Here is a 288,358-nt window from a genome sequence, read left to right on the forward strand (position 1 = left end):
TGACCCCAAAATCACAAGATATAATCAAATAGTGTTGTTGTAGCCACTAGTTTTAGGGTAATTTGTTATGTAACAATTTTCCAGTTGTCCCAACAAGATTTTTGTTTATCTTTTTTTCTATTCATTTGAATTGTTGCCTTTATCAAACATTAAATTTTCTTTTGTAGGCCTATTTATTTCTCAATTTTCTATTATGTTTCAATGATCTTCTCTTTATTATTCCTTTACCAGTTCCAAAGTGGTTCATTATATAGTTTTGTGACATATTTACTATCTGGTAAAGCCAATACTCTCTCATCTCTCTTATTTTTGAGAATGCCTCTGCTAGTTTGTGCATTTTCAGATGAGATTTTATATAATTTTGACAGATAACAAAAAGTTTACTATTAGTATTTTGTTTGGGACTAAATTACACTTCAATCTAAATTTAGAAAAAATTAACATGAAATTTAGAGAAATTTTTCATTTATTTATCTTCTTGTATGAACCTCATTGGTTTAAAATTTTTTATATATATAAGCCCTCTACATCTTCTTGGAAATTTTCACACAAATATCTTATCATTTTTGCTATCATAAATAGAAACTAATATTCTATAATTTTCCAGTTTTTTATTGCTTGAATATAGAAAATATTGATTTGTATATTAATTAGAAACTATTCAATGGCTGAGAGTTCCTGTTTCTCATAATCATGCATTTGAAATTTGCAGGTTTTCTATGTATACAATTATATCATCCACATAAAATCATAATTTTGCCTTTCTTTCCAAAATCAATCTTTTTTGGTTTTTTTTCTGTATTGTAAGCTGCATAAGGGCAGGGATTTTTGTCTCTTTTATGTACTGCTATACCTCTAAGTGCCCATAGGCCTGACACATGGTAGACACTCAATACACATTTTTTAATTAAAATTAATATACTACAATAATTAAGAGCTGGAGTCAAAGTTCCTGGGTTTGAATCCTAGCTCTGCTACTTGCTGGTGTTAATCAAAATTTCAGAAATGGAGACATGATTGAAATAGAAAGGTATTTATTTGGGGTTTATTAGAACTGCACCTTGGAAACACAGATTCAATAAACACTTGAGTTGTGTTCTGCTGGCCTACAAAATGGAGGAAGCATATAAAGGCAAAAAGCTGCAGGGCCACAGTTAGTTAGTTACGTAAGTTGTTTGTCAAGAATTATAATTGGAGCTGGCAAGAAGTGACAGTGCTTATTAAGCAAGGATTGGTTGAGGTTTGAAATGGTTGCATTGTTACAAGGGGAGACCTTGAGACCATAAAATTGCAGCTGGATGGTGTTCTTCTGAATATGCCTGATGGTGTCCTTGGGTCTGGTACAGTTCAAAGAAATTCAGGTTCTCAGTGGTACAGGGACATGTCTGAGACCAGATCCTCAATGGCTACCCAACTCCATTTTTGTATGCCTTAACTGTGATTACTCCATTATAATTTCAATTTGCCATCATTGGATATGTTACTACATCTCTGAGTTAAATTTCCTTAGCCTCAGTTTCCTTTTTTATCAGTAATTTGGTGTTGCAATAGTATCTACCTCATAAAGTTGTGAAGATTAAATGAATAATACATAAAAACATCTTAATGGAGTACTTGAAACATAGTAGGTTCTTGATATATTTTTATCTTTCCCATATTTCTCATGTCTGTTCTTATAGAGTACAATAAAATAATAGTAATTATAGTAAATCACATTTGCACAATTAGGAAAGCTTATAGAGTTTCACCATTAAGCATAATGTCATTTGTTGGTATGACATAGAGATTTTTAAAAATATGTTAAGGAAGATTAGGTATATAAAATCCTGTTATTAAGATTTTGATTTAGAATATAAGATTTGGTTAAATTATTTATTGAGATAATCATGTTATTTCTTCTTTAACCAGTTAATAGAGTTTATATCACTATAGTTTTTAATATTGAAAAATTATGTTCCTTAGGCACTAGGAACCCGAATGGCATTTTCAGGATTAAGGTTTTAAAAAATATGCTTATCACAAAAGCACAATTTTATATGCTTCCTTAAAAAGTAATGATCAGGGGCTTCCCTGGTGGCACAGTGGTTGAGAGTCTGCCTGCCCATGAAGAGGACACGGGTTTGTGCCCTGGTCCGGGAAGATCCTACCTGCCATGGAGTGGCTGGGCCCATGAGCCATGGCCGCTGAGCCTGCACGTGTGGAGCCTGTGCTCCGCAACGGGAGAGGCCACAACAGTGAGAGGCCCGCGTACAGCAAAAAAAAAAAAAAAAAAAAAGTAATAATCAGTTGTCACAGTAACATGATCTTTGAACTGGCCTAATCTGTGATGTATCAGATATTTCAGAGTTCTGGTGCAGTTAATATGAAGAATCTGAAGTTATCACAACACTTATCTGAAAGAGGAGCTTTTTAGAGGCAGAACCTTGGACTTTCTGCATTTCCACAGCAACAGAATTGGCTATAGAGTTTATTCTTTGTCTGATATTTCATATATCTTTCTCCCTTTTTCCCCCCACAAGAACAAACTGAATTTTTTTTTTTTAAATAGAAACTAATTCTTCTATTCAAATATGTAAGTTAGACTTGGAGTTCTGGAAGAAACTGTTTCCAGATCAGATTTTTTTTGCATTACCAAAAAATCAGTAATTTCTACTTTTTCTGTGGTCTTTCTGAGTCACATTTATGGGAACCAAATACCATACTAAACTGAATATAACACATAGTCTTAGTTTTGTTCCCCCTGTTTTCTAGTAACTCCTTTTTTTCATTACATTTATCCTGATATTTAATACAAATAACTTTAACATGATCAAAGTCTCATACAACACTTCACTAGTATATCTGTTCATATATTTGACCTTTGGTCAAAATCTAATTGATATGAATATTTAATTGTGAGATTGCTAAGCTCAGGAGCATCTAGCAATTTGTCTTTTTTTGAAACCATTTCAGGCTCCTCTGGCCAAAGAAAATCTACAGGGGTGCTGTAGAAGACATTCTCAAATCCTCGGTTTGCTTAGTTAGTGGTAGAAAAAAAGTGGCTGATGGTAACTTATAGTAAAACATAGCTTTCCACCTTTTGGCTGCTATGTAGTTCAAATTCTGGATTTTGTGCCTCCAAATACCAGCCTTCTTGGTATGTTTGTAAATACCAACCAGTAAAAAAGTAAAAAGGAAAAAAATGGCAGCAAACACACAATATTTAGAAGTGTGGAGGTAAGTATCAAATTAAGCAGCTGAAAGAGTTCATTGTGATTATTTTGAAAATAAAGCAGTTGGAAAAAAATACAGGGAAGAAGAACACTATGGAGGCCAAACAAAATACATTAACAGAACCATTTAACTTAAGGTCTACTATTTGTGACTTTTCCATCTTGAGACCTTCACGCTAGGACTTCTACCAAGACATTTCGGTGCTATTCTAGGTGAACGAGCAGGGGATGAGGAGCACTGAGCACACAGGGATCTAGGCCCTATCCTTGCATCAAGCAGAGCAACAACCTTTTTATCTAGTTTACCTTTTGGGCTACCACGTAAGATTATATTTGAAGAGAGTCTTATACTACCGTAACAAACTAATGTTTGAAAATTATTAGCCCAGAAATGGGGCACTGGAGAACACTTCCAAAGCAAATATACAAGCCCATAAACCATCCAGCTTTTATTGCTGCTTTCTGGAGTGTAGCTTCAGATTGACTGGGTATACCAGTGAGGAGAAAACACTGTCAGCTTCAGACAGTACCCCTAGCAGATAGGCAGTAATAATCACAGGATGTGGGGCTCTGGTGAAATAATATACAGGCTCTCAGAATTATCACCTAACAGGTTTGGAACTCCAGCTTCAGCAATACAAGACAGCAATTGCCTCAGGTCCTGGAATGCACATTTTAAAAATGAAGGAAGTATACACAAAAAGAGATCAAGCATCCACTATATCTAGGTAAAAAACTCAAAAATGTAACGGAAGCTATGGGAAAAAAGAGTGATCTTTGAAATACTAAATCCAAGGGCACTGGGAAATATTTATATTCAAGGTATAAATAAAAAAATGTTAATATAGTCAAAGGTATAAAAGGCCAATGTATACATGGAAATAAAACCAGGAATGAATTGAAAGAGCACATTTCAAACTTCAGCTAGAGGATTGGAAGTTTCCTTAGATAGTCCCAGTTTCATGTAGCTTACTCTTTTTAGCAAGGGTGATTTATGAAAAGTGCAATAATATGATTTTTGTGGAAACTTTTATATAAATAAATTCACAGATTTAGGGGAAAATTGTTTTATCAGGCTAAGGGTTGGGATTTGGGGGAAATGTGGTTCTTTGATTTGTTTCTTTTAGGGGCCATAGCAGCCAGAACCCAGATAAACAGGAAGACATTTTAATAGCCTCCCTATGCTGTAAATGTCGATCCTTTTACTACTAAGGCTTTCATGAGATGGGTAGGCTGACAGTAGCAGTTTGAGCTGGAAAGTAAAGTGAAATAGCAGGCAAAACTGCCAAGAAAGAAAGGTCTATACAAGAGAAGGATTTATATGAAGGTGGTCAAAATGTACAAACTTCCAGTTGGATAAGTAAGGTCTGGGGGTATAATATACAGCATAGTGACTACAGTTAATAATACTGTATTGTATATTTGAAAATAGTGATCAGTTAATTTAATTAATTTATTCATACAACCTTGTTATATACTATATATAAAATAATATGCTAGATTCATGCAATGGTAGAAAAATAAAATTCCTACAGAGATAAGTCTGGTAACATAAACGTCTGAATGAGGCTGGCTGTAATACAATAGAGAGTAGCTGAGCCCATGGTAAAATGCAGAGTGCATACCTTACCCAAAGAAATTAAAATTTAAACTTAAAAATTTGGGCAGGTCAAATAAAACACATTTGTTAGGTAGGAATTCAAATACTAATGTGAGTCCATCTCTATCCATGGAGCTCCCAGACTATTGGAGGAGATGGACCTGTCAATGACTCTAGTGACATAAGGTTTTGTACTTGAAAGTAGCTTAGCAGTGTTGTGGGAGCACGATTCACCGCCCTGTCAAGACGGGCAGAGATCCAAAGTGGGTATTATCCAGTCACTCAGTCAAGGATTCCACCTGTTATCATGTAAATTATCCCTTTTAAAAATATACTTCGGGGGGCTTCCCTGGTGGCGCAGTGGTTAAGAGTCTGCCTGCCGATGCAGGGGACACGGGTTCGTGCCCCGGTCTGGGAAGATCCCACATGCCGCGGAGCAGCTAGGCCCGTGAGCCATGGCCGCTGAGCCTGCGCGTCCGGAGCCTGTGCTCCACAACGGGAGAGGCCACAACAGTGAGAGGCCCGCGTACCGCAAAAAACAAACAAACAAAATATATATATATACTTCGGGACTTCCCTCGTGCACAATGGTTAAGAATCTGCCTGCCAATGCAGGGGACACAGGTTCAATCCCTGGTCCTGGAAGATCCCACGTGCTGCGGAGCAACTAAGCCCTTGCGCCACAACTACTGAGCCTGCGCTCTAGAGCCCACGTGCCACAACTACTGAAGCCCGTGCACCTAGGGCCCCTGATCCACAACAAGAGAAGCCACTGCACTGAGAAGTCCGCACACCACAGCAAAGAGTAATGCCTGCTCATTGCAACTAGAGAAAAGCCCACATGCAGCAACAGAGACCCAACACAGCCATAAATACATAAATAAATTTATTTATTATTATTTATTTGGTTTTGCGGTATGCGGGCCTCTCACTGTTGTGGCCTCTCCCATTACGGAGCACAGGCTCTGGACATGCAGGCTCAGCGGCCATGGCTCACGGGCCCAGCCGCTCCGCGGCATGTGGGATCTTCCCGGACCGGGGCACAAACCAGTGTCCCCTGCATCGGCAGGCGGACTCAACCACTGCGCCACCAGGGAAGCCCTAAATAAATTTATTTTTAAAAATAATAATAAAAGTATACTTCAAGTTTTCCCCCAATATATCTATTGTTATTGGCCACAGCTTACTTTCTTTTATTATATATTCTATTATCATTTTCATATACTGAAAATCTACTAAATTTTTTTCTGTAATAATTTCAATTGAATAAATTTGGGATTTTCAGCTATACGAATATATATCACACGTATGGACAACTTTGCTGACTTCCTTTTCTTTTCCAGTACAAACACTGGAAAATTTGTACCTTTTCTTTTTTGGTCCATATGCTTTGGCTGGGACTTTCAGAACAATAATGATATATAAGTTTAATTGTGGCCACCCTTTGGTTGCTCCAGCTTTAATAGGAATTCTTCAGGTATTTTGCATAAAGTTGGCTTTAAAATATATTAAAAACTAATTTGGAGGTTATGTACTCAAAAGAATTGAAAGCAGGGACTCAAATGGATATTCAATATTCATCAGTGTTCATAGCAACATTATTCACAGTACCCATAAGGTGGAAACAACCAAAATGTCCATTGATGGATGAATGGATAAACAAAGCGTGGAATATACATACAATGGAATATTATTCAGCCTTAAGAAGGAATGAAATTCTTACACATGCTACAAGGTGTATGACTCTCAAAGGCATTATGCTAAGTGAAATAAGTAAACATAAAAAGACAAATATTGTGTGATTCCACTTATATGAAGTATGTAGAATAGTCAAATTCATAGAAACAGACAGCAGAATAGGGATTACCAGGGGCTAGCAGGATGGGGAAGTGAGAAGTTATTGTTTAATGGGTACAGTGTCAGTTTGAGAAGATGAACAAGTTCTGGAAATGGATGGTGGTGATAATTGTGCAACAATGTGAATGTACTTAATGCCATTGAATTGTACACTTAAAAACGGTAAATTTCATTTTGCACATTTTGCCACAATAAAAAATGTTTGGAAGTATTTATAGCATTCCTTATATTTTGGAATAGTTAAAATGATGTGGGGATTAAAGTGGCATCTGTTCCTTAAAGGTTAAAAAAAACTCACCTGTGAAACATTTTTTCACAGGTTAGTTTTTTCTTGATATCTGAAATTATTTTGGATCTGAAACAATTGTCAACTTTTTCTGAGGTTATTGGTCTAATTTCTATCTCTTTTTCAAGAAAATATTGGTAACTTTTTATTTTCCTAGTAACTATTTTATCCAGTTTGGGGGCTAGCCAAAGCATTCCCTTATAATTCTTTGAATTGCCTTGATATATCTTGTTGTTTTCCCATTATCTCTTAGTAGTTTGTGTATTCATGAATTCTCCATGTCCCCAGTAAAAAAAAAAATAGGCTTGATAGTCACACACATACAGACATATACACACACACACACACACACACACACACACAAAACAGTTGTGCTTTTCAGTTCTAAAGTTTCCATTTTATTCTTTCTTGTATCTTCTGTTTCTATTCCTAGACTTTCTATTTTTAAAAAGATTTGTTTCACTTATGTTCACAATTGCTTGTTAAAGTATTTTCATGATGGCTGTTTTAAAATCCTGTCAGACAACTCCAAAGTCTGTGTCATTTCCTTGTTGACATTTGTTGATTGTCTTTTCTAAGTCAAGTTGAGATTTTCCTGGTTCTTTGTAGGACAAGTGATTTCATTTCTATCCTGGAGATTACTCTGTTTCCTCTTTAATCTTATTTTGTGCAGGTAGTCGTCCTGTTTATGTTTGCATTTGTTAAATATGGACAATTACCATACACTACACTTTTTGAAATGCTGTTTTGGCATTTCACTTTTTCATACAAAAAGCCTTTCTGAGAAGGCCTGCATACTTTGGCCACCTTCACTGTTCACTTTATAATTTTTTGTTTACTGCTCTTATTTAACTTTTAACATCTCTTCTTTTAAGATCTATAAATATTTTATTATTTATCTTCTCCCACTAAGGGTTGACCCAGGCCATTTTATTCTGTCCCACCTATCCAGCTATGTTCTAAGCAGCTAATTAGAATATAGGTATTTGGCTTTTTAATACTCCTCAAATCTTTCTGAGATATGAAATCTTGCAGGGGCCTTTAGGTTCCTTCACCCTAAGCTCTCAGAGACAGCCTGGGATTCTAACTTCCCCTCCCAGCCAGTTCTTTCCCGTAGCCCCACCAACCTTCCTCCTCTAGGGTCCCTCAACTGCCTTCCAAAGAGGATATTTGTACCCACACTCAGTTTAGCAACAGCTGTTACTAGTTAACTTATTCAGATGGCTTCTTCTAGAAGAGTGATGTAATAGCTTCTAAATATTGGACAGAACTTCTACTTTTGAGCATTGTGAAATTATTCAACTGGCAAAGCAAGCAATAAAATCAGAGTTAAATCACTTTCTCACCTTACACCTAGGCTCTAGACTCTGGAGAAGGAAGGCCAGTAGGGCTACTGGAAGAGAGGGTGGGGAGAGAGACTCAGAACTCCAGACTGTCCGTGGAGTGAGAGCCCAAAGACCCCTGGAAAGCTCCACACCTCAAAAAGATTGGGGGGGGAGAATATTAAAAAGTTAGTTAAATACATATATTCTTATCAACAACTGAACCCAGCTAGGACTAGGTGGGATGTGAAAATGGCCTGGGACAACTGTAGGTGGGAAAAGAAAAATAGTTAAACAATCATAGAACTTGAAAAAAAGATGTTAAAAATTCAGTGATAGGAATAATAAGCAAATGGACAGTCTCCTCGCTTTCCTAATTTTAAAGTGAACAGTGAAGTTAGCCAAATAATGGCTTCTCAGAAAGCCTCTTTGTATTAAAAAATGTCCAAATAAGATTTTTAATAGTATGGCATGTTATAATTGTTTGCATTTAACACATTAATGCTTTTAACATAAAAATGAATAATATGATTGTGTCCTTTAAGAAAAAATTCTAGATTTTATTGATATTTTTAAAAAATTCATACCCAGGATGTAGTCTTCTCATTTTAAAGTGTATGATGAGCATTCCATTCTTTCAGACCTGACAGTGGAGTCTTTGGATTTGAATGTGTAACCTTAATAGGAAACAGAGGCCTTTTACATGGGAAACTTGTGCCAGAGAGGGCCTCCTCCCATCCAGCTGGTCTGGTAAGCAGTGTGTTGAGCAAGGGGAGCCTGCTCTTCCCTGTTATTCAAGCAGGAACTTGTTTTAGCTGTGCTCCCTTCATTAGGCAGACCAGTGGCCTGTTGGGGGCTGAGTGCATGAGGAAATAAAACTACTATGTAGGACTTGGCCTACAACCTTAAACCTGTTTTCAGGCAGACTACATGACAGGTGATGGAAGGGCAGTAAGAATGGGTGGAGAGGAAAATATTTTCCTGGGAGGAGGAAATGAGGGCCTAAGTCCCTAATAAGTTGAGAGAATGAAGCCTCTGATATGTAGACTGATGGGTTGCTCTGCTGGGCCTGTGCCTCAGAGATAGATGTGCAGTTGTGTGCGTGCAGTATGTTTATAGGCTAGCATTGCAGCTGTCTGTGTGTCTCTGTCCTTATGCCTTCAGCTTCTTGCCTCTGTTCCACAGGGCATCTTAATGTCTGGCTGCTGCCCAGCTCAGTTTGCTTGCCAGCCCCCTTCCTGCTCTCCCATCTTGTTTCTGTTAGTGGGCTTGGATATTTGATTAAAAAGCTCTGAGAAAAATCCATTTTTTTATTCATCAACCCCCAAAATTCCTCTGATTATCTCTGTCCTTCTTATGAAACCTGGTCCCAGAAGACCTGATAACCTGGCTTGCACTGAGGAGGCACAGTCCCAAAGTGTTTGCATTTTAAGAGGCAACAAAGCTTCTTGTCAAATGAAGCAATCTCTAATTGTATAGTTTTAGGCATCAGTAGAAAGACGCTTTGGAGAAGTTTGCAGGGAGAGATCTTATTGGTGTTTAGAATTTTAATTTAATAAATAAATCACCATTTCCTATCTGTAAAACGCAGATTACAATAATAGTATCTATACAAAAGAATTTTTGAGGTATAAAGTGAGAAAGTGCATATGTCTAGCCCCGTGCCACATACAAAAGTAAGTGATTGATAAATGTCTGCTGCTACTGCTGCTGCTGCTGCTGCTGCTGTGGCTTCAGTTATTCAGCTCTGCCTCTGCACTGGGCAGTGGGCCAGGCAATGGGGAGATCACCAAATACAATAAGGACAGAATCATTCTCCAGACCCCCCAGGAGCTCAACCTAAGGAGAGATCATTTGCATTTGGACAGCTTAGTTCACTCCCCCCAAAAATGTTCTCTTACATATTACCTCACTTAACTCTTATTTTTTGCCAGGTATGTGTAATTTTCTTAGTTTCCAAGAGACCAAGAGATTCCAAATGACTTGCCCAAGGTCCACACCCAACGTGGAACAGATTTTTTTAAGTGATCATGACTCAAAGCTATGTATATCACAGCACAATACATTCATTACAAATAATCCTTACCACATTACTGAACTCGGGGGCCATGGGAGGGGAGGACCAATGAAACCAAGAGAAAACTCAGCAAAATTTTTTGCTCAAAGCAGGCAGCTGAGTTATGGTTCAGAAAGTATGACCAATGTAAATGTAACATGATAATAGGAAATCATCAAAAATGCTTCTTAAAACTGAGATTTTATTCATGCTGTTACATTGGAAGAGCCACGTGCCAGTCTCTCTCTCTCTCCTCCTCACTTTGTGTGTGTGTGGTGGAGGTTAGTAGAGGGATACTCAGCATGAGTAGACAGTCAAATAAGCTTCATGTTGCAGTATATCCTTCATAAAAGTGAGGACTTGATTAATTCAAGAGCACACCTGTCATTTTAATTATGATTCTGTCATAGAGGAGGAGACTGCTGAGGGGAAAGAAATTTTCCAGCAAGTGTGGGGTAGAGACATCTGGGTCCTTCAGCACGGCATTTGAGGAGCTCTGAGAGTGCAGCCCTGAGCCCCACTGGACTGGGAAGTGGTGGCAGTGGGGTATCCACTACAGAACCCCCCCCTCCAAACACACATATAGTGTGGGTGGGCATTCCTGATTGCATGGCTTCAGGCTCTGTCCTGCTGCCCTTCCACAAATTCTGTGAACTGGCTAATATCCTTTAATATGTTCCTTCCTTATTTAAACCAAGCCTAGTCCCTTACCTACAGTCTGTGGATTGCTCTGTAGCAGTTAAAAAGAACTTGATGGGTTATACACACTGACATGGAATCCCCAAACCATTATTATGTGATAAAAAGAACTTGATGGGTTATACACACTGACATGGAATCCCCAAACCATTATTATGTGATAAAAGCAAAATGCAGTATCACCAAACAAAATGGCACATTTCTTCATGTATGTATACATTTGTAAATGTGTAGAGAACTTCTGAGAGACTACAAACGCAAATAATAATAGTGGCCACCTCTGGGGAAAGAAGTGGGAGAAATAAGTGTAGACTTGTGTCTTCTACTCTGTACACTTTTTCTTGTATTTTTTACAAAAAGAGTGTTTTCAAGTATTGTTTATGTACTCAACACAGCAAAACAAAATGAAAAGCAAATTTGCATCACACACTCAAGTACTGCATCAAGATATTTCCCAATTACTTCCATTTCTTTCAAATGACAAGGTCACTTCATTTAGGCAGTCTCTGCCTATATGAAGTCTGTCAACATCTTTACTAGGGCCTTGTGCATATCAGCTTGAAATTGTGTATTGGGAAGAGTCCAATGGACCTATCTGGTAACAAATATAAGGAATTCTCAGGAAGGGATTATCTGGTGGTATCATGGCTAGTCTCCCACATTAAGAGAGTACATTGACAAAAATCTGTCATTTATGTTTCTTAACATAAATTTCAAAATTTAGAAATTATATATCCCAGAGCACAGTTGGGGTAGAGGCTATACCACTACCCCAAAACAGTACCGTTGCCCAAAAATAATTCTTCAAAACCACTCAATTTAGCCTATTTAATAGTCCTTTGATATTTAAAATAAAAATGGTGAAGCACTTTTTAGTGGTTAGGCATTGTTTTAACTTCTTTTAATTCATTAATTCTCTTAATCTTTACTGTAGCTCATAGAGATAGATAATATATCCTGAGGCTGTGGCTGCTGGGCTGAAGTAAGTAACCTGGCCAAGATGACACATCCAAGAAATGGCACAGGCAGGATTTCAAACCAAATCTCATGGGGCTCCAGAGCCCACGGTGTTACATGAAGAGAGATGACACAGATTTTCACCCTCAAAAAAATACACAAAATGCATTCCTGCCAAAAATGGTAACCTGAATCTAATCAAGAGAAAGCAAACCAAACTGAGGGACATCCTTCAAAACAAGTGAAATATACTCTAAAAATATCAATGTCATGAAAGACAAAAGCTAGGGAAATGTTCCAAATAAAAGGAGGCTAAAGAGACGTGACAACTAAACACAACGTGTTATACTGGCAGGGGAGAATGTTATAAAAATGCTACTGGGACACCTGTCAAAATTAAGCACAGAATGCATTTTAGATGATAGTATTAAATCAACATCAAATTTCCTGAATTTAATCTTAGTCATTATGATTATGAAGGAAAATATCCTTGCTTTTAGGAGAAACATTTTTTTCATTATTCATAAGACTGATCACTTCTAACATACCTACAGATTACTTGTAATTCTTTTATGAATATCTTTGGGCAATTTAAAAATGAGGGTATGGTATGACTAGATTGATTTCAATTTGTTTTTATTTATTGTTTTAATGGAATTTATTGCCTGCATATTGATTCGATCATGGAACTAAGGAAAGAATTGGAACAACCAGGCTGGAGGAAGAAAGAACTAGCATTTGATAATGTCATTTTTTAAAGATTTGGTGGGTTTCTTTAGTATGAACCCCCTGGCCCTTTAATCATTAACTGCTCTCTATAAGGGCTATGACTACATTTTACCTCATTAAGTACCAATTACACTCTTAGTTTTCAAACATGACATTTGTGCCTAAATTCAAACTGTTAAGTTTATACTAAAAATGCATTAGTTTGCTTTTTTTTTTTTTTTTTTTTGCGATACGTGGGCCTCTCACTGTTGTGGCCTCTCCCGTTGCGGAGCACAGGTTCTGGACGTGCAGGCTCAGCGGCCATGGCTCACGGGCCCAGCCGCTCCGCGGCATGTGGGATCTTCCCGGACCGAGGCACGAACCCGTGTCCCCTGCATCGGCAGGCGACCTCTCAACCACTGCGCCACCAGGGAAGCCCCCCATTAGTTTGCTTTTAATTTAAAGCCTACGGACTTCAACTATTTTAAGGGTAAAAGAAAGAAAATCCCATTACAAAATTGTAAATTAAATGGCTGTGGTAAGGCAGGGGAGGTAAGCCAAGTCCTGTAAATACAATCTTCTGTGGCTCACCCTGAGGAATATTTCTCCACGAGGCCAGACCTGGCTAAGACCCCTCCTTGGTAGTCCAGCAGTGCTTCTCTGGCACTTACTTAAAACATTTGATCATCTTGTCAGGGACCATTATGGGTGTCTGTCTACCCCATGAACTGTGTGTTTTCCAATGAAAGACACTGAGACATTTCCTTTGATCTCCATTGTCTAACCTAGTGCCTGGCATTCAGATGGAAGTCTATAAATATTTAGCGAATTAATCTAAATTTCTTTTTTAAAAAACATGTCCATGTGCACTTATGTGTGTCTCTGTGTCTATATCTAAAAGTCGAGGTTTAGGTAGAATTCTAATAAGTGCGTCTAGTTTCATGCCCTACAGTAGGACAAAAAATTGGAACAAAAAAAGAGCATATGTAGTCTGCTTCTAGAAGAGAACATTCACAGCAGCAATAAGTAAAACCCTAACAGAGATGAGAGAAAGAAAACTAGGAAAAGTATGATTCTGGAGATACTTACTGTAATTTGTCTATAAGGACAATGCTGATTCACCAAAAGGTGATTAGATTGTACTCCATATACTCTGGTTTAGCAGGCAGCAAAATATATAATGTTTCAAAAGTCAAAAGAAGAATGTTATAGAACATTTAAATTGTGGGAGTTTTTTTTTGGACATGTCATCCCTGTCCAAAGTTTAATAGATGGGCAACAGCTATATGTGCTTTTTATTACTTGTTTTTACTGAACACTCATATGGTTCCTGCTTTTTTTTTCTTTTTAAAAAATTTTTATTGAAATATAGTTAATTTACAATGTTGTGTTAGTTTCAGTTATACATATATAAAAATATTCTTTTTTTACCTTTTCCATTATAGGGTATTACAAGATATTGAGTATGGTTCTCTGTGCTACACCGTAGGTCCTTGTTGGTTCTCTATTTTACATATAGTAGTGTATATTTTAATGCCAAATTCCTAATTTATCCCTCCTCCCCTCCCCTTTGGTGACCATAAGTTTGTTTTCTATGTCTATGAGTCTATTTCTGTTTTGTAGATAAATTCATTGGTATCATTTGTTTAGATTCCACATATAAGTGATATATGATATTTGTCTTTGGCTTACTTCACTTAGTATGATAATCTCTAGGTCCATCCACGTTGGATGGCATTACTTCATTCTTTTTTATGGCTGAGTAATATTCCATTGTGTGTATATTTATATATATGTGTGTGTGTATACACACACACACCCCCCACATCTTCTTTATCCATTCATCTGTTGATGGACACTTAAGTTGCTTCCATGTCCTGGTTATTGTAAATAATGCTACAATGAACACTGGGGTGCATGTGTCTTTTCAAATTATGTTTTTCTCTGGATATATGCCCAGGATTGGGATTGCAGGATCATATGGTAGCTCTATTTTCAGTTTTTTAAGGAACCTCCATACTGTGATTCCTGCTTTTAATTTTAAAGCAGATGAATTAGAACATTTTGTATTTCTGCCTTCCAGAAAGATCCCACAAAACAATGAATTACTTTTGTGGCCCTCGACCAAGTTTTGTCAGAAATGAAACATGACTTCCCTCAGGCACCTTTGCAACCTCCCTGAGAAGGGATGAAAGAGATGGGCCACCTCCTCCCCCTCCTCCCCCCCACACACCCAGTCTGTAAACACTGCAGCCACCTGCATAGCAGAGGCAGGTCAGAAAAAAAGGCTTTCCAGCCTTCAGTCCTCTTCCTACACTGCTAGCTCCCGGCCTCCAGACTTCCCGAAGGATGACATTCTGGGTACAAGCAGCCTTTGTCAGTCTCCACCGGCACAGGAAGTAAACCCCTGGGAGTCACTGGGGTAACAGATACAGAAGCACCAACACTTGGCCGCAGAGCAGGTCATCCAAACAGCTTCACGGGGTCTCAGTGGGTCTCTGCCTGCATTTCCAGCGCAGCACAGCACGAAGTCCTTGGCCATGCCTAAATTTTCAGAGCTTGGAAACAACTGTCCTGGCCACCGAGTTCCTAATTCCTTTGGCCAGAGGTGTTATCCTGAACTCCCTGACTCTGGGGTCCAAGGCTTCCAGCTTTCAAGGATTCCACGCTGCTGCCCCCAGCCCAGCCATTCCTGCTAGCTGGTTCACCGGCTCCCGCTCAGCTCTCAGAGCCCCACCAGGGAAATTGGGGCGTTGACAGACTCTTTGGGTTCTGCCCAGTTTCTCAGTGCTTGGCTCCTCTCAGAGGAATCCAGCCTCATCCTCCCCAGCAAATCCACCCTCTCTCCTTTGCCAGAGGTCTGTGCACTGCACTGATTTATTTGTCTGTGTTTTAAGACAGAACCATAAACTGTTTCACTCATTCACTTAAAAAATTTTAAGGACAAAGTTTGTGAGACTTGTGGGAAGAAAACAAAAACAGAACCTACATTTGGGTCTACATTTTGGCCATTGTTATGAAGAAAAATAGGAAGGAAAAAGAAGGTAACAGAAGAAGAGAAAGGGGTCAGGACAGATTAAAAAGACATAAAGAGATTAAGACGGCAAGGCAGAGAAGAGCAGACATTAAATAATTGAAAAAGAAAGGACCATACACCTGCAGACTAGACATGCTGATGGAAAGAGAGTCAGAGAGAGAGAGAGAGAAAGCCACAGAAAAACAAAATACTGTCTACAGAAGTAGAGCAGTTCCCTCAGGACAGGTACTATGTCTGTTTGCTGCTCTTTTCTCCAGAGCCAAGCACAGTGCCTGACATAGAGTAGATAGACAATAAATAGTTGTTGACTGAATAAATGAAAAAGTGAGACAAAGAAACACATAGAAGGCAACAGATAGGAGTCTGTGTCATTAAGCACAGGTGGACCTGAGTTCAGATATTGGTTTTGTATCTTCAGATTTTTGTGATTTGGGGTAATGTACTCATTACTTTTAATAGTTTTGCACCTCGATATCTTAATGTGTCAAAACAAACTATGTTCCAGATATTTCGCTATTTTTTTCGTATATCCAAACCACGCTTCCATGCTCTGCTTTGTGTCTCTGGGTCTGTGACTCTTGCAGAACACATTCTGGCTTTGCCAACTGGCTGAGAAGGAAGAAGGGATTTGTTCCTCCTGCCTGCTTCCTGTTCCTTTTTAAATGACTAATACATTTTCTGTCTCCTACCTGGATCCTGACTGAAACAGGGTAACACCAGCTTCATGGAATTGTGAGGCTAGGTGTAGAAAGCGCTTAGAATGTGGCCTGGCTGTATTAACAATCCAATAACTGTGAACTATATAATACATAGAGACACAGCAGCACATTTGGACAGTAATACTGAAGGTGACACAGATGGGCTTTCATGGAGCAATACCTTACCTTTATGACCTTTGAAGACTTTGACAGGTGTGCTCTGCCTTTACAGCTCCAGGCACAGATAAAGTAACCAAGTCAGATATCATATGTCATTGAATCTAAGGCACCACTGATTGTCAAACACACCATTAATTCTGTGTATCACTAAGAAAATAAAAAATCACTACCAATTAAGCTATGGTATATTATAGTTTGTGAGGCTCATTCTGATATTAGAAATATTAAAATGTGAAAAAAAATGTGTGCCTTAGAATTGATGAAACATGGTATAGTCAGCCCTCTGTATCTGCGGGTACCGCAACCATGGATTCAGTCAACTGTGGATCAAAAGAAATTTTTTTTAATTCCAGAAAGATCCAAAAAGCAAAACTTTAATTTGCCGTGTGCAGGTAACTATTTACATAGCATTTACATTGTATTACTATAAGTAATTTAGAGATGACTTAAAGTATATGAGAGGATGTGCATAGGTTATATGCAAATACTACACCATTTTATACAAAGGACTTGAGAATCCATGGATTTTGGTCTCCATGGAAGGTTTTGGAACCAATCCCCTGTGGATAACAAGGGACAACTGTATTTACATTAAACTATGGTGAACTTCAGATCTATAGTCTATGGATCTATAGTCTATGTGAACTATGGATCTATAGTCATTCTTTATTTCTACCTCTATGCCAACATTAAAAATACATACCCACAAGCAATTAGGAAAGGTGAAGAAGAAGAAAAGCATGTCCTGGCCCTGTATGGATCCTTATTTGAGGGTCCCTGAGGAAGCCAACAATTGGAAATTGGCCCCAACAAAATAGATCTTTCCTTTGGTTTAGTCTGCCTCTTTCTGTTTTGGTTTGGTTTTTAATAGATCTTTATTGGGGTACAATTGCTTCACAATACTGTGTTAGTTTCTGTTGCATAACAAAGCAAATCAGCCATACGCATACACATGTCCCCATATACCCTCCCTCTTGAGCCTCACTCCCATCCTCCCTATCCCACCCCTCTAGGTCATCACAAAGCACCGAGCTGATCTCCCTGCACTATGCTGCTGCTTCCCACCAGCCAACTATTTTACATTTGGTAGTGTATATATGTTGATGCTACTCTCACTTCGCCCCAGCTTCGCCCTCCCACCCCATGTCCTCAAGTCCATTTTCTATGTCTACCTCTTTATTCCTGCCCTGCAACTAGGTTCATCAGTACCATTTATTTTTTTTTAGATTCCATATATATGCGTTAGCATGTGGTATTTGTTTTTCTCTTTCTGACTTACTTCACTCTGTATGACAGACTCTAGGTACATCCACCTCACTACAAATAACTCAGTTAAGTTTCTTTTTATTTCTGAGTAATATTCCATTGTATATACGTGCCACATCTAACATTTAGGTTGGTTCCATGTCCTAGCTATTTTAAATAGTGCTGCAGTGAACATTGTGGTACATGTCTCATTTTGAATTATGGTTTTCTCAGGGTATATGCCCAGTAGTGGGATTGCTGGGTCATATGCTAGTTCTATTTTCAGTTTTTTAAGGGACCACCATACTGTTTTCCATAGTGGTTGTATCAATTTACATTCCCACCAATAGTGCAGGAGGGTTCCCTTTTCACCACACCCTTTCCAGCACTTATTGTTTCTAGATTTTTTGGTAATGGCCATTGTGACTGGTGTGAGGTGATACCTCATTGTAGTTTTGATTTGCATTTCTCTAGTAATTAGTGATGTTGAGCATCTTTTCATGTGCCTCTTGACCATCTGTATGTCTTCCTTAGTGAAATGTCTGTTTAGGTCTTCTGCCCATTTAACTGGATTGTTTGTTCTTTTGATATTGAGCTCCATGAGCTGTTTGTATATTTTGGAGATTAATCCTTTATCTATTGTTTCATTTACAAATATTTTTTCCCATTCTGAGAGTTGTCTTTTTGTCTTGTTTATGGTTTCCTTTGCTGTGCAAAAGCTTTTAACTTTAATTAAGTCCCATTTGTTTATTTTTGTTTTTACTTCCGTTACTCTAGGAGGTGGGTCATAAAAGATCTTGCTGTGGTTTATGTCAAAGAGTGTTTTTCCTATGTTTTCCTCCAAGAGCTTTATAGTGTCTGGTCTTACATTTAAGTCTTTAATCCATTTTAAGCTTATTTTTGTGTATGGTGTTAGGTAGTGTTCTAATTTCATTCTTTTACATGTAGCTGTCCAGTTTTCCCAGCACCACTTATAGAAGAGACTGTCTTTTCTCCATTGTATGTTCTTGCCTCCTTTGTGGTAAATTAGGTGCTCATATGTGTGTGGGTTTATCTCTGGGCATTCTATCTTGCACCATTGATCTATATTTCTGTTTCTGTGCCAGTACCATACTGTCTTGATTACTGTAGCTTTGTGGTATAGTTTGAAGTCAGGGAGCCTGATTCCTCCAGCTCTGTTTTTCTTTCTCAAGATTGCTTTGCCTATTCTGGGTCTTTTGTGTTTCCATACAAGTTGTAAAATTTTTTGTTCTAATTCTGTTAATGCCATTGGTAGTTTGATAGGGATTGCATTTAATCTGTAGATTGCTATGGGTAGTATACTCATTTTCACAATATTGCTTCTTCCAATCCAAGAACATGGTATATATTTCTCCATCTGTTTATGTCATCTTTGATTTCTTTCATCAGTGTTTTATAGTTTTCTGAGTACAGGTCTTTCACTTCCTTAGTCAGGTTTATTCCTAGGTGTTTTATTGTTTTTGTTGCAATGGTAAATGGGAGTGTTTCCTTAATTTCTCTTTCTGATTTTTTGATTTTGGTGTATAGGAATGCCAGAGATTTCTGTGCATTAATTTTGTATCCTGCAACCTTACCAAATTCATTGATTAGTTCTAGTAGTTTTGTGGTGGCATCTTTAGGATTTTCTATGTATAGTATCATGTTATCTGTAAACAGTGACAGTTTTACTTCTTTTTTTCCAATTTGTATTCCTTTTATTTCTTTTTATTCTCTGATTGCTGTGGCTAGGACTTCCAAAATTATGTTGAATAAGAGTGGCAAGAGTGGACATATTTGTCTTGTTCCTGATCTTACTGGAAATGCTTTCAGTTTTTCACTATTGAGTATGATGCTTGCTGTGGTTTTGTCATATATGGCCTTCATTATGCTGAGGTAGGTTTCCTCTATGCCCATTTTCTGGAGAGTTTTTATCATAAATTGGTGTTGAATTTTGTCAGAAGCTTTTTCTGCATCTATTGAGATGATCATATGGTTTCTATTGCTTAATTTGTTAATGTGGTGTATCACATTGATTGATTTGCGTATGCTGAAGAATCCTTGCATCCCTGGGATAAATCCCACTTGATCATGGTCTATGATCCTTTTAATGTGCTGTTGGATTCTGTTTGCTAGTACTTTGTTCAGGATTTTTGCATCTATGTTCATCAGTGATGTTGGTCTGTAATTTTCTTTTTTTGTGATATATTTTTCTGGTTTTGGTATGAGGGTGATGGTGGCTCTGTAGAATGAATTTGGGAGTGTTTTTCCCTCTGCAATTTTTTGGAAGAGTTTGAGAAGGATCAGTGTTAGCTCTTCTCTAAACGTTTGATAGAATTTGCCTGTGAAGCCATCTGGTCCTGGGCTTTTGCTTGTTGGGAGATTTTTAATTGTGGTTTCAATTTCATTACTTGTGATAGGTCTATTTATATTTTCTAATTCTTCCTGGTTCAGTCTCGGAAAATTGTACCTTTCCAAGAATTTGTCCATTTCTTCATGGTTGTCCATTTTATTGGCATATAGTTGTTTGTAGTAGTCTCTTAATATCCTTTGTATTTCTGCAGTGTCAGTTGTGATTTCTTCTTTTTCATTTCCAATTTTATTGATTTGTGTCCTCTCCCTTTTTTTCTTGATGAGTTTGGCTAAGGGTTTATCCATTTTGTTTACTTTCTCAAAGAACCAGCTTTTAGTTTTCTTGTTCTTTGCTATTGTTTTCTTTGTTTCTATTTCATTTATTTCTGCTCTGCTCTTTATGATTTCTTTCCTTCTACTGACTTCGGGTTTTCTTTGTTCTTCTTTCTCTGGTTGTTTTAAGTGTAGGGTTAGATTGTTTATTTGAGATTTTTCTTGTTTCTTGAGGTGAGATTGTATTGCTATAAACATCCCCCTTAGAACTGCTTTTGCTGCATCCCATAGGTTTGGGGTCGTTGGGTTTTCATTGTCATTTGTTTCTATGTATTTTTTTATTTCTTCTTTGATTTCTGTAGTGATCCCTTGGTCATTTAGTAGTGCACTGTTTAACCTCCATGTATTTTTGGGGTTTTTTTTTACAGTTTTTTTCCTGTAATTGATTTCCAATCTCATAGTGTTGTGGTCAGAAAAGATGCTTGATACAATTTCGATTTTCTTAAATTTTCCAAGGCTTGATTTGTGACCCAAGATGTGATCTATCCTGGAGAATGTTCTGTGTGCAATTGAGAAGAAAGTGTATTCTGCCACTTTTGGGTGGAATGTTCTATAAATATCAATTAGATCTATCTGGTCTGTTGTATCATTTAAAGCTTGTGTTTCCTTATTTGTTTTCTGTTTGGATGATCTGTCCATTGGTGTAAGTGGGGTGTTAAAGTCCCCTACTATTATTGTGTTAATGTCAATTTTTCCCTTCGTGGTTGTTAGCATTTGCCTTATGTATTGAGGTGCTCCTGTGTTGGGTGCATAAACATTTATAATTGTTATATCTTCTTCTTGGATTGATCCTTTGATCATTATGTAGTGTCCCTCCTTATCTCTTGTAACAGTCTTTATTTTAAAGTCTATTTTATCTGATACAAGTATTGCTACCCCAGCTTTCTTTTGATTTCCATTTGCATGGAATATCTTTTTCCATCCCTTCACTTTCAGTCTGTATGTGTCCCTAGGTCTGAAGTGGGTCTCTTGTAGACAGCATATATATATGGGTCTTGTTTTTGTATCCATTCAGCCAGTCTGTGTCTTTTGGTTGGGGCATTTAATCCATTTACATTTCAGGTTATTATCGATATGTATGTTCCTATTACCATTTTATTAATTGTTTTGGTGGGTTTGGGGGGGTCTTTTTCTTCTCTTGTGTTTCCCACCTAGAGAAGTTTCTTTAGCATTTGTTGTAAAGCTAGTTTGGTGGTGCTGAATTCTCTTAGCTTTTGCTTATTTGAAAAGCTTTTGACTTCTCCATCGAATCTGAATGAGATCCTTGCTGGGTAGAGTAATCTTGGTTGTAGGTTTTTCTCTTTCATCACTTTAAGTATATCCTGCCACTCCCTTCAGGCCTGTAGAGTTTCCACTGAAAAATCAGCTGATAACCTTATGGGGATTCCTTTGTATGTTATTTTTTGTTTCTCCCTTGCTGCTTTTAATATTTTTTTCTTTGAATTTAATTTTTGTTAGAGTGATTAATATGTGCCTTTGTTTTTCCTAGGGTATGTCCTGTATGGGGCTCTGTGCTTCCTGGACTTGGGTGACTATTTCCTTTCCCATGTTAGGGAAGTTTTCCACTATAATCTCTTCAAATATTTTCTCAGACACTTTCTTTTTCTCTTCTTCTTCTGGGACCCCTATAATTCGAATGTTGGTGCATTTAGTGTTGTCCCAGAGGTCTCTGAGATTGTCTTCAATGCTTTTCATTCTTTTTTCTTTATTCTTTTCATTTTTTTTTCTTTATTCGGCAGTTATTTCCACCATTTTGTCTTCCAGCTCACTTATTCGTTCTTCTGCCTCAGTTATTCTGTTATTGATTCCTTCTAGTGTATTTTTCATTTTAGTTATTGTGTTGTTCATCTCTGGTTTCTTTGTTTAGTTCTTCTAGATCTTTGTTAAACATTTCTTGTATTTTCTCAATCCATGCCTCCATTCTATTTCCGAGATTCTGGATCATCTTTACTATCATTACTCTGAATTCTTCTTCAGGTAGATTGCCTGTTTCCTCTTCATTTATTTGGTCTTGAAGGTTTTTACCTTGCTCCTTCTTCTGTGATGTGTTTTTTTGCCATCTCATTTTTTTTTTTTAATGAGTGGAATTTTGTTTCTGTCTTATTGATTGTTTGGCCTGAGGCTTCCAACACTGGGCTTTGTAGGCTATTGGGTAGAGCTGGGTCTTGGTGCTGAGATGAGGAACTCCGTGAGACCTCACTCTGGTGAATATTCCCTGGGGTCTGAGGTTCTCTCTTAGTCCAGTGGTTCAGACTCAGAGCTCCCATTGCAGGAGCTTTGGCCTGATTCCAGGCTCATGAACCAAGATCCCACAAGCCCTGGGGTGGCAAAAAAACAAACAACAACAAAGTAAAAAATAAAATTAGACTAGGAAACTAACAGATATGTTAGGAAGAATATAGAAACAAAAATATAGATGAATCAACAACTGGAAGGTACATCAGTACCACAAGAGTATAAAAGAGGAGAGGGAAAAGGAAAAAGCGGAGGGGGAAAGGCCTTGGCTGTGGAGGGTGGGACCTAAGCAAGGGCGAGGTTTGGGTGGTGGGCAGGGCCAATGCTCAGGACCCCCAGGGCTGGAAAAGGCCCTGAGGGCTGTTGGGGGTGGGGCTTAGGCTCAAGGAACAGAAGGGGTCCAGGCATGCCCCCCCGCCTCCCCCCATCTCAGAGGGCAGAGGACCTCACCTGGGACCCCAACAGGCTTCCTGGGCTCCAGTGAGCGGGGCAAATGCCCTCCTCTCCTCTCCTGCTCCTCTGGTCTGGGAGGGCCCCTCCCGCCCACCTCTCCTGATCTCCCTGGCCTCCCTCCTATGCCCCCAGGACCCACGTGGCCTGGAGGGTGCTTTGGAAGGCAGGGGATCAGCCTGGGAGCTCGGCAGGCACCCCATGCCTGAGTGGGCCAGGTGATCAGCCTCCGCTTCTCTCTTGCTCCTCCCAGAGGGCCCCTCCTGCCTGCCTCTTCTGATCTCCCTGGCCTCAGGGGCCCTGATCCTGTCTGGCCTCCATTTCTTCTCCCCCCTCAGTCCCCCTATGTCCTAGCGGTTCACTTTGGGGTTCCTCCCATCTCCTTGGGCGTCAGAGCCCCCCTCCAGCGGCTGGCAGACGCCCTAGTGTGGGGAGATGCTAATTCCGTGTCTTCCCACACCGCCATCTTTAGTCTGCCTGTTTTATTTAACCAAGGGCTTACCTACGTCACCCAACAAAGCCTTGCAGTTTTAAGAGCAAAATAACCTAGCACACAAGCCACAGACAAATCAGAAGTTTGTTTTCTGTTCAAACTGAGAAGGAATGAGAACCTAAAATGGAAAGTGTCCTTGCTTATTAACATGACCAATGGTTTGAACTAAAATTATCCTCTGTTCAGAACACTCTGTGGGCTTTTATGCATCATGCTTAAGCTTCAGTCCAAGTATGTTTCTAGAGTATAGTTATAATCAGAAAAACAAGGAATGCAAAAATAACACTTTATGAGTCAATGGATTTCCTGCCACAAATAAGTTCTTACTCTAGCTGGCACTGCACAGCCCTGATTACATTGGGAAACAGCCTGGAATTGACTCCACATCACGCAGATTCAAGACCACCTGTCTCCATATAAAATCATGGACCGCAAAAAAGTGATGAATTGATGGAACATAGGGAAGGTGTGAGGAAGCAAAAGAGAGGGATGAGTGTGAAACTGATTGGCACTTGATTTGAAGAAGAAAGATGACTAAATGAAAGCTCTTCAGACAGTTTTCATTGACCGGGGTTCATTTTCTTTCATTTTCACACACTGGTCAAACGGGGAACTACAATTCATGTCTTTCCCTGCCTCCAGCCTCTGACTTGATCTGAAAGTAGAAAATCGGGGTGGAGCCTTAGCCTCTTCTACAGCTCTGTTCACTCTGTGGGCAACCCTTGTTTACAAATCCTTGCTATGCCTCTCTGTCTCAACTTTCAAATTTTTTCCTAGGATGTGTAAAGAAGAAAATTCATCCCCAACATGTATGAATATTGGAAAGAGGAAAGTGTGGGCTGCAAAAGGGGGAGGAAAGGGACCTAGTGGGCCAGTGTGGAAGTGCTTGTTTCATGGAGATAAGCTTCTCTCTCAGAAAGCCTAAACAAATTGCTGGAAGAACACCGAGAAGAGGCACAGAGAGGGAGGTAGATTAATCAGGTGTTGTATGATGTGTCCTGTGTATTGCATATTTACTATGTAACTAGCATTGTGGTGGACACTGGAGATGCAAAGGCCAGTAAGAGAATTCTAGCCTCTAGGAGCTCACAATCTAATCAATGTGTAAACAGTCAACCCAATACTTTCCAAAAATAAAAGCAGAATTGATGAGTCAGGACCCACAAGAATAACAGAGGAGGAAGTTAATTAAGAGGCAGTCAAGCCAGGACCTTTGCACTTGTAATTCTCTCTGGTTGGATGCTCTCTCCTGAGATATCTTCATGGCTTACCCTTTCAGCCATGCTCAGAAAAGGGCCAGCATCAGGAAAAAAGGATAAGATGGGTGAATCTATAGGGTCTGTGGCATCCCTAAGATTTTCTGATCAAAGACCAAATGTACCAAATCTCTTACCATATTAACCAACAACTTCTTTGCTCACAGCACTTATTTTCCCCACGTGTGTGTCAGCTTTCCTGTGTGCTAAATCTCTCATAGGTGATCAGTATTTCTGATCATGTATTCTCATGTAAGGCCCTAACAGAAACTAAGTGAGTCCTCCCCTTGGTGACTCAATAACAATCATGGTCCCTCTTTGCAGTGAGACTTGGCTCCCGGAGCTCCATACTGCAGTTCAGTAGTGAGGCTCTCAGTGGGAATGAAGGACAATGACATGCTGATGTTGGCTGGCATGGCTCACAAGAACCAATGGTTGAAGTTTTAAGAATTTTGTAAACCAGTTGATGACACATTTTGTAGCTTGAAATCAGCCATGGTGGGAGTATTGAAACCATAGAAATTAGCCAACAGTACACATCAGGTCTTCTTTTCCTTGGTTGTTATGTATTTACTAGCACACCATTGCTAAGGATGATCCTTCTAAATTGCAGGGAACAGCTTTGACCAAATGGTTCCTTTAGCAAAAACAAGACAAAACTTGTAAAAGGGGACAGAGATCAGTATCCTTCTTGATCCTGAGCAAGGACGAAAGCCCTCACGTGCTCCATGCTCAACAACTGCCTGAAGCAGAGGTTGGCAAACTTTGTAAAGGGCCAGATAGTCAATATTTTCAGCCTTACAGGTCACCTGGTCACTATTGCTACTATTCAACTCTGCCTCTGTAGCACAAAAACAACCAAAGACAATGTGTAAATGTTGGGTATGGCTGTGTTCCAACAGAATTTTATTTATGGACACTGAAATTTGAATTTCATATCATTTTCATGTGTCACAAAATATTATTCTTCTTTTGATCTCTTTTCTTTTTTTTTTTTTTTTTAACTTTTTTTTTTTTTTTTTGCGGTACTTGGGCCTCTCGCAGTTGTGGCCTCTCCCGTTGCGGAGAACAGGCTCCAGACGCGCAGGCTCAGCGGCCATGGCTCACGGGCCCAGTCACTCCGCGGCATGTGGGATCTTCCCGGACCGGGGCACGAACCCGTGTCCCCTGCATTGGCAGGCGGACTCTCAACCACTGCGCCACCAGGGAAGCCCTGATCTCTTTTCAATCATTTATAATTGTAAACTCCATTCTTAGCTCACCAGTTATACAAAATCAGGTAGTGGGCTGGATTTGGCCCATGGGCTGTAGTTTGCTTAATTATACAAAGTATAGTCCAGGGGCTATACTTTGCCTTGAAGTATAATATTGTATAATAAAATAGTGTTGAAGAAGGAAAAGATGATTGCCAGGTCTCAATGAATAGAAATAACAACTCTCATTATTGAGTAGTGTATGTACTAAGTGCTATCCTAAGAGATTTATATACATTCACTCATTTAATCGTTAACGTGATCCAAAAATAAACACTGTTATTGAGGTTTAGGGAAGAAAAATACCATGACCAAAGTCACACAGTGGGAACATGGCAGAGATGGCTGGGGTTTCAACCCATTTTTCCCTAATTTGAAACTTGTACTTTTAGCCTATGCCACCCCTGTTTGAAATCCAGGGTCTTGTGTGCAGGAAATAATGTGGAGTACTTACCACCAATTCATATATTTACCCTCCTTCAGCCAGTCGCTTGCAGCTACTCCCTCTTTCATTCTTTTCTCCCCATTCACAGGCCCTAGCAGCCATCCAGCAAAGTTACCCCAGAAGAACAATAAGATGAGCAAAGTCACTTGCAACTTTATCTTTTTTTAAGAACTCCGTAAAATATGGAAGTAGGTTGAGTAGCACTTGCAATATATTTTCAAAAAATCAGGCTAAAAAGAGGCATCTGGGGGGCTTCCCTGGTGGCGCAGTGGTTGAGAGTCCGCCTGCCGATGCAGGGGACACGGGTTCGTGCCCCGGTCCGGGAGGATCCCACATGCCACAGAGCGGCTGGGTCCATGAGCCATGGCCGCTGAGCCTGCACGTCCGGAGCCTGTGCTCCACAACGGGAGAGGCCACAGCAGTGAGAGGCCCACGTATCGCAAAAAAAAAAAAAAAAAAAAAAAAAAAAAAGAGGCATCTGGGTTGTGTGAGAATGGGAGCAGAGACCCTGGCTGGACTTCGCCCTTGACTGGGAGGACAAAGCTAGGAGTTTTGGTTCACACCATTTCAAAGAAGGGAAAGAAAACTAATTCTTGAGAGGACAGTGACTCCTGGCGGGAAAAAAATTATTGTATGTGTGTATGCGTGTGTATTTATGGAAGTAATATTCATAAATAGGAAGAAAACATAAATTATAAGGTTAAATTATTCCTAGGAGATTAAATGTCATAATTTCTGTAATTATCTTACCACTACTTTAGTGAAAAAGAATTCAGATGAAGCAAATTTAAAATGTTAATTTTTTATTTAATTTTTTTTGGCTGTGTTGGGTCTTTGTTGCTGCGCCTGGGCTTTCTTTAGTTGCGGTGAGTGGGGCCTACTCTTCATTGCGGTGCGCGGGCTTCTCATTGCGTTGGCTTCTCGTTGCGGAGCTCGGGCTCTAGGCGCTTCAGTAGTTGTGGCTCGTGGGCTCTAGAGCACAGGCTCAGTAGTTGTGACGCACGGGCTTAGTTGCTCCGCAGCATGTGGGATCTTCCCAGACCAGGGCTTGAACCCATGTCCCCTGCATTGGCAGGAGGATTCTTAACCACTGCGCCACCAGGGAAGTCCTAAAATGTTAATATTCTTAGATCTAAGTGAAATGTTTCACTATTAACAAAACATTTTTAAATGCCTAAAACAGATAGTATGACTGAATAACAGATAGATTTTTATGTAGAACATAAATAACTGTTTAGCTTGAGTTCTAAGATAAATCAGAGGGATGGTGACCTGGGTACAATTGAGTTGTGTCCTGACAATGATTTTCCAGTTTAGGTCAGCCCTGACCACAGATGATCCTTCACTTGGCCATTAATTTTACTCAGCTTTGAAACAAGCCCAATCTGTCCTTGCCAATAAAACTCAGAAATCCAGGCACACAGTTAAAGGAAACTTTGGTTCAACCGTGAAGACCAGGCTGAACATTCACTGGTTTATGGAGAAAGCGGATTTGTCTCCTTGAGAAGCGAGCTCTTTAGATAATAAAATGCCGTGCCTGCTTATCCTTGAAAAAGGTCAAGCTACCGCTGATGGAGTCCAGGCTTCAAACAAAGAACCAGATGTCAGAATGGTAATGATCAAGAAGACGGATGGTATCTAGTGCTGCTGAGAATTTGGGGAAACAGGTACAAGCATGCACTTTTGGTGGGAGTGTAAATTGGTGCAACCTTCCTAGGGGAAAATTTGGCGACATGTAGAAAAGCCTTTTTGAAGTCTTTGACTTAGAAGTTCCACCCCTAGAAATTTACCCTAAGCCAATAGTTGGATAAATGTGTTAGGATGAACAAACAGTATGTTAACTGCTGGCGACTTTACGGTACTGATAAATTTGAAATGACACAAACGTAGTCATTTAAGAATTTGGGGGCTTCCCTGGTGGCGCAGTGGTTGAGAGTTCGTGCCCCAGTCCAGGAAGATCCCACATGCCACAGAGCGGCTGGGCCCATGAGCCATGGCCACTGAGCCTGTGCGTCCGGAGCCTGTGCTGCGCAACGGGAGAGGCCACAACAGTGAGAGGCCCGCACACCGCAAAAAAAAAAAAAAAGAATTCAGTTAAATAATTTGACATATCTACGCAATGAAAACCATGAAGCCATTAACTAGAATGATATGGATATATATTTATAGACATGAAAATATAGATGTTTATATGTTGCTAAGTGGGGAAAAAACTATGTGTCCTCTGATTCTATGTGGGGGGGGGGGGGTGTGCACACAGAGAAAAAAATCTGAACAGCACAATTTTTACAGCAGTTATTTCTCAGCCTAATTTTAAGCTTTATATTTTTCTGTACTTTCTGAATTCTCAGGAATGAGCATGTATTATATATTTTAGAAAAAAATTTACATAAGAAAAAATTCCCTAAGAACTAATGATATCTGGTTGTCCTCTTCCTTTAGTTTTAACCCTCTAGTTAAAATTAATTCTGATCCTGCTTTTTTCATGACATCTGCTAGTTGGACCTCTACCTCAGGCTTCTCAGAGGTTGAGATGTTCAGGCCATTTCCATTTTTTTAGGCCCTTAGCATATATATATGCAACCTAGTAAGGGCCCAATACCACATCATGGTGCTGTGGTTTCTCTGTGGCCTGAAGAACCAAAGTTCTAGAAATAGTGATTTGGGAGCTGTGACAAGATGACAGTGTCAGTGAGGGGGAACCACAGGGCTAGAGGTGGACCAAGGAGCATTAGCACTTGCCTGTGTTCAGAGAAACATACAAAAACAGATATAGACCAAGACCACACTTGCACTAATGTGGCATCAAGCTCCAAACTGAAAGCAGGAGTTATGTCAACTTTTCTCCATAACTGAGAGACTAGGCCCTGCCCAGATGCTACATTTGAATGATTGGGCAGGCAAGGCTTCAGCGTTCTCAGCAAGACAGAGATGGATCACTCACAGTGATTTCCTGGGGCAGAAACAGCTGAGCCAACCGCAGCGACATTCCTTGTTTTGCCAAATTCCCCTGTAAGCTGGACAGGAGCAGACACTGGGAACTCAGAGTACTCAAGCAGTTACCGTGGGCAACTGAGCAAGGGTGACCATCACGGAAGAAGAAACAAATTTAAGATACTCCAAAGCACCTCTGCAAGACATGTGATCTATAGGTGGCATCAGGAATGGGCACAACACACAGACAAGTCTGGCAAGTAGTGCCACAGACAGGGCAAATGCTCTGGAAAACAATTTTGTTTGTTTACTTTTGAACATTCTGTTCAGTGACATCAGTGTCCACACAAGGCTTCTCCCTTATTTTACTTATAAATTAATTTATGCAATAAATTATGTTATTAAATAATTGTTACATAAATTAATTTCCATTTATTCCCACCACCACCCTCATGCTCCTTTCACCATAGGCAGTCATTTTAATGTGTTTAGTTTGGATATTTTTATTTGCAGGTGTTTTTGCAGAATGCATAATGTTTTGTGTTCAAGGATTTTTTTTTTTTTTTTTTTGGCTGCACCGTGTGGCTTGCAGGATCTTAATTCCCTGATCAGGGATTGAACCCATGCCCTTAGCAGTGAAAGTGCAGAGTCCTAACCACTGGACCACCAGGGAATTCCCCATGGATTTTTAAATTACATAAATGGTTATGTTAAACATCTCATTCTGTTTTCTACCTCTTCCTCTAAATCACTAAATATTAGTCTATTAATATTAGCTATATGTTGCTATATTCCCTATCGCTGTATGTATATCTATTGCTATATGAATATATAATCCATTTTTCCTAACTGCCATCTCATGCCCAGTCATGTGCCTCCACAACGTTTTACCCATCTGCTTTACCAGGGATAGACAGACACTCACAAATAATATTGCAATTAACACCATTGTATATGTCCTCTTATGGACCTATGTGAGAATATCCCTGGCACATATACCCAGGAGTTATATTGTCGGAACGCTGAATGTATGTATACTTAATTTGACTAAATTCTGCAAGATTGCTTATCAGAATGGCTGCACCAACCTCTACTTGCATTAGCACTGTGTAAAAATTCCTCTCTCCACATCTCCAGGGCAGGAACCATTTATAAGAGGTAGGTCTCCATATGGAGGAGCCCTTCCCTTTTAGATTATGGACTTTTTTGTGTCTTGCTCCCAGACTAAATGCCTGAGCACAGCACTTGAGGAACTCTTGGGAGTTGGTACTGAGAATACTCGTTGCTTGGGCGCCCTAGAAGAAAGGTGGATTAATGTGTCTCACTGCTGTTCAGTCATTTATTGAGTGCCTACTAAGTGCAAAGCTCCATGCTAATGAATAAAATCTCATGGGGTCTGTGCCTTTTTTTGGATTTGGGAATTCGTGGGAAAGAATGACATTAATTCAAATTCCGACAAATAAATGACCACAAGCATGCAGTGTTAGGAATAAGAATGTCAGGATGCCGTGGGGAACCTTACCTAAACAAGAATGAAAGTGCCATGACAGAGGGAGTTTTCAATACTGTACCTTAGCTTCCAGAAGAGTACTTGACACTGGTTGGCCCTCATTAAATATTTGCTGAATAAATGACTAAAAGAATAGAAGGTCAAGGTTCGGGTAAGGCCTTCCTAAGAACATAATGTTTGAACCAAGCCTTGGAAGGTGAGCAAGGGTTAGTCAGAGCAAGGTGATGGTGGTGGTGGTAGTGGTGGTAGTACCAGGACCTCTCCCAGGTAGAGAGTTGGGGAAGGGTACATAATGACAGCAACAACTGAACCCATCTGTGGAAATACCCTCACATTCCAGAGGGAATGCCCATCCTTCTTCTCAGCAAAGCTGAGACAAAGTTCTGACCTGTGAGCAGGGTCGTAGGCAATAAGAAACCCTGCAGCCACAGGGCAGAAGCCAATGTTTCTATACAATAAATTGGTGAATTTTTTTGCAACATAGTGAAAAGAGAACAAGTTTGGAATCAAGAAAGACCTGAATTTAAATTTTCCTGCTCTATCTCTTATAAGCTAAGCAAACGTGTACGTTACCTAACCTCTTGTTGTTTCCTCTTGAGTAGAAAATAGATATGATGACACCAACTTTATAGGGGCTTTGAGAAAATTAAATAAGATATGTTATATCTATAAGATATATAATAATGATATATTATTATAATGATAACAGCTAACTACTGCTGAACATATTTGCTGAGCTCTTTACATTATCTTTTCTGTCTTTGTACAGTTTATTTTCCAAGGAAGATTTCACTCAGATGGAGTAGTCTGTTTCCTGAGAGAGTTGAGGAATTCTCTTGGGGTCTCTTGAGAATCTAGTTGAAGGTACAGTGATTAAGTAATTCAGTCCAGATGAAAAGCCAGAAGTTTTCTATCTACTTTTCCCAGGCTCCCTTCTCTTTCTCTCTGCCCCCTGCCCCCCAGTTCTTCAAGTTTTTAACCCTGTGATCCCTCCGAGCACACAGATTTTCAAGAAGCACACTAACCAGAGACGAAAAGGATTTATTTTGCAAGAGAGTCTAAATATCTTGGGCTTTCAGCCAGGCACAGAAAGGACTTCTGGCAGTATGGAAACGTGAAGACCCAGGGGTGGAAAAGAAATCCTCAGACAAAATAAGGAGCAATTCCTGACCAGATTTGTGGAGGCTTCACCCATGCTCTCAGGAAAAGGGCTATGGCTGAATTCTAACAAAGATTCATAGCATCATTATGCTAAAGGAAAATTGCTGAAAACACACACACACACACACACACACACACACACACACACGAAATGGGAGGAAAGAAGTTGGAGGGGAAAATGTAGATGACTTAGATTAGATTAGGTGCAGTTTATATTAATGAGATGCTAGGCAGGACTTGACAGAATTGTATGAAGTTATGAAAATAAAATCTAAAATAAATCTGAAAGAAAATCTATTTTTCAGGGAAGGTATAAAAACTAAAGAGGTTGTATTTCCTCATGAATAAAAGTATATTTCCAGCTGGGAATGATTCTTTAAAACAAATTGTAAACAAATCCTTTCCATCTCTGAGTAGGACACTCCTTTTTCTCCTGAACTGGAGCTCCACAGTGAAAGGTGTTTGTGAGTGAGTGAGTGTGTGTGTGTGTGTGTGTGTGTGTGTGTGTGTGTGAATTACTATCTAGAAAAATGTGTGCTACATGTCATACTGATTTTCTGGTTATTCAACACTAATTCCTGGCAAAGCATTCTGGGAAATTCCAGACTTATGAATGCTTTTCTGGAAGGTCACAATCAAGTGTGTAGAAATCCAACTGTATTTCAAACAATTCTTATATTCTTTTTAAAAATCAGGAAACAGTGCCCCTGCATTACTTTTTCTCCTCTTCAAGTTAAGTGCCTTTCATTAAACTGCTAGTATTTTAAGAATTTGACCTAATCCTCAAAATATCTCAGTAGGAAATGTGACAAGTGTTACCACTACAATTCTCCGGAGATTAAAAAGAATGCACTTAACAGGTCAGTGGTGGAAGTGAATATAAACACCAAATTTCATTACTCATAGTTTAGTGAGAAATCCATGACATACGATCGTTTTCTTGCCTCTAGAAATCAAAAATAAACTGTGCTTCATTTAACTTTAAAACTTCATTTTCCTTTACAAAAATAAAAGGAAGCTATACTATTAGATTCCTTTTTCATACAGCACCAAATCATTCAGTCAATTCAGTAAACTAAAAAAGATACAATCTCGTTCAGCTGGCATTACATAAGTAAAAATAACCTAAATTTGGGTTCGTTAGCTGCAATAAGATAAAAAAATGCTTCCTCCACCTGAATACTCTTGTTCACTTCTCCAATTCCATGCATTTTATTTCTGTTCATTTAAGCTAAAACTAATGGATATTAATACTATGAACTACTACTAAAAAATAGTAACAGCAAAAATAGTAAAAAAAAAAAAAAAAAAAAAAAAATGGGCAGAAGACCTGATAAGACATTTTTCAAAAGAAGGCATACAGATGACTAACAGGCACATGAAAAAATGTTCAGTATTGTTAATCATTAGGGAAATGCAAATTAAAACCACAATGAGATATCACCTCACACCTGTCAGAATGGCTGTCATCAAAAAGAACATGTTGGTGAGGATGTGGAGAAAAGTGAACCCTAGTACAGTGTTGATGGGAATGTAAACTGGTACAACCACTGGGGAAAACAGTATGGAGATTTCTCAAAAAACTAAAAATAGAGCTACCATATGACCCAGCAATTCCACTCCTGGGTATACATCCAAAAAAAATGAAAACACTAATTTGAAAAGATACATGCACCCAATATTCATAGCAGCATTATTTACAATTGTCAAGATATGGAAGCAACCTAAGTATCCATCAACAGATGAATGGATAAAGAAGTTATATGTGTGTGTGTGTGTGTGTGTGTGTGTATATATACATATACATATATATATAAATATATATAAGAATACTATTCGGCCATAAAAAAGAATGACATTTTGCCATTTGCAACAACATGGATGAACTTAGAGGGTATTATGCTGAGTGAAATAAGTCAGGCAGAGGCAGACAAATACTGCATGATAACACTTATATGTGGAATCAAAAAATAAAACAAGCTAGTAAATATAACAAAAAAGAAACAGACTCAGAGAACAAACTGGTGGTTACCAGTGGAGAGAGGGAAGGGGGGAGGAGCAAGATAGGGGTAGAGGACTAAGAGGTACAAACTACTATGTATAAAATACATAAGCTACAAGGGTATACTGTACAGCACAGGAAACGTAGCCAATATTTTATAATAACTTTAAATGGAGTATAACCTTTAAAATTGTGAATCATTATGTTGTACACCTGTAACATATAATAATTGTACATCAACTAACTATACCTCAATTAAAAAGAGAAAAAAGTAGTAACGGAACATGAGGATGTGCCCATCTAGGCTCTTTGCCTATAGAAATTGGTATTACTACCATTCCCACTTTACAGATAAGGAAATAGGCTTAGAGAGTGTTAAGTAAGTTGCACAATGTCACAGGCTAGTAAATGTGGAAGAGCAGTGTCCAACCCCAGGGCTGTGCAAAGTTCAGGTCTCTTTGGTAGGCTTAAAAACTGACCATTTGCTAACTGTTTCTTATAATTAAACTGTTCATCAAAGTATGACCCCTCCCACACTTATCTGCACTTCAGTAAGGACTTTATTAGAATGTAAACTCCATCAGGGTAGGGACTTGGTCTATTTTGATCATAACTGTATCCCTGGTGCTTAGCAGCTAGTAGGTGCTCCATAATCAGGGCCCCTCTCAGAAGAGCTCCACACTCGGGGTTAACGCTCTGTGGTCGCCATCTTGAAATTCTTAATAATTTTACCTTTGAATTTGTATTTTATGGGTGAAGTCTGATGGGACAGTGAAACTTGGGCAGGGCACTTGGAGTCTTGGCTCAGCTCACATGTAGTCCCACTTCCGGCCACCTCTGCACCTACTCGCCTCCCTGGGTTCTTGGCTGCCCACTCTTCACTCTCTGTGCCTTGGGTGGGAGCTCGGTTACATGGTGGGGGTGAGGGGGACTGTGACTCAGGCAGGGGTCTGGACGTGGTGTGAAGCCTGGATGCGAGTGGCCGTGGTTTCTCTGGGAGGGGCTTGGGCAGCAGCCATCCTGCCCTGGACCCGCGACACCACCATGCATTCAGAGGGTGACTGAGGTGGCAAAGCTCTTGTTCACACCTGATCCAGGTGCCAAGTGCACGCTGGTATGGAGGTGCACTTGCCTCAGAGGACGTACCTGTCCCACCCAGGGCCCGATGCATCAGGCACAGTGCTGCGCAGCAAGTCTTAGAGTGGGGCCGTACCTGCCTGTGAGGATCTGCTTTCCCCAAGAGCATCCCTGTACCTGAGGGAGCACACATTAAGTAGCAAAATTAAATTAAGTAAACATTAAGTAAAAAACACCATGACAGATCAAGAGAGAAACCACAAAAGAAGGAAAAGTTTGTTTTAATACCTTTAATGTCATTGTTTTCCTGCTTTTTGCATGGGGCCACACATTTTCATTTTGCAAAGCGCCCCCACAAATTATGTAGCTAGTCCTGTCAATAATTATGTATTAGGTTAATGATTTGGACTCTTAGAGATGAATGGAATAAAGCACTAAGATCCAGAAACAGTGGCATCTTGGACTAGGAAGTTCTCCTTTGTATGATATTTTCAAGGGAAATGGATAAGAAATATACACCCAAGAACTTCTTGACAATCTCAGCTAGAAGGGGCCACTCAGAGACATCTAGGTGACGTCTCCCACATGACAACTGTGGCTTCAATGGACGAATTTACCTACAAGTAAATTCAATTCAATGGACGAATTTACTTACATTTATTATTTACCCAGTAAAGTTTTAAAGTCAGTTTGCTTGCTGTTTGGAATGGGTGTGCCATTTTCTAGTTTGGATCCATTTCCCGTGACACCCACTGTCTCACATTTGACTGCTTTCACATATTCTCTCACACTCTTGCATGTGAAGCCTGGCCCCTGAAACGTTTGTGTGTTTTATTCGTATTTCCAATAGCACATGTAGAAAGAGCTGCCATGTTCCCTTTTAGGGCTGAAATTCTATGAATATGTTACCAAAGAGAGTTTATAAATACCATGAAGTCTCTGAGAGGAGTAATTATTATGGGATGTGATATTTTTATATTTCTATAAATATAAAAATACTGGACTATGCACTTTTTTTTTTCCTAGGACACAGTTTAGCCATGGTAGTCTAACTGCTAAAACAAATCAGCCTCAACAATCAATGACTTAACACAGTAGTGTGTTCGGTTTGGGTTTTTTTTGCACTCATGTCATAGTCCAGTGGGGCATGATTTACCCCACACAGTCATTCAGGATCCCAGGTTCTTCCATCTTGTGATTTCTTTATCCTCTAAGTCCTCAGAATCTTCCACTAGCTCATCAGCATTTGGCTGGCAGGTGGGGAAAATAACACCCCTGAAGGAATGTGAGAGAAGTGTTTAGGGGTCAGGCCTGGAAGGGCCAGGCGTTTACATCCAAGAGTGTGAGCGAGTATGTGACAGTAGTCAAATGTGAGACAGTGGGTGTCATGGGAAATGGGTCCAAACTAGAAAATGGCACATCCATACCAAAAAATTTAAAAACCTTACTGGCTAAATGATAACTGTCTACAAGTAAGTTTGTCCATTGAAGCCATAGTTCTCTTGTGGGAGATATCACCTAGATGTCCCTAAGTGGCCCTTTCTAGCTCTAATTGTCAAGAAATTTGGGGGTGTATAATATTTTCTTACCATTTCCACCTACATTCTACTGGTCTAGACTCAGTCACATGGTGCTACTTAACTGCAGGGCAAGTTGGCAGCTCACATGAACTTTACCTTCTAGTGAAGTCCTTTCTGAAATTCGGATAGGCATGAGATTTAAATACAGGCAATGGTCAGTGAATGGTCTATTTTTGAGCCTGTCACCTACATTTGAAATTTGCTCTACCCTAAGTTTAAATCCTGCTCTGCAACTTTACTAGCTGTATGACCCTAGGCAACTTATTTAGCCTTCTCTCAGCCTATTTCCATCTATCTGTGTGCCTAGAAAAAAAAAGAAACAGGGTTTGCTGCTGCACTGGGCTCATCTTTGTTATTACAGCAAAGATCATGTGGCATTTTCTTTGTATATGTGATGACTGGCACCTAGGAAGTATTCAGTAAATATTTCCCAAAAGAAGAAAATAAATGAGGAGGGGTTAATTGCATTCCTGCAGCAAAAGGAAAGTTCTGATCTCAGTAGATTTAAAATGAGAGGGTGTATTATGTATAAAATAAGCTACAAGGATATATTGTACAAATGGGGAATATAGCTGATGTTTTATAATAACTACAAATGCAGTATAACCTTTAAAAATTGTGAACCACTATATTGTACGCCTGTAACTTATATTGTACATCAGCTATACTGCAATAAGAAAAAATAAAATGAGAGGTGGTGTTATTTAGAGAAAATGAGAATTCAGGGAGTTGACTGGAACTGTTGATTTGTGTTTGTCCTCTGATCCAATGACTAAGTGGAAGATGTGTGTGCAAAGTCAATCTTCTCTACCCCATTTATTTTTCCTCTTTTAGTGAATTGCTTTTCTCCCTATTAGATTCCTTTCTGCTTATATTTGTCCATTTTCCAAAGGATATACCAAAGGTTTTCCAAATTCTGATCTTGCCCTTTCTGTGGTGTCATCAATTGCCTTAAAAACACTTCCATTCTGCAAGACATTAATGTCTCAGCAGAGCTTAATAAACTTCAGCTTGGCTTTAGGACAAATGTCAAACAGATACACACTTCAATGACACATCTTTCATAAAATAAGCAGTCCCCTAAACAGGGAGAATACAAATGCAGTACCCTTTATCGTAGTAGCAGATATTTATCTTGATCTACAAAGTGTGTGCCAGAATTATTCCCTTTGCATTTTCTCATTTCCTTTAAATCAATTTCATTTTTTCCTCTGAGTGCTCATCCTTCCTCTCTGGTGCAAAGTTTCATTAGACATTATTGAAGCCTGAAACTGCTTCCTAGATAAGACAAGAAAGCAGGAGAATTCTTAGGACCCAGAACTGAGAGACGGTCTTCTAATCTCTAGTATATCGCAGTTCCTCCTGAGTTCCTCGTTGCTCAAACCGAAGTCCAGATGCTGTCAGCTTCCCTGGCATGCATAGGGCATCTTTGCCTGTGCTCAATGCCTCAGTAGTCCAGCCTCCCAAAGACACTGCGTGGCCAACCTATGAGGAGACCTTGTCTGTGTAGAGGTGTTCAGGGAGTCAAGGTTGGGAGTTGCTGGTGTTAAGGAATACCATCAGTGACTATTAGTAAGGTTAGGTGTCACTGCTTTGATTAGTGCTAGGGCACCATCAGTTTTACCCAGATTGCTTTTGCAATGTCAACATGGTAACTCTACAGGCAGACATCAGCTAAATTAATCTTGCCAAGGAGTACTTTAGGGAGACAAATTTCATAGCTCCTAAGAATCTAAGTTCACACCATGGTGAGAAGAAGTCTGAGTGTAACCTGGATGATGCTAAAGCAGGAAAACCCATGCCAATTGGGATGGGGTAAGCTCAAGCAGCATGAACAAGGAGCCTCAAGAACCTTTTACCCAACACCCAAACTTGGATTCCTCCAGTTCAATACTCCCACTTGCTTTTCTGCTCCATTTCATTGATCTGTCATAAGAATTATAATTATGTAGTTATATTACATTATTGTTTCCTAATCTAATTACAGTTGTCAGCTCTAAACATGAAAGTAGCAGGAACAGACTTCAGAAACTCATACATTACTTTATTTACCCACAAAATAAATGGGACCAATTCATAAAGAGTCAAACTTGCTTTTCACAAGGATGTTGGATTTCAACCATTACCAAATGTTGTTGTGTAAAAGTCTCAATAAGAAATTAGATTTCACACCCTGGATCACTTGGTAATAGTAATAATAACAACAATAACTTATATGTGTAGCAAAGCCATTATACACCAGCCAATTTGGTCATCATCACAACTCAGTGATGATCTCAGTAATAGAGGTAAAATAGCTTATTATTAATCCCATTTTGCTGAAGGGAACACAGAAATTATGTGATTTGCCCACTGTCATCTATTTATTAAGTGACAGAAATGGGACCATAACAGAGGTCATTGTCTAAAAGCCTTCAATCTTTTCTGTTCTGTGTTTATATGCATTTGACACTATTAAATTACGTTGTTTTTATTTTCCCATTAGCTCAAGGGCAACATCTTAGTAGAACATCTGGATTTAATATTCTTTCCACAAACTCTTTGGAGTCTGTTCATTTGAATAAAGGGTTTATGTCAACGGTTAACCCTTCAGACTGCCTTTCAGGAAAGCAAAGGCAAGACAGTACGGATCTGGAACTGACATTTATTAGTAGCCAGGGAATAGAAATTACTTTGTATTTCTGGGAATGAGTCAACTACAGTCAAGATAGACCACTGAAGCAACATTTATCTGTCTTTAAGTACCAGCCATTTCCAGAATCCAGAAAGGAAGAGTCAGTCACTGAGATTGTACGTTTATGTCATAACCTTGATCAGGCATCAACAGAATGGAGAAGGTTTAGGAAGTCCCGGATTCTAACATGTTTTCAGGGCCTGGCAAAGACCTGGAGACTGAGCATAGTAGGAAGACCAAGGGAACATCAGTCTTCTAATTGAGAGAGCAGGTGGAGGGCAATGCAAGGATTCATAGGTAGGTCTATAAACAGGCCTTGTTCAAGGGAATAGGACAACAAGATGGGTGGCACAACAGGAAAATGGCTTAAGCCAAGATCTCTGTCTTGAGCCCCTTATATTCTATTAGGGAAGATATGACACAGCTAGCAGGTGTTATAGCCAGGACTGCAACATAAGCAATCTAGCTTTAGAGTTCTCAGGCACTTAACGGCCCATGGCATAATTGGTAAGGGCATTAAGAGGAGTGTTAATTGAGTATTACACAGGAACAGAAAAGAGGGAGAGAGGCAGGCAGACGCCATTCTGCCTGGAGGGAACAAGGAAGGCTTCATAGAGCGTGCGTTTGAACTGGGCTTGGATACCGGGGAAAATTTTGATAGATGGAGAAGAGAATATGAATGATGGAAAAACCCGACCTAAAATAGTTTAGGCAAAGCAAAAATGTTTTTGGCTTACATGTTTGAAAATCTAGGGATAGTTCTGGCTTTGAGCTCAGCTTGATCAGGGCTCTTTAATAGCATTGTAGGGGAGGAAAAGAAAACTTTTTCTTCTACCCTCCCATGTTCTCCAGCTGGAGCGCTGAAGATTTCACTGACGAAAGATTAACAAGAGAAAAACAGAGTTTATTAATATGTGCAGTGTGCATATACTTCGTGAAAAAGACTCAGTGATGAGTAACTCAAAGGGGTGATTAGAACTTGGGGCTTACATAGCATCTTAACAAAGAACAATACATTTGTAGAGAAGTGACAAGACAATGGAAAGGTTTTAGGCTTCCAAGGGCAGCAAACTCTGGGAAGGTAAATATAGGAAAACTAATGGAGGAAGATTTGTTTGGGTAGGTCCATCTCGGAGCCAACTTTCCATCTCTTCATGGCCATAAAACTTCCCCAGAAGAGGAGATTTATGGCAGTCTTCATTTCTCAGAAGTTTCTGCTTTTAGTCAGATAAGAGAAGCTCCAGGAAGGCTTCTTTTGGCATCTGTTGATTCTCATTTTCCTCCAGCTCAAAATAATCCTTATGCCCAAATGGCGTACTTGGGGGTGGCATAGTTTTTCCCCTACAGCATTTCCAGGACCTGGTTTCTCGCTCTGTCTTAGCTTTGCTTTTGGCCATGTTGGCCTCACCCTCAGGCAGACCCCCTTCTCCTAGTAGCAAGATGGCTGTAGCAGACCAATGGCTGGGCAGACCGTCTCCAGGACTGCATTCTTAACCACTACACCAGACTTCCTCTTGTGTAAAGGAGCCTAGACTTTATCCACAGGAGAGAGAGTTTGGTGTGGAAATAATAGATAAATAAGTAAATAATAACTTATATATATTATAATAAATTATATATAAAATAAATAAATAAATAATCGATATGTTTCTGTACCCCAGTATTAGAGTATATGTATTCAATAGTCTGAATTTACCTTCATACTTGCTCTAGCCTCAAGCTACTTTGGCCTTACATGGGTATGGGGTTGGGTGGGGACTGAACCTATTTGACCAGGCATCAACTGACAAGTGGTTTCCCAACTCAAAATGGTTCCAGAATTCCACCCCCCCCCCCACAAGAAGAAACACATTAAGAGCCATTCAGTGGGAAAACCAAAGGACCTGTCAATGAATTCTGGAGGTTCTCTAGTAGCAAGGCAGACCAAGTAATCAAGACTCATGATAAATTTGCAGGCAAAACAATAGAACCAATTGCTTGAGAATTGAATTTGATGAGTTGAAGTTAGGCTTTGAGAATTTACATTTGTTGAGTTAAAACAAAAACAACAACCAAAGAAACCCTGTGCATGGCAGGATTCTGTAACTAGTTTCTCTTTGCTCATTTCATACACACTGATTATCTAATAAAGCCAGATTAACCCACCCTAAAGATTTTTTAATGGCCCGAATTGTTTTTATCCAGTTGTGTGGTATTTTTTGTTTCATCTACAGAGAGGAGCACCAATCTACCAAAATTTTCTCATTCCACAAACAGGGAGCCACTTAAATGCACAAGGACTCTGCCAAGTGCCAAACACAGTTTCTGATCTCCAGTGGGCAAACCAAGAAGGAAGGAATGATTGGTCACTATGGAATCACAGCTGAGAGTAAGTACAGTGGCTTGTCCCCTTATAATATAAAGGGGATAAGACTACACCACCCCAAATATGCCACTTTGGCATAAGGATTATTTTGAGCTGAAAGCAACTGAGAGACACAGAACAAAGCTCTCTAGCTTCCATCCTATTTGTGTAAAAGCAGGACATAAATTTCCCTTCATGAAGATGTCCTCCCTGCCCAACACTCTAGTATCAGGAAGGGTAGAGTGATTCTTAGTCACTGGAGACAACTCTAGACCCTTAGCCCAGAGATGGCACTAAGAGGAATCTGCCTTACAAACCTTACAAAAATGAACAACCCTTATCTTCCATTAGCTTTCTCATATATTTACCTTCCCATAATTTACTACTCCTGGAAGCTCAGATCCTTTTTCTTTTGTCATGTCTCCACATTTATCACTCTTTGTTAAAATGGTACATAAGCCTCCAGGTCTATCTGCCTCTTTGGAGTTTTCGCTTCATTTCTGTGAGACTTCCCCTATTGATATCAAATAAACCTTCTTCTTCTGATAATCTGTCTTTTGTCAGTTTCTTTTTCAGGGCCTCAGCCACCAAACCTAAGAGGGTAGAGGAAAAGTTTTTGGTTTTCTCCCCAACCAATATCACATATTCAAAAAGTTTTGTTTATATCCTGAAAAGTATATGCTCAGTTAATGTTGGTGGTTTCTTTATGCTCAAGAAATATAAAACATTGGAAGTCACAAATATCATCCTTGATTCATTTCTGGCTAATGCTGCTCTTTCCTAAAAGTGGCCTCTAAGTTAGCTTCAGCAACCTGTAAAGCAAATTATCATGATCTCTTTCCTAACCTTTTTTCATATTTAACTTTTATTGGGAGCTTAGAGTGTGCTGAGCCACCAATGTAAGCTAAGCACTTTCACTATCCCTATTTATTTATCCCAGATGAGGAAGACAAGATTCAGAGATGTGAAATAACTTCCTGTAGGTTACATGGCCTGCATGACTAATTATTTTGTTATACTACCTCCCTAGTGATGGAATAAAGATGGAAAGTAGAAGAAAACATAAGAAAGGAAACAAAGGGAAAGAATCTATAGAAATACTTTCATGTTGAACAATGCCTTGCATTTGGCCAGTACTTAAATATTTGCTGGATGAATGATTGACATGAAATAAAAAAATAAAATAAAAATAAAATTATATGAACAGCCAATGAGGCCAGTCTTCTCCTGGCCACAGCTCTTTAGCTATATCAATATTATCAGAAACGACCAACTGGTCATCCCACCCTGAACTTTGTAAATATTGATTTCCCATCCATTTACCTTTAAGGCATCTTCTATCAGGTAATCACATGAAATTGCTCTGTGTGTCACATTATGTTTACATCTTTCTCTTCCTCCTCACCCCGTATAATCTAGGTGATAGACCAGCTGGCTGAGTAGGTTAAAATCCTTTTCTGCTCCACTCTTTTTTTTTTTTTTTGCTCCACTCTTAATGCAGCTCTGTGGTTTTGTTCTATAAGCAAGATTGGATAGAGTATTTGTGAAAAAGCAGTGAAATCTCTTGGAACAAAATGTGATCGCTTTTGCAATCATTCTGCCCCAAAGCACATTTATAAGCCAGTAAGTTCCAGGTTGTTCCTTTCAAATTTTTGTTTTCATCAGCCAAGCACAGAGCTCTGGAAGATTAGATTATTTTAAAACAATTTGAATGTCATTTGCTAACACTATGTGCTAATTTCCCTGGGCCAAGCGTTTCGGGTTCATTCAGTTTAAGGATTTCCATTAGCAGTTAAGTCAAGTCTCCTGTCCTTGACCCTGTAATTAAGAGAGATGAGGCTGTGACCCTGGCCTTCATTTCTACATAGGTCAGAATTCAGTCTAATTGCCTGAGGAACCTCTATAAATGTTAATAGAGAACCCCAAAGTTACTTCTAGTTCTCTGAAGAGCAATTTCAAACAGTATACGGCTTTGTTATGGCCCACAGACTTGCGTCAGATACCCCTTGGATCACGAGTTGGCAAATAACATTCTATTCGGAAGTCTTGCAGTTTTAGAGAGCTGAGATAGAGAGGTCCTCCCAAGAGGTAATACGGTCACTCCTGAATGTCCTAAAAGTAGAGAAAGGTTGGTCATGCGGGCAGTGTCACCCTTAGAACTGGGCAACTCTGTCAAATGGCCTGGGCCCCACTCTGGTCTTCCTCTGGGCAAACCCCTCTCCACATAATGAGGGTGTCCATGAAGCCAAGGAGATGTGTCTGCCCTGAGGTCAGCCCTCAGCCCCAGAACATCCTCGCCAAATGGCCTATAGCAAATGCCAGACTCTTCCTCGAGTCTGTTCTCCCAAAGATAGCCATTGCCATATCCACACCCCTGGGCTCCAGAAATGGCCAAGCAGTGGCTACTGGGTAGGCAGGGACAGGGACAGATCTTGGACTTGATGACTGGGGTGTCCCTATGGATGCTCACATAGGCCCCCCTAACTACCCCCCACCCTCCTGTTGTGATGGTTAGAGCTGTTGGTGGGAAGAAAAGTGGGGTAAGACAGGCTTGAGTCCTCTATTTGTACTTTTGCCCTGGGCTCTGCAAATGGCAGGAACAGGACTGTAGGGGGAGAGAGGAGTGAATTAGTTGGATCACCTCAAATTTGCAGGTTAATGAATCTGATTTTATACCATAACATGCTAGCTCTCTAGAAGTCAGGCTTATGCAAAACCCACCACTCGTGACGACCTAGAGGGTTGAGATAGGGAGGATGGGAGGGAGGCTCAAGAGGGAGGTGATGTGGGGATATATGTGTACTTACAGCTGATTCACTTTGTTGTACAACAGAAACTAACACACCATTGTAAAGCAATTATACTCCAATGAAGCTATATTTAAAAAAAAAAAAAAACCCACCTCTCAAGCAAGTGGTGCACAAACCGATGGCCAGTTTTTTTGCAACGAGAACCAAAGTTGACAGGCCAGCTGGGATGTTCATGCCATATGATCAAGTATTCATTCCCTATAGGAAACTCTATACGGAAAGCCAGATTATAATCAAATGTGTTCTTATCAAATGTGGAGTCAGAGGAACGGGAGTCAAGAGCAAGGCCCAGGCTTCAGGTTAATATCCTCTGAGATCCATCTCCGGGTTTGGGGATACACCTGCTACGTGGCCCCAATTCTTATAGTGCCAGCTTCTTAGCAGCTTCTCCTAAGAACAATGCTAAAGACTCACTGACAATTTTTCTGTCTTTAGATCATATGCAGACCACCCCATTTGGTTTATGGACCACAAATCCTACCTTCACATATATTCCAACAATTAATCAAACATTTCTTTTCCTTTTAGACAAGGTTTGAATGCACTTTTAGGCTTTGTTTTTCCCACTTGGAATTTATGCCTTTTAACGTGAAATTTTCAGAAAGAAAATCTCAGTTGATACTGTAGTGGACTAAATACCAGTAACAAGCCTGGAAGAAAGTGTAGGAGTCTCCCTTTGCCATGAGAAGACTGAAAACTATATAAATCTTTTGAGAGTTATTTCCATCCCTAGCAAGGACATGGGAAATTTTCAGTTTTTATTAAAACTACTTACCAGAATTTTTCTTGTCATGTCCTTGGCTTATAATCTGGAAAAACTTGCATTGGTTATTTAAATGATGTTTTCCTGTATCCTGGGTTTGAAAGCAAAAATGCAACAGAATTGGTCTTCAAGCTTTCCATCATCCCTTCCCTGCCAATGCCTCTATCCATTATTACCTTTTCTATTTCTCTAGCCAGAAAGAAACAGACATTCCGGAGTGGTTCTCATCCTCATAGACAGGAATACACATAAAGTCTGGCAAATATGTCACATGTTGTCTCCATCTCAGAGTTTAAAAGGTGTTCTGATGTCTGTGTTCAAGGTCTTGCAAGAATCACAGAGAATTAAAAACCCAGAGCAGATCAATATGTGTGTGTATACGTGTGTGTGCACGTGTGTGCATGCATACGTGCACACGTTTTGATCCCTTTGTTATATCTGGGGATGTGTGTACGTATGTGCATGCCTGTGTGTGGTTGCACAGGCACTGATTCCCTTTGTGCTTGGTACTTCTAGGGATCTGTGATAGAGGCTGGAATGTAAGTGCTGGCAGATGCTTGACTTTCCTCAACTAGTGATGAGAAAAGGAGGAGTAGGAAGACACAGTCAAAGGGGACCTGATGGTTAAACATGGGGTGAGTGAGTCCAAGTTTTGTGAGCCAGATGATGTGTTTCTGAATGGAATCGATTTTCAGGCTGTCCAAACGTACGCGGCATATTTATGAAGAGAACAGACAACCCCCACTTGATTCTAAAGCTGTCCCCTGACTCAGTGTCCACATTTACACTATGGTAAGATTTTATAGCTCGCAGCATCTAAAGAGCTCAGAAAACTCTTTCTAGACAGTTGCATGCTCAAGATTGCCTCCTCCCTTTATTTACATTGTCCTCTCTTCTTGCCTACTTACGAATCTTAGGCCATTGTGGGGCCTCACATCTTGCTGTTCAGGGAGGTTGGGCGGAAGCCAGAGGGAATCAATCTAGATGAATGTGCTGACAGAAGAGATGCTGGCAGTGGAGCGGTCTATCGACCACAAAACCCAGCAAATTCTGGTCATTGAAGGGGGAGAGAGTGTTTGATGAAAAATGTCCCAACAGCTGCAGAAAACTGAGCCCAGAAAACAACAACAGTAACAACATTTACGGAAAATATAATCATACTTCTAGGCTTGGCAATGAATGATATTTCCATGCAAAATAATGAAAACCCAGAATCTGAATTGCTATAAAACTTTGATATATTGCAGGATGGGGTAGAAGGTAAGAGAGCTAGAATCCTCATACACTTCAATGTCTAAATTGATGAACGATAGCAGCGTGTGTGTATTATTTAGAAAAATGGACCCAGTTCAAGAATAAAGAGCTTAAAGAACAGAAAATAGTTGCCTTTGGAGTGTGAAATGTGTATGCGTGAGAGAAATGTATCTCCAGCAGTAAGCTTACTAGTCCCATTCAACTTCTGAAATCACATTCATGTATTACTGTGATAAAACAACATTTAAAATAATTGAACTTTGTCCAATTCCATAAATCACAAATGCATTGGGAAGTCAGCATTACTAACTTCTCAATCCCTGTGTAAAGGCAAAGGACCACAGCATCTCCCAGCTTGCACACTCCACAATTTGGAGCCCTCTATGCCTTGCAATCCAAAAACACTGTAACTGGGACAGTGAATTCCCCTGGGCTAGAGTCTCTATGAAGATCTGTTTTCAACATTCTTGGGTTTTCTGCCCACACAGCCTTCATATACAGGAGATATTATTGGTTTGGTAGTTTTGTTGAAGGAATTATTTGCTAACGTTGAAATAATTTGCAATGAGACAAATATTGGCAGTAAGAGGCTGTTTTTAAAGGAACGTACCCTTCCAATTGCCACTGGTGACCATAAATTTACATTCTAAAGGAAGAGGAAAACAAAGTAGTGAAATAGCAACTCTTGGTTTGAAGAGAAGGGTAATAGCCCCTTGGGAGTTCACACAATTCTCTTGAATTCAGTTGCACTTCTTTGTTGTTTATTTGCACATACCTGGTTTCACAGAAGTAATAAAAGATTTTTATTTCTCTTTGTTCTTATCTTTTAGTTACACACCAGAGGCCTTACCTGAAACTTGAACACTGGGGAGAGGCTGTTCCAAACAAAACTACCAAAGCTCAGAGCCAGAGATGCCCTGGTGACAACGGCTTTTAAATCCAGTCGAAACGGAGAGCTGCATAAAGCAGCAGAAGGGTCAGCTGCAAGAGGTGCCCTGCCTCTCAGCACAGGGTAACCAGATTCCCTGCTGTACTTGGGGAGAGACACCAGGAGCACTACCTTCAGCCAGGTAAACGATGCCGATTCTAAACCCAACAATCTCTGGGTGGGGTTGAAAAGTTATTCCTGGAGCGAACAATACCAGGCACTGGGCTTGAGCACTCCCAACCTGCATGCCAGGCACCCCATCCGCCAGCTCTGCAGCGCCTATGGCTCAGCTCCAGGCCCCCTGCCTTTCAGTCCATGCTCCCAGGCTCCTCTGTCTCAAGAAGATAAATGGGGACAGAAGATACAGTTTGGTGGCTACTGCTGTCACTGCTGCCTGTGGAACTATTTGAAATATCAAGGAACTATTACAAACCCAGAGTGGCAGCAAGTGTGTTGAACATACACTCATCATAATGGACTAGAAATCAAAGGGTCTGTGTTCAGTTATCCGCTCCACTACTTCCCAACTTATAACATTAGTCTAGTTACCAACTAGTAAATGTCCGCTACAAAGCAAAAGCTCCATAATTGTTTGTTAATAAATGTTGAAGTCACTTAAGCTTTTTGGGCCTCTTCTGCTCTGTAGTAAAAATAAGGAGGTTGGTATATTGGTAATAATGATGCCTACTGTTATTTACGGAGCAATTACTGTGTGCTGGGCACTGTTGTGAATTAATTAAATCCTTTAGTTGTCAAAAAAAACCATATCTCCTTTTAACATACAAGGAAATCAAAGCACAGAGAGGCTAAGTAACTGGTCCAAATTTATTCACTTGGTAAGAGGCAGAAGCAAGATTCAAAACTTCAAAGCCCATGTGCTTTAAAAAAAAAAAAAAAGCCCATGTGCTTACCCACTTTGCTTTTGTCAACTTCTAGCTTATATTATTATTATTCTCATTTTGTCAATTGTTATCATCAATGGGAAGATGTTTAATCTCTTCTTGCAATTCTATGTATATGCCTGTTATTACTTCTCCTCCATGTACCCATCAATACTTGATCCTCCAAACATCGCTGAAAAGCCTATTTATAACCCAAATATGAGAAATCAGGAATTTTGTACCTACCTGTGGATACAGTATAAAGTGAACAGGGATAGCAAGTATGTTGGATGACAGAATCGCCAACCAAAACATGCTGACAGGCAACATAAAGGAGCAGATCTAACAGGATACAAGGACTGGGATTATACATAGCTGTGTGTGTACTGCTCAACCAGCTCTCTGAAATGGGAAGACTTGATCTATAATTTCCCTAAGCAACCTTATGGGCCAAGAGCTGAGGTATGCAGAGCCCCAGTCATGTGGGAAGAAAAGCACAGGACTTGGCTTTCGATGATTGAATGGCTGTACAACCCTGGGCAAGTCTGTTTACCTCATTGAACCTGCCTCCACTTCTGTAAAATGGGGATGTGTCAAGTACCTCACAGGCTTGTCATGAGGATTGAATGGGATGACAAGGAGAATACGTGGCAGATTTTAAAGACTTGCTACTCAAAGTGGTGCCACAGACCGGCAGCTTCAGCATCACTCAGGAGTTTGTTAGAAAGGCAGATCTCAGGCCCCAACCCCAGATCTACTGAGTCAGAATCTGTACTTCAACAGGCTCCCCAGGTTAGTCATAAGCACATTAAATTTGAGAAGCTCTGCTCTAAGGCACCAAATAAATGTAGCCTGTTGCAATTTGGGGCTCTGTTTTCCTTACATATACCACCAATGAAATATAATACGGCCAAATTTCAAGGACTGGGTCTTCTCAAAGGCTTCTACATCCTCCTTTCCTGGGCCCTGATGAGTGTGCCCAGTGTGGGGCTACAGTTGCCACCCATATGACCAAGCAGGTTATTCCTAGAGAGCAGTTCCATCTGCTCAGGAAAGGACCACCTGAGAGAGGCATTGCCTTGTAAAATCCTTGGCCATTTTTGAGTTAGGAGAACCAATAAAATGCAAACCCACATATTCATAACTGTCTCAGCCCTTGGAAAGGTTGTTAAATATGAGACTGAAGGGGAATAGTAGAAGTGGGTGCTAATCTTTCCTGCTCAGAGCCCCTGAGAGCAGCAGCTAAAGGAAGCAGCTCAGAGTGGGAGGGCTTCTTGTCATAAATTTGTCTTTTATTAGATCCCTATTGTGTATGGGAGACATGTAACAGGGTTGAACATGTTAAACTGGATTGAAAACTCTATCAGCTCCCTTACCTGTTAAGAGATCTTTAATTGTGAAACTGCTAGGACACCGGGGGTTGGATAGATAGAATGTAAGGACTCCCTGATGTTTGACTAGTTAGGGGGTTCAGGATATGCTCCCCCAAAACATAGCACTTTGGGATATTGAATATTTTAAGCTGAAGGAGTTTGAGAAAACAGGACTTCTCCCCACTCCGCCACTGTCCTTCTTTCTCCTCTGAAACACTGGCACAAGAACCCCATGTGAGAGGCGCTCTCCCTACACCCTAAGGAAAGGAGTGTCCTTATCTCAGAAAACAAAGTGACACCACCAGAAGAATCTGAACAAACAGGTCTCACTAAGTTTCCCCCAGTTTACTACAATTACCTCATGTTCTTTGACCTAAAATATTTCACTTCAACTGTTCACTCTTCATCAAACCCAGCATAAAAATATTCAGGTTTAACTATTTCTTCAGGTCATTTCCTTATGAAGGCTCCCATATCATGTAAAATGTATACTAAATACATTGTATGCTTTTCTCCTCTTTATCTGTCTTTGTTGGTTTAATTTTCAGACTCGGCCAGGGACCCTAAAAGCGTCAAGAAAAACTTTTTTTCCTCCCTTGCACTAGCTTAACTCCATTTTATATGTATAGATGCACACAGGCATCACTGTTACTTCTTTAATCATCACTGTTATCATTCTTCTCCATCTTCCATTTCCCTGGTCAAAGATCAACCAAGTGAGCACACAAATTTTAATATATATAATCTGTCAAAAATGTCATAATGGAAGTGGAATGATTCCACTTGTAAATCACTATTGACAAATTTTTTTTTTGCATTTCAAAAGTGCAAAATTTAGATGTCCTAAATTTGGTTTAAGAAACAGTCTTTTCCAGAAAGTCTATGACTAAGACATGAATGACAAACTAAAATGCATTAATGAAGTATTAGTGCACAGACTTAAATAATTGTGCATTGTTCTAAAACTTCAAAGGCTGGAGATCTCTGCTGAATAGAAGTGGATCAGGAGAGGGAAAAAATCTCCCAATTGGAGAAAGTCTCAACTGGAGAATATCCCAGTTGGGATTATGTGCTCCTCACGAGTTATACAATTCCAAATTGTTTGTTTTAGCTCTTACCACAAAAGAAAATGGAAGCTAGCACATTGGCAGGGCCAGTGGCACCCTCTCCTTGAGCAGCGATTATCTGGTGTAAGGCATGGAGAGTTGCTTGGGAGGACTTGGCTATCGAGATCCTCCCGGGCCCAGAACATGGGAGAGCTGTGTGTCTTCCGGGACACATTTGCACTTCCAAAAAGCTTCTACATGAGTTGATTTTACTCTACCTCAGAGGTAGGATTATATATATATAGCACTATTCAATAACAGACTTCTGAAAGTCTGTCAGAAGGTGCCCATACATTCGCATATATTTATTTACATTCTGTTCTGAAATCTACATTCACCTATGATTCAAGCATCTCTGGCCATGGAGTGAGTGCCCAGGGTCTTTTAAATGAGACACAAAGGGGCTCATCCCAGGGAAAGCAAGTAGAGATCCACAAGTTTGGTTCTAGGATGAAAAGTAGCCTCCTAGGAAGTGTTTTTAATAAAGTCCATCTTTCAGATCATCCCCTGAGCCATGTGATTCAGTCAAGGCTGAGTTCTCAGAAGAGGAGACTGCCCAAAAAAAGCTACCTCAGCACAGGTTCTATGGAAGACAAGCAGTCCGGTGGCAGTGGTGGCAGACAGAGCTCTCAACACAGGCTTGGCAGAGGCTGTTGAGGTGCAGACACTGATGGCCAGTAACAGCAGAACCTTCAGTGGCCGTCTGTGGTATCAGTGGGCGAGCCATTAAATTTGGCAGTGGTAGCGACCAAGATAACTCGCCAAGGTACCACAAAAGAGAAAAGGAGAATGGCAGCTGTCACATCACAACTAAGGACGACCACTTTGCATGAATGGCATACCCGCAGGGACTCTGAGAACTATTTAAGATTGAATTTAAGAGGGGTGAGATTGGGGGTGGGGGGTGAGTCCTGCACAACAGGTCACATCAGAGACAAAGAAATACAATGAACTTTTTGCTTCCCTCTCCCCAGCCCAAGACTGGTGGGATATGGGAAACAAAGGACAGAATAGTCCAAGTTTGTGGAAGAATGAGCTATAAATCCGAGATTCAGCCATCCGTGCTCACAGAAGGCCCAAATGGGGAACTTTTAACAAAATACTATTATTTTGTTAAAATAATACAAAATACAACTATTCAGTTGGCAGCATTTACTACTCAAACTTATAAAGTTTTTTGTCAGATTCAATTTTATTTTTGATTCTCTCTTCTCCTCCGGACAGATTGGCATTGCTTATCTGCAGTAAAATATTATATGCCAATTTTAGACAATTAAAAAATGATAATAAAATAATAAATAAAATGCATCGTATGAAAAATGATAGTACTATAATACTGTCACTTGAAGAAAAAAATCAGATTTTCAGCCACCGCAACTACTGCCAAAACCACCGCAGCGGCTGATAAGCCACATGGATGCCAGGAGCACAGGGGCCACCATTCTCCAACTGTGTTTTCTGTTGAACTTTTCCTAATAGAATTCTCATTCGTGCTCACTTCTTCATTAATGGATAACAGTGCATTCTTCAAGATCCATAGTTACGTTAAATGGGGGATGAGAATCATTTCTATCTGTCAGAAATATGGGGATCAAATGAGACAAAGAGGTTTAACTGAAGATATAATTTCCTTCCCTTCCATATTCCCTACTTAGAGAATCTGTCCACCACTACCTCCAGCCTAAAAGGGGCAGCCCTACATGCCACACGACCCTCTTACCTGGCCTCAGCTGATTAGATGTCAGTGGACAGCTGAGCCAGGCTGGACCAGTCAGAGTCTCTTTCACAGGAATTTGAAATTTGAGAGACTGAGTCATTTAGCCCTGGAGAGCCAAGTTGGAAGTTGATGGAGACTTGGGGCCTGAGATTACATTTAGGAGTAGCTCTAATGGGTGCAAGCAAATGAGTGGACAGAGAAGCTGGCCTGTAGAAAAAGAATGAAGCGGCCTTTCAGAGAGAAACAGGCAAGATGCTGTGTGTTTCCCAAAAGAGAGATGGTGGGAGAAACTTCTAGTAACTCTCTAGTTCCCATAAAGGTCAGCTCAAATTTACTCCCTACATTTGGTGTGTAATTCTTCTATATTCTAATATAATAAACCCACTGTTATAGTTTTAGTTTAGCTCCTTTAAGTTTTTGTTGCTTGCAAAAAAAAGAAGATAAATAATTGTAAGATCGTAACATGGAAAGCACCATACAAATATGAGATTAATTTTGTCTTTGATTGTCACCTAGGACATAGCAGCCATTAGGGAAAGGAGGAATGGATAAGCAGCCTGGCCTTCCAGGCAAGAGCAGCTCCAGGTACCACCTTCCAAACCCTGAAAGTGACCAACACACTCATAAATAAGGTATCAGGATCTGGAGTCATCTTGATTAGGGCTGAGATTCATCACAATTCTTTTGGCTATGTGGCAGAATCCAAATTTAATCTACTAAAGCAAACTGGAAGTGTGTTAGACCACCTAAGTGCTACATCCATGGAATGGGGCAGAGGGAAGGGGAGCAGATGTCAGGCTTGGAAATCTGTCCTATCTCAGCTCCACTTTCCTTTGTGTTAGCTTCATTCTCAGGCGAGCAATCCACCATGATGCTGGGAGGACCCAGCGGCTCTGGGCTTACTCCTACCAGCTTAACAACTCCCATGGAGAATACCTCTTTGCTTAGAGTTCCAGTCAGACTCCCAGGGATGGTTCCGATGGGCCTGATTTGGGTCACATGCTTACCGCTAAACCAATCACGGTTGCCAAGGGAATGCAGTATTTTCTTTGCTCAGGCTTGGGTTCTTCTCTCGAGTGAGGGAATGGTGTCAACCTCACCTGATTCACAGGGACTGAAAGCTGGGCAAGGTAATTGCAAAAAGAAAATCGGTGGGTGCTACAACCAAAATAAGGAGGAAGGCATTCCAGGAGATACGGTGAGCACCTGAGACTTAACAATGAGAAGTAAGCTTTCTTTAGAAAGGAAAGCCTCTGCATTTTAAAATGGGCAGCGTGACCAAAAGACTTGTGGGCATTTGTTACATACGGCTGGCCCTTGCCCACTGCACAAACGTTTATCATGCCTCTACCACAGAGAGAGCTCAAGCGGTACCTGTGGATGAGTCAGTCCCTGTCCTGAGGCTCAGCCTCCTTCCTCCTCATCCAAAGTCTCATCGTCAGTTCCCTGAGTCATCCCATGCTCCACCCAACTTGTTTTGCCTTTCCCACAGTTTCCTTGAATCTTCTGGGACAGATGACCAGCTCTTGGAGCCGAAGAAGAGAAGGGGTGTCTTTCAGAAAGAGGAGTGCCTCTCCCGTAAGCAAAGCTAGCAGAAGAGCTGGCTCAGGTGGGTGGAGGCGTTAATTATTCACTTCGCAGTTCCTGGTGCATTTAAAAGCAGCTTCTTTCTTAGAAAAAATTGATTCCTATGTAACTGCTACCTTTTTCCATTGCTCTGTTTAAACACACACACACACACACACACACACACACACACACACACAGAATACTTATCATCCTTTTAAATCCAAATAGGTCAGATATCTCTTCCTGCTTGAAGCCTCTCCTTTTCCTCCCTTAAATCCACTTTCTCATTTACCTGAGAGGCAGGATGTATCACCCCTTCCCTGTACTCTCACAGCACAATGTCAATGTCACAGTTACAGCGCTTTTCATATTGTGTGATGGCTGTCTGGCTAGTCCACCAGACAGTGGATGCCTCAGAAAGGTCAGGAAGGATGCCAGGCTTCTCTTGTGCCTCAGCACTGTACTCAGGGTCTGGCAATAGAAAGTCCTCCGCAGATGTTACAGTGAGTGAGAGAGAGTGAAAATGAGCAAACTGTTACAGAGCTCGGGGGTTGGATATGTAGAAGATCATCTATACTACAGTGTTTTCTTAGAGGTAAATGGCCCTCCATGAAGTGACTAAGAACCTTTTTCTTCTTAACATAATCTTGAGTAGCTTCTCTACGGTAGATAATTCCAGAGATTGCTCCTAAGAGCCAAGAATACCTACACTAAAAGGAAATGTTTTTCCATAATTGTATAGGATGAGACGCTTGAGATCTTACAACTCACTTCAGGGGAAGACTACAGCAGTTTAATTACTGTCATAATTCATTCAATGTTTGGATACAGTATGAAACACTCATTAAAGACTTTACAATTAATCTGCAATTAATTTAGAAACTTACATAGTTGTGCTGTACAGAATAAAATGCAGAAGTATAAATATAAATGATGAATAATAAGCCATAATGGACTATTAGGGTCTGGAATCCTCTAACAAGACAATAGACCATTTGACTTTCTAGTTTCTATTGCAAGTCATTTACGGATATTTTAGATGTGCTGGAAGAAAAAAATAATAACACTCTATTATTCCAAATAATAGCAAAAAATATCATGATGGAAGAGTGAGAGGAATTCAAATCTGTTTCAGTATGTCATCTTGCCATACTCCCTGGTGAATGAGAGGCAATGTTTCTGTTTACTCACCTTTCATTTAACAAATGTTGATTGAGCATCCATTGTGCGCTACATGTTTTCCAGTTGAAGAAGATGGTGGATGGAAATGTAAGTAACTTACTCTATGATAGACTGAAGCTCATTAAAGGAAGTGAGAATTTCTAACTTCTTACTCTTTCAAAATAATGTCTTCCCAGGGACCATCGTTAATGATTCTTGTACTTGTACACTTTCCACTTTACAAAGAGGTTTTACATAAATATCTCACGTAGGGTCCACAGTAATCCTTAGTGTAGGCAGGACTATTATGGATCCAATTTTGCAACTGGGGAAGTGAAGTAAAGTATCCAAGATGACACCAATGGCGAGTTATTGAGCCAGGACCAGGACCAAGTTTCCTGGCTCTGAGTCTAGTTCTTTTCTCAGTTATTCTGCATTTCAACAGGAGGTCAGACTGATGCAGCTAAAAATGGCTTGAGAATTCAACTCTGGAAAAGACATGTTATCAAGAGTCTTTCTAAAATGTGATCTTGTTTATATTTGTGTGGGGCCATGAAGAAATTGAAGGATTGAGATTGTGATCCTTGGCATCCATCCCTTCCTCCAATAATACATCCTAAGAATTGACAAAGACTTTCTCCATTCACAGAATCCAGCCAAGAAAAGAGGGAGCTGTATATGGAACACTGTTGGTAAACTGGAGGTTTCTGAAGCTGTGCTTCTGCAAGCTTTAAAAAACCACTCATCAAAAATGCACTAGATTTTAAATCCTTGGATGCTTCTTAAGAGCTCAACTGGCTCTTTAGTATAAGACACAAAAATCAATCACATATGTCCTTGAAGAAATGAAAACCAAAACACTTTTAGCTTTGCCAAGTGAAGTTTTTCCTAAAGTGTTCCTCAGAGTGAGGTTGATATTTAGCATTCTTAAGTGAGCTGTTAAGCCCTGGTGCAATATAAATAGATGTAACTTAGTGGCTGGTGACAGGAGATTCCCCTCATGTCTGTCCCTCTGCCCTCTATTCTGTATTATGACTAAATGGACTCTAATAAATCCTATCAGCTCACAGGGCCTGGTAAGTGTATCACTTACCAGAGCCATTAACATGTTAGTGCCTTTTTGGTGGGTCATTATCTGTGTTGGTGGTCTTTTGCAAACTTCAAAGAGTTGTGAAGAAAGGAAAAAATTTCCAAAGGGTAAAGTGATGTAATGCTATTGACTGAATTGTCTCACTGTTGAATTCATATGCTTGTTACTGAACCAAACTTGGGTCCATTCACCTGACGTTGAAGCAAAGCCAATCTACTGACAACAGTTGTGGTGAAGGAAAGTACAGCATTTATTGCAGGGTTTATCTCCAGTCAAGGAGAATTGGGCAACTTATGCTCAAAGATCCAAACTCCCCAATGCATTTTTAGAGAAGGGTGTTTAAAGACAGTGTGAGGGAGAGGGTTGCAGGGTGCTTGATCGGCTTGTGCGCAGTTCTCTGATTGGTTGATGATGAGGTAACAGGGTGATATTTCGGGAATCTCAACCATCAACCTTCTGGTTCCAACCAGTCTGGGGTTTACGTGCTGGTGGTCAGCGTACAATTAACTTCTTCCACCTGATGGGGGTTTTAGTATCTGCAAAGCAATTCAAGAATATGGCTCAGGATATTATCAATAGCCCTTGAGGAGAAACTAAAGGTCCTTGACTTTGTTTTATGGCTAAACTATTATTTTTGTCTGCTTGACTGTTTTCCTTTGTTTCTTCATTTTCTCACTTCTATGATTAAATTTGCTCTTTGGAATTCGGAGAAGGCCTAGGAGGCTAAAGCTTTTCTATGAACAAGAGGTAAGGGATAAGGTGGTGGTCTGTTCCTGGAAAGGCCCCTTCAGCGTTCCGCTTGGTTTGTTTTTTGTTTTTTGTGGTACGGGATCTCCCCGGACCCGGGCACAAACCCATGTCCCCTGCGCCCCCAGGGAAGCCCTTCTGCTCAGTTTTATGTTGAAGTCTAGTCCCCAGTGTGATGGTATCTGGAGATCTGATTTGGGGAAGGTAATTAGGATTAGACAAGGTCATGAAGATAGGGCCCTCATGATGGGATTAATGCCCTTGTAAAAAGAGAGACCAAAGAACTTGATTTCTCTCTCTCTCTCTCTCTCTCTCTCCCTCCCTCCCTCCATATGCATGCATTAAGGACAGATCATGTGAGGACACAGTGAGAAGGCGGCTGTCTCAGCTCAAGAATACAGCCCTTTCCAGACACTGAGCCTGCTGGCAGCTTGATCTTAGACTTTCCAGTCTCCAGAACAGTGAGAAATAAATTCCTGTTGTTTAAGCCACCCAAACTTCAATTTTGTATGACAGCCCATGCTGAATAAGATATGTATATAGTGGAAGTGGATTAATTTAACACCAGAAAATCTGGCTCACCTCTTATCCTTGCTTAACCTATTTCTGCCTCAGTCTCCTTATCTGTAGAGTGGGGAACTGTGAGTAACTCCCCTCATTCCCAACATCACAAGGTTCTTGTGAGAATCCAGTAAGAGGAGGTTTGTAAACTGCCAACAGAATTCCTTTGTTGCTCTCCTCTTGAGGATCTTTAGTTTCACGACTCAAATAACGTGTTGTTGGGAATCTGCCACTAAAGTTGAAATTGAAAAATTGTGTAGGAAAAATAAATAAAAATAAAAATGGAAGAAGAGGTAGGTTAAGAGCTCTACAAAATGTTTTTAGTTTTAAATGCTGGAGGTCTGAACCCATACATGCTAATTGTTTTAAGTGAATTTTTATGGTGTGGTAGTTTAAAAAAAAAATCTGACAGAGCTTGAGTTCCTATATTAGAACTCAAGAAAAATCGTTGTAATCTTACTTGTTATGTGTTATTGTATATTTTACAGTATTTATATTTTATATCATATAGTATTCTTTATGGTATTTGGAAGCTAATTAAATTAATGCACGGAATTGAACTCATGTTACCACAAATGACATCTTGTGGCAGCATGTGATATTTCAGCCCAGCTGTTAATGGACTTCATTTCTTACTTTTTTTAAATAATTTTTTTTATTTTAGAACAAATTTAGATTTTGAAAAATTATGAAGCTGGTACACAGAGTTCCCATAAACCCCACAGCTAGCTTCCCCCATTATTAACATCTTAACGTTAGTATGGTATATCTGTCACGGAAAATGAACCAATATTGATACTGTACATTATTCTTAAGTCCACACTTTATTCAAATTGCTTAGTTTGTATCTAATCTCCTTTTTTGGTTCCAGGGTGCCCTCTAGAACACTACATTTAGTTACCATGTCTTTTTAAGCTCCTCTTGGGAATTCCTTGGCGGTCCAGTGGTTAGGACTCTGCACTTTCACTGCTGTGGGCCCAGGTTCGATCCCTGGTCCAGGAACTAAGATCCCGCAAGCCACGCGGCATGGCCAAAATGTTTAAAAAACATAAAAAAGCTCCTCTTGGCTGTGACCATTTCCCAGACTTCCTTTGTTTTTGGTAACCTCCAGAATTTTGAGTAGTGCTGGTCAGGTATTTTGTAGAATGCCTCTTGTCTGGGATTGGTCTGATGTTCTGCTTATGATTAGACTGGGGTTATGGGCTTTTGAGAGGAATACTCTTATAGACATTTTAATCCTGTGAATTTGGGAATACTCCAGTAGAAATTCAGAAAATTCTCTGGCACAAGGAAAAGTTTTTTGGCCTGAAGCAGCCCGGTCCACAGTGGACGTCTAACAACTGGAGAAGTGCTGTAAATACAAAAAGAAACTTGCAGCAAAGTCTATTCTAGTCCTAACTGATTCCAAGAAGCCACAGGTTGCCACAGGTCTGTTCACTATCTTAAATCCTTTCATTCTGAAGTCTTTCAACACATCTCCTGTAATAAGGTTTCTGTGGGGAAAAGACTTTCAGGTTTTTATGGATTAGTGGGGAAACTATTCATTTTACAGAAATCTCCTTATAGGCAACATTACTCAACTAGATATCTGAAACCCCCATATTATCCTGAACATATGTGAGTGAATAAGAACATGGGATTTATGTGCCGAAAGGAACTCCTGTAACTTGGCTACTGACCAGTATTTAACAGTAGAAGAGTCAAATTAATGTAATTAATTACGTAATACACAGGCATATGCTCTGTCTGCAGTTTGGTTTTTACAGTTGATGGAATGCCTCTGTGTGTGAGTGTTCAGTTACTCAGTCCCTTTATTATCCCACTGTAATTTTTATAACTATTCTGTTCTGTATAACAATAACAGCTTATATTTATTTAGAGCCTATCTGTGCTTTACGTATTTTATCTCATTTAATCCTATCTATTGCAGATACTCACTATCCTCTTCTATAAATGAGGAAATTGAGGCTTAGAGAAGTTAAGTAACTCGCTCAAGGATACACAAAGTCAGGATTCAGGACCAAGGTAAGGACTGTTTGGCTTCAAAGTCTCAGCTCCTACTGGGTTAAACTACCTTTGTGTCCCTAAGTTATTCCGAAATGCCTTTTGTGTCAGTAAGGAACGTGTCTTTTCTTAACAGCTCTTGTAATTTCCATCCATGTGGCACGTGTTTAATCACATTTGAAAATAAGCAAATGGGGACTTATTCCTACTGATTACCACTGTCATGGGCGAAAAAATATCCATCCGCCTCATCCTACTTGACTCATAGGCTAAACACGGTTCTGGGACCCAATTCCACTGTATGGAGGAGTCTCACCGCACAGCACCAGACCATTCTCAGACACTAGTGAGGTGTCCAGCAACTCAGCTCGGTTCTCGTACTGTCTCTCGGGGCACAGCTGCAGATTCCACCGGCCGAGGGCTCAGTCCTACAGGACGCCCCACCCCCACCCCCCTCCTGCCCACTTCAGATGCCAGTTGCAAGCCCAGGTTATCATGTTTGCTTCTGACCTACCAGCTATAGATTAGAGTTGACCCCATCTCCTGCTTTGGGTTTGATTAATTTGCTAAAGTGGCTCACAGAACTCAGAGAAACATTTTACTTAATAGATTCTGTGTTTATTATAAAAGAATATAACTCAGGAACAGCCAGATGAAAGAGGTACACAGGGTTAGGGGCAGAGAAAGGGTGAAGAACATCCATGCCCTCTCCAAGGCTGCCAGTCTTCCCAAATCTCCACGTGTTCACCAATCCATAAGCTCTCCGAACTCTGGATTCATTATATAGGCATGATTAATTAAATTATGATTAATTGATTAATTATGATTGATTAATTGATTGAAATCAACCTCCAGCTCCTTGTCCCTCCCCAGAAATCACGGGTGGGACTGGAAGTTCAAACCGTCTAATCACATGATTGGTTGTCCTGGCAACCAGCCCCCATCCTTTTGTGCCATCCAAATGTCACCTCACTGACAAAACAAAAGACACCTTTATCTCTCTCAGCACTTAGGGAATTCCAAAGGTTTTGGGAGCTCTGTGCCAGGAACTGGGGACAAAATCAAATATACATTTCTTATTGTAAATTACAGTATCACACATGCCAGCAGTAAGATAAGCCATTCAGCAGCCCTGCTACCTGAAGCTAGAGCTAGAGTGGCTTGAATCGCCATGTCCTAAAATATAGTGTATTAATGAAAATTTTAAGGTATAGTAAGGTCAACAGATCAGAAGATGATCACCATTGAAAAGGTAGTTTGTTACAGTTCCCAAGAGGAGGAGACATGCCACGCCTTGGGGGACCACACTGGGAAGCAGCAGGGTCAGTCAGGAGGCAGGGGGAGAGGGAGCAACCTTGGGCAAAAGCCTTTTTTGTGGTTCCCACGGAAGGAACAGGTGAGGCAGGGGAAACAGGCTTGGGACTGGCTAGTTGAGTAATCGTAGCAGGCGCTGGGCTATAGGGGCTGTCCCTAGTTGTCTGGTACATGGCCCTGGAGTGATTAGGGCAGGTGGATAATGGCCCGCAGTATGAGAACTTGATAAAGGAGGTGGTTGGAGTGTGAGCTCCAGATTTGCTGGTTTGTATTTGAAAAATCGCAGGTGGGCAAGTTGTTTACTATCTCTAGGAACTGGCTAACCCTGGGAGGTGGTGTTCCGTGAGGGTCAGCAAGACCCCAAGACGTCAAAACATCAGAATACAGAAAATAAAAGATACAGTTGATAACACTCCAGCTAGAGGATTTCCGGCTCTTCTAAGTTGGGAAGGGCATACAGATCTACCCATAAACCAGGTAGAAATATCCAAAGCTAATTCAGCTATAAACAATGGAAATGGGTCTTAATGATCTGTAAGAGAACCCCTTATAAGTAGAGGAAGAACAACAAAACAAATCAATGACAACTGGAAGATCAAATGCAACTATCTGAGCCTAGACTGTCTGGGTTACCTTAAAGGACTTGTCACAAGCTAGTGCTTCCCAAGAGGATACAGAAAGTTAGCATCCATCAAACCTTACAAAGTAGAACTGCAATTATTTTTCTTAAGCCCAATTTATTAGCAAGCTACATTCTCTACGCTAGTGTACGTAGTGTGCACGCGTGTGCACACACACATACCTACACATAGCAATAGTTTGCCTGAATGTGAGCTCAGCATCAGACACCACCCACCCCTCCCCCCAACACACATTTGGTTATCACAAATTCTCAAGAGTCTGTGTTTAGTGGGTCCAAGTTGACATGGCTGAAATAGGCCTTTTTGTTTTTCTCAAAAGCATTGAGATACATTAAGACAAAGTAAAGTTAAACCTACCCATTTTGACTTCACAGCTTCCTTAGTAACAGAAGCAGTATTTTCAAATCCAACAGTGCTGTTTACTCCAGGAAACGTTTTCCTCATAGTCATGGCAAAATCAAACCACATTATCTCAAGTTCCAGCAAACACTTTATTCTCCTCATTAATGTCTCAAAACTGTTGGAAGCCAAAGCCTGGAAAAAGCCCTTTGGCAATAAATGTGAATGTTTTACAAAGAGAAGAAAGAAGTTGCAAGAGGTTGTAAGTTTCCGTTAACTGTATTTGAGTATTTTTCTTTGGTAAAGTCCCCAAACAAACTTGAATAAATTAGACACAGTGTCGATAGAAGTAAAAGAAGTAGTCTGTAAAGAATATCCCAGCAAAATAAGGATCCGTTGAACAGTCAGCTAAATCCTGTCAGAACAAGGGGGAAAAGAAAAGAGAGAATGATTAATGTAAGAATTAATTGTAGCTAAAGTTTATTTATCTAATGGCTCATTTCTTTCTCACTGAAAAGGAAAAGGAAAAAAAGCTTACCGGCGCAGCTACCCGGAAATGGTATGCGCTGTCAAAGAATGGGGCTGCAGGGAGGCTCCAAATGTGCTGATATCCCTAAATAATGAATGAAAGAGAGATCCATTTCATAACTGTATTTTACACTCAGTTGGAAAGAACATAGGCTGAAAAAGCATTCCCTTGACTGCTGTAGGAGAGGTATTTGTGACAACAGCTTTTGATGGTGTTGCTGGAAAAGTCTGCAGCTTCTGAAGGATGCACAGAAGATGCTGAACAAAGCTCTGTGATCAGAGTCAGCAAAGGGAAACATTGGCCTGTGGCTCATGTCATCTCTCTCAGTGAAGAACAGAGGCTGTGCCACAACTGTAGACACACTTCTAGAATGGCGACAGAATGCCGAGGAGCTGGAAAACGTTACCTGTGTTATCTCCTGGGAGACTTCTTGGTGGCTTTGCATGCCTTTGGCTTCCCTTTTACTATGGAAACACATATTTCCAAGGGTGAACTTGCACTGGAAGACTATCAATGGCTCTGTTGTGCTTCAAGAGACAAAGAAAAGAAAGGGCAAATGGAAAAGAAGTTACCAGCTCCCACTAGGCTACATCTTGATAAGAAGAGGGACTAATGGGAACATACCTTGGAAATCCATTCAAAGTTCCAAATAGGCATGTTATTACACAAAGCTCACGGATGCCAATATACTAGTTCACATCTCATTATAACAGAAACTCAATCTCAGATGACTACTGTTATGGACTGAATGTTTGTGTCCTCTCCAACATTCGTATGTTTAAATCTTAACCTCTAATGTGATGGTGTTAGGAGGTAGAACCTTTAGAAAGTGACCAGGTCATGACGGTGGAGCCCTCATGAGTGGGAATAGTGACCTCATAAAAAGGAGCCCAGGTCTCTCATCCATTCTGCCGTGTGAAGACATAGAGAGAAGACGGCTACCTATCAACCAGGAAGTGGATTCTCACCAGACACCGAATCTGCTAGTGCCTTGATCTTGGACTTCCCAATCTCCAGAACTGTGAGGAATGAATGTTTGTGGTTTAAGCCACCCAGTCTATGGGGTTCTTGTTACAGTAGCCTGGAACTGACTAAAACTAAAACTGAGATAACATATGACAGTCTCTAAAACCTAATCTCATGACTTAAATCACCTCAACATCAGAACTTCTTATCTTCCTAGATTTTTAAATAATTTTTGGATGTATTCCTTCTCTTTTCACTGGCAGCTGAATTTGCTTCCATCTGAAGTTTCCAGGATTTCAGATTCTGCAGACTCCTGCTCTGGGTAGGTATTGTTTGAATCAGAGAGGCAAACAACACAGGTAGGGATGTGCAGGTGAGCCCCGTTAGGAATTATAAACCCTTCAAGTATCAGGGTGGAAGACCTGTCAGAAAGAATGGTTCTTCTCTGGAGGCTGGCCCAAGAATCATCATCAAGAGGATGAGATCCATCTTGTCTTTGGAAACAATATTTTTGCACAAGTGGGACAACCTACAATCTTGGTTGAGTATATGTGTTATTTTAAGATCACCCATGTTAGAAAAAAATGGTTCTTAATCTAAAAAGCCTGATTTAGGGGCTTCCCTGGTGGCGCAGTGGTTAAGAATCCGCCTGCCAATGCAGGGGACACGGGTTCGAGCCCTGGTCCGGGAAGATCCCACATGCCGCAGAGCAACTAAGCCTGTGCGCCACAACTGCTGAAGCCCACATGCCTAGAGCTCGTGCTCTGCAACAAGAGAAGCCACTGCAATGAGAAGCCCACACACCAAAACGAAGAGTAGCCCCCTCTCACCGCAACTAGAGAAAGCCCACAAGCAGCAACAAAGACCCAACACAGCCAAAAAATAAATAAGTAAATTTATATTTTTTAAAAAAATAGCCTGATTTAGTGGTTCAAGATGACCTTCTGCCACTTCAGGGGATATACCACTTCACTTATTTCCCTCCATCGAAGCTAGGAACGAATGAGGAAACGATGTTCCAGGTTGCTTAGAGAGTGCTAGAGAATAGTACATTTAGCTTTTGCTCTGCCTGTAAATATGGTGGGTTCTAAGTCATGGAATTTTAGCTGCTTGAAACAAACCTTTCCAAGGCAAGCAGTTGGCGTGTGTCATTAGCTCATTGTAGAAGCAAAGTGGATGAGAGAAGGAGTATGAAGTCTGAGTGAAACAGGAAGAGATGGGGTGGGGAGGGGGGAGGGACTGATGGAGGAAGAGTAACAGAGCTGTGGAAACGGAGGGAAAGTGGGGAGGACAGAGGAAAGGGAGAAAGGAAAGGGAGAAGAGAGGAAATGTGGAAGGGACAAAGAAGAAACTGACATCGAGACACAAAATAAACACCATCTATCTGCATGGTATCTCACTGCATAATTTCTGCAAAAGTCTTAAAGTACCATAATTATTTTAAATAGCTGATAAAATAGATTAGAGTTTTGTGATTTTTGGAGGAAAGGCAGTCATAATATGAAGTGCCTGCTATGTGCCAGGAAGGGGCAATGTTCTTAAATATCTCATGTCACTGGGGAGGCAGGAAAGTGATGGTTAAAAGGAAGGGCCGATTTGAAGCCCAGCTCCACCACTTACTCACTATGAGTTTTGGGACAGGCTTTTTGACCTCTCTAAACTAAGTGTTCCCATCTGAAAAATATAAACTAGAAAAAAAAATGCCAACCTCAGCGGGTTGTTGAGAGGATTATATGACCCAGTAGTAAAGTGTAGAATGTCTGGCATATAGTCTGTGCTCAGCAAATGGTAGTTATTAATTTCACTGTTATTATCTGTGATTCTCACAGCAGCTCTCCTTGTTATGGTATAATGTCAAACACATCTTATAAATGAATAAACAGTAGCTCAGAGAGGATAAGTGGTTTCCCCAAGATTACAGAATTAGTAAGTGACAGAGACAAAATCCGAACACTGGTCTGCCCACCTCCAAACTCTGACTTCTTTTTTTCAACTCCCTTGGGGGAAGGGGGTGGTGTCTGCATTAGCATTGCTCCCAGAAGCTCACAAAAATGTGCAGCCCCCCACATCCAGGGGGCCAGGGCCACACTATTACTCTAGTTCCCACCCCAATTCCAAGGGACACAGCCAGGGGCAGTCTGAGAGCATCAAACCCAGGGTCACTGTCACTTTGTAGGTATGAGTATACAGCACAGAGCCTTTCCATCCCACTGGAGGGAGCCTGGAAGGCCCAAACCTTCATTTTGAGAACCCCTCCCTCAAGCTGGCCTAACTCTCAACCCAACCATTATTCTTTAACTGATAACTTTCCACCTCCTAACTTATTGATCAAACTGTGAAGGAAATTCAGTATTGTTATTCAAATAATGATAAAAACAGAATTGTCTTTTACAGCTATGCACTTACTTGATTTCCAGAGAGAATTTTACATTGGTGGGTGTGTACTTATTAACAGGAATATGGTAATTGTAATTTCCAGACCTAATTAAGGAAAAAAAAACACAAATCAAAATACTCAGGAAAGGGTTTTTTCTACTTTTTGTATACTATGTAAACTGTGAAATATTCTATAATACGTAACAGATACAGAAAATCAAGTTTAAATTTCAAAGTGATCTCTTTCGGATCTTACTATATATGAAATATACCACAAAGATTTATGGTTAGTTAAAATACACAGAAGAAATGACAGAAAGTCAAATCCCAGACCATATGCACAAAACTAAACAAATAGGAAATGACTTCAGTTCCCCTTAAGGAGATACAGATTTCAGAAGACAAATGAGGCAAAGTCCTCAAACTAACAATCCCTCTGGAAAGGAAAATTGGAAATAATAAATACCAGCTTTTTTACAGTAAACCACTCCCTTTTAGGCAACATTAGCAGGAAATATCATGTACTTTCAGAACTGGAATCAACTAAAATTATTATAGTCCTAATTACCATTTAGTAATGGAGAAAACTGCAAGACAGAAATGCTTATACAGACATTCTTCCCGCCCTTGACGAGGGATGCTTAGGGAAAGGGGGGAGTTCCATTGATCTCTATTGTAATGAAAACCCTAGCAAAAAGGCTTATTGTATCTAATACAAGTTCTTATGACTGGCCATCCCTTGAATTATATGGAGAAATAACTTAAAACCAGATAAATGGGGGAAAGGGCCAATCATTTAAAATTTCCGTTAATGAATATTAAACTGGGTTGTTAAAAATAAAGCAAAAATAAAAGCAATAGATCTGAACTGGGATCGGGAGGGCTTTGTCCTACTGGAGGAAGCTTGGGTAAATAGAATTCTTTTCCTACTACGTGCCTCCCAACATCTGTGTGCTTTCCAGGCACCCAACTCCTTAGCTAGTAAGTATCCTCATCTTACAGATGAGAAACGGGTAGGCAGGGAGAATAAACATCTTGTCAAAGTGCTGGAATTTGAACCCAAATCACCTCACTCTTCATTATGTCATTCTACCAAACCAAATATGTCTGTCTCTGACTTTTTCAAGCTCACTGGGCCTCAAGTTTTGTAACAGCAAAATGGGGATAATACCAGCCTCATGTGATTTTGTGAGAATTCAATGAGATAATGAATGTAAAGGTCATAAACAAATCATAAAGCACCATACAGGTTATTTTCAAAAGTCAGGACCATCAGCCTGAAGCCTAAGGTACATTAGGCTGAAAAAGAAATAAGGCTGAGAATCCGTAGGATTTGTGACACCAATTCAAAATACACAGCCTTGCCTTTAACCTAGCAGGCTTAAATATTAGCAGGCTTAACTAAACCAGTAAATACTGATCAAATAAAGAAAAATAACTCCTTATTCTTAATGCCTACAACTTGCATATTGTGTTTGCTGAAGCTTCTATGCTTGCCCTCTATGCGTCTAGATGCATTGTTACCTTGATGCAGGCAATACACTAGAGATGAACATTGCTGATAACTTTTGCAGTACCCAGATTTTTTTCTCTTAACTGAAAAGGTTAGGATAAGCTATATTTTTCAGCAATTAAAATAATGATATCCCTTGTTATTAAAATATACAAATATCAGCTCACTCATAACTTGGAGCCATCAGTAATAATGTCTTTCTTTTCTATAAAATTAACTAACAGCTCTGTGCCTATGGTATGTGGCCTCAGAGAGTCAGCCACAGAGCTGCCCCCTAAGCTTTTAGCTTTGGACTTAGCCATTAAACCAGGAGACTGTAATCTTTGGAGCCGTGGTTTATTGACATTTGCTAATACCAACCATTTTATGATTCCCTCTTCCACCATGCAACAAATGTGTTTTCACTTAAGGAGCAATGTAAGCACACATCGGTTTTACCGGGTAGCATTAGCTTTCATTCCAGTCTCAAAAACCCAGAGCCCGGAGTAAATTCCAGAAACAATCAGGGGATAATGGGGAGGCTTACCCACCCGCACTGGAGGCTTCTACTGCAATACCGACGATCTATTATTTGCTGGATTTCCATAATCTGAATAGAACTGATGGTTGTATCAACCCCTGAATTGAGAAGAAATAAAGTAAACTTTTCTGCAGAGAAAAAGAGCATTGTGCTCCAGCGCAGGCTCCAAATTGCAGAATGTGAAATAAGAGTTTCCTAGATAAATGGATCTATTTGCATTCAAATGGGGGAAAAAAGGAGAAGAAAGGGGAGAAGGCTTTTGTTGTTGTTACAGTAAATTTTAAGAAAAAAAAAAAAAAAGCTCCAATAGACAGCCTCATAATATCCAAAAGAATGCCTGGATCGTGGAAGTCCTACTAAATTGAGATTTATTGAAAATGGAGAGCGCAATGTGATATGCAATCTGGCCAATAAAGAAAGATTCAACAAAAATCAGAAAACCAACTAAAAATTTAGCAGAAAAATAGAAGAAGAGAGCAGGAAGTTCAAATAAATTATTAAAATCCATGAAGATCAACGAAAAGGCCTAGCGGTATGCAACCATTTCTAATGCCTCCTTAATGGTTAGGGAGGCGTCGATTATCAAAACATACTCCCACGGGTGTTTGTGGCAGAGTGCAGCCTCCGTCCCTGTGCCTTACTCCAGTAATGCTTTCACAGCTTGTTAGTATTCTGCCTGGCTCCACAAAAACAAAGAAGAGAGTCACTTAAATACAAACTTACAGTCGCTCCCCCAGTCAAGGTTGGTTAGCGCCTGTCCTGCCAAGAATGATGTGCTCCTGTCTCCTGAAGAGGAAGAAAGTCTGTCAGTCTTGAAGCTTGTTCAGGATGAGAAGAAACCCGGTGTGTGCCCTAGTTTGTCTCTGTCAGTTGAATGTTTCCCCCACCCTTCAACCCATCACATCCCTATGCCATTTCATACAGAGCTAGTTTACTGTCACCCTTCTCCAAAAAGCCACCTGTTTCGGACTGAATTATGTCCTCCAAGTTCTTATGCATGAAGCCCTAACCCCTGGTAACTCACTCAGAATGTGACTGTGTTTGGAGATGGGCCTTTAAAGTGATAATTAAATTAAAATGAGGCTGTTAGTGTGGGCCCTAATCCAATCCGAGTGGCATTCTTATAAGAAGAGGAGATTAGGACATGAAGAGGCCTGCTTGCATGGAGAGACCTTGTAAGGACACAGAGAGAAAGCGGCCATCTTTGAGCCAAGGAGTGAGGCCTCAAGAAACCAGACCTGGTAGCACCTTAATTTGGACTTCTAGCCTCCAGAACTGTGAGAAAATAAATTTCTGTTGCTTAAGTCACCTAGTCTGTGGCATTTCGTTATGGCAACCCCCACCGACTAAGACACCATCCCGGATTAGATTCACTGCAGCTCACAGCTCCCCCACTTCCACTGCCACGGCATGTATTATTACCGAATCCTCTAAGTGGTGATCAATCAGTGATACCTTCTCTATCACTGTACCAAAGGGCACATTACCTCTGGATTGTTACTTTTCTTGTATCTTTGCCCTTTTTCAAAAACTCCAGAATAGGGAACCTCTACTAACATTCTTTGAATCATCTATAACTCCAAGCATAATGTGATCCACTCAGGAAAAAAGCGAGCTTAAGTTAAAAACTGAGCTGCAGCCAGCAGAGGAGAGGACTCAAATCACTGGTATGGGGCCAGAGCTCGCTTGTGGGGAAGGAAGCCACGGGAGTGGTTATGACCCGTCAGAGCCGAAAAGGCATTTTAAAAGCAATATTGAAAAGGTAACCACTCAGATGACTATTGTTAAGGCTATGGGGAAAAAATGTATCTTTTTAAAGTGGATGGTAAAAGCAACCATTTAGTGAATTGTTAAGCAAACCTAACAAAAGAATTTTAAAGTTTTTGCAGTCAGTTTTTAAATTTGCAGATGTTTTCTCAAGTATATGTACTCTACTGCAGTCCTTCATTTTCATTAAACAATATCTATGTTTTTCAATATAATTTGGGGCAAAACACAAAGACGTTAACCTTATTTAACAAGAGACGTAAGTTAAAACAATATGTGCTGCTTTCATGGGAAAGAAAAAGAGACAAGAGCTAAAACAAGTTTCTGTATGGAATTTCAGGGTAGAAAGCAAAGCAACGGTGCAGACTTCTGGGGGTTAGTCGCTCCTAAGTATCTGTCCAGGTTAGTACTTCTCACACTAAGTGGAAGGGCTGGTTTTCTTGTCTAGAAACCTAACTGTGAGCTTTTGGAAGACTGCATCTTGTTCACTATTGTATCCCCACATAAGGCAATGCCAGGCTCAACTGTGGGGCTCACTACATATCTGTGGAAGGATGGAAGGAGGAGAGTCAGGAAAAGAGGAAGGGAGGAGGGAAAGCCAATCATGTATCTTCTAGAAAAATGTTTCCTCTTCCACACTCAAAGGAGACACCCCTAGGGGATGGGTGCGCAGGGGTGCTAGGAGTGGACTCGGGGGAGCTGGGCTTCTTCATCCTGTTAGCAAATGGAAGTGAGAAAACTTGAAGATGAGGCAAGTTTCCTGAAATTCCTCCCCAGCGTGATGCTTCCCTTTAAGAAGAAACGGACCTTGATATATGGTGATTTTCTAGAAAACTGAATATTTCCCTTTACCTAAAAATGTGCGTACTGTCTAAAAGGCCTCCAGATTTCTTGGATTCCAGCTATTCAAATAGTAATTTTCGAGCACACGTCTCCTGCTATGAATTTTGCTTATGACTGCTTCCATAGAAGGCTTATTTACAAGGCAAATGAGACATAAAGAGAAGGGGAAACCCGACTTCCCTATCCTGTCTGTTTTCTTTCCCTACCTTTTGTTCTATTTTCCTGCTGAATTTTCAGGAAAAACGTAATTGTAAAGTCTGGCAATAGAACTACAGAGTTGTCTTACTTCCACAGAAGTGTATTTCTGGGTTCCTGGAGACGTAGAACCCTGTGATTAAGATCTAGCATCTAATGGGATAAAGTGTTTTTTAACAGTAATAAAAAGGTGAAGTTGAGGAGAGATAATCTTACAGCTTAGAATTATGAAAATGGCTTTTCAAAAGCAGAATTGGAAATAAATTTTGAGTCTCCTGTAAAACACCTCGACTTTGTCACTTCTCTGAGGCAAGACTATTCAATTCCGAAAGGCTGGTTATTGGAAAACCATCAATTCTCCTGTAGTCATACAGGGGTGGCTCTCGTTTTACAAGTGCCTTCCAGCAGTATTCCCTATAAACTTAATATACATTCCCAATGGTTTCCATTGTAAAGTTGGAGATATATTTCACAATCAGCAGATGAGATCTCCCCATAAACTAAATTAGAAGCTTCTGGAGAGGAGAGACTTAAGATGGTGTCCAACCAAAGTATATCCTGTTGTGGTAGAATGTGTGTATTGCACTACTTGTAAAACTGCACTGATGGCTGATTCCCAATACATCTTGGATACCTTTTTCTTTCATGATTAAAACAGGCTCAGGCCAAGAAAAAGTCAATGAGCCCAACCAATCGACGACTGAGTCCTTTAACACAGGGAAACATTTTCTTTCAGTCATTGACTCTTCTCAGAGGTCTGGTCTCCAAATCAAAATAAGCATGAATTACAGATGCCTTTGCTTTGTGAGATTTTAAAAGTCTTTACCAAATCTCTTAAAATCTGTAGAACTCCACTGATGCTTTTTCCCACAGGCTCTTAAGTTTTTAATATCTAACTCTGCTGCCTATTTAAATCTTTATTAGTTCCATAGATTAAAATCTGATGCATCACACTCAGTTCCTCAGAGTAGAAGCTGAATATTTTGAAATACCCACTTTCCACTTCCTATTAGTCTTACGCAAACCTTTTATTAAAGTGTGAGAAGAGGGGATAACCTTTCTGAAAGACATTTTAAGCAACCAACTTAGGCCCAAAGGAAGAATAATGGCTTGAGCTCAGCATGTCATAAAAATGCTGATTTCCCTGTACTTATTTTACTAGTAGTCTTACTCCTCAGGAAGGAGGCTCATAAGTGTGTTCTGGGGCTTGGTAAACTATTAAATATTACTCCACATCTCACTGAGAGTTAGTCTTGTTTTTTTTAATTAAAAAATTTTTATTCTTAAATTTGTAATTGGTCTTAAATGCCTCAGAAACATCTTGTTGAAAAGAATATTTGCCTGGTTTTCTCTTCTTTTGGATTTAGGAACCCTGATGTCATATGTTGCCCTGGACAGAGGCAAAAGATGGAGCAGCAGCAGAGGGGAAATGCTTTTCTTCGGGCCCCCAGAAATATCCCACACTGGGGTCAACATCTCAGTGGCTATAGGCACACAACGGAATATTACTCAGCCATAAAAAGAGTGAAATAATGCCATTTGCAGCAACATGGATGGACCTAGAGATTATCACACTAAGTGAAGTAAGTCAAAGACAAATATCATATGATATCACTTATATGTGGAATCTAAAAAGATGATACAAATGAACTTATTTACAAAACAGAGACTCACAGACATAGAAAGCAAACTTATAGCACCAAAGGGGAAAGGGGAGGAGGGATAAATTAGGAGGTTGGGATTAAAATATACACATTACTATATATAAAATAGATAACCAACAAGGACCTACTGTACAGCACAGGGAACTATACTCAATATCTTGTAATAACAAATAATGGAAAAGAATCTTATATATATTTTTATCTCACTTTGCTGTACACCTGAAACTAACACAACATTGTAAATCAACTATATTTCCGTAACATTTTTTTTTAATGGCTGTAGGCAAAGGGGAGGGGGCAGAGGGTGCTGAAAGGGCTTTCTAGAGCCATAGAGTAGATACTTTCTGCATCTTCTAGAGTTGTTCCCAGGTACATGCACACACCAAGCCCAAATAAGTGGAGGCAGAATGGTGGGGACAGGGGACCCAGATTTCGATTTCTACTTTGCTCATAATTCACTGCAGAATCTTAAGCAAAGTCCTCAGCCTCTATTTCATCAGTCATAAAATGGGTAAATTGGTATAAATCAGAGATTCTTCTGACCTGGGGACTCTGGAATCCCAGATGATTACATAAAGGGGTCTGTGGTGTTGGCTGTGGACTTGAAAAGTAACAATCTCTCCCATAGATTTGTACCATTTTTCAAATGTTGCTGTTGAATTAACAAAAATAATTTGATTAAAAGCTTAAGAGAATTTATAGTTACATTCTCCCTCTACGTACTTTCTCAGTCAAATAATTGTAAAAGCATAATGGATTCATAATCTCGGGGTCAAAAAGTCACGGAGCCACTGGTGTAGCTGCTCTCTGACCTTCTATGACTCTAAATCCCCCAGAGTTTTCAAGTTTCCTGAAGGTTATAGTAAATAGAACATTTAAATCCTTTCCGTTTTTTTTCTCAAGTTGAAAGAGGGAAGAGGGAAACCACTTTCCCAGTGTGTCAGAGAGCCTGATAAAGCAGAATTTAAACTCCGTTTTTAGCCAGAGAAGCTGCTGATAGTTGTGTCTAGGAGGACACAGCCAGACACCTTGGAGCAGATCTTCTTTCTTAGGAGTCTCTTCAGTGTCTCTCATCGTTATGGAAACATAAGATGAGCAGACACTCATTGTCCAAGAGAAGATGGCAATAAACCTTCATGTGGTTTGATAAGGGCTACTCTTCCCAATATCCCCTTGATGTGAAGAGCTGGTTGCTATGGGAGTGAATTTGCTCAAGGGTCAAAAAACTTTCTGAAAATGAAGATTGGGCCAGTTCCCAACCTCTTCCTGTTCAGGATTCATTGTTATCCACCTCACATGGGTCAGATGGTCTCATTTGAGCACTGCTCTCAGAAAATGACACCCAGTATCCTCAAGGTGGACTCCCAAGGTGAGGAAAAGGGTTACCAGCCACAAGGTTCCACATGCTTTAAAAAGGGAAGGGAGGTTTTGGGGCATTTCTGAGACAGTAATGGATTTTTCCATATTTAAAACTATTGAGGATATGATCTCCGACACTGAATATTTCTTCCTTCACATTGAACTTTTATCCTCACTCTATAGTGATGCATCTGTTCCCAAGTTCAATGAAAAATTGCTTTCATGAGAAAAGCACTACAAGCATTGCCTCCTATAGGTGCGGAGGAAAACTCTCTGTGCCTTAGCTTCTCACTGGAAAAAAAGGGGGGATAATAACAGTGCCTATCTTTCAAGCTTGTGAGGACTAAAGGACTTACTCGTGTAGCCTACTTATGACAGTGCCTTGCATACAATAGTAATACCTCATTATGTGGTGTTACTGATGATGGTGATGATGATGATTTGTAGAAGTTATTTATTCAAGCCTCGAATATGAAATAATATCAAAGGAAATTACACTTCTGCCCCCAAACTTCAACCACTGACCATAGTCTACATGTCATTAGTCATTAGGTCTACTCAAAAATATTCTGGCTCATCTTCTTCCAGGCACGTGTTAGGTCTGCACTTCACCAACTGTTTTTAAATTAGACATGACCAATGTCACTTGCTTTGGCCAGTAACATGTAAGCAGAAGTGACTTGTGTTACACCCACATGGAAGCTGTAAGAGCCAGTGCACAATCTGCCCCATTCTCTTACCACCTCTATAGAGGCTGTGGAAATATGTACTGAGAAGGAGTCTCTGTCAGCTGAGTCCTGAATGGCGTGATGAACAAGATCCCTCTTTTGATCGACATTTGACATATAGAGAGAGTCAAATAAATTTTTGTCACATTAAGCCACAGTGATTTGGGAGTTGTTACCACAGCATCTTAATTGATAAGTCACACTGATACGTATGTATTGTTATTATTAGCATCATCGTCATCATTATTTTAGACACTTGTTAAAATGTGTGTATACAGATTTCTAGAAACAATAATAACTTAGTATACATTGGGATGTATAGTATTTGATCTTACAGAGATAATTACACTTTTAGTCCTTGATCAAGTTTCCATAATTTATTATATTTATCTATTTATTTTTTGGCCGCGCGGCATGTGGGATCTTAGTTCCCAGACCAGGGATCAAACCCCTGCCCCCTTCAGTGGAAGCACAGAGTCCTAACCACTGGACCGCCAGGGAAGTCCCAATTTTTTTAACATGAAAATTCTGTTACTTAAAGAGCATCAGTGTGTGTGTGTGTGTGTGTGTGTGTGTGTGTGTGTGTGTGTGTCCCAAGGAGGAGGATAATCTGAAAGTGGAAGCCTTTTTCAAGGACTTAAAGCTTACCCTGAACTCATTAGAATCTTGATAGCCTTTTAGTTTGGGCAGAGAGCCCAGATGCCATATCATTTTATAAGTTCTAAGTGAGCCAAAAGATCTACCCATCTTCACATAATTACTTCTCTTGTGCTACTATTACTATCTTGGTTGGCAGTGAACAAATGAGACCCTTTCACTTGAATCAACCAAAATTTCATCCCTGGGTAGGGAACTCAATATTACAAGTGATTACAAGTTTGTGTATTTGTGTTTTCAAAGATCTTGCCACCCCAAATAGAAGAGTGGAACCATTAACAGACTATCCAAGTAAATAGTGAGGAGGGAAAAACCTCAGGTTCAAAGCACTAGTTGTTACTCTTTGAACATTCTTTACCTGCCCATGGCCTCTGATGGGGCTCCTTCTCCTTGGGCTGTCTTTGCACAGGGCTTGAGAGGCCTCTTCTTGTTCCCCAGTTGGGACAGCAGTAAGTCTCCTGACATGGCAGGATCTCACAGAAAGTGATCTCTGGTACTTGCAAGGGGGGTTGTGTGGTTGCCAGAGATGTATTAGGTGCTGCAAGGCATTGGACAGAGGGGAGGAGAGTGACAAGGTTAACCTGAAAGGCTGGTTCTTCTCTTGACAATTCACATGAAACCCAGGCTGGGTTTGAGGGTGAGGAATGTGACGATCTTACCCAAGGGGGAAGCTGTGGGTGGCAGAGCCGGATCCTGGGAGCTGGTGAGGTTGCTGGAGGAGGAGAACAAAATAATTAATGAAAGAGGCCTTCAAGAATCCTTCTCCCCAAAGGAAAACAAGACTGGAACTCTCACCTCAAAGGGAGACTTGGGGTACATCGGTCTTGATCTTTTAAGCTAAGTATGTAAAGGGAGACTATTGTCAAGCCACTGTTAAAAAAAAAAAAAAGAGTTATGTGGCAGATTTGATTCCAGATATATCTCACACAACCAGCTGGCCAGAGATGTCCTCTCCCAGGCCACACAGATGGGAGAGGAGGGGGCAGGCGGCCAGGGCTGACAGAAGCGCCATGGAAGCCAGCACAGTTCTGCCTCTCAGCCCTGGTGAGAAAAAGCCCCCAACCTTCCCGGAGCTCAGAGGCTCCCTGGCTACTCCGGGCTGACGGATTTTTCCACAAAGCAGCCCCCTGGCCCTGGCAAGCTGTCTCAGAAACGTCTGTCACTAGTGGAAGATTACAAGAGGAAGCATGTAAATCACTGGAGGCAGCCCTCTGCTCCTTGCAGGAAAAACTCAGAGCAAAGTTCATATCCCCCTGGTGGAGGGCATCCACACTGTGGTGTTGGGAAATGAAAGGCTACACAGGTTTAGTCAGCAGTAGGTGCCGAACCCTTTGGCCGCTTCTTACATCTTCCTGCTGCCTGTCTTTTCAGAGCACAATACACCAAATTGGACAAAGGAAGGAAAAAAGTACAGTAAAGCATCCATTTCCACACTACATGACTTCAAAATAATGAGTGTATCTTTCCCCCCAATTATCAGCACTTATATAGCCAAAAGGAAGCTTACCTTAAAGGTCCTGAGCTTTGGGAAGCTCTTCCCAATATTGCTCACACATCCAAACACTCAGCATTCTCCTCTTTCGAGGGTGTCTCTAGAACTCTCTCTACAATCCCACTGTGAGCTGGGCCTGACACAGGGGACCTTACTTGACCTCTTGCCGGCTTGATGTCACATCTGGTTCTCTAGACTCAACTCCTCATTAGTACTGATATCTTTTTCCCCACCAAAGGTCGTGGATTTACCATCATTAAATATACACAAAGGAACGTGCCACACATTTGAATTCTGCTCATGAAGAAAGGATCCCCAGAGTGTTCTCAGCAGCAGCTGGTTACTGCCCAGTGGGCACAGCCCTGCCTGGGAAAAGTGGTGCTGAGCTCCAAAGATGCCGTTAGACAGAATTTGTGGCGTCGCCCTGGCAACTACTTGCTGTGGTCCAGTCTCCCTGACTTTGTTCTCCCACATTCCCCATTTTCTATCTCCCTATTACTAATCCTTAAATACTCTTTCTGATTTGTTTGCCATCTGCATCATTGCATGGCCTGGGCAACTTCTAGGACCACAGAATGAAATAGACATCTGCTTCTTTCTTTAGGGTTTTGATCCTTCTCAGGTACACCACAGGCTGGAAACAAGACATTAAGCCCAATACCTCCCATTTCTGGTCTTAGAGGTCAACAACATTGGAATTTGTATGATCTGATAAGCACATTTAAAAAGCAGTCTCTTCATATCAAAATTAGACTTCCTATAAGCTTTGCATTGGATTTTCATGGGAATCTGTGTCTCTAGAGAATGTTAAGCATGTCTGTGCAAAGTAGATGCTCACACTCTCCTGAGTTGGGAATCCCAGAAGAAGACAAGTTCACTTAGGAGAGTGAGAAAAGTACACCAGCTTCTACTGGGAATTCTATGTAGTGGTGTCAAATACTTGGGGATGCTTCCTGCAGTGGGCAGTAGCAAGTGAAAAGTTAAAATGCTGAGGGGAGAGGAGGGTACAGAGAGACCCACAATGTCTCCTATAACTGAGAAGCTGCTTTGGATCAAGAAACTGGAAGCATCCTTGGGACCATCCCTTACTTAGCCTCTGAGGATAATTGTCTCCTCTGAGACAAGGCCCAGAAGCTAGTCCTTTTCCACACTACAAAGCATTTTTGGAGGGATAGATAAATACCCCTTCCATCATGTAAATAGACTGAAAACAAGAAGGGAAGGAGGACACAGGAAAGATGACCCGGGCTCAAAGGCTGAGGAGCCATCATAGCAGCAGCACGAGCCTGAAGACCAGAGACCTGGTAAAGACCCCTCATCCCAGTAAAGGATGACCCCTCCTCCCTGCGGAGGAGGGATGGCAGTCAAAAGGCACGTGATGCTTGCATAGCAAATGTATTTGTTTGCTTTAACTGCTTAGTACATTTGGCTACAATTTCATCATATTGCATATCTTGGGGTAATCTCAGTCTCCTTTGGTATAAAATCCAGAAGAATTCTAATAATATGAATATCCATGGGAGAGTGGATTGTACCTGATTACCTACTCACTCTTTTCGCCTAAGTAGATAGGAAGGAGAGCAAAGATTTTGAGAAAGTTATTTGCAAGGCTAAAAAAGATACGCGCGCACACACACACACACACACACACACACACACGAAAGGCACAGGGAGCTGGTAAGAAATATCAGTTGATTAAAAACAAAGATCATCCTTTATCTCATATTTAAGAGCAGAAAGCCTGTGCTTCTTTTCTTCAAAGTATGAGTTTATAAAGGGCTCTTGTATCTCTAAGCTAAATCAAAGGCCAATATCTGGTTTAAAGGGCTCCTTGTCTTCAAAGTAAATAGAAAGTCAGTCCCCAGTTCATGTGTGAGAAAAGGGAGATGGGAAGAGAAAAAGAGCTTGACATAGCACAACACTGATGTTTTTCTTACCAAAATGCCATCACAGCAATGAGAGTTATAACCAAGGTCTGGAAAACCCAATTGGGACACGACTGTTTTTTTCCTGAAAAAGAAACCTATAAAAAATTCAGCAATGAGAAATGAAAAATCAGTGATGCCAACTTTGAGAAGGATGCCTGAAGACTCACTCCCCAGGGGATCTTCGCTGCTCCCTTCAGCCTACATCTCCCTCCTCCTCTCTGCCTCTGAAAACAAAGTCCTTTCAAAGCCAAGTTCTTCCCTTTTCTTGGCACTCCAGGCTACACTCTCTCTTCCCTGCAGGACAACTGTCTGTGCCATTCATTAGTGCTTTTTCTTGAAGTTTTATGAGAGAAGACCTACCAGACAATATACTGTCAGAACCCAGAGGTCCATTTCTTTTAATAGGCTACTTTTGAAAATCAAAAAGTCTTCAAGACATAATAGAATAAATCCCAATGGAAGAACTTCAGGCAGCATGACAAATTGTAGAAAAGATTTTTGTGGCATGAAATACTATTAATTACTCCTTAAATCATATACAATTTTTTCCAATGCTGCCACCTATTTTTGAGGACTGTTCTGGGCCTATGCCTTATTTATTCTTATATCCATTCAACAAATATTCATTAAGCACTACTATGAGCAACGTTATAGGGGGATATGAAAATAAGTAAATTACACTCTCTAGGAAGTGAGTGAGACAAACCTTTAGGACTGGTACATATTGGCATTAAAAGCTTGCACATAAGGAATGAGCCAAGAACCATAGGAGAGAGACAGCTGTGCAACTGGTGAGGAATATTGCTGGAGATACGAGAGGCTTTCTGCCCAGTTAAATATGGTGCTCCTTAAATATGAGTTTCCTACTAATGTAATAGGGAGTATTATGTTTGCTTCCTTCTGCGGGTACAGGATTGGAAGGGAATTGGAGGATGGTGGTAGTTCAGAAATAGTTTAAAATTGGTCTTTGAATTTCTTGGGCAGGTTATCTGCATAAAGAAAATGTTCTTCAATGTAATATCGGGGGTCAGGGGGGCGGAATTAACTACACGCTTTTTAACAAGTACCCAAATTTTAGGGTTATCATAACTGAGTCATCCATAAGTGCAGTAGGAAGCCACTTTGAATACCAAGAAGTGGCTGGTTTATACCTTTCCTACATCCCACTGGAACGGTTTTGAGGACATCCTAATAGTGTGCTGTGCAAAGAAAGAACTCAATGCAATGAAATTTGCTGAATTGATTAGAATTAAATAGTATTAATCTCAGAATAAGGGCTTCCCCTTCCAACCTACTCCCCAAAGCTGCCAGATTATTTTAAGTCTCCATGCTTTTGCTCAAAAGCCTTTGACCTTGTATAGGAAAATGGCCTAAGACCTGGGGTCAGACCTGGAGTCAAGCCCTGAACAAGTCATCTAAGTGTCATTGATCCTCATTTTCCTCATCAATAAAATAGGAAAGATAAAATCATACCTGCCTACCTTTCAGAGTTATTGGGTGACCTGATTAACAGAGAAATGTTTCTCAAGTTCAAGTCTGCATGAGAATTACTATGGAGTTTGTTAAAAAATCTAAATGCCCTGAAAAATTCTGATTCAATAGGTTTCCATGTAGCGTGAGGTGGGGGACTGTCAATCTGTAAGAAGTGAGATAATGAAAAGTATCTGTGTTTGCTAATATGTTTAGAATAGATAACTAATAAGAACCTGCTGTACAGCACAGGGAACTGCACTTCACTGTACAGTAGAAACTAACACAACACTGTAAGACAACTATACCCCGATTAAAACAATAAATAAATAAATAAATAAATTTAAAAATAAACGTACTCATTGAGATGATGCATCATTTATTCAGTATGATCCATTTGACCTCTATGTTACTAATTTTCATAATACCCTGAATTGTGGGGGGAGGCGGGCTCTCAGAAGAAGCCTGTGTTTGTTCCTTCCCTCTCTCCCTTCTCCACGTACTCTGAATTTTTACTCGAACCCTGAGGTCTTTCTCACCTCGCCCCAATCATCAACACACAGCAGGAATCACCCACCTACCTCTTGGAAGTAAAGAAAGAGAAGGAAAGGAGAGGAACCCTTTGGAGTGGATGAGACCTTAATCTTCCTCCAGAATGAGCATCATCTTGACCAGCATTGGCCCAGCCAGGCTTCTCACCATCAGGTAAAGCCCACCAACTGCTCATAGCCAGCACTTTGCTCATTAATGTCCCCACTCAACCCAGGAGGACCACTCTCCACCCGTACGCTTGTGTTTCAATGCTCCAAGGATCTTGGAGGCTTTGAGGAATAAAGGTTACCTAGGGGGTTGGTGTATGGAAGGGCAAGTTAACCTCGGAGAAACAGCCAAAACCTCCTAGAAAGACAGTACAGGGAGAGCAAAACACCACCATTACCTGTATTTTATCAAGCTCCCTGGAAGACTCTGATACATGCCAAAGTATGAGAACCACTGAAATAGAGGGTTTGAAAATACTAAATAGCAGTGGACACTTACATAGCACTTATGTGCCACACACTCTTTTGAGTGCTTTATGTATGCTAATTTATTTAACCTCACAGTAATCCTCAACTACTCTATAAGGCAAGTACTATTATCATCCCTATTTTAGAGATGTGGAAACATGAGTCCCAGGAAGGCTAAGTTCCTTACTCAAGATCACACTGCTAGTAAGTCACAGAGCCAGGATTTGAACCAAAAAACACTTGGTTCCGGAATCTGTGATCTTAACCCCAATGCCATGCTGCCTCCCTTTTCTGTCTGTAAAGAAAGGATACACTATACAACTTAGATATTATTGTTATTATTCAAAAAGTCTTCATGGCTGCCAAATGAACTCCTTAACTGGTGATCCAGAAACTGAGCCTGACATATTTTCAGCCTTAACTTCTACTCTCCTCCCTAACAAACTCCCACCTAGTCCTTCAAGGAAGCTGGTGCCAGCTCCCGGACCTTGGCTTGTGCCATTCCATCTGAAACCTCTCCAGCAGCACCTGTTACTTTCTAGCCAAAGCTTACGCCCCCTTGAAGGCCCGGGTCCCATGATACTCCCACGGTGCTCTGAGCCTCTGCAATATTTATCACATCCGGGTACAACTGTTCTTTGTATTCTCTTCTGATCTTCCCTGGCTACCTTACAATTCTTTAGAAGGGGCCACATCTTACTAACTTTTGCATGCACAGGGGCGTAGGACAGTGACTGCATGAAGTCTCTGAATTAAATGGGTGCTCTTTAATGTCTGGATGTCCATATAAGTCCCTGAGCCTGTGTCCACACCCCAACTCCCCCACCACCCATACACCCAAGACACTGAATCTCTTAATGCTTTAAATTTAGATTGTGAGCCTTCAGGGAATATTTTCAGACTGGGCTCTCCATTCATTCATTCATTTGACAAATATTTCTTGAGTACCTGCTCTGTGTCTGTCCCTGGGGACACAGAGTGAGGAAGGCTGACACAGAGCCTGTTCTCATGGACCGTATGTTCTAGTTAATATTCTGAGAAAACTGCAAAATAAAGATTCTTTGTGTGCAAGATGGGCGCTACAGAGGTTGCACAGGCACCAAATTGTACCAATCAGGGCCTCCATGGATGTAGATACAATTCCCTCTATCCCCTTTCAAACTGGTTAGTACAAAGAGCACCTTCCCTACACAATATTTTTAGTATTTTGTGTTTATTGAGCAACCTGCTATGTGCTGGGCATTGTGCTAAGGGCTTTCACTCATTTAATCCTATCAATACTCTTTGTAAGGTAGACATTATTATTATCTGTTTCCCAATGCAATTAAGTAAACTTGCCCCAAAACACTTCTACATATACATTTATCCATGTATTTATGCCTATTGGTATAGCAAGAAGCTTGTCCACAGCATAACATTTTAGTAGTTTTTAGTAGAATATTAAACTTTCTAAACCCTCTTAGAATAGTTCAGTGACGTACAACATGAGGAGTAGCGAGTAAATTGGGACAATGGCCCAAACATCAGGTCAGCCCATAACAGGATATAGGTTAAGGTCATAAATATCTTCCTTCGGGAAAGGCCACCTTTGGAAAACTAGTGGATCTGAGGGAGCGAGCTGAGGTTCACAGCTATCTATGAATGGCAGCTAGAAAGAGAGTATTGCCGCTTCTCCCTCACTGACACTTCTCTGCAATGGAGAGGGTGTCCTTTAAGTTAAATGATTAACCTTCACCTTTAATGTAAATGTTATCCTATTTGATTAAATGTTCTGTTCATTAATAAAGCTGTCACATTTTATCCTTTGCAAGCAAGTGAATACCTAGTCTCCACTTGCATATATAGTACTAAATATCAAAGGGAAAAGAGGGATTTGTGGATTAACTGACATCCCTTTGAGATCTTCTGGAGACAAAGATATGGGCCTGAGTCGAGTCAAGGCATCCACACAGATCTTGCAGCCCAGAGTCATCTGCTGATGAATTTCACCTGATGGGGACTATATACACAAAAAGCGGCAGAACAATATTTCTGAAATGAACAGGTTCTATACTCATATCTCTACAAACTCCTCTTTGAAAAACCAGTTAATATCTATTAAAAGGATAATATTTAAATGCCTTAAGTGCATAAGGATGCCTAGGGAACCCGTCAACAAATAAATGAAGAAAAAAACTCCTGATCAATTTCTAAAGACTATTTGAATAGAAAATATCACATCTGTTCATTATAAATTTAAGTCTATTTACCTTGCTGGATTTTTGGGGAATGGTCCTTTTTGGAGAAGATGCACTAAGAGCTCTGCTAAATTTGCTTTAAAAAGAGAAAGAGAAAATTAGTTTTGATTCAGCTGCCTCTCCAAGAGTTATATGACAAAGGCCCAGGCTGTCACTAACACAGCAGTATGCTTTTTTATTATTATTATTATTATTCAGTGGTAATTTAAAAAAGGAAGAGTCGAGGCAATTGAGAGTTCTTTTAGTGTACAAGAAACTTAGTAAGTATAAATAAATGCATTAAAAGTTAACATTTCCCTTTTTCTCAAAATATATCCCAGAAAATGTGCACGTGCCTCCTTAAGTAATAAAAAAAATAGAATAAAAGTTTTTTCCCTGAGGACCAAACATGGTTCTCTAAATTTAGAAATGGCCACCTTTCCTCCTTAAAGGAAAGGCCACCCTTTTGTTAAAATGTAGCACTTCCTATAATCACTGCTCTTAAACAGATGCATTATATTTTGTTTTATTTTAAAAGCAGCAACAGAAAAAATAAGAAAATTATCACATAAAACAACTGTGTTCCAAAACATTCTGAAAGAAGAATAGGGACTTAATTAAAAGAAAGTAATGGTTGCTGCTTGGTAGAACAAACCATTCAGAGTGATCTAGTTATGGAAAGACTCCATTCTCTCCTTTCTCCAGATTTCTATGGCAATCCTGGAAGTACCTGATCGAGCTCACTTCACTGGCGGAGGACTTCCAACTACTGAGCTGCTTTAGCCTGGCCAGTCTTCTGTTCCATATTTCTAACTCTTCTATTCTTTCTTCAAGGTTGTTGGTTAGTTTGCAAAGCTGCTTCACTGCACCCACATTTTCCATAAAGATCTGGTCCTAAAAATGAAAATAATTCAGAGCACATACAGTTTGAGACCACTAGACAACTGTCCATGGCCCAACCAAAGACAGTTGGAAAACTCCATTGAAAATGGCTACATACATACGCACACACACACACACACACACACACACACACACACACAGCCTCAAGTTCATTCAAGATAAATCTGGAGGCTTGAAATTTAAAGTGGTCTTGCCAAACTTCTGGCTATGTAGTAAAACTAATTATGTTCAATTTGCAATAAAATGGAAATATGTCCTTGTATTCCAAGAGAGAGAACAGAGCTGAAGGACACTGTCAAGTTTCCAATCCAAAGATTTATTTTCAGTGGCCATTATGCTCTATTTAAAACTCATGTAAAGAAAGTCAGAACAGGCTTCTGAATGTTGATTTGTGTTTGCATCACTAAATCAAGAAGGAATGACTCCAGTTCTCCCTGGTAAAATGTGCATCAAATTGCTCAGGTGAAGGAGGGAGGAAAGAAGACCTGGGCTTTTCTCAGAGTTCTGCCACCTGCTAGATGTGAGATCCTGGGTAAAATGTAACAACTTCTCTGAGCTTCAGTTTCTTCATTTGTAAATGAGAGGATGATTCTTGAGATGTTGATTTCTGTCTTAATATCCCATAAGCTATTACATGCAATTTACATTTTAGCTTAAACAAAATTTAAAACAACAGCACTTAATTCTTCCTATTCAAAGAAAGTTACTGACATGTCAGAAAGAGCAAGAAAGGAGAGATCAACCAAAACCACAGGGATCCAGACACCCCTTCCCCCACCCACACACGTCAGTTGTTTTGGGAACATGTGTGTCTGTCTCTTAGCCATACAAAAATCCTGGAAAGCTCTCATCAACTCACACCCCAATCCCATGACCACTCCTCTTCCCCCACCCTCCTCTGTTTACAAGTTTAGAATGTCATGGCGCTCTTTGGGGCTCATAGAGGCTGGTCCACTGTTGTAAAGTGATGAGCTCAAGGCCAAAATAGAAAGACTGTTTTGTGGCTGGGGATCAAACTCAGGGCTGTGTGTCTTTGAGATTCTCATCATGCAAACCGAAGTTTTCTGGGTTTCAAACACTGTAAAGCAACCACTTGGAAAGGATTCAAAAGCTGAATGTTATAGATTTAAGGCTTAGTTCATAGAGTTTAAAGGCATACACACTGGTATAAAACACACTGGTAAAGGTAAGTATATAGTCAGTTTAAGAATACTCTAATACCATTATATAATGGTGTATAAATCACTTAACTCTAGCATAAAGGTTAAAGGACAAAAGTATTAAAAATAACTATAGCTTCAATAATCTGTTATTGGTACACACATAAAAAGAGGTAAATTATGACACCAAAAGCATAAAACATGGGGTGGGGGGGGGAGTAAAAGGGAAGTTTTGTATGTGATCAAAGTTAAATTGTTATTGGCCTAAAATAGACTGTTAAATCTATAAAATATTTTATGTAAGCCTCATGGTAATCACAAAGCAAAACCTACAGTAGATACACAAAAGGTAAAGAGAAGAGAATCAAAGCATAACACTACAAAAATCACTGATTCACAAACGAAGACAGCAAAGAAGGAAGAAAAGAACAAATGAACTACAAAACAGCTAGAAAACAATAAGATGAGCATTTAAAGAATTAATACAAATCTTTCTCAAACTCCTCCAAAAAATGGAAACTCCATCCACTACAAACTCATTTTAAAAGGCCATCATTACCCTGATACCAAGGCAAGATAAGAATACTACAAGAAGAGACAATTACAGGTCAATATCCCTGATGAACATACATGCAAAAGTCTTCAACAAAATATTAGCAAACTGAATTCAACAATACATTAAAAGAATCATATGTCATGATCAAGAAGGATTTATTCCTGGGATACAAGAATGGCTCAATATATGCAAATCAATCAATGTGATACACTCCACTAACAAAATGAAGGATAAAAATTATATGGTCATTTCAATAGATGGAGAAAAAGATTTTGACAAAATTTGACATCCTTTCATGATGAAAACTCTCAACAAATTAAGTATAGATAAAATATACCTGAACATAATAGAAGCCATATATGACAAGACCACAACTAACATGTACACTTAATGATGAAAAGCTGAAAGCTTTTCCTCTAAGGTCAAGAACAAGACAAGACATGCCCACTCTCCCTGTTTCTATTCAGCACAGTACTGGAAGTCCTAGACAGAGCAACTAGACAATAAAAAGAAATAAAAGGCATCCAATTTGGGAAGGAAAAAGTAAGACTGTTTCTGTTGAAGATGATATCTTGGATACAGAAAATCCTAAAGACGCCATCAAAAAATAGAACTAATAAGTGAATTCAGTAAAGTTGTAGGATGAAAAATCAACTTACAGAAATAAGCTAGTTTCCATACACTAATAATGAACAATTTGAAAAAGAAATAAAGAATCCCATTTACAATAGCATTCAAAACAATGAAAAATACTTAGGGATAAATTTAACCAATGAGGTGAAACATCTGTACACTGAAAATTATTAGACATTGGTGAAAGAAATGATGAAGACACAAATAAATGGAAAAATATCCTGTGCTCTTGGATTGGAAGAATTAACATTGTTAGCATGTCCATCCTACTCAAAGCCATCTATAGATCCAACGCAATCTCTGTTAAAATTCCAATGGCATTTTTCACAGAACTAGAAAAACTAATCATAAAATTGGTACAGAACAACAAAAGATCCCAAATATTCAAAGCAATTCTGAGAAAGAACAAGGCTGGAGGCATCACACTTCCTGATTTCAAACTATAATACAAAGCAGCTATCATAATCAAAACAGTATGGTACTGGCATAAGAACAGATACATAGACCAATGGAACAAAACTGAGAGCCCAGAAATAAACACACACATACAGTCAATTAATATTTGACAAGGAAGTCAAGAATACTCAATGGGGAAAAGATATTTTCCTCACTAAATGGTGTTGGGAAAATCTGATATTTACATGCAAAAGAAATTGGACCTCTATCTTACACCACTTACAAAAATTGACTCAAAATGTGTTAAAGACTTAAATGTAAAACGTAAAATTGTAAAACTCCTTGAAGAAAACATAGGGAAATATCTCCTTGTCTTGGCAACCATATTTTGGACAAGACCAAAAGTACAATCCACGAAAGCAAACAAACAAACAGAAGTGGGACTACATCAAACCAAAACTTCTGTGTAGCAAAAGAAATAACCAACAAAAGTAAAAGGCAATCTACTGAATGGGAGAAAATACTTGCAAGCCATATACCTGATAAGGGTTTAATATTCAAAATATATAAGGAATGCGTACAACTCAATAGCAATAAACAAATATTCCAGTTTAAAAACGGGCAGAAAACCTGAATAAATATTTTTCCAAAGAAGACATACAAATGGGCAACATGTACAAGAAAAGACACTCAACATTACTAATCATCAGGGAAATGCAAATAAAAACCACAATGAGATATCACCTCACACCTGTTAGGATGGCTATTATCAAAAAGACAAGAGATAACAAGGATCTGGAAAAAAGGGAATCCTTCTGTTGGTGGGAATGTAAATTGGCATAGGCACCACGGCGAACAGCTTGGAAGTTATACAAAAGTTAAAAATAGAACTACCATATGAATATGATCCAGCAACCCCATATCTGGGTATATGTCCAAAGGAAATGATATCACTATCTCAAAGAAATATCTGCACCCCCATGTTCGTTACAGCATTATTCACAATAACCAAGATATGGAAATAACCTAAGTGTCCATCAGTGGACGGATGAAGAAAGAGTGTGTGTGTGTATATATATATATACATATGTATTATTCAGCTATGATAATGAAGGACATTCTGCCATTTGTGACAACATGGATGGACCTCGAAGGTGTCATACTAAGTGAAATACGTGAGACACAGAAATATAAGTACTGTATAATATCACTTATATGTGGAAACAGAATAGATTGGTGGTTGCCAAAGGTTGAGATAGTGGGGGAAATGAGGAAATGTTGGTCAAAATGTACAAACTCAGTTTAGGATGAATAAATTCTGGGGATCTAATGTGCAGCATTGTGACTATAATTAACAATACTATATTATATACTTGAAAGTTGGTAAGAAAGTAAATCTTAAATGTTCTCACCACACACACACACAAAATGTAATTATATGAGGCGATGTGTATGTCAACTAACCTTATTGTGGTACTCATTTTGCAATATATAAGTTTATCAAATCATCACATTGTACACCTTAAACTTACCCTGTGCTGTATGTCAATTTTATCTCAACAAAGCTAAAAAAATGTAGCTGTATGGGAGGAGAGTTTAAATAAAACAAGATTGGACGTGAATTAATAACTGGAATCTGAGTGAAATGTATAAATGTGTTTCATTACTATTCTCTCTTATTTTGTATATGTTTGAAATTTTTCATTAAAAATGTTAAAAAAATAAGGGCTTCCCTGGTGGCGCAGTGGTTGAGAGTCCACCTGCCGATGCAGAGGACGTGGGTTTGTGCCCCGGTCGGGGAAGATCCCACATGCCGCGGAGTGGCTGGGCCCGTGAGCCGTGGCCGCTGAGCCTGCGCGTACAGCAAAAAAAAAAAAAAAAAAAAAAAAAAAGTTAAAAAATAAATCACAAAACAAAAACAAAGCAAAAAAAAAAATCTCTTGACACAAGCTGTTCTAAATTTTCTAATTCTGGTATAGATTTTCCTTATAAATTTGTTTTATAAAAATAAGGCAGAAATCATGAAGATAAGAATGACTTTCTATGGTTGTAAATCATAGTAAATGTCATATGACTATTTACTGTGTTTAGTAGAAAGCCTTATAGTAGAATTATAACTGTAATATTTAGAGTCGGTCACATGGTCAGTCGATGTCCACCCAGCAGTCCAGCACAGGTTCCCAGCCATCATCTCTGACTCCTTTCCCCACAGGAAATCCATCACACAGTGCTGTCAGTTCAACATCCTAAATCTCCTGAATCTACCTACTTCTCTCCATCCTCACTGGCACTACCGTACCTAATAATATTTTTAATTTTTCTTGGCAACTGGCTCCCTTTTTTCCTCCCTCTTTTAAAAAAATGTTTGCTTGATACAGTAATTTGTGATTTAGCTCAAACCAAAGCAGACAGTGGAGAATGATATTAATGTCCCCTCTAAACCACAGTCAGTTCTTTCTGCCATGTCTCCCCATAGGACTTTTAATGCTGCTAATGGCATAGAAGCAACCGCTGCAATTGTCCAGTTATGTGTCAATAATGATGAAAAGCCAGCTCTGATTTCTGCAACTCAAATATGCCAACACCATACATCTTCCCAGTAGATTCAACGGGCAAGAAGATAATTCATGTGTTTTCCTATCTAAGAGGAAACAGAGGTGGAGAGGGAATTTACTACTACCTTCCTGATAGTAATGATGGCCCTGACTTTATGGATCCAATCGGAGGTTACCAAAAAAATTAATTTCTAGGACATGTTATTGGGATTGCTTCTTATTAAAAGACTTCTGATTTCTTGTCCTCTATCATCACAGTAAAGTCAGTACAAATATGTTCAAAAACATAATCTAGAGTTTTCTGAAAATAACCTTTTCAATGCAAGTGGTGAGGTCTCCATGGGTTCATTTTAACCACAAATGTGCACCTAGATGCCTCAGGAACTTTTTCTAAGTGTCCAACTTGCAGATAGAGGTTCGTATTCGTTAGGACAGAGAAGGGCATAAGGCTGGGGCATTTTGAAAAGCTTCCCCATCTGACACCCACTGTTGGTTAAGAACTATTTTATAATTGAATCTAATTTAATTAATCAACTCTGTCCAGTTATTATTAACCATTTCAAATGGAATCCACTACCTCAACTAAAATGCAGCTTTATAATTGTGATGTAAAAATGGTTAAACCAGCTTGCCACCAAAAATTGCTCATGAGATTGGGTTTGGGGGCAGTGGCAACTGCTTCAAATCACATGCGAATTTTCACCCACTGTTTAAAAGACTTGCTTTGGGGTGAGGGGACTTATGGACAGCGTGAGCATATTTTTTGAAAGGACACGTAGGGCAGTTTGGCAAGTATAAGTGCACAGGAAAACAGGGAGGTGTTTGTGAAATCAGAGACATTATTTAGCTTAAAGTGTGTCTCTGTTGAAGACTCTCCTTTCACATAGCCCCCTTCACACGCTGTGCTCTAATCATATTGAACCTTGTGCCAGTCACAGAACACGGATCATGTATCCCCTCGTCTCTGCCTGCTCCCTCTGCCTAAACCAGCTGTCCTCCCTCTCCGCCCACCTTCCTTTTACTTGGTGTCATGTTTACCAGTGTTATAAACCCCTGGAGACAGGGCCGGCCTCTTGTCCACAGTAGATTCTCCAGCACAGGGCAGTAACACAGGACAGACTTGAAGATTAAATGAGTGAATATTCTCACAGTGGTGATGCATGCCCTGAGGCACTCATAACCTTGCTCTCTGGTGAAACTGAAGAAAGTGGCCAAACGTCCAGTTTATTTTTTTTACCTGAGGTTTTTCTCAGAAAAGCAAAGTCTATATTCCAAATTCCCTTTCCACGTTAGGAAATGCAGCTGAATTAAGGAAAGAAACACTAGTGTTCAACATCCTCAGTGCGATGGGCTAGTGACTCTCTTGTAACCAGCCACGTGGCCTCCACTGATGGAAACAGATGACCGTCCCTTCAGTTCCCCTTCATCGCCTAGGAAACACTTAGACTCTGTAGAAGGCAGTTTGCAAGCTCCTGGGTCCCTTGCAGGACTGACGATAAATGAGCCCCAATGCTGGGGAGCAGCCAGGCAGTGGACTTGATTTCTCCTCTCTTTGGGAACTACAGCTTGTCCTCTGTCCAAAAACAGAGTAAGGGTAACAAAGCCTGAGAGCAAAGAATGCTTTGAGAAGTTGAAATAGGCTCTTCTTTCTTTTCCAGTGAGAGTCACAGACTTGAAAATCTCTCCTTGTGGCATCTGATGTTGCATGGACTGATGTTTTTATGATAAAATCATGGGACTAAAACAGCCTGTAATTGAGTATTATGAAAGTGATTGTCAAAGGGAGAAAAATGGTCTTTTAGCCAATGGGTGTGCCTGGCAATTGTTTAGGCTTTGGATAAACTCAGCTTTAGATCTTTGTCCAAGAGTGTACAAAGCTCACCAGGCCTTGACATGGATTTAAAAAAAAAACTAGAATCCTCAAACCAGAAAAGCAGGCTGCCGAGATGGTGTAGGAGCTCAGACTTCAGCTGAACTTCCCACAGATCCCTGGAGGTGAGCTTTCCCTCCCATGCAGAGTTCTCTTGCAAAGAAGACAACTCCTGGGCTCATTTCCCTGGATGTTGTATTTTGACCTCTGCCTTAAATGGGGAGAGCACAAGTTCATAAAACTGTTTCAAATTATGTGTTTTAATTGTTGCCCTTTGTTTGCTTTAGAACTCTTGCTTAATTTTTGTTATCTCAGTTTAAACATAATTTTCTGTGGAAGGGCTTGAGTCCTTTGACTGAGGCAAGTTTCCAGTTGAACACATGGCACTGTTTATTGTAATTCTTTGATTTCTTCTCTTTCTGGGTGACCAATGAGCTCCTTTTGAGGGCAGTGTCTTAGGGCCAACTCAGTACCTGGCACACGTAGCTCAATATTCAGCTAATGAACAGAATCAATAGTTCTTTATCAAGCACTTATGATGTGCTAACCACTGTCTTAAGTACAGGGAGAAAACAATTAGATAAGGTAGACAGGATCTCTGCCCTCATAGAGCATGTTTCCTAGTGGGGAGACTGGCCAAGAGCAAGTGAACCAGAAGTATATGATATAGTTTTAAGTTGTAATTGGCACCAGGAAGGAAACCATTGAAAGAGAAAATAATTGTTACTATCTTAAGCCATTGCTATAGATTTGGTCTATTTTATCTTTGAGAGCACTGGGAAAAAATAAAATAACAGCATCAAGTGGAAAAGTATATTCTCATCCTGAAAAAGGTAACCCAATGGAAAACTGGGCCAAACAATTCATATAAGGAGAAATCTAAAGAGCTAACATAAGAAAGAGATGCACAACTTAGTTACTCATCAGAGAAAGACAAATTAAAACAGTAAGATACCACTTTACCCCAATTAGAATTGAAAAATTTAGAAAGTCTGATAATGTCAGGTGTTGATGAGGATACAGAGAAGCAGTCAACCTCATGTGCTGCTGTTATGAGTTGGGGCTGACCAACAATCTGACAGCATTTCATAGAATTAAGGCTGTGTGTATCCTATACCCCACCTCCAGTATGCGTGCCAGAGAAAACCTCCCACAGGTTCACAAGGAGGCCTGTGTGAGAACGTTCATCACTGCACAGTTGTGGTCAGCAGAGTTGGAAGAGGCCATCACTCGAGGAAGAGAACGTAAGGACATATGCCAAGGAATTCCACGTATCAGACTCCGAGCAGATGTATATAATTCAAAGAAATTTAAAACAGATTCAAAAACAACACTAATAATGTTCCAGAAAGGCTGACTATCCAAGGATATATATGAAACACATTAGCGTGGCTGCCATCGTTGTGGGGAGTTGGATGGAAGAGGAAATGAGAATGCAGAGAAGAAAAAATATAATGAAGAAAAAGAGCAGTACAAAGAAGAGGGTAGTACCTCCACTCTAAAGTTCCAATAATAAAGAGGAAAGAGGAAAATCTACTGGAGGAAAAAAAAAAAAAATGAAAGGGATTTCACATCTTGAGAGCTACCACTCTAGTCCAAAGTTTATTTACTTACTCTCAGTGATCTTACTCAGTTTGAGTAGCTTGAAGGCAGTGACTCTGAATATCTGAGACCAAGCTCAGTAGACTGGGAACTTCATGGATGAAGCCCAAGGGAACTAAACTATACCTACAGGGAGGAAGCAGTTCTGACCTAGTGGCCAGATTTCACAGATGAAGAAAAGTCAGCATCATCAGAAAGGGACTGAAGTATCCTTAAAGACTTTATAAGAAATTACTAAAAAAAACAGTCTCTTTGAAAACTTTGGCATAAGTTCAGCCATTTTAACCTAATTCCACTTTGGTAAATAAAATGTGAAATTCCAGGTACTCAGTCAGTGAAGGCCTGAATAAACGGGGCTATCTGATTTTCAAAGCATTGCCATCATCTTCTGACACAATATTTAAATTGCAGTTTTAGATGTCTGGAACAATTATTCTTTTCCCAACATTTTATTACTAAAATTTCCAAGCATACAGAAAAGTTTTTAAAAAATTGTAGAGTAAATGACCATATACCCCCCCACGTAAATTCCACAATTAGCATAGTGCTCTATTTCCTTGATCACACGTCTCTCCATCTGTCCATCCATCAACCCATCTTGTTTAAATGCATGGAAAAAAATAAATAGCAATTACTTTTTAAGAAGACATAACTTTAAGAAAGAAATTTTCCAAGAAAACAATAAATGGCATATTTCTCTCTAAAATTTAGAAACAAGAGAATTTTCTCCCTGCTCCCAGTGTAAGAAGTTCCTGGGAAAGATGATGATCTACAAACAGGTGATCAGTTGTTAAAATATCCAGGGTTGGTTTTAATAGCATATTAACTCTAATCCTTCGGCTTGGAGTCAAATCAATCAGTGAGTGCAACGGGGAATACTAACCTCCTGTGGGGAACATCACTGCAACTAATGAACGAATTTTATTTCCTCTCTTGATGAGAAAAGAAGGGACTTTTAAACTAACTGCTGAGTAGGACCTTTAAAAAAAACCCATTTCGATTCTGGGCTGGCTATATGAACTTAAACTAATATAATTTTTTATAACTCAGTTTTTCTATATTTAAAAGTGAAAAATAGTATTTGTCACTCTATAAAAAAAAATAAGTCATTTCACAGACACCCAAAGTGGTGGTATCTTTGAGCGGTGACACCCAAAGTGGTGGTATCTTTGAGCGGCACCTGAAAAAAATTTATTAACGATGAACCATTTATCAGTTATACTGTGTTGTGGACCTAAGAGTTGTGGTCCTAAGAAGATCTGCATTAAAAAAAATTCATTAATGAAAGCAACCGCTTCATTGGGGGAAAAAGTGATTAGGGTAGAATTCCAACTCACCACACTAAAGTTAGTTTACCGTAGAACTGTAAAGAATAAAATAATTTGTTTTGAATAGCTTTAAAGATGACCTTATAATCCCCCAAACTGGCTGAGCCAAGTTCTGGACAAACTTTTATCTGATGCTGAAATTCATGCTCTTAAACTGGTGTGCCATGTACGATCAGGGAATTTTTAATCATCAAAGAGATTTTGGTGAGGTTCATTTTCCTCCCATCTCCTCCATCTCCTCCCCATTTCCTTATCGATCCTCTCTGCCCACTTGGCTTTTTGACACTGTGTTTGCCCCATGTTCTCCTCCTACCTTCACCCAATCCTTCAGCCTTCCCAGGGCCTCTCTTTCTCCTATAGACCCTCCTGGAAGTGTTCTGCTGTCTTTAGCTCTCTTTGTTTCTCATCCTATATGAACTCGAGCGCCTGCTGGGCCAGGCAGGTAACAGGAAGCAGAGGGCTTCCCTGGTGGTGCAGTGGTTAAGAATCCGCCTGCCAATGCAGGGGACATGGGTTCAAGCCCTGGTCCAGGAAGATCCTGATCCCACATGCCACGGAGCAGCTAAGCCCGAGCACCACAACTACTGAGCCTGTGCTCTAGAGCCCATGCGCCACAACTACTGACGCCCACGTGTGTAGAGCCCGTGCTCCACAACAAGAGAAGCCATGACAATGAGAAGCTCACGCACCGCAAGGAAGAGTAGCCCTCGCTCACTGCAACTAGAGAAAGCCCACGCGCAGCAATGAAGACCCAACGCGCCAAAAATAAATAAATTAAATAAATAAATGAAAAAAAACAAAACAGGAAGCAGAGATGTGAGGCTGCCGAAGCCCCTCTGGGGGCGTCGCTTCTCAGCACCACGTCACCAGATCTGATGTTTCAAGGGAACTGGAAATCCAAAATTTGTGTGAAGATCTCCTAATTTTTAAAGGTAAGCAACACATTTGAAAATTTTTAAAACACTGTGAGGGAAAAACGTCTGCAGGCCAGACTGGGCCACAGGCTTCCCATCTGTGACCTGCGTCCATGACCTTTTCCTTATGAATTAATATCTTCACCCCTGTCTGTAGCTCCCCCTTGACCCCCAACTTCTCTCTCATGTTCCACACTCCCAGTCACCTCTGGATGTTTTCATCTGAATGTTCAGCTGACATCTCAAACTCGAAACTGAGCCCATCTTTTCCCCTAGAAAACCACTTCTCCTTCAAACTCCCTTATGTTGATAGAACCACGTCTCTTCCTTTCACTGAGATTCAAACAGTCATGCATTAACGTAAAGTCTTATTGAGAACCCACGAGGTATCAGATACTGTTCTAAACAACACAGGATTGACAAGACACATTCTCTGACCTCAAGAAGCTCACAGTCCAGTGGAGGAGATACCAAATAGAGAATGACAACACAATGTGATGGATACTCTAGAAGCTGTCTATCCAGAGGCCTAAGGCAGTGTGAGGACAGGAGCAATCCAGGCATCACGGAATTCATTAACTCAATCAACCAAGATATGCTGAATTCCTCCAGTACTCTAAGCCCTGGGGTTAACACCTCATATAAAGTATTGGAGGTACAGTTTTGAAAAATATAGAAGATTTTTTGTTCTCATACAACTACCCAGGGAGACTGGCAAAAAACAAGTAGGCAAATAAACAAGATCATTTCACTTAGGGACAGAAGTCTCCAGGCTGCTGTGAGCAAGTTTGCAGTGTATCCCCTGCACAGAGACCCAGATGAGGGGGAGGACGAGGTCTGCGCCAGCCAGAGGGAGCTCCTTTTTCTAATTACTGCAAAGGCACTCTACACCCTCGTGGTGGCCCTGGATCTTACAAAGTGAAATCGAGTGCCATGGAGACTCTTTTAGACAAGGTGGTCAGGGAAGGTCTTGCTTTGCAATCCAAATGATGAGATCATCTGAAGGGAGAGTCTTCGTGGCAGAGAACAATCAACAGAACAGCTCGAGGCAGAAACAAACTTGGAGTGTGAGGAACAGAAAAAAGGCTGGCGGGGGAGGAGCTAGGAACAAGACTGTGCGCGCACAGACGCATCATATTCTGAAGGTGTCTGGGGGTTGGGGGTTGTGAGTGTTAGGAAATGAGTCAGAAAGAGAAGATTCCACCCAGATTGTGGAGGGTTATAATAATAAGCCAGTGAAGAGCCAAAACTGGGAAAGGGAGATTATAGGATCAGAGATTCGTTTTGTTTTGTTTTGTTTTTAAGGAAAATGATCCTACCGGCAGCTAGCAGGTCAGTTAGGAGGTTGTTATAATAGCTAGGGATAAAAATGGAGAAAATAAAGAGAATAAAGAAGGAATGTGATATACAAGAGATAGTACCTAAGTAAGAACAGCAGGACTTGTCTAACTGGACCCCGTGGATGAGAAAAAGGAAGGCTAGGGAGGCCTCTTGTGATGCTCTCCCCACTGCCGCCAGCTACACCCTCAGTCCCCACAGTCCACCAATGTCTCCCTTCCCTTGTCTCTCAATCTCCCCCCTTCCTTTCCATCTGACAACACTTGCCTAGTCTCCAGACGGCCTCTCTCCTTCCTCTGAACTGATGCGGCACTTGATGCATCCCACAGATTTATTACGTCTCACGTTGTAACTTAGAGCATTATTTCTTGTGTACCTGTCACATCATCCTGCTTAGACTGTCAGCTACTTGAAGATAGGAACCAAGTGTTATTTACCCTTTCATGACTCAAATAGACAATCCCTGCCGTATTATGGTTACAGGAAAAATAGAATCAATGAGTAAAAAGTAGCCACATACTAAGTTATGGCAGGGTGGCTTGTGACATGCAGTCTTAAAAACACGCACATACAGATTATTCAAGGCTAGTGAATGATAAGATGAACCTCATCTTTACGTAGACTCGGTTGTGAATTTGTTTAAGGCAGTTCTTACATTTACTGTGTGCATTTTTCTTACACCAAGTACACCTAATAATAATGCTCAGGAAATGTAACCACCTGTTCCCAAATAATCACAGAAACAAATTTTTAAAGTTGCCAAGTAAAGAGATAGATGAACACGCCAAAAAGCAGAGCCCCAGTGGTCGAATGCAGGAGGAGACGATGGTGTCCACTCTAAGGCCCCCTTGCTCTCAGTATCAGCCCCGAGTCCTTTCACTCTACCTCCCCTGGCTGAGCTTTCACTGGGCCACGCGAACCATGAGAAATTTATGAGAAGCAGTAAATCACCCTGTATAAGAGAAGTTTATCTTTCAAGGTCATTTCTCCTGTTAAGAAGAGAAAAAAGTGGCTTGTACCAACTTTGGCCGACATCTCTGATCTCCAGCATTCGCTGGTTGTATGGACAGCCTGTAAAGATCCAGCCATTCTCTTTCCTATTTCGGCACCACGTTGCAAAGTACGTGTGGAAATGATACAGCAGTCACGGAGCACAACATTTTAACATTTCCATGTTCTAGTTTGCATTTTAGCTTCAATGAGAATTTCTTTATAAAAAAAGAGACATTTGGGGGAAGAGAACTGGAGTGCAGAGGGAGAGACTATCTTAATTGGATCTTCACCTGTTACTATAGCACACAAAGCCTGGGAAATCCTAGCGAAGGTCTTGAAAACCAACAGCCCTGGGCGTGGCAATCAAGGTTGCCATGGCGCCCACGTGAATAAGGAAGAGTCCGGGAAAGCAAGAGGTTATCTGTACATCTTTCTTATCAGTTAACAAAGAGCACAGGACAACAGGAGCCACATACCCTGCGTTCTTAATGAGAGAATAAAGGGTATTCTGGGAAGTACTTATAATGTAGAAGAGGGATATTCCACAGTGTTGAGGATTAAACCAGCAACTGAAGTCTATCCACAGAAGTGAGCCAAAGAAGAAAGCCTGCCTTCGGAGTATGGAGGTGTGGCCTTAGTGACGTCACCATAGATTGTATCACTACAAGATCCTGTTACTAAGAGAATCGCCCCTTTTCCATTCTGGACTCCTGTCAGTTTTACTTATTTATAAACTCAGTGCCCCCTTGGCATGGATTGCTCCTCAGGTGATGAATGAACCTGGCTGCCTGGAACGGGAATGCCACGCCCCGCTTTCCCAGGTCTCTGCACTTGGCTTCCTAGGCATGAACTTCGGGTGTAACCTCCCCTGGGAAAGTGAGGGGTTGGCCCTCGGAACTCCTGTTGCTAATCATCTTGACTGTCTCCCTTCAACTCACCTGGGAACGGGAAAACACTGGGCCAGGGGAGAACTAATTATTTTGCTCAACAGTGACAGTCCTAAGGCCCCGGGCAGGCGTTACCTACACAGGAAACGTAGAAATCTCTTTCCTGAGTGTTCTAGGGAAGGGCCACACCCAGAAGTGATACAGCTGCTACCAGATGAAACCCCAAGAGCCCCACCTTGGCTGCCTGGTGACACACTCCCAAGGCCGTACCCTGAGGCTGACAGCTGTGCCTCTGCTCTTTTCTCTCAACCTAGGAGGCTTATGAAAATGCAAGAGAGTGAGGGTGACTTTATTTTACAGATACCTCTGAATATATCTTATATTTTAGTATATATAAAATAGTTTATATTTTAAACAAATTACATAAAAAAAACTTGTGTTTTATTATTAAAAATAAATTTCTGGGGAATTCCCTGGTGGTCCGGTGGTTAGGACTCGGCGTGCTCAGTGCTGGGGCCCAAGTTCGATCCCTGGTCAGGGAACTAAGATCCCACCCGCTGCATGTCATGGCCAAAACAATTATTTTAGTTAAAAAAAGATAAATTTCTGATGGTAACAACTCTCAAGTGAAGTGATAGCCTCGCTGTGAGAGACCAAAGAATTTCTTCTGTGGACGATGTGGTCCTGGGAGACAGGAGGAAGTAACTTGACTTCCGCCACTTGGCCCTTGCGGCCCAGTGAGCAGGCCATCCGGCGCTGTTATCGAAGTATTTGTTGTCCAAGAGCTTGTAGGCAGAAGACTGTGGAAGGGCCCAACATGAAGACATACCCGCTACCTGGCTACCCAAAGTGTGCCTTCCTGACCAGCAGGACTGGCAAAATTGGCTTCACCTGGAGACTGGTCAGAAATTCAGGATCTCAGGTCTCACTCCATTCTTGCTTAACCAGAATCTGCATTTTAATAACTCCCTTACTGATTCGTGTACACTTTGAAGTTTGGGAAGTACTTCCCCGAGGAACTGACAAATTATGAATTAGTCTCCACTCAAACATCTCTACCTACTGCCCTGAAATCCCCATGCCTGTCAGCCTTCCCTCCAGCATCAAATATAATAATGTGACATAAAGCAAATCAGCCGCAGAGTGAATTTGCAAACCTCGCAAAACATGCAGGGTTTCACAGAATTAATAGACGTGATCTCAGAGAGCCGCTCAAGTCACAACCAAAGCATCCTCAAGCGAGGAAACGGCAGGCTTAGACTCCTTAACAAGCGAAGAGGAAATATCTACGAGGATGGTGACATTCCTTCAAAAGAGAATGATCTGAACATCAAAGAATTCTGACAGGCCCCTGAGGAAAAACGATGAGGCTCATGAATATCTTTGTAAAAATGACCCACTTTATGATTGTGCTGCGAAAGCTAAACATATAGTTTTGTTGAAAAACTATGCTGCAAAAAAAAATAATAATTCAACACTTCACTCAGTCTTCAATCATTTCTAAGGAGGAGCACATTGTTTTAATTATAACTTAAATGATATTATGTGAGAGAAATGACACTTTCATAAGTTTCAGTTCCATTTTTCAAGACAAAGTCTAATCGGAACTGGCTGTCACTATTTCTCCTGTTGTCTGGTCCTTGTTTGAAGGGCACTTGTGCTCAGTGGACTGTCCCAGGGCCAGTGTTCCTCCCACAGGACTCACTGGACTCCAGTGCTTACTGCTGCATAGTCCTTTTTCCTTTTTCCCTTATGAGACTCCTTTTTGGTACCTAGGACCAGTGTGGGATAACTGATACCTACTTACTCCACAACTCAGTGAAGAATTCTTTTTTACTGTCCCGTTTCCCGGTTGGATGTTCCGTGCATTGTGATACCACAGAAGGGGAATTCGCCCATGCGGTTAGAGCTCTAGGGTAGGTATCTGTTCAGGGTTACCTTATCCACCATGAGGAAGTTCTCCAGCGTCTCTCCGTTTTCACAGGTGACATGGCCAACCTCCCTCACGGCTCTGGGCAGGATCTCTCGCACCTCCTGGGCGATCATCCCTAGACACAAACACTCCAACAGGTTTTGTCAGGAAAAGACCTTTCTGGAGAAAATCCTCCCAGGCCTACCTCAGAATGGGAACCCTGACAACTACACAGGATGCCTCTGCGAATAGATGCTTATCCCCCCTCAGCATTTGATCTACGAGGCATTTAAAAAGCAAAGGAGGAATTTGGAGCCAAGGACCACTAGAGGATTAAAAGAGGGAGTGTTGTTTTCTCCACTCTTTCTTGAGACTCCGAGCCGAATGTTGGAAGGGGTTAAGTACCTTCAGATCCCTGTACGTAGACATGAGGCTAGGGCACGGGCTTGATTCTCTTTCTTTTTCTGCAGGAGGACCCTGCCCTCTAAATGGTCCTTTTTTTCTTTAGAATTCCTGGACTGGAGTATGAACATCACTCTGCACTTCTCTGACCCGGACCTGCCTGTCCCTCCACCTTCCCTCTCTATCCCGATGCTGCCCAGTGCTGCCTGTCATACAGCTTGTGCTGCCATCCGCCCCTCGGCCCTCATCCCACGAGCAAGAGGCCTCCAGTGAAAGGAGACAATGTGTTCCAAATCCTCCACCAGTACCTTAGGGGGCAGGAGTGGGGATGGGGCTGTTGAGGAAAGATCACAGAAATTTCTTTAACTTTTCCTGCTCTGGTGATTATGGCTTTCACAGACGACAAGTTAGACCGACAGGATGTCGTCAAGTGCCCTAGCATACAGCCTCCAGATGAAGAGGGAATTAGAACGTTAACAGCTGACAATATAAAATTAAGAAGGGAGCTGTGTGTGTACCTGTTTGACGGGCAGCGTTTATTCCCATCGCAGATGCGAATTCAGGCTTGTAGTCGTATTCGACGATCCTCATTTGGGCTATTCTTCTCAGCTGTTCATTTGTGTCAACCTAATTTAAGAAGATCAGATTTCACCCGCTTAGATATTTGCTATTCGAATCAAGGCCCAGAGTGACCCAGAGAGATGAAGAATGTTGGGAATGGGATTGTCCTTTCCTCTTGCCCAAACTATTTTAAGAGAAATTTATGTTTTTCTCCTCCAAGAAGCAAGTTTCAAGGTTCATGTGGGCGACTTCCATCCACTGACTTATAAACTGAGCCAGAGTTTATATGGCTAAATTACAGGGCAAAACCTCCCTCATTCATTACTCTGGCCTCACTTCTGTCCACTGAGAGCTGAACCGTCCTTCTGGAATGGGGGTTGATCACCTTGGAGAGAAACAATTTCTGTCCAGGATGGCAAGGTATCATTTCCAATTGAGCATGCAATATAAGCAGCTAAGAAATACAGGCTGACCTTGTGTTTATAAATTAAAAATGCAGTGCTTAGTTTAAGTAACAACCTATTAAGAATGGGTACACCGTACATCATTGAATTGCTTATGGACATCTTGCTGGAGAAAATTGTTTCAAGTGGCAGTTTGCTAGCCTGGATTACCCATCTGCTGGTCCCTCAGAATCCAGGCTACATTCCTACAGATGGCTTCTCCCCCAGACCACCCTGGTCAGCGATGGTGTCCTCCTTGGAGCCAGCCACTCTTACAGGTAGTTAAAAGCACTCCCACTGTCACTGCAAGTTCCTCAAAAAAAATTTCACTGGGTCCCAGCAAAATGATAACACTAAAGACAATATAGTGGATTTTTCCTAAAGCTAAATGTGCTGATTCAAAGCCTTCCCTTTTGAGGTTTTTTTTTTTTTTTTAATGAATTCATGGTAATAGCATGATTGATTTTTTTTAACGACCTTATTCCACAAGTAAAAAGTTGGCAGTCCTATGTGGGTCCTTAAATTTTCTTTTAGAGAACATAACTGGATTATGAAACCAGTGGTCTCTTGGCAATTAAAAATATACTGCCTGGACATTCATCCATATGTTGGAGCAACCAGAAATGCATTTCTGTTGTTTTAAGAAACCCTTGCTTTGGCCCTGAAGCCCTCCCTGGATCCACTCTGTCAAGTGAGCAGGAAAGTTCCTCCAATATCATAAAGGTTCTCTTTCCTTCACCAGTTTGGTGGGTTATCAAATGTTGTGACTTTGTGCTTACCTGGATAAATGGACTAACTTTACTTCAGGTACTTGTTGGGGAGTCTAATTTTGAGCTCACTGCTGTTTTGATCATTGCTGTTATCAAAAGCTTGGTTCAGTTCTTTCATTCATTGCTTCATTTGACTAATATTTACCAATCACCTTCAACATACCAGGCACTACCCTGAGTGTTGGAACTTCAAAATGATTGCCTTTTTAAAGTTCATGGTCTAGACAGGAAAACAGACTCATCCCCTAAGATTATATTACAATGTGAGAAATGCAGGGTGATGATGGAGTTATGAACAGAGAATCATGGCAACGCCAAGGAAGCACCTAAAAGATTATCAGGGGACCGTAAAAGAAGGCTTCCCAGAGATGGTGAAGCCCAACCGAGATCTCGGCTTGTTTCAGTTCTCAAACACGCTCTGCCCCTTTCACTACAAGGCCCTTGCTCAGGGCATTTCCCTGCCTCAGAAGCTCTTCCCTTCCACTCCTCTACCTCCACCTCTCCCCATTTAAAACACCTCTTCACCAGAGAAGGATTGCTTGACCTCCAAGACTAGGAAGTTTCCCTCTGCCTTATGTGCTAATGGCACCCCTTCTTTTCCTTTATAGCATTAATCAAAGTTATCACCAGACAACTAGTGAGTCACTTTTATTATCTGTCTTCTCCTACAGAATAAACACCCCATGAGGGCAAGGACATATTTGAGGCCATGATTTTCTGTTCGTCACCACATCACCGGTTTCTAGCACCATTCCTTGCATGTAGTAGGTGCTTAACTAATATTTATAAAATAAATTAATAACTTTAAGATAGGAGTTAGTCAGGGAAAGATGAAGGGTGGGGAAGAGGGTGGAAAGGGTAAGACTAAGATAAGGATGCTGGGCAGAAAGAACACCATAAGCCAAGTCCTGAGGCAGCAAATCCCCTGAATTATGCCTGCACAACCAAGGCAGGGTTTGGCGTGACTAGACTGTAAAGATCAAGATCAGAGCAGGGAGGGCCTTGCAGGCCATGCTAGGAAGGAACAGTCACAATCTCATATTGCCCTGTGCATACACCTGTCACTCTGAGCTCCTACATTCATTCAACAAATATTTAATGAGTAGCTACTATGTGCCAAATACTATGCCAGGCCCTGGAGATTCAATGAGTTTTTCTTATTTGGAGCTTAAATTTTAATGAAAGTTCCTTTCCTGAGGGTGAGGCCTGTGTTTTGTTTGTCTTAGGACCTGCATAGTGCCTAGCACAGTGTCTGACAGGTAACAGGCACCCAAACTTTGAATGAAGGAAAGAAGGAATGAAAGAATGGAGGTAGTGAAATGGCAGAACAATCCCTGATGCTAACAGAATCGAAGGCAGGGGGTCAGTCAGGAGCTGGCTAGTCTGGCCTTGCACTAGCCAGGCCCTGCCCTATTCCCCACTCCCTGCACTCTGGGGGTCCCGTGCCCACTTGCCTGCTTCTCATTATCCCCTTGGTTCCTGCATGAGGCCCCATCAGAGACCAAAGCAGAGGCAGTGTCAGTTCCTTTGCTGCAAGGGGAAAGCAGAGGAGGATGTGCCCTTCACTCCAACTGTCCAGGCTACACAGAGGGAAAATGACCCCTGCTGTCTAAGTTGGATCCTTGACTGCATTTTCCCCAAAGACATATTCCTAGACATAGCAGTTAGGTTCGCTAGTACTACCACCACTATATTTCAGACAGATTTTTGGCCACACAAAATTCTGAGGGTTGGCTTGGGGACCTAAACACCTGTAACAATCTTTTTCTAAGGAAATGCTCTTGTGATTTCTAATGCTGTGTTGTAGACTTTCCAAAGCTAAATATAAACTGCTTGTATTGCATGCTCCCCATGGCCTGTACTCTTGGCCCAGGAAAAACACTTGAGGCAAGGACTGTGCCTCCTTGTAATCCTCTACTAAGAACTGTACGAAGGCCACGACTCAACACCATGCCTTGCTCATCAATGTGTGCTGAGTAAGAGGGGAGGAAGTGAATTTGGGTGTCTAATCTGATCTTGCCCACAGCAATTTTGGAAAGTTTTGACCATGAATGCAAAGGGCCATCGCTGTCATGCTGCCTCACACCCAAGGTTTCTGTATCTTAACTCAAGCCTTTCACCGCAGAGAAGACATTGTAGACCGTGAACTCCAGTCCGTTCAGGAAGGGATATCTCATTACCCATGGCCCGCAGCCCGGACTATCAGTCTCCCATCAGGAGCAGCTTGAATGGCACTGGCTCACCCTGAACTTCTGCATTTGGCTCGTGGCCCTGAGGGGAGACTGCATGTTTGACTTTCTTGAGCTCTTCACACATTTGTCTTTAACTAGTTTACTGCTGGTGCGCTTGGGAGAAATTACCTTTGAGCATTTCACCTTAACTGATCTTTTTTCCCCTGCCTTTTCTTTTTAGCCGTTTGCTGCCTTATTTTCAGCCTTCACCACAGAATTTGGTGCATTCAACGTTCAACTTCCTTTTTTTTGCATTGACGTTGCTGTTCTTCACGCCCCTTTGGTTTGCAGCATACCCTTTTCACCCTAATTTTTGCTTGTAAAAGCTGCATTTCCTCTCCAGTCTATCATCACCTCTGTAAACACCAAGTCTGGGTAAGTGAAACTGCTCTTCCCCGAAGCTGACCTCATTTCCCAGGGCCTCCGTTTCACAGGTTTCAGTCATATCTGCTTTATTGTCTCTGTGTCTTAGATGTGTGTCCAGATGAGCCCCAGAGATCTTCTCCAGGCCTCTCCACGCAGAGTGCTTGTGTGCTTAATATCTGCAAAGCCACGTTCGCTGCCTTGAGCGAGGAGACGCAGAGTCAGACACGGCCGCAACGGATGTTCATCCTCCCAACACGGTATCAGGCAACATGTTTGGCCACTACAGTTGTCTCACAGCAGCTAATTCAGAAGCCAGCTCTGGCTGCCGTGCGTCCTTGATGGAAAATGCCTCCAGTCCTACACTTGCAATCAGGTCAACCAAAGGTTCACTTCCCAGCACATTTGGAAGAATGGCCTTCTTTTAAAAGTTGGAAAAACTGAGTCAGAGAGAGGTGAAGATGAAGTTCACACATCTGTCAGCACCATCATCAACATTACCATCATGTCTCTTGTCTGTAATAAATGGTGAATAGGATAGACAAGATTTCTAGAAACATGTATTTCATAAATGTGGACAAATTATTCAGGGCAAATATATTAATGTGAAATAACTTAATAGATGAATTACATGTAATTTGCATTTTTTGCAAGTAAATAATAGTAATATCTATTTGCTTAGCCTTATACAGCTAAAAAATGTTTCCCGTATAGGAGCTTAGAAAAAGTTCTTAACGTGAGTAAATATGGGCATTCCCTGTTCAGAGAATAGTAGAGTCATAGAGCATGTCTGGGCCAAAGTTCCTGGGCGAGTGGGTGCCAGAATCAGGACTAAAACTCTGCCTTCTAACCAGAGACCACCTCCTCTTTATTCCCTCCTGCTTCTGTGAGCAGGAAGGTGATACAGGAACTTCATGTCGAGAGCCTGGATTAAGTGACATTTCACTTCATGGAGAAGTCTTCCTAGAGGGATTTGAGAAGTTCTAGGGAACCTTGTTATTTTGAGACAATATGTTTTCTTCAAACCAAGGAACACCATATGAGGAGGTTTAGTAAAAGAAGTTCTGGGGAAAGCCCAGTGGTGGCAGGAGTGGTGGTGGAGGACTTTCCCCACTTGTCATCTTCCATTTACATTCAGATGAGGCCTGGTGGAGAATTGTTTAGCCAGTTGCAAGTATAAGTTTAAGTTGGTGTGATCTGAAACACAGCCAGTTCATTTCTTTCTAAAAGGCAGAGGCACGGTATCTAAGACTTGTATCTTGAAATGTATGTGAGAACCTTCTAGCCCTGAGAGTTCCCATCAGGTTAGGAGGTCACAGCTCTTCGAACACAAACCGCAGCTTCGCGACCAGTATACAAGTCTACAATTACAACCATTCTTTGGAATCCTCTCAGCCAACGAGGACATTCCTTGGCTGGTTTAGAAAAACCAGTGCAGATTTGCACTGGGAAAGGAATGCAGTCTGGAAGAATGGCCAATGATTTACAGATTAAGTCTCCTATTAACTAAGAAAGAATAAGGAAAGGAGGTTTAAAAACTATTCTGCCACCCCGCCTCGAAAATGTTTACAGGAGAAGCAGTGTGAGTGACAAGGTGAGGAGGTGGCAGAAGCACTGAATGGGACACAGAATTGAATGGTGGAACCAGGAGTGACCTGGCATCGTCATCGCGATCCCTTAGGTCTTCACAGCAGTTGTGACTTTCGGAGATGATTCAGTACTTATTATCTCAATGGGTTAAAAATTATTAAAGACTCTGTGGGTCCAGGCAGAGAGGCACCATTTCCATCTTATAGATAAGGACACTGAGTTTCGGCGAGGTGAGGCGTTTTATCCAGGCAAGTCCGAAGTGGATGAGCCGCCTCCCGGTTTCGGGGCCTGACTTCTGATGGCCACTAGGCACCTGCCTCCCCGCAGGAGGAGAAAGTCTTGACCCGTAACCTGGGGAAATGGGATTGCCCGAGTGAGGCGTGGGGGGGTGGAGTTTCTCTAACTGCTCCTCAGAGAAGGATGCTGAGTGGGGAAGACAGTGGCTGGCAGGCCTGGTGCCAGGGACTCCGGGAGGAAGGGGCTGGAGAGGTCCAGGAGAAACATGGGCAGGAACTGGACTGAGACAGCGTTTGAAAGAGGAACAAGGAGATGGAAGTTTGGAGATGGAAAGGAAAAGGCAAGCTCCAGCAGTTGACAATGGAAAGGCAACGGCCTGTGGGAAATAACTCAGAGATTTCCTGCTTGCGAAGCCAGTGCTGTGCTGTCATGGCCCACTGCTCCCGGCAGGGAAGTGCATTCTCTTGGGTAGGAACTGCTTTACAATTTCAGCAGAGATGCCTAACGACTCCGACACTTGTAACTGTTACGCAGCATGTTCGTCTCCCACCAGCAGGTGACATGGAGAGATGCCTTGTGCCAGGCGTGTCGGGGGCCAGGAGGGCCCAGAACTCCTGACTCGGGTGTCAGAGGAGGTGTCCGAGGCCCGCCCCGTGCTCACCTCCTGGATGTTCTGCTTTGCCCGGCTGTCAGAGGGATGCATAATCGTCCCCATCACTTTCACGTTGCCACAGACAACCAGGGCTTCGTCCGGTGCATCTGTGTTTATGCCCACTCGACCATGACAAACAACAGATTCTGGAACTTGTCCTCGCTGCCATAATGCATCAATGTCATTTTCAAATTGCCCAGGGTTGGAGGCCTGGAGAAAATACATAAATATGTTACAATTAAAGTTATAGATGCAGGAATAGATGATCGCTTTATTCCTCAAAGGAAAAAAGAATGTTAGCCAAGTCTTTCACTTGAGAATCACATGTTGGCTGGGACACTCTGATATATCCGAATAACTGTGACCCCAGGAGAGCCAGGGAGGCTCTCCTAACTGTTCTGCCCCCACCAGCAGAAGCTCAGCGTGTGTGTCATGGTTTGCAATGTCCAGTCTCTATATGGAATTGAGAATGTGTTAGTTATAGTAGGTGGATGATAAGGAAGAAGAACACTCAAAATGAGTATTTTTTCAGGGAGAATAATAATAATGATTTAAAACCAGAATATTACATCAGAAAATATTACAAGTTTATTAAAGCTCAGATCATTTCAAAAAAACCCTTGCATTTAGCTAGCCCTTCCACAGTTTCAAAACACCTTCACGTTTATGATTTCATACACAATTGACAAGCAAATGACAATACAAATATATTTAGTACACCTCAGCTATTCCCTAAACACAGATGATTCTGACAGAAGAACTATAACAGCTGCATTTGTTGTGTGCTAATCCACACCCCAATTCTATGAGATAGGACCATTATCTTCCTTTTACTGACGCTGAGACTCTGAAAGAATAAACAAATTGCCCAAGGCCACAAAGTTAATGAGTTCTAGAGCTGCGATTATGCTTCCTTTGATTATTAAATAATGATTCTAACTTTGAGTTTTTGTGGTATTGCCTAAAAAAGCCCTGGCCAAATGCAGTCTTCAAAGAAAATCCAAGTGAATCTATTAGACTAGAGAAAGTTCTGGAGATTTTACTGTTAAATAAATTTTTTTGCCCAAGAATTTTCCACTGTACTGCCTTCCCTCCTTCCCATTTCCCTGTTGCCACTGAATATATTTCCACCATATCTTTAAGTAGGGATCTATGAATCCACCAAAATCCTCACAACGAAATTGTTTTTTAAATTATGACCTATCCTTCTCTTACTCTCTTGGTATTATCTGAATGTTTTTACCATAGGCATGCGTTACCAATTTACAAATAATAATTAGAAGAAATCTCAAAGTTCAGATCTAAGTTTGGGTTCAGTTAAAAAACTTAGGTGCGTGCAATTTCCTGTTTCATTCCTACCTGTCTGAACCCTGAGCTGCTTGGAAGACTCAACTATTGACACTGGATAGACAAAAGTAGGGAAAGAATATAAAGTTAACAACTTAGAACATTATTTTGTGTGAATTCACTTGAACAAAGAGCTTTTCCGCAAGATCCCTAGAGCCTCCTTGGTTGTGATTGGCAAATTGGCTTTGACTCAAATCCTTTTATAGCGAGCAATCAACTAAATCCAAAGGTATGCCACATAAAATGCTGATGCATTTTCCTCTGCTCTGAACATAATGGGCCACTTCAAGGAAGCAGAATAGGACAGTGATGGATTTTCTTTTCCTTAATGAGCTTTGGGATAACTATTATCCTGTTTGTAACCTGACAGTACTGGAACGGCGGATATAAGTAGATTCGATTTTGGGGAACAATTACAACCATCTCACTTGGATTTCATCAAATGAAAACTCAAATCTCTAAAACATGTTCAAATCATTTTGGAAAGGGTCACATATCTACAATGGTTTAAATATAGAGCCCTAAGGAGGAGTCCTCATCAGTAATGCGAAATGTTATTATAAAATGTGTGAACTTATTTCCCTTCTCTGGTATCCAGAATGTTAATGGATCAAAGCAAACTGAAATGGAATCACAGAAAAACATTCTGGAGTCATGAAGTTGTGTTCAGATGTGGCCCAATAGCGGTTGATTGCTATCAAACATCAGAATGAATTACAGTTTCTAAAATACTTTTATTATTTATCACACAGCCTCATATATTTAGAGAAGACCCGAACGTGCTAGTCTATATTGTGACACAAACTAGCTGTGTGACTTCGGGACAGTTACTTAACCTTTCTGTACCAGTTTTCTCCCCTGAGGAATAAAGATAATAGTGTCTTCTTTACCTATCTCACAGGGCTGTGGGAATTAAATGAAATCACGTATGCATGAACACTTCGTAAAAATGAGGATGCATAGTCTCAAGTTCATCCTCCACACACTGCTGTACAGAGTAACAACCATTCAACCTACACTCAATGAATCTGCTCTCAGTAACGCATCTGCAGAGCTGCACAGTTCCAAGGGAACTCTGTTCACAAAGAATACAATGTAAATGGTGCCCCCTGCAGATGCTTGGAATAGGAAACACTAGTAGTAATTTGAGGCCATTCAAGTTTGGAATGGAAAGCTGGAATTTCTTTGCTTTACCCTTGTTTGGGCTTCTAAAGAGCAGTCAAAGAGCATAATAGGAAAGCTTGAGCTGAAGGAAGGCAGTTCATAAGAAATTCATTCTTGTACCTTGTGCAGAGACTATCGAAAATGGGCCTAGAAATGCTATCTACCGATGCTACTCTAAGTGTGGTCCACAGGCCAGCAGTATCGGCGTCTCCAGGAAGCTTGTTAGAAATACATATTCTCAGACATCTCCAACCTACTGAATCAAAAATTGTGGAGGTGGGACCCAGGTATCTGTGTTTTCACAGGCTCTCCAGGGTATTCTTATTCTCCATAAAGTTTAAGAAGGACTTCTTTATGTCATACACTACTTCCATGCTACTACTATGAAAGGGGTCGTGAGTTAGCCCTTTCATAGTCAGTAGACGGTTCTGCTGAATCCCAACTGCAGAGTGAAACAGACACTGCTCCACACACTTGATTCCTTTGGGTAAATAAAAATCCAACTGAACTCCAGAGGAGGTGTGCGTGCGTGTGCGTGCGTGTGTGTGTGTAGCTCTAGTGTGTTGGGAAAGGGAAGGGAGATTTGTGGTCAGAAATGGGCAAGAGCCAGTGAAAACTCAGATGGCACCTGAAATGGCTCTGCTCTCCCCCGATACCTTGCCATCCTTGCAACTGCATCGCTTCCCTTGTCTCTCCTGGCCCTTGGGGCTGGTTTCCCACCTTCAGGACCCTGCGGTTGCAGAGCAATAAAGGAGGACTTTTGGGGGACGTTCCCATTTCTATTATTCTGGAAGATAACTGGAATAATTTATTAGTGTTCAAAACTAGGAAACCCTGGCGTGTCTTTGAAAGGCAGACAAAAATAATCATCCCTCCTGCTTGCAACACTTCAAACCAGGTTTAATTATGTGTTTTAGAAGAAAAGTAGAGCTGAAGGGAAGCCTAGTCATTAACAAGGAGAATCTGAAGGAATCCTGCTGGGGAATGCTCCCCAAAACAAAGACCTGGGAAATAAATCTGTTCTTTGGAGTAAATTTTAATTTCCATTAAATTGGTCAGTTTATAGTACGGGACCAAAATATATTTCCAAAGCTGTTTTGATTGACAACCCGGATGAATAATTGCTGGGTCCTGCCCACCATTTCTCTCTCCAAGGAGAATTCTGACCAGCCTGGTCTCCTGAACCCCTCCTGCAGCCCTAAAATTCATCTACTCCAGCCTTCATACAATTGCCCTTATGTTAATTTCTGCTATGGGGAGAAATGACTCTTAGGTCTCAAAATGAATCTGGATCTGCTGAATGCAATTTGCAGGTCTCCATGTAATGTGGTCAGGCCTTGTAATGTCTTAATTGTCACATTTTTCTTCCTTCGTTCTAGAACTCAAACTAACAGACCCAGACCATGACCCAAGAGGGCACATCTAGCATTTTTATAGAATGTGGACTGGTCTGCCCTCTGCTCGACCCATGTTACATATACCTGTTTAGTGCCCTCTAGAATCTCAGGGGCAAGACATGTGCTCTGGGGACATTTCTAAAACTCACTGATTCAACCAATAATGCCATTTCTTAAATTCAGTTTTTCTCTTGGTTGGTTTAAACGTTATATGATTAAACAAATTCAAAAGTCTGCATTCATTTTCACTCAGCGTTTTGGGGTTAGAATGAAATAATATCAATAAGATACTTCCAGTTTGAGGGGAAGATATTATTACCATCATTTTTTCCTCGTTGTTGTTAAGGTAACCCTTGTGTTACCCAGCACACATATAGAATAGGGTATTCCCTTTAACCAAACATTATGGCTGGAAGAAAGCCACTGAATCTGGAATACAATCATTTTAAAAAAATAAAAACGTAGTGAATAATATGACACCAAACCTATACTAATTATTTATCTTTTTAGTATTCATACTTAACATAAATTGCAGACACTTTCAACTTCTCAAAGTCATCATTATGAGTGAAATTATTGTGCTTTGGATACGAGAAGGTGCCCGTTAACAGAGTGCTGGTAACAGAATGTCCAGGGGTGTGGCCCCTCTCACGATGCTGCTGTGTAGACTCGCACGGCAGCCAAAGTATAGCTTTGCAGGGGCTGTCAGCAGGAAATGGAGAAACCTCAACACCAGGTAAATTATTTAAGTACGCAGGTGACTAGCAGACTGCCTGACTCAAGCATGAATTCCACAGCTCAGAGAGGCACTTTCATGATATCCAATCTACCCTAACTCTGAAAAGAAAGGCGTTGTCTGTCTTTATTCCTTCCTGTGAGGAATCAGAAAAAGTAAGCAACCTAGGTTTCCAGACTTGACTTAAATCGGATTTGTTAGCGCAGCAAAGCGATCCCAGATAACATCAGGTAAGGCGTCGAAGACCCCTCTGACCCCTTCTGAGGGAAGGGCAGGAACTTCTGCCCTCGGCTCATGACCAAAGGAGGGGACCCCACCTGCCTTTGCCGCGAGGGAGGCTGTTCTGCCACAGCTTAGATCAGGCCCCATAAAAACACAGCCCAGGGCGTGCATGCTGGCAGGCACAGAACCGGCCCTCAGCATCAGTGCTTTACCTCGTTTCCATCATTACTTTACTTCCATTGAAACTCTGAGATGCAGTGTCAAGAGTTCCAGTAATAGATGCCTTACTTTTTATTGACTAGAAGAATTACACAGAGGGGCCTTTGTTTCAGAATAGCTCAAGGCAAAAGCAAGGGAAGACTCACTTCCCCAGATGGGCAGATCTTGTCCCCAGGCCAAAGTTTAACAGCCATGTAAGTGGACGTGCCCATCGTAAACCATTTTCCCTACTGGAGCGTGCATGCCCCCCTGTGCCACTTCCAAGATCCGTAACACAGCAGTCCCTCCCAGGGCTGCCAGGCCTGTGGTCACCTGTTACCTCATGGCCCTGGCACTCTCTGTGCTGGCTGGCCTGGCCCCTCACAGATGCTGCTACAGCTGCCAACAGCTCCGGTCCACAGCTGTGACCACTCATTCATTCAGCAAAACGTGCTGAGCCATTACTATGTGCTACACAGCGGCCCAGATGTCCCTGCGGCCACCAGTCACTCCGGGGCATGGAATGCCTTCCTACCTCTTTCCCTACCCTGTGGGCTTTGGGGTCAGAGGAACTGGGTTATAACCTGGGCTCCATCATTTATCAGCTTTGTGCTCACGGATGACTTTCTCTTCCTCCTAAGCCTTAGCTTCTCTGGGTATAAAGAATGTAATGTAAAAATGAAACAACGTAAAATGATGTCATATAGAAATTACTTAGCCCAGTGCCTAGAACATACTGTAAAAACGTTCTCAACTGCAGCACTACTGACGTTTAGGGAGGGATAACTCTTTGTTGTGGAGGCTGTCCTGTGCATCATAAGGTGTTGAGCAGCATCCCTAGCCTTTATCCACTAGATGCCAGTAGCAGCCCCAGTTGTGACAACCAAAAATGTTTGCAGACATTGCCAAATGACCCTTGGGAGACAAAAGTTCTGGTTGAGAACCACTGCGTAAAAACTAAAAATAACAGCATCTGCTATTGCTATCATTATCTTTGTCATCATTGGCAATTGAGAAACTGCATACTTCGTGCATTCCACTGAATATGCAAAGTCTACTTACAGGTGAAAAAGCAGGTGGGATCCAGAAAAGTCAAAGAACTGAGCTTACCCTTACAATGATCCGTTCAGAGACGTGAGCAGACAACAGGTGGAACTGGTCTTGGTTAGCAGCATACAGTCCGACCACCAACATGAAGTACCTAGTTCAGAAATAGCAGACCAATGCCAACACATCAGGAAACAGAGACATAATGTATGCAATCGAATGCCACCCAACAGTTAATCAAGAGTGAATTCACCCAGATGGGTTCGCGTATTTAAAGAGTTTCTCTGCTGCTCTAAGTTGCCCCTCCTGCGAAACCAGAGAGGAGTTGATTCACTCGCTGCTGTTCTGGGTCTGCCCTTTGCCCGGCTTGAGGGATGTGTGAGCTGTTTTGCAGGCCCAAAGCAGCCCTCACTGAGCAGACATCCTGCTGGGGGCCTGGGTTCAGCCCATCTGCGCTGGCCTGGTGCAGACCTTACTCTACTGCATTCCTGGGCCCTCAACACGGCACTGCTGCCGCACACTTGCACAACGAGAAGCCACCTTCCAGGTCCCCTTGTGCAGAGCCATCCAAGCCACACATCCTCGGCCATAATGCATGGTGACCCAGCCACACAGTCTCCTTCCGCCCTGATCTGCTCTTGGCCATGGAAACTGCACCTTTCACATCCTCTGGCCATGACTTTAGTCAAAGACCAGAACCCTCCCTTCCGATTGTTGTCAAGGCAACCTTCCTCACTGTGATTTTTTTTTTTTTGCAGTACGCGGGCCTCTCACTGCTGTGGCCTCTCCCGTTGCAGAGCACAGGCTCCGGACGCGCAGGCTCAGCGGCCATGGCTCACGGGCCCAGCCGCTCCGCGGCATGTGGGATCTTCCCAGACCAGGGCACGAACCTGTGTGCCCTGCATCGGCAGGCGGACTCTCAACCACTGCGCCACCAGGGAAGCCCCTCACTGTGATTTTAATTGCTTCTTCATGTGTACCATTGATGAGACATTTTTAAGATAAGACTATTTCTTTTTGTTTTTTTATAAAGCATGATGCATTTTAAAAAAAAACTTTATCAGAGTATAGTTAATTTACAATGTTGTGTTAGTTTCAGGTGTACAGCAAAGTGAATCAGTTCTACATACACATATGTCCACTCTTTTTTAGATTCTTTTCCCATATAGGTCATTACAGCGTACTGAGTAGAGTTACCCGTGCTATATACAGTTAGGTCCTTATTAGACCATTTCTTGAAAGTCAAAATAAAAACTATCCCTATCAGAAAAGCTTTTGCTTTAAGAACTGCATAAAAAAAAAAAAAAACACTTCACCAACTTCTGTAACACTCTAAAGTCTCTAATCCCTGGAGGGCAAGAGTTCTCCCCTTTGTCTAAAGTCAGTCAGTAATAGTAGCAATTGTCTTGATGGTGATGAGCAGCCATCCTCTACTGGGCTAAGCAGCAGTTTATCTACATTATTTCACTTAGAACCCGGAACAACCTTACTGGAGTAAAATATGGATCTCGGCCCCATTTTACAGAATAGGAAACCTCAGAGAGGTCACCCAGCTAGTAAATGGCAGTATGAAATATTCAAACTCAATTCCCTCCAACTCCAAAACCTATGTTCTAAAACCAGTGGTTCTTAAACGTGCATGCATCAAATCACCTGGGAGCTTGTTAAAATATAGATTGCTGGACCCCACCCCTAGTTGTTGAGCCCGTAGGTTCTCGGTGAGGCCTGACAACTTGCATTTCTAGTAAGTGTCCAGGTGATGCCATCTCTCCTAGTCCTGGGACCACATTATGAGAACCACAGGTATAACTCATTAATGCAAATTTATTTTCTTTTCAAAAAAATGCTACAGCAGAGCTGCAGGGCTCGGGTCATTAAACTAGTGGCCCAGCACACAGAATTCTCAAGAAATGCAGTCAATCCTCAACCCTCGGCCAGCCTTGAGACATGAACATATGGTCCCTCTAGAGGATCATGGAGAGAATCAAGACAAGATGACCGGGCGCTGGGCAGGAGAGGAGGCATTGTGGGGAGTGAGGATGGAAGAAGAAAGATGTCTAAGGGTAAATGAGATGGGTCAACAAACGGAAATAGTCAGAGAAGGGAGGGAAGCAACTGAGGGAGGCCCGGCCTGCCGGCTGGTAGGACCAACAGGATCAGAAGGGCTGCTGGAGGGCCCTGGGCCATCAGGTAACATAACCAGCCAGCCTGAGGCATACACACCACGCCAGTACCTCTGGTCAGGGTTTGGCTTTCCCTTCTTTCTCATGTTATTTGCCGTGGTTTCGCTGAAGTGTAACCGGCCCAGCGTTACTTTGGTTACCTGGTCGGCCAACAGGTCGATTCTAAAACAAACAACAAAAATATCGAGAGACTGTAAGAGAACACAAAGTCTTTGATCATATAGGACTCATTCTTAGCTTCTCAGGTATGTTCAGTCCCCTGCTCTCTCATCACACTGTGCAGGACACTGATTTTTAGTAAAGTACCCACAGCCTGGTCAGGAGTGGCTGCCAGGGAGTAATTCTTGAATAGTTAGAAACGTTCGTCCAGCAGCAGCTCAAGCCCGGAGTTTCGGACTCGTAAGGGTCGCACACTCCCACAGACGGATTCTTTGACCGCGACAACAGGAGAAAAGCTGTTTCACCTGTGCCACGGTTGCTAGAACACTCGCCTCCCGACTGAAGCGGTTCTTCTAGGCTCCTCATGAACTCCTTTGCATCTCCTTCACGTATCTGCCCTCTCCTGACCTGGCTGTGGAAGGCAGCGTGCTCCTGAGGAAGAGCACACACAGCCTCGTGGCGAGGGAGACCCAGATGTACCGGGCAAGAGCAGAGCTGTCTGTACTGCGGCTCCTGCTTGAGCTTCAGGCTGAGCTCCCGCTGGCCCGTCCAGGCTATAAGACCATCTTCTTCCCCCAAATAGGACTAACTCAGGGTCAAATCATCCCAGCCAAATCAGTCGAAAAGCAAATCCCATTCATTCTGTAGGGCAACCTCTTGCTTTACTGCCATATTGCTTTGGACCACCACATTGTTTTGAATAATCCCAGTCCTGTATGCTTTCTATTTTGGAACCCATTAGGCAATCTATCAACACTGCTTTAAAAAAAAAAAACATGAAAAAATGAATTGTAAGCACAGCATGGATCCAGAGCCTTGAAATCAATTCAATCAGCCTCACGCTGATTTAAATGAAAAATTAAAAGAAAGATCTAATCATAATCTATCTCCAGGAACCAAAGTTGTTAGCAAGGTTGTCAGTAATAAATGATCATATAAATAATGATGACCTTAAAGTGGAGCTTTTTATAAGACTTTTTTTGTGATTATTTCAATGGTTTTACCTGCTTTTGTTGATAAGCCTGTGTTCATAATATTAACACATTATTACTAATTTAGTTCCTACAGCAGAATTCATTTTAAATAAACAAAATAAATTTGGCAATAGGCCTTCTTCCCAAAACATTCACAAGGGAATTCAGAAAAGAAATTCTTACTTAACAGGATTGAAAATCTTTTTGCTTCTATCTGCTTGGGACTGTTCAATAGCAATTATCTGATTGGTGGCCTCTACCTGTGTAGAACAACAAAAAGTAATTAATAATTAATTTCTTTATTAATTAAAAAGTTCATTAGTAAATAATTTTCAAATACTTAAAGTTTCCCAAGGCATCATGTTAGGCACTTTGCAGGAGGGGCGAGTCGCTGAAGGGATGTCGGGCACCTTAAAGGAGTGCGTTATTGGTGAGGAAAGAAACAAATACCTGTAGAACTAAACAAAGAGAACACAAGACAACAGAGGATTTCAGGTAAACAGGGAATATAGAGTGGACTAGTAAAACACAGGAGCAAGGCAGCTCAAAGGATACATGTACTCATTCATTCATTCATTCATTCATTCATTTTAAAAATACTTGTTGAGCACCTGCTGTGCAGCAGGCATTGCTCTAGGCATTACAGATGAGAAGACGAGACTAACAGAAGCCCCAGCCCTTGCAGAGCTTGCATTCTAATAAAAAGAAACAACAAAAAACAATAAAATAAATAAAATATAGGAATGACATTTATTCAGTAGTTGCTACAAACTCTTGTTATTAGTGAAGACAGTGGCAAGGGCCTGGTGAGATCTGCCCTATCATATATGGTTTGTAGGTATTTGCATAGTAACAGTCTTTCTGGAAAGCAACTGGGCCACCAACATCAAGTGTTTTTAAATACCGATGTGCAACCCCTCTTTTGGAATTTATCCTCATACAAGGATGGATGTACCTGGATGTTCACTGCAGTTTTATCAATGACAATAAAAAATTGGAAATAAACAAAATTTACAATAATACAGGAATATGGTAGTATCTCGATATAATGGAAAACCGTATCATCTTTGTAAATAATATTTTATAGACCTCAATGAGATTATATAATGCCATTTTCACAGTATAATATTATTAATATGAGAGTAATTTTAATAATAGAAAACAATGAGGAAAAATTAGGCTACCAAGTGGTGGATCCCAAATATGAATGAATTTTACTCTTCTTCGTACTTTTCTATTATGTTCCATAATGTTCACAATGGACTCATATTAATTCCATACTCAGAAAAACACACTCCATTATTGTTTGCTTGTTGTTTTCTGTTGGTTTGTGTTCAGCAGTAAAGCCCCACTTTGGGAGACTCAGTGCCTGAGCCCAGGTCAGAAAAAAATATGCAGGTAATGGATGTTCCTCACCCTAAGGAGCTGGATCTCAGGTAATAATGTAATAAATACGCGTTGATCACTCAGAAGTCATCCTACCTGCATTCTAACCCCAGCTCTATCAGTTAATATTCTGGATGAACTGTGTGACTTTACTGGGCCTGGTTTTCCCCTCTGTTAAACTGGAAAAGGGGGGGGCATTGACTAGATTAGCTTGGCTTTTTTAAGTTAGAGGCCTCTTTGAGATTTCGGTGAAAACTACGAACTTGCTGCATGTGAAAATGCACCAGCATCAAAAATAATAAAATAATTACACTCAGCAAAAGAAGTGCAAGATCTATACACTAAAAGACTTTAAAACTGTAGTTTGAAGTGAGGTTCTGCCAGATTCTGAGCCCAGGCTTAAGAAATTGGCAGCTTTCATTTCCTGTGCCTTGAAGCCTTTATTCTTAGAAGCCGTTCACCATGCTGTGAGGAAGCACAAGCTGTCCCACAGAGAAATCTACATGGAGAAGAGCCAAGGCCTCCCAGCTACAGCCCCCTGTGAGCTCCTGGCTGATGGCCAGCACAGACTTGACAGACATGTGAGTGAGCCATCTTGGAAGCTGGATCCAGGCCCAGATGAGCTGCCCCAGCTGATGACTCCTGAGCAGAGATGAGCTGTCAGAGCCAAGCCCTGACCAAGTTACAGATATGTGACCCAAATCAATGACTGATTATTTTCAGTTGCCAAGTTTGGGGATAGACTGTTATGCAGCAACAGACAACTGGAACACTTAGTAAATGCTGGCTGAATTAAACTGAACTAAATAAAAGACTTACCTTAATCCCAAAAGCTTTCAAGTAGAACATTTCTATTGGCTTTGGACCCATTTGGGTTTTGACAAATTTTGGGCTTCCCCAAACTTGGATGTGGATGGTGATCTGAAAGTGGTTCTTCTTTTGGCAAACAAAAGCTTCATCTGCTGGTGAAAAATTAAATCCTTTGTCTGTAACAACTCGATAGCCTATGTCAGGTCTATGAAAAGTGGAAGCAAGAAACCGGTTTTACAAATATTTTCTACACATTTTCTTTCATGAACAATATGAATGATACAACCATTTCTGGAAAATATATTGTGGAAAGTACCTGTTGCTATATTTAATCAATTTCGTTAATTTTCACCAAGGAAATGAAAATAGTATTTCGGAGTACAGCTGGCTCTCTCCCAGCTTTTTATGTTCAGGAGGAAGAAGCACAATTCCTGCCAAATGGAAGCATTGTTTCCTCAGCCTGCCTTTTCCCCTCGTGCTCCCTAGACTTCTAATTTGACTCCACTGTACAACAGAAAGACGTAGGCTAGAAGTTGAGAAGTTAGTACATTAATCAGACATATGAAATATCTGGGATAGAATTCATCTCTTTCCTCCTTAAAAAAAAAAATCTCCAATTTCATCAGCAACGCCACACTCAAACGAATGAATGAATGCATATCACTCAGATGAATGAATGTTCAGCCTCCTGGCAGTCATATGAAAAAAGCAGACTGGTCAGAACTGCCAGCAATAGCTTTAAACCAAAGTAACCAGAGCCAGTCAGACTACTGATTGTAAACATGTTTTCACTAAAGTATGGTCATTTCCTTTTTATCTTCCTGATCTGATAATAGCACTGAATACCTACTATGCTGTTTACTCCTGTAAGAAAAAAAAAAATGGGATGATGGTGGGATGGCTGATCAGACTCTTGCTTTATTTGTTTTATCAAATCATTTTCAATAGCAATGCTCTGTGTATTATATGTTTATTTAAATACTTTTAAATGTTAGTAAAAATAAAACCTATTAAACATGTAACATTATCAAGTAGAGAAGAAAATATAAAAGTTGAAAACTCCTTTGGTAATTTTTTCCATATGCGTTATAGATATGGAACATATCTTGATGATTTTTAATGCATCAAGTTTCCTAAATGTTCCTCAGGAAGGGAGCTCCTTCCTCAGATAACACACAGAGGAGGGCAGTACTTAACTGCTTTGCTAGCTCTCGGTCACTCTGTGGATCTTTGCTTCCTGGGATCTCAATTTGGATGGCTGCCATTTAATGAACAACATAGAGTTTCTAAATTTTCCTCTAATTTCAGAGACAGAAAATATGAATGGGTCTCCTGGGAAAAGAGTGTTTGTGTTCTTTGCAAGTTAAGCACCTCACCAATGGATCAACTCACTAGGTCACTGATTACCCTCAAGAAGCTGATCAAAGGCCCGACAACCACAGTGCCCACCAGCAGCAAAGGCAAAGGCCACTGAATGAAGGATTTGATAAAGACCACATGTCTTATGCCATCTGGGAACTTCATACTGACTCAGGTTTCTAGAACTAATCTGTAATTTGCTTGTGGAAAGGCTGGATGGATTGAATTGTATACATTTTACTACAGAGGGTAGTAAGAACTCTCTTGGTTGAGAAAAATAAAAGGAAATATCTTTCTGTGATCTTCCATGTTTCACTGTCAAAAACTCTAAGGAAAGAAGGTAAGATTTGTAGCTCATATATGAGCATTAGCCCGAAACTGAGGGACAGCTGTAAGCAGAAACTGAATCAACACACACAGTTGAAGAGTATTCTGAATCTTAAACACAAATCTCTGGTTATAGAAACTATTCTACCTACCTAAGAGTAGCAATTCTGTTTCTGACATCAAAAGTTAATTATAAAGTCAACTAAACTGGCCTTTTTAAAGCTCTTTTTAACACATGTTGTAAATATCACTCCCCCCAAAAAAAGATGTAAGAAAATTTTAATCCCCTAACTTTATTGCTTTTAGGTTATTTAGGAAAATGACATTTTTGTAACAAGTTAGACATAATAATCTAAGAAGAGACAAGTGATTTTCTGTCTCAATGATGTGAGTAGTGAATTCAAGATGGCCTGAGTTCTAATCCAGAAGAATACTGCCTTCCTTTTTTGCTTAAGAAAAGTGAATTACGGCTAAGCCTTCAAAATAAATCTGCCTCTACACCTCTGAGTTGATACTACTTGTGTTCTCCTTTTTTTCCAGATCAGTGGAGCATAGATTGGCTGTCCAAATAAACTTAAAAAACCTACTCGAGTAAGAAGAGAGATAAATGTTGCCTTGAAAACTTGATCAACTCAAATACATACAGACTAGGAAGCATTATAGGCTTCAATTAAAATACTGTGCATATGTGTGACAGTTTCATACCTTGGTACTCGTACTTAGGATAGAATATGGAAGAACTGCCAAAAACTCATCAAATGAAGGCTGACTCAAAACCAAGCTCTATGGATCCTTCCTTTCTCTTTCTATTGCACACAGTGACAAAGATACAAGTTGTGACATTTCAATGAAACAAGTAGCAACTTGCTTCTTTTTGTCTCCTATTAAACATACCAACACCCAAAGTCTGTTTAACTCCTTAGATTTTAGGGAAAAGATTTCTTCTGTCTAGTTCATCCAACATAAAAGTCCTAGTGATAAGTTTTGCTCTTAATGAAGCTATATTTGAGTTTGGAAAATACCCTGAAGACCCTCAAGTTTGTAGCCCAGCGTTCCTCATTTCATATTATGTTTATTAATTGAAAATCCTATTCTTTAACCATTAACACGCTTCAGTGTTTCAAGAAGGCATTTGTAATCTATGAAAATTCTAGAAGAGTTGGGTAGGTAAATTATATCCTAAGGAATAAAGAGAAGGCTTGAAGGATGTTTAAGAGCAATAATGCATAAGTCCACATTTATGTCTCGAAACTATAATGGCATAAGAATAGGATGAAAATTTTCCAGTTTAAGGATATTTTGTATGGTTTGATTTCAGTCTCTAAATATAAAGCCACCATCAACTGTGATTGCTGCAGGCTGTATTGACAATAAATTGACAATACTGATTTGCAGCGTAGATGTTGGGGCAGCTAACAATTTAATGTGGCCCCCCAAAACTATTCTATGGAATTTTTAACTAACTGCAGGATTAAATGTTAATGATTTGGGAAATCTCCATTTTCCAGCTTTTAGTTTAAACTGGGCATGTGATCTCAGAAAGATTCCCTCTTCCTCCATCATTTAGTGGGTAAATTATGAGTTAGAATTACAGGTCTCGATTCCTGAAGGCCAGAAACCCAACTATTTATTGTTAAAATGCAAAATATAAGGAGTAAGACACACTTTCTGACTGATGCATCCCATTTGATCAGGGGTGGCATCCAAGCTCAAATACTTGGCTTTAGTTTTGAGAGTCAGCACTGCCTTTCTCCCCTCATTCTCCAGCCAAGCACAGGGTTCCTAAGGCCACTTACAGTTTTCCATATTGACTGTTTAATAAACTATGCCAAGGAACGCTTCGGTATGGCTGCCACTTCAAAGCAGGAGAGCACTGGTCCACAGGCAGCATGTTCTGTCTCTCACTGTCGTGGTCTTGCACTTCGCTGCTGTGACTCCTACTTGTCACTGCAAAGAAATCAGTGCATTAAATCTTTCCTCCAAGGCTGTTTTTCCTAGACTCACAGACAGCTGCGTGGAGCTAATGCATAGGCCATGTATGAGGCAGAGGGACCGTGTGGGGAGTGACAAGTGTTGGGAGGCAGGGGGCATGTGGCTGGCCTTGTTTCCTCATCTGTAAGATGAGCAGCTTGGGGTCAGTGATTCTAAGGTGCCATGGCAAGCACTTGTCAGAAACTTTTCCCTCAGTATCTATCTACCCTATTTCTGTCATGGCGTCTCCTCACTCCCAGTTTGTGTGACTCAGGTGAAGTCCACTCCCAGCCTGAGGAGGGTAGGGGACGCAGGATTGATCAAACTACAGCATTCACTATTTGCATCAGTAATTGCACCAGGTAGACACATGGCCTAATTCAATCCAAGCAAAGTGGATCTCAGCACGTTAGGGAAGACGGGTTCAAAGATGCTGATTCTTTTCCATGAGGTTTGAACCTATAAGTCACATCCCCAAGAGCTGCTGGCACCATTTTGGGACATGAGGGAAAAGCCTGTCTGGGAATGAAGCCAGGACAGCGGAAGGCAGAGTTGAGAGTGAAGGGCACCCAGTCCTGATGGCATGATTTGCGTTCTGGGATCCACTCCTAAATCTTGGGTTACAGGAGCCAGTAAAGCCCCTCATTTTGATTTTTTGTTTGTTTTGTTTTTGCTTAAGGCAGTTTGAGGGTTTTTGTTTTTTGTTTTGTCCTTTTTTTCTTTGTTTTTGTTAATTGCAACCAATACGCTCTAATCTATTATAGGTCCCTTGTGGCACCAAGATTCTGTGGTCTCTACTTTTTGAACTTAGATGAGTTATTTATTCACTTAGCGTCTGAATTCCCTCAGCGGCAAAATGGAAATTGAAACAGGTGTCCTGCCCATCTTGCCACATCACACAGCAGAGAGAATATCGTAATACAAGCGAAAGGACTTTCAAAGCTAATACCAAGATAAAGTAACAGAATTTCTTGTTAGAAGGTAGTATTAACTATATGAAATTGCTACTTTTGTATTCAAAAATGGTCCAATAACAGCAATTTCACAAGTGCAAGCCACTATTTTTGCATAATCCTTGCAAGTTGTTTGTCTAATTTGAGTTTGTCTAATTGTACCCAATGGTACAATTCAACCGCAGAAGTTTATGTAAATTCCATTAGGATGTTTGCTGTTACCCTTTTCTGTGAGCTCCCCTACCTTTACTCATGCCTGGTATCAGGAGTGAAAGGGAAATAGTGTGTGTACATAAGATCAGGTGTCGGCTGTAAGCAACAACACGGGATATGACACCGGCTTCTATACAGCATGTGCACTTAGCCCACAGCTTGGAAAATGCAGGGGCATGTGTCTGGTTTTTCCTTCACTCACCTAGCTTTCTTTCTTTATACTTTTATTGAGGACTTCTTAAGTAAACAGCAGAGCTGCCTCAGGTTACTTTGGGTCCCAAATGTCACAGAAATTGTGTTTTTCTCGGGGTATCACTATTTCCTGTCACCTAAGCAGAACATCTGTTTTGGGGGTTTTGTAAACAACCGTTTTGGAAAAGGATTTTCTGAAAATCCTGAAAAACTTTTTCCCAGCTAAGAATACAGGAGGTCAGGGACTTCCCTGGTGGTCCAGTGGGTAAGATTCTGTGCTCCCAATGCAGGGGGCCCGGGTTCAATCCCTGGTCAGGGAACTAGATCCCACACGCATGCCACAACTAAGAAGCCCGCGTGCCGCAACTAAAAAAAGATCCTGTGTGCGGTTACTAAGACCCGGCGCAGCCAAAATAAAATAAAAAGGATACAGGAGGTCAGCAATGCAAGTAGCTCTTCATGCCCTCACTCCTCCAAAAGTTACCTGGCTCAAAAGCTTTTTAAAACAAACAAAAAACCTTCCATGGTTTGCCTACTTATACCAAGTTCAGAGAAAGGGAGAAACTAGTTCTTCCATCTTTCCTTCCTCCCTCCTCCAGCGGAGAGAGGATAAAGGAAGTTCAGGAGCTTGGAGTTTGCAATCAGACAGAACTGGGTTTGAATCACAACTCTACATGTACTGGCTACACAATTAGGAAAATGGTCTCATGTCTCTAGGCTTCAGTTTCTTCACCTGCAAAATGTGAGTAACAATATGATGCCTCCCAGGACTGTGGAAGGAATTCAGTGAGTCAGGTCGGTAAGTGCTTAGCCAGTGTCTGCCACCAGTAAGAGTTTAAACAATGGTGCCTTTGGTTAGTATTAGCGGCAGTGTCACTATCACACGTATCTGTTTCAACTCAGGTGACTCAGTTACTCCTAACAAGCCTTGGCAAGTACTTCTGTTCTTGGCCTCCACAGTAACTCTATCTAATGTGAAATAATTAATGTCATGGGCCTGAGTGAATACCAGCTAACTGGGACCCCTTCCTACTCAAGTATGGCAGTAAGGCGCCAGGGGAATCAACCAAAGGTCAGCGCCACTCCTCCAAGTGCTGGTAGGGAGGGTGGGCAGTGGGTAGGGGACATTGTCCTCAAGGATAAAGGTATTTCCAGACCTTTCCCATCACAGCAGCAAGATTTTCGGGGCAGCCATTCCATAGGACTGACATAGTCCTGGCTTCCCTGGGAGCTAGCTATCAGCGGGTGAGCCCCAGGGATGGCAATCTGGGACCTCAAGATTAATGATAATAATAATGATATCTACTGGTCCTGTGTGCTTTCTGTGCTGCAGGCACTGTCCCAGACACTTGGCATAGTTTCTCATGAACTCGTTAACTCATCTTCAAGGTAAGGATCCCTTTTTTTTCAATAAACATTCATTATTAAACTATAATATATACGAAGGAGAGTACACAGATCATTAGTACACAATTTGATACTTTCTTATAAAATGAATTATACTAGGTAACTACCACTAGATCAAGAAATAGGACACTTCCAGCACTCTAGAAGAAGCGCTCATGCCCTTTTCTGGTCACTACTTTCTCCTGCCCAGGAATAATCACTATTCTGAAATCCAAACCATAGAGGAGTTTATAGAAATGGTATAATATGATATGTACTCTTATGTGTTGGCTTCTTTTGCCCAACATCATGTTTATGAGATTCACTCATTGTTGTTGCAAATGGTAGTAGTTTGTTCGTTTTCATTGCTGTATAGTACTCCACTACATGAATATACTACAGTTTATCCTTGATGGCCATTTAGGTTATTTTAAGTTTATGGTTATTACAACTAGTGCTGCTATGAATATTTGGGGGGATGTCTTTTAGTGGGCATGTGTATACACTTCTGTTAGGTATATTCCTAGGTGGGGAATCACTGGGTCATTGGATATGTTTTAGTAGATGCAGCCAAACAGATTTATAAAGTGGTTACAAGGTAAGGATTCTTAATCCCATTTAACAAATGTGGAAACTGGGGTTCAAAGACCTGAAATAACTAGTCCAGTGTCACAGCTGTTATGTGGAAGAGATGGGATTCAAACCTTCTCTTCTCTTCATGCTACAGTGAGGATTTCTTGAGAAAATGTAACAGAAGAGAGAAACAGAAGTATGAAGGTAGCAAACTGCCCAAGTCCCAACTTTCTGGAGAAAATTCACAGCTTGCATTTGAATGTCTTTCAAAATATTTTCTTATACGTTACTTTTTTTAAAAGTCTTGGAAATGGGTGAAGTAGAAATTGTGATTCTCATTTGATAATCAAGAAAAGTCAGGCTTGAAAAGTCCCCGATTACTGGAGACATGAGGCTTTTCCTGACTCTACAGTGTGACTTCAGCCCAGGCACCTCTCACTGTGGACCAAAAGCTACGACTCTGGGGCTGAAAAACCCTCATGCATTGGAAGTTCAAACCATATGAAGCTATGAGCCCTCTTTTATTTAGAGTTAGGATCAGGTAGACCAGGAACCCTCTTGTATTTGGGGTCCAGACCATGGGGGGACAGGAACCAGCTAGCTGGCAGGAGCCTGCCCAGCAGCTACATTCTCTCTAGGCAAGATTTTACATTTGCCCCCAGCAACCCAGTAATTCTACATTGTGATCCTTATAAAAGGGATTCTTGGCATCCTTGTCCAAAGTGAACTGCTGGGGAAAAGGTCACTGGAAAAGTCTTACTCATTGATTTAGAACATCTTCCCCCATCAAAATCCGGCCCATAAGACTAGCCCCTCCTTCCACTACCCATTTCCCCAGGACCTTTATAAAACCCTTGGCCTCTGCAACATCAAATACGAGTTCTCCACTGGAAAACTTCTGCTGAAAACATGGCATTTGGATTGTTTTTTTTTTTTTTTTTAATTCCCCTGGGAACCTGCTCATTTTTCATTCTGGAACTGTTGTCTGGAGCCAGTTATCTTTAGGTGGCTTTTCAGTGACCTTTGAATAGGATTTAAACAAGGGATGCAAGATTTCCTATCTGTTGGAACATTTCAGTTACTTTTCTATGGCTGTTCTCAATGCCCTCTCTAGGGACAAGCCACAGAACATCCTCACAGGATGGAGCTTAACTCTGAAATAGCCAGGAGAATTTGAGGAGCAATCTGGTTTGATGAGAAAACTCTTGGAAGGTTTGGGTGACTTGCCCAGTACTCTCAGGGAGCTGTTGCATCTGTGGGAGAGTGAACAGATGGGTCCCTCATCTGGCTAGAAATTTACCCAGCTTTCTGTATGTGAGAAGCATAAAGAAGCTGCAGGCAGGATGCAGGGATACCTGAAGAAATTAGAGTAACCATGCACAGGAAGGTGGATGGAGAGCTCCACATTATCCAGAAACAAGGCTTGAATTAGCATTTTGCGTTTCTAAGGTTGAATAAGAAAAGTCAAGCAGCTGCCGGCCATGGTGGATCCATGCAGAAGATAAGAAGGCAGTAGAGGTTTGGTTTATACAATGGCTGCATGCCCGGTGCAGTGCTACCACAGCATGCCCAGGGGGTGACGATCTGTGGGACAAGGCCACGTGAAGTCATTGTCCACTGAAGGACCCTCACAGCCCATGATGGAGCTGAGGCCAGACGTCCCTGAAAGGACCAGCAGGCTCCACAGGACACAGAGGGCCAGCTCTCATCGTGTGGCTGTGAAGGGCAAAGGCAGCAACCGGAGCAGGGGAGAAAGCCACGGGCACCTCCTGTCCAGGCAGCATAAACCCCTGGAGTGTAGGGACAACAGAGGGAGGGGAGCCTCGAGAGGGAAACCTTGGATCCTTGCCAAGCTGATGCCTGGGCGTAAAAGAGATATGACTTGGTACCCTGTATTTGGGGCACTATTCTCACTGCCTACATTAAGTATTTATAGTGGCTAATAGCACTGGCACGGAGGATTCTCCTTTCCCCTAACAAGTGTCACAGCGTTTACTCTGGAGATTCAGAAGTTCAAGCCTTCAGGCTCAGAAGCCTCAGTTTGCTCTCAACTTGATCAGGTCTCTAAGCTCAAAACATGATATGTCAATGAGGGGGGCTGACCACTTGGGCATTGTATAATGCTGCTGAAAGACTTAAAATGATTTTCCAGAATTTCAAAGATCTACTGGGAACTTGCTAATTGGAAGCAAGTGCTAGGGAAGCTCAACTTTCTACCTTCCTGCTGCCCTGGAGAAATCCTCTAAAGCAGGGTTCCCCAGCCCCTGGGCTGCGGACCGGTAAGGTCCACGGCCTGTTAGGGATCAGGCCGCACAGCAGGAGGTGAGCGGCGGGCGTGTGATCAAAGCTTCAACTGCGGCTCCCCATCGCTCACATGAGCACCTGAACCATCATCCCCACCCGCCATGCATGGAAAAACTGTCTTCCACGAAACCGGTCCCTGGTGCCAGAAGGGTTGGGGACCGCTGCTCTAAAGTCCTGCTTCTCCGAGTCCCTCCCATGAGCCAGCAGCATGGGCGTCGCCTGGGAGCTTGTTAGGAATGCAGGATCTCAGCCCCCACCTCAGGCGTACCGAACCAGAATCTGCACTTTACCAAGATCCCCACGTTACACGTGTGCACGTCTGAGTGGAGAAGGACTGAGCTGAACGAAGCAACGAGCACACCAGCGGGCTCCTGTAGGTGCTGCCACACGGCACGGCTTCCCCAGGCCTGGAGCCTTGGTCCTCTGAGACACAATTGCCCCTAAAACTGAAGGGACCAGCATCTCATCTCCACCAGAGGGACAATGGCATCTCTTCCCAGGAGCACCCGTAGGACCCTACCTAACACTGCATGAAACATTATGTCAAGAGGGAAGAAATAAATTCCCAGAGCCTATCATTGCCCTTCTATGAGAGAGAAACTAATTTTGTAGGGCTACTGCAAGGCTGGGAAAAATCCATGATTTAATGGCAGTGACAGGCCCCGGATTGGCTCACTTGGTCTGGAGTGGTGGGCCCACACGTGACAGTCCCCGGAGTCTTCCAGCGCCTGTGTGCACTTTCTCTTCTTGGTCGGTGGCAATGAGGGTCTAAAATTAAGAACCCAAAATAAGGTTAGGATTCTTCTTTTCTCTCCAAGTTAATCAAATTTAATTTCCCAGGACTCTGCTCTGGGCCTCTTCCTAAGACTAATTCTAGTTAGTTAAGGTTCCTTGAGTCCTACTAGTCTGCAACACCAGGTGGATACATGGAGTAGACGGGCAAGCTCCTATTCTATGAGCCCTACTAGTCTGAAACTTAGTTTTTCACTCTCCAGTGGATCTGGGATTCACCTATTTGAAAAATAAACTGACAACATTTCCAAAGGCAGAGGACTCATTGAGACAAAGACAGAAGATACTTAAAATTTAAGGGTATATTTTATACCTGAAAATGTTTTTCACATAGAATTTTATCACAGTTTTTGATGGCCTTTACTCTTTTTGCCATCCTCTAGATCCAGAAGGAGGAACGAAAGAGAGGGAAGGCGGAGAGGAAGGGAAAGAGAAGAAAAGAATATTAAGACAGTTGACAGATATTTTTCAGAGAGCTCATTCACAAATCACTTGAGTGGTCTAGTTGAGGCTGCAAATGCAAACAGTGCTTTCTCCAGCACCCAGAATCTCCCTATACATTTCTGACATTTTAGCTTTCCACTGAATGAGGGCCTTAGGTTCAGTGGATTGTTGATTAAAAGTTGGTTTGAAGCCAAGGGCACTGGGGGTCTGATATATGTCTCAACACTGCCATCTCCTGGAGAGGACTCCACAGTTCACTCTTTACCAGCACTGCAGGGTAGAGGGGCTGGCTGGTCTTTCATAACTAAATATCTTGCCCTTTACCCAGGACTGTGGCACAGAGGCTGCAGATGGTAAGAACAACCAGTTTCCAGATGGGAGGACACAGACTGGTCCAGAGGGGTCCTGAGATGACGGGCGTCTGGGTAGCAGTTGTGAAAGGCACTGTGGGAATGTGCAGAGTCGCTCATTTCAGACGAGCCCTGCGGCAGGTGTGCAGGCAGCATCCCAGGAGCAGCTGCCGAGAGGAGGAAAGCAGCTGGCATCCCCCCGGCGGCAGGTGTCAGAGTCGGGCAGCACGCACCTGGGGAAACACACAAGTGAGAAAGGCCCCTCTTTCTCACCATGCAGAGTCCAAAAAGAAGAGAAGCAAGTGACAGACGGGCGGGAGGGAGGTGGGTCCCACTCACCTTTGACCTGTGGAGGAGAGCAGGAGTCTGATGCAGAATAGGGTGGGGTATCTGGGAGCTGGCGTTGCCTGAGGATTAGAGACATGCATTCCTTTTGTTTGTAACTTTTTCCATCATTATATATTTTTTTCACAAACTGGTAGCAGCCCTCTGTGTACAGCACCCCTAGGGAGGGTTCCAGGTGCTCCTGGGGGCCAAAGCCCACCAGAACATGCCCAGTGTCATGTTGAGTGAGCTCTGAATCAAACAGACCCGGGTTTGAGTCCCAGCTCTTCCACTTCCTAGCTGTGTATCCATGAACAAGTACTTAACCTCTTCAGGCCTCCACTCCCTCACCTATAAAATGGGAATAATCATTATGCCTTCCTCATAGCATCATAGTGAAAATTACATGAGATACTGTGTGTAAAGCCCGTAACATACATCCCCAAACACAGTGAGTGCTCAACAAAGCTTAATTAACAGTACTGTGTCTTCTTAACATTCTCAAAGCACTTAGGCCAGAGAGATGGTTGGGCTAAAGCAGTATAAAATGTCACCACTAAAGCAACGGTTTTCCACCTGTGCTCTGGGGAATCTCCAAGCTCTTGGAAGGAGCTCAGGTGTTTTACAAAAGAAAAATTTTAAATGCCTGGGGGAAATATTTTATAACTTTTTTCTGTTTTATATATTGAGGTGCAAGTAAAATTTCATTTTAAAAAATGAGTACCATCACTAAGAAAAGTGTGAAAATGTCTGTTCAAAAAAACCCTACCTTTTCTGTTCGAAAAGTTTCTTATGGCTCAGAAACTCTGTGGTTCTAAGTTATATATAATCACCACCATCCTCCACTTGATCCTCTTGCTAGAGAGTAAGCTATCATATTTTTCTTGCTTCATCAAGATTTCAATATCATGCAATGAAGAGAGAAATCTGTTTTTATTATTTACTAGAAAACTTATGCTTTCTCCTCAAATTGGTCCTTTATAGTTTATTCACTTTTTATTAACAAGGGAATAGAAAACATACATTTCCCTTCCTCCAAAAACTCCACCGAAAAAACTCCGCTGAAATGAAACTCCAAAAACTCCACCGAAATAAAAGTAAAGGAATAAAGAGGCATAAACAGAAAAAGACATATGTGAATAGAGACTACAACAGACCATATTTCAGTAACAGACAGAAATAGGATGGATGGTAACTGAATTAGCAGAAGGGGAAAGCTGCCTGGGGATGGTAGAGGGGATGTAGGAACCAACAAGACATTGTCCAATTTGAAAACAACTCCAGAAAAGACCAAGATATTGGCATCACCAGCAGTTTCTGAATTCAGGGGTAAGGTAGAGCTAAAAGTGAAAGAATTGATTGACAGTTTAATTAAAGAACAGCTGGACCCTTAGATCAACTTCTCCCACCTGTATAGTCTGGCAACTTCCCAACAGAAATTGGAAAGCTTTATTCTCTGGAGAAACAGATCCAGGGAGATTGTAGAGCTACTGGGCGAAAAATGGAAGGACTCATTGAGCACATCCAGGTGAACAAAACTCCCAAGATTCGGTGAAGGATTTACAGAGCTCATGGTTGGATCCATACATGAGCTCTCCCTTCCACCTTGAGATGATCCTTACTGAAAAAGAACACATTGTTCCTAAACCAGAAGAAGAGGTTGCACAGAAGAAAAGACATCCTAGAAGAGACTGAAGAAACAAAAACTTAGGGCCCGGGAACAAATGCTGCAAACAAATAAACGCAAATAAAAGCAGAGAAAAAAAAAACTCAAGAAAGAAAATATAATCTTAGTAAATTATATGTGAACACACAGTGATAGTAATGTAATCCCTGAATATAAACCTAACCAAAAATTCTTATACAATTTTATGATATTGGGAGGCTGGGGATAGAAGTGGGTATCGGATATGATATAAGAAAGTTAAATCCTCCTGGAAGATGATAGTAAGTTCTTAAGATGTATAAAGCAAGAACAGCAATATAAAACATTATTCACATAAAAGGTGGTTGAAACATCCAAAAGAGTTGGAAAGTAACTGCCTCTGGGAGAGCCAAACTTGGGGACATGGGGAGGAGTGGGGCAAAGGATTACTGGTTTTCATTATAAGCCATATATATGGCACCATTTAACTTCGTATCACTCTACATGTATAAATCTACAAACGAGGACTTCCCTGGTGGCACAGTGGTTAAGAATCCGCCTGCCAATTCAGGGGACACGGGTTCGATCCCTGGTCCAGGAAGATCCCACATGCCGTGGAGCAATTAAGCCCGTGTGCCACAACTACTGAGCCTGCGCACCACAACTACTGAAGCCCGCACACCTAGAGCCTGTGCTCCAGAGCAAGAGAAGCCACCGCAATGAGAAGCCCGCGCACCGCAACGAAAAGTAGCCCCTGCTCGCCGCAACTAGAGAAAGCCTGCACGCAGCAACGAAGACCCAATGCAGCCAAAAATAAATTAATTGTTTTAAAATTTACAAATTAAATTTTGTGATTGACTCTGTGATCTCACAATTCCACATTCAAGGTTCAAGGCAGTTGTTTACTTTCCTTTACATTTGCGGCACCACTGAATTCAATAACGTTAATGAAAACTGAAAATCACAAGCAAATTATCAATACACTCGAGAAATATGGCATGGCACATCACAGACTGGAATGCATGCTCACCCAGCAGGTCCTTGTGGAGAACCAAAGGTCCCTGTGTTGAGTAGCAGGAACATGTGTTGGCGGTTTTAAAATGCGAATTTAAAAGTTTTAATACTTTCCTTACAGTTTACTCTCCCTTCCCAAACTCACTCTGGCTACTCCTTTAGTTCATTGCATTTCATGTTCAATGCATTTTACTGGATTGGGAGAAATTTTGCATTCCTTTTCAGAAAATTTCACGTAAGATTTAAGGATAGCTACCTTCAAAACTAAGCAAATTGTTTAAAACAAGGGCAATGATTAACTTTAAGAAAAACACTGTTGTCTGAGACTGTTTCTAAGCAGTTAACTCCTCCCTACTCACAATCATGATGTCAGCAATGCACATTAGACTGTTTTGGGCCTTCCGTGCTCTGAATTTTCCTATTATGCTGAAGGGATTTCCATGAAGGAACCTAGAAATTGACAGAACCATTGGTCACTCCTTGAGGGGCTGTCTCTATCTCTGCCTTCTACAGGAAATGGTTATAAAAATCAAGAAATCCTTATAAAATGAATAATTTGCTTTCTAAATCCCTTCCTCTCAGACACATAACTTGCTTTTGTTTTTTGGAGGGTGAATGGCAAAGTGTGGTCTCCTGGGGGTTGAATGCCATGCAAACCAAAAGGAGTGCAAAATAGACTTTTCTCTCCAGCTGGCTGAGGTTAGCACGTCCATGACATCTGCATGCTGCCACCAAAGCAGACAGGATTTCTTTCAGATTGCAGCCAGGCTTGATCAAGTATTTATTGAGTGCCTAGTACGTGCTCATAACTCTACTAAACACTAGGCAGGACTGCAGGACTCACAGTATTAAGACACAGGGCTTCCCGTGAACACCCATCTGGGACTATTCACAATTCAACAGTCCAATCCTTGGTTTTCTCCAATGACTCCCCCAGGGTCTTCACATACAAATTACACCTTCTCTAAAGCTCTACTGCACATTGATATCAACTCAGCACACTGCCTGGTACAGAGTTATTACTTAGTAAGTATGAATTACTGCTTTTTACCTGACATATGGCCATAAATGTTATTTATATAAATTCATATATCAAGAGAGGGCATTCCTGACCACCAATCTAACATGGTAGCCTTCTCCCACCCCTCACTTTCTACTCCCCTGCCTTTCATTTATTTTTCTTCATCTTTTTACTGAATGACTTTATACTATACAGCATTGTCTTTCTCTTCCCACTGGAGTCGCATCACAACAACGGAGCACCAAGAGTGAAGGGATGGGAATGGCTCTCCCCAGGAGCAGGTGATAAGGAAATGCATTGCCTGCTGAGAACCTAAAAACAATACTCAAATCCACAGAAAGTCAATCTGCTCTTTATCATTATTACCACACACCACCAACTCAAAGAAAAATGCCTGGGTGCCCTGCAGGGCAGACCGTTTTCCACCACATTGCCCTTGGTAAACTATTAGCAGGAACTTCATCTGTTTTGTTCACTGTTGTACTCCATCACCCAATTAAGCATAAAAATAGTTGTTACTGAAAGTATTTTCTCCAGTTTTTCATGTGTATGATTCATGTCCTCCCACGCAGACATTCACTTAAGAGCATGTCTTAATACTGTGTGTGTGTCTGTGTGTGTGTGTGTGTGTGTGTGTATCTCCTGCATACTGCCCACTGGTGAGCACGTAGTAGGCACTTGATAAATACTTGACCAAGCTTGCATAGGGTTTGTACCCACTACCTGGAAGTTGGGATGGGAAAGGGCCTTGGCAGAAATGTCATCAGTGAATAAAGTAGCCCAAGAAAATCATTTCATGACAGGGCAATGGAAGCAAGAAAAGCAAGTTGCCACCCCTCCCCTTCGGCTCTATCTTGGCAAACTGCAAGAACCCTGACCCTCCCTCTTACCACTCTCCCCTGCTGCTTTAGAAATAGACAACCTTTATGGAGGACCTACTCTGGTCCAGGCACTGAGCTAACCCTTGCAGGTGTTGCTTCATCTAATCTCTGCTACCACCATGTGAAAAGGTACTATTACTGCCCCTACACCACAGGCAATGAAACCGAGGCTTGATGAGGTTAAGTAACATACCCCAGATTATTCATCTGGCATCTAGTCAAACTGGAGTAAAGTGATCTATCACCAGAGTTCATGCTCTAAAGAACACAATGTTTTCAATACAGATATTTAAATATCCTAATCAAATGAATTACTATGTTATTTCATTTTCTACAAAATCTTTAGAATCTAGAAGTCACTGGTAATGTTTCTGCCCAGGATTCTGTTTACCTTTTCTCCTGCTGCATCCATTTGAACCCAGAAATCAAACCGGTCAATGAACTCAGCCTTTAACCAGCTCATCTCATAGAATTATGTGGATTACCTCACTCCCTTTTGCAACATCACGGTAAAGAGTTTATCAGCCCCACTCTACTGGTGGCAGAAGTAAAACATGCAGCTGGTCATTGACGCCTAACTCATTTTTCCTTCCAACCTCAATAAGATATGTCCTAAGTGAAACCCAGAATATTAGATGCTTAAGCTCAACCATTAGAATGAAATGAAATGAAACCCGGAGTTGATTCCTCACGGACCTAATATGTCTCTAGGTTCCCCTCCTATGAAGTCACCCATTCGAACTTGTGATGAACTGTCACCTCAATGTCTTCAGCTAGCTCCCTCTTACCCCATCTGCAGCACCTCAAGGCCAGCCTAAAGCTCGGTATACTGTCTACTTGCACTGAACGCACTCAAACCAAACTGTATGATTTGGTCCGGGTCTTGGGAGGTGGTCGGGAAGGAGGCATATGCACGTGACCTAAAGTAGGGCTTCTCAAACTGTAATATGCCTGTGAATCCCATGGGGATCCTGTTAAAAATGCAGATTCTGATTCAGCATTTTGGGGGTGGGGCCTGAGGTGCTACAGTCGTAGCTCCCAGGCGATGCTGCCGCTGCTGCTACAACCTGGCCTGCAGTTTGAGTAAAGGAAGGAAACAGGTGAATCTCTGGGCATTTTTGAATGAAACAAACCTGTCTTGAAGATTCACTGGTGACTTTTCCAGAGCCTTCCTTCTTCTACACACACACACGGACACACACACACACACAGACACACACACACACTTCTTGTCCTTTTTCACTGCAACCTCCAGGAATTTATGCTTTCCCCTAAATCTCTAGCCTCCCGCCCTCCAGGCGGCACTCCATACCTGGACATTTCCCGGTGTGTCCAGCCCCCACAGCTCACCTAGCTCACCTGTGTGCCTAGTAGGTAACAGGCTGGCTAACCTAGGGGATCAGAGAGGACTTCTGCCCGCTCCTACTCCCCCTGGGCAGACAGCTGCCCTGGACTCCACCACACACAGAAATACAGGGTTAAGAGCAACTGTCAGAAATCTTCCCGTCCTGACAGAACTGCCCCCGGTTCAACATACCAATTAGATTCACACGGAAGGATGAGAATGTCCTGTTCAGCACATCCCAATGCTCATACGTGGGTACATGCTCCCAAAAGGGGGCCATGGCCACATAAGTTTGAGAACACTGCCTAACGTTTCCCTTTCCCAGTTGCATATTAGCACATCAAAGGCCCTGAGAAGTCCTGTGGTAAAGAAATACATTTAATTTTGTTTAAGCCAGTGAGTCACATACTTATTTATTACTGATCATGGAACTTTTTTTCCCACAGCATCTCGGGGGACCAGTTTTCCATAGAGCATTTAGGGACATCTGTTTCACAGAGCCAATAATTCCATTTTTTAATATCTTTGAGGCTTGAAAATCTGCCTATGAGATTCAAATTTGCTCCTAGAAATTTTACAGCCTAGTGTTCTCTTAAATCGCTTAAAGGGTTGTCATTGATACTTTTAAAAGGCACAATTCATGGGCAATATAGTAGAGAGGAAGTAACTCAGGCTTTGTAGTAAATTCATGTTTGAATCCCAACTCTGCTATTTATTAGCTGGGAGCCCCGGCAAGAAAACCTGCCTCCCAGCACTGCAAAAAGAGAGCCTGGTATTTAGAAATACTCAACACTTGGGGTATTTGAATACATTGTACAGATGCAATGATCACTGGACGAGCCCAACAAATCCATGGTCACGGACTGGGACTGTTTCCACTTGTTCTCTCTTGGATTTGTATTGCAGCTCCACTTAACTGCATGCACCTGAGCCATTTTTATCAGGAAATAGCAGCTTATCTGATCATAGGACATTTCTTTAACGGGCCTGAACTCTGACAATCTTCGCAAACTATGGCTCAGAATCCATTCTGAGTCACACCTTTTGGCAGATAAATGTAGACCCACTTAATGTATTTCCCTGAGAGTCACGGAGTCTAAAACATCCCCTAAAACATCAATTAATCCAAAAGACAAATGTAGAAGAAAGGGCAGGTGTTCTAGAGCCAGGCACATTTTAATCCCAGCTTTGCCACTTATTGACATATGAAGAGTTACTTAACCTCTTTGCACTTCAGCCTCTTCATGTGTAAAATATGGATAATACTGTGCCTATTTGGAAGAGTTGATAAGAGAATGAAATGTGTAAAATCAAATATGCAATTAAATGAGTAAATATGTAAAGTGCAAAGAACAATGCCTAATACTTGGTAAATACTCAACACTATTAACTCCTTCCTCTACCTCACTTACAAATGCCAGACACCCACTCCCAAGGGTAGAGAGTGAATCTGACTGGGCAAACCATGTCGGAATCTCAGTAGCGATCGCCTATAGGGAGATATCTCTGGTCTTGCTGGAAAGACCATTATTATCATGGAGACTAAGATCATATGATAGATTTCTGAACTCCCAGGTAGAAGGACAGCTCTTCGAACAAGACTTAACACTTGTTCACTTTTCCCTGCAAACAGCTAAAGTACTCTATGCCAGTTATAAAAGTGATCCAGATGATTAAACAGAACCCTGATGGAATCAGGTCTACCTTCTTTTGAGGAAAAGTCTTGTAGGGGACAGAAACTGACAAATTCTGGCAGGTTTTTTGTAGGCAGAGATGGTAAGGATATACCCATTGCCCACCCTTCTCACAGGAATTCATGGCAGCTGCGTGGATGGATTGAGAGGAATATGAAGGCAGGCACAAGGGTGATTAGTGCCTGGGTTCAGCCCATGCAGTGCCTGGAGCAGAAGAGCCAGCTCAGAGTGTGGGCTCAGACATGTGGCAACCCACCAGTTGTGTGTGTGTGTGTGTGTGTGTGTGTGTGTGTGTGTGTGTGTGTGTGTGTAACTAGCTTGCAAAATGTTGAGCCTCCCTTCTTCCCCACAGTCATTTTGGCAAGGATGTTTTTGTTGGCAAAGAGCAGCAAGAGCCAGGTACCAAAGTACCTGCAAATAGGTTTCCTCATTACTATTGAGATTCACATCTTGTTCCACTCTCTGTCTTTCATGAGGGAGAGAAGGAAGGGTATTTACAGAAATGTCAAGGTAGGCTCAATGACAGAATGGAGATGACAGAAGAGGGTCAGTGAACTTAAAGACAAATCAATAGAAATTATCCAGTATAAACAACAGAGAGGAAAAAAAAAAGATTGAAAAAATTAACTGAGCCTCTGGGACCTGTCTACCATATCAAAGATCTAACATTTGTATCACTGGAGTCCTAGACAGAGGAAAGAAAGACGTTGGTACAGAAACATAAATGTGAAGAAATAATGGCTAAAAACTTCCTAGAGGTAGTAAAAAACCAAAAATTTACAGATTAAAAAACTGAGCAAATCCCAAACAGTATAATCTCAAAGAAAATCATGCCCATATCCAGCCATGTTATAATAAAATTGCTTAAAACCAAAGATAAAACAATATCTTGCAAGTGGAGAAAAATGATATATTACATACAAGGGAACAATGATTCAAATAACTGCCTATTTCTCATCAGAAACCATAGAGGTTGGAAGACAGAAGACAGTGCTGAGAAAAAAAGAACTTAACTGAGGACTCTGAATCCACAATCATTCCTGAGGACTTTGGCATTCCTTTCACAGTAATAGATAAAAGAAGTAGACAAAAATCAGCAAGGCTATAGAAGACTGGAAAAACAATGTCAACCAACTTGACCTAATTAGCATTTATAGAACACTTGACCCAACAACAGCAGAACACACATTCTTTTCAAGTGCACATGGAACATTCACCAAGATAGACCATTTCCTGGGTCATAAAGCAAACCTTAACAAATTTAAAAGAATTAGAATTATATAGAGTATGTTCTCTGTCCATAATGGAATTAAACTACAAGTCAGTGACAGAAAAATACATGGAAAGTTCCCGAATATTTGGAAATTAACCCAATTCCAGCCACCCAGAGTTAAAGAGGATGTCTCAAGGAAAATTAGGAAATATTTTGAGCTGAAAGAAAATCAAAATATAGCATATCAAAAATTGAGGAAGGCAGCTAAAGCCATATGGAGAGGGAAATGTATAGCATTGAGTGATTAAATTAGAAAGCAAAGGATGACTTTAAATCAAGAACTAAGCTTCCACCTTAAGAAACGAAACAAAGAGGAGCGAACTAAACCCAAAGCAATCAAGGAAATAATGAGTAGAAATCAGTGAAATTGAAAACAAACACATTAGAGATCAATGAAACCAATAGATACTTATTTGAAAACGTCAACAAAACTTATACATTTCTAAAGAGACTAATTAAAAGAGAGAGAGAGAGAGAGGAAAGTGATTACCAATATAAGAAACAGAAGAGAATATCAGTACAGACTCCTTAGAGCCTGTAAAAGCCTATAAAAGCATAATAAATACTATGAACAACTCTTTGCCTATAAGTTTGACAATGAAATGGATCAATTCCCTGGGGAAAAAAGAAAACAAGCTACCAAAACTTATTTAAGCAGAAAGAGATAACATAAATAGTCCTGAATTTATTGGATAAACTTAATTCATAGTAAGGTCTTCCAACAAAGAAAGCTACAGGCACAGAAGATTTCATGGTGAATTCTATCAAACATTTAAGGAAAAAATAAATCCAATTCCACACAATTCACCCAGAGAATTTAAAAGGAGAAAACACTTCCCAACTAATTTTAGAAGTCTATCAATATCCTGATATCAAAACCATAAAAATACAGTATAAGAAAACTGGAGACCAATAGATGCAAAATCCTCAAAGTAATTTTAGCAAATTGAATCCGGCTATACATAAAAAGATAATACTTTAAAACTAACTGAGGTTTATCCCAGGAATACAAGGTTGGTTCAATATTCAAAAATTAGCAAAGTAATCCACCATAATAACAGACAGGGGAAACAAACATATGATCATATTAATAAATACAGAAATAACATTTGACAAAATTCAGGAGCCATTCATGTTAAAATAATTCTCAGCAACCTAGGAGCAGAAGAGAAACTCCTTGACCTAATAAAGGGCATTACAAAAAAATCTTATAGCTGAATCATACATAATAATAAAAAATTGAGTGACTGCCCTCTAAGATCAGGGACAAGACAAGGATGTCTGATCTCTCTACTTCCCTATTCAGCATCATAGCCAAAGTTCTACCCAGTTCAATAAGGCAAGAAAAAATATTCAAAGGCATACAGTTCTGAAAGAAAGACATACAACTGTTCCAATGTGCAGAAGACATGATTGTCAAGATATAAAAAGCCAAGAAATCTACAAAAAGCTCTTAAACTAGTAAATGGCTTCATTAAGATTTCAGGGCCCGGGAATTCCCTGGCGGCCCAGTGGTTAGGACTCAGCCCTTTCACTGCCAGGGCCCAGGTTTGATCCCTGGTCGGGGAACTAAAATCCCTCAAGCCATGTGGCCAGACCAAATAAAAAAATTTTTTTTTAATTTAAAAAATTAAAAAAAAAAGATGATAGGACCTAAGCCCAAAATATAAAAACCAGTAATAGTTCTGTATACTGGCAATGAATGATTGGGAATTAAATTTGAAAAAAATTTAAAAACCACTATTACTTACAATAACTCAAAGAAAAACATGAAACATTTAGGTGTAGATCTAAAGAAAATATATACAAGATTTGTATGCTAAAATTGTAAAATGCTGATGAAAAAAAGCAAAGAAGGCCTAAATAAATGGAGAGGTATACTACGTTCAGGATTGGAAGACTCAATTTTGTAAAGATGTCGATTTTCCCCAAATGGATCTCTATACTTAATACAATCCTAATCTATATCTCAGCAGCACTGTACAGATATAAACAAGCTGATTTTAATATTTATGTGAGAAGTCAAAGGAATCAGAATAACCAAAACAACTTTACAAAAGAAGACAAATTTGGAGCTATATGGCTTTAAGACTTATGATAAAAGTACAGTAGTCAAGATAACATGGTACTGACAAAATAACAGATATATAGATCAGTGGAACAGAATAGAGTTTAGATATAGATCCACACGAATATGGTCGTCTGATTTTTTACAACAGTGTAAAGACAGTTCAATAGAGAAAGGTTATCTAGCAAGGGATTCTGAAAGTAACTGGACATCTATACACAAAGAAATTAATCTCAACTTATATCTCAAAACTTATATGGATATTAATGCAAAATGGATCATAGACCTAAATGTAAAACTATACTTTTAGAAGGAAACAGGAGAAAATCCTTGGGAACTTAAGTTAGGCAATATCTATATTTCTTAGATATAAAGAACAAACCACATAAGAAAAATTTGATCTATTAGATATCATCAAAATTTAAAACTTCTGCTCTGGGAAAGACATTGTTAAGAGAATGAAAACATTAAGTTATTGACTTGGAGAAAGTATTCATAAATCACATACCCAATAAAGTTCTTATATCCAGAATACTTAAAGAATTTTCTAAACTCAAAAATAAGAAAACTTTAATTTTTTAGAATGGGCAAAAAATTTGAAAAAAGATTTCACCAAAGAAAATATACGAATGGCAAACAAGCACATGAAATAAGGCTCAACATCATTCGTTGATAGGAAAATGCAAATTAAAACAAAATGAGATACCACTATACGCTTATTAGAATATATAGCTAGTGGTAATGTAAAATGGTATCGCCACTCTAGAAAATTTGGCAATTTTTATAAAGTTAAGCTTCCACTTAAAACATGACCCAGCAGACTATCCAAGGTATTACCCTAGAGAAATTAAAACTCTTGATCACACAAACACCCGTGCATGAATATTTATAGAAATTATTCATAATTGCCAAAAACTGGAAATAATCAAAACGTCCTTGAATGAGTGACTGGATAAACAAACTCTGTTACAACAATCCAACAGAATTTTTCTCAGCAATAAAAAATGAGCAAAGATATTATGCTTAGTGAGAGAAACTGGACTTATAATTATATATACCATATGAATTCATTTATGTGACATTCTGGAAAAAGCAAAACTATAAGGACAGAGAAAAGATCAGTGGTCACCAGAGGTTAGGGGTGTGTGTTGGGTTTGACCACAAAGTGGAAATGTAGGGGGGGACGTTTCAGGTGAGGGAACTGTTGTGTGTGGTAATCATGGCAGTAATTGTACAACTCTATAAATTTGTCAAAACTCACAAAACCATACACAAGACAAAAATGGAATTTTATTGCATGTAAGTTTTTTAAAAGAAAGCTGACATGGCTATATTAATATTAGAAAATAAGAGCAGAAATCAATGACATGGAAAACAGAAAAACAATTAAGAATATAAATTTAACCAAAAGCCAGTTCTTTAAAAGGTTAGGAAAACTGATAAACCTCTTGCTAGATTGATCAAGAAAAAAAAAAAGACATGAATTACTGACATCAAGAGCAACACTTGTTGTTCACTATAGATTTTACAGACATTAAAAGTATAAAAAGGAAATATGATGAACAACTTTATGCCAGTAAATTCAGAAATATACAAATTCATTGAAAGATATAAACTGCCTAAGTTGATAACTACTAATTGATAACCTGAATAGCCCCATATCTATTAATGATATTGAATTGGAAGGTGAGGGCTTTCAGATTAAAACTAAATAAAACAAAAACAAACAAAAAACTCCAGGCCTAGCTGGCTTCACTGGTGAAATCTGCCAAAGATTTATAAAAGAAATAAGACCAACTCTACTCAAGCTCTTCTGGAAAACAGAAAAGAAGGAAGCACTTCCCAGTTCATTTAATTATTTTATAATTTTAAAAACACCAGACGGAGGGACTTCCCTGGTGGTGCAGTGGTTAAGAATCCACCTGCCAATGCAGGGAACATGGGTTCAATCCCTGGTCTGGGAAGATCCCACATGCCATGGAGCAACTAAGCCCACGAGCCACAACTACTGAGCCTGCGCTCTAGAGCCCATGAACCACAACTACTGAAGCCTGTGTGCCTAGAGCCCGTGCTCCACAGCAAGAGAAGCCACCACACCGCAACGAAGCGTAGCCCCCGCTCGCTACAACTAGAGAAAGCCCGCGTGCAGCAGCGAAGACCCAACACAGCCAAACATAAATAATAAATAAATAAATTTATATTAAAAAAAGTCAAACATAAAAAAAATAAACGACCAAATGGAGAGCAGTGCCCTCATTACTTACAAGGCCGCCAAATCAAAATCATTGCCCAAGAATTCCTCCAGCAGACTTGTATCCAGCGTCGGGTTCCCCAGAGTGCCACTGGCCCCTTGAGCTGCAAAGGCAAATTGAAAATCTTGAGATTCATGAATTTTTCAGAATGGCTAATCGCTAAAATTTCAAAGCAACTAAATGGCATAATGCATTTATTGACAGTGTGGCCTTTCTTCCATTCAAATATTTCCTTCAGAAATCTTTTTAGATGTTACCCTCCTCGAGCAGCCTTCCCTGACTGTCCAAGGCAGGTTTAGGTGCTTTTTTATGTGCATTCATTAACACCATGTACTTTGCCTTATACACTATTATAATTGCTTGCTTTTGTGTTTATTCCTCTATCTAATGTCTTTAAGGGCGAGGACTGTGTCTTTCTTATTGTATCTATGTTATGAAAAAGGCAGCAATTAACATTTATTGGCTAGCTGGCTGGCTGGCTGGCTGGCTGGATGAATGGACAGACTGATGATTGGCATGTTGGTCTGATAGATTACTTCCAGTTAAGTTCAACAAGAAGTTCAATATCTTGCTTCACATTTTTGTTAGACTTCCCAAAATGCAACACAATAGTTCTGTCCTTTTTCTTGATTTACAAAATGAAAATAAGCTTATTGGTTTCTTTCTGACCAGAACAAAGACACCAGAATTTTTAAAGAATATAAAATACAGGGACTTCCCTGGTGGTCCAGTGGCTAAGACTCTGCACTCCCAATGCAGGGGGCCCAGGTTCGATTCCTGGTCAGGGAACTAGATCCCACATGCCGCAACTAAGAGTTCACATGCTGCAACTAAAGATCCTGCATGCTGCAACTAAGACCTGGTGCAGCCAAATAAATAAGTAAATATATAAATAACAAAAAAAGAATATAAAATATAAAAATATGCTATAAAGAAGACAAAACAATTTTTCTTTGCAGATAACATGACTCTATACCTAGAAAATTCAAGAGAAACAACTGACGATTAGAAATGATCAGAAAAGTCAATAAAATAAATGGTTAAAGTTAAATATAAAAACTAATTACTTTTATATGTATAAAAAATAACCAGTCAAAAATTCAGATAAATATAATGAAAAAAAAAGAAGATTCCATTCAAAATAACAAAAAGCCTAAAATATCTAAACATATATTTAGGGACAACATATTTTTTTAAAAAGCTAATAAACTCTATGAAGGGTCATAAGAAGAGATTTCAATAAATGGAAAGAACTTCATTGTTCTTAGACTGAAAGATTCAATATTGCAAAGCTTTTACTAGACATTATTTATGATGTCTGCCAAATACACAGTCATTTTCTGAGAACTTTCCCCTTATAAAAACAGTCTCCTGCAACCTTTACAGGCACTTGAATCAGAAAGAAAAAATCCATTGGTTGGCCAGTGACCACTTCAGTTATTTCTCCCAAAATTTAAACTAATAAACTTTAAAGCTGGTGGTTGAGATTAAGTCACCTAATAGCTAAGGCAGAGGACAGGAGTGATAGTCTAAATATTTCTGCCAGGTCCTTTACCCAGGTCCTTCATGATTTTTTACCCTTAATAAGGCTGGTTGTTCCCCTTCTACTCTAATTACATGACAAAGTCCTGTATACATCCAATAAACCCTTTTGAATTGGTTTGTATGTTATCTGAAATCAAATAATCCTCAAGGAAAATGTTCTGAAGTTCATCTGGAAAAATAAATACATAAAAATGACCAGAAAAACTAGGGAGGAAGGGGGTAAATAAGTACTGAGAAACACACAAGTGAACACATCAAAGGAACACAAGTCCAGGATATATCAAGAAATATTACATATATATGGAACATATATTTTATACTTATATAAATATTATATATATATATACACACAGATAGATGCATGATAAGCATATCCTTTGACACTAGTGAGGAAAGATTCATTATTCAATAAATGTTGTGGAGAAAATTGATTATATATTTGGGAGAAAAAAAACCTGGATCATTTTCCTGCTTCCACACCAAATCTGCAGATAGATCAAAGATTTCAACATAAATAAATGAAACCATAGAAAGAAAACATCAGTGACTATTCTTATGATCTTGACATAAAGAAGGTTTTCCCAAGCATGGCATGAAAGCCAAAAACTATTTTTAAAAAAAGATTGATAAAATTTTACTTTATCCTTTTTTTGAGGGGAGAAGAATGTTTCACATTTTACTTTGAAATAATTTCTATCCTAAAGAGAAGCTACAGGGTTTCCCTGGTGGCGCAGTGGTTGAGAGTCCGCCTGCCGGTGCAGGGCACACGGGTTTGTGCCCCGGTCTGGGAAGATCCCACATGCCGCGGAGCGACTGGGCCCGTGAGCCATGGCCGCTGAGGCTGCGCGTCCGGATCCTGTGCTCCGCGACGGGAGAGGCCACAACAGTGAGAGGCCCGCGTACCGCAAAAAAAAAAAAAAAAAAAAAAATAGAGAAGCTACAAGAATACAAAGGAAGTCACATATACCCTTCACTCATATTCATCATTATTAACATTGTGCTACATTTGCATTATTCTGTCTCTGTCTTGTCTCTCTGTCTTTCTCTCTCTCTCTCACACACACACACACACACACACACACAAAACACAATGATACACACCTGCCTATACATACCATTCTGAACCATTTGAGAACAAGTACCTTTACCCATGAATACTTCAGTATATATTCTTAGGTACAAAAACATTATCTTCACAACCACAGTTAAATTATCAAAATCCGAAAACTTAACATTGACACAGTTTTATTGTACAATCTACATTCCATATTCAAATTTTGCCAATTGTCTCAATAACGTCATTTATAGCATTTTTTTCTGGTCCAGAATTTAATCCAGTATAACATAGTACATGTAGCTGTCATGCCTCTTTAGATTTTTTTTTTGAAGTGTGTAGGCTAACTGTTTTACAGAACGTCTCTCAATTCTTGTTTGCCTCATATTTTCTCAAGGTTAAATTCAAGTTTTGTATGTTTGGCAAGAATATTACACAAATGATATTATGTCTCTCTTAGTGCCTTATATCAGGAGGACCATAGTGTCTCATTATTGATGTTAATTTTCATCCCTTAGTTAAGGTACTATCTGCCAACTTTCTCCACTATAAAGTTACTACTATTCTTTTTGTAATTTGTGGCAAGATACTTTGAGATTTTGCAAATATTTTGTTCCGCATTAAATTTTTATCTAATAGTTTTAGTATCCATTGGTGATCATAAGCATTTTAATCCGTGAAAAATGTTAAAGACCAAGTGAGGAATATTTTCAATATACATGAAAAAGAGTAAATATCCATAATATCCAAAATGTTCTTTCAAAACAATAAGGTAACAGCTACACCCCAACAGAAAATAGTAAAGGGCTTTAAAAGGCAGTTCATAAAATAAAAAATCAAATTGGTTAATAGATGCACAAAACATGTTAAACATTAGTAAGAAACAGAATTTAAAATATGAGAAAATTTTCTTTTTGCCTACCAAATTGGCATATATTCAATGAATTAATAAAATCCACTGTTAATGCTGATGGAAATAAGATAACCCTCTTATGCACTGCTGATAGGAGTATATATTAAATAATCTGTCTGAAAAGTGTTTAGCACATGTTTCCAAAAAAAAAGAATGTGCATGTATACTTTGATCCAGAAATTCCACTTAATACACTTACGATAATACACTTAATAACAGAAAATTGAGAATAAATGACCCTTTTTTTAAACATCTTTATTGGAGTATAACTGCTTTACAATGGTGTGTTAGTTTCTGCTGTATAACAAAGTGAATCAGCTATATGTATACATATATCCCCATATCCCCTTCCTCTTGTGTCTCCCTCCCACCTTCCCTATCCCACCCTTCTAGTGGGACACAAAGCACCGAAATGACCTCCTTGTGCTATGCAGCTGCTTCCCACTAGCTATCTATTTTACATTTGGTAGCGTATATATGTCAATGCCACTCTCCCACTTCGTCCCAGCTTACCCTTCCCCCTCCCTGTGTCCTCAAGTCCATTCTCTACATCTGCATCTTTGAGAATAAATGACCATTAATTGACATTCATTCAATGAAATATCAATACTCTGCAGCCATTTAATAAATTCTACAGCATTTCAAGAGAAGGTGGCTTGCAAAATCTTATACCCACCCAATTTGTTTTTAAACGTAAAGGCAACAGACAATTCCAAAATTTAAAAGTTCAGGGTATAAAGTCCCCATGACTTCCTCTTGAAAATAATTCCTTGACAGTGAAATTCAGCCAAGCAAAACATGAATCAAAATAAAGAACTCAGAAATTTAGAAATCAAAGAGGAAAAACTATGATGAACAGTGAATTCATATAAATATAGGATTTAAACTGAATATCTGAGGGAATTATGGTTACAGATCAAAATGTAAAAGTAATAAACCCTTAAAAAGGAAAAAATATCAGCAACAAAGATTAGAAGGTAGGGCGAGGGAAAATGGGAAGAGATGTGGTATTAATCACCTTACTATTCATATCTCAGAGTTCATCTTCATTACCCTAAACCTGAACCATTTAGTAAAAAAATAACTATTCCAACTTTGTAGTAACTTTTAAATCCCCTTTCTTAATCTTGGAAGACTCCTTTAGAACTGATATCGCTAACAGTAAAGAAATAATTATTTAAATTCTGTAATTCCTTCAGTTTCCCTTCTTTTTATCCCATTAAATTCAACTAAAATATTTTATATTTTATTTAATATTTTATTTAAATAGTGCATGGGAGCTAAGATCCATTTCTTACTAAGTTATTTCTACTATCTAACTATCCATCCTTCTATCTGTAGCTATTCATAGAAAGATGATCAAATAATATTCCACCATAGTTGACACTAGTTAGATGGTAGAATGAGTTATCTCTTTTTTTTTAAATCCCTATTATACACTTTGGAAAATTATTTTGCACAATTTTGAATAAAATGATTTTCTAAAAAAGTAGGAAATCAAATTGCTAAAATAAACGAAAAAATATAGAAAAAGTCTAAACTGACAAACCCTGGAGTAAATAGAGAAAATTTCTACTCATGACCATCCCCCCACCCTTGCATAAAAGGTAAAAGTCCCAATGGCATCATGGGTCATGCTTCTAAAACTTTAACAAGATGATAATTCCTCTGCCATTTTCACAATTCTGGAACATAGAAAAAAAGCAAAGTACCCAAAATTTTTTATGAAGCATAAAACTTATGCCAAAAGCTGACAGAGATGAGATGCATAAACTACAGACTAATATCATTTGTGAATAATATACCAAAATCCTAAATAAAATGCCATCAAATAGAATTTAACATTTCCATTAAGAGAAAAATTCATCAAGAAACAAAAAGATAATATTGGAATTCATATATCAAAGGTAAAACAGTATTTGACCTTCTCAACTGATGCCAAGAAGGCATTAAACATTCAATATTGATTCCAATGAATACATGCTTAAGATTATATATATTTATACACATACATATACACATATCTATATCTCTCGTATACATATATGTGATAGAAAACCTACATTAAATAACAGCATCACGTTCAATGGTTAAAAAATTAGAACTATTTTCGTTAATATTAGAAATATGTATTTTCATTACCTTGCTATTACACAATGTGTCAACACCCCTAAATTAATCTATACATTTAAAACATCCACAATAAAAAATATCTTAAAATAACAAAATGATTCTAAAGTGTAATAATGTAAAAATGCCCAGGAAAATAAAATAGAATAGGATCTGAAACAACTGGTATTTTTTTTGCTTTTGCCAACAGTGGTAAGCCAAAAGTTTTTTCTTTCATTGTAATGAAATCTGAAGTAGATTATCGATAATTTAATGAGAACTTTGTTAAACTTTGTGGACTTTTTTTCCAGGTATAATTTAAATATGCAATACTTCAGCTGTCTATCCTGCACACCCATAACCCTCATGTAATCCAGAGCCTTGAATTCTTCCCATGTGTAAGGTACCTTTGCACTAGATCCCTGCACTGGTTATAGGAGGTATAGGAGGGCCATTTCATCTTTATCTTTGGGCTTGCTAATTCATCCAAGGGCACTAAAACAAAATTTTAAAAATCTTGAGCACCTCCCAAATGGTAAAAATTGATGGGTGCCAGAGACAGGTGGAAGGGAGGGAGAAAAAAAGAGAAGGAAAAGGGAAGAGAAGAGAGATTGCCAACTCCATTCAGTGACAAGAACTCAGAGGGAAATGGATGGAAGATATTTTTAAAAGTTGAGATGGTCAGAGATGACCTCATAGTGGAGTTTTGTCTTGAGCTAGACTTTGAAGGAAGAAAGAGCAAGACAAGGCTCATTCATTCTTTATTAAGCACCTACTATGTGCCAAGCACTGTACAAGGTTCTGAGGACACAGCCATGAAAAAAATTAACACGATCCCCTCAGGAGGCTTGGATTCTAATGGAGGGAAAGGTAGCAACAGTGGGGAAGGACTTACATGACATATGAGAAACAATAAATAAACAGGATCTTTTCGGGTGGTGATGAAAACAGAACAGAGTGGCATGATAGATGGTGGGGGAAGGAGCTCCTTTCAGTGTGTAGGGCTTTCTCAGGAAGGAGCCAGCCATGCAAAGATCAAGGGCAGAGCATGCCAGGTAGAGGGAACAGCACCGCGAGAGCCCAGGGCTGGACTGTGCTTGTGTGTTTGAGAAACAAATCATTCCAGTGTGGCCAGAGCACAGGAGCACGGGGCGGGGTAGGATGGGGAGAGGAGGTGGCCAGAGCAACGAGAAGCCTTTGGAAAGTGAAATAATATGCTTTAATATGCTTTTATAAAAGGTGACTCTGGTTGCTTTGAGGGAAAGGACTATAAGGGAACAAGAACAGAAGAAGGGAGGTCAACTTGCACACTATCGCGGTTGTTCAGGGACTTTCAGAGGGAGTCTGGAGTTCTTACTCTGGACCAAGCAAAAGAAGAAGCACTTTGCCCGACCTCGTCAATCCTCATGACAGCCCTAGGGGGTGGACATTAATATTATTCCCAGTGTACAGAGAAGGCAAAGTGATTACACAGGTTAACTAGCTTGCCCAGGGTCACACAGCTAGTAAGTGATCTGCAGGGAAGCCAACGAGACCTACCCTGATTCTTGAGGGTGTTCTCACCCCCAGCCCCATTACTCCCCCACCTCGCCCCGTGTTCCTCTTCCTTTCCCAACAATGCCAGCCAACTGCAGACAAGCAACTTGACACTACTACTTCCCTGGGCTTTGGTCAAGCCAATTGCTAAGAGAAGCAGATGGAGGAAAAGATCTGTTTAGTTTCCCACTGGAGCCCCTGCTGGTGTCCCATCTGCTTTATACAGCACTGCCCCCCGCCCAACAAACACATACACACAATTCCCCACATAGAAGTAGGAAGTAGCCCATAGATTCTCAGACCTGACCTTTGTGCCACTTGCTTTACATCACTCACCCTCTCCAACCTCCATTCCCAGGTAGAAATAAGAGATGGTCCACAGCATACAGGACCTGCCCGTGTGGCTTGTGCAAACCTCTTAATGAACAAGGATAGATGAGCCCTGGAGTAGCTGGCTTTCTCTAGGACTCCAAAGTCACAGCTGTGCTTTCCAGACCCTAAGGAAATTCCTCAACAAGATAAATCCACAGTGTCAGATAAAACGGTGTTCAGGAGGCTCTGCACACACAGGGCAACTCTCAAAAGCCTCTTAAAATAAACTGCATGCTTTTAAAAATAATCACTTTGCTCTAAATGTCTTAAACCCTGGTTTATAACACCCAAACCTGCAAAGAGTGTGTCCTCGGGCATCCCGCCCCCTGTCACGGAGGCTCAGTTTCAGACCTTGATTCCACCCTTTTCTACGTTTCTCTCTGTGGCCGGGAAGGGCTGTCACAGTTTTGCTCACAAAAGCAGAAGCTACCCAGGCCTCCGGCGAGTGCCGGAGAACTGCTCTAGGAAACAAGGGCCCCCCTTCTTCACCCTAGTTTTCTGCCTTCCCTTCCAGGCACGCAACAGCTGCAGAATGGTCACCTGTGCTGTTGCCCTTGGCCTTACAAGGCAGACAAGAAAAAACTGCGTGGTTATGAGGATCAACCCACCAGGGACGCCCCAGACAAATCTAAGTTGCATCCGCAAGACCCGCTGATAGACATACACATGCCTTTGGGGAAACAGGGCTTCTCCAAAGGTATGGATAGGGTGTGCCCAGCAAGGACCTCCCTTTCTGCTTCCCACCCACCTGCCCAGCCGCCACCGCCCCCCAGTCCTGTGTAAGGACACTTCTCGTTTCCACCCTAGGGACTCCCTTCCCACATCACATCCCCAGACACCCCCCTCCCTTCTTGATCTACTCTTTTGCCCTTTGTCCCAAAACAGCGCTGCCCAGAGTATTCAAACGACAGGCAAGATGACAACATTTGTCTGTTACAGCAGCTCTAGGTATTTTAAAGATTCTAAAAAGCCACAATGAGTGTCTCTCCCTTCCCCCTTTGATTGCCCTTTAAGGTTAAACATATAGTTTCCCTCTGATGTGCCAGGGCTCATGAGGAACTGGAGCTGAAATGTTCATGCTTTTCCAAAGAAGGAGGAAGGGGGAAGCAGAGGAGAAGTCGGAGGAGAAACCAGACCCTCATTTGCTAAGGTTACTTTTGTCTTGAAAATCCACTGAAAATAAAACTGGATTTAAAATCTAATGTCAGTGGTGAGAGCCACAACCCGTTCAGTTAGCTAGTGGAGATAACATTTTCCCAGAGACGTTTCCGATCATTAAAAGACTAATTGTTTCACTCATTTATTCAACACTGACTTAGTGTTCACCATGTGTCCAGGAATAAAATTGGGGACGAGCTCACAGTCCAGCAAAAGGGACAGGAAGATCGGCCGCAGCAGCAGAGGGTGGTAAGTGCCGGGGTGGCGGTGGGCGTCCTACTGCAGGAGCCTTTTTTGTTAGGCTGGCCGGGCTGGGGCGAGGGCTTCCTGCAGGTGACACTTGAGAGGAATTTTTAAGGATAAGCAGAAGGTGATTTTAAAAAACATCCCAGGAACTGAAAAGAGTATGTACCAATGAATTCACGGAGCCTGCAGCAGGACTCCCGTGGAACTGAGTGTGCGGTCTGGCCAGAGCTGGGAGGCGGGTGAAGAGCGCGGCACAGACAGGACAGCACCCTTCCCGGACCCCGCTGCAAGCTCTGGGTACTTTTATTTCAGCCACTGTAGAAATTACACGTTGCGCATCTGTTTCTCCACTCAACTTTAAGCCCCTCCAGGGTAGAAACTGCCTCTTTCTATATAGATCCTACACACCCAGGACAAGGCCTGGAATGTGGTAGTTATTCAATAAATATTGAATTTCTCAGATGAGTAATAACATTTGAATGAATAAATGTGATGATGAATGGTGGAAGGTGTATCTGGAGAAACCGGCGTATCTCAGAAACCTGATCATGAAGGTTCATAGGTATCAAGGTAAGGAATTCGCCTTACAGGTTATGAAGACATTGCAATTTCTCATCAGACATGATCAGGTTTATATTTCTGAAAGGCCTTTCTGCCTGCTCTTGGGAGTGAAGCTGGGTGAGACTGGAGCAAAGAGACTAGTCAAGGACACTGCCAGCATTAGCCTTCCCTCACTAAATCACCCAACACACAATCAACGGGCACCTGCTATGGAGCAGGCACAGTGCCAAGTGCTAGAGACACAAAGACAAGGGTGCCTTAGTAGTTAAGGGTCCTGGTTCTACAATCAGGCCTTAGGTCAATTCTGGCCGAAACATTTCCCAGCTGTGCAACCTTGGGCAAATTACCTACCCTCTCTGTGCTTCAGTTTCCTTATCTATAGAATAGGGATAATAAGAGCATTTCCTTCATGGCGTTGTGAGGATTAAATGAGATAATGCATATAAGGTGCTTAGCACAGTTCCCAGCTCAATAAATACTGCCCTTTGTCATAACCATCACTTGCTGTGCTCCAGAGGTTCATAAACCAGTGAGAAAGACTGACATAAAGGCGTACCATAGTGCTCGATGTGACAACTGAGTGTACACAGAGCATTACAAGTCATCTAATGATTCAACAGGAGCAAAAGGGTTCCAGGTAAAGCTTCCAGGAACAGGGGTCCATGAGGCTTGAACTGTCCTCAGGGGCAGATCCTGGAGCCTTGAATGCCATGAAATTCTGATCTGGTGCAGTGGAAGTGGGGTCAGGAAGGTGGAAGAGTGTGCAGTGGTGTGCTGGAGCCAGCTCGTACAAGCTTGGGCACATCTCTTCCCAACTCCATATTTAGAGTCTTCACGTTAGTAACTTGAAATTGGCAATAGTGGGAAGATTTACACCATGGAAATATTACAAATTGAGAATTTCTTTCCAAAGATTTGGTTGTTAAACATTTACCAGCATACCCCTGGCTGTGAGTAGTATTTGAGAGGAGAATCCTACTGGACTTTGTTACTGACTGGATTCTCCCATCTCTGTTTTGGTGGACGGGTAGGAGGTGGTGTTGGTGCCTTGAGATAGGGAACAGGAGAGAGTTGGCTGAGGAGACTGGAAGGAGCTGGAGGGATTCATCTGCTCCAGGTCATGTCATGTCAATCCTGTTTTTGCACTCTTGGAGAGAGAAGTGAACTGCAGGGCACTGCCCCCAAGAAAACCTCCACCTAATGACCTGGAATCCCAGAAGTCTCCCCAGTCTTCCTTGTACAAGTAGTCCTGCACCGATCCAGGAAGAAGCTAATCAGTTCTTTCAAGCAGAGTTAACATGACCCATTGTTGGAAACAGTGACCAAATTAAAAGACTGTCTCTGGACTTTAACATGATATGACTCACCTGAAATTTATATGCCCGATACTCACAAGATAAAATGAAAATTGACCTTTATTCAACTTGAGTAAATAAATGGTTCAAGCACATTGTGTAACAGGATGGCAACACCCACATGGCTTTTCAATAACTGTCACAGATGCAAAATTCTAGAAAGGATTGCTGAACACTTGGCTGCTGGCCTCTGAGGACAGCAGAAGATATCCAGGAGCCTGCAAGTGCCCACCAAGAACTACTGCTGTGGATGGATTTCATCTGCTTTCCTGATCAGCAGATTAGGAGCCTGTGCATGAAAATGTATACCTTGATTTCAACTAGACACTTAACAAAATTGTTAACTCACTCATCCAATAATAAATATTTAATGAAGTGCATGTGCTAGGCACTGGGATACAACAGTGAGCAACACGCAATCCTACCCTCAAGCCAGGGGACGGGAGCACAGACAGTAAAAAGGCACGACTAACACAATGTGGTACGTCAGGCCCAAGAGACACGTAAGAGGGCCTTCCAATCCAACTGGGGGGAGGGCAGTCAAGGATGGCTATACTTGTAGCTAAGACAGAAAAAGGTAAAAGAAATTACATTAGAATTAGGTGAATTTGTATCTGGGAGAACTGAACCCTAACATGCTAACCCGGAGAAAATCCTAAAATGTACTATAAAATGACTCTGCTCTCATCCTTCTCAATAATGCTATTTGTGATTTGGACAAGTATAGAAAAGGCAAACCTGCCATGTATGCAAATGGCCTGAAGGAGATGAACAAGGTAAAAATACAGTATAAAAGACTCAGGTCACTAGAGATTGTCACACTGAATGAAGTAAGTCAGACAGAGAAAGACGAATATCATATGATATCGCTTATGTGTGGAATCTAAAAAAATGGTACAAATGAACCTATTTACAAAACAGAAATTGAGTCACAGGTGTAGAAAACAAACTTATTTGTTACCAAGGGGGAAGCAGGGGAGAGAGATAAATTGGAAGACTGGGATTGACATAGACATAGTACTATCCATAAAATAGTTAACTAGTAAGAACCTCTAGCACAGGGAACTCTATTCACTACTCTGTGATGACCCATATGGGAATAGAATTAAAAAAAAGAATGGATATATTTATATGTATAACTGACTCATTTTGCTGTACAGCAGAAACTAACACAATGTTGTAAATCAACTATACGCCAATAAAAAAAAAAAAGTCAGGTCAAATCTTGGCAACTGGATTGATGGCTGACTCTGACACGATGCAATTTAGTAGATTAAGCATTCAGCTTTCCATTGATTTTTTTCCATTATGTAAATATGAGATGGGGAGACTTGGCTTTTGCGTAAATAAGTGATAAAGACATCAGTTTAATTTTGTCATCATGAAGAAGTATCGGGGAGACAAAGAAACTAACGTAGGCTTATAATAATGAAAGCACTGAGGACAGAACTGGGAGGGTAAGGTCCCTGTTCCTCTAGGCACAGGTCCAATCTTGATGACCTGGGTCCCATACCTTAAGAGGAATGTGGACAAATAGGAGGGTGTCTGGCGGAGATCCAACAAAGCAGGAAAGAATCAGAAGTCAAGCCACATGAGAGACGGCCAATGGAGAATAATAATAAGAATGCTTGGTAAATTTGTTGAGCACATTTTATGTACCAATACCTTGCTAAGAATTTTACATTTACTTTCTCACTTAATCCGAACAATAATTTTATTGTCAGATAGGTCTAGTACTACTCCCATTTTTCAGAGGAGCAAACAGCCTCAGCAAGCTTAAGTAACTTCCTCAAGTCGCAATAACACAGTTGTTATTGCAGGCGTTCTTACTGCAGTGTTTTCTACTGTAACATAACATACATATTCCTGAACCACCCTGCCTTCTGCAAAATCATGCAAAATAATGAAAGAAAGTTGGGTTGGAGCAAACCAGTCAAAAACTAATAAAAACAATAACATTCCTAATAGAAATTTAAAGGACACATCAAACTATAATATTGTTAAGTACTTCAGAAAATATAGGAATTTACCCTTTATAAAAAGGTTGTTGGAAGAGTTATGGTTGCTGAATTATGAGGGCAAGGGAAGAGGGAGGAGGCCACTGAGATGAGGATAACTGGTTTAGATCAATTACATTAGAACCTATCCTTCCTGGGCTCAAGGACTCTCCTCTGTCTGAACAGATTAAGCTTCTGTTAGGAGGAAAGAAGGTGGAACGGCTGATGGTGCCTGCCATTTATAACTTAGAAATATAGATCTAAGATCTTTCAGCATTAACATTATTACAATTCCATGTGACTGTGTCCTGTATTGCTTTTTCACAAACCCAGGGTCGCTCAGTGTAAATAATAAATGATGGCTGGTTGGCTCGGTACCTTTTAAGATCTGCCCTTGTGGCACAGCTTCTGGGTGAATAATCTAACAATTGGTAGGATTTAAGGTAGGAGAGGGAAACGGTCTGTCTACTGCATTAGGTATCTCAATTTTCATGAAAGTATTTCAGTGTCTTCACTAGCTGATTATCAAGTTCATACTTATTCTCCTTTTAAATTAATTATTTGAAATATAAACTAAGCAAGATCCTCTGGCCTTTCTGGGAGCCTGGGGATTCACTTTTCCAGGAGTTTTGGAACCTTACAACTAAGCCTCCTCCCAGCCCTTCAACATGAAGGTTAAGCTTTGTCCATTTTCTCTTCAAAAGCGCATACTAATGTTAATACATATAGGAATAATAAAACAAAAGAAGAGAAATAAAACATAATCAACTGCATGTTAACCAATATTAATTTTTAACCATGGAAGACAAATTTGGGAAACTGAAACCGAGCACATTTCTTTTAAATGGTATAGGAATTCATTAAGGACTCTCATTTATTTTATGCCCAGGGTTTGAAGAATTATTGTTGTGATTTGTTCTATTAGAAAGTCTAATTTTGCCAAAGACCAAAATGGAGGAGGAAGAAGGAAGAAGGAAGAAGGAGAAAGAGAAGGATGAAGAGGAAGACATCCCAAAGGAAGGGAAGCCAAAGAGGAGACACCACACACAGGCTTCACAGGGGAGTTGGCTTATCTGCAACAGGCAGTGCTGAATATTAAATCATTTAAAATATTAAATTAAATATTAAATGCCTCATGGGCAGACCCTGCACAAATTCAGGAAAATATGACAAGGAAGCTGCTCACCGTGTGGCTTTCAGGGTTCCTGCCTGCCTCGGCAATGCCTTCCTTCCTACCAACCCTCATAGGGAGGGGACAGCCCAGCAGAGCACTGACTGAGGGCTGAGTCTTCAGCCAGATGTAGGACAGGCTCATGTCCTCTCCGATGCAAGAAATAAAGGAGGGAAATCCAGAAGACTTGGGATCCTGAAAAGAGACCAGGCTTGGAGTTTATTTATTGACTCGGCAAATATGGTTGAGTGCCCACTACGTGCCAGTCCCTAGCTGCTGAGGCTACAGGAATGAATCAGACATAGTTCCTTCCTTCTAGCTGTCCACAGGAGACGGACACAGAAAAAGGCAATACATGCTTCGAAGGGTGAAATGCAAAGTTCTATGGAATATGTGCTAGCCCTGAAGGGAGGGTGCCAAAGCAGAGACCCTGAGAGTGAAAGGCAGTTAGCCAGGTGGACAAGGCAGGGGGCGAGGGTGTTCTGGAAGGAGGGAGCCCCGTGTAACCTGGAGGCAAGGAAAGCAGGAGCTTTGGGAAATCGCAAGTCAGGCAGACTTGGGTTAAATTCCAGGTCTTGAAACTCTCTGGGACTGTTTCCTTATCAAAAAAAGGAGGTGGGTTTTATCACCTTAAAGCATTGCTTGCAGACTAAAAGTGATAACATCTATCTATAATCCCACTACTAACAGATTCTCTCCCTGACCGGACTGTATTCAGGCTCCCCTGAACTTTTCAGTGAGGTCTATTTCCATGTTTCTCTCTTCATTTTCCAGTTTTAGCAAGAATCATGATAAATCAGTTTAACCAGAATCCCTCGTCCTTCATATCTGATCACGCTCCATATCAATCGAGTTCCTCATCCTCCACCAGCCCCCGGGTGGTGTCAGATCACTGAGCCTACTTACAGGAAGAATCTTGTTAGGCCAGTTTATGAAGAATCTCCCCCTTACCCTGCTCCTTGGCTATAATTTCCCACTTGCTGTATTTGGAGTTGAGCCCAATCTCTCTGCCCCACTGCAAAATTCCATCCCAGTGGTTACTGCCTACTATGACAGTCCCTCCCTTGAATAAAGTCCTCCTTATCATGCTTTAACAAGAGTCATTGAATTTTTTCCTTTAATACTACTAGTGCTTGGTACTAATAAGTGTTCATTCCTTCCTATTCCTTCTCTGTTCCTCACCCCTACCCCAAACACAGGAGTCAGAAGAGTAAACCAACTGCTAAACTCAGGGAAGATCAGTTTCATCAAAGTAGGAGGTTAGGGGAAAGCCTAAAATATAGGCACTTGCTGGCTCTGTTCTGGAGAGGGGTTGGATAGCCAGTGGCCAGTAGAGTATGTAGTAACTAGAGTTAAGTGAGGGAGAGGATAAAAAAGAGGAGTTTTCTCCAAAGATCTACCATGTTGACTTAAGTGTTTTTCTGACATCGAGCCCTAGAATATGGAAGCCAATAAGCCAATACATGTCCTTACCCACTTTTTCCTTTGGGAAGGCAAAGTGGTATGTAGATGGAAAGAGCTTTGGGCTTGGAAGGAAAAGACAAAGCTTTGGCCACCAGCCCTGTGATTTTAGACACATCTGTCAATTTCTTTAAGGATCCGTTTCTTTCACCATAAAAAGTCTTCCTCTCAGGGTTGCACGAGGGACCAATGAGTTGAAGGAAGTGAAAGAGTTTGTAAAATATCAAACTCTATAAACAAGCATAATACAAATGGAAGAGTGAGAAGGAAACTTCGAAGACGGGTTAGGAAAGAACTGGCAAAATAAGGAACTGTAAAAGTTGGTGGCTGGGTATGGATTTTTGGGGTTTTTTCCCAACATTTCCATAAACAGCCAGTAAAAGGAGAACCAGGTCCTGAGCATGGTTTACAGCCCTGTCATCCTCACCACCATGAAAGGTCCATTCAGATCTTCACACAGAAGCCTGCTTCTCCCAGGGGAAGGGAGAGATATATGTGTGTGTCTGTCTTATGCTCATGTAAATAAAAAGAAGAAATAGTAGTACTCCAAATGCTTCTTAAGGCACAGCACTTCTTGAGATGTGTGGATAATAAAGTGTCCCTCTTCTGGTCCAATAGCTAGCTCTTACACTTTTATACTCGGGCACAAAAATCTTCCCAAAGGACATTACTCTCAGCAGAAGAACCTTGACTAGTTGTTACCTTGTAGAATTTATAAGAAATAGTTTGTAGGTGTCATTTCTGCCTCTTCCTGCATATAAACATCTTATGTGACTTAACAGATTTGTTTCAAAGCAGCAAGCTTCTCTAACCCACACGGGAAGAAAAAAACGAGGATCCTTGTCTCCACACTTTCCATCCACAGAATCCCACTGCACACACAGAATGCATATGGGCCAAGAGAGTAAAATTCCCATCAAGATACTCCGATCTGCTTTTGTATTGTTTTAGTATGCACGAATAGAGAAATAGCTACGCAAATTTAAAAAACTGTTTCCATACGTGCTTTTATAAGCTTTTAAAAATATTAGTTCAACTAGGATATTTTATAGGATGTTAAACAGTAATATATTCTTTTGATTCTTTTGGGGTTCCCAACCTTTACTTACTGATTATCCACAGACAAAAATAATAGAAGTAATTAAAAGCTTTGATACCTTTCAAAGAATTAGGGAATTTAGTTATGTGCTTCAAAGCCAACTTCTCAAACCCTGCCAATGCATGGTTGAATAACCTGTTTGAGGTCAGCGGTTACCAAGGTTAGCAGATAACATTTTTCATATGTATTTTACACCACCCTAGCCTTTTCCGAAAGACAACTGACAGATCAAAGAACTAGTTTTCTTACAGGTAGAGCATCACAGAATAGAGGTAAAATGAAACAAGTTCTCTCTTTAAACTGAGTTTGCAGTGTCCCAACTTCAGAACCTCTTACAGGTTTACTATAAAATTAGGACAAATGCTGTAGACTATTCAAGAACAGACAATGATAACAACTTATTCCTTTCAGCTTTGATTCAACCTCCAAACAAGGAATGCCCACTAACCCTTAAAGATATGGTATTAAGTTTCACTGTTCTGTTTTTTTCTGAAAAATGTTGATTCCAAGACCAACACGGAAAAGCTGAACCTTTTGCAATAAAAAGAAATACTCAGTACTTTGTCCTTTGTTGCTTGGCAACTAAAGGCTATAAATGGGTTTTATGATTATAAAGGCTCTGGAATTAATGTGAACACGTAAAAGTTGTAATAACTCCCTGGGGACAGGAGTGTTTCTTTGAAAAAAAAGTATGAATATATATATGTAGCTTTTACTCATTCTTGTTTCAAAATAAATAGAGCAAGCAATTTTGTTTCTCCACACTTGCAAATGTTATAATCAAAATCAATAACTAAAAAAAAAAATCAATAACTATCATTCATTTCATCATTTTAATATTTTATCATTAATGCTCACAACGCCAAGAGGTAGGTGTTATTATCTCCATTTTACAGGTGGAGAAAACTGAAACTTACAATGTTATGTTATTGGCCCAAGGTCACAAAATTAAGAAGCAGAGGAATCAGGATTTGAACCCAGGTCTGCCTGAACTAAGGCTTCTGCCATCAAGTGCATATCATAGAGATTTCTAGGAAGCATTTTTCTTGGCTTCTAATACTTGAGGATATTGATCACTTTAATCCCATGAGAGCGATACTATTTCCAATTATCAAGTCATATGATGTTAGCCTTAGAACACATTACTCCCCGTTGCTTTACATGACAATGGTTTCTTATATTGCTAATACCAAGGTGTCAAATATTGGGGTACCATCTTACTGGACTTTATGTCTTGAGTCTGGGTACCAAAAAGGACAATATTGAGAGTTAATATTTTCTACTACACTTCTGAGCAAACCCAACTTCCTAAATTCCCTCTATGGATTCTTGTTTTGCATCAAGCAGTACTACAGGTCAGTGTTGCTGTTCTTATATCTTTGCATTCTTATTAGTAGCCTTATCTTTTGAGTTTCTGTAGCTGCCTGCTCCATGAACATAAACCACTGCCTTTTTACTGCTAGCACTTCATCTTATGGTGCCAGAGCTGGGCTTTGCCAAAAAATGCCAGATGGCACTTAAGTTCCAACAGCTCACATTCCAGAATAATTTCATCTATACAATGGAATTACATGCACATTGTGACACACACACACAAAAGCTCTGGTTATTTTAAGAGGAGCCATTAACTTCCAGCTAACTTTGCAGATGTCCCCTTGCAACCTGTTTGGAGGACACTGCAGAGTGGCAAGGAGCACAGGCCTTTGGAGAAAGACAGACATCTGTCCAACTCTAAGCTCTGATACATAATAGCTGTGTTACCTTGGGCAAGGTACAAACCTTTTCTGAATCTCTGTTTCCTCATCACTAAAATGATGATAACATTATTTGCCTGTTCATTTTGTTGTACAAATTAAGAATACATACAGCTAAAGGCCTTTGTATAAGGTCTAGCATAAAGTCAAGCATTCATTAAATGGTAGAGGTTTCCTTACTGATCACAGACGGCTTCCGGGAGCTCCATTAAAAGAATAAACATTTTTCTTAATTACAAAAGACTGATAATACTGTTTCATTGGGCAATAACTGTAGGTCAGGCACTATTCAAAGTACTTCACGTATATCATTTTACTTAATTCTCATTTTTCTCCTATGAAGTAATACCTGCTTCATTTAATAGATGAGGAAACAGTCTCAGAGAGACCCAGTCATTTGCTAAAGCAGCATCTCGAGTGCATGGTAGAGGAGGGATTTGAGCCCAGGGAAATCTGGATACAAAGCCTATGCTCTGACTACTATGTCGCTCATCACCACACATGCAGGCTGGTGTCGGGAGCTCAGAGACAGTGTGCGTGATGTGCATTGGTGCCCAGTTTCTAGAGCTGATATGGGTGGCCTGTGAAATGCAACCTCAGAAATGGGAAAGATGCTGTGATCAGATAAACTCCAAGATCATTCCTGCAACCCAGGGTCCATTACCTTGACTGGTTTCCTGATGCCTAGATCTCTACTTTTGTCAAAACTAGAGCGTCTACTCTTCTGTTTGTCTCCTAGTGTCTCCCAGTGACTCCCAGGTAATGATTCTGAATCTCAGCTATAACCCATTTTGAGTTATAGCCTGAACCTCTCACAGAGGGACTTGGTTTTTGAATTCTCTCGATCCCCAGATAGCATCTCTGCCATGTTTCCTACTGAACACTACACCACCTCCACTCCCTTCCTGCTAATAAAGAGTTCTTTTTAGGGGAAACAGAGTTATCACACCTAGGGGAAGATATCTGCCATGGGTCACAGATCTAAGTGTAATCTACATAAAAAAATGTTTATGAGGAGCTGCGATTTCCCCCCCACCAGAGTTGATTCTGATATTAAAATATACATAAGAAAAGGAGCACAACCGTTGCATGATGCAATAAAGGTGCCTGCCTTTCTATCAGAAGTTTTGGTCAAGAATCTCATTGACTTAACACATATTTAACAAATATTTCTTTTTTTTTTGTAACAGCTACATTCAAGACAATAAGCCTGCATAGATAATGAGACAAAGTCAGGTCCTCACCTGGAGGTACTCACTATCTTCTGGGGAGATAGACAAGTAGACCTATAAACTAAACCTCAGCGCGAAAGGTGCACATCCAAAGGTACGGAAAAAGTGCTGGAGAAGCACGGAGAATTTGGCTTCACAGGATCAAGGAGTAGGAAAGTGCATTTGGGGCAAACGGCACAAACACCCAGTGTTATAAAAAGGTGTTTTTAAGAAACCATGAAAAGCTCAGCACAGCTGGGGTATAGAAACATTAATAACAATACTGATGATGATGATGGTGATAAACATAGTAACTGAGGTACTGTTCTGAACCTCATGCATATTGAATCACTGAACCTTCACAATAACCTTATTAGATAGGTATTAGTAGTATCTAATTTGATAGATACAGAACTGAGGCACACAGAGATTAAGTAACTTGCCCAAGATCACATAGCTAGCAAGGGGCAGAGTCAGGATTAGAACTCTGGTCTTGGAACAAGCTCCTATCCACTACATCAAACTGCCTCTCACAACTGTGAGGATGGCGGAGTCTCAGAGATAAGGACACTGAAATGCTACCTTGGGACCATATGCTAAGCTCAGGCAATAGAGAGTCAACAGAAATGTTTAATTAATGGCGTTCACGTGAGCCAATAGTGAAGTGGAAGGTGGTCAGCTCAGGGAAACAAATTAGGAGGCTCTTGCAAGAGGTGAAGATCCAAAGGGGAGGCTGCAGTTGAAAACATTTAGCAACAGTTTGGTAAACAATTAGCTGTAGAGCATGGGAGGAGCCCGTAAGGGTGACACCCTGGTTTCTAGTTTGGAAGGTTTGGTGAACACCGAAGGGGGTATAGGAAGCAGCGAAGACTGGAATCAGGGAGGGGAAGGATAATGGGTTCCACTTTGAACGTACTGCTTTGGTGAAACACACTCAGCACATACAAGTGTACATTAAACATCTGTAACTATAGGTCTGGAATGTGGCAATAGGGTTTGGGAAATGCTGATCCATGGGAGTAAATGAAACCATTCAGGGTGAGTTTTTGGTGCTCAAATAAAAGAGTTTCCAAAACAGGACCCTGGGGCAGAGAAGGAGGAGGGTGTACTAGCGAGCACTCCTGAGAGGTAACAAGAGACACTGGATGAGAATCAGAGGCGAAGATGCCATGGGATCAAACAGGAAAGTTTCTGTGAGCAAACATCGATGAAGAGAGGACACCAGGAGGATGAGGGCCGATGATCTTTAATACGATCTAGCAACTAGGAGAAATTTCAGAAGGGTAAGTTGGAGCAGAAGCCAGAGAAGATTGGGTTGAAAAGTGAATGGGATGTGAAGAATGAAGAGAGTGGATATTTTTCAGAGTTTGGTGACGAAAGGGAGGAGAAAGATGGATGAATATTTGGAAGGAGAGGTAGAGTCAAGGAAAGAGATTTGAATCTTTTGCTGACCCACAGATAACTTAATTTCACTATTGTTCCCCTGAGGAAGTTCTGTTACTCTCTCCCTTCCCTTATACACATCAATTTTTTTAATGTATCTTTTAATGTAACCTAATTCCAGAGTCTTTTTAGAAGCAGATAACCAAGAGATGTGGATCCACTGCCAGGGACTTCCTCCTATCAAACTGGGCACCACCTGGACCCCTGGAAGCATCTCTTCAAATGCCACTGATGTGGCCTCAGGGATAGAAGGAAGCCCAAAGCAGAGGAAATAATCACTTTTCCTGGCTAGGTCAACTGCTCAGGGAGAAGGCATCTGATTTTCTATATCCACCATTAAAACTGAGAACAGACTTTTAAGAATTTGCTCCCTTTCTGGTTGCAGTATAGTTTTGGTGTAAATGATTACTGCTACTGTTACAGCTCAGAAGATGAAGATGAAATAGGGATTTTTTTCATCATTGCTTTTTTAAAAAAAAAAAATTATTTATTTGGTTGTGCCAGGTCTTAGTTGCAGCAGGCGGGCTCCTTAGTTGCAGGTCGTGGGCTCCTTAGCTGTGACAAATGAACTCTTAGTTGAGACACGTATGTGGGACCTAGTTACCAACCAGGGATCAAACCCAGGCCCCCTGCATTGGGAGTGCAGAGTCCCAACCACTGCGCCACCAGGGAAGTCCCTCATCATTGCTTTTAATCATGCTATCAAATCTCCCTTTCCCATCCCTTAACAACCTGAGAGCACACCTCTCAGGAGCGCTCGCTAGTACACCCTCCTCCTTCTCTGCCCCAGGGTCCTGTTTTGGAAACTCTTTTATTTGAGCACCAAAAACTCACCCTGAATGGTTTCATTTACTCCCATGGATCAGCATTTCCCAAAGCCTATTGCCACATTCCAGACCTATAGTTACAGATGTTTAATGTACACTTGTATGTGCCGAGTGTGCCTTAGTTTCACCAAATCAGTACATTCAAAGTGGAACCCATTATCCTTCCCCTCCCTGATTCCAGTCTTCGCTGCTTCCTATTAAGGAACAGTAGAATCTGTTCCTAGATTCTTTGATTGTTAAAGCATGCTCCAGTTCAGAATCTCTCGCCTGGTTCAGAGCACACCCTCCTCAACTGTGGGCTGCTCCAGGCGGGGCAGGTGAGAGAAGCAGCCAACAGCCTGGGGCTAGAGCAGAGTTTCTAAAGCTCTTGTGGGCCATAGACCTCACTGATCATCTGACGAAAACTACAGAGACTTTCCCTATAAGTATGTGCCTACACATTTCCACCCAATTTCAGAGGGTTCAAGTCCCCTCCAGAATCTCATCCCAAGTTAAGGACTCTGAATAGAGAGTAACTTTTTTTATGCCAAAAAATGTAAATTAATATCAGGTAGTGGTGATAGGGACAGTCTGCAGATGGATTTTTTTTTTAAACTTCCTAGCAGGTAATTTGGCAATACCAAAGACCAAAATTAAAAAAAAAAATACTATGTTCCAACAATTATATTTTGGGAAGATTCATACAAAGTTAACAACTAAGGGTTTGGGGGAAAATTATTATAATGGTATGTATTTAACAGGGAAAAACCTAGCACAAGCCTACATGTCCAATGATAAGAAATGGTTAAATTATGGAACATCTCAAATAAAGGTTTTCCCACATATACCTGGGGCCTGAAAACGGGAGAGGTGTTCTCCTTGCTCTTCATTGCTGCTTCCGGATCAATTTTCTTCCTCCCTCCTTCACGAGCTTTGGTATATGCCAATGACCAGGCCACCTCCTGCTAATAATAGCATCTACCAACCTCTTGGTCACTATTCCTTTCTCATTGAACATTCAGTATCTGGTACCTCCCTCCCTCTCTCTAACACTACTCCTGCCATCGCTGCTGGTTGCTTCAACATCCACCCAATAATATCACAGCCTCTCAGGTTCTTAAACTCCTCACCTCTATCCTACCTCAGCCACCACTTCCCATGTCCCTCTCCTAAACCTCGGCATCACCAATAATTGCACCATTCTCTGAAATCTGTTTCAAGTGTCGTGTTCTTTGACCAGCTTGACCTTCCCGACATTTATACCCCTACTCTAATACCTTCACCTGTTGAGATCCTCTGCTCATGAACCTTATCCCCACTTTTCCAAACCTCTTCATCCCCCTTCCACTCCTTTGTTACCCAGCTTAAATTCCAGGGTCCATCACTCTAATTACTCCCTTGCAAAGACTTGTAAGTCCCTTTTCTTCTTTCCACCTGTGGAACTCACATGAGAAAATCCTGACTTTGGTTAAACCCAATTCTTCACCCACTCCAAGACTGCACCGAGTAGCTGAATGTTGCTGAGAAAATCATACAAATGTAGTGACTAACCTCACTTAAAGTAATTAACCACAAATCTCAAGTGAACATGGCACTGACTAGCATTCTTACTATTTCCTGGCCGATTTGCTTTTTACTCTGTGTAGTGAGTTGAAAAATGGACCCCAAAATGTATGACCACTCAGAACCTGTGAGTGCAAACTTAACTGGAAAAGGGGTGTTGGCAGGTATAATAAAGTTAAGTGTTTCGAGATGAGATCATCCTGGATTAGGGTGGGCCCTAAGGGCAATGATGAGTGTCCTTGTAAGAGAAGTGACAGATACAAGAGACTCATGGAGAAGGTGATGTAAAGATGGAGGCAGAGATGAGAGTGATTAGTCTACAAGTCAAGGAATACCAAGGATATCATCAGCACCACCTGAAGCTAGAGAGAGTCATGGAGTGAATTCCTCCCTCGAGCCTTCAGCGTTTGTGGCCTTGCCAACTCCTTGATTTCAGACTTCTTATCTCCAGAATTGTGAGAATAAATTTCTGTTGCTTTAAGCCACCTGTTTGTGGTAATTTTTTATGTCCGCCCTAGGAAATTAATACACCAACTAAGAAGATCATTTCATAATTTATCCTCCCTCCTAAAGCCCCCAACAGTCCCCCACCACCTGGATTCACAGGTAAAGCAGAAGTAACCTGTCTCAGCTTCCCACCCTGAAACCTACCACACTACCTGCATGTGTTCCAGATACTCCTCTTTTCCTCCCTTGCAAGACAGTAAGTGTTCCTGGTACCTAAGGGCAAGCTCTCTCCACCCCATCCTCATCCACTTTCTCAAGGTTCCCCTCCCACAATTATCCCCCTCCCTCTTCCGCATCAAACGTTTATTCCTCCACAATGAATCATTCCATCTGCACATCAAGCTTTCGTATCTCCCGTCTTAAAAACAAAATTATCAAGTAAAGACCCTCTTGCCTCCGCACTTCCTCTGGCTATTGCCGCATTTCTCTGCTCCTGGCACAACACGACTTCTCAAAAGCATTATCCATATTAGCCACTCACCTTCCATTCTCTCTTCTTCCCCTACTGCATGGAAACCACTTGTCACGGTCACCCACAACCTTCCTTCCCAAATTCTATGCTCAATTAACTGGCATTTCAGAAACATTTAAAACATCTGACCACACCCTCTTTGAAACACTATTCTTTCCTAGCTTAACACCACACTCTCCTGGCTTTCCTCCCACCTCATTTAACATCCTTAGCTGGTTGCTCTCACTTGGGTCCCTAAATGTTATCGTGGGGTCCTCTTGTCCGACTCTCTTCTTGGTGACCTCATCTAGTCTCAGGGCTTTAAACACCAACCATACGCGGATAACTCCCAAATTGCTATCTATGGCCCAGACCCCTCCCTTGGGTTCCAGATTCAAACATCCAACTGCCTCGTCATCACTTCTGCCTGGTTCTCTAAAAGGTAGCTAAAACGTAAAGTGTCCCAAATGAATTCTTGATTTCACACATATGCACATGAACGCACACACACACAAAAGTGCACTTGCACACTTATTCCACAGCTGAATACATTGTACTAAATCCACCAGTTATTGACACCAACACCTAGTTTAGGCATCACCCTTGATTCCTCTGCCTTCCTCACCCCCACATCCCATCCATCTGCAAGTTCTGCCTGTTCTCCTGCTTAAAACCCTCCACTGGTTTCCTATCACACTGAGAATAAAAATCCAAACTCTGACGTCATCTTCGACCGCCCACCCCACTGTCATTCAACACTGTCCCCTGCCTCTTCCCACTCCAGCCCTGCCCCTAACCACTCCAAGCTTAGGGACTTCACACTGGTATTCCCTTTTCCTGGAATGTTCTTCTTATGGAGGATTATGATTCTATGCCCAGTACATAGTAGGTGCTCAATAAATAATAGTTATTATTAATTAGGTTTAGGTCAAGGGTTAGCAAACATTTGCTAAAAAGAGCCAGATACTATTTTAGATTTTGAGGGCCATAAGGTCTCTGTTGCCACCATTCAACTCTGCCATCACAGCAACCAAGCAGCCACAGATAATATTTATTTTTTTTTAAATTTACTTATTTATTATTTATTTTTGGCTGTGTTGGGTCTTCGTTGCTGCACACGGGCTTTCTCTAGTTGCGGCGAGCAGGGGCTACTCTTCGTTGCAGTGCGCGGGTTTCTCATTGCGGTGGCTTCTCTTGTTGCGGAGCATGGGCTCTAGGACGTGCGGGCTTCAGTAGTTGTGGCGCGTGGGCTTCAGTAGTTGTGGCTCGCGGGCTCTAGAGTGCAGATTCAGTAGTTGCGGCGCACGGGCTTAGTTGCTCCGTGGCATGTGGGATCTTCCCAGACCAAGGGTCAAACCCATGTCCCCTGCATTGGCAGGCCGATTCTTAACCACTGTGCCACCAGGGAAGTCCCACAGATAATATTTAAATGAATGAGTGAATAAAACTTAATTTACAAAATCAGGCTGCAGGCCAGATTTAGCCTGTGGGCCATTACTTTCAGACTCCTGTTATAAATGAATAAGTAATGACAAGAAGAGATGTTTCCCTCTATACTCCATGAAAAACTCCATTATTAAAGAATATAAAGAGTATGATCCCATTAAAAAAAAATACACACAAGATCAACACCGAAATGTGAACAGCTGTTATCACTAAGTGGTGAGATTACAGGTGATAACTATTTCTTGTTTTATGTTATCTATTTTTTCCACAATTGTCCATGTATTCAATGTTTAGCTTCCAAGATACTGTGGAGTCTTCCAGAAGCTGACTTCTAACTCCCAAGCTGAAAAGATGACAACATCAATAACACCAAAGAAGGTGGTGTAGTCTCCTCTTAGAAGCGTTTGTCTGAGTGATTTTGTTCCCGGATTCCCTACAGTTGCTGATGACGTTGGCAGTTCTCAAATGTAGGTTGTGTGCAGGTGACAGAAGTTAGCTCTGACCTAGTTACAGCACATTTTAAATTCTAATGAAATCGGCTTCACCTTGGGGATCCCAGCGTGAAAGAAGAAAAGGGATTTTTTTTCTTAATGGCACCAAGCCCATGCCTCTCTGTTCTGGATGCTTCATGACAATCAACACAATTTCTAATCACCTGCCAACATCAGATAGAAGTGTTCAAATAATTATAAGCAGCTTGCATGATTTGGGTTGTTCTTCTTGTCCCTGACATATTCTCATTCCCAGTCCCCTAGAAAGTCCATAGTGTCTCCAAAAACAGAAACAGAGGTGGCCTCATCAATAAACAAGCAGAACCTGCCTCTGTGGGATAATTTCAGCGTTTCTAGGATGCAACATGATGTCTAAAATTCCACCATTACCTACTCTTCGAGAAGGTAATCTTTTTGACTTGTATGATCAAAACGACTTTGTATTCTGTGAAAGCACATTGAATACAAAACTCTATAGAGATGTAAGGTGTCATCAGATCCTTTGCCATTTGTACCTTCTGTGCAAACTCAGGTTTTATTGGGACAGAAGGAAGAGGGCATAAAGATGCTGGTTATGTGAGAGGGTGAAAAATTGGTGGTCTTAAAGTGAAAGAAAGACAAAGACTGAGAGACTGGCCGGAGGCCAAAGATACCCTTTACCTGCAATACAGTCTTGCCCAGGGCCAGCCCTCTACACTGCATTCAGCTGCTCAGAGCTTCTGATTCCAATCACAGGAATTCAGAAACGTCAACCAATCAGAGTTGGTTTCACTTCTGGAGAAGTAATACACAGGAACCACATAAGACATTTACGACTTTACCTCTGGTGATAATGGAATCTGAGGCTTCCCACAAACTGGCAGCACTTGTCTCAGTGGCCTCTGTTTTATTCACTGAACCTTTCTGCTGCTTTCTGCTCTGCTTACTGGGCAAGTTTTTCTTCTTCCCATATTTGAACTTGCTGGGTGCTCCGAACCTAGAGTTCAAACTGTTGAACAGAATAGTCTGTGCACTGTTCTTCATTCATTTTTATTCTATAAAGATTACTGTCTACTATGTGCCGGCACCATTTGGGCACTTTTCCAAGCTACATCTCTCTTGTGCTCAACAATTCTACCAACCCTCCCTTGAAGCCTCTCTAGATCCATTCCATCTGGGTCAGTCCCTTGAGTCTCTGCTTTTCTGCTCCAGAATCTTCAGCATTTTCTTCATTTTCCCAAAAACTTGACACCTCCATAATATTCCTGTACAGCTCATGGGTAGCAGATGTTTTTGCCTACCCTGCATCCCTACCACCCTACTTTAATAATAGCTAACTAGAAATTTAAATCTCAGGCAGAGAGAGGAGGGCAGAAAATACCTTGAAGCTTGTTTGACAGTAGCTTCCTGAAGGGACTGTTCTTCCTCTTAGATCTCAGGAGCTGTCCAGTGGTTCCTGCCCATCCATAGCTTCTGGTTTTAGGAGCTACCCCTCACCTCCCAAACTTCAATGGGTGAGTGGGAGTTTCTTCAGCTAGTTTCTCTCTTCTGCTTTCATGTGATCTCTTCAGGAGAGTCAGCCCTCTGTGTCTGCAGGTCCCACATTTGCAGATTTCAACCAACCGAGGATGGAAAATATTTGGGGAAAAAAGATCCCAGAAAGTTCCAAAAGGCAAGACTTGATTTTGTCACATGCTAGCAACTACTCACCTAGCATTTACATTGTATTGGGTACTATAAATAATCTAGAGATTACTTAACATGTACTAGAGGATGCACACAGGTTAATATGCAGATACTACTGCCATTTTATGTAAGGGACTTGAGCATTTGGGAGTTTTGGTATCAGAGGGGATCCCAGAACCAATCTCCTCCCGGATTCCGAGGGACAACTGTATGTAGTTTTTCCCACTCTGCTCAGTCAGGACAGGCATCTCCTCTTTTGCTTTCGTGATAAGCCAAAAAGCACTTGAGAACCTGCTTCATGACTTTATGAAGAGGATGAGCTAAACAGCTTCTCACCAATTTAGAAAGCTTCTTTTTAAAGACTAAATATAATGAACAATAAAATAGTCTCAAATTAGTTTTTATAAACTGTTCTAAAAAGCTGGGAAATAAAAGATGAATCTTGCTATCACAGTAGCCCAAAAGAAATACCCATCAGGAACCAAATTAAGAATGTAAGGTCACAGCTATGGAAAACAAGTGAGGTAAACTGAGGAATGGGATTTTCCATACTTCATTTTCTATTCCTTTTTTACCTGAGGGGTTGCTGTAAAAAGTAAATGAGGTAATGAATGTAAAGTGAATGGAACAGTACTTCATGCATGGTAAATGCTCAGCAAACGTTATTAATCCGGCGCAAACTTAAGATAAAACAAAGTCGAAGTTAACTAACTTAAAACTTGGCTAGTGTTAAAGGATATATATTTTTAAAGATAAAATCATGACTCATGGGCTTCCCTGGTGGCACAGTGGTTGAGAATCTGCCTGCCAATGCAGGGGACACGGGTTTGAGCCCTGGTCTGGGAAGATCCCACATGCCGCGGAGCAACTAGGCCCGTGAGCCACAACTACTGAGCCTGCGCATCTGGAGCCTGTGCTCTGCAACAAGAGAGGCCGCGATAGTGAGAGGCCCGCGCACCGCAATGAAGAGTGGCCCCCGCTCGCCACAACTAGAGAAAAACCCTCGCACAGAAACGAAGACCCAACACAGCCAAAAAAATAAACAGTGTTCCCTTAAAAAAAAATAAAATAAAATAAATGTTAGCTCAAGAAATGTAAATCCTAGCACATTAAAAAAATAATCATGGGGGCTTCCCTGGTGGCGCAGTGGTTGACAGTCCACCTGCCAATGCAGGGGACACGAGTTTGTGCCCCAGTCTGGGAAGATCCCACATGCCGTGCACAGCAGCTGTCCCGAGCCTGTGCTCCGCAACGGGAGGGGCCACAACAGTGCGAGGCCCGCGTACTGCAAAAAAAAAAAAAAAAAAATCATGACTCATATAAATCTAAGATGAACACATGTCAAAGATTTTTATTTACTTCATGAATGAAGCAGGAAGATGTTACAAGTGGTTCAAGGATAATTCAAACAGCAGACCTAGATCTAGGTACCTAGATAGATAAATAGAGATAGATCGACAGATGTATATAGACAGAGATAGGTAAGCAGATAGACAATCTAAATCTGGCTATGCCATGGAATGAATTTACAAATAAATGGAAAACTGGGTTTTACTGAAACTATTGATCCCCAAAAGGAGATAATTCATTTACATATCTATAGACAAGATTCACTGCATTGATATCAATTATCTACAATTTACAGTTTCAAAACAGCTCTAAGACAATAAAGGATGAAAATCCCATAGAATCTGACAGCCCAAAGGACATGATCCAGGTACAGTTTTCTATGGAAGACACCTAATAATCTTTTTTTTCATCCATTTCATACAATTTTTCTTTACACAGAAAAGAAACTCTTAAACAGAGGAGTTTTGTGTAATTAAACCCAGTCTCCTTTAAGAAAAACTGACTATGACATCATGCATTCCAACTTTGAAGCACTGAGATCATAAAGTATAAAGAAGAAAATAAAAATCCCCATATTCCTACCACTAAGAAATAACTACTGTTAATACTGGTAGTGTATTCATCTAATTGTTTCTACATATATAGGTGTGCATGTATGTATATATAGCAACTGTTTTCAGATCAGTTTTAATAAACTTTGTTCTAGAAAAATACATATATATTCAATTCTATTATATATACCAATTTGTAATCTGCTTTTCCCCTTTATATCATAAACACTTTTCCTTATCATCGTCATTTTTTTTTTTTTTTTTTTTTTTTTTGCTGTACTCAGGCCTCTCACTGTTGTGGCCTCTCCCATTGCGGAGCACAGGCTCCGGACGCGCAGGCTCAGCGGCCATGGCTCATGGGCCCAGCCGCTCCGCGGCATGTGGGATCTTCCCCGACCGGGGCACGAACCCGTGTCCCCTGCATCGGCAGGCGGACTCTCAACCACTGCACCACCAGGGAAGCCCATCATCGTCATTTTTAATAGCTACAAAATATTCCATTATATGAAAGAACCATAATCTATTTAACTAATCTACCACTATTAGAATTTTAAGTTGTAACCAATTTTTAGTTATTAGAAATAAAATAATGTGCCTCTCCTCTGACAACCTTTCTCTTGCAGTGGTATCAGCTTTGCTGAAAAAGCCAAACATTTCACATGGTATCTGAGTTTCCAGTGGATGTTGGGATCCCTAGAGAACCTGATCCACCTCTTCTGCTTTAGCTAATGGGCCTACCTATTGCATCAGTGGCAGACAATACAATGAGGTTTGCCAGCTACCTGGAACCACGCTTTGTTCTTATCATCTTCCTGAGACACACCATAAAGATTCAGCATGATCAGCATGAGATCTGATGTTCAAGGCCATTTAATTCGTGATGATACTGTCAGTACAAATAGTTTTTAATACGAAAGTGTTCATATGAAAAACATATATTATTTAGGATCCAGATTCTTAGAATGAAGAGTCTGAGAAAGCAAAGAAAAAACAGCTTTCAGGTGGGTAATAAATTACAAAAACTTTTCTTGCTTTTTAGACCCTGATTTTTTATATGAATTTGCATTTAATTAGAAGCTGACGTATCGACAGGAGCACAACATAGAACTGGCCCTCCTCATGAGAATATCAGATCCAGTCTTGCTGTCCTCATTCTAAGGAATATTTGAGAAAGGAAATCATAATCTAAAGGAAACATCTCAAAGCCCTCCAGGCTATCATTTAAAAGATGTGGTTGTTGGACTTGGCACACCGTCAGTGATCGATATTTGCTAAACAGATAATAAAAAATTGACAACCAGCTGTGTGACTTTTGGGGGAAGGGGAATAACTTAAGTTAGTGCTTCCATTTTTTATTTCCAAAACTTACCCCCTTTTCCATTTATTCATTCAAAGATAATGTACACTGACTATTTTATTCTCTTTCCATGGAGAAATTACTCCTCCCTAGTTAAAAAGGCTTCAAAAAGAGCCAGAGTTTAGTTTGGGCTAAGAAAGATACTATAATAATAATAATAATAGTCATAAAATAAATCAGATTTTGTAATCAGCTATACAGAGAACTTGTGGAAACTATATCCCCAAAGACTTCTGAAAATAGCATAAACAAGGACAGTATAGTGACCCTATAGGTATAACAGCACTTCCAAAAAAGAGAAGGTAGACCAGATGAACTTTTCAGGTCTTCTCTAGCTCTGGAAAGAAATCAGCTAGACTTTGTGTTATTTATAAAATCAATTGGTGGTTTCCCTAAAATAAAGCAGATAGAACTGTAGCTTGGAGCTTGCTACCTACTGCTCAAATGAAAGTTACATAGGATATAAAATCAGGCAACAACAATTAAGCAACATTAGTGTGCCTACTGTGTGACCCAAGTGGACACACTGACTTGAGCACTGTCAGAGACAGAACATGATGGGATGGATCATAGGGCTGAAACAACATAATAATTCTCTAGGTCTCATATTCCTTCTTATCCCATGTGGCAAAATCCAAGCCACAGAACCTACTGTATTGTACTAATTCCTTCTGATAGTGACCTCACTGTTTCTTTGACATAAACACTCTTTAGTGTTCGATACAATGTGGTGTTGGGTCAATTCCATTCAATCTTTAAACATCTAGTATTTGTCAGGCACTTTACTAATCACAAGAAATGCCAAAAGCACTTTCTCCTTATGCTGCTAACTGCCCTCTGGATTCTGTGAGTGAGCTGGTCTGCGCTCAATTATTCTCATACTCCCTCCTGGGAAATACCTGGAAATGTGCAAAAAGCTCTGGCAACATGTCCCTTCCCATGGAAGTCTGAGCATGACTTACTGATAAGGAACTGCAGCTGCACTAACACGCAGTTTCCCAATGGCTCCCTAAAAGGTGTCACAAGAAGGCAAGCCTTTCCTGACATTTTCAGCAGACCCACCATGAGAATCTCAACCCAACTGAATATGAGAAGTGGTACCACTATTTCAGGTTTTTAGGAAAAAATCTTTGTAACCATGTCCTATAGTAAGCCTTCGCTTGGGTAAAAATATATTTAACCTCAAAAAAAAAATCATCATTCAATAGTTACACATTTTTAAAGTGTTGTGAAAAACAAAGAACGGAATGGGGGAAGAGGTGTTCCTTTACTGTTAGGCTGTTTTGTATTTAATTATATTAACAGAAAAACCATCTTAAGTAAACTCTTACATTTCTCCTGTGTTGTATTCAATAATTTTAGAGATAAGAAAAATCTAGTCTTATGAAACATAGGGATTAGAAAAAAAATCTAGCACAGGACAGGGACAAATTCTAATAACATAGGTATGCTGACCTCTTGATTCTTTTAACAACTAAGCTGTAAGATGGAAATCCTGAATTTTTAAAAATCACTGCCTATACCATTGATTTTTTTTTTTTTTTTTTTTGCGGTACGCGGGCCTCTCACTGTTGTGGCCTCTCCCGTTGCGGAGCACAGGCTCCGGACGCGCAGGCTCAGTGGCCATGGCTCACAGGCCTAGCCACTCTGCAGCATGCGGGATACCTCCCGGACCGGGGCACGAACCCGCGTCCCCTGCATCGGCAGGTGGACTCTCAACCACTGCGCCACCAGGGAAGCCCTATACCATTGATTTTTTGCTACAAATACAGCAAATAAACCTGCACTTCTGACTTCACGACAGTTAGTACAATAGTATTTCTTTCAAAGCCCAAGTGAATTCCAAAAAGGTGAGACAGTGATAGTAAGGAGTACCGTTTCTCAGATGTTGGAAACGGGCTTCTTACCTTCGAAGAACTGCTGTAGGGCCTCGTTTTCGCCTACCACATCCATGGTGCCGTGGTCCTGGTAGTTACTTCCGCAAAGAATGATTATCAGACCTCAGGAACTAAGTGCTGTCCTCTCAGCTCGAAGCCTACGAATGCTCTTGAAAAATGTTCATTTTCTTTTTATTGGAGTGAAGCATATCTTCAGCCATCAAACTGTGCCCAAAAAGATGGTTAAGTTTTCAAATGTGATCATAAAACTAGAAGGATATGTAACCACGCAAAAGAAAAATTCATGAAGAGGGAAGTGGTAGAAAATCCATCTCTCTTTCTATAGGGAACTGTTTCTACTCTGCCTTTCGTCTTTGTTTTAAGGACCTTTGTCCTTAGTGACACATGTAATTACATAAATGGGCAATAAATATACAGCCTTATCTCCTATTTGTCCTTTTACACCAATATATTTATTTCTCTGCCTCCATCAACCAGATCGATTTAGCTACAGCCTGGCAAAGATATAGGGGCTTTTTTTTTCACCTAGAGAAAGAGGGCAAATCAATATAATCACTTTCATAGATACCGAGGCTTGTGATAATGAAAAGTTAGGATTTGTTAAATATTTCCAAATCTCGCAGTGAAAAATTCCTTGATACGCACCTCGTTCATTTCCTCCAGTTTATTTTCTTTGAAAGTAGAAACCATAAAGTATGCGAAGTCCCTCTAATGAGCAATAAAACTGCATTTCTGATTTAGTAATTCTTACAACCAACTATGTGGTTCACTCCTAGCTGGTTTAATCCTAAATATAAAGGTATACCCAAATAAATGTTTTGTTTTCACTATTTAGCTATTAACTTATCTAATAATAGACTAAAAGGAATACAGTTAGGAAATTAAACTAGTCCTTTCAGCTCCTTCCTGTTTCCTTTTTCCCCAACTTTTTATTTTGAAAGTTTTTAACCTATAGAAGAACTCCAAGAATAGTACCATGAAATACCCTGTACACTTCATCTAGATTTACTAATTGCTAATATTTTCTCACTTTTGCTTTTTGTCTCTCTCTCTCTCTCTCTCTCTCTCTCTCTCTATATATATATATATATATATATATATCCTTGTCATTTTTGGTTGGTTGGTTTTTATAACATTGACACTTGCTTAACAGTCCTGGAGCACTGTCTTACATAATGTCCCACATTCTGCATTTGTCAGATTATTTCATTTTTGTTAGAATTGGTATGGGTGATGTGGTATACTTCCCAATAAGTATTTTAAAACTTCACACATATAAACTGTTTAAACAAAAAAATTAATTTTATCCTGGGGAAAAAAAGAGGCTTAGAATCCTATTTTGAAAGTTATATTGGACCCCAGATCTTTAAGGACAAGTCATTAAGTTGCTTCAAGAAATAGATTTTCTATTTGTTTCAGTGCAACTTGTGCTAAACTCTCTGCTGGGTGCAGGAAATAAAAAGATGTGTAAATTATGGTCCCTGCCCTCCATAGGCTCAAATGCAGGGCATGAGAAAAATACAAGGAACTGTAACTCTGATAAGAGCTGGGGAAAAAGGCAGACTCTGATAAGAGCTGGGGAAAACATCCCAAGAAAACAGAGGAAGGAAAGGTTAATTTCATCTGGGAGGATCTGGAAAGGTGTCATAAAGAGCTGGGATTTGAAGAGACTTAAACAATGGACATGTTTTTAAAAACATGAGCAATGGCTTGGAGGGGAGAAAGCCCAGGTACAGCGACTGGAGTTACGGTGTATGGATGGTGGAGTGAGAAAAAAGATGAGAAGTAGGCTGAAGAAGGGTTTGGGTAGCTTTTGAATGTTAGGCTAAATCTGAATTTGATTCCATGCATATTCATTCTAAGCATATCTATTGATATTTTCTATTTGGGTAGTTGTGATGCATGATATAATTAAGTCTAATTTAGAAAGAAGCTGTGTTAGAGTGTGTTGATTGGGGCAGTAACTAAATTTACACCAGCTGAGAAGCTACTGCAAATCCAGATAGGCAGTAACAAAGCCTGAAGATGCTATAGAACCAAGAAGAGTTGGCTACCAACTGGATATGGGGAGCAAGGGAGAAATCAAATGTGATTTTTTAAAAGGACTTCTATGCCTTTAGGTGCAGTATGAATTAAGATGTCTAAAACATGTAGCCTATGTTTTAGCTGGAAGCTCCCAGCCAAGTTTTCTGGAGGCTGTTGGACGTTAAGTCACTATACTATATCCTCTGCCAGATGATGATTCTGGATTCTATCCAGCAGTTCACCCAGAGACTTCACATAGTCAGCAGCAGAGTAATGAGTGATAGGAAAGAAATTAGATTCCATTTAATAAGCTGAGAGACAAAGGTGAGAATTGGAGTCCCAATCTCAAATAATTATAGGACCAGGCGGGTAAGTGAGTAAAATGGGTCAAAATAAGCAAAAAAACAACCATGAGAGCGTATTTATAACCGACAACTGACCCTTAGCTGTGTCTCATCAGGGAGACACTTAGGGGTGGTGGAGCAGAGAGCAAACCAGAGAGTACCTGCCCTAAGGGTAGAGCCGCCCAACAGGTGGAGTGTCACTCGGCTTCCTCCACATGCTGCCACTCAAGGATATGGACTCAAGGTTCTTGAAAGGGCCAACTTTAAAAGAGAAGCTGGAAATGCAGATTTTAATTTTAAATCTCATTTTTAAATGTTGCAACGAATACGTTTAAAAACAAAACAAACCGAACAATACACCAAAACATTGTCAAGGACAAATAGCACACATATGAAAGGGTAATTCAGCCTTCAGTTTGCAACATCTGGGTTGGAGACTAAATTGTAACAACCAACAGGGTTTGAGGAAAGCAAAGAGAATTTGGAAGAAAGATGTTGGAAGGGCTAGAAAATACCTCTCTATTAATTAATGAGTCCAGAGCACACAGCTGAGCACAATGCAGCTGGAGGCAACTGGGATTTAAGTGGAAGTTTATCCCTCACAGTAAATAACAAATATTACCCATATTTCCTTGATTCTGGTCTTTACATCTCCAATGGTCTAAGATTTTCCGATTCTGTTGGGCATCCCATTCTGCACAAATTCAATGGAGACTCATTCTCTTGAACAGCAATCTAACGTAGTTGTCATTTGGATTTGTTTTGGTATTGACATTTCCTAAGAACATCAATAGATATATAGATGAAAGCTGAGCAGCTGTGGTTAAATCTGGGGATGTAATGATGGGAACCTTGTCTCTCTTAAGACTGTCCCTGAGACTGATAGCTCCAGAATTCTCGTATTCATATCACAGTCCTTCCTCTTGAACTCAGTGTTTGTGGGCTTGTACTTCCTTGATAGCTGCCTTTGGCAAGGGTTTCTATTCTTTAGCAAGCTTGCTCCTCTTCTCTGATATTTTTTTCATTTTAAATAGGTTCATGCATTGTTTTCCAAGCTGATTTTTATTATTTCTCTGTTAACAATAACCACTGTGGAAACTTAATGAGTTTGGGTTGAGTTTGGGTTTATGGATTTATTTTTCCTTTTTTTTTTGGCCACACCATGCAGCATGCAGGATCTTAGTTCCCTGACCAGGGATCAAACATGCACCCCCTGCAGTGGAAGCGTGGAGTCTTAATCACTGGACCACCAGGGAAGTCCCTGGATTTTTTTTTCTAAGAAGCCATGAGAGGACATTAAGTAGGAAGTGACATTCTGATTTTTGTTTTTAAAAGGATCACGTTGGGTGCTGTCAGTGATTGTAGAAGGGCAGGAGTGGAAGCAAGGACACCAAGTAAGAGATTATTGCAGGAGTCCAGGTGAAAGATGATGATGGCTTGGACTGAGTGGACGTAGTGGACACGGAGAGGAGTGGATGGATCCAAGATATGTTTTGGAGAGAGGTGACGGGACTTGCTGATGGATTGGACTGGGGTGGTGGTGACAGAAATGGAGAAATCAAGAATAAGCCCTAGATAGTTGCTTAAGCAACTGGGCAGGTATTCAGCCATGTTAGATCTGAGATGCCCATTTGCAATCCAAGTGGAGTGACTTTATAGGCAAATGGATGCAAGAGTCTGAAGCTAGGGAAGGATTAATGCCAGGGTTGGAGATGCACAGTTATGAGCAATGGTTACATAAAGTTTTTAAGACCGTGAGCCTAAATGAGACGATCTAAAGAATATTGAAAGAGAAAGGGGCCCAGGGCAAAAATCTGGGGATTCCAGTATTTAAAAGCTGTGCTGAGAAAGAGCCAGCTAGAGCTTGACCACAGCTGTCACAGAAAGCTCCCAATTTCCAACCATGACTGAGAAAGACCTACACAGTCGGGCCCTGCTTAACCTTCCAATTTTCTCTTCCTACCACCAACTGCACACCAGCTCTTCTTGCCGCTTTTTGTTTCTTCCTCAGGGGTTTACACCAGCTTTAAAATGCTCTCCCTACTCTCCTCCCTTCTCAAGAACGGATCTCCTCAGAGCCCTGCCTAAAAATGTCAAGTCCAAATGTGGCCTTTCCTCACCACCTAACCTGAAGTAGTCATTCATTCTCTAGCCATTATCCCATTTTAATTATGTAGAGAGAACGTGTCCCATCTTTTAACATTTGTCTATTTGTCCATTTCTCACTACACTGAGAGCTCCAGGAGAACTCGGACCTTGCCTGTCTTGCTCACTGCTGCTCCTGTAACACCTACAACAGCTCCTGACACATATAAGACTCTCAAATATGTGTGAATGAATGAATGGATTTAGTGTGGAGGAATTCTCTTTCTAGAAGTTCTACAAATTGTAGATATTACTGGGTCTTTATTTGCCCACATATCAAAGACAAGAAACTCAGCATCTCTTAAGATGGTACTGCATCCCATGAGGAAAACAAAAAAGTATTTTCTAGCACAAACGTTAAATACAAATACATATTCATACTGCTTTGGACTGTTTTAAACATTGTGCCTTATAGGAAAGAAAAAAATCTATGTAGGGAAAAACAGTGAAGAAATCTTTGAAAATAAAAGCTTCTGAATAAAAGCAGACCCGTTTTAGACTGAGTGCACAAAACAAAAAAACACAGGATTTACATGGTGGTGTGGAAGTGGGTAGGTTGGTGGTTGCAACTTCTTTCCAGGACTGAACAAACCTTTGTTCTTTCAGTGTAGATGCTTAGACAAAGGCTGTGGGTTTTCAGAGCTGGGAGAGATGCTTGGAGAATGCTTGATCCAGCTTTATGGAGGAGGTCAGAGAGGAGTGGCCACCTGCCTAACCTCTCAGGTTTGGGGGAACCAAGCCTGGACCAGAATGTATGTCTTCTGAGCAACTCCCAATCCAGAGTTCTCTCCACTGGGCCAGGTTCTCTCCCCAGCTCTGAACTTACTTATAGAAATGTATCAAAGTCTTTCCCTCTTTTTTCAGAATTGGTAATCAGGGCAATTAAATTCTTTATAGAAATACTCTCAAGAATCTAAATTGTTAGTCAGCACCCTAACTCTACCCTCTCCTCCGCCTTGTCATTCCAACTAGCTCCTCTGTAGTCAAGTCTTTTTCGTAGGCTTTTCCTCTCTCTGTCATAGCTCAGGGCCCGGTGCCGTACTTCTCTGACTCCAAAGTATCCCTAAAGCTCTCGTCTGATCTCATGGCTAACTACTCTCAAACTTATCTGCTGGCCTGACCATATCATTGAATTTAGACTTGTATATCCAATACCCACTTAACATTTCCACTTTGATGCTTAACGGGCATCTCAAACAATGTGTCAGACACTAAATTCTTGTCTCTATTCCACCATGTGTAATATGCCCCATCCCAGGTCTGCTCATCTCAGTAAATTGCAGCAATAGCTAAAGCCAAAAGCCTAGGATTCAGAACCGACTTCTCTTTCCTTTCCTTCTTCCAATTCATCAACAGGTCCTGTTATCCCTTTTAGGTTTTGGAATTCAGGTTTATATAATTGGACTAGTCATAATCCTTGGTTTGTAACACCCCACCATCATGGTCTGTGCATGATTCTATTAATTCATTTGTTCATGCATTTACTTTAAATGACAAATGAACCCATCATCCAATCCAGGGACTAGAACATTAACAGTGATTTACTCACATATTTGCTGCTCTCAGTTCTCTCTCCTTATCTCCCCCTCATCCAAAGGTAACCCTATCCTGAACTTTATTACTATCTTGTGTTTTTTTATTAATAGTTTTGTCTCATAGACACAGATGCCTAAACAACTGTTTTAGTTTTTGAACTTCATGAGAAAAGTATTATGCCATGTGTAGCCTTCTGAGTGTTTTACTTTTTCATTCAATTTATGTTGCCATGTTCCATGTGAGCACACAATACTTTACCCTCCTGTAGATGGACTTTGGGTTTTTCCCAGGACATTATTATATATGTATTCTGGGACACTTTGTGCAAGTATTTCTCGAGTATGTTCCTAAAAGTGGAATTGCTAGGCTATGGGCAACTGTTCAACTTCTCAAATGAATGGTTTTTCAGTAGTAGATACACATTAACATTCCCATTAGCAATATATGAGTAATCCTGTTGACTGAAATTCTCTTCAAAACTTGACTGTGTTGCATTTTTTAACTTTTGCTGGTTGGATAAAGTTAAACATATCACAGAGGTCTTGACTTAGTTTATCTGATTATTAACAGAAATGAAAACCTCTTAATATGTGTTTGGCCCATATGCACTTCCAATTCTGCGAAGGACCTGTTTCAGTCTTTCGGCCATTTTTCTGTTGTTTTTTTTCTTATGGATTTGTAGAATTTCTGTATATATTCTTAATATTAACCGATTATCGGTTATGAGTTTTGCAGATTTCTTCTTACAGTTTACAGTTTGGCTTTAATACGTCTAAATTAATAATTTATAATAAAGCACTATTTTCTTTTACATTTATTTATCTTTCATGGTCTCTTTTGCTTCCAGTTTAAGAAGTCCTTCTTAAAGCAGCATCACGAAGATATTCACCTACGTTTTTGAAATGTTTCACCTATAGTTTTAACTATATTTTCTACATCAAAATTTCTAAAGTTTCAGGACAATTAAAACAGTTGTTTTTATGTATGGTGTGAAGAAGAGATCCAATTCTGTATATTCCTCTTTTTTTGTCAGCTCTACTTAATAGTCCTATCATTCATCTACCATGCCTCTGTCATGTGAAATTTACACCTATGCATGGGTCTGCATTGGGGCTCTCTATTCTATTCCACTGGCCATTTTTCCTGTTTCTGCACTCACATCACACTCTTAAGTACTTCAGCCTTATAAGAAGTCCTTCTCCCAGGACAAATTATCCCTCCTTTCTTTTTATTCAAAAGTGCCTTGGTCATTCTTCATCCTTCACCACGTCACATAAATTTCATTTTGTCAATTCAAGGGGAAATGTTGGGATTTAGTTTGGAGATGCACTAAATCTATATATCAACTTGGAGAGAATTAACGTCTTTCATATTGTCTTTCTATCCATGAACATAGGATCAATCCAGTCCTCCTTACTGTCTTTTAGTGAAGTTGTATAACTTTCTGTACACAGGTCTGTGTACAGATTACACAGTAATCTAAACAAATCTAATCTTTGGTTAGATTACTTAGCACTTTAGAATTGTCTGCAATTGTTTGGTCTTAAAAAGTCTATTTTCTAATTGTTTGAGGTTGGTGTATGTAAGAATAATTCACAATTATATACTGATCCCATATTTAGCCACCTAATAATTTGATGGAAGATTTTTTAAATTTCCTATGTAGATAATCACATCATAAGCAAATAATGACAGTTTACTTTCTCCTTTCCAATATCTTTATCTTCCTCATGGTGCTGCACTGGCTAACATTTATAGTACAATTCTGAATAAAAGTGAAGACAGCGGTCATCTTTATTCTATTGTTCTATTGTTCATTTCAGAGAGAATGTCTCTAATGTTTCCTCTCTTAGGGTGATGTTTATTATAGGATGCTTGAAGATACCCTTTACCAAGCTGAGAAGTACCCTTTCATCTACAGATTACTAAAAGTTATTAATGAGTATTTTTATCAAATGTTTTTCTCCATCTATTGATTAGCTGGCTTTTCACTTTTATTCTGTAAATGCAGCAAATATTTATAAATTTTCTAATATACCATCTTTGTATTCCTGGAATAAACACCACTTGCTCAGTATATTACGTTCAGTTTGCCTTTGCATATATATTCACGACAAAACGGGCCTATAATTTTCCTTTTTTGTATTGCCTCCATCTAGTTTTACTATCAGTTATATTGGTTTTTGATGTAGGAGACATTCTGTTCTCCAGAATATATCTAAGATTAGAATACCCATAAAGTTTGGTAAAACCACCTATGCCTAGAGTTTTCTTCACAGAAGGATTTCTAACTACTTGCTTTCCTTTAATAGTAGTAGTACTGCTCAGGCTTCTGACTTCTTCTTAACCAAAATATAACACATTTTTTCTAGGAATTTTCCCTTTTGCCTAAATTTTGAAACTTATTGCCATGTTGTTCATAACATCCGTTAGTATGTGCAGTGACACAGACCTTTTCATTCCCTGTATGGGTTATTTGTGCATTTTCTCTTTCTCCAGGATAAACTTGCCAGAAAGTTTTGTCTATTTTGTTCATCTTTTCAAAGACTCAATAGCTTTGATGATCTTCTACTGCAGTCTTGTTTTCTATTTCTGCTCTTATCTCCTTCATCTTGTTCTCCTATAACTTCTTTAATTGGACACTCAGCTCATTTTAAAAATATAAATAAGGATTTAAAGCTATAAACTTTTCCTTGAAGCACTTTCTCTGTATCCTTGTAAGTTCTGCTATTATTAGTCAGCTCTTAGTATTTTAAAATTTCTCCATTTTTATTATTTCTGTTTTCTCATTAAGTCTTCTTGGTGCACTCAATTTTTAGTATTATGTAAAACCCAACTCTATGTCTAATAATATTTTTGTCCTATCATGTTCTTTTCTGATAACAGTATAACCACTCTAGCTTTCTTTTGGTATTTTCCTGGCATCTTTTTTCCATTCTTTTATTCCAACATTTCCATGTCCTTATGCTTTGTTATCATATACTTTAATCCAACTTGACTATATTTTTACTTACTTTTTATTTCCATATCATAGTCTTTCTCTACTTGGTCTCTTCACTTTTAACTGATTATCTCCATTTTTCATCTAACAAGAACTTTAATATATCCCCATGCTCTCTGGTCTTCTCCCATTCCCATTGTGTTGATGCTGCAAATAATTTTAGTTCTAGATTGTTATGGATCTACCTGATGTTTTAAATTTTTCTTTAGCCTTACTTTTTTATTCTTTTAAAGTTATCAACAAACTTTCTCTACGTATCTGATCACTTTTCTTCCCAAATCTCAAAGCATCTCCTGGATTTGTTTCTCTTTTAGTTTTAGTATTTTCTCCAAAAGTTTTTTTTTTGTTTTTTTTTTTTAAATTTATTTCTTTATTGGCCATGCCATGTGGCATGCAGGATCCTAGTTCCCTGACCAGGGATCGAACGTGTGCCCCCTGCATTGGGAGCGTGGAGTCTTAACCACTGGACCGCCAGGGAAGCTCCCCCAATTTTTTTTTTTCCAGCTGCGTTGGGTCTTTGTTGCTGCGCACAGGCTTTCTCTAGTTGCGGTGAGCGGGGACTACTCTTCGTTGTGGTGCACTGGCCTCTCATTGCAGTGGCTTCTCTTGTGGAGCACAGGCTCTAGGTGCATGAGCTTCAGTAGTTGCATCACACAGGCTCAGTAGTTGCGGCATGCGGGCTCTAGGGCATGCAGGCTTCAGTAGCTGTGGCGCGTGGGCTCAGGAGTTGTGGCTCGCAGATTCTAGAGCACAGGCTCGGTAGTCGTGGTACACGGTCTTAGCATGTGGGATCTTCCCAGACCAGGGCTCAAACCCGAGTCCCCTGTATTGGCAGGCAGATTCTTCACCAGTGTGCCACCACGGAAGTCCCCCCAAAGTGTTTTTAATTTGCATCTTTGTGTGGAAAATCTTCTGAAGCTTTGAAAGTCTGAGCACATGTTTATTATGCCCTCACATGAACTATCAAGACTTAAAATTCTAGTTTCAAATTTCTTTTCATGTTCAATTTCATATTCTTGAGCTGGGCATGGTAATGATGGTTTCTACCATACCATTCTCAAATATCCTTTTGTCTGTGCGCTTCCATCCATCCTGGTGACTGAGTCATCTATACGTAAGGTTGACCAAACCTTTGAGACAGGACTGAAAGTAATACCACCTTCAGAACACCAGTTCTCTCATACACATCTACTGTGAATATAAATTGGTTCAACTTTTCTAGATGGCAATTTGGCAATGCAGATCAAATATTTTAAAATACACATGTACCTTGCTTGACCCAACAATTTTACTTCTAGGCATCTATATGAAGGAAATAAGCCAACAATGTTCAAAGAAGTATACATAAGGATCCTCATCACAGCATTATGACATGAAAAAGAAATTTAAAACAAACTAATCTCCAAACACAATTAATTAACGTCCTATCATCAAAACCTTACATTGATCCAGATTTGTAGAATTTTTAAGTAAAAAAAAAAGAAAGTCTACTTTTTGTTTCAGAAATGTACACACATAGGTAGAAAATATCTGAAAGTCTATTCTTCAAAAATATTGAGTAGCTTTCTCTAGATGGAGGGACTAAAGTGGTTTCTCATTTCTTCTTTTTGCTTTTCCACACCATTTGTTTTACAATTTGAAACTGACAGATCGAGTGGCTCTGTGATCAGTGTATCCTTTGCAAGTATCACTCTTTCAACCCACACCCTTTCCAACTCCCCTGAGCACACATCAAACTCCTAATTTATCTTTATACCCTCTCAATGATTACTACAGTGCTCAATGTATGTAAAGTATAAATATACTACATCAAGATGTTCAAGAATGCATCTCTAGAATAAACTGTGATTGTCCTCTATTAATCACCATAATAAAGGGATTCTTTAAGTTACAGAGAACAGAATGAATAAAAGTAACTTTCTTTTCAGAAGAAATCTTTCTTTAAATAAAATGTTTTTTCAATCCTAACATATAAAACAGACAAAAATAGAGTCATTGTAGTGGGGGGGGGAAGGAAGCTGATCCTGTTCACTTACCCTTCTTGTCTTTTGCAGGCTGCTATGAAGTTTGAAAACTACAATTCAATATATTCAGCTGACCCTATATATCATGTCAGAGCTAGAAGAGAAAGCAAAAATACACTCAATCTAATATTTATTTATTTAGCTTTTTTTTGCAACTATAAATTACAATCACTAGTACACCTGTAATTCTTTATAGTGTGTTCAACTAAATAAGCAAACACAGCATAGGTCAGTTTAAAAGAAATCATAGCACTTTTCAGTGTAATTTGCAAAAGAGGGAAAAAGTCTTGGACCCACTCCTTGAAAGGAAATAAATATCAAGTAACCATAAAAATATTCAGTCATTTTCCAGGTCTTCAGGGAGGTTCATGCATGGTCCCAGGCAGAGCATCACAGTTCCTCTTTGAAATATCCCAGCTTTGCCAATGACATCTCTTTTCTCAACTGCATAACTTCCCAAAACATTTGATCAACTATACAAACAGAAAAGAGAAACACATAAATCATAAACTATTATCTTAATTATTTTTAATCTGTTTCACTGAAAATTTAAGATTAGCTGAAATGCCAGTTGGGCATCTCCTAATGATGTACCTAATGCTTAGACATGCTATCACTGCTTCACACTAACTTCTCCATGTACTTGTGAGCATCCCAGTTTTATGAATAAATAAGCAGTATTTACCAATTTTGTTACAACGATTTGTTAGATACATCAATGACTGACTACCATTTTAGCCCAAAAGAAGGCAGGCATCTCAATGTCCTGAGTAACTGGCAATGCTGCTGCCTTCTTGAGTAACTACACTCAATGCGCAATTACACAAGAGTTATTATCTAACTTATGCATCTTCTTGCTATAGTTTGCTGTATCTTGGCCATTTTTCACTTTTCATTAAAACCAACAGAGTAAACAGGAAAAAAAGGAAAACAAGAGACAGTCCAGAGAACTTAGTAACATTCTTTGTGAGTAATAATAGGGAAAGATTCTGTGTATGGCTCAATTAGAAATAAAAATAAATGCAGAGGATAAACTGTAAATTTTAATTATCTGTGCTTCTGAAAGTCCCCTCTATAAGTGGGAAGAAATTTGCTCTATGTTTTAGATAATAAAAGGTCTCTCTCTGACATATGATCAGATTAGATTGATTTAGATCAGTGGTTCTCAACCTGGGAGAATGTGTCCCCAGGTGTGCATTTGGCAATGTCTGGATATATTTTTCATTACTAGCATCTAGTGAGTAAAGCCCAGGGATGCTATTAAACATCCTACAATGCACAAGACAGTCTCCCACAACAAAGAATTATCCAGTTTAAAATAATAATAGTACCAAGGCTGAGAAACCCTGCTTTATATTTAACTGCCTTAAATCCTTTTTAGCACAAGGCACAGATAATAAACAGACTGTAAAATTAACAATAATTTACGACAAACCCACTCAGTATACAATGTGTAACAAATGCTGTGAAGTGAAAGGGTAAGAGGAACCAGACAAGATATCACTTTTATCACCATCACCACAACCACTCATGATCCTTTCTTCCTGTTTTCACAAAGTAGAGTACCTTTCATTCTTCCCTACAAAAACTTTTTTCTTTTCTTTTTTTATTCAAACAGAAAGTCACAAAAATTATAATCATCCTCATCAGTTCACTCAGTCCCATGTAATTTTTTTTTCCATCTTGACCTTTTGTTAGCACTTTTATGAATTCATCAGTTTTCCATTAGAGTTCTGAAAATGCTCATTCATTCAGTTCAGCAGTATAGTCAGTTACCAGAAACCTGTACTTGTCAGAGTCTTTTCCATGAATTCACTGAAGATGAAACCCTTTTATAGGAACATTTTTGCAAAAGCATCAGAGTACACCCAGAACTGTCTGTAAATGACAAAAGACTTAAAAATGACCACGGTTAAAGATTTGATGAAAGTTCATAATAATGCAATTGACAAGGAAATTTAGTTGTTTCTGAGACATACATTTTAAAGTAATAACTAGAATCATGACTTACAACATTATAGCAGCACATATAAGATTTTTAGAAATGTCATGTAATGTCTGAAACACTTATATTAACATATTTCCATACAAATAACCCAAAGAAAGTTTAGTATTAGTTGTTTTTTTTGTTTTTTTATACTGCAGGTTCTTACTAGTCATCAATATAATACACATCAGTGTATACATGTCAATCCTAATCACCCAATTCAGCACACCACCATCCCCACCCCACCATGGTTTTCCCCCCTTGGGGTCCATATATTTGTTCTCTACATCTGTGTCTCAACTGCCCTGCAAACCAGTGCATCTGTACCATTCTTCTAGGTTCCACATCCATGTGTTAATATACGATATTTGTTTTTCTCTTTCTGACTTACTTCACTCTGTATGACAGTCTCTAGATCCATCCATGTCTCAACAAATGACTCAATTTTGTTCCTTTTTATGGCTGAGTAATATTCCATTGTATATATGTACCACACCTTCTTTAACCATTCGTCTGTCGATGGGCATTTAGGTTGCTTCCATGACTTGGCTATTGTAAATAGTGCTGCAATGAACATTGGGGTGCATGTGTCTTTTTGAATTATGGCTTCCTCTAGGTATATGCCCAATAGTGGGATTGTTGGATCATATGGTAATTCTATTTTTAGTTTTTTAAGGAAACTCCATACTGTTCTCCATAGTGGCTGTACCAATTTACATTCCTACCAACAGTGCAAGAGGGTTCCCTTTTCTCCACACCCTCTCCAGCATTTGCTGTTTGTAGATTTTCTGATGATGCCCATTCTAACTGGTGTGAGGTGATACCTCATTGTAGTTTTGATTTGCATTTCTCTAATAATTAGTGGTGTTGAGCAGCTTTTCATGTGCTTCTTGGTTATCTGTATATCTTCTTTGGAGAAATGTCTATTTAGGTCTTCTGCCCATTTTTGGATTGGGTTGTTTGTTTCTTTAATATTGGGCTGCATGAGCTGTTTAAGTATTTTGGAGATTAATCCTTTGTCCGTTGATTCGTTTGCAAATATTTTCTCCCATTCTGAGGGGTGTCTTTTCGTCTTGTTTATGGTTTCCTTTGCTGTGCAAAAGCTTTGAAGTTTCATTAGGTTCCATTTCTTTATTTTTGTTTCCATTACTCTAGGAGGTGGATCATAAAAGATCCTGCTGTGATTTATGTCAAAGAGTATTCTTCCTATGTTTTCCTCTAAGAGTTTTACAGTGTCCGGTCTTACATTTAGGTCTCGAATCCATTTTGAGTTTATTTTTGTGTATGGTGTTAGGGAGTGCTCTAATTTCATTCTTTTACATAAAACTTCTTTTTTTAACAAGGAGAAAAAATATGCTTGACAACTTAACACAAATCATCTGTTCTTCAGCTTAAATCATATTATCTACCAATAGGTATTAAAAAAGATTTAAATTTTATTAAAGTCATAAAAAGTACTGTATAGTTTGAAGACTGCTTTTATGCTCTGTGGGCTTTTGAAATTCAATGTTAATTAGAGACAGGTTTCACCCCTTTTCTTTTATGCATTAAAACCTAATTATATGGGATTATAAATAAATGACTATTTTCAACGTACTAAAGCTTGAAAACGCTAAACTAAGTTTTTATCAACATGATTGATTTTTCCAAAGAATTAAGATTCACTGGTTTACATGACAGAAAGATAGTAGGCATCTACTAGTTTTTAAGTATAAGAAAATTTTCAATGTTTAGAAAAATAAAAACAGGAAAATTTCCCACAGCTTCAAATACAAAATTGGCATGGACTTGTCCCTAGCCTAGTATCTGCTATTTCTGTTTTAAAACAATGATACATATTTAAAGAAAACACAAAACAAAACACTGCTTTTGAGCTGTCAGGCCATATTAGTTTCTATGCCTGGTATTTAAGACATTCGGCTATAAAACCATAAGTAATCATGAAAGACTACATTAAAAAATATCCAGCAGAGTCCTGGGCTGACTATCCTGGATATATCATCCGCATGTCTCAGCTGATTTAGAACACAGTCATCTTTATTCCACTCAGAATTACGCTCAGGACTGCTTTATTAACTTACACGTGAAAGTAGAAAATACAGAAAAATATTTATTGTTAGTGCCTTGTGGGTTCCAGTAATTAAAATAAATCTGGGGAATTCCCTGGTGGTCCAGTGGTTAGGACTCTGCACTTCCACTGCAGGGGACATGGGTTTGATCCCTGGTCAGGGAACTAAGATCCCACATGCCACGTGGCATGGCCAAAAATAAAAAAATCTATTAAAAAATAAATAAAATAAAATAAAATAAATCTGACCATGTCTAGAGCTTGTTCATTTTTATTTCTTAAGGAGTAAATTCAATGGGCTTTATGCTCCTCTCACACTTACCATCTGGTTTATCATATACCCCTTAAAAGTTAAAACTGATTCTGCTTAAAATTAGAGTAAAATGAGGCAAATATAAGGATTAAATACAACATGTTTAAAAGATGCATTTGTTCCCAAACTCTTCACACATTTTATTAGACTTACAAAAGAGATTCAATATAAATGTACCAATGATAAAGCTGACTTGCGCTTACTATTACGTTCCATACTTTTTACTGAATTTCATGCAAATATTTTATAATGAATTAAGAACACTCACCATCCTGCTGTTTCACAAGTCCCTGTTGAATATATCGAATATACGTGAAAAAGTTACATACAGAAGTGATCTATGCCAAAAAGAAAAAAAAATGTTAAACAGTCAAATATCTCACATCAAAGCAAGCTTTATTAAAACCTGTGGTTAATGAGGAGCAACTAAGCCTGTGCGCCACAACTATTGAGCCTGTGCTCTAGAGCCCTTGAGCCACAACTACTGAGCCCACGAGCAACAACTACTGCAGCCTGCACGCCCAGAGCCCATGCTCTGCAACAAGAGAAGCCACCACAACTAGAAGCCCGCGCAGCACAACGAAGAGTAGCCCCCACTTGCCGCAACTAGAAAGCCCACACGCAGCAACAAAGACCCAATGCAGCCAAAAATAAATAAATTAATTAATTAAAAAAAGAAATTTGTGGTTAAATTACTTACCCTGTATCTGCAAAAAGGAGAAATATAATAATAATTGCTTGAGTCCCCTAATTTAATTCTGTGTTTACAGGACTTACTCTGACCTGTGAGAGCACATTTTCTGTAAAACAAGGATAAATTTTAGTTTTTTAAATTAAAAGCATTTTGCGCCTACCTTCTGGACAAGTTGTATATTCATTAAGACAACTAATATCTGAGAACCGAACATGTACCAGGCACTTTGTGATGCTGGGCTATAATGATGAAAAAGACAAAGGCCCTGCCCTTTGGGGCTTACATTCTAGTATAAGCTTACAGGCATAGCTTTAACCATGGTTCTAGAAATAGAAGCTAAATGTGTTCATATATGTCCTGGGGCAAATTTACAAATGAGTAATCAGCTGCAGGGCAGCTCTCAGCTTTCCATTGGCACTTCAACTTCTCTCTCAGTTGAAAAAAACTTAAAAGTGACTGCTTAGGTCTCAAAACATGTTATTGACAGCTTTGCAGGAGAACAGCTTCCAGATGGGATACTTTTTGGTGTGTTGGGTTGGTATATATGCATTTAACGTGGCACCTAGGCCTAAGAAGTACAAAGGAATAAGCTACCGTACAAATACACTGAATCTTAACAATTACACAAAGGGTACACTACATTTAGACATACCAACCTTTCTCTTTGCATACTACAACATGTAAAATTTGGTATGAGGGCTTTCTGGCTGGGATTAGGCTGAAAGCCTCTTTTTTTTTTTTTTTTTTTTTTGCCACACCACTTGGCATGTGGAATCTCAGTTCCCCGACCAGGGATTGAACCTGCACTCCCTGCACTGGAAGTGCAGGGTCTTAACCACTGGACTGCCAGGGAAGTCCCCCTGAAAGCCTCTTGAGAACAGTAAATGTATTTTATTCATCTTTAAATGCCTGGCACCAAGCATGGCCTGGCACACAGCAGACATTCAATGACTGTTGGTTAAGTGACAGGCCACCTGTCACTCCACTGCTCAACAGGATCAGGCTGGACTCACAGCAGCCCAGGTGTCAACCTCCTAAATTAGAAGCTTGACTGAAGATAGCTATCATTCCTTGTCAATGCAAAATTAGTGTAGCTCTAAGTAAAATAAAGTGGCCAATAGCATTTTATACAACATTATAAATTATATAATAAAGAAAAATATATTAAATGAACGTTAATTTTCAGCTATACTTACCAGAAATATGATACAAATGTGCCTCCATATTAAGCAAACACATGGAGAGTGTGCATTTAAAAGGGTAATTTTGGAAGTGGCCATTCAAATCACAAAAGAATTCTTACCTTTTCAAAGAGATTTAGCCTCATTGTTCCTTTATTAGAAAATTCCTTTAATGATCTATAACAATATTTAAAAGCACTAACTACTAGCTTGGGGAGGATAGACAATCAAGAAATTTAAGGCACAAGTGGTAAAAGTCCTTGGAACTATACTATTTTAAGCACAATTTACACAAGAGAAAAAAGTAACCATCAAACTGATAAAAATCACCTTTTGGAAGCAGACATACCTGTTTGTCTACTATTTTTCTAATTTTGAAAGGACTCAGGTAAAGTGGTTTTAAGTATCAACTTTTAAAATAATAAAAAAGTGTTTAAGTTATCTCATTTCTAAAGCCAATATATTTTTATTTGAGCCAGGATTCAACACTAAGTCTTCTGACCTCTAATTCCAATTTTTTTTTAACATGCCACACTACCTCAGTATCCCCTAACAGCTCTAGTCCCAAGATTTCAAATCCTTGCTTGCCATTTTCACTTAGGGATGTCAACGTGTCTACCTATCATCTTGTTTCCAAAACCAGAGCCCTTCCTATTGATTTCCAAAAGCTCACAGTATCCCTCTCATCAGTCACCTCTAATTCCTTTTTTTCACATCTTCCCTCTCCAAACACTCACCATCCTCTGAACACACTGTTTTCTTGTTCCTTTATTCAGTCGTATGTACTGTTCCGTATCTCCCCAATTCCACCCATGCTTCAAAAGCCCAGATCGAATCAAATCCCAAGAACAGTCCCTGATCACCACCAGTAGAATGATCTTGCCTTCCACAAAATTCCCCAAGCACTGTGCCATTCGTTTAGTGTTTATCTTGATAACCTCGTCCACAAGAGCCATTCTTCACGTTTCATAAAGGAGGACAACGTCTTCTTTAGTCTTCTCCACACAATATGCACCACAAACACCTTGGTTTCTGGCCCCATTCCCACAAGAACAATATTCTTAACGATGTAAATTATTCTCTAAACCTAATCTGTATAATTATTTTACTAAAATACTGTAAAAATCTACTTTAACTGAGACTCTGATTTGTTATCATTTGATATTTGCACATGTTTAATGTATGATATATAATGCAAGTATAAATTTAAAATCCTACAGTAAAAACTGCTATATTTAAAATAAGGTATAACATAGAAACTGAAAGTACAAAAAGTATTAATGACCAGGATAAAAATACCCAGGTGTTTGCTGAAGGATAGAATTTAGGAATGAAAATCTCCTCCCCAAAATTCAGAGGTCACCATACTACAGGTGTGGCATGGGGGAGTGTCAAACAGGACATAACTCTAGGTAGACGTGTGGCTCACAGAGCAAATACAGGATTAAGTTACCCAAATACCAACACTGTGTGATGCTGCTGAGAGTGTGACGTGCGTAACAGGAAACAAGAACTACACAACTCCTACGACTGGCTTTAACAGACCTAGTAGTTAATCTCAACCAGCTATTCCCTCCTCTGCCTTCAAAATGGCCTGATGGGATTCAATTATTGCTTGCTGTGAGCTCTCTCGGGCTCTTCGGTCCCCTATACCGATCTAGTTCTTCACCACCAACTAAGCAGCTTCCTCAAAATCTTCTGAAGTCACTTTTTAAACAGCTGTGGCAAACGTTTTATGTACTGTTGGTTTCAGTCTTTCCTCCTCCCAGGACCAGTTGGAAGACAACTTGCCCTGCTACGAAGTGTGGGAGTCACCCCTGAAGGTATAAAACTGCCAAATATCTCTCACATATGGGAGACAGAGCTGTTTATTTACCAAAGTGAGAAAGTTTTATAATGAGAGTAGTAAAGGAGAGGACTAACCAAGCCTTCTGGTACCCTGTTTTCATGCTTGGTAAGACTTGGTCTAATTCACTGTCTTCTCAAACTATTTTTGATGGCAAGCCTCAAAAAGAAGTAATTTACACAAAGCCCAGAACACATAGCTGTACATATAAGTATAACAAACAAAAATTCTGCTTATGACCCACTAAAGAGATTTCATAAGCAACTAATGGATTATAACATGCGGTTTTTAAAGAAGTTTCTAACACCTGATCTACCTGGATCCCACATATACGTTTGTAATTAAAAGGGCTCTCCACTGATGCTAAATTTGAAATCCCCACACTGCCCAGGGATTGGTCTTTGGGCTGCACAGACTTTAAATAGAAAACTGACAAGAGATTTAACATTTAAAACCAGAAAATATTAAATAACTACAACACATAAAATTTTAAAAGCTCAGTATCTTCCCTAAGACATGGTTTTGAAAACGTACTTTGGTCCTCCACATTCAACTGCAGACGCTTTCACAAATCGAATAGGTTGTAGTCCCACTGGTTCAATGCTTAGAGTATTGTTTTCCACTGCCTCCAGAACAGCCGAAGCCAACTTCAAAAAGAACAAAGAAGTATTAGATGCTATGCTGGCAGGAAAATATAAAAATTCTATTCTATAATAAACTGGTTTTTAAAAGTTATTTCTTCCAAGGTCCACTAGATTTGCCTTAGCTAATGAAAAAGAAGGAAACCACATAATCTCAGTTTGAATTCTTTTATAATTCAAACATTGTTATGAAAGGCAATTCAGTTATAGCTAAATAACTTTTCTTATTATCTAGAAGGAGATTAAAGACATTAATTCCACGCCACCCCTTACCCACAATTAACATCCATTGGTTACGTCACTTCAAAATGAATATCCTAAGGCTTTAATTTTGCTAAATTTATGCATTATTTTTTCCTATTGGTCATTCATAACACAGCAATATGTGTTAATTATAGCTATATATTCACTGATCATGTATTTATGTGCACAAGAGTCTACAAAAGAATTAACTGAGGGCATCCCTGGTGGCACAGCGGTTGAGAGTCCGCCTGCCGATGCAGGGGACACGGGTTCGTGCCCCGGTCCGGGAAGATCCCACATGCCGCGGAGTGGCTGGGCCCGTGAGCCATGGCCGCTGAGCCTGCGCATCCGGAGCCTGTGCTCCGCAACAGGAGAGGCCACAACAGTGAGAGGCTCACGTATCGCAAAAAAAAAAAAAAAAAAAAAAAAAAAAAAAAAAACCCCAAAAAAAAAAGAATTAACTGAGTTATCAAATATTAAATGCCCAGATGGAGACAGTAGTAACTGATAAACAATTGATGAAATAGACAAATTTCATTCTGGCAAGATTACTCATACTGAACAGCCTACCTAAAACCAGAGCCATGATGACTAACATATCTACATATCAAAAGCATTTTACTGTTCATCTTAACTTTTCCTTACAAGCAGTGTTATATAATTAAATCCTCTAAAGACTTAACAAAAGACTCTTAGGATTAACTTTCTTAAACACTGATTAACAGGATATTTGTAGACAAACTTTCCACATGTAAGAACAAATTAAACTTATGACCTTACATTTGTATACTGCTGTGTAGTATTTTTAAAAAAATTTTTCTATCTACTTAATTCACTTCATTTTATCTTAACAATCCTGTGATACAGGCAAGGAAGGCATTTTTCCCCCTGTTTTAAAGATGAAGAAACTAAATAGGACTTCTTTTTAATCACATACAGATAAACCCAACAAACACTTTAGAGTGTACATAACTTACTTCCCTTGCACTGAACCTCGGACTAAAAATTAAGTCCTACCCCGTTACATATTTAATACTTCACTCCAATGCAACACACTGCAGCATAAGTGATCCTCTGCTCAAATAAGGAAAGAGGTTCAGTAAGTGAATGCCAAGAAATTATTACGATCCTAATATGGAATGGAGAAATGGCAAAATATGACACTTTATAACTTATTTATGTAAGAGATATTAAAATATGTAACATGACTCAGTAAAAGGTATAGGAACAACTTTAATGCATTTCTGTTCAAATGTGTTTTTAATTACCTCACTTTTTGAGAAGGTTAAACATGGAAAAATATCTTCCTGATAGATTTTGTCTAAGAAAGGACATGTTCTGTCCATTATGGGCTCATCCTTCCAAGATCTGAATTCATTATACAGGGATAAGTCAGCCTGACAAAAGAAAACACAAAATAACTTTTTAAAAAGTACAAACATAAAATAACTTTATAAAACTGAAACCTAATTTAAATATTACTGAGAAAGAAATACTCTTTATTTAAAATAATAATTGAACCATTCTTGATTAGTTATAATACACAGTAGTAATTTTTCTTTTTTTTTTAACTGAAGTATAGTTGATTTACAGTATTGTGTTAATTTCAGGTATATATAGCAAAGTGATTCAGTTATACATATATTTTTCAGATTCTTTTCTATTATAGGTTATTACAAGATACTGAATATAGCTCCCTGTACTATACAGTAAATTCTTGTTGTTTATTTTATATATAGTAATGTATGTCTGTTAATCCCCGACTCCTAATTTATCCCTCCCTCTCCTTCCCCTTTGGTAACCATAAGTTTGTTTTCTACGTCTGTGAGTCTGTTTCTGTTTTGTAAATAAATTCATTTGCATCTTTTTTTAGATTCCACATATAAGTGATATCATATTTGTCTTTCTCTTTCTAACTTACTTCACATAGTATGATAACCTCTAGGTCCATCCATGTTGCTACAAATGGCAATATTTCACTCTTTTTTATGGCTGAGTAATATTCCATTGCAGCAATTTTTCTTTTCTTCTTCTTTTTTTGCGGTACACGGGCCTCTCACTGTTGTGCCCTCTCCCGTCGCAGAGCACAGGCTCCGGACACGCAGGCTCAGCAGCCATGGCTCACGGGCCCAGCTGCTCCGCGGCATGTGGGATCCTCCCGGACCGGGGCACGAACCCGTGTCCCCTGCATCGGCAGGCAGACTCTCAACCACTGCGCCACCAGGGAAGCCCCGCAATTTTTCTTTTAAAAAAACAATCCAAACTCCCAAATGATTAGCTGGCGCTTTTCAATGTATCCACTATGGTGTCCAAGGACACTACTATTAACCACCTCGCCAAAAAAAAAATAATAGTAATGTTGGAGCTCCCCTTAAGATACAAGTGCAGGGCTTCCCTGATGGCGCAGTGGTTGAGAATCCGCCTGCCGATGAAGGGGACACGGATTCATGCCCCGGGCCAGGAAGATCCCACATGCCGCGGAGCGACTGGGCCCGTGAGCCATGGCCGCTGAGCCTGCGCGTCCGGAATCTGTGCTCCTCAACGGGAGAGGCCACAACAGTGAGAGGCCCACGTACCGCAAAAAAAAGTTAAAATAAAAAAAGATACAAGTGCACACTGTTCTGAATATAAAAGATGATAAGTCTTTTGTGAAAATAATCAAAAAGTAATTTGGAGCCAAGTTAATTAAATAAAGTGTTTGAGGGGCTTCCCTGGAGGCGGAGTGGTTAAGAATCCACCTGCCAATGCAGGGGACATGGGTTCAAGCCCTGGTCCGGAGAGATCCCACGTGCCACGGAGCAACTAAGCCCGTGCACCACAACTACTGAGCCTGCACGCCTAGAGCCCATGCTTCGCAACAAGAGAAGCCACCGCAATGAGAAGCCTGCATGCCACAACGAAGAGCAGCCTCCTCTCGCTGCAACTCTAAAAGCCCGCGCAGCAACCAAGACCCAACACACACAAAAATAAATTAATTAAATAATTTTAAAAAAAAGAATTTAAAAATAACATGTTTGAATAAACAGAGACTGACTAAACCGTGAAACCTCGTTTGGGGTCAAAAGTGACACCAATTCTTCTGCTATTACCTTAAGGCATTTCCAAAAGAATTTCCAAAATATTTACTGTATAAGCTGCAAGACTAAAAGCAGCACACACATAGCCTCCTAAACAGACTATCTTAAAATATAACATTTATTTAGATTGTTTTGGCATTTCAACATCCAGTATCTACCATCTGAATTATCAGTAATAATCCAGGCTGGCACCCACCTTCCTATTCACTCTTCCAGTTGTCCTTTCTCTACCCATCCAATTTAATAAATTTTCCCAAGTATTCTTCTCTACAGATTCCCTCAGCCCAGCTCAACACTACCTGTCAACATACAAAGCTACATCCACCCACAGCCACCCAAACACAGAGTAGTGTCTCTCACTCGCCTGGCACTCTAAGCCAGAAGCACTGGATACACTATAAATGAAGCACTGACTGCAGCTATGACCTCTAGCACAGCTCAATCAGATGTGCAGGGAGTCTACACAAAAGTAACAAAAGGCTGACTGTACCCCAGGTTTCCTACAGACTTTCCTTTAAGGTGTATAATGGCAATCTCAAAGTGAATATTTTTCATCCCAATCCATAAATTCCTTGAATCAAAGCTAAAGGTGAAAGGATAAAAATATTAGCAGATAAGTAATACTTACATTTTCAAATTCACTTTCTTTGTAAAGGCTACCCTTTGATGGATATAAAGCTCAAAGTAGGTAGTGTTCTAAGGAAAGATTCTAGTTTAAAGGCAGTAATTAATAAGAGCTGACTCTGTCAGGAACTATGGTAAGCACCTCACAAACATTTAATCCTAAAAGCTGAGCAAGATAAATATTATAATCTCCATTTATTGATAAGGAAACTAGGGTTTAGAGAAATAAAATAACTTGACCAAGGTTACAGAGCAAGAAACCAGTAAAAGTTGACATCTGAGTGACTTGATCTCAAAGCCTTGCCTCATTACATGTGTGTGCACACATTCACGTGTGTTTTAAATGCTTTCAGAAGATACGTTATGACCAAATGCCCCCATCACATTTTCTGCAGAAACATGGACATGTTTCATTTTCCTTCCAATTGTTAGATCGTTTTTTAGGACTTACACAAGTCAAATTTATGTGTTTCTGCTGTCTAATGAAACTATTTGACAAGTTTTTCACATGTATTAGAAAACAGGGTATATGTGGAAAGCAAAAAGTTATATGCTGCCTATTCATATTTTAAGGAATTTTGTAAATTAAAAACAAAACTTTAAAATTGTCCATGAGAAAATATTTAAATTTTCTTAGTGTAGACAATAGGGAAAAAAGGTACATAATTACACACACTGAGAAACCATAGCAAAAATACAAGTTGTACCAAGCAATGAAAAATGCTATCTAGGGCTTCCCTGGTGATGCAGTGGTTAAGAATCCGCCTGCCAATGCAGGGGACACAGGTTCAATCCCTCGTCTGGGAAGATCCCACATGCCGTGGAGCAACTAAGCCCGTGCACCACAACTACTGGGCCTGCGCTCTAGAGCCCACGAGCCACAACTACTGAGCCCACGTGCTACAACTACTGAAGCCCACACGCCTAGAGCCTGTGCTCCACAACAAGAAAAGCCACCACAATGAGAAGCCTGAGCACCACAATGAAGAGCAGCCCCTGCTCGCTGCAACTAGAGAAAGCCTGCGCACAGCAACGAAGACCCAATGCAGCCAAAAAAAAAATACTATCTAAATTGAAAGAAATCAGAATTAAAGTTATGACTAAAAAAGCTTCTTAAATATTTAATAGAAACCAATGTGAATTTCAGATTTTGTCACATTCAGATTTGACCAAGTACTGAACTTCTCTCTCACTAGCATCTTTTTTATTAATAACTAAAAATGCAATTCAATTAAAATAAGTAACAACCTTGGTTATTCAATTTAATAAACTCCTGGCTTCCATGCAAAAATCTGAACAAGCACACACAGCTTCTTAATGAATAATGATGAACTTGAATTCACAATGTAAAATATAGCTTTTAAGAAAAAAATGGGAGAAGGCTGCTCATTAATTAGTGATCAATCCCCTTGGAAATGTTTTCTCATCATATGTAAGTAAAAACTATTTTACTCAAAACACCTCAAAAAGGGGCTTCCCTGGTGGCACAGTGGTTGAGAGTCCGCCTGCAGATGCAGGGGATGCGGGTTCGTGCCCTGGTCCGGGAAGATCCCGCATGCCACGGAGCGGCTGGGCCTGTGAGCCATGGCCACTGGGCCTGCGTGTCCGGAGCCTGTGCTCCGCAACGGGAGAGGCCACAACAGTGAGAGGCCCGCGTACCGCAAAAAAAAAAAAAAAAAAAAAAAACCTCAAAATATTTCCAGTTATTATCTCAGTTATCTTTATAACATATCTTTTAAAATGATATGGCTACCATTAGTTCCATTTTTCGTTGCTTAATTATCTGAACTCTAGGACTACCTTACTGGTATAAAATTCTGCTTCTCCCAGAATTTAAGTAAAAGCAATGTGCCATTCTTCAAGAAAATCACCTAAATGTTTTCACACATTCTTATATTCATATTTTGCTTGAGTACCCTAGCAATAAATTTTGACTAGTCATATCATTAAAGCCACCCACTCTCCTTTATACAACACATGACAGTTTGCTCCCTAAATGAAATATCGAGATTAAGAAACTTACCAAGTTTCCAGCGGGTACTCCAAAATCAGCCAGGTAGAGAAGGGAAATGAAGAATCCCTGAAAGCAGCCAGCTCTAGATAATGCCTCCCCCATCTTAATATTGAATATTTTGTACTAAAAATTTTGCTGGCAAAAATCATAACCAACACCTCAGTGATGAGAATTAATAAGTATCAACAGAGTCAGAGGGGACAGTCCTGGATGAGTTACCTCTTTGCAGTCTTTTACAATTGGCTGTATCACACTGAGGTCCTGATGACTGCCACTCATAGCACTGCTTGTACTTTTATTTCTTGTATGCCCCTTTTTAAAATGTGTCTTTCCACCTGGCAAAGGCTCTTGTGTAGGTGATGTTGGAGAACTGGACAATACAAGTGTCTTCAATGCAGCTACTTCAGCTTGAAGTACATCAATCTTGAAAAGAAATCAACACAGTCACATACACTGAATATGTTTTATGACAGATGCAGCTAAATGTTAGCAATTTGGTTACTTTCAAAGATGAAATATAAGTTTAATCTGTATTTCCTATGGATTAATAAAAGGAAAGTAAAACCAAATTTTTTTTTTTTAAACCAAGTTTTTTGATGTTTCCATACAGTCTGGATTCAGCTGCTATTCACATCAGATGAAATTTTTTAAATTATCAAAATGTCTAACATTTCACTTATGTGAATTTTCAAAATCTTCAAAATATATTAAAAAATAGCTTATGATTAGTTGCTGTTCGTTCCTAAAATAGTAAAATCTAATAACATTTCAGTTGGCTTTTTTTTAGTGAATTAAGAAAATAAATAATAACTTTAAAATGTGATTATGTAATCCTTTTGATAATACATGTGATTCACAAGGCTTTAAATCATTTGCTTCTAATATAAATGGACACCAAACATTCATTATTAATTATATATATGTAGTAGCTATTTTCTTCTTTATAGTTTCCTGTAGTTTTAAAAATCTTCTAAAGTAAGCACTGCTTTTATAATCAGAACAAATCCAATAAATGTTAAGGTATTTTTAAAATAGTAATACTAATTTCTTTACATCTTATAGTATTAAAAGCAGCAGCAACTTACTTTTCCTTGTGCTTCTTTTAGCTGTTTTTCTGCTGTTGCCTGCTTGACATTTGCTTCTCTCACCATCTTATGAGCTTCCTGAAAAAGTTAACATCTCAAATTTTGGAAACAAAGTATCTAGCATTTGTTTTCAAAAATCTTTCAACATGTGTCTATGATTGAGGCAAAGATACACTAACAAAATTTTGCCTAAAATTAAGTATCCAGCGTAAACTGCTGAAATAGCAGTTGTCATCAGCCAGACCAACTATTAGGAATAAGGAATAGGTACCTTATTTTAGTATCTATTACCACTGAGGCAGCCAAGTTGAGTTTGATCATTCTGATCAATCCCTGTGTAAGGACTGCAAATGTGATGAAGGAAAACACATAACCCACATGTCAAATCCAACTTCTTTGCAGTTAGGTTTTTATAATTTGGTATATACACACACACAGACACACACACACACAATTCATTCATATTACTACCCACAGCAAAGGCATACAGAAGGGACAAGTAAAAATATTAACACATCAATAATGTTGCAGTTTATAGGAATAACAGTTGAGAAACCTTAGAGCTTCCAATAAAAGTATCCACAAAATGATATTAAATGACAATTTTGTGCAGAGCAATCTAAAAAGGCAAATCAGAGTTAACCCTTTAATAAGATCTTAACTTTTTCGTACCACAAATATGAAACTCTAGGTATTTAATTCCCCTTTATTCATATATCACTTATTCATCAAACACTTAGTCATGACACCTCTTCATGAGGTACTGTTCCAGGTGCTGATAATACACTGGGAAAAGAGACAAGGTCCCTGCTCTTAAGGAGCTTACATTCTGATTACATTCTAATAATCAAATAAAATATCTGAGTACAAATTCTGGATTTTATTCTAAATCCACTATGAAGCCTTATGGTTTTTTAAGGAAGAGAGTGACATGATCTTACTTGTACTTTAAAAAGCTTACTCTCCTGTATGGAATAATCCCTATAAAGAATAAGAATAGACTGGAACAGTATACAGGTGCTCAAGATAATCCCCCAAGATTTAAGAACATGTATTTTAGAACTTCAGTTTACAGTTCATGAGAAGGAAGGACGTGAGGGAAGGAGGAAGGAAGGAAGGAAATCAGCTTCAAAGACATTTAATCGTTTGACAACAGAAACCCTCACTAGGTCTGTTGACTGTTCAGGGGAGAGTAAAAGTTCTCCACACCAGAATTCCACGGTGGCACTCCCATTTGTCCATTTGCTCTTAGAGTACTGTAATGAACTGCAGCTTGTATGTGGCCCATGAATGTGAGTTTACAGATTATATTATTTTAGATAAGAGAAGCTTTACTATCAATGCTTTATAATGAGATTAACTGTGAGAATATGCCATGCACAATTATGCTGGTTATCTTGTGTCAAAGTCTGTAAGAGCTATCAAATTTAATAATGAGGTAAGCATTTTTCTTTTAAAAATAACGAATGTTTCAGCTGTGCCAGATTTTTCTGTGATGTCGCTGTCAATAAAACACTACTTGACAGGTAGTTTCAAAATAATAAACATATCTATCTGACCCACCAAGGTAAGTGATATTTAAACTATGAATGCAGAAGTAACTCATGCTAAGGAGAGAATATTTGTTTAAATGTTTGGAAATGGACTCTGGTTTCATAAATAGCGGACTATGCAACTTGAAACAAACTTCCTACAGAGAACAATTTTTAAAAGTGGGACATTTTTTAAAAATGTGTTTGAAGACATTAGAGAGCTAACAAAAGAGTGAAGAATCAGGGGACCAAGATCCAGGAGAACAGGTAAATCCAGGAAAGTGAGCTGGGATTTGGGGTGACTTGTCCCCTAGAGATATAAGGGATACATTGAAAAGGTATAACATACATGTTATTGGAGTCCAAAAAGGAAAGAGAAAAGAGCTAGAATGAGGCAGGAGCAGTATCTAAAATGATAATTCATAGGTTTTAGCAAATTGACAAAAGACATCAAAGGATATATTCAAAAAAGTTTGAAAACTTTTCTATCACTCTCATTCTGAAACTGAAAAATGATATAAGTATCATCTATATGAGAAGTCAGCGAACTTTCTAGAAAGGCCAGATAGTAAGTAGTTTGAGCTTTGTAAGCCATATGGTCTCTATTGTAACTACTCAACTCTGCTGCTGCAGTGTGAAAGCAGCCATAGACAGTAAAACAATGAGTGTGGCCATTCCAATAAAAATTCATGGGCACTGAAATATGAGCTTCATATAGTTTTCATATGTCACAAAATATTCCTCTTTTGATTTTTTTTCCCCCCACCTCTTACCATTTGGAAATGTAAAAACCAATCTTGTCTCATTAGGCTGTACGAAAGTATATATAGGCCAGTTTTGCCCTGCAGGCTGCAGACCTCTGATCTATACAAATATTCATGTCTGTATACTTACAAACTTTAAAAACAGAATTTTTTTCCTATCTGGTTAGCAGTGATTCAAATGAAGGGGATTTTCTTCTCTTTTTTACAAAAAGTGTTTATTCAACATCTTCTGATTAATTTGCAAAAACAATTTGTTGGTATTAGAGAAGACAAAAATTCACTAGAGAATGTTCTGGAAAAGCCTTCACATAACTGGCAATGGGACTGAAAATTCAGTATAATGACTTATTACAGGAAAAGAAGTACTTGTTCCTTTTGGATCAGTATATCTGTGAGTCAGCAGCAGCATTACATCTAAATTTTAAAAATGGAATTTAGACCAGACCTTCATCTGGATCATAAATTTAGAATAAGATTTCAAAAACAAGGTAACATATTCAATCACACTGCTCTCACTAAATAAATATACACACACACAATATGTTTTAGTGAGAATAAAATACTTTTGTACTATTATTAAAAATTTAAGCATTTTTATTATCTCACTCTTTTTAAAACTTTTGTTTTATACTGTAACATATTATATGTGTGTTAGTGTATGTGCATAATTTGTAAGTAAGTACATATGCTCTTAGAACAGTGTCTAGTACATAGGAAACTTTCAATAAATAGTAGGTATCTTTATCATAATGAAGGTCCATGCTCAAATTTGTCTCTGTGGCTTGAGACAAATGAAGTTCCATTTATGACTTTCATAGCACTTAAAGCAAGATCAAGGTCATGAATCTGAGTCCCAACTTTGCTCCTTACTCTAATTATGCCTCATTTTCTTCACAGACAAAATAACAATTTATACTATATGTGCCATATGGCATTGTTGAGAGAAAACTAAGCATATCATAGACATTTATTAAAACTGGCTGAAAAAATATAAAAACATCTTAAGACTAATCTTTTTTTTCATGTTAAATGTAGACTACTTTGTAAAGCATTCTTTCAACCAACTTCATTTTATATTTTACATTATCTCAAAATCTAAAATACTAGAAGAAAAAAATATATATATACATATATACACACACATATATAAAATTTTAGAGTCCTGTATTTGATACATTTAAGACTCAAGTTTGCTAAATACAAAGTATAATTATATTCAAGATTATTCACCATTCATAATAAATTCCTAATCTGAGTTTACAAGTTTACCAAAATTGTACAAATTGAGTTTATTCAGAAAAATCTTTAATTCTTAAAAAAACTACAGACACATATACATAAAATGTAGGCAAAAAACATCTTTTCATAAGACAATGGTAAACTGAAATCATGAAGGCACAACTGAGACCACAGAAAAATGTTTTGCCCTTTTTTCCTAAATTCGTATTGGTTTGAATACAACTTTCTTCATTACTGAAATCATCTTTAATCAGTGTAGTTTTTTTCCCAGAAAGTATACACAGTTAAGGCTATTAGCCATTGTTAGGTTGGGGATAAGTTAGGGATCCCAAAACTATGTTTTTTAGATAACTTTTTCATTCACTGCATGAACCGCATTTCTGGTACTTCACATCCTACTATAGAGAGGGAAAAGTTTGTTTGTTCTCCCCCTACTTCATCTAACAAAATGCACATGTAAGTGCAGATGGATGGAAATAAGCAGGGTTAAAATTAAGGGCAGGCAGATAGGAAATCAAAATTAACATAAGTAGCATAATATATTTGTTTGCTTATCTACTATCCATATATTTATAAACATTTCTTCTAACCAGACATTGCTGGAAGAAAAGTCTTGTTTCCGAGTCCTTCTACATATAAAAATGTAACAAGTTACACAGCTCCTGTTTCAGATCTTTAACTTCCCACTACCTCTATGCTTAAATTTATCTTCCTCTCATCTCTGATAACTAGCGAACTAAACAAGAAAATAAGTTAGTTTTTAAACGTCCATGAAAGCAAATGACACCCAAAAAGACAGGGGAGAGGGCAAAGGGTTGTGGAGCAGAGGGGGCACGGAAAGCCCACATGTTTGAAAATATCTTCTGCAATATTACTTGTAATGATAGAAACTGTGGAATGTACACTTGATAGATTATGATTATCATTACATTCACTATGTAGTAACATGAAAAGATGTTATTTAAAGTACAAAATATATTAGGATTACGACTAGGTAAGCAAATACATACAGCTAAAACTAAAAAAGATTCTGCATATACAAAAATAACAAAAGGTAAAGAAATTTTTCCTCCAAAATTTTTTTTTTTTTTTTTTTTTTTTTTTGCGGTACGCGGGCCTCTCACTGTTGTGGCCTCTCCCCTTACGGAGCACAGGCTCCAGACGCGCAGGCCCAGCGGCCATGGCTCACGGGCCCAGCCGCTCCGCAGCATGTGGGATTTTCCCGGACCGGGGCACGAACCTGTGTCCCCTGCATCGGCAGGCAGCAAAATCTTTTTTTACATTAAAATTTTTAAGAACAAATTTTTAGGGAAAAAAAGAAAATATTGGTAAAGTGATAATGACACTAGTCATTCTAGTAACACATCAATGTTTTTAATAAGGAACTTCTGAAGGCTAAAGGTCTTATACCCTAAAGGTAGTGGTTCTTAACCAAGAATAATACCCTCTCCCCATCCTTCACAAGGATATTTAAAAGCTGTCAAAATGATGAGGGAGTATTACTAGAATTGGGGTTAAGTGTGATGGTTAACTTTGTGTGTCCAACTTGACTGGGCCACAGGTGTCCATATACTTTAGTCAAACATTCTGGATGTTTCTGTGAAGATGCTTCTGGATGAGACTAACATCTGAATTGGTAAACTGAGTAAAGCAGACTGCCCTCCATAATGTGGGTGAGGCTCATCCAATCAGCTGAAGGCCTGTTAGAACAAAAAGGCTCATCCCCAAAGAGTAAGAGAATTCTTCCTGCCTTCAGACTCAAATTGAAACATTAGCTCTTCTTTGGTCTCAAGTCTGTCAGCCTTTGGACTAGAAACTAGAACTACACAATTAGCTCTCCTGGTTCTCTGGCCTTTGGACTCAAGACTGGAACTACACCATCATCTCTCCTGGGTCTCCAGCCTACCAACTCATCCTCCAGATTTTGGCACTTGCCAACCTCCATAACTGCATGAGTCAATTCCTTACATAAGTCTCTTTCTACATACATGTAAATGTATATATGTATATACACACATCCTATTGGTTCTGTTTCTTGGAAAACCCTAATACACCAAGGATTCTAAATGTCCAACAAAGTCAATGGCCCCCCCACTGAGAAACACTGCTTGAACTGGGTAGGAATTTTGATCCTGTGGCAGGCTGGAAATAAAGATGTGTGCCTTCTAACTTTCCTCAAATCATCCCCTATCAGAAGACTACCTCAAGGGTTTGCCATCTTTGTTACGGAATCATATAAAGATACTCTAAAGCAGACCCTAAATACTTGGTAAAATCAAAATTAAAATTTATCTCCTTTCTTTCCACATACACATTTTTAAACCACCTGATTCTGGTAACCCACAGTGTTTTTTTCTTTTCATATCATTTTAAGTTGTAGACTTTACATTTCTTAAAGATTTTATCTTTTTAGAGGATTTATAAATATGCATGAAGCTAAGCATATCTTTTTCAAGATTCCCTCATAAAACAAATCTATCAATATATAAAAACCATGACGTTGCTCTTGGCCAAGATGTAAACAGACCAACCTCAAATAGACTAGCTGTGAGTTCCTCCAATTCCTGTCCAAGTTGATCTCGTACTTTAGAAAGCCTCTCACACTCTTCATCTTTTAACTTCAGTTCCTATGAGAAATTGATCATTTTATTTTTTATTTCCAAAGTTTGAAGTTAGATTCAGCAGACTATACAATTTTTACTAATAAAATTACAAAATATTAATACTGCCCCCACCTACAACATTCACACTGAAAGTGTTTATTTAGCACTTGCTATGTGTAAACAATCAGGCAAGTCTAAAATTACAAATAATTCTAACTCACATATTAAATTTTCATGTTTTTTCATAAAATATCCAAAGATTAAGTATAATTATTCATTACATGTGAAAATAAACAATTAAATAACTTCATTCTTTTTTCCTTAACTTTTCTCTGAACATATTTATTTCTATCAACCAAGGAATTTCTTCAATTATGCTGATTCATTTCAATAAATGTTCAGTGAAGTTTTTTCATGTTTACTTTAAAAATTGTTTACCTATAATTCCATGTACCATACTGCAATTAGTCTAACATTTCCATTAGGAGACTATACCCATTTAACACTGCAACCAGAGGCAAACAATGTATATTACATTTAAAATTAAGAAGAATATTGACAAAAATCCTACATTTATACGTGACTCCTCAGTAGGTCATAAATAGATGCTAAAAATTCCTTTATTAAGATGTTAAATACGCAATTTTATGTTACCCTAAATTTATCTTTCAAACTTAGAGATTAAAAAAAAATCCAAACTCTCTATATATCAGCCACAAATACAGTTATTCTGTAACTGTGGTGGCAGCATAGTTTTTCAATCCCCTGACAATTCCTGACAACCAAATATTCCAACTGGGATATCAGAAGAACCAAATGACTACATCTTCAACAAAACTAGGTAAAAGAAAATCCCAACGTATCTTAGACCATGAAAAATGTGGCTACACTGCCCAGACCACAGGATCAGTCACTGTGTGGAAGGGAGCAGCAGGAAGTGAAAGGGACTACAGAGATACTGTATAAAGCCTCAGAACCCAAAAATCATTACAAATGCCCCAAAAGCAAAGGACTATACCCTTGGTAAAAACTGGAAGAAAAAAATGTGAGAACAAATGGAGAAAAAGGGAAGGGTTTTCACAGGCTCCAAGTTAGAGATGAGTGCAAAAATCATATGCAGTACAGAGGCAGCTAACAGTACAGTGAAGCTCTAAACACTCAGGAATCTCAAAGCATCCAGCACAGAGACCTTTCCAGAAGGACAGAGCCCCACCATAAGGGGAGAACTCTTGGAATATAAAACCAAATTGCAGGATGGGAATAATGGAGATAGCAAGAGAGAAGGTTCAGATATTAAAGGAGGAAGAAGTGGCAAGGTTCCAAAGGAAACCGATCACTGGAAGTATTATTAGGAAAAAAAATATCTTAGGATGTAATGCTAAGCACTGAGACACTAGGCTGATGGAGAAAACCTTTCACTTTCATGGGTTTTCTTGTTATTAATTAGTGCCTTTTCTTTTCAGCTTTAAAGAAGTCCTTTTACATTTCTTGTAAGGCTGGTATAATGGTGAACTCCTTTAGCTTTTACTTGTCTGGAAACCTGTTGATCTCTCCTTCAATGGTGAATGATAATCTTGCTGGGTAGATTATTCTTGGCTGAAAGTTTTTTCCTTTCAGCACTTTGAATGTATCATGCCAGTCCCTTCTGGCCTGCAAAGTTTCTGCTGAAAAATCTGCTGATAAGTCTTTTGGGAGTTCCCTTGTATGTAACAAGCTGGTTTTCACTTGCTGATTTTGATACTCTCTTTAACTTTGGACATTTTGATTATAATATGTCTTGGTGTCTCTTTGAGTTCTTTTCTGGAACTCTCTGTGTTTCCTGGACCTGGATACCTGTTTCCTTCCCCAGGTTGAGGAAGTTTTCAGCCATTATTTCTTCAAAAAGTTCTCTGCCCCCTCCTGTCTCCCTTCTCCTCTGGGACCCCTATAAAGTGAATGTTGTTCCACTTGATAGTGTTCCACAGGCCCCTTAAGCTACCTTCACTTTTTTTCATTCTTTTTTCTTTTTGCTGCTCTATTTGGCTGAGTTCTACTGCCCTGTCTTCCAGATCACTGATGCTTTCTTCTTCTTCATCATCTATCCTCCTGTTGAACCCCTCTAGTGTATTTTTCAGTTCTATTATTAGATTCTTTGGTTCTGTGACCTGTGTTTGGTACTTTCTTATATTTTCTATCTCTCTGTTGAAGTTCCCACTATGTTCATCCATTCTTCTCCCAGGTTTGGTAAGACCATTATTTTGAACTCTTTATCAGGTAAATTACTTTTGTTTCATTAAGGTTATTTTCTGTGGTTTTACCTTGTTCTTTCATTTGGAATATATTTCTCTGTTTCCTAATTTTGACTCTCTGTGTTTGTTTTCATGTATTATGCAAAATAGCTCCCTTTCCCAGTCTTGGAGGAGTGGCCTCATTTAAAAAATGAACTTGGGCTTCCCTGGTGGCACAGTGGTTGAGAGTCCGCCTGCCGATGCAGGGGACACGGGTTCGTGCCCTGGTCCGGGAGGATCCCACATGCTGCAGAGCGGCTGGGCCCGTGGGCCATGGCCGCTAAGCCTGCGTGCCCAGAGCCTGTGCTCCACAACGGGAGAGGCCACAACAGTGAGAGGCCCGCATACCGCAAAAATAAATAAATAAATAAAAAATGAACTTTATTGTTCAAGTCCTAGCTCTTGGTTGCCTCTTGAACCTTTGTGACTATCTAGGCAGCCTGATTTATACTTGACAGGTCCCAATTGTGAGGGTTTGCCAAGACCTGTCAGTGTTCCAAAGGGCGGGACCTTAATCAGCATCTAGTTTCAAGTTGATGAGAAGCCAGACCCTTAGGCAGCAGCTTTTAAAGTATGAAAATATATACAGTCCCACAGGACCACAATTGAAAACCTCGCCAGCCTCCAGACCAGGTGATCTTGAAGTGTTCCCTTGGCAACAGTTGCAAAAATCAGGGCTCCAGACAAGTGCTCAAGCTCCTTTCTGGGAGGTACCTGCGAGCTGTAGCAAGGCCAAGGGAGACAGCAAAGATGGCAGCCCCTGGCTTACATTCCCTGAGAACATGCCATGCCCTTCAGAACAGGCTGAAGCTCCAGGACAAGTAAATAGGATTTTTCACAGGAAGACTGGGAGTGTGTTTCAGTCAGCTATCTATGCCATACCCTGGGGATGGTAGTCTGCCAAGAACTGTCTCTCCAACTGTTTCAGTCTCGTGGAGCCCCAAAAACACAAGCCCCCCTCTGGCCTCTAGAGCCAGGCATTCAAGGCTCTGTGTGGACTGTGTGCACCCACTGGCTTTAGCAGGGCTGCAGGAGAGCAAGGGGGTGGCGTGTGCCCACTGGCTTTCCTGAGGCTGTGGGAGAGCACAGGGATGGAGAACACAAGCAAGGTAGTGTGAGAGTGCAAAAATGGCACCTGCCAGTGCTTGCAAGATAGAGAATGCAAAAACAGAGCCTGCCAGCACTTCCATCCCCAGAGAGAGTCCCAATAAGCCCCTCCCGCTCTGGCGGATGCTTTAAGATTAGCAGATGAATCTCCTCACTTATGGTCTAGGCACTTTTCAAACTGCTGCTTTTGTGCTGGGTCCCAGGGTAAGAGAGTCTGCATGTGAGCCTTTAAGAGTGAAATCTCAGTTCCCTACAGCCTTTGGGTCTCCTGGACATAAGCCCCATTGGTTTTCAAAGCCAAACATTTTGGGGGCTCATCTGTCCAGTGCAGGTCCCAAGGTGCCTGATGTGGGGCACAAACCCCTTGCTTCTCAGGGAGAAGCTCTGTGTTTGTGAGATCCCTCCTGACTGTGGGTCAGCTGCACCAGGGGTGGGATTCCTGGTGAGACTGCATGTCTGTCTCTCCTACACGTCTCTATGTGGCCTTTTTATCCTTTGTGTGGAGAAGCTGTTCAACTAGTTCTTTTTCAGAGCGAATTATTCCATATGTGGCTGTAGATCTGGTGTGTCCATGGGAGGAGGTGGGTTCAGGATCTTCCAACACCATCATCTTGAACCACCTTCTCAAGAAAACCTTGAACAAGGCTTACCTCTGAGAGACAGAAGTGGCTACACAGATACACCACCAACAACAGAAGGGAAAGCCCTGGAACATGAGACTGAGAGAGCTATCCTGGTTTATCCTACTCCTTCACAGGAATCTCTTCCTAATAATCCTGGGAAATCCAATTCATTTAAACATGAAAAACAAACAAACAGAAGATATGTGAAGTTACCATAATAAAAAAGTTAAACATAAAGCCAAGTCAACTACTGATACAAGGGAAAGAAAATCAGATAGGTATCAAATTTCAACAGCATTTTATGCTAGAAAACAACAGAATCACATTTTTAAGATACTCAAGGGAAAAAACTGTGAGTTGAGGATTTTATATCCAGCCAAAGTATCCTTCAAATGTCAGACCAGAGACAGAAAATTATAAAACTGTAAAACTTTAGAAAATATATCCCCCATGAGCTTGGCTGAGTTATGAAGCAGCAAATGAGTTTCACGTAACCAAGAAAAAAACTGGAAAAAAAAAAAAAAACTGGAGAAGCTTTAACATTAAGAACTGGGGGTGAGAAGCAAATTTATTTAACTGTAGAATTACAACTAGAAGACGAGAATACACAAGAATGAAAAGACAAGCCACAGACTGGGAGAAAATATTTGCAGAAGACATCTGATAAAAGACTGTTAACCAAAATACACAAAGAATTCTTAGTAAGAAAACAATCTGATTAAGAAATGTGCAAAAGATCTGAACAGACACCTCACCAAAGATATACAAATGGCAAATAAACATATGAAAAGACATTCCATATTACATGTCATCAGGGAAATGCAAACGACAGCAACGAGATACTACCATACACCTATCAGAATGGCCAAAAACCAAAACACTGAGAACAGTGTATACTGACAAGGATAGAGAGCAACACGAATTCTCATGCATTGCTGGTGGAAATACAAAATGGTACAGTCACTTTGGAAGACAGCTTGCAATTTTTTACAAAACCAAACATACTCTTACTACACGATCCAGCAATCATACACCTTGGTATTTACCCAAAGGATATGAAAACTTGTATCTACACAAAAGCCTGCACATAGATGTTTACACATTCATAATTGCCAAAACTTGGAAGCAACCAAATATCCTTCAGTAAGTAAATGAATAATTAGACTTTTGTACATCCAAATAACAAACCATTACTCAGCATTAAGTGGAAATGAGCTATCAAGCCATGAAAAGACATGGAGGAAAATAAATGCATGACTAAATAAAAGAATTCAATCTGAAAAGGCTACTTACTGTATGACTCCAACTACGTGACATTCTGAAAAAGGAAAAACTATGGAGATGGTAAAAACATCAGTGGGCGGCCAGGGACTGAGGGGTAGGGAGGGATGAATAGGTAGAGCACAGAGGATTTTCACGGCAGTGAAACTGTTCCATATGATACTATAATGATAGATACACATTATTATATTTTTGTCAAAATCCACAGAATGTGCAACACCAAGAGTGAACCCTAATGTAAACACTAAAGTAAATGGGGGATAATAACCTGTCAATATAGCTTCACCAACAGTAACAAATGTACAATTCTGGGGTGAGATGTTGATAGTGGGAGTGGCTATGCATATGTGGGAAAAGGGGATATATAGCAACTCTGTACTTTCCTCTCAATTTCTCCTATGAGCTTAAAATTGTTCTAAAAAAAGTCTGTTTTTTTCAATGGGGATAAAGTTGAGAAAACAGTTACATAAATGTTATAAGTTTTAGAAACGTAAAAATAACACACACAAAAACAACAACAACGGGGCTTCCCTGGTGGCGCAGTGGTTGGGGGTCTGCCTGCCGATGCAGGGGACACGGGTTCGTGCCCCGGTCTGGGAGGATCCCGCGTGCTGTGGAGCGGCTGGGCCCGTAAGCCATGGCCACTGAGCCTGCGCGTCCGGAGCCTGTGCTCCGCAACGGGAGGGGCCAGCATACCAAAAAAAAAAAAAAAAACAGCAAAAAAACCTCAACAAAACAGGAGAAAGATGAAACTAAATTCACTAACTTCTTAAATATAAACTGGTAATAAAGGGATATAACTTGAGGCTCACAAATCAATTAGTATAAACCTAAACATATTTAACACCATAGAGATTAACATTAAGATAATACCTTTAACTAAAATTAAATGATAGAGGAGAAGGAAAGAAATAGTTACAGATAATTTTATGGTATTGCTTATAGTAGGGAACAAAGTCAGTACCTAAAGAAAGGCTAAAAGAAATTCTAACAACTAGAATGGAAATCAAACCTTCCAAAATACCAAATAGGAAAAAAAGGAAGAGGGCACAAAGAAAACAGAGCACATAGTGAAAAGAATTGTATTCATAGAGTAGACATTTGAAAGCTATGTGACAGAAACAAGCCCCAATGCAGAATACTTATCAATAAACACAAATGTGTGCAACTCACTTATTAAAAGAAAATGATTTTCAGATTAGCTAAAAAAAGCAAAATCCATCTCTATTCTCTATACAAGAGACACACCTAAAACTAAGTGATTCAGACAGATTAAAAATAAAAGGATGGATAGAAGTGCACTAAAAAATATAATACAAATAAAAACAAAACAGAGACCTCAATATTGATATCAGACTAGGCAGGGCAAAAGTCATTAAAGTAGATAAAGGAAACTTCATAATGCTAAAGACTACAACACAAAATGGAATACTCTCAAATACAAAATACAAAAGTAGACCTAAATAAATTGGAAGAAAGACATATTATGTTCTTGAATAGAAAGTCATCATAAAGATGCCAATTCTCCCTGAGTTAATTTATAACTCTGTAAATGCATACGTTTAATTCCAGATCCTTCTGAACTCTCAAATTTCACAATTTTATAATTATATATGAAAACTAAGTCAATTCATTCAACATTTCCTACTATGTAGGTACTACAGTAATCCCTCAGGATACAAAACCAAGTAAGATACTGTCCCCTTGAGAAGCTTCCAATCCTCAGAGCAACACATATGTCATTCACAAAGGCAAATTCTTGAATCATTCCCTACTATTTACCAAAGTAAACCTCACCCTGATACTAAAGACCCTCTACAATATGTGCTGTTTCCCTTTTCAGAGTTATTACCCTTGATCCATACTCTAAACTAGAGTTAAACTGGTCTGATTCATTCCTGTTTCATTCCCCAATTTGATCTCATCCACCTGGACTGGGCATAAATCTCTGACTCTTTACCTTTATGCTTCTAGGTCTAAATCAATCTACCCATATGAACTCAAATTTGTATTTCAATGTGAATACTTTTTAGAATGTCATTTGTACTTTTCATTATCAGTACCTTATACTGTAAAATAGCTATTCGAAATTCACTCCTTCAACAAACATTAATTTCGTGCTAACAATGCATCAGGCATTCATCTAGGTGATGGGAAGAGAAAAGGAATGAGGCCCAGTCCATGCTTTTCACAAAGCCATAGCCTACTGAGGGCAGCAAATCTTTAAACAGATTCACAAGGAAAACTGATAAGGGCTATCGTAGTGATGTGCACATATTAGATAAAGTAGGAGCCTGCCAAATGGAAAGACTAAAACAGTATATTCCACAGTGGCTAAAGATGGGGAGGGGTGGATGCCACAGATAATGTCAGAAAGTTAGGTTTATGGTGAGTCCTGAAAAGCCTTGGCTAAGAAAGTGGAACTTACTTCAAAGAAAAGGGGAAATCATCCCAAAGGCAATGGGAAGTCACTGAAGGATTTTAAACAGGACAGTGACAATCAGACTGCAATTCAAAACAGTGCCTTGGACAGTGTGGTTAGGTTAAAAAAAAAAAGACTGGAGACAGAGAAGACAGTTGATTACTGAAGTATTTCAGGCAAGAGACACAGACTTAAGAGTAGTAGTACTAGAGAAAAGAAATTTGAGGGATATTTCAAACACAGAAAATCAGGACTCTGTGATCAAGCATATTCCATCAAATTTAAGACTCATTAATTTTACGATAAACATTTTATACATCAAGAAAGAAAAATGCTGGCAATGAAACTATGATCTGATGGGTTTTGGTTTTTTTTCACTTAGAATTTTTATTTTGTACTTATAGGAAGAACTCTTTTAAACTGATGGAGACACAAATTTTTATCGTATGTCATTCTCTTTTGTACCTTTCTCTTTGTTTTGATGTCCTATCATAGTGAGATCCTTTTAGGACATTTAACCCAGTAATTCAGCACCCAGCTCACATAATTCAACTGATTTAATAACAACATGTATGGCTACAGGCAAGTTAGCACGCAAGCAGGCAATGACAACTCTTATGACTGTTGCCTAGCTGGGAGCAATTTTAAAACTCATACTGATTTCAGAGATGTTAAAATGAGGGACAACGTACAACTAAGGATCAATGAAACATCACCATGCATACATGTCTTTTCTCCCCAACTAGTAAGCACCTTAAGAGTAGGGTGAAGTCTAATTTATTTTTCCCTCTACAGGGCCTAATACAAGCTGTGAGAACTCTGGTTACTCAAGAAATGTTTGTTCATAAAAGAACACAGTAAATGTTTATAAGCATCCTTGGTCACAGTTAGTAGGGCCATGCTTAACATGGATCTGTACGAGTACGTGTTTTGAATGACTTTCTCTGGCTGCAAGCTATTCCACCGGATTTTATTTTCTAAGTCATTTTCATTCTCTTTTAAGGAAGAATAATTAAAAGTTGAAAGTAACACCTTATATCAGTAGGTCTCACACTTTAGTGAATATAAAAATCAATAGGGTGCTGTACACCAGAAACTAACACAACATTGTAAATCAATTATACTTCAATTAAAAAACAAAAAGGAGGGCTTCCCTGGTGGCACAGTGGTTAAGAATCCACCTGCCAATGCAGGGGACACGGGTTCGAGCCCATGCCGTGGAGCAACTGAGCCCGTGAGCCACTACTGAGTCTGCGTTCTAGAGTCTGCGAGACACCACTACCGAGCCCACATGCCACGACTACTAAAGCTCGTGCACCTAGAGCCCATGCTCTGCAACAAGAGAAGCCACCACAATGGGAGGTTCACACACCACAACAGAGAGTAGCCCCCACTCACTGCAACTAGAGAAAGCCCACTAGCAGCAATGAAGACCCAACACAGCCAAAAATAAATAAATAAATTTATATATATTAAAAAAAGAATCAATAGCGTAGTTTATTGAAAATGCATATCCTCAAGCCTCAATACAATAATTTTGTTTCAAGAGAATCTGGGGTAGACTCCAGGAATCTACATTTCAAAAGTGATGTACTAAAACCCAACTTCTGTCTTAGGATTCCACCAAAAGTTGTTCTTCAGCAATGACCTGCAGAAGGCCAAACATCACCACCTCTGGCATCCCTGCACCTGAAAATCAATAACCACATGGTTGCTCCCCCTACACACAGTATGGATTTGTTGCTGGTAAGTGGTTACTCCACCAAAGACTACATTTCCCAGCCCATCACACATTTAAGTATCAGCATGAAACTGGTTCACACCAATGGAATGTAGGTACAAGTTATGTGTATCACTTCTAAGTCAAAGCTTTTTAGAAGCAGGTGTGCTTTCTCCAAGTTTTCTTTTCCCTTCACTTCACTGGTTAGATACGATAATAAAACTCTAAAAGATTACAAAGATCCAAGACAGAAGAAACATAGATCCCCGAATTATTTCACAAAGAATTGCCTGTGAACTATGAACATTTGCTTTAAAGTGTTAAATGAATAAAAATGAACTTCTATTAAGTCACTAAAATTTAGGGGTACCTTACAAGAAGCTAGCACATCCCTAACTAATATATTATGCATGTGTGTCTACTTACACAACAGTGTAATTGCATACACATGTATATATTCATTTAATCAACAGAATGTGTTGAGAAGCCATTATGTACTCAAGATATAATCATGAGCAAAAACACATGTAATCCTTATCTTCATGAAGCTCAAAATTACTGAAGTGTAAGTTTAAGTGTAGACTTCTGTGTTGGGGTTAACTGGGATGGGGCAGAGCAATCAATACAAATACAGAAATAGAACTTTCACTCTCAATCAAGATAGAGTACCAGGGATCATATTTACCACCCTGCCTGACAGAACTAAAAACAAAACCAGAAAAAAACTGTGAAATGATTTTTAAGACATTGGACATCAGGCAAAAAAGACAGTGATCCTCCAGAAATGGGAAACAATAAAGTGAGGCCTATGATCTGTTCCAGCATTTCACCTGAAGAGATAAAAGCATTATTAGACAAGGATTAACTGTTATTAAACTGTATTTCGTATGTTCAAGAAGCTAGAAGACAGACTAAACATGTTAAAACAAATGAAATACTTAAAAGACCCAATCAAACTTTCAGGGATGAAGACTAACATGTCTGTGATAAAAAATACATTGTATAGAATTAACATATTAGATACTACAGGGGGGAAAAAGAAGAGTAGTGACATTGAAGACACAGCAACAGAAATTATACACAATGAAACAGAGAGAAAAAAGATTTTAAAAATAAATGAATAGAGCACCAGTGAGCTATGGAACAACTTTAAGCAGTTTAATGTACACATAATAGGAGTCCTGAAGGAGAGGAGAGATAGGGGAGGTAAGTAAATGTTTTTGAAGAAATATTGGCCCAAATTTCCCATTTTCTATGAAAACCAACAACCCACAAATTCAAGAAGCTCAACAAATTCCAAGTTCAAGAAAGCCGAAGAGAACTGCTCAACAAATTCCAAGTTCAGGAAATGCGAAGAGAACTGCACCAAGGCACACCATAATCAAATAGCTTACAGCCAGTGATAAAGAGGAATATCACATCACATGCAGAAAAACAAAGGTAAGGATAACAGCTGACTTCTTGTGAGAGACAGTGCAAGCCAGAAGACACTAGAGCAACATCTTTAAAGTACTAAAAGAAAAAAACTATCAACCTAAAATTCTTTACCCAGTGAAACTATATTTCAAAAGCAAAGGTGAAAAAAAAAAACCTTTTAAAATATACAACAGCTGAAAATAATTTATCAGTAGCACACACATAACAAATATGTTAAAGGATGTCCTCCAAGCAGAAGGAAAATGGTATCAGATGGAAATCTGGATCCACATGAAGGAATGAAGAGCACTGGAAATAGTAACTATATGGGTAAATATGAGGATTCTTATATTTAAATCCCTTTAAAAAATAACTAGCTGTTTAATGAAAAAATAATTTAAATGTATTGTGGAATTTAAATAAAACATATAAAGAAGTAAAATTATGGCAATCACAGCACAAAAACTGAATGGCAAAAACAAAAGTACAGTTGAGCCCTGAACAACATGGGTTTGAACTGCATGTGTCCACTTATATGTGGATTTTTAAAAATAAATACATACTACAGTAGCACACAATCCGTGGTTGGCTGAATCCACGGATACAGAACCACATAAAGTCATATGCAGATTTTCAACTGCACAGGGGTCAATGCCCCTAATTCCACTTTGTCCAAGGGTCAACTGCATACTTTTGTAAAGTTCTTATACTGTATGTGAGATAGTATAATATTATCAGAACGTAGAGAGTGATAAGTTGCATACTACAAACCCTAAAGCAATCACTAAATTAGCAAAATGAAGATATACAGCCAATAAGCCAAAGGAGGCAAGATGAAATCCAAAAACATATGGAATTAATCCAAAAGAAGGCATAAAAGGAGAAAAAAGGGAAAAAGAAACAGAAGAGACAAACAGAAAACAAATAGTAAGATGGCAGATTTAAACCAAACTCTATCACATTAAATGTAAATAGTCTAAGATAAACACACCAATTAAAAGGCAGAGATTATCAGAAAGGATAAAAAAGCAAGATCTAATATGCTGCCTTCAAGAAAGCCCACTTTAAATAGGGAGACAAAAATAGGTTAAGAGTAAAAGGATGGAAAAATGGTAACTTTCTGGCCACTCTTAAAAGAATAATCAGAATAAACAGAATGACTATTGACATAATTTTGATTCACGAGTTGCCATTAATTCAGGAAGTATTTTCATATTCAACAGTCCTTTTCAAGTCTTGAGCTCTAAGTATTAATACTATCTTGTACTCTTCATAATAAAATTCACCATATGCATGTGTTCACACATCATTATCATTTCAATTACCTCGACAGTACTTCTAAATACAACAAACTAAAGATTTCAAAAATAACTCCAAACTTGAGCTAAGAAATTAGCAGTATATTCTGATCAATCAGTAACAATGTATTCCCAAAGATGGATATATATGTTCAATAGTTTACCTCTATATAAATTGTTATTTCACTTAATACTCTGTATTAAGATGAGAGTCTGAGCCAAATGACAGATGCCAAATACAGCCACATCTCACCACACCCCCTACCTTTGGGAAAAGATTAAAAAGGCTATTGATTTTTCTTTCTGATAAATATACATTCAACCAAAACGTTTCAGCATGTCTTCATGGATGTTTAACCATTAGCCATTCATTGAAGCATTATAAAGAGACATATATGCCAGGCATCATTCTGTATTATTCTAGGCACCGGGGATACAAAAATCAATGTTATGCTCTTGAGAGAAAAGTCTGGTGGGGAGAAGATGGGAATATATGTTTGTAAAATGTCATAATATGCTGGAAATCATGTCATAGAATGTTTTCCCTACTGCTTCAATTTTCTAAATGTGCACTGGTCCATTTCACCTAAGTTGTGAAATTTATATACGTAGAGTTGTTTGTATTATTCCTTTATTATACTTTCCATGTCTGCAGGGTCTGTAGCGATACCCTCTGTTTCATTCCTGCTATTGATAATGTGTCTTCTGTTCTTTTTTATCAGTCTTATTAGAGGTCTGTCAATTTTACTGATCTTTTTAAAGAACCAGCACTTTGTTTCATTCATTTTCTCTGTCTTTTCTGTTGTCAATTTCATTGATTTCTGCTCTTTACTATTTCCTTCCTTCTGCTTGCTCCTGGTTTTATTTTGCTGTTCTTCTAGTTTCTTTAAGTGGGAGACTAGATTGTTGATTTGAAACTTTTCCTTTTTTCTAATGTATGAATATTTAGTGCTATATATTTCCCTTTAAAAATTTAATTACAGATGCAGAAAAAGAATGAGATATAGTCACAAATTTGGGAATAAACAGAAATTTAAAAGATGACCAAGTGAGAAACAGAACAAATTACTAGGAGAAGAAAATTCTCCAAGGTAAGGTACAGAAAATATTCATACCCAGCTGAATGGCAAGGCACCATTACTAAAACAGTTCCTCAAAACATGACTTGGACTGAATGGCTTCAAGTAAATAATCACAAAGTCAATTACATACAGAGAGGAAAACACCCACACATGGAACATAACTCACCAAATCTGCATTACAGATAATGCAAGACAGGGAACAGGCAATGTAGGGGGGGCACAAAAAGAATTTAAGAATCTCTTTTTTCTAGTTTGTACTCTTAGATGAGCTTCTTTACTACTCAATTTCACAGATTCCTAAACGCTGCCCAACAGGAGCTGAGACTGTGCATATGCAAAAGATAAGTGTAGAACTGTAATGATTTCACTTGAGCTGCCCCCCCATGGATAAATATTAATTTTGAATATAACATATGGAAGAATAAAATATCTTTTTGCTTACCCTCTGAGCTTTTGCAAGTTCTTCTTTTAATCTTTCATAGCCCTTTTCTCTAACTTCCAAAACAGATGGGCTTCGTAAGCGGGACAGACTATCAGTACTCAACCCAAAAATATCATCACTGCCATCACAGGCCTCTGTTATGGTAGCACCCTGTAAAAACTCCCTCTCTGCATTACAGTTGTCCTTTCTTGTAGTTAATTTAGTTAACCCAGCTGTGACTCCAGAGGTAGAACAAGGTGCTGGGTCTGTAACATGGATGCTGTAAAGGAGAGTTCAAAAAACATCAGCATGTGCTTAAATATAACTGGCATAAACACACTCTATAACTGCATTATCCAATCTGTTCACCACTATATCTAATTAATAGCACGTCCTGAGCCAAAGCAACCGCATTTCAAGTCCTTCATAGCCACATATGTCTAATGGCTATTATATCAAACAGCACAGAAACAGAACATTTTCATCATCCCAGAAAGTTCTATTGGATAGTGCTACTCTAGAACAGGGGTCTGCAAACTAAATGCAGGATAAATCCAGCCTGCCACCTGTTTTTTAAGGCCTACAAGCCAAGAATGATTTTTACATTTTCAATGGTTGAAAAAAAACAATAATATTTTGTGGCACAAGAAAATTATATAAAATTCAAAATTCAGTGTCTATATATAAAGTCTTATTGGAGCGTATTCATTTACATACTGTCTACGGCTGCTTGCACACTTTAACAGCAGAGTCCAACAGTTGCAACAGAGACTGTGTAGCCCACAAAGCCTAAAATATTTACTATTTGGCCCTTTACATAAAAAGTTTGTGACCCCGGCTCTTGAGCATTAACATGTATTGCTCTTCATGAACAACCTTGTATTACTCAAATTTTCTAAAACAATAAAACTTAAAATAAGTTAACCAAGCAAACTTCGCTTGTTTAATACAATACTCTAAAACAAGCATTTTGATGATCTCCTACCTGACACTAGATATTTCTGCACAATTTAAACGTCTGGGGGATGAATACACAGGTTGTGTAGGAAGGTCGGAAACATCTAAGGCATTAGCCTGGATAGGGACGGAGCATAAAGCTGAAGGATGTGGCCTGTAGATGACACTTGGTGAGGTAGTCTGCTCTTGAGTTCCTGGTTCATACACACCAAGAAGGTCTGGAGAAGTAGGTGAAGCGAGGTTTACTTCATGGAAGCCTTCCAAGGGGTCATTAGCCATAGCAAATGCCTCATCATAGGATAACCTATGTTAAAAAAGCAGGAAATTATTTTGAGATAGTGACATTTAAAATTAAATTAAGATGTATATTTATAAAATGTGTTTAACAGTCCATTATAAACTATAAACTTACAACGAAAAGAGACAGCAAAGGAAAGAAACTACATTTAAAATTTATTAAGTGATCTCAGACAATAAACACTACAAAAGGCAAACAATCTGATTCAGAATAAACTTGAAAGTGATGGCTAACACTGTTACAGTGAGTAATTAATAAATATTTAACAATGAGGAATGAATAAAAATTTGCTTGGTTTTTTTTTTTTTTGGTGATACGCGGGCTTCTCACTGCTGTGGCCTCTCCCGTGCGGAGCACAGGCTCCAGACGTGCAGGCTCAGCGGCCATGGCTCACGGGCCCAGCTGCTCCGCGGCATGTTGGATCTTCCCAGACCGGGGTACGAACCCGTGTCCCCTGCATTGGCAGGCAGACTCTCAACCACTGTGCCACCAGGGAAGCCCTGCTTAATATTTTTAACTTTGCTATCATATGTGACTTTGGTTAGAATAAGGAGAAGAGGCAGTAAAGATAGAGACACATGTGTGTAGTTCAACTAACTGTTCTGTTCTGCCTCATACTGGCTCTGACTTTGGATGAGTCTGTGTTTTTTTTCTTTTATTCTGAAATAATTTCAAATTTACGTAAGAGTCGCAGAGCTCCTGTACATATTTCACCCAGATTATGAAACTGTTAACATTTTCAAACCATTTGAGAATAGGTTTTAAGCATGATGCCCATTACCCCTTACTATCTCAGTGTATATATCCTAAGTAAACCATCACCAAAATCAGGATGTTAACACTGATCACTATTACCATCTAAACAACTGATCCCAATCAAAGTTCACTGATTATCCTAATAATGTTCTGGATAGGCCCAAGATCCAATCCAGGATAATGCATTACATTTCTCTAAGCCTTAAATTTCTCCTCTAATGGGATGAGAATGGGAATAATAATATTCCCTCCCTTCTCCAGGTTGCTGTGAGGATTAAGTCAGACAATCCACATAAAGTATTTAGTAGTGTACTATGTAACTGGCACAGAGTACAAATAAACATCTGTTACCAGTCAGCTGTTAGTAATAACATGTATGCTTCAGTTTCTCCATCAGTAAAAAATATTTCATGCAACTTCACAATTATATAAAGAATTTACATGAAAACTAAAAAGTGTACCACTCAAGTTTTTCACTTGAAAAATATAAAGAAATCTTATAAACCTTTACTGATTTCCCACTGTCTATAGAATAAATTCCAAACTTGTTATCCGGAAAATCAAGGTCTTCTACAATCTGAATCCAATCTCTCTTCCCAATTTTTTTCTTTCCTACGATAGTACTTTGATAATCATGACTAATACTTTCCCAGAACTTCAAAAAATTCCCAAACACAAGCACCAATATACCATATAATTTCATCATAAAATACAAAAACCCCCCACCTCATTCATTAAACTGAAAAATTTTACTCTCACACTCAATAAAAAAAGCGTTGAAAATAAGACAAGTAAAAGTAGTAAGCTACTTTTTAACTAAGAAAGGAGAAAATACAAATTTATTTATATATATATAATTATATATATACTTTTTCATATGTACTTATATTTTAGAAATGGAAGGATACACCAAAAACTAATTTAAAAAAAAAACCCGTTACTTTTAGGAAAGGGCGAGAACAGGAAGAGGAGACAGGCATAAAAACTATACTTTTCCAAATGTACCCTGCTTTGTACATTTGAATTTGAACTTGGAACCACGTAAATGATAAAACAAAATTAAATTTTAAAAAAGAATATCTAAAAATAAAACAAATGAATCTAGCTGTGTACTAACATGGTAGTTTTAACCAACATCAAAAAGAACTATTTCAAATGATTTTAAAACATAGTAATAAAACTGTATATATCCCTAGTGGAATATACTCTAAGGTCAAAGGAAGTTAAAAAAATCATACACAATTTTCAGTAATCATATTAGTAAGTAATTTTGATACTGCTATTCTGAAACTATTATAAAAGATAAAACAAATTACATTAATATCATTCAGAACTAAGATTTTCAACATATGAGAAAAGAGATACAAATACAAAGTCAAGGAATTTAAAACTCTGAAGTCCTAAATTTGAATCAGAAATATCAGGAAATTTTTTTTTTTTGGCGGTACGCGGGCCTCTCACTGTTGTGGCCTCTCCCGTTGCGGAGCACAGGCTCCGGATGTGCAGGCTCAGGGGCCATGGCTCACGGGCCCAGCGGTCCGCGCATGTGGGATCTTCCCGGACTGGGGCACGAACCCGCATCCCCTGCATCGGCAGGCGGACTCTCAACCACTGCGCCACCAGGGAAGCCCAGGAAATTTTTTTTATTTAAAAAGATGTCTACCTTTATCCACTGAAAAGGTATAACAACAGCAACCAACTCAGGAGCAATGAGTACCCCTTGTACCCAGAGTAATACCATTTCCTATGAAAAAAGAACAAGGACTCCTCGGAGAAATGGCTGATTCCAAGCCCGGGGCAGTAATGTACAAGAAGTCCTTGCAACATCTTGTTTTACCAGGAAGCAAGAAAGCTATCAAAGACTACTGGAGTGGTATCAAAAGGACTCCCACTAACCAAAAATGGGACAATCTGAACATCAAAAAGGATAATACCTCTAAAGAACAAAAAATAATTCTAAACCCATGAGTTCATGATTATACTAAAAATAAGACAAAACAAAAAATCTCACTGGTCCCTTTTTTTTTTTTTTTTTTTTTTTGCGGTATGTGGGCCTCTCACTGTTGTGGCCTCTCCCGTTGCGGAGCACAGGCTCCGGACACACAGGCTCAGCAGCCATGGCTCACGGGCCCAGCCGCTCCACGGCATGTGGGATCTGCCCAGACCAGGGCACGAAACCGTGTGCCCTGGATCGGCAGGCGGACTCTCAACCACTGCGCCACCAGGGAAGCCTCTCACTGGTCCCTTTTGATCAGTGCTATGGAACAAATTCACTATTTTGAAAACTGGTAAAATAAAGGAAAGAATCCAGTATTTACCCTGACTTTCCTATACATTAAAGAACTAAATAGTTTATGAGGAAAAATCCTTCTTTTAAAAGAATCCCATTTAATAAATATAACTTTGCAATCCTAATGAAATAATGAGTCTAGGCTACACTTATCAATAACTAAAACCCTAAGGTAAAACCTGGGGTACTTTATAATTAATGAATCAGAACGACAGTACCTGAACTCACTGATGACATTATTATCACAAAAAGGGAGAAAATCAGACATTATGAGAATTATGTGGTAAAACAGGAAATGAACACCGCCACCATCCATGAATCATTCTTGCCCCCCTAATAAGAAAAAAAAAGATCCCAATCCAATCAAGCCTTTAGGTCTTTATCAGTTTATAGGAAAGAGGCTAGAGGAACATACTAAAAATAACGCCTTCATCAGTTTATAGGAAATACAGAGCCTAGAGGAACATATTAAAAATAATACCATATGGGGCTTCCCTGGTGGTGCAGTGGTTGAGAGTCCGCCTGCCGATGCAGGGGACATAGGTTCGTGTCCCGGTCCGGGAAGATCCCACATGCCGCGGAGTGGCTGGACCCGTGAGCCATGGCCACTGAGCCTGCGCGTCCGGAGGCTGTGCTCCGCAACAGGAGAGGCCACAGCAGTGAGAAGCCCGTGTACCAAAAACTAAAACTAATAATAATAATACCATATGGACAAAAACAGCAAAATCTAGACCTTGGGAAACTCTTACAGGATAAACCACCTGGTTTTTTCAATAAATAAAAGTGGCAAAAGAGAGGGAATTTATAAAGAGACTTAAGAGACATAATGAAATATAATATATGGACCTTGTTTGAATTCTTATTTGAATTAGCCAACTGTAAAATCATATTATAAGACAATAAAGGGAACTTGAACACTGGATATTACTGATATTATTATGAATTTCTGTCCATTTTTAGAGATAATGGTATAATGGTTACATTAAAAAAAAAATTCTTACCTTTTAGAGATACACACAAAAGTATTTATAGATGAAATAAAACTACCTGGATTTGCTTCAAAATAATCCAGGGGGAGAAGGAGGGTATGGGGAGCTGGGCCATCAAATTTCCAGTCCCCCCCAGTCACACAGGATTATAGGGTGGTTTCTCTCATAATAACAGCTAATATTTACTGAGCATTTACTAAATATCAGGTATAGTTCCAGCACATGTACAGTTAAGGAAGCTGCAGCTTAGGGTAGCCAGTATTAAAACCTATGTCTGGGACTTCCCTGACGGTCCAGTGGTTGAGATTTTGCCTTCCAATGCAGGGGGTGCAGGTTCAATCCCTGGTCCAGAAGCTAAGATCCCACATGCTTCACAGCCAAAGAACCAAAACATAAAACAGAAGCAATATTGCAACAAATTCAATAAAAGACTTTAAAAATAAATAAATAAATAAATAAAACCTATGTCTGTTGGACTCCAGAGTCCCAGCTCTTCACCACCACACCACACTACTACTACTAGAATTGCTTTGCCTTTCCACTGTTAGATGGTTCATGTAAATATGTTTCTCCTTAAGCTGAATTAAAACCCATCATCCCTGCAACATCCACCCTAGTTTTCCTATAAACACTCAACTACTCTTTCAACAAATATTCATTGAGAGTCTACTATGTGCCAGGCTCTGGGGAAAGAAGATGATAAATCATCTCTGCTCCCAAATAGTATCAACATAGTAGGAGACACTGACAGTGGCAATGATGGTGTGATAAATGCTATAGAATATGCAGAGGCTACTAAGAGACCACACAGGAGGGGCAAATAAATCAGAAGGAAAGGACTCCCAGAAAAGTGAAGCCAAAGAAAAGACCCAAAGAAGAGTAGGAAATAATGAGAAAGATAACCCCCCTGGAAGGACTTTCCAGGTATGTCTAAGGTATGAAAGCAAAGTATTTATGGAAAATACAAATGTTGCATAAACTGGAGCACAGGCTAGGAACATAAGACCCAAACCTCAAAGAAAGGCAGGTCTGAATTCTGCTTCTATCAAGTTACTGGGCCAATGTATGCCTAGGTTCTCTCATCTAGAAATCTGTAGCTCGGTTTTCTTCCTCACAGGGTGAGAATTAAAAGAGAAATGCAAGTAGTATTTCATAGAGTAGAGCACCTCTAAGCAGTGCCTCTACCTACAACACATTGTTTAAATTCCAGTCACTCCTAAAAAGGAGATTATTTTAAGATTAAATGTAGTCCCTTTATCAAGCATGTGACATTTCCATAAAATGTTTAGCTTAGCTTGTAATGAGCTGCCAACCAGACTAATCTGAAAATCTTTTGTTCTTTCAAATAGTACATGGAAGCTTTAAGATTTATTTTGTATTCAGAGTTCTTATATGAATAACATAAACTATTTTAAAGCAGTAGTACTCTTTGCATTAAGTAATAAGTAATTTAAACTATTTTTTTTTTTTTTTTGCGGTACGCGGGCCTCTCACTGCTGCGGCCCCTCCCGTTGCGGAGCACAGGCTCCAGACGCGCAGGCTCAGTGGCCATGGCTCACGGGCCCAGCCGCTCCGCAGCAGGTGGGATCTTCCCGGACCGGGGCACGAACCCGTGTCCCCTGCATCGGCAGGCAGACTCTCAACCACTGCGCCACCAGGGAAGCCCAGTAGTAAGTAATTTAAAAAACTAATTTCAAGTGGAGATTATCCCAATTCATAAACTAAACTTGTCAAGGATCACTAAAAATGAATAAAAAGGACAACAGCATTAAATTCTTATGGGTGAATTACCAACACAGCTTGGATGGCTTTCTTATTACTCAGCTTTAAGTAATAAAGCTGATTTCCAATTTAAAAAAAGTTGATCAAAACAATTTGCTTCTGATTTCTAGTATGCATTACGTTATTTCTTCTTTGCAGAAATCAGCACTATCACAGCAAAAACAGCAGTCAATATTTACTCAAAGTTAACTATGTGTCAGTTAGCTATGTGTTGTTACAAACTTCACGTGTATTAACTCATTTAATGAATGCCTAGAAAAAATCTTAATGATTTATATACTTACTAAATATATTTTATACGTATATTATTTTAGTATAAAATAAGTGTACTTAATAATTTTTATCAATTATATTTATTCTAGTTGGAATGGAAGATGTCTGCCAGCTCCAACTCTCCTCAGGGCAAATGCTGGTACTAAGTTCTGAGAACACAGATATGAAAATGGACTAAAAAGAAGGTGCATAGCCTATCATGAGCCACTAAATGATTACCCTGTGGATTGGGGGGGAGAGGAGGAAGAGAATGTTTCAAGGAGAAATAAAATATAAGTTAGATTTGAAATGCGGAATAAGAGTCTGTAGGTCGGCTAGGCAAGGAAATAGGACAGGACAGTCAAGGAATAAGGGTTTGGCACTAATGAAACTAACAACAACAAAAAAAAGAGTGACAGAAAATCAGGCTGGAGAGGCAGATATGCGACAGATAATTAAAAGCTTCATTTAACATGGAAACTGCTGCTTGGAGTTTATCCAAGAGATTCTCAGATCTACGTTTTAGGAAGTACAGATGTACTGTGATGTCATTAGAAAAATGACTCCCGAGGACTTTAAGTAGAGAGAGGAGACTAGAGGCAATTGGTTAAGAGGTTATTGCAATAGGCTAGGCAAGAGATTATGAAGGTCTGATCTAATGCCAAGATCACGCATTGCAAATGAGGAGACGGAGGCATATTTATCTATATATATGAAAAACATTCACAACAATTCATTTATATTTCTACATATACACACATATGCATTATGTTATTACATTCTATATGTGTGACATATACACATATACATTATGTACATTATTCTGTTATTCCTCACAGCATCCCTTTGAAATGATTCTTATGTCTATTTTACAGGTATAGAAACTGAGGATCAGAGAGATTAAATTAATTTTGTCAAGGTCAAACAGTCAATAAACCACAGAGCTAGGATTCAAGCCCTGGTGCGTCTGACTCCAACACCTGACTCCACTACATCTAAGAATCACTTAAAAGGTAAAACTGATTGGAGGTCAGGGGTAAGACTCAGATAAAGGTTACATCAAGACAAGAGGATCTCTAAGGCAGTCTTACCCAACCAACCGTAAGAAGAGAACAATCCAAGTAGAAGAATCCTATTTAATCTCTGAACGCTTGTTTAATTTCAGAAAGAAAAGACTAAAGTTTCTCTAATGCACTGCTATTGAAATGAGCATTTGCTATTACTTTGTGTTCTTTCTGGTTTTTTCCCTATATTCTCTCTACCATCATTTCCTTATCTATTTTGCTGCCTTGCTGGGGTTTAAAATAAATACTCACTCAGCCCCTTATAGTTCTTGATGGGGAGGGGAGGAATAGCATATAAATAAAAATCAACAGAAGCCTGATTTTACTATAGTGGCCTTATGATATATTCAAAAACAGTGTGGATATTCGATACTAAGGAATTAGTGTTAATTTTTCAAAGTGTGTCATAGTATTGTACCTAACTGCCCTTATCTTTTAGAGATACATACTGAAATATTTACAGATGAAATTATACAATTCCTGGAATTTGCTCAAAATAGTACAGGAGGGGGAAAAATACAGGGAAGTATATGGGGCAGGACTGACCATTGCTGATGGGCTAGATGATGGGAAATTTGAGGTTCATCATACTTTTGCATCTACTTATTGTATTTTAAATTCTCAATAATTAGAAAGTTTTGAGATTTATTCAAATACTATATAAAGGAAGAAAAAACAAAACAAAAAGGTGTATATATAAAAAATAATTTTCTCGGGCTTCCCTGGTGGCGCAGTGGTTGAGAGTCTGCCTGCTGATGCAGAGGACACGGGTTCGTGCCCCGGTCCGGGAAGATCCCACATGCTGTGGAGCGGCTGCGCCCGTGAGCCATGGCTGCTGAGCCTGCGCATCCGGAGCCTGTGCTCCGCAACGGGAGAGGCCACAACAGTGAGAGGCCCGCGTACCGGAAAAAAAAAAAAAATTTCTCATTAACTTTCCCTATAATTATAAAGTTGGTTTTCCAAACTAACATTTTGGTTGTAGCAAAAAAAAAAAATTTCACATTTACATTTTAGGAAGCAGTCTATGTTTATAAGTGTGAATTTAATTCATAACCCAAGGGAAATATTAGTCAGATGGTCTGTCAAGCTCACAATCTTCCCACTCTTATTAAAACAGACCACAAATTAATTTCCATTTACTAATTCAACAGGATTTAAATGTACAACCTAACATATTGAGAGATGTTAGTTATTGCAGATTCTTAAAATGAAAGGTTTTCAGAAAATTCTCAGAACTTACTGGGTTACTAACACAGTATTTAATCACAAATTCTTGGAACAAAAATGTAAAAAATAATTGTTTTCCAGGTTTCTTCTTCTTAAAAGTGTAAGCCTCTTTATCTTATGTATGTAAGAATATATGTCAACTAAATATTCAATAGGCACTGAAGTATATATTGACTGGATAAATAAACAGTAAGACTCTTCAGAGAGGGAACAAATAGCAGAGCAGCGAAGAGTAGAGATAGTGACTCCCGGCCACCTTTAAAAATTAGAGATAAAACAGCAAGTACCCTGTAGCAAGATTGATGAAACTGAATTTTTAAAGTTTGGGGAAACCTGAGCAATTGATCAAACGAGCTTCAGAAAACCTTCTTTCTAGTTCAGATTCTGTTATTAACTGGCTGTGTGAACTTGGGCAAGTCACTTAATTTCTCTGAGCTTCAGTTTCAACATCTATAACAGTGGTGTTATCTCCCCTGCCTACATTTGAGAAAATGAAATGGCTTAACTGTCAATGTAAAAATGTTCTAAAGATTGTAAAGCATAACACAAACGTATAATATCTATAAAGAACTAAGAAGGAATAAATGATGGGGAAAATAACAAGAGCACAGAAAGGAGTCTGTCTTACAAAACAGAAGGGATCCTTGTTTATCCTAGATAAAGGAGAAGGAAGGGGAAAACAAGCCCTTTTGAGGTATAGTGTTCAAATATAATTCTCTTCCCAACAGGAAATTAATTAATGCACATTTACTTACTGTTTTTCTAACTTACTTTAGTTGTTCTTTTATACTTTATCCTGATCTGTCAATCAGATTCTCACAAACAAATATTCAATACTATTATCTGGACACATCAAATGACAATTCACTTATTTAATTGGTTCTAAGCTATCATCAGTATGCTCCTTTACAGGTGTTAACTATAAGCAACAAATCTCACAAACTTGAACTATTTCAATAATTTCCATTCTTTTCCCTCTGATCTAAGTAATCTTAGCTTATGGTTATAGCTATGGAATTTCGTGTTGTTGATATCCTAAGATAAATCAATATTACTTTTTCACTTTTTTCTATATACAATTGAAGCTTATGAAACTACCTCATTTAGCTTTAAGTTGAAAGAGAAAGCAGAAGGGAAACAGAGCTGGCAAGTTAACGTTACCTGTTGTAAGTAACCCCTCCCCTTCCCTTAGTCCCCTCAATTCCCACTTTGAACACTCATTCCCATTTCTACTGCTAGATCAATTTCAATACATCCTAACATTTTTTCCTCACTGACCATCCATCACCAAACAGCACAGTATCTACTGGGTTCCAGGCCCAATGCTAAAGCTATAAAATGGGGTAAGATGAATTAAAGCCCTGCCCCCAAAGCATGTGTACACTAGAAAAAGACATCTCATTGTCAACAAACGTTTACAAACACAATGTAAATACCAAAATAGAGGCATATACTCCATGCTTTGGAAGCATAAAAGAAAATAAAGATACGTACTACATGGCAAAGGTAAGGGCAGCAGTACAGGAAAAAAAGAGAAACTAGCTAGAAAGGAGTTTTCAAAAACTCAGATATTTTATTTTAGGATATCAGGTGTATTTAGGTAATTCATTTAGTAACCAATTTACTACGCTTTGTTGAACTACATCTTGACTAGCACTATATAGGGCAAAGGTTTAGTTTGAAAAGGTGCACTCCCCTCAGAATATCCTCAAAGCTTTCCCTCAACACGCAAGTACCGCTACCAACTCATCCTTCCTTCCTCCCCACTCTCCAACTATTCTAGCACTGTGTCTTCTCTGGCACTCATTAAAATTACAAAAACAACATATGTGAAAGTGCTTTCTAAATTCTGAGGAACTTACAAAAGATATGGGAATGATTACACAGCCCACCTTCCAGATGCCTTAAAAAGTCTTTCCTTTAACCCCCACTGTGACTTGCAGAGTAGATACTCAATGAATATTTGACTTAAAAATCTCCAGCGATACATTAAGAATTACTTATTACACCAATATTAAGTATCTCATAAAAGCTAAATTAAAACCAATTCTTCAGCATTACAACCTATGCATGAAGAGGTAGTAGAGTGTAGTGGTTAAGATCATGGACATCAAAGACAAACTACCAGACTCCTAATTTAGTGCCCTCACTTAATTAGCTTTGACCTTAAGCATCCATCACCTTAAGCTCCATAACCACTCAACCTTCCCAACTATAAAATGGGATGAAGTATTACCTAATTCCTAGGTCACTCTGAGAATAAATGAGTTGGCATAGTGTTTACACCAGAACCTGATACACCATAAGCTCTAGACTCCGTAGTAGTAGCAGCAGTGCTGGTTACCACCATCATCAGAAAACTTGGATATTTTTTAACCAGAAATACAAATAATAATAACACTTTTCATCTATGTGTCTTCTTATAGTCACAAAGCTCTTTTACAGAAGGTGTAGTTCAGGAATGGAAGGAGCAAAACTGGTAGGAGTTCCATTTGGGGCAGTCACTCTCAGTGTTTAATCCTGGCTCTGCCATTAGGCAGCTATAGGACCACCGACAACTAAGTAACCAGAGGCAAGTTATTTCACTTCTCTGATTCTCAATTTCCTGGTTTGTAACATGCAACAACACCATCTATACTCCAGGAATGTGCTGAGGACTAGAGGAGTCAAGGTACTTGAAGTAACAAGCAGGATGCATGGCACACTGTTGCGTTAACATCTGCTCCTCTCCCCCACCTCCCACGTGGAGTATCTCATTTAATTCTCATCCCACCATTATGAAGTTCATATTAGGTTGAGCCATATTAAAAACAGCTGAATACTGGCAAATTCATATGGTTCAACCTAACACTACATCCATTTACAAATGGAGAAAATAAGCTCAGAGGTTAAATGCTTTACTCAAGGTCATATGCACGGTAAGTAATGGAGCTAAAACTTTAAAAATAGACAGTTTTTCATTAAAATTGGTTCAGCGACTCCTGCTCAGAAAGGGAGGGGGAAAGAGGTTAACTACAATAATACATGTGAAACTACTGTAACCTACAAGTTTTTGTTCTGCCATATCAAAAAAACAAGATGATGATGTAGATTGTCTTCTAAGACTCTTTCAATTTAAAAAATTATTTGTAAAGTGTCTATGCGTGTGTTGCAGAGGTTGAGGGTTTAGTGACAATTAAAGGAAAATAATATCATCAAAGGAAGCACATGCATAACTACACCAATTCAAAAAGTACAGCTGGATCTAATTAGAAACTCCACGAATTAGCAAATTCACAAAGCAGCTGAACATCAAATATCCATCCTGGTGAAAAGTCAGAGGTATTCCATACCACAGATAGGTGTTCGCCAAACACACAAGGAAGGGTTATACTAAATGTATCCGCTTTGGTTCACAAAGGTATGTACCAATATATAATACTACTGAAATGGAAAAAGAAAAAAATGAAAAGGCTTTTCTTCTAATAGTAAGACATACACTACTGTAGTAAAACTGTGTAACTGCTAAGTTTATTTCTATACATTCCACAAGGGCTTTAGGATTATATCACATAAACCGTATTTAGGATACGTGTCTGTCCAAACATGAAGTGTCCTATCAAAATGCATGGCACTAGTAAATAAATAGCAAATGTTAACAGAACAAGGCCCCATAAAACTGGTGGAATATTTACCAGTATCAAATATTTACTATGATTGGTCTACAAATCTATTCTGCCTCTTTTCTCCTTGAAGTGCCATTCACCATTTTTTTTTCTTTAAAAGGGCATGAACAACAAAATACGAATGAGGATAATGAACAGAAACCAGGTCTTTCAACAGATTTACAATAGAACGGTTTTGTTCTTAATCCTCTTATCGGCCTCTCCTCCAATTATGTAATCATTCCACGGCAAAAGATTACATGGCTGTTCCCTACTCTGCAAGGGATAAGTTGGAGGGGGAAACAGAAGAGTAGGAAACAGGTATCCTCGGAATATGCTACATTTCCACGAAACTAAACTGACTCTTCGGAATCAGTATTAACTGAGCGCTCTTAATTTTTAAGACCTTACCCTTTAGCCATTACAGATTTTTTTTCTTTTTTAAATCCCATAACAACTGACAACTCTTCACGTGCTGCAGATTCCACCTACCACCATCACTTCCAGAGTCCATTAAGCTCTCTTTTCCCCGGGCGGTCAGAGCGAGTTATCCACGCTGGAAGGGCTGTGTAATTACAATTACGTCTGTGCAGCTCGCCTCAACTCCCCGAAACAAAAGTCAGGCGGAACTGAGCTGCCTCCTAAGGCGCGATACCGGGTGCCGGCTCTTGCCCACCAGGTTTCGCCGAAACCTCCCGAGGGTGACCTCTACGCCTCGACTCGGTGCCCCGCTCGCCGTCTCCGGTCCACGCCCACTGCCTCGCTCCGTCCAGCGCCGGCCTCCAGACTTGTTCGCGAACTCTCCTTACAGCCCCCTCCGCAACCCCGGGCCCCCAGCTCCCGGCCGCGCGCGCCCAGCCGACAGGTAACCGGGCGCCGGGCTACCAGCCTCAGCGCTCGGAACCGCGCAGTTAATGAGTAACGCGCCGGGGCCCGGAGGACAGGGGAGGAGCCGCCGCCGCCCGACGCCCACCAGCGGCCCCAGGCGGCGCCCAGATGCCCCGAAGCGCCGAACCCCTGCCGCCGCCGCCGGGTCCCGGAGCCCACGAGCCCAGGCGGGGGAGCGCGCTCGCTGGGCCAGGACGGTCGGCCGGGTCCCCGCGCGCCGCGCCCTCACCTGCACCTGCCGCGGCCGCCCCTCCAGGCCGACTCGCGGGCGGCGGGCGCGCGGGCACCGAGGGGGGCGGTGCTCCGCGCCCCGGGCCTCTCCCTCCCGCGGATGCACTCACCTGACCAACCCACCGCGGCCGCGGCCAGCGCTCAGGGCGCGCGCAGAATCGCACACAACGCGCGCCGAAGGAGTCACAGGCGGAGGAGAACGGCGGGCCGACGCGGCTACAATCAGCCGCGGCGGGTGCACTACCGGGGGGCAGCCGCCGAGGGAGCGCGGGACTGCGCCTGCGCCGGCAGCGGAGCTGGGAGCCGGGAGCTGTCCGGCCCCGGGGAGGGAAGGCGGGGATGGGGGCGGGGCGGGCGTGGGGCCGGTGGGGCCGACGCGCTCCCGCGCCCCCTGGCGACAGCCGGGGCTTTCGCAGGTGCCCGGCGCGGGCCCCAGGTGCCTCAGCGGGCGGTTTCCTTGGGAACAGGGCGAGCTGGCGCTAAGCCTTGTTGCCCTGGGCTCGACAGGCGGTCTCGGGTTCACTTCGAGTGCGTTGGGCTTTCCAGGAGTCGGAAAATGAACCTTCGATGTGAGTTGAGAACAGCTAGAACCAACCTGACACACGGCGTGCATATGTACCTTACAACGTGTGTGTCTGTGTGTGGGTGTGGGTGCGCTCGTGCGTGTCTGTTGTCTCTGGGAGGATGGATGGGAAGAGGGGGAGTCTGATAGAACCTAGATTCCAGCATTCTAGCAGCTGCTAGAGCATTCGAAAATGTCGTTTCTGCACCTGCCTTCTCTCATCTTTTGTGTCAACTCTGATAACTTCCACCCCACTTTAGGTCCTCCAGAGAGGAAACGTGAAAATACAAACCAGGCTTCCGAAAATCTGATCCAAAAGAGGCAGTCACATCATAGTATGTGTCTCTATGTTTAGTAAAAGAGTTACATGCAATTTGTGTGATATATGTATTGAGTAGGACCCCCGCTCTGTATATTGATCACATTTATTAGAGGCAGTAAAGAAGAGTAGGTTATGTGGATGGCTATAGGAATCAGAATTCCTGGGTTTGAGCTTGGCACCTACTAGCTGTGTCAGTGACCTTGGGCTAGTTGATCTCTAATAGCCCCAGTAAATGGGGATAATAAGATTACCTACGTAACTAAGTCGTTAAGAAATTAAATGGCTTAATATATGTGAAATACTTAGTGTACTTCATGACACAAAGTGCCTAATGAATATTAGCTATTATTAATAACATCATTATTATCATCCACCTATAATAAAACAGAAACCTAGAAAATCATTATTTACTCTTTTATACTCCCATCTCCAATATATCAAGTCCTATCCATCCTATTTTGCAAATAATTCTTAAATCTACCCCATCTGTTATTCACTGGGACTAGACATGACCCTACTCATTAATGGACTTCTAACTATTCTCCCTTACACCATGTCGTTCATTCATCAAACATTTTTTATGCTCGATCTACGTACCTACTGCTAGACACAGGAACAGAGAAACCATTACACACAATCTCCATCATCCAAGCACTCAAACATAGTGAAGAAAACAAATGTGTCAATAACAACTAAGTGAAATAAATAAACTCATCATACAGCAAACTACTTGGGTTCTCCAGTCTTGCCATACTCCTTCGTACATGCTGTCTTTACATATGCTGCTCCTTTTTCTTGTTATGCCCTGACCCTCCATCTTTTCCTTACCTAGCTAATTCTTGCTTATCCTTCATTATTCTGCCCAGGCATCAATTCCATTGTGAACCCTTCCCTGTTCCTTGCCACCCAGCCTTATCCCACCCCAGTGTGGGCTAGGTGCCCTTTACTGTACTCTTATAGCACTTTATCTCTTTCTAGCACTTATCACATAGAACGGTAATTGTAGTTTTGTCTATTTCCTTATGAACTTTTTGAGAACAGGAACAAAGCCTGATATGTAGGAGGACTGGCTCAGAAAATGCAGAATGAGTTAATGATATACATGTAGATACACTGTCTTGGTATATAAATGTTTAGAGGACAGGCCCTATGCTGTGTTCTACATAGGACCTAAGATATCATGCATCCACAGGAAATAGTGAGCAGTAGCCATGGGCCTGAGTCCCATGTTGGCCCACCTGTCATCCACAAGGCTCTTTGGAATGGACTTAGAGGTGTTTCACCTGCTAGCACAGTTTGAGAATGAGAAGAGCTATCTGAGTAGTTACCTGTAGTAGGACTTTAGTGTCCTTGCAGCACAGAGACCAAGATGCATTACAGAATGTTATGCACTCAGAATTTCAGCCTGCAAAATACATAAAGCATTGTAAGCATCCTAAGTTAGATTGCTCAGCCATATACTAAAGTGACAGACTCCTCACAAACTTTAAAAACATGATGATGGATTTTATAGTGTGCTCAGGTTTGCCTTCTTTTTCTTTCACTAAAATATAAGTTATATAATTAATGTCAAATAAAGTAATTTTTTTTTAACCTTCAGACTTTCCCATCCATATCAAGGGCCAGAAAACAAAGGACTGCAAATATCTAAAAATTTTAAATTGAACAAATCATTCTAAGGTTGCTATCCTTACTTACAACTTTTATTGCTCATTTGCCTCTGTTTTATTTTCAAAGTTCAGAAAGTATTGTATGTTTACATGGTACTTTCTGGTTTCAAACTGACTTCAGATTAATTATCTCATAAGCCTTTTATAAAAAGCAATTTGATGTAGGTGTAAAGGTAGTTCATCTTTACAGATCGGGAGCTTGGACCACCAGAGTTAGGGCCCTGGTCTTCAGAACTCAGGGCAGTATCTACAAACAAATGAACTTTTTAAAAAATGCTTTTAAAAAACACACTGGGCTTCGTGTCCAGCTGTATGGCAGACGAGAGATTGGCTGATTCCCCCACCAAATGCTAGATTAAATATATAAAACATCTTATGAAACATATCAATAAGCTGACAAGAACATAAGAAGCCCTCAAGGGCAAAAACCAGGTAAAAGCAAGAACCTAGACAGTAAATAATAACAATGCAAAATGAAACAAACAAACAAACAAACAAAAAAGCTGGTTAGGGGAAAAAATGTACCAAAAATAACCTCTCATTTCCTTGTCTAGCAAAATGCTTACTTGTGGGCCAGTGCTTGTGTCACATAAAAATTTGCTTTTGCAACTCCTGTACAAAGCAGAGTTGTCTTTAATGTATCTTTCATGAGATCAGTTGTACACAACTCTGCATTTCACGCCCTTTTTCTGATGTCAGAATAGGCAACTGAAAAAATCAGAGGGCTGAGAGAAAGGGCTGACAGAAGGGCTTAAGACTCTAAAATGTATGATCCCCTACAAATGAGTCACTTTAACAAGCTACATATTTATAAGGAAATGTTTTGAGACTTGGCTTTGGATCCAGTTTATTTCATAGACATACAAATTGCCATCCATTAAACAAATATTTATTTACTGCTTCTCTACACCAGGTACATAAATAATCTGCAGTAAGAGGGAAGAGAAGGAGAGATGAGACACAACGAGAAGACCTCCTAGCTTCCCCACAATGTTTCAGTCCCAGGTTCAGGTCTATTCCTGAGTCTTCTTTCATCCCTGCCCATGGGTTCTGAAAACAATCCTATATCCTTAAAATAATTCCCCCATTCTTCTTTGAATGGATTCCTGTTATTGGCCACCAGAAAATTTTCCTAAGTAACATATTTTAATGGAAAGATTGGTTTCTGTTGCAGTTAAAAACTCAAAATAACACTAACTTAAACAAAATAAAGTGTATCCCTCTCATGTATGTGTAGGCAGTGTAGGGTTGATATGGTGGCTCTCTGATCATCATGGACACAGGCTCCTTCTAACTTGTGGCTTCACCATCCTGAAGATGCAGCTTCTACCATCAAGCAGGCTGCTCAAGCTCCAGCCATCACATCCTTATTCCAGGCAGCAGAAAGGTGATAGGGGCAGAAGAGAACATCCCTCTATTTAGAAACACTTGCAGAAGTTGTATACATCACTGCACTTACACCACATTGGTCAACATTTAACTATAAGTGATGTTGAAACATATAGTCTCTATTGAGTGGCCACGTGTCCAGCTAGAAATCAATGGTTCTAATACTAAAGAAAAAGGGGAGAACAGATATTGGAAACAACCTGCAGTATCTGGCTCATCATCTGATATCAGACTTAGGATGGGAGAAATGGTGATAGGGTAGAACGTACAAATAGAGCAAAGGCATTGTAAGGAAAACATGATGGTGAACAGTGCACCTGGGACAAGCATAGGTAGATAGATAAGCCTGGAAATATGTGGGAGCCAGATTGTAGAAGATTTAAATGCCAGACTGAAGAATATGGAATCCGGTACAATAGTCAGAAGAGAGTTCCTGAAAGATTTTGAGCTGGAAAGTGAAATGATCAAACCACTGCTTTAGGAAGAATAACATGGTGGCAATGCCTAGAATGTACTTGGGATGGCGGGGGCAGGGGCAGGCGGGGGATGACTCAAGGCAAGGAAATTAGTAGGAAGCTACTACGAGATAGTGAGTGCCTATACTGCAAAAAAAAAACCAGGAAAGGGGAAACATTTCAAAGGATGAATTTGTCAAATGCAACAACCGAGTAGATGTCTTCCCCTCTTTCTCTCCCTGTACCCTCCTTCTCTAATGTTCAGCATCATTCTACCTTTTTGAGATCAGCACAGTGATTTTATTTGGGGAAGTACCCTCCTACCATGTTCAGTACATGTGACTCAAGTAGAACTGAATTCCCGCCACTTCAGGGGTGAGCATGTGACCCAGGCTTAACCAGTCAGAGAATCCTCCTGGTCTCTGTGATTAGTTCATGATAAGCAAATGACTCAAGCACGGCTGATAAAAATAAATTCTGGGACTTATGGGAAATTGTTGGGAAAAGTGAATCTCTCTGAGAAGATTAAATGTAAGCCTGAGGCTGCTGGCAGTGATCTTGCCACCCAATGGAGAACACGCCTGAGAATGGAACTAACAAGGAGAAGGCAGAACTGAGAGATAAGAAAACCAAGTGTGGGTCCTGAGGACATTATTTCACTTCCTGGATCAAGCTGTGACTGAAGCTGGAGACGCTGAACTTTTTAGTTATATGAGCCAGTAATTATCTCTTAGCTTAAGCCAATTTGTGTTGCGTTTTCTGCCACTTGCAAATGAATATACAGGAAATAAAGGCAAGCATGATAATTCCAAGCCTTAAAATCATTACCATCTACATTTGTCTTATACAGTATTAAAACACTTGGTTCTGATAAATTTTATCTGTTCCAAAAAATCAAATCTACATTCAAAGAGAGGATGTTTGATATAGTTGGGAATGTTCACAATTATGCTGTGAAATCTCTAAAAGTACTTACAGAGTCATAAAATATTGGAGCTGGAGGAGACCTTTAAGTCATCTCACCTCATCACCTGTTTTCACAAATGAGGAAACTGAGACTCAGAAAGATGAGGTGATTTATTCAAAGTCACAGAGCTAATATGTGCTGGTCTTGAACCCAGGTCTTTGGAATACTAGTCTGTATATTTTCATTGTATCATTCTGACACTTCAGAACAGGACATCTAAAAAATGCTTTCAAATACACGGGAAACACATGTAATACAGCACAAACAACTTCCCATGAAGCAATATTTGAAAGCCTGGGAGTGCCAGCAATATTCACCACATTCTTGTGAGGATAGATGGTCTTTCTGCCGAGACTCATGCCAGTATACAATTAAGAGAAACCAACCATGCTGTGTTGACCATTTATAACTGGACCTGTATAGTTACCTGAGCCAAAAGCAACCCTGTGTGTTTAGAATGGATATGAGGAAGGTCAACCTTCAACAACAGGGATCCACATCTGGGATCCTTCATTCTGTTGAATGAGATAAACCCAGTCAATTCCCTTCTCTTTGAAAATATGAATTGGAAAATAAGTGTACTCAGGGAGAGTGATTATTCAAGCTCAACTGGTAACCCAAAGCAGAATAAACTATCCTTTATGAGGCCTATTAGGCATCCTCATTATAGGAATACTGGGAAGCCACATGTCCTGTAATATCTAATAATCCTTATATCTTTGCAGTAATTCTTTTATGCATTCATTCCCTTATTTACTGAGTGTCCCTTACATGCCAAATGCTGATTTAGATGCTGGGAATATGACAGAGAATAAGACAATGTCCTGGCCTTTATGGCTCTTACATTCTAGTGCAGCAGACAGTCAATACAGGAATAGATATATAATAACATGATAGGTAATGAGGCATGCTATGAAGAAAAATAAAGGAGGACTCATTAGTTCATGAGAACTTGGTCACATGGCCAAACATGGCTATAAGGAAGGCTGGGAAATGTAGTCTTTACATTGAAAGTCATCTGCCCAGGAAAAATGGAGAACTAGCAGTCTGCCACCAAGAATACTGTGGGGGGAGGAAGAGGGGTGAAGTTACATGCACTGTATCTAACACGTCCACAAATTAACAGATAATCCACCATATGGTTAAGTTGACCCTAAGGGAGTACTTGCCTGATTGGTCACATAAACTATAGATAACTTGTATTTCTTGGGTCACTTTTGGGGAGTCTGAGACTTTCTACCTATTAAACTATGCCTTATTTTGATGTTGCCATTCATCAATATTTATTGCATATAATTAGTGTGCTAAATACCACTCAACTGAATGGATCACATAATATTTCTGAGGTAGGAAAAAAAATGTTTCTCCATTCTCTAAAGAAAACATCCCTGCCTCAGTACTTCTCTAGCGCTACATATGTTATCTCAGCCAGTCTTATTTATAAAAACAATATCTTTTCTACTACATATACCAAGAGTTCTCACGCAAATGCCCTTGTAATTCAGTCAGTTAATACTATTGAGCGGCTGCCTACAAGATGCGGTTGGTGAGCCACCAGCATCAGAATCACCTGAGGTGTTTGTTTAGCCCAGGCCCTATGAATCAGAATCTTTGAGGACTGGGCCTAATTACTGAAATTTTTAACAAACATTGGAAGCAATTCTTATAATGCTAAACTTTAAGAATCAACAGTGAGATAACATAATATATACATAAAACAGTGACTTTTAAAATGTATTATGGAGAAACATCCAGAATTAAAATGGTGGAGTAAATACAGCATCTTCTACAAGTCCTTCTACTCTCAGAACTTACCCAGTAGCAAAGATAATGACACACAAAAATGCAAAATCCATTTTCACTGAAAACAGGAGACACCTGAAACCCTAAACTACAATATGTGCAGAGGTACAGTGAAGGACAGGAAGACTGATAAAAAATGTTGATGGCTACAAATCTCAGAAAACATCAACAAAATACACTTCAACAACTGACTTAACTTAGGGGCAAAACCAAAAATCCTTCATCTGAAACAAGGGAATCAAGTATGTGTATTGGCAGCAATGCCTCCTCTCAATTTGATTTATTATGAAAGAGAAGGAGGTAAGGCACAGTTGGAAAAGGAATCATTCAGACATGCCATATATGCAGGAAGCATTCTGTTGCTGAGGCAAGATGGACTCTGCAATGTGAGCAGCCCTGCAACCACCAGTTTCTCTTAGAAGTAGAAGCTGAAGGAACTCATCCACATAAACTTTGTGTCACAAGGAGAATTCCTATTGGGCTGGAACATGTTTGGGGAGGCCCCTCCTCAGCATAAACCTTTGGTAAGTTGCATATTTTGAAAAACTTTTCCTTCAAAGATGAGTAGTCAATCAAAAAGGAACCAGCATACAAAGATACCGTAAGAAAAGAAGAAGAGAATAGGAAAAAAATGGCAAATTAAAATTCTCATTAAAAAATGTTGCCATTAAGCAAAAGAAAATTTTAACCAAACGTACAGCCATAAATTTTAAAAGTTAAGGGTGCAACTTGGAAGAGGATCTTTGAAATGAATTTCTGCTGTTTATGAGCTACCCATTCTATGGTATTTTGTTATAGCAACCTGAATGGGTTAAGACAGCAGGGTTATTTGTGGTGGCGGGGAGTTGGAAGCACTCTGGTAACTATCACCAGGAGAGTGAATAAGTAAAAAGTAGTAAATGCACATCATGGAGTTTTATGCCACATTAGAAGCAACTGATTAGAGGGCCACAAAGCAACATGGATGTATCTTAAAAACATAATGCTAAGTGAAAAATAAAGATATATGATCATTACCATGTATGTTCATTAAAAAAGTATATACATAAAAACAATACACATATAACAAAAACATATTGAAAGATGCACATTTAACATATGCGAATGATTGCCTACGGGGGTATAGGAATATGAATAAAAAGGAAGAAATAAATAAGACTGAACTTGCATGAGTCAACTGTTAATGTAGCAAGCACTGACAATTATGATTAACTCAACTTTCCTAACTCTCTTCACTTGAAATTTTTAAAATAAAGCAAAACCACAAAAGGAATTCAAATATGAATTGAAAGAAGTGGGAGGAAACAAAATTAAACTATCTCAAAAATGAAGGCAGACTTAGAAATAGCACAAAGGAAAGTAAACACTTATTAAGGAAAACAACAAAAACAAAATAAAATATTTTTAGAGTCATGGAATACCATATTGAGAAAAGCAAGTAAAATGAAATGGAAATAAACAGTTTTAAAGGATTAGAAAGAAAATTATGTAAATGTTAGAGAGACAAAAGAAAGTCAATATATGCATAACTAAGAAAGAAAACCAAGAAAATAATCTAGATATTGAGACAGAAAAAAAAAGCTTACATAAATATTTTGAGTGACTTTCCAGAAATATAAGAGGACCTAAATCTATAGATAGAAGGGGCATATAGTATCCCAAAGAAAAAAATGGCACAGAATAGCCAAACTAGACATAATCTAGTAAAGTTAACGGATTTCAAAGCTAATGAAAATCTTTTGGATAGCTAGTTAAAAATGATCAAGATCTCTATAAGGGGGGAAAAAAATCAAAATCTGAACCAAAGGATTTTATATCCAAGAATTTGATACCAGAGAAACTTGTTCAAGTATAAATGTAATAGACAACATTTTTGAAAATGCAAGCAATATGGTTTTCATGTGCCCTTCTATAGGACATTAGTAGAGGATGAAATTTAGCCAACCATGAATTTAGAAAAAAATTTTAAAAGCTGGCAGTGATCCTCAAATCCACTTATCTGCAGAATTAAGTCTAAAGCAAATGTGAGAATTATGGTCAGAGAACAGAGAGTAAATTTTTTAAAATCCTGACAATATAGCAATGAAACAAACAACAGAAGATGAAAGAGAAAAGAAATAAGGTAAACATTACAAAAAAATGTATAGTTAGTGAATGGGGAGTGGAAGAACAGGAAATATACTGCTCTCTGCTTTGAATAATATCTAAAAATAGTAATAGTTATAAAGTTATTAAGCTATCCACTAGGGCAAAAATACATGCCTTTCAAGTTCAAAAAACATGCATATTCAGAGAATATACAAAAAATATACTGACAAAAAATTAAATGAGTTATATAAAACAAAATCATAACAAAAAATGACAAGTAGACTAAAATAAAACATAATTTTTATTTCAATAACTATAAAAAGATTAAATTCACCAATTAATTGAAAACTTTTCCCAGATGGAATATCAAACCAAGCCCCAACTATGTGCTAGATACATAAGATAATGAAAACAAAGTGATTTAAAACAAAAATAGAATAGACAAAGGGATACCAAGCAAATGAAGCCAAGATCAAAATTATATCTCAAACAAAGCTTAATTCAGAGAAAAAGCAATAAATGAGACAAAAACAAAGATTATTTGTTTATAACAATAAAGTGTGAGCTGAAAAATTAAGATGTCACACATAGGAACATCCATGCACCAAATAACATAGCATTCAAATTCATAAAGCAAGAATTACAGGAAATTCAAGAAGAAATCCACAGAAACCATAACTAATCACATCATAAAAAATAACAAAATAAGTAAGGATAGAGAAGACTTAAGTAACATAATTAATATGGTAGGTTATATACATACATATATATGTATGTATGTATATACATTTATATAAAGGTATAAATATATATATATGCAAATAATAATATATCTTCTCTTCATTTACCCAGGGACTAGTCACAGAAATTGACTATGCATCAAAATGGGCTTCAAACAGGCCTGGGAATTTTGTGTCTCAGCCCCCTTTTAGTACAACTGGCTTCTCTTTTATTTCCTTTACATATTGAACTTCCAGATGTATTAAACAAAAAAAGTTTGAAAACCACTGTCTCTCTCTCTCACACACACACACACACACACACACACACACACACACTTAAACAACAATGTAAAAATATTTATTTTATTTTAAATTTAAAATGTACAGTCCATGTGCCAAATGTATGGACTGGAATGCTATAAAGTAGGTGACCTAACTGACCCTGATTAGCTAGAACACAGACCTTTTCAAGGGCTGTCTCTGCCACTAAGGAATTTGAGAAGTCTGGTATAAACATGGATGTCTTTTATAGGTGGGGTACCTGTAAATGAAAGAGGGGGTAGGGATGCTTTGATACTAATTCAAGACAAAGGAGAAGTCTGATGCTCCTTGCATCATTCATCAGGCAAATTTGTGACTTGAGCTGTACAAGAAACATTCTTTTCCTGGTGCAAAAAAGGAAGCTACCGTGGTTGTCAATATGTTTTGTGCCTGTGTTCTTAACCATCACCAGACTGGACAAAGACAAAGCAGTGTATACAGTTGGGGTTTATTTTAATGAAATCAGAAGGCTAGGTTATGGGAACTTGTTAAAGAGTTGTTTTGAGGTCAAGGACTTTGGTGAATGAAAGGGCTCTCAGAGGCCCAACTTGCTCAACATGCAGGGACCCAAGAGATTGTGCTTTCTTTCTGGTCTGATGAAACATCTGAATGTACTGAGCTTGAAACCACAGGGGAAAGGAATGGCTTTTGTTTCAGGAAGTGAAGATCTCTGGCTCAAACCAGCCATGTAAGTTGAGCTCATGGCAACTTCTCTGAGCTTAATGGAATTATAGATTTGAGGAATTGCTGTACTATTTTGGTAGAAATAAAGTCCAAATTTCAGAATACACATATTTTGATGAATATGAACCATACTTTAAGTTTCTGCAGCTGCTTTTGATGTGCAAACCTCAAGATGTGTTTGGATTACCAAGCATCTCTCCTATCTATGCAGCTTGGTTATAAAAGGAATTTAATTTCACAGACCCAAAAGGAAACTGTGTTATCAAAAAAGGCACAATTAGAATTTGAGAAGTGGCATATGAATCACAAAATTGTCCTAAATTTCTGTCCACATAGCTTCCTTTCATGAAACTGCTGAAATCCAGGCTGATAGCAACTATCAGTAACATAAATTTGGAGTAGAAATTCAGGATATACTTTTTGAATACAGTCCAGACATCTGAGGAATTGTTCAGCTGCATACATAACAGTATTGTCACTAACATAATCAAAATTAATCAACGAGTTTTTGCTTTAGGTAAATATCTTTCAGGACCAGAAATACTCTGACATCATTCCCATGTGAGATAAATGTTGCCAGACAGGCAGACACTTTTGGCTGCAAGGAATGGGCATCTGTCACCAATTGCTTGAGCCAGCAATGCCAGCTCAAGGCCCAGATGACTCAGATAATTATAGAATCTGACCTTGAGGCAATGATGTGGGAGCAGTGTAAGAAATATCTGAGTATTGCTTACCATAATACTTTATAAAGAGTAAATGAACAATACTAACTCTTAATTAGTCTGTCTCTTGGGGGTCTTGAAATTTCCATCATATTGTGATTATGAGGCTTTGAGTAAGGCCTAGCCAAAAGTTGTGAGTCATCCCTAGTTTTAGTAGGCTACATGTGCATTTTTATTAATAGTGACTAAATAATTTTGAAGGACTCTTTTTATATTATCCTAAAAACTCGGTAATTTTGAATATTATCAGGAGAGAATTCAGGCCACACTCATATGAGTTCCTCATTATCCATAAAATATGAACATCACTATTCCAAAGAAATAAAGAGGACATCTGGTGAGAACCTACACAGATACACAAAAAACAAAAAGGAAGTTACTCAAGCATATTGCAAAAGAAAATCATCAATTCACAAGGGGAGAAACAAAAGGAAGAAATAACAGAGAAGAACTACAAAAACAACCAGAAAACAAGTAATAAAATGGCAATTAGTACATAACTATCAATAATTACTTTAAATGTTAATGGACTAATTGGTCCAATCAAAAGACACAGGATGGCTGATTGGATAAAAAAAAGACCCATCTGTATGCTGCCTACAAGATACTCACTTCAGACTTAAAGACACACACAGACTGAAAGTGAAAGGATGGGAAAAGATATTTCACACAAATGGAATAAAGAAAGCGGAGGTAGCAATACTCATATCAGACAAAATAGACTTTAAAACAAAGACTATACCAAAAGACAAAGAAGGGCATTACATGATGATAAAGCCATCAATAAAAGAAGAGGATATTACACTCATTAACATATATGCACCAAATACAGGCGCATCTAAATATATAAAGCAAATATTAACAGACATAAAGGGAGAAGCTGACAATAATAGGAGAGGACTTTAACACCCCACTTACAACAATGGATATATCATCCAGGCAGAAATTCAATAAGGTAACAGTGGTATTATATTAAATGACACAATAGACCAGTTAAACTTAGTAGATATCTACAGGACATTACATCCAAAACCAGCAGAATACACATTCCTTTCAGGTACACCTGGAACATTCTCCATGAGAACATTCTCCATGAGCATCACATACTAGGTCACAAAACAAGTCACTACAAATTTAAAAGGATAGAAATTATATAAGGCATTTTTTCACAACAGTATAAAACTAAATCAATTGCAGAAAGAAAAACGGGAAAAGCACAAACGTGGAAACTAAACAACACGTGACTAAAACCCAGTGGGTCAATGAAAAAGCAAAGAGGAAATCGAAAAATACCTTGAGACGAATGAAAATGGAAACACAACTTTCCAAAATCTGTGGAATGCAGTAAAAGCAGTTCTAAGAGGGAAGTTTATGGCAATACAAGCCTTCCTCAAGAAACAAGAAAAATCTCAAATAAACAACTTAAACTACCACCTAAAGGAATTAGAAAAAGAAGAATTAACAAAGCCCAAAGTCTGCAGATGGAAGGAAATCATAAACATTAGAGAGGAAATAAATAAAATAGAGACGAAAATACAATAGAAAAGATCCATGAAACCAAGAGCTGTTTTTTTAAAAAGATAAACAAAATTGATAAACCTTTAGCCAGGCTTACCAAGAAGAAAAGAGAGAGGACCTGCATAAACAGAACAAGAAATGAAAGAGGAGAAGTAACAACCAATAACACAGAGATACAAAAAATCATAAGAGAGCAGAGGTGCTACTATGGCTTCCAGTGGGGTCGGCGTGACCACTGCAAGACTCGGCAAATGAAGCTCCCGAAATTCCAGACAATGTGGGAGATCGGCTTCAGGGCATCTACCACTTCGCTACCAATAGGAATGGCTTTCGGAGGAACTTGATCCTCAATTTGGGACTCTTTGCTGCCAGAGTTTGGCTGGCCAGGAATTTGAGTGACATTGACCTCAGCCTGGGGTGTATCCATAAAGACACATGGAACTCTTGTGCTGTACTCAAACCTTCCAAAAACGAAGCCTCCAATCTGTGACCATCACAAGACTTGCCCTGATGGCAGCTGAAATTTGATTCAGATGGGCACCTTACCTTCCCTACCTGATTTACTTTTCTTTGCTGAGTCCACTCAGAACACCCTTCTCTGGTCAGCAGACAGGCTTCAGCTAAAGTGTTGTCCTCTGTCCTGTAAAATTCTGTACATAATTCCTAAGTTTCTGCAGAGGGTGGTCTTTGCTCTTGTCCTGAGGCATAATCTAATGGTATTTTAACAAATAAGGTCTGTACACAAAGAAAAAAAATCACAAGAGAATACTATGTACAGTTAACAAATTGGGCAACTTAGAAGAAATGGACAAATTTCTAGAAACATACAAAGTGCCATGACTGAATCAAGAAGAAACAGACAATTTGAACAGACCAATCACTAGTAGTGAAATTGAATTTGTAATTAAAAAAAAAAAACTCCTAGCAAACAAAATTTCAGGACTGGACAGTTTCACAGGGGAATTCTACCAAGCATATAAAAAAGAGCTAATACATATCTTTCTCAAACTATCCCAAAAAACTGAAGAGGATGGAACTCCAAAATTCATTCTACAAGAGTACTATTACCCTGATACCAAAGCCAGACAAAGACACTACAATAAAAGAAAATTACAGACCAATATCTTCTATGAATATAGATGCAAACATCCTCAACAAAATATTGGCAAATCAAATCCAACAATATATAAAAAGGATCATACACCATGAATTATTCCAGGGATGCCAGGGTGGTTCAATATTTGCAAATCAATCAATGTGATACACCACATTAACTAAAGGAAGTATAAAAATCACATGATCATCTCAATAGATACAGAAGAAGCATTTGACAGAATTCAACACTGATTAATTATAAAAGCTCTCATCAAAATTGGTATAGAGGGAACATATCTCAACATAACAAAGGCCACTTACAACAAACCCACAGCTTACCTCATAGTCAGCAGTGAAAAGTTGACAGTCTTCCTCTAAATTCAGGAAGAAGACAAGGATGCCCAATCTCACCACTTCTATTTAACATAGCACTGGAAGTCCTAGCCATAGCAATCGGACAAGAGAAAGAAATAAAAGGTATCCAAATTGGAAGGGAAGAAGTAAAACTGTCACTATTTGCAGATAACATACTACACATAGAAACCCCTAAAGTCTCCACCAAATAACTATTAGAAGTAATAAATTAATTCATTAAAGTTGCAGGATACAATATTAGTATACAGAAATCTATTGTTTTTGTATACACAAGAAATTATCAGAAAGAGAAAGCAAAAAAATTCCCATTTAAAATCACATCAAAAAGAATAAAATACCTAGGAATAAACTTAACCAAGGAGGTGTAAGACCTATACTCTGAAAACTATAAAACCTGATGTACAAAATTGAAGAGGATACAAAGAAATGGAAAGACACCCCACACTCTTGGATTTGAAGAATTAATATTAAAATGGCCATACTACCCAAAGAAATTTATAGATTTAATGCAATCCCTATCAAAATACCCATGATATTGTTCACAGAACTAGAACAAATAATCCTAAAGTTTATATAGAACCACAGAAGAGCCTGAATTGCCATAGAAATCTTGAGAAAAAAAGAACAAAGCTGGAGGTATCACCCTTCCTGACTTCAGACTATACTACAAAGCCACAGTAATCCTAACAGCATAGTGCTGGCACAAAAACAGACACATAGATCAATGGAACAAAACAGAGGGCCCAGAAATAAACCCATTCACTAAGGTCAATTAATATAACAAAGAGGGCAAGAATATACAATGGAGAAAAGACAGTCTCTTCAATAGATGGTGCTGGACAACTACGTGTAAAAGAATGAGATTAGAACATTTTGTCACACAATATACAAAAATAAACTAGAAATGGATTAAAGACCTAAATGTAAGACCCAAATGTAAGACCCCAAACCATAAAACTCCTAGAAGAACACTCTTTGACATAAATGATAGCCATATTTTTTTGGATCTGTTACCTAAGGCAAAAAAAATAAAAGTAAAAATAAAAGCAAAAATAAACAAATAGGACCTAATTAAACTTAAAAGCTTTTGTGCAGCAAAGGAAACCATCAACAAGATGAAAAGACAACCTACTGAATGGGAGAAAATATTTGCATTCTATGACCATCAAGGGGTTAATATCCAAAATATATAAACAGCTCATACAACTCAATATAAAAAACCAACCCTATCAGAAATTGGGCAAAAGACTTGAATAGACATATTCCAAAGGAGACGTACAGAGGCTAACAGACACGTGGAAAGATGCTCAACATCACTAATTGTTAGAGAAATACAAATTAAAAGAACAATGAGATATCACCTCACACCTGTAAGAATGGCTATCATCAAAAAGTCTACAAATAACAAATGTTGGCAAGGATGTGGAGAAAAGGGAACCCTCGTACACTGTTGGTAGGAATGTAAATTGGTGCAGCCACTCTGGAAAACAGGATGGAGGTTCCTCAAAAAACTAAAAATAGAACTACCATATGATCCAGCAACTCTCCTCCTAAGTATATATCTGTAAAAAAATAAAAACACTAATTTGAAAAGATACAAGCACTCGTGTGTTCATAGAAGTGCTATTTACAATAGCCAAGATACGGAAGCAACTCAAGTATCCATCAACGGATGAATGGGTAAAGATGTGTTACATATATACAATGGAATATTACTCAGCCATAAAAATGAATGAAATTCTGCCATCTGCAGCAATGTGGATGGACCTAGAGAATATTATGTTTAGTGAAATAAGTCAGACAGAGAAAGTGATATCACTTATACATGTAATCTAAAAAATAATACAAACGAATGTATATAGCAAAACAGAAGCAGACTCACAGATATAGAAAACAAAACTAGTGGTTACCCGTGGGGAGAGGGAAGGGGGGGAGGAGCATGTAGGGGTATGGGATTAAGAGAAACAAACTACTATGTATAAAATAGATAAGCAAGAAGGATATATTGTACCGCACAGGGAATTATAGCCATTATTTTGTAATAACCTTTAAAGCAGTATAATCTATAAAAATACTGTATCAGTATGCTGTATATCAGAAACGAATATAATATTCTATTATATTAAATCAACTATACATCAATAAAAAGATAATAAATATTTTAAAATAATAATAATTTTGTCTTTCCTATTTTGTCTGATCAGTATTTTACATAGTTTCAGGCAGATTTTGATTTTTATTTTACAGCAGGTCTATGTTATTAAGCTTCTCCGAGAAAGAAATCAAAAGGGCCCAAGAATAAAGAATATTTCATATTCTGTAACACAATAAAATCTGCTGTTTAAAGGTGTTAGCTGACTCTTAAAGTGATGTGTTTATTAAGGTCAAGAAAACTGAAGATTTCAGAAATGCCATAGTTAACCATTTAAGGGAAAGTGGGGGAAGGGTACCAGAGAGATCAGAGGCTGTAGCAGTGCGCTGGACAGTGAAGAAGACGAGCTGTCCTAGAAAAGAGGAGAAGCAGATGGAGTCCCTGTTGCTTCCCATAAGGGGTCATTACCTTCAAAACTGTCAAGATGTCAAAGCATTTACAAGATAAAAAATATACATATAAGGTAAAACAGTTTTCCTCTAAAACATACCTAAAACCCAAGGTGTTTTCTGATGTAGGAGATATGTAAAATTTCCCATGAGGTGGTGTTTTTCTTATCAATGAACACTTCAAGCCCAATGTTAGGGAATGCACAGTATCCTCCTCATGTTCTCACCCCTAGGCTATTGCCTGACTAGTTATATCTGCCTAAATAATAGAGGTAGGGAAACCCAGGCTGGGCAAAGTCAGAATGCATAGAATTTCATTTCTGTATTTATTCAAGACATTTATTCACTGACTTAGATGGAGAGGCTTTGTGTATATGCAAAAATGGAAAGTAATCTCCACTCAGGGCTAGGAGTCACCTGTAGAGTAGCATGCCTTATCAGTGTTGTAGACCTCCATTTGAAAACCCAGCAGATCCCAGTCAGGGGCATAAGCCCAGAACTGCCAGACCCTGTGCAAAATGCAATGGGACATAATTAATGCAGCCGCAAGGATCAGATCAGTAAAGCTCCAGACAAGTGTGGAGACTGATTTTAAATAAGATCTTTCTTTTCAAATTATTTTTAACACTTTAGATTTGTCCTGCAGAAAGACTGTACATGTTCCTTAAAGATAATTACTATCATGTGGGAAACTGGGGACAGATGTCCCTCATAAGGAAATGGCAAAATAAATTATGGCATATCCATTCTCTGGAATCTTAGGCATTTGTTTAAAAGAATGAGTTTCATCTCAAAATCCTGGCAGGGAAAAATGGCTATTTTTTTTAAACAAAACAAATATCAGAACAATGTGTATACGATTCCATTTTTACAGATTTTCCATTTTTGCAACATTTCCATTTTGCAAAGCAAGTTACTGGATGCAATCTTTGTGCACCTTCTCAGATTTCCTCTACTGCCTCTTTTTTTCTGAAGGGAACCTCAACACCCTTATTACACCCTGACCACAATCATTGCCTTTGCTGAGCTCCCTGAGATGGCTGGAATTCAAGTTGGAACTTTGGGCCTGCGTAGCCCTTGCTTCCCACACACTGAGTCCTATCAACATCAAGTCATCACTTGAAACGCCACACTGTGAAGCATAGGAATTGGCTTCCTGGGTGGCTGTCAAGGGCTGAAAATATGGAGAGTTACTCTGCTATGAGGTGAAACTTGGCCAATCGGAAGTGAAAGGCAGGAGGCATTTGAGCAGAAAAATTCCCTCCCCTTCCTCTCTGCAGTGGACCACTCTGAAGTGTGATTTCTTCTTGCAGCCCTTCCAGACACACCTGCTGCTCACCTGCTATGTCTTTACCAGGCCTATTGTGAAATGTGGCCAGAGCAGTGACACATCACATCACACTGCTTTGCATCTTTCTTACCTCACTTCCACTGTTTCCTCACCCTCACCATCTTCAGCTTGCATTTCCCAAGTAAAGAGGCCACATGTTAATCCTTGCATCTGCTTCTCCAGTCTAGAGGACCCAAGCCAAAACCACGAGCAAACTAGATATTGAGGCTCTATATACATTTGTAGTGAATGTATTACACATGCGTAGACCTAACTCTTTGCCTGTAAATGCATAGAAATATGAGAAGGATACACCTCAGACCTTAAACAGTAGTTCGCCTTTGCTTACGTTTTTTAATAAATATGTATTACCTTTATGTATTTATCTAAACAGTAAGTTAATACCATAAGACCATGCCATATTAACAAGCCTAGCATATGCTCCCCTGCTTTACTCCTTTGCAGGCAATAAATCATTGTATTTCTCAGGCAAAATCAGTCTATAATATTCTTAAAATTTTTAATCTGTGTGACAGTTGATCACACACTTCCCCCACTCACACACTCACACACAGCCACCCCCGACATACACAAATACACACACTTCCTCCCTGCTGGCAGACTACAGTTCTATGTGTATTCACCCTTCCAGTTGTTCCCCTTGTCACCTTGGGAGCATGAGGGACAAGCCAAAAAAAGTGCAGAAAAGCAGATCAGAGCCATGATATCATGAAGGTTGTGTATTAAGCAACACTGAAGACTCCCACCCCCAAAATTCTTGGTTTGTGAGATAAAAAATGTGCTCAGTGTTTAAGACACTTTAAATTGGATATTCTGTTAGTTGCCTTCAAACCGTCCTGGGGTGACTCTTTATATGTATATGTATGTGTGTGTGTGTATGTCTGACTTTATATACATAATAATATGTAATATACTATATATATTACCATCAGATACAGGGTATCATGAAAGGTTATATTTGTCTTATTTACCTTCATGTCCTCAGCTCCTAACATGGCACCTACACATTGTAGGAGGTCAACAAACATTTCTTGAATTGAACTGACAAACTCCATTCACCTCAATCTGTAATTTACATACTATACATCCAGTGGGAAGTTATAAAATAACAGAGAAGGTAAGGTACACACAAGAAAATCCAAATCACTTCTCATCCAAAAAGCTTAAGGCTCTCAGTAAAGTTAACAATAATCATCAAGCTGCATTATTTAAATCGTATCATATTGCACTGTCTAAAGGATAGCAGCAAACTGCAGTGAAAATTAAAAGATCAGACTCCTGTTTCCATATTATTTCTAGATATAACCAATTAAAAACAACTTTTAAAAGAATTCTGGTTTTGGTACAGTAATCATAGTAAATACTTGAAAAGAAGAGTATAAGTAAGATATTAAGACAATGGAAATAGACGAGTCACAAACAAAAAGTTCAGGTGGGTGATGGAAGCAGCAGTTACCCCAAGTGAGAGCTATCATTTCGTGACCTAGATCAAGGCCCTTGTCCTAAACCCGGTCTGACAACCCTCCCCTTTAGTAGCTCCAGAACTGCAATAACAAAACTTAGTCAACTTTAAATTACAGACACAAGCAGGAAAAACAGTCGATACAGGCAAATGATATTCATATATGCAATTTTTCTTATCCTGGTACAATGTGGCAGGAAATATTCTAAGTGCTTGAGATTCAGCAGTGAAGCAAAGGGACAAAAATCCCCACCCACATGGCGTTTATATTCTAGAACTGGGGGGGAGTGGGTTGGAAGGACAGTAACCAAAAATTTCAGAAATTCATTTTAGCCCTTAGTTTCTTAGCAAGGCTAGCTCTGAAAAAAACTTGTTAAAGTAGCAGAGTTCTGTTGTTTTCTCCCCCCATCACTCTCTTTCTAGCCCCGTCTGGCCCCTTTTGCACCATGCTTCGCAGCTTCCCCGCCCCAAAACCCTACCTACTTGCTTGGGGCTGTGTGTCTGGTCAGCTGAAACTCAAGGTCTTGAGATGGAGTCCGCTAATCTGTTGCTGTTTTGTTTTGTTTTGTTTCTAAAAAGCTCTCCAGATGGCTCAGATGATCAGCCAGCCTGCTCCAGTTCTCTCTCTCCTCCTTGTAACCACCCATCAGAATTTACCCAATTTGTGTCTTTTTCCCCACAATATGCTTACTGCATTCCAAGGTGGTGCTATTAGCTCAGACTAATGTGTTACCTCATTTACTAAGTTCATAATACTAAGGGTCTCTGATATTTGCAGAGTGCTTTTGTATTAACAGAGCATTTTCACATACAGTGACCATTTTGTTCACGCTACTACCTCCAGAGATAGGGCAGGGCAGGTTTTGTCTCCCTCTTTTTAGACTAAACCTCAGAAAAGTGAATTGTTTGCCCAGGGTCATGCAGCTGGGAAGAGCAGATGGTATGGGAATCCTTCCAGCCCCTGAACCATGCTGCGTCCCTCTCCTTTGTGCTGTTCTCTCCAGATGAAAATTTGAATTATTTTGATAACATTTCATTACAACTCTAATGGTAGAAATGCCAGGCACCAGAGTGGGCTGATGGAAAAAGATTCTAAGGCACGTGTCTTTGCTATCTTAAATCAACTAGATAGATTTTCTGTTCCACCTTCAGGTAGAACCAATGCTGTCAGAATCAGTATCAAGTAATAGATATACGACTAATTAGACTAAGTAATACGGCCCATGGGCCAGTGTTCATTGGCAACGGGCTACTTTCTGTCCCTTCGAGTACGGTTTCTGGCTCCTCCTGTGTGCTGGCTGTCGAGAGCCAGCTGTCCCTCTCCCACACACCCCTCCACTCCAAGAGTCAGCATCCAGACAGTACCACTCTTCCCTCCCCCCCATATCTGATATTACTAGGGTGACCATATAACTTAGTGTCTAAACCAGAGCAATTTGGAGAGAAAAAGAGGGCACTGTGTATTAATAATTATGCCAGGACAACAGGTATAAACCAGGACCCTACTTATCACCCCCCAATAAAAGGTGAAAAATTTTTTTAAAAATAACAACTGACTGAATTAACGTTTGTTGTTCTTTCTTGGTCTGCATCTGATAAAGGCGCCAGTATCTACAAATGTATCCTATGTCACAGGAAAAGAAAATATTCCTGAGAAGTTGCATGCTATAGGATGCACAGGAAAGCTAGAGAGTTAGGGAAATTTGTGAATGCTTTGGAAACGTAAATAAAAACCCTTTCATGATGCACCTTCCCATCTCTTATGTAAAAGTGTAAAATTTAAATTTTCTAAAACAGTTTCTTACTAGATAGTAATCTACACCGGCCAGTTACATGTGGTAGAATATTTAAATCCCACACAAACCCTGCGGAGCAGCGTAATATGGATCACATCAGACAGGACTCTGCCTTGTCACGGAAACATCCTGGATTAGATACTGCTGCCCACCCTAGCAACGAAATCCTTACTCATATTTTAATATTGTAAAATAACATATACTCATTGTGAAAAAAAGTGAAAATATAGAAAAGTTAAAAGCCAGAAAACAAATCACCCACAATCACCACCTCTCAAGTAGCTATGATTAGCATTCTGGTATATTTATTTCCAAATATTTATATCTATATGACTTTTTTTTATTTAGTTGTGATCATACTATTATACATATAAAATGTATCCTTCTTTTCACTTAAATTATATTCCATGTATTTCCCGTGTCATTAAAAATTACTAAAAAAAAAAAAAAAAAATTACTTATAAGCATAACTTTAAGCAACTGTACATTAATCTATTATGTGGAGAACATCTTGTTTCCTTAACTATTCCCAGCTTGTAGGGCATTTAGGTTGTTTCCAACTTCTTCTTCTTATAAATAATGCCACAATGAACACTTTGTACTAAAAGATTTTTCTGTACTTCATGTTATTTCTTGAAGCTAGATTCCAGAAACTGAAATTATCTTAAAATATATGAACATATTTAAGATTCTTGTCACATATTTCAAAATGCTGTCCAACAGGTTTTTATCCAGTTTATAAATATTTATCCATATTCAAAAATGAATATGACCCTCAGCAGCACAGAATATTTTCATATGTAAAACATGATATATGTTTTGTGTTTTGCATTTCTTTGATTTCTAGAGAGGCTTAGCTGTTTCTCTTATCCTGGATAACTAATTGTATATTCTATTCCATGAATTGTTTGTTCACATCATTTGCTCACCAGAATTTTTACTAAAATCACAAATTAGAAATATGTATAGCATATCTTTAAAAACTTCTTTATGTTCAGACTTAATAAAAATAACAAAAAGATACATTAAGAATTATTTCATGGGTTATGGAATGAGAATAGCGTACAATTTTCTATATAGAAAATTTTAAACATAAGTATTTAAGCAACAAAATTGTGAAATTCAGTGAGATCTTGATATTAATTTCCAACCACATTGAGAATTGATAAAGTTCTGAGCCAGGGAGGCAGCTAAGGCACTGCTCTCAGCCCTGGTCAGTGTGTCATATTCTGTATTCACAGTCTTAGTTTCCTGATTGTTCTCTCTGTGTTTGAATATTTAATCCTTTCTGCCTGCTGCAATAGAAACTGAAGCAGACGTTATTGCCATCCTTGCAGATAAGAAAACAGGGGTTCAGACAGACAGGTAACTTGCTCAAGACCACACAGCTGGTGAGGAGTCCAACCCCTTCTGATTCAGAACCTCATGTTCTTTCCATTAACGTGCCTTTAACCTGAAGTCACATGTTTAAAAGCATTCAGGAAAACGAGGAAGCCAAGGACCTAAAACATTTACTGAAATAGCATCTATCAAGTATTAGAGATGTCTTAGCCAGACTATACTGAACATCAGTAACAAAAATATTCACACGCTCTTCATTATCGTTTTCAATTTTTATAAAAATTCCTACCTATCTTCAGCCTAGTTCTTTTAGGTACTATTTTATCTGAAAGTTAGTATAGCACAGTGAATAAGAGTGCAGCCTCTGAAATCCATCTGCCTGCGTTTTAATCCCAGCTTTGCCATTTGCCACCTTGTAGCCTGGGAACATTACTCAAATACTCAGTGCTCTCAGTTTCCTCATGTGTTAAAAATAAAAGCAAAAAAACAGGGCGGTGATGACAATAGTACTTACCACACAGAGTTGTGGGGAAGAGTAAATGAGGTAAGTGGTGCCTGGTGCATGGAAAATATTTGAGTAATGGGAGTTGTTGCTGTCATTATATGTATTAATTTCATTTAAACTCATTAGAACCCTGTGACCTGTGACAACCCTACTGTGATCCCCCTTTTACTGATGGGAAAACAGAGACTTTATACAAATTATGAAAGTATAACATAAGATGCTGTTCAAACCTTAAAAGGATCCCTGGCTCTAGGTGTGAACCAGATTTGAAAAACACAATACAAAGTGTTTTCACATCAGTGAAATACAGAAAGTTAAGGGAAGTAAGTTATATTTTACACCAAAACCAAAATTGAGTAACATTAGACACTAACATATAAGGATTTTTACGAACATTGAATGGGCAAGAAACATTGCAGAAAATTTTAAATAGTTTTCTTTTTACCATGAAATCTTGGAAAAGAGACGGTCACTAACCTACAGGATCGACAGGGATACTGACAGAAGTTGCAGTCATCCTCCTTTGTGCTATTTAAATACCACTAATCTCTATTCTCAATAGGCTTAAATGCTTGATTCAGATGCCTGTGACTCATATTTGTAAATAAATGTATGAAACACATATTTTGTGCATCAACATACACTTTCATTTTGAATGATAAGTGCACATGCACACAAACACTTTTTTTTTTTTTTTTTTTTTTTGCGGTATGCGGGCCTCTCACCGCCGCGGCCTCTCCCGTTGCGGAGCACAGGCTCCGGACGCGCAGGCTCAGCGGCCATGGCTCACGGGCCCAGCCGCTCCACAGCACGTGGGATCCTCCTGGACCGGGGCACGAACCCGCGTCCCCCGCATCGGCAGGCGGACTCCCAACCACTGCGCCACCAGGGAAGCCCCACAAACACTTTTTTTAACAAATCAATCTTTATCCTGAGAACAGCCATACATCAAAACCCTAGGCAAGGTCAATATAACTTCAATATTTTTATAATCACTGTCCTTAAGAAATATGACATTAAGGGAAACAATTACACTCATCTTCTTCCTCCTATTTCCCAAATGTAGGGGAAGACCTTAGCGGAGGGATGGTCTCCTGCCGGCTCCTAGGAATCCCGGCCTGACTCAGGGAGACAAGTAAGCAGGGACTGGAGATGGCTGCAAATGTGGAGATCTAGAAGAATTGCCAGTGAGTGGCAATCCACGTGTGAGAAGCCTAGAGAAAGAGGAGATGGTGGTCAGCGAGGAAAGAGGAAAAATACAGACATGGGGGGGAAATGAGAGGAAGGGATATAGATAGAGGACTAAAATGGCATGAAAGCCAGCAGATAGGTAAGTTCACCTATCTCAAAAGGAAATCAAGCTGCTCAAGAGATCCCTGGGCTGTAGAGGAGACAAATGAAATAGTTTATTTCTAAGGGTACTGAACTGTTAAGTCTGAACTGAGAGGTATAAAGTATGGCTAAAAACACAAAAATAAGCTTCTTAGGTAGCCTGTTGCTTTGTGTTTACAATAAGTACACACTCCACTGGACAGCAAGCAATCGACTTATCTATATATGGAAACTTGACCTGTGGTTTCTCCAGCTTTTCATCTGCTGGAGTGATTTAATTGCTAGGACATCTATATTTGCAAATTTGCTGAAGTGAATGTTATCATCAAACAGCCTGGATGTAACGTGAGTATTTCTTGTACCATTTGGCTTCCTAGATTCATTTCAGCCATCCTAGAGCTCACTGAGTTTCAAGTTAGTATTGAGTCTCCCTGAGAAGTGAAATAAATATTGTGTAGAGAAAAGGGAAGAAGATTCAGATGGGTGGGGCTGGAGAATGGGCCATGGGAAGGGATCAGGTTTGCTAATACACATCAGAGAGGATGGATCATTTCTCCCGACCGAGACCCTCTGAAAACTGACCCCCAAAGTTCCCTGGGTCTGTGCTATTTCACACCTTTGTATATATAGAATGTAATCTCTCCCTAACTGACAATGGCTTTTCTATATGTCTGTCTCCCCATCTAGACAGTGAATCCCTTAAAGGCAGAGATGGAGTCTTATTCATATTTGTATCCCTAGCTCCTAGCACCAAGCTCAGTGCATGGCTGCTACTCAATATCTACTTCTTGAATGAAGGAATCAAATACTCAGATACATTTTTTCCCTTTTTTAACCTGTGAAATGTTTTTATTTATGAAACTTCCTTAAAGCCTATAAAATAAGGTGGAATGTGTTGTTTTGTGCTCAAAATCCCTTTAGCCCCTATGGCAGTCAATGGAAATTTATGTGATCTGATTATTTATAATGTCACCAAACCTCCAGAGTTGGACACAGACTGGAGGGTGGACACAATTAAAACAGACAGAGGAACACACAAGTACTTTGCACAGCAAGTGATACATTAATATAAATAAATTTAAAGGCTATTAAAAATTCACATCTTGGGGCTTCCCTGGTGGCGCAGTGGTTGAGAGTCCGCCTGCCGATGCAGGGGACACGGGTTCGTGCTCCGGTCCGGGAAGATCCCACATGCCGCGGAGCAACTGGGCCCATGAGCCACAACTACTGAGCCTGCGCGTCTGGAGCCTGTGCTCTGCAGCAAGAGAGGCCGCAACAGTGAGAGGCCCACACACCGCGATGAAGAGTGGTGCCCGCTTGCCACAACTAGAGAAAGCCCTCGCACAGAAACCAAGACCCAACACAGTCATAAATAAATTAATTAATAAAAAAAAAAAATTCACATCTTGGAATTAACCCTAAAGTAGGTATTCTTAATTTGGGGTCCATGGAGCCTTAGCAAGGCCAAGGATGGACTTCACGGGGCTTATCTATGAACCACAAAAAAAATCAAAGTCAAAATGAGGTATATGAATATGTGCATTTTGTGAGGGAGGTGATGCATAGCTCTCATTAGATTCTCAAAGGTCCTATGATCCAAAAATAATGCAAAGAACAATTTATAGAAACATGAAAAGAAATATGCACAAGGATGTTCATCACAGCACTGTTTGAAAGTAAAAAACTGGAAACGATCTAAATGGACTTCAGTAAGGGAGTGTCGACACATACATAAAACGTGTGATAGGCAACATACATGTCACAGCATATTGTTCAGTTAAAGATTATGTGATTACCACACAGCACCATATAAGATCGTCTCACTTATGGAAAATAATATGCATGTGTGTCGAGACATGGAATGGCTCTGGAAAGACCAAATGTTAATGGTTATTGTTGATTGGTGGCATTTGGGGTATTCTTGTCCTTCCTTTTTACTCACTCTGAATTGTTTGAATTGTTATAGCAAGCATGTTGTCATCTTAACAAAACAATAATAGTATTTTCAGGAATTGGAGGAGTTATTTAGAGAAATGTAAGGAAGGCAGAATCACAATTGGCAACTAATAGAAATTTGGAAATTATTAACCGTAAAGTTGGCATCAAAGAGATCACTGATGCTCTCCAAGCAGACAACAGGGTAAGATAAATCATAAGGCTGACCAAGCGTGGCAATTCCTGTGTCCAAGTTTAGGCGGATTCAAAGCAAGTGACAAGTGGTCTTGGAAGTTCCTGGTTCCATCTAGGTCATCATGAACTGTTTTTTCTGTGAAGACACAGAGCGCCATACAAGAATAAGACGATGGGGACTTCCCTGGTGGCACAATGATTAAGAATCCGCCTGCCAATGCAGGGGACATGGGTTCGAGCTCCGGTCCCGGAAGATCCCACATGCCACGGAGCAACTAAGCCCCTGCGCCACAACTACTGAGCCCGAGTGCCTCAACTACTGAAGCCCACGCGCCTAGAGCCCATGCTCTGCAACAAGAGAAGCCACCGCAATGAGAAGCCCGCGCACCACAATGAAGAGTAGCCCCCGCTCGCCGCAACTAGAGAAAGCCCGTGCACAGCGACAAAGACCCAACGCAGCCAAAATAAATAAAATAAAATAAGAATAAGACGATGTGTGTAAGAGGTAGAGGTAATTGCATATTATCATCTGTGGTTGAACCAGTCAGCCTGGTATGTGGCACGACCAGTTCCTGGAAGAGCTCAAACTGCTCATCATTTGAGTAGGATTAGAATCTTCTTTCCTCCTTCAGGGACAAAGACCCACTTTCAACCTTATGTTTAAAGTGTGAAACTTCATTTATGAGATTCAAACCCTTCTCAGAAAGACTATGTACGAATGCACATTTGCCAACAGTAAGGGCTGCCCCTTCGGTATTACTTCACTGAACCTCTCTGGTTTGCTGTCACAGGAATCTGCCTCAGAAGCTATGCATTTTCAAAATGTTGCTATGTTTGGTGACCCCGGATTTTCACATCCTGGAGTAGTGCACCACAGTAATATTTGAGATGGATGAGAGGAAGACTTTTCTTTTGTCAAGCGAGACGACTATTATGAAAGGGAAGGCAGGTAATTTTAGGAGAGAATATACATTAGGAAGTTGTGAGTCCGGAAAATGATTCACTTAAAACTATCCATGTCCCTTTACCCCCTGGACACTCTCATGTGTGCTCAGGGATGTGTGTAGCCCAGTTTGAAGGCCAGTGCTTTAGTCCACCTCCTTTATTCATAGATATGTAAATTGCAGCCCAGTGCAGTGGCCAAATCAAGACTAGAACCTAGGTCTTCCAAAATGCAGACTAATGGGGTTTCAGCTCTATCACATTGCCCTTTATAGTGATCTCGGATAAATCTTTTCCCTTGTCGAGGCTTATTTTAATCACCTGCAAAATGAGAGGGCTAGACTAGCCGATCTCAGTGTTAGATACCTTTTCTTTTTTCCTCCCATTCTCTAAACTTCTCCACTCTGCTCTGGACCCCTGAGGTGGATATGTTTAAACTGCATCACTGGGCTCCCTTGACCTCTAGCTTCTGGTTGGGTGCAGCCAATGGGAGGCCCTGCCATGAGCTTGGAAGGCAGAATGGGAGTAAGATTGGACCATTTGTTAACCTGATTCCCCTGCTTGGTTACCATGGGTTGTTTGTATCCTGCCCCTGAAGGCCATAAATCGTAATATCAGGAGTTCCTTCAAATTGGTTCCTGTATCATTTTCATATACCCCATAAATTTTTAGTACTTCCTGACCTTCTGACACCATAAAATGTTCCAGGGTCATCTTATATTTTCCTTGGAATCAATCATTTTGGCAAGAAGCCTATTACCTATTTGCTCAATCCTAGTACACACGTCAAGTAGTTTCAGAATTCCTGACTCATATCACTGCAGGAAAATTTTTACTAACTAGAGTCTACTATTTGTGCACAGTTCTGTCTTTAGTCTTACAATGTAAGGTCAAAATACTGTTTTCCAAACTTAGTTGGATTTTCCCCAACTTCTTTAGTATGATCATGATGTCCGTTGGTAATACAATTGTATCCATTTGTTACTCTTTGTATTCTAATTTGGGCTCCGCCCCCCATTCTGGTTGATTTTAATTATTTATTTTGGGGGTATTTTGGTTCTAAGAGTGAGAGCCATACAAAAAAAGAATATCAGGTAAATGTCGCTCCCCTACCCCTACTACCCCATTCCCACTTCCTTACTCTTTCCACTGCACTCCCGTCCCAGCCCTCAGTAAATAGTCTCATTAGGTTTAATCCTGTTTAGTTTCTTTTGCACAGATGAACAGATACATGTATATTTTGTTACCTCTCCTTGTGTCTTTCATGAAAGGGGGCACGTTATAGCAACTCTTCTTTTGATGTTGTTATTGAAGTACAATTCTCATAATATGAAATAAATCATTTTAAAGTGTTAAATTCACTGGTATTTAGTATATTCACATGTTGTAAAACCACCATCTGTATTTTGTTCCACAACATTTCCATCACCCCAAAAGGAATCCCCATACCACTGAAAAGTTACTCCTCATTTCCCCCACCCCACGGTCCCCAGAAATGACTAATCTGCTTTCTGTCTCTAGGGATTTACCTATTCTGAATGTTTACCATAAATGCAATCATACAATATGTGTGACATTTTGTATCTGGCTTCTTTCACTTAGCATAATGTTTTTGAGGCTCATCCACATCGTAGCATGTATCAGTACTTCATTTCTTTTTATGGCTGAATAATATTCCACTATGTGGATATTCCACATTTTCTTAATCTATCCATCAGTTGAGAACATTTCAGTTGTTTCCACCTTTTGGCTATTGTGAATAGTGCTACTGTGAATATTCGTGGACAAGTATTTGAATATCTATTTTAATATGTTGGAATAGATACCTAGGAGTAGAATTGCTGGATCGTATGGTATTTTTAATTTTTTGAGGAACCACCAAACTATTTTCCACAGTAGCTGCATCACTTGACATTCCCACCAGCAGTGTATGAGGGTTCCAAGCTCTCCACATGCCCACCAGCGTTTGTTATTGTGTGTATTTGTTTGTTTTTAAAATTACAGCCATCCTAGTGGGTGTAATGTGGTATCTCATTGTGGTTTTTTTTTTTTTTTCATTGTGGTTTTGATTTACATTTTCCTAATGACTAATGATGTTGATCATCTTTTCATGTGCTTAATTTGCCATAAATATGCTTTTGTATTTTGGTTTTTTTACCCAATACATGCTGGAAATCACTCCATATCAATTCACAAAGATTGTTATTTCTTTTGCACCTGCATAGTAGGTGAATTTTGTGGATTACCATAGTTTATTCAACCACTTGCTTAAGTATGGGCATTTAGGTTTTTTCCAACATTTTGCAATTTAAAATAATTCTGCATTTAATAACTTGGTACATATGTGTTTTCATATTACTAGAGGCATTCTTTAGGGTGGATTCCTCGTACTTCAGGTGGAAATGGGATTCCATGAGGTCTAGTAGAAGCTGAGTCCTGAGTGTGCTTTTATGCAACCCATTTTTGTGTTTTTTATTGTTTTTTTTGGGGGGGGGTATGCGGGCCTCTCACTGTTGTGGCCTCTCCCATTGTGTAGCACAGTCTCCGGACGCGCCGGCCCAGCGGCCATGGCTCACGGGCCCAGCCGCTCCGTGGCATGTGGGATCTTCCAGGACCGGGGCACGAACCCGTGTCCCCTGCATCGGCAGATGGACTCTCAACCACTGCACCACCAGGGAAGCCCTTGTGTTTTTAATTTAATCTAATTTTGACTCTGTGTGAAAAACAGGATAAGAATCATGAGTCATCCCCAAACTATGAGGGTATGTAGGGGGTGGTAAGGAGTGAATAGAGAAGATACACTTAATTCTCAATTCACTTCCGTTTTTATGTCACAGAAATATTGAAATATATCAGAATGTTCTCTGAGATATCACTTTAACAGTGGATCTGAATATCCACATATCTCATGTACTATTGCTCTACCATTGGGATTTAGTCATGAAAATTCCACTAAAGGGCTTTTATAATTTAATCTTCACCAGGAATCATATCTCCTAGTCCAGAAGGATCTTCAAGGTCAAGAACCCCAAGGCACCTTATGAGCCACAAGAATGATATCACCACCAGCTAGATCATCATCAAAGAACATTTACTATAGTCATCCTTTCATTTCACTGTTATCTTAAGGGGTGTTTAATGTATTTGTCACTAGCTAAGTTAGCATTCAGTCCATGCCTGGACCAAATGATGCTATGAAGTGGTCAACAGGAAGTAGAAGGAATCAAGTTATTGCTGCCTCTACCCTTATTGCTTTTTAGTGTGCAGTGGTATCCTCAACTGAATCTCCTTGAGGTCAGTTGAAAAAAAAAGAAGGTGAGAGGCACTGTTCCAAATGGGTCACATAGAAGATATCATTCTCATCCCTACTCTAAGTTCTGAGTAGTTAGCTAAGGATACAGAAACTCAGAAGACAGGTGACCACACAGAATGCAGAGAGGTAGCATTCCACAGTATAAAGAGAATGCAAAGTCAGTACTCAGGGGTCCCTAAATGAAATCTGTCTTTAGCATTCTGGAATACTGTAAAACCTATACCTCTGCAGGAAAAATATTGTCTTTTTTTAATTCTATAAAAAACATGTATATGAAAAATATGGGCTAAACATCTGAATAGAAATATATGTTCACTTATTCACTCCACAAATATTTATTAAGTGCCTACTAGATGCCAGACACTTTTCTGGACATTGGATATAAAGCAATTAACAAAAGAGTCATGGCAACCCACAGACTGGAGAAAATATTTGCAAATGATGTGACCAACAAGGGCTTAGTTTCCACAATATACCAACAGCTTGTACAACTCAATAACAAACAAACAAACAACCCAATCAAAAAATGGGCAGAACAACTGAATAGACATTTCTCCAAAGAAGACATACAGATGGCCAACAGGAACATGATAAGATGCTCAACATCACTAATTGTTAGAGAAATGCAAATCAAAACTACAGTGAGGATCACCTCACACGGGTCAGAATGGCCATCATTAAAAAGTCTACAAATAACAAATGCTGGAGAGGGTGTGGAGAAAAGGGAACCCTCTTGCACTGTTGGTGGGAATGTAAATTGGTGCAGCCACTATGGAAAACAGTATGGAGATTCCTTAAAAAACTAAAAATAGGGTTGTCATATGATCCAGCAATCCCACTCCTGGACATATATCCAGAGAAAACTGTAATTCGAAAAGATACATGCACCACAATGTTCAAAGCAGTGTCATTTACAATAGCCAAGACATGGAAGCAACCTAAATGTCCATTGACAAATCAATGGATAAAGAAGATGTGGTATATATACACAATGGAATATTAGCCATAAAAAAGGATGAAATAGGAGAGACCTTCAAGATGGTGGAGGAGTAAGACGTGGAGATCACCTTCCTCCCCACAAATACATCAAAAATACATCTACATGTAGAACAACTCCTACAGATCACCTACTGAATGCTGGCAAAAGACCTCAGACTTCCCAAAAGGCAAGAAACTCCCCACATACCTGGGTAGGGCAAAAGGAAAAACAGAGACAAAAGAATAGGGACAGGACCTGCACCTCTGGGAGGGAGCTGTGAGGGAGGAAAAGTTTCCATGCACTAGGAAGCCCTTTCGCGGGTGGAGATGGGGGGTGGCTGGGGTGGAAGCTTCGGAGCCACGGAGAAGAGCGCAGCAACAGGGGTGCAGAGGGCAAAGCGGAGAGATTCCCGCACAGAGGATCGGTGCCAACCAGCACTCACCAGCCCGAGAGGCTTGTCTGCTCACCTGGGCTCCGGCCTCAGAGGTCAGATCCCAGGGAGAGGACTGGGGTTGGCTCCGTGAACACAGCCTGAAGGGGGCTAGTGCACCACAGCTAGCCGGGAGGGAGTCCGGGAAAAACTCTGGACCTGCCTAAGAGGGAAGAGACTATTGCTTCGGGGTGAGCAAGGAGAGGGGATTCAGAGCACCGCCTAAATGAGCTCCAGAGACAGGCGCAAGCCATAGCTATCACCTCGGACACCAGAGACAGGCATGAAACACTAACGCTGCTGCTGCAGCCACCAACAGTCCTGTGTGCAAGCACAGGTCACTATCCACACGTGACCCCTACCCCCCACCCCGGGAGCCTGTGCAGCCTGCCACTGCCACGGTCCTGTGATCCAGGGACAACTTCCCTGGGAGAATGCATGGCGTGCCTCAGGCTGTTGCAAGGTCAGGCTGGCCTCTGCCACCAAAGGTTCACCCCACATTCCATACCCCTCCCTCCCCACAGCCTGAGTGAGCGAGAGCCCCCTAATCAGCTGATGCTTTAACCCCATCCTGTCTGGGTGGGAAGAGAAGCCTGAGGGCAACCTACAGGCAGAGGTGGGGCAAAAACCAAAGCTGAACCCCAAGAGCTCTGTGAACAAAGAAGAGAAAGGGAAATTTCTCCATGCAGCCTCAGGAGTAGTGGATTAAATCCCCACGAGCAACTTGAGGAACCCTGCATCTGTGGAATACCTGAATAGACAACGAATCAACCCAAAATTGAGGCAGTGGATTTTGGGAGCAACTGTAGACTTGGGGTTTGCTCTCTGAGACTGACTTGTTTCTGATTTTTATGTTTATCTTAGTATAGATTTTAGCGCTTGTTATCATTGGTGGATTTGTTTATTGGTTGGGTTGCTCTCTTCTTTATTTAATTACTTTCTAATTTTATTTTATTTTAATAATTTTTAAAATTTTAATTATTTTATTTTATTTGTATTTATTTTCTTTCTTTTTTTTCTCCCTTTTCTTCTGAGCCATGTGGCTGACAGGGTCTTGGTGCTCCAGCCTGATGTCAGGTCTGAGCCCCTGAGGTGGGAGAGCAGAGTTCAGGACATTGGACCACCAGAGAACTCCCAGCCTGATCTATAACAATTGATGAGAGCTCTCTCAGAGATCTGCATCTCATTGCTAAGACCCAGCACCACCCAATGGCCAGCAAGCTCCACTGCTGGACACCCCATGCCAAACAACTAGCAAGACAGGAACACAACCCCACCCATTAGGAGAGAGGCTGCTTAAAATCATACTAAGTTCACAGACACCCCAAAACACACCACCGGACGCAGCCCTGCCCACCAAAGACAAGATCCAGCCCCACCCACCAGAACACAGGCACCAGTCCCCTCCACCAGGAAGCCTACACAAGCGGCTGAACCAACCTTACCCACTGGGTGCAGACACCAAAAAAAATGGGAAGTATGAACCTGCAGCCTGCGAAAAGGAGACCCTAAACACAGTAAGTTATGCAAAATGGGAAGACAGAGAAATATGCAGCAGATGAAGGAGCAAGGTTAAAACCCACGAGATCAAACAAATGAAGAGGAAATAGGCAGCCTGCCTGAAAAAGAATTCAGAGTAATGATAGTAAAGATGATCCAAAATCTTGGAAATAGAATGGAGAAAATACAAGAAACGTTTAACAAGGACCTAGAAGAACTAAAGAGCAAATAAACAATGATGAACAACACAATAAATGAAATTAAAAATTCTCTGGAATGAAATCAATAGCAGAATAACTGAGGCAGAAGAACGGATAAGTGACCTGGAAGATAAAATAGTGGAAGTAACTACTGCAGAGCAGAATAAAGAAAAAAGAATGAAAAGAATTCAGGACAGTCTCAGAGACATCTGGGACAACATTAAACGCACCAACATTCGAATTATAGGGGTCCCAGAAGAAGAGGAAAAGAAAGGTTCTGAGAAAATATTTGAAGAGATTATAGTGGAAACCTTCCTTAACATGGGAAAGGAAATAGTCAATCAAGTCCGAGAAGCACAGAGAGTCCCATACAGGATAAATTACAGGGGAAACATGCCAAGACACACATTAATCAAACTATCAAAAATTAAATACAAAGAAAAAATATTAAAAGCAGCAAGGGAAAAGCAACAAATAACATACAACAGAATCCCCATAATATTAACAGCTGATCTTTCAGCAGAAACTCTGCAAGCCAGAAGGGAGTGGCAGGACATATTTAAAGTGATGAAAGGGAAAAACCTACAACCAAGATTACTCTACCCAGTAAGGATCTCATTCAGATTTGACAGAGAAATTAAAACCTTTACAGACAATCAAAAGTTAAGAGAATTCAGCACCACCAAACCAGCTTTACAACCAATGCTAAAGGAACTTCTCTAGGCAGGAAACACAAGAGAAGGAAAAGACCTACAAAAACAAACCCAAAACAATTAAGAAAATGGTAACAGGAACATGTGTATCAATAATTACCTTAAATGTAAATGGAATAAATGCACCAACCAAAAGATGTAGAATGGCTGAATGGATACAAAAACAAGACCCATATATATGCTGTCTACAAGAGACTTCAGACCTAGGGACACATACAGACTAAAAGTGAGGGGATGAAAAAAGATATTCCATGCAAATGGAAATCAAAAGAAAGCTGGAGTAGCAATTATCATATCAGACAAAATAGACTTTAAAATAAAGACTATTACAAGACACAAAGAAGGACACTACATAATGATCAAGGGATCAATTCAAGAAGGAGATATAACAATTGTAAATATTTATGCACCCAACATAGGAGCACCTCAATACATAAAGCAAATGCTAACAGCCATAAAAGGGGAAATGGACAGTAATACAATCATAGTAGGGGGCACCCCACTTTCACCAATGGACAGATCATCCAAAATGAAAATAAAAAAGGAAACACAAGCTTTAAATGACACATTAAACAAGATGGACTTAATTAATATTTATAGGTCATTCCATACAAAAACAACAGAATACACATACCTCTCAAGTGCTCATGGAACATTCTCCAGGATAGATCATATCTTGGGTCACAAATCAAGCCTTGGTATATTTAAGAAAATTGAAATCATATCAAGTATCTTTTCCGACCACAGCTCTATGAGACTAGATATCAATTACAGGAAAAAATCTGTGAAAAATACAAACACATGGAGGCTAAACAATACACTACTAAATAACCAAGAGATCAATGAAGAAATCAAAGAGGAAATCAAAAAATACCTAGAAACAAATGACAATGAAAACATGATGACCCAAAACCTATGGGATGCAGCAAAAGTAGTTCTAAGAGGGAAGTATATAGCAATATAATCCTACCTCAAGAAACAAGAAACATCTCAAATAAACAACCTAACCTTAAACCTAAAGCAATTAGAGAAAGAAGAACAAAAAAAACCCCAAAGTTAGCAGAAGGAAAGAAATCATAAAGATCAGATCAGAAATAAATTAAAAAGAAATGAAGGAAACAATAGCAAAGATCAATAAAACTAAAAGCTGGTTCTTTGAGAAGATAAACAAAATTGATAAACCATTAGCCAGACACATGAAGAAAAAAAGGAGAAGACTCAAATCAACAGAATTAGAAATGAAAAAGGAGAAGTAACAACTGACACTGCAGAAATACAAAGTAACAACTGACACTGAGAAATTACTACAAGCAAGTATATGCCAATAAAATGGACAACCTGGAAGAAACAGACAAATTCTTAGAAAAGCACAACCTTCTGAGACTGAACCAGGGAGAAATAGAAAATATAAACAGACCAGTCACAAGCACTGAAATTGAAACTGTGATTAAAAATCTTCCAAAAAAACAAAAGCCCAGGACCAGATGGCTTCACAGGCAAATTCTATCAAACATTTAGAGAAGAGATAACACCTGTCCTTCTCAAACTCTTCCAAAATATAGTAGAGGGAGGAACACTCCCAAACTCATTCTATGAGGCCACCATCACCCTGATACCAAAACCAGACAAAGATGTCACAAAGAAAGAAAACTACAGGCCAATATCACTGATGACATAGATGCAAAACTCCTCAACAAAATACTAGCAAACAGAATCCAATAGCACAATAAAAGGATCATATACCATGATCAACTGGGGTTTACCCAAGGAATGCAAGGATTCTTCAATATATGCAGATCAATCAATGTGATGCACCATATTAACAAACTGAAGGATAAAAACCATATGATCATCTCAATAGATGCAGAAAAAGCTTTTGACAAAATTCAACACCCATTTATGATAAAAATCCTCCACAAAGGAGGCATAGAGGAAACTTACCTCAACTTAATAAAGACCATATATGACAAACCCACAGCCAACAGTGTTCACAATGGTGAAAAACTGAAACCATTTCCATTAAGATCAGGAACAAGATAAGGTCGCCCACTCTCACCCCTGTTATTCAACATAGTTTTGGAAGCTTTAGCCACAGCAGTCAGAGAAGTAAAAGAAATAAAGGAACCCAAATTGGAAAAGAAGTAAAGCTGCCACTGTTTGCAGATGACATGATACTATACATAGAGATTCCTAAAGATGCTACTACAAAATTACTAGAGCTAATCAATGAATTTGGTAAAGTAACAGGATACAAAATTAATGCAGAGAAATCTCTTGCGTTCCTATACACTAATGATGAAAAATCTGAAAGAGAAATTAAGGAAACACTCCCATTTACCATTGCAACAAAAAGAATAAAATACCTAGGAATAAACCTACCGAAGGAGGTAAAAGACCTGTATGCAGAAAACTATAAGACACTGATGAAAGAAATTAAAGATGATACAAACAGATGGAGAGATGTATCATGTTCTTGGATGGGAAGAATCAACATTATGAAAATGACTATACTACCCAAAGCAGTCTACAGATTCAATGGAATCCCTATCAAACTACCAATGGCATTTTTCACAGAACTAGAACAAAAAATTTCCCAATCTGTACGGAAACACAAAAGACGCTGAATAGCCAAAGCAATCTTGAGAAAGAAAAACAGAGCTGGAGGAATCAGGCTCCCTGACTTCAGACTACACTACAAAGCTACAGTAATCAAGACAGTATGATACTGGCACAAAAACAGAAATATAGATCAATGGAACAGAAGAGAAAGCCCAGAGATAAACCCATGCACATATGGTCACCTTACCTTTGATAGAAGAGACAAGAATATACAATGGAGAAAAGACAGCCTCTTCAACAAGTGGTGCTGGGAAAACTGGATAGCTACATGAAAAAGAATGAAATTAGAACACTTCCTAATACCATATATAAAAATAAACTCAAAATGGATCAAAGACATAAATGTAGGCCAGACACTATAAAACTCTTAGAGGAAAACATAGGAAGAACACTCTTTGACATAAATCACAGCAAGATCCTTTTTGACCGACCTCCTAGAGAAATGGAAATAAAAACAAAAGTAAACAAATGGGACCTAATGAAACTTAAAATCTTTTGCACAGCAAAGGAAACCATAAACAGGACGAAAAGACAACCCTCAGGATAGGAGAAAATATTTGCAAATGAAGCAACTGACAAAGGATTAATCTCCAAAATATATAAGTAGCACAAGCAGCTCAATATCAAAAAAACAAACAACACGATCCAAAAATGGGCAGAAGACCTAAATAGACATTTCTCCAAAGAAGATATACAAATTGCCAGCAAACAAACAAAAGGATGCTCAACATCACTAATCATTAGAGAAATGCAAATCAAAACTACAATGAGATATCACCTCACACCGGTCAGAACAGCCATCATCAAAAAGTCTACAGACAATAAATGCTGGAGAGGCTGTGGAGAAAAGGGAACCCTCTTGCACTGTTGGTGGGAATGTAAATAGATAGAGCCACTATGGAGAACAGTATGGAGGTTCCTTAAAAAACTAAAAATAGAACTACCATACGACCCAGCAATCCCACTACTGGGCATATGCCCTGAGAAAACCATAATTCAAAGAGTCATGTACCACAATGTTCATTGCAGCACTATTTACAATAGCCAGGACATGGAAGCAACCTAAGTGTCCATCGACAGAGGAATGGATAAAGAAGATGTGGCACATATATACAATGGAATATTACTCAGCCATAGATAGAAACGAAATTGAGTTATTTGTAGTGAGGTGGATGGACCTCGAGTCAGTCATACAGAGTGAAGTAAGTCAGAAAGAGAAAAACAAATACCGTATGCTAACACATATATATGGAATCTAAAAAAAAAGGAAAAATGGTTTGATGAACCTAGGGGTAGGACAGAAATAAAGATGCAGATGTAGAGAATGGACTTGAGCACACAGGGAGGGGCAAGTGTAAGCTGGGACGAACTGAGAGAGTAGCATTGAAATATATACAGTACAAAATGTAAAATAGACAGCTAGTGGGAAGCGGCTGCATCGCACAGGGAGATCACCTCGGTACTTTGTGACCTAGAGGTGTGGGATAAGGGAGGGTGGGAGGGATACGCAAGATGGAGGGGATATGGGGATATATGTATACATATTGCTGATTCACTTTGTTATACAGCAGAAACTAACACAACATTATAAAGCAATTATACTCCAATAAAGATGTTAAAAAAAAAAGAATGAAATAATGCCATCTGCAGCAACATGGATGGACCTAGAGATTATCATATTAAGTGAAGTAAGTCAGAAAAAGAAAGACAAATATCATATGATATCACTTACATGTATAATCTAAAATATGATACAAATGAACTTATTTACAAAACAGAAACAGACTCACAGACATAGAAAACAAACTTATGGTTAACAAAGGGGGAAAGGGATAAATTAGGAGTTTGGGATTAGCAGATACAAACTACTATATATAAAATAGATAAACAATAAGGTCCTACTCTGTAGCACAGGGAACTATATCCAACAATAAACCATACTGGAGAATTATATATATATATATCTGACACAACATTGTAAATTAACTATACGTCAATTAAAAAAAATTTTTTTAAATAGTCATGGAATCTGTCCTCATGATATTTACAATTGCGAGAAAAAGTGGAATACTGTCTAGCCTCTTTTTAAATTTATTCATTCAATAAATATTAATTGAACTAGGACTACTGGTGGCACTTTATTTTCATCAGTAAATAATACAGCTTCATGCCCTCATGAAACCTTCGGTTTAGTAGGGATAGATAGACAATAAACACAATAAATGTGTGAATTATATGGTATAGTCAAGGGAGGTAAGTGGTGTGGATAAAAAGCAATAGTTGAGCAGGGTAAGAAGGGGGATCAGGAGGGAGGGAGGTGTGCAGGGCCAGGATGCAGCTTTTAGTAGAGAGATCAGCACCCTGAGACGATGTTTGACCAAAGACTTGGAAGAGGTGCGGGGGCCATTCCCTCAGATACCTGGAGGAAGACCAGCCGTGACTAAGGCTTTCAGGTGGGACCATGCCTGGTGTGTTCAAGGAAGGAGAGGAGGCAAGTGTGGCTGGAGAGGGTCCATAGGAGAGGTGAGAGTAATAGGAAACGAGATCAGAGAGCAAATGGGAGCAAGTCGTGACAGACCTTGGACTGCTTAAGAACTTGGGCTTTAAGCTGAGAGAAGGAGGGAGCCAGGGAGGGGTTTTAGCAGAGGTGTGACATGATTCACCCGACTTGCCTTTCACTCCACCTTTTTGTCAGAAGAGACTGAAGGGGGCAAATAGAGAGGCGAGGAGACCTCCTGCTAGAATAAGATGGGAGAAGGATCTGCTGCCCTGATGAGGTGAGAGGAGTGGAGACAGGGATGTGAGAGGAGAGAGTGAGGTGACAGATGCTGAGTAGTTTTGGAAGGTGCAACGGGACTTACTGACAGAGTGGACTGTGGTATGAAGAAAGGGAGGAGCTGAGGACGACTCCAAGGCTTTTGACCTTTTGGAAGGAAGGAATTTTCACCAGTTGAGATAAAAGGTGGCAGGAGGAGCGTGTTTTAGGGAAAAAATGGAGCTCAGCTTTGGGCATGTTGGGCTTAAGATGTTTAGCAGAGTATCAAGAATAGGTCTGGAGCTGGGTGAAAATCTGGGCTAGAGGTATAAATTTGGAAGTGGCATCACATAAGATTTTTTACTGCATATGATTAAATATGAAAACATGGATGTTGTTCTAACAAGACAAAATTATGTGGAGCAAAAGCTGAGTTTCTCTTTCACTCTCTTACTCCAAACCTACGACCTTTTCCAACAGTAACATTATTAAGGAGCTAGTATGTGTTAAGAAATGAAAAATGTCTTCAGAACGTACAATCTGCCATATCGGAGAACCAGAACCAACAGTTGTTTTTCAGTTTCACATGCATTTTATCACACAAGCAAAGGTGCTTTATAATTGTTCAAGCATTTATGCATAGTTTTTTCCCCATATCTCTATATCTTCCCTTTACTTACACAGTAATGTAATTTCCAGAATGGCCATCTTCCACCATTATGGTGGCGAAGTAACAGAATTTCACATCTGTTTGGAATAAACAATATACTTGGATTTGCATGCCTTTTCTTATGAAATTAAACTGATTTTTAATTGGTCTTATCTTGCAATTTTTTCTTTATCCATCTGGAATGTGCCTGAGCTAAGCGGTACCATCCATTTGAGAAATATCATTGATTATAAAGTACAGGATACACTTTAAGCACTGTAGTAACAATTCTCTAGACTCTAGGCTTTCATCCCTAAAATAGAACCGTTTCTGTACCTTCCATTAGGAAAAGATAACCTTCGGAATGTGAACTAATGCATTTCTGTTTTGTTGAGTTGGCAATTACTCTGTGTAAGGAAAGTAATGATGACTCCTAAAATAACCAGTGTATGAGTTTAGATCATCATCTGTAATAAAACTCAATAGTCTTTCTAGTCTTAGGAGTTCACTGTTTCTTCCCTGAAATCAAAGAGAAAAAAATTAATTGAAAAAGAAAAACAAATCAAACCCACTTCAGTTTGATTTTTTGGCAGAGTTCTGTCTCCAAGAACATGTATCAGAAACCTCCACACCTAGATTGACACATGGTTTATCCCAATCAGCTGCTTGTTATGCAGCTATTGCATCCATCATGGTATCCAGTAAATAGGAAAAAAATAAGAAAGAGTAAGGCACGAGTTCTCAAGAAGCTCACAGTTCCACTAAGCCAATAAAAATTTAGCTTTAGGGAAAAAATATCACTGTGAATGATTCTCAAGCCAACTGAACCAAGGTATTCTGCTGTTGAAAAAAACTGATGAATGAATGTTCTCAATTGAAAGCTTGCTCTATGAATTTTTCTTGAATCTTTAGCACTAACCACTGTCTTTTTCTAGACAGATCCAGCACATAGCAAAGTGAATAAGGACCAGAAGCAATAGCAGAAAAACTGAGGCTCAGCCAATCACATTCAATTCAACTTGATTTTTATAGACACATGAGCTCCTACTTGTGATTTTAGTTTCCATCCATTTTTGCTGACAAAAATGTTCTTATTTGCAAGATCAAACAAAACACATCAAAATTACATGGTGCCCTGCAAAGAACCATGTCACCTGAACAAATCTGAAATCATATTCTGTAGGTTTTGCTCTTCATGTGCAAATGGGCTCAAAGGACAAAGCAAGAGTCATATCAGACTTCTCTTTCCTCCTCCTCCTCTCCCTCCCCCCATCTCCCTCCTTTCCTTCTCCTCCAGTGGTAGTTTGCCTCTGGGTTCTCTCATACCATCCTTCCTCTGCATTCCACTTGCCAACCACCCCAGTTCATACCAGAACAACCATAATAACCTTCAAACTGATTCCCTTCCTATAATCCCTGCCCACTCAAATCCAGCACATTCCCGTCTCATAGACTCACCTTTCTTCAACACAGATTTTTGTCAAGCCCTTTGCCTGTTCAAAAATGTTTACTGATTTCTTATTCCCCATTTAATAATGTCCAAAAGTCTTAGAGTCAGAATCAAAGCCTCCAAAATAAAACTATTTCTAGCATTTGGTTACTATTTGAATGCAAAGTTTCACATACACATGGCTATGTTCAACCAAGTGCTCAAGAGAAATTTGGCAAAAGATTTTTCACATCAGTGGAAATGAATAGCTGGCTCTCCTTTAGGAAGTGGTGTTGCCTACCTAAACTTGCTTTTTGTTTCCTTAAGGAACAAAGGGTGATTTATCTTGACATCTATGGATGAATATCAGCATTTCCATCACTTAGAAATGATCAGTTACTCTTTTTTTGAATTGTCCTGTCACTGGAGGTTTACTGGAATCAAAGACAAATGTGTTTATCAGGGCTGTTGAAAATCATAGTGGCCAGGACTGGAAAACTTGATACTTGCTTTCAAAAGAAAATATGGCTGGTATAGTTATTTCATAGAGCCCTGACATTGCGTGTCTCCTATATTGTTTGCTATTAATTATAGGATTTAAAATATCTTCTACAAGAGCCTAAAAAGATGAACTTTATGCTAAATGAGTATCACCTCTCTAGGGTGGCATGATAGAGTACCACTCTGTTCTTTATATGTTGTTTTACATTTTATTTTTTAATACATGTTACCTTTAGAATCTGGAAAAAAAGATGTCTATTTTAAACAAGAAACTAAAGTTTTCTTCAAAATTCATATGAACAGTTAACTTTGAAATTTGGTATTTGTCGGACACTTGAAATTGGCTGTACTGGCTTGTCCCCTCTAATGAATTAATTTCTGAATGGCATCTCAGTACCTATTAGAAATAGCCAACAGACTCAGAGCTCAGCAATGGGAGTTTGTTCATTCAATCCAATCATTACTGACTAATTTGCATTTTAGAATGCTAATTCAACTATTACTTAGTCATTCCTCAAAACTGTCCAATAGGAAAGATGAATGTAATTAACCCTGCTTAAAAGTGGGACCAGCCAACGGAGCCCCATAGAGGAAGCCGATTCCACCAGGTATGCAGTCATAACTGCCGGGAATCATGCCACGTTTCAGGGCCACCACACATCCAGTAAGACACCCAAGAGCAAGATTGTTTTTAAATAGCTCCAACATTTCTATTTCATAAGCATTTGGGTTTAGATTTGCTCAAACTCTACAGCATTGATCAGCCTTGCAAACCTTTCTAAATGTAACATTGGGTCTATCCAGCCACTTCTCATGGCAACCCAAATATAAAACGTGCAGCAGTGTAGATACGCTTTTAAAATGTTCACAAACTCCCCCAAATATACTAACAGAAGTATCACAGTGACAAGGTGATAATCAGATGAGAAATAGATATTCAATATCCAGTATGCACAGGGCTCTGTGCTGGAGCTATGTACAGGGATAGGAGCAAGAAATCAGACACTGACAACTCTATTTTTGCTCTAAGGCACTTATAGTTTGATAAAGAAACCAGTCAAGTACATATAAAACTTAAGATACTATAGAAAAAATTTCAAATGTATTTACTTTCAATTTTAGAATAAGCATCTTTTTTATTTTTAATAGTCACTTTATTTAAGCTTAAGGCACAGCACTTAGCGCACACGTTACTTTAGAAGGTTGGAAATCTTCTGGGAATTGACCCCGAAATTATTTACTGCATTATTTAAAGAATGCTGATGAACTCTCTCTTTCAAGAAGGAAAGTATGGAAGCACAATAAACCTAAGAGAAAACGTTTTGAAAAACTAAGCATGTTTCTAGCTGACCGTGGAAGGATGACACATGTAATGAATCAGTGTGTTATCAGTTACCACTACTGTATGCCATCATATGTAGTAATTGTCTATGCTCTTCTTCACATACACACAAGCACACACACACACCGCAATCAAACATATATGCTTGTTCCTGTTTTTTAACGTATTTATTGGAGTATAATTGCTTTACAATGGTGTGTTAGTTTCTGCTGTATCTCAAAGTGAATCAGCTATACATATATGTATATCCCCATATCCCCTCCCTCTTGCAGCTCCCTCCCACCAGCCCTATCCCATGCCTCTAGGTGCTTCCCACTAGCTATCTATTTTACATTTGGTAGTGTATATATGTCCTTACCACTCTCTCACTTCATCCCAGCTTACCCTTCCCCATCCCCGTGTTCCCAAGTCCATCCTCTACGTCTGCATCTTTATTCCTGTCCGGTCCCTATGTTCTTCAGAACATTTTTTTTTTGATTCCGTATATATGTGTTAGCATATTGTATTTGTTTTCCTCTTTCTGACTTACTTCACTCTGTATGACTGACTCGAGGTCCATCCACCTCATCACAAATAAATCAATTTCATTTCTCCTTATGGCTGAGTAATATTCCATTGTATATATGTGCCACATCTTTATCCATTCATCTGTTGATGGACACTTAGGCTGCTTCCATGTCCTGGCTATTGTGAATAGTGCTGCAATGAACATTGTGGTACATGACTCTTTTTGAATTATGGTTTTCTCAGGGTATATGCCCAGTAGTGAGATTGCTGGCTCATATGGTAGTTCTATTTTTAGTTTTTTAAGGAACCTCCATACTGTTCTCCATAGTGGCTCTATCTATTTACATTCCCACCAACAGTGCAAGAGGGTTCCCTTATCTCCAGACCCTCTCCAGCATTTATTGTCTGTAGACTTTTTGATGATGGCCATTCTGACTGGTGTGAGGTGATACCTCATTGTAGTTTTGATTTGCATTTCTCTACTGATTAGTGATGTCGAGCATCCTTTCATGTGTTTGTTGGCAATCTGTATATCTTCTTTGGAGAAATGTCTGTTTTGGTCTTCTGCCCATTTTTTTATTAGGTTGTTTGTTTCTTTGATATTGAGCTGCATGTGCTGCTTATATATTTTGGAGATTAATCCTTTATCAGTTGTTTCATTTGCAAATATTTTCTCCCATCTTGAGGGTTGTCTTTTCGTCTTGTTTATGGTTTCCTTTGCTGTGCAAAAGATTTTAAGTTTCATTAGGTCCCATTTGTTTATTTTTGTTTTTATTTCCATTTCTCTAGGAGGTCAGTCAAAAAGGATCTTGCTGTGATTTATGTCAAAGAGTGTTCTGCCTATGTTTTCCTCTAAGAGTTTTATAGTGTCTGGCCTTACATTTAGGTCTTTAATCCATTTTGAGTTTATTTTTGTGTATGGTATTAGGAAGTGTTCTAATTTCATTCTTTTACATGTAGCTGTCCAGTTTTCCCAGCACCACTTGTTGAAGAGGTTGTCTTTTCTCCATTGTATATTCTTGTCTCCTTTATCAAAGATAAAAGTTGACCATATGTGCGTGGGTTTATCTCTGGGCTTTCTCTTCTGTTCCATTGATCTATATTTCTGTTTTTGTGCCAGTACCATACTGTCTTGATTACTGTAGCTTTGTAGTATAGTCTGAAGTCAGGGAGCCTGATTCCTCCAGCTCTGTTTTTCTTTCTCAAGATTGCTTTGGCTATTCAGCGTCTTTTGTGTTTCCATACAAATTGGGAAGTTTTTTGTTCTAGTTCTGTGAAAAATGCCATTGGTAGTTTGATAGGGATTCCATTGAATCTGTAGACTGCTGCAGTCATTTTCACAGTGTTCATTCTTCCCATCCAAGAACATGGTATATCTCTCCATCTGTTTGTATCATCTTTAATTTCTTTCATCAGTGTCTTATAGTTTTCTGCATACAGGTCTTGTGTCTCCTTCGGTAGGTTTATTCCTAGGTATTTTATTCTTTTTGTTGCAATGGTAAATGGGAGTGTTTCCTTAATTTCTCTTTCAGATTTTTCATCATTAGTGTATAGGAATGCAACAGATTTCTCTGCATTAATTTTGTATCCTGCTACTTTACCAAATTCATTGATTAGCTCTAGTAGTTTTCTGGTAGCATCTCTAGGATTCTCTATGTATAATATCATGCCATTTGCAAAGAGTGACAGTTTTACTTCTTCTTTGCCAATTTGGATTCCTTTTATTTCTTTTTCTTCTCTGACTGCTGTGGCTAAAGCTTCCAAAACTATGTTGAATAATAGGGGTGAGACTGGGCAACCTTGTCTTGTTCCTGATCTTAGTGGAAATGGTTTCAGTTTTTCACCACTGAGAACAATGTTGGCTGTGGGTTTGTCATATACGGCCTTTATTATGTTGAGGTAAGTTCCCTCTATGCCTCCTTTCTGGAGGTTTTTTATCATAAATGGGTGTTGAATTTTGTCAAAAGCTTTTTCTGCATCTATTGAGATGATCATATGGTTTTTCTCCTTCAATTGGTTAATATGGTGTATCACACTGACTGATTTGCATATACTGAAGAATCCTTGCATTCCTGGGATAAACCCTACTTGATCATGGTGTATGATCCTTTTATTGTGCTATTGGATTCTGTTTGCTAGTATTTTGTTGAGGATTTTTTCATCTGTGTTCATCAGTGATATTGGCTTGTAGTTTTCTTTTTTTGTGACACCTTTGTCTGGTTTTGGTATCAGGGTGATGGTGGCCTCATAGAATGAGTTTGGGAGTGTTCCTCCCTCTGTTATATTTTGGAAGACCTGGACTTGATTGACTATTTCCTTTTCCATATTAGGGAAGTTTCCAACTATAATCTCTTCAAATATTTTCTCAGTCCCTTTCTTTTACTCTTCTTCTTCTGGGACCCCTATAATTTGAATGTTAGTGCATTTAATGTTGTCCCAGAGGTCTCTGAGACTGTCCTCAATTCTTTTCATTCTTTTTTGTTTACTCTGCTCTGTGGTAGTTATTTCCACTACTTTATCTTATAGGTCACTTATCCTTTCTTCTGCCTCAGTTATTCTGCTATTGATGCCTTCTAGAGAATTTTTAAATTCCATTTACTGTGTTGTTCATCACTGTTTGTTTGCTCTTTAGTTTTTCTAGGTCCTTGTTAAACGTTTCTTGTATTTTCTCCATTCTATTTCCAAGATATTGGATCATCTTTACTATCATTACTCTGAATTCTTTTTCAGGTTGACTGCCTATTTCCTCTTCATTTGTTTGGTCTGGTGGGTTTTTACCTTGCTCCTTCATCTGCTGCATATTTCTCTGTCTTCTCATTTTGCTTAACTTACTGTGTTTGGGGTTTCCTTTTCACAGGCTGCAGGTTTGTACTTCCCATATTTTTTGGTGTCTGCCCCCAGTGGGTAAGGTTGGTTCAGTGGGTTGTGTAGGCTTCCTGTTGGAGGGGACTGGTGCCTGTTTTCTGATGGATGAGGCTGTATCTTGTCTTTCTGGTGGACAGGACCACGTCTAGTGGTGTGTTTTGGGGTGTCTGTGAACTTAGTATGATTTTAGGCACCCTCTCTGCTAATGGGTGGGGTTGTGTTCCTGTCTTGCTAGTTGTTTGGCATGGGGTGTCCAGCACTGGGGCTTAATGGACGTTGAGTGGATCTGGGTCTTAGTGTTGAGATGGAGATCTCTGGGAGATCTCTTGCCATTTGATATTACATGGAGCCGGGAGGTCTCTGGTGGACCAGTGTCCTGAACTCGGCTCTCCCACCTCAGAGGCTCAGGCCTAACACCTGGCCAGAGCACCAAGACTCTGTCAGCCACTCGGACAGGTACGTGGGGAGTTTCTTGCCTTTTGGGAAGTCTGAGGTCTTCTGCCAGCGTTCAGTAGGAGTGTAGATGTATTTTTGATGTATTTGTGGGGAGGAAGGTGATCTCCATGTCTTATTCCTCTGCCATCTTCAGATGGATGAATCTCATTCAAAGATTCAATGCTTACAACTTTACATCCTCCAAATCCAGCAAAAATCACTTTCAATGGAAACCCACTGCACAACCGCTTAGGATTATTTTCTGTTGTCTGAAACTCTTCTTGTGCAAGTCTTCTGGAACTGCTGCACACAGCCTACTTCCATCTCAGCAGAAAGCCCATTCTAGACTCTCTTGTGACTCACACTGCAGGCCTCTAACTTCTCAACCATCCTGGTTAATAAGGAGCCAATGAGGCAGAAACTGAGAAATGTGAGTCCCTCGTGGTCAGCACTATGATGGCACTCTCCTGGCCTTAAGACTCTTCAATGATCCTTTCTCTGAGTCCTTTCCAGTTGGGCTTGGGTTTTTTCTCATGCTTATTGTTTTTAATGGAAGAGCATTCTCAGTACCTCTCAAATGAATGAAAATCCTGTTTATGTTCTTGTCTGCCCCAGTTTAAGGCTTCACAAGGATTTATTCTTGTTTTAAGCACACACAGACTGTCCCAATTCCCTGTTTTTGGCTGGCGGAGCCTCTTCAGAGCACTTTAGGGGCAAATGGCTCTTTCTCCCTTGATCCCAGGGGAGAGTCAAAATGAAAATAACAGACTTAGGTGACCCAAGCTCCTTCACATTACCTCCGACTTCTCATTCAAAGTGGTGCTTTGGGCGACAGGTGGAGTTATAATTATAGATGAGAAAAAAACCACATCAGCAGCTGTTGCTCCTGTTTGTTCCCGGCTATCACTGTCACCAGTGGACAAATTGGCATAAACAGTTCTCCAGACTCCGCATGAACGAAGGGTGAGCCGAGAGTACAACATCGACCCGAAGGCACCTCTGCAGGGGGAGCCTGGAGATTGTCTTTCCTGTCGGAGACTCCAAACCAAACAAATAGGTTAGTGCACCGAGTATACCTATGCATTTTACCTCTGACCTCTACTCGATGTGATCTTGGTTTTTCTGACAGAGCTGTAACAGAAGGGTGAACTGTTAAAGGAAAGAGAGTTATTTAAGGACTGTTATTCAAAAGTCCAGTGCCCGTGAGAACAAATTATGAAATGGGTTTAATTTATTATGCTCCTCTCCCAGTTTTGGCTGTATTCACATTAGACAAAGAGACAAAGTGAAAATGGAAAAATGAAACTGCTTTTGTGGCCTGAGTTCCAACCTTTCGTAATGATACCTACTTTTGCCATAAAAATCTCTGGTTTCTTTGTTAAAATCAGTAGTTGAAGCCTTAGGCTGGTGATTAGAAAAAAAAATACCACTCCAGAATATAGTTCCAGAGTTTCACTTTTTTTTTTTAGGGAAACTAGGCAAATGAGAATTGGGTTTTTTCTCTACCTCTGAATAAAGACAGAAAATGTCCTTGTTTATGATAAAATGTGTAGGCTACTTTGTATAAGAAATCTGCTATAGGATTTATTACTTATGTCTAGTACAGTTCTACCTAAAAACTCGATAATTTCAGTCTAAGTAGCTCTATAAGACTCCTCATAGATCCTTTTGAAAGCAAAAGGTTTCAAAGAAATTTCACGTTCTCTGTGTATGCTTTGTGTCAGAAAGCTGTGGAGCAGGATTTTCAAACAAAGATTAGCTTTGGGGCATCTTCTCAAAACCTGAATGTTTAGTGTCTTGGTGAAGAGCAATGGAATTCCAGAGAATCCACTAAAAACTAGGCTTTGGGGCCCAGTTCTCAACCCACCCACATCCATGGAACAGTCCAGGTGGAAAGAGTCCTAAATAATGGCCTCATTTTTTCAGCTCCAAACAGAAGGTGCCCCATCCCTAAGCATATTATGTGGGACTTTTCAATGGGAAAATGCACCTTACTCAGTATCACTGTGGCCCGACGTTTTGTCTACCTTGTGAAGTGCACGGATTGCTAACTATGCACTCAGAGCTCCACTAGACAGACAATTAAATTAAAACAACCAAAAGTAACCCATCAATTAAATTCCCACAAGGGGCTGGCTTCTCCTGATTTCTAAGAGAGCCATAACTTTCTTTTAGGAAATTTAAGGGTGAAGTAAATACCTCTTTACACATTT

At 39.7% G+C, this 288,358-nt stretch overlaps 2 protein-coding genes and 1 non-coding gene across 4 annotated transcripts; 1 reads left to right on the forward strand and 2 right to left on the reverse strand.

The window, feature by feature from the left end:
* Positions 1-62,539: 62,539 nt before the first annotated feature.
* On the reverse strand, positions 62,540-176,866 carry MYRFL (myelin regulatory factor like). Its single transcript, XM_065888160.1, has 25 exons — positions 176,821-176,866; positions 143,754-143,844; positions 130,564-130,631; positions 130,199-130,457; positions 129,315-129,406; positions 122,843-122,993; positions 119,370-119,565; positions 117,348-117,424; positions 116,083-116,193; positions 113,912-114,002; positions 107,747-107,947; positions 101,409-101,517; positions 100,515-100,624; positions 84,172-84,335; positions 83,475-83,538; positions 78,758-78,843; positions 76,124-76,198; positions 75,988-76,040; positions 75,687-75,866; positions 68,839-68,901; positions 68,126-68,213; positions 66,113-66,187; positions 63,147-63,267; positions 62,750-62,824; positions 62,540-62,626 (listed from the first exon to the last, which is right to left on the reverse strand). The coding sequence occupies exons 1-25, from the start codon at positions 176,864-176,866 to the stop codon at positions 62,540-62,542; spliced, it is 2,733 nt and encodes a 910-aa protein (XP_065744232.1).
* TRNAG-CCC (transfer RNA glycine (anticodon CCC)) lies at positions 144,458-144,530 on the forward strand. Its single transcript has one exon. It is a non-coding gene; the product is annotated as a tRNA-Gly (tRNA).
* An 11,137-nt stretch (positions 176,867-188,003) lies between the features above and the next one.
* Positions 188,004-238,032, reverse strand: RAB3IP (RAB3A interacting protein). 2 transcript variants are annotated; one of them, XM_065887126.1, is made up of 12 exons: positions 237,923-238,032; positions 237,105-237,249; positions 224,420-224,695; positions 223,456-223,714; positions 209,726-209,821; positions 203,660-203,737; positions 202,794-202,997; positions 198,128-198,256; positions 196,510-196,622; positions 192,955-193,054; positions 192,523-192,592; positions 188,004-188,359 (listed from the first exon to the last, which is right to left on the reverse strand). In XM_065887126.1, exons 2-12 carry the CDS (start codon positions 237,143-237,145, stop codon positions 188,277-188,279), a joined length of 1,449 nt encoding a protein of 482 aa, XP_065743198.1. In that variant the 5' UTR covers positions 237,146-237,249; positions 237,923-238,032; the 3' UTR covers positions 188,004-188,276. The 2 variants fall into 2 exon arrangements, with proteins under 2 accessions (XP_065743198.1, XP_065743199.1); XM_065887127.1 differs by lacking the exon at positions 237,105-237,249 and having other exon boundaries at positions 237,923-238,030.
* Positions 238,033-288,358: the final 50,326 nt, after the last annotated feature.

Source organism: Phocoena phocoena, chromosome 11 (assembly GCF_963924675.1).
Source record: "Phocoena phocoena chromosome 11, mPhoPho1.1, whole genome shotgun sequence".
Taxonomy (NCBI): Eukaryota; Metazoa; Chordata; class Mammalia; order Artiodactyla; family Phocoenidae; genus Phocoena; species Phocoena phocoena.

Excerpts from the sequence above, each read along its gene's own strand:
- MYRFL (XM_065888160.1), bottom strand. The coding sequence starts at position 176,866 with ATGGATGTGGTAGGCGAAAACGAGGCCCTACAGCAGTTCTTCGAAG. Across the intron at positions 122,994-129,314 it reads GGCCCACCACTCCAGACCAA|TGACAAGTAGGAGTCACAGC; the intron begins GTGAGCCAATCC and ends ATTTCTTTGCAG. Across the intron at positions 117,425-119,369 it reads TGAAAGCTTTTGGGATTAAG|GTAGAGGCCACCAATCAGAT; the intron begins GTAAGTCTTTTA and ends TGTTCTACACAG.
- RAB3IP (XM_065887126.1), bottom strand. The coding sequence starts at position 237,145 with ATGGGATTTAAAAAAGAAAAAAAATCTGTAATGGCTAAAGG. Across the intron at positions 196,623-198,127 it reads TAACCTTCTCAAAAAGTGAG|TTGGCTTCGGCTGTTCTGGA; the intron begins GTAATTAAAAAC and ends TTCTTTTTGAAG. Across the intron at positions 193,055-196,509 it reads GTTGAATGTGGAGGACCAAA|AAAATGTGCTCTCACAGGTC; the intron begins GTACGTTTTCAA and ends CTTGTTTTACAG.